The 288358-nt window shown below is 37.0% G+C and overlaps 2 protein-coding genes across 8 annotated transcripts; one reads left to right on the top strand and one right to left on the bottom strand.

Moving 5' to 3' along the window:
• Positions 1–60975: 60975 nt before the first annotated feature.
• Positions 60976–195472, bottom strand: METTL25 (methyltransferase like 25). Of its 6 annotated transcripts, XR_008666706.1 has the most exons (17): positions 187890–188054; positions 187437–187535; positions 171651–171815; positions 170861–170967; positions 162091–162687; positions 161127–161274; positions 132514–132608; positions 129871–129900; positions 125820–125893; positions 103761–103854; positions 90988–91062; positions 90365–90436; positions 88602–88710; positions 73118–73224; positions 72227–72571; positions 71696–71774; positions 67458–69609 (listed from the first exon to the last, which is right to left on the bottom strand). XR_008666706.1 is itself a non-coding variant. In XM_055342137.1 (13 exons), the coding sequence occupies exons 1-12, from the start codon at positions 195470–195472 to the stop codon at positions 88618–88620; spliced, it is 2013 nt and encodes a 670-aa protein (XP_055198112.1). In that variant the 3' UTR covers positions 72582–73224; positions 88602–88617. The 6 variants fall into 6 exon arrangements, 1 of the variants encoding a protein (XP_055198112.1); XR_008666705.1 differs by lacking the exons at positions 67458–69609; positions 187437–187535; positions 187890–188054 and adding exons at positions 60976–62296; positions 195010–195472; XR_008666702.1 differs by lacking the exons at positions 187437–187535; positions 187890–188054 and adding an exon at positions 195010–195472.
• Positions 195471–203724, top strand: CCDC59 (coiled-coil domain containing 59). Of its 2 annotated transcripts, none has more exons than XM_055342139.1 (4): positions 195471–195624; positions 197357–197669; positions 200918–200998; positions 203250–203724. In XM_055342139.1, exons 1-4 carry the CDS (start codon positions 195471–195473, stop codon positions 203329–203331), a joined length of 630 nt encoding a protein of 209 aa, XP_055198114.1. In that variant the 3' UTR covers positions 203332–203724. The 2 variants fall into 2 exon arrangements, with proteins under 2 accessions (XP_055198114.1, XP_055198113.1); XM_055342138.1 differs by having other exon boundaries at positions 200899–200998.
• Positions 203725–288358: the final 84634 nt, after the last annotated feature.

Raw genomic sequence — 288358 nt, 5'->3', positions numbered from 1 at the left:
GGATATACTATGGAACAAGCAGATCTCATCCTTAAGTAAAAAAAAATTCCTACTGCATAACAGCAAAGAAGCGTTCCTGCCATCCTGAAAATTTAGTCACTGCATATAAAGTGAGAAACTGAAGATTACTTGATATAAACATGACCCATCCCCAAGAAAGTAACTCTAAGCGTGGATCCTTCACCTTTTGAATCCAAACAAATCCACCCATGTGAAGTACACTCTGTAACTGAAGCATTTATATATGAAGCACAGCACAGGACTACAATGAATGCAGAGTTTCTCTGTAAGATAATTTATCAAGTAGGAAGGAATTTATATGTAAGAGAACACTTGCTGTAGTACATTTGGAACTTTTATTCAATTTGTAGTATTCATTATATTAAATTCAATAGGCTTTATATGAATAAATTCTTTCTGAGATTTTTTTTTCAAAGGGTCTATTCAATGAAGTATTGCTAATGGCCACTTAATCATCCAACTAAGGCACAGATATAGGACTGTGGAGAGTAAAATGGTTTGCTCAAGGCCACTCTATTCATATAAGCTCTGGAAAGCAAATGGAAATCTTAAGATTCCTAACTTAGCTCTCATTTCTACCATTACTATTGTCTCTCTGGTTTTGCTTTTACAAGTTATACTAATGCCTGAGCCTTTATCATTTTGCATAATTTCTGATGAAGAGGAGAGAAAATCATTCAGCTTAATATATTTGTTTTCCCTGTAATTAGCAACTTTCATTCCTTTGCTCTTTGAAAATAGTTGATGAATATCTATTCAGTAACAGACATTGAACTAGATGTTCAAGAAACAAAGATAAATCATAAGAAAGCAAGCCCAAATCTTAGTCTAGAACAGTGGTGTTCATAGTACAGTCAAACACAAGCATCATTAGCTTTGGCCCAGAACTTGCTAGAAGTGCAAAATCAGGCCCTAACCTCACCCAACAATTTGTGTTTTAACAACACCTCCAAGTGATTCTGATCTACACACAGTCTAAGGAAAGTAAGACAAGCAAATAGAGCTACAAAACATTTCGATAAATTTCTCTTGGAACAGAGAGAAAGGAGCTTCTAATCTCGTCTATATTTGGTGTAGAAAATATATGCTCTATCTAAAATGCCTGTATAGCCCTGGCATCCTTCCTTGCATAAAACAATTCAGTGTTCCCTATTGTTTTCAGGATAAAGTCCAAGATTCCTAGCATGCCATTTAAGGGGCTCCGGGATTTGGTCCATCTTCTTTCCAGTCTCATCTCTTGCCACTCCATCATTGTACAACGTATAGTACAAACACACACCATCCTATTATCACCTCCCCTGTGCCCAGAATGTCTTTTTCTCGTGCCTTTCCCCAACACTGGACAACATTAGCACTTCCTAAGTAGAAATTCCCAAAGGGAAGTCTTTCCTAACTTCCTTAACAGATATCACAGCTCCTGCTATATCAAATTCTATCACTGGGTTTATCACAATTATATCAATATTATTGTGTTGTTTCTTAGTCCATCTCTGTCGCATAACTGTTGGTTCCTGCAAACAAGAATGTTTAGTATTCATTTTTGTGTTCTTAATGCCTGGCACCAAGGGGAAGCACAAAAAATGTTTAGTTTTAAGGAAGGGCTGTATTTCTTTTGTAACAAGTTTCTGTATTATATGGCTAGCCTTTCAGATAGGTTTATTCTTTTTCTTCAGCTCTGGAATTATTAGGGCAGTACATGGGCTGGAAAGTTCCTATGGCTTCAAACTTTTTGAATCCTAGAGGTTGTTGGAACATGAATGGAAACCCTTTAAAATAAGAATGCTAAATATTCTCATTGATATCAATGGCAAGGATGTTTATGACTTCCTTTGGAAATTTTTCTGTGGACATCTGATAAAACGCTTCCCCCTCGCTTATCAGAAGACAATGCCCAGACTAGAGGATCATCCTTATCTGAAAGGGACACTGTGAATTGACTTCCTCCTCATCTTGTCATGTTATACCAATTTTAGGGTTATGTGCAAGTCAACACTTTGTCATCCTTTCTTAATATTTATCCAGAGATTTAATGGGTACTTTTATGTGTTGGTGTTACAGGTAGAAAGCAGGGAGCTATAATATAAATCCCACATATTGGGAACATATGTATGTGATAGGCATTGGGAATACTACATACATACTATGGATGTTAATACTACCCATAATCCATGAGGCAGGGACTATAATATCCTTGCTAATAGAGAGATTAAATAATTTTCCCACGGCCATATGCCTAGCGCATTAGAGGCCCAGATATGAGCTCAGGTTGCTCTGATAGGGTTATGCTCTAATAACTGTATATTGTTTCTGTTGGCCTCCTTCTACATTTCATGCTGTCAGTTAGATACATTTAATTCCATTTGCATAGATGCCTCTGCCATCGTGTACAAAATTTCGGAATGCCTAGCAATTAGATTTCACTTTAGCATACAAAACTTCAAAGGTAGACACCATTCATTCCTAAGTCCCTTGTACAAAGAAGCTATATTACTCTGCTCTGTGAGGTGTTAACAGTGACTTGAAAAAAATTATTTAGATGATTAGACACTATAAATTGCTTCAACTTAATTTTCATGCCATTAATTCATTCCACATCATTGATTAAAGCAAGAACAGGTTAGGTCTAGGCCCTCGAGCTATGTAGAGAAGGAGATGGTGTTTCTCTTCTTAGATTGTATCCAATGGACAAAGACAGATAAACAGGTAATTACTACAGAGAATGTCTTGGGAACAATAAGCAGAGAGCTGTAAATACAATAACCGAAGGACACAGGACCTACACTTGAGGCTGGAGGAAGAGTTGCAAATGCCTTCCTAGAAAAACAATACAGTTGATACCTTCCACTGGAAGGCCAGTGGAAGCTGTGCTAAGAGAAGATTATCTCTGTGTAGATGGAATTGCTTGGACAAAAATCTGGAGGCCACAATTCACACTCATAGTGCGTATGAGAAGAGGCAGGTAGAAGGGTGTGCTGGAGGTCCTTATTTTACAATGAGTTTAGACCCTGTTCTAAGAAAAATGGGAAATCGATGAAGGGATTTAAGCAGAAGAATGGCATATTCGAGTTTAATAAAAATTTCTTAGGTTGCTGCATGGAAAATCAAAGAGATAAAATAAATACTGGGCACAAAGAGATTCATTAAGTGATGTGGCCCTAATCCAAGAGCACATGATGGTGACCTCGAAGAGGCCTTGGTGTTTAGAGATGTGAGTAGACTGAAAAGATATTTGAGTCAGAATTGACACCACTTGGTGATAGGTTGTAGGTTGGGGAGGAACTCGAGGGTAGAATCAGAGGTAACCTCCAGGTTTCTGACTTGGACCACTTTCACCAGGCTAGGCAACTCAGAATGAATGCTCCTGCTTTTGAAAGGTTGAGTCTGTGAAGCTGGTAAAACATGTTACTGTGGATTTGGAATGTGCTGGTCACAAAGACACTTACAGAAGATTTAAAGGACAGAAGTATTAGGAAGTGTCTATAGTCTTTCTTTCTTTTTTTTAAAGTAGGCTCAGCATAGGGCTTGAACTCACTATCCTGACATCAAGACCTGAGCTGAAATCGAATCAGATGCTTAACCGGCTCAGCCACCCAGGTGCCTCATGTCAAATGCTTTCTTAAAGTATAAATTATCAGAAGTTACCTCTTTTTGAGCTTAGGATAAGCCTGAAGTCCAAAATTCCTTTATAACCCTTGAAAATATTGACGCTTAGTACCCACTTAAACTTGGAGGGTTTTTTTCTTTTTGTTTTCTTTTCTTTTTTTTTTTTTTTTTTTTTTGAGAGAGGGAGAGAGAGACAGCATGGGTGGGGGGAGAGGAAGAGAATCCCAAGCAGGCTCCATGCTCAGTGTGGATCCTCACGCAGGGTTCCATCCCACGACCCCAAGATCACAACCCAAGTGAAATCAAAAGTCAGATGCCCAACCCCCACTTAAACTTAGTTTTGATGGGCATGATTCCAGCAACTAAGATTATATAATTGAAAATAGATAACCCCACATCTTCAACAAATCAGCCATCCCATAGGCACCACTGAACAGATACTTTCTTATTGTTTCAGAATTCCCAAGTTCAAATTTTAATTTTCACTGGAAATCAGATTACTGAAATTAATTCTAGAATAGCCTAAACTTAAGAATTTTTTTAGTACTTTCATTAATTGAAACATAACTTGAAGAAAGAATGATATATATATATAAACACACACAATATTTCACAAGATAGTATTCTTTTGCTTACCTTCATAAAGCCTTGATCTCAGTGGGATCCATCTTCTTTATTAATCATAATAAAACTAGTGAAGCAATAGCTCTTCACCAGTTAATGGGAAAATGTCACCAAATCATCATTATCTAGCAAGTTATATTGTAACTTACTTTTGTCAACTCCATTATGTTGGGCATTTTATTCTGTTATCTCATCGATGATAAATACTATTTTTAAATGTCGAAGCTGACTTTTCATTTTGTACCACTTTGAATACATAAGTGCTCTCCTAAGGATGCACCCCCCGCCCCCCGCCAGTTCAGATGGTTAATCAGCACACCCAGAGTCTGCTATTGTTAGTGCCAACCGAGGTTCCTCTGGCCACATAATAGTCCTCCCAGAGAACACATCAGCATGTGTCATATCAAATACTGAAACATGAACAGACTCGAATGATCTCAGTCATATAAATACAATTGGTCTGATGAAAATGATTCGATTCAAACCCCTGAACAAAGGCTGCATACGCTTTGCAAGTCTCAAATAAAATTTCATTCACGCCACAGGAAAAAATAACACTTGAGGGACTTTTATGTTCATCGGGCAGTCACTTAAATTAAAGCAACCCAAAGCGAAAAGCCGGCACCTAGAAAACACCATTGCACTTGAAATCCTTCTGGGCTGGGATCTTTTAAAGCCCCCTCTCAGTGCCATATCAACCTGATACTCAAAAATGCAGCAAGGAAAGAAAGAAACATCATCAGAGAGGGTATTACAGGGTCTGTTAGCAAAGCAGCTCAGGCACATCAGTTGAAGGGAAACAGCTGCGGATGCTGAGACCCTTAATAAGTTAACCCTCCTGTTGCTGTTTACGAGAACTGTCATCAGGACTGTTGTGTCTGTCATTTGCACCTGGTAGGGGAGTCTCTGGGAGCTATCGCATATCATTTACAGGCAGGCAAGAGCCACTGCAGTGTAGACACATGATGTCTAACTGCTGACTCCTTTGAGTTTTAAAAAAGAAAATGCTTGGGTACATATTGAAGTAACACATCACATGGAAATTTGTTAAGTAGAGGATGTGCATCATCTTATTTCTTCTGAGTCCCTATGTTTTCTGACTGGTGGTGCTTAATTAATGCTGGGCATTGTCCTATCTAACTGGGACTTAGGATGTCACTCAAACATATGCCTCTGCTCCGAATGCGTGCGGTCAATCACATGTATGTATGACGTCCTCTGGGCATAAAGTTTTCTTTTTTCGCTTTTCTCCATGAAGGTCTTAGTTTACTCAGAAAAAGACTAAGAGTTCCTTTGTTCTTTTTTCCAGGGGCCTCTCCTGCAGCAATGGGATTACCTGGTTAACAAGTTACAAAGCCCATGGGGTGCCTGGGGGGCTCAGTTGGTTAAGCATCTGCCTTCAGCTCAGGTCATGATCCCAGGGCCTTGAGATGGAGCCCCAAGTTGGGCCCCCTGCTCAGCGGGGAGTCTGCTTGACCCTCTCCCTCTCTCTCTCCTCATGCTCTCTCTTCCTCTCTTTCTCTCTCTCTCTCAAATGAGTAAAGTCTCTTTTAAAAAAAAGTCATAAAGCCCTTTGGACAACATGGAACCTTTCAACTCAACCTCAGATAATTATAAGGAATAGACACTGATCAAAAACAGCCTTCTGTACCTGATTATGCAAATTTCTGGAGCAGGAAGATGATGAGGAGGATGCTGGGAGAAAAAGAAGATGATGAGTGAGACAGGTAGGCAAATACCTAACATGTGCCAATTAGTACCTTCCGTGTTCATGGTTCACTTAGGTCTGTTGTCCTCTTTGGCTGGCCTCCCATGGGCACTCATTGCTTTCCAATTACCCTCCGACTCAGGCCCTGCTTGGCAGCCTGGGAGCTGCACCCACAAAGGCCTCTTCGCTTCGCATTACACTCCTCTAGCCTACAAATAATAATAAAAAAAAAAAAACATGGCCCATCAGGAGGTTTCTGACTTCTGGATGAGATTTCTGCTCTTGGCAACAAGCCTCCAGGGACCTTCTGCCTCTGGAAGCTTAATCCCATAAAGATCTGATGCCACATCCTTGAAACATAAATTTCTCTTTAATTTGAAATCCTCCTGGATAATAATTTCTGCTCAGGAGAGAGGCCCGCACGACGTTGTAGATAAGGCCACTTTTGTCAGTAACATATTCATGCCAGGGAAAGCCAAATACACGGGTTTCAGTGACCTGCTTTGTATGGTCTTTTCTTGAGATTTTACTTCCCCTTGGTGAATGTCTGTGGCTACCGTGGAATGTATGATGGCTTTCCAGAAGACCCGGAGCACTGCCCTGCTCCTAATTTTGGACCTGACCCAGCCAAAGCTCACCCAAATACTGAGGGAGAAAGACCCTCCCCTCCCAATATTCCCCACAACTCATGAGCACATACGAATGGGCCCAATGCAAACAATCCACCTTAGTATGTTCTTAAGAGTAAGCGTCTCCAACCTGTTGTCCCAGGTAAACGAGGATGGCCGGTCACCCCCTTCTGCCCTATTTTCCCTCTTTCCTCCCTAAAAGCTTTTATGTTAACGAAATCCACCACAGCTGCGTTTTTCTGTAGCTACTAGATGCTTCACAGAGGAAACACCTGTCACCTTTGTCTCCTAATGAGTCTGGTTCCCCTGGGCAGGGATCTGTTCTTTTTCTTCTTTTTCCCAGAGGACCAAACAGCCCAGCCCAGCCTTGACTGCCTGGTTCTTCCTTGAGGCACAAATGGCACAAAATAGCCACCCCAAAGCAGAAATAAGGGGAGGCAGGCATCAAGCTTCCTTTTGGTAGCATGGCAACCGCTGCCAGCTGCCTTTGAAGCTGCTTGTTAGTGTGAATGTTATTTTGCATAAAGTTTTGTGTTAACTGGGCTAGAAACTTCCAGCTCCCTGTATGTCTTGCTTTCTTACAGATTCTTTTCCTCCTTAGAAACCTCGATGACCCCACAGAGATTTGGAGATACCGCACAAATGATAGGAAATATCTGCCGACGCCCTTCCAAGTGGTTGACCGTGTTCCTGCATCCTCAGCCTAAATTACTTTAGGTTATTTCTTATTCCTTTGACTGCTAAATTATAGAGAACAAAGCTGTACTCAATATTCTTTTCCTCCAATTCAAGATAATAGCTTACTCTCCGTATCATTCAATCAGGTATATGCATTACAGTGACAGCTGAAAATTACTGGGGGCAATTCTTTGGGGATTACCCACCCATTCTCACCCCCAATAAAGAAAAAATAACTGGTCTTAATAAGTTGCAACCCACCCTTTATTTACTTAGTTTTATTTCCAACTACTTGCTAATCCTTTTTACACTTTAACCAGGTAATCTCACTGAGCTCGCAATCTCTGCCTATGCTGTTGCTACCATTGGATTATTCTCTTCTCTTTGTTGATAACCCACACCTCAGCTACTATGACTACTGTCACTACTACTCATCCTACTCCGGCCAACACTGCTACTGCTAGGAAGACTGGGACTACACCAACAGCTACTACTTCTGCTCGTACCTCAACGTTATTAGTAAGTCCCTTTGATGAGCCTGACCCTGTATGGAGCACTTTGCAATAATGGTCTCATTTGAATCTTCATCATACCTCAATGAGCGACTATTACTTCTGTTTCATGGGTGAGGAAATTAAGTCATGAGAATATAGATTAACAGCAATAATTTCTTCTTTTTTTAAAAAAAGTCACTCTTCTTAAACTTTAAAATTTGCTTATATTACAAAAAAAAAAGTCTTGTTCTTCCCTAAACAATTCAATAAAATGAATTGGAAAGATTTTTTTGGGATGGAAACTTCTTGTGGAAGGGCAAACAAGCTAATCACGTATCTAGAAGTAGCTGTGGTTATCATTAAAATTCAATTTATTTTCTTTCTATGGTGTGAAAAGCACAAGGTCATACAATGACATTAATTCTTAAGTGATTCTTAACACATAAAAGCATTTTCGGTAAAGTATCTTGCATTCATTTCCTCTAGTTAATGGCAATGTGAAAGCTTGACAGCTAGAAATGAGCTGTATAAACTAGCATTTTGGTTGTCTAAAAATATTAAGAATTTTGGAGATGTCATTTCTGAGCTCAGCCTCTTTGCTCATGCTAAAGACTGAAAACCTCCCTATGTGCTTCACTGGCACGAGTGAGTGGCATTATTTTTAGAACCTGAAAATAATTATATAGCGTGTTAGCCCCAGACTCCTGCACATGGAAACGACCCCAAACAATGGGAGTCTGAGCTTTGTCAAAAGCTTATTTGATATTGCAATTTGAGGACAGAGAAAGGAAAAGATGTTTTCCTAAGGAATCCATTTGGGACCCCTCCCTCCCCTTTTTTGATATTAAAGATCATATAAATACTAGTTTAATGTCCTTATGTAAGATATAATAAAGTTTTGGAAATACAGGTTTTAGAGTCATGCAATATTAATTTCAGTTCAATGCTTTGTCTTTTAATAAAGGTATTTAATATCTCCTGGTATAGGTTTCCACATTTGTAAAATTAAGTTGATAGTACACAGTTTAACACTAAGGATTAAAGGAGAAATTTGTGAAACAATATTATTTTTGAAGCCTATTAGGCCAGGAAATATTTGTGACTTCCCTGCCTTCTTTCCAAAGCATAATTCTGAATTTATTTCCTTCTTCCACAAATTCTGACTCCTCATTGATTATCAAATGTCTATTTTATTTTAAAGTTGGCGACAGAGAAAGGGATGGATAAGGGACCCGAGACCGCAAATACCCCATTAGGTCCTTCCACGAGTCACCCTTGTCCCAGAGGTCACTAAGAAGACAAGACTGTGCTCATGCTTGCCCCTCACCACTCTGAGGCTTTGGCCTTAAGCCACACTGCAGTTCTAAGGGGTGACATAAACCAAGCCATGTGCATGACTCCTCTTCATAGTCCAGGGGCATAAGAAGTGCCTCCTTTGCTTCTTGTCTCCTAACACTTATGTGAACCTTGCTTTCCTTTTGTCACAAATCAAATGGTAGAGAAAGTCCTGAATCTGGATATTATTCTGCTGGAAGGGAATGTTTCTTCCTCGCTCCCGAAGACAGTGCCACTAGCAGAACCCTTCTGCCTCTCTCCATTCTCTAACTGCCTCTTCTTCAGGGGTGTCTGGGACAAGACTGAGCATGCACAGCTCAATCACTTCCAACCTCTCACTCTTCCTTTTGGGAACCAGCTGCCTACAGGAAGCATACACTCCCCTCTGTGGCCCCATGCTGCAAGTTTTGTAGGGGTAGGGCCCCGTGGAAGTTCAGTGGTGGTCAACGTTGCCTGTGATTAAGTCTGTCTAAATCTGAGGTCCAATATAAGGAAGTACCTTGCTGCCATGCCCCTAAGCCATATTTTCCAATATCACCCTTAATATTAATAGGGTGCATCCCTCCCTCCACTGCCCCCATTTGCTACTTTATCTCCAACTTGGTTCAAAGCTTTAGTAGTGAGCCAGATACTTCTTGCGGTAGCCTCACATCCTTCCGGTCTACTTTTCACTGTAGCCATACCCAGGCCGTAGTAGCCAGCTTTCTGTACGTGTTCTCTGAGAGCAGTTCACCACAGCCAGATGAGCACTCAAACTCCACAGCTCTGGATGCCTGTGAAAACCTTCTGATTACTCTTGATTATCAAACATCTGTATTTTATTTTAAAGTTGGTGATAGAGAACGGGATGGGAAGAACTCGAGACCCTGAATACCCCATTAGATCCTTCCACAATCACCCCTGTCTAGCACTCAAGTGTGTGTGTGGCACACGTGTATGCCTGGCATTCATGCATGTACAACATGGAAGTGCATGACTTAGCACTCCTTGACCAGTGTGAGGACAGGAGCCTCTCTCCAGTGCATAGTTCCAAGGTGTGTACTACATGGATCTGCAAAAAGTCCCATTGAAGTCAACTGCTATTCACTCAGTCATGAATATCTCAAGAATGCACTGCTGCACTGTGGTTTCTCTCCGCTGTGGTTTCAGTTCCCATCCTTCACTACCATTCCCTGGAATTACTTCCCAGAAATGACTTATACCCCTGCCCACGTTTTAGGCTCTTTCATAGGGAAGCCACCTAGGCCAAGAGAAGTTGGAGAGAAGAGCACTCTTCGTGCCTTTCCTCCCCCACAACATCTCTGATAACCAGGGAGCTTGTGAAACAGGATTTAGTGGAATTTGAAGATCATAAAAATACCAAAAGTGAGAATCATGAGGATTTTTCTCCCACCTTGGTACATCACTGAACCATGGTTGTTCTACCCATGAGCAAAGGCGGTTTTAACAGTGGTCAAGCCAGACTTAAGGGAAGGAACACGCTCAAGTTTCGGGCTGCTTTGGTTTAACCTTGAGAGATGCAGGTACCGATTTTCCTAAATTGGTGTGGCCTGAGAGTTTTGATGAAGAACTTTTGAAGAACTTCGGGTCACAGAGGCCAAAGAAACATTTTCTATTTAACTCCGTTATTAAAAAATTAGATAAACCAGAGCTGTAAACAATAACTAAATTTTATCTGGGCCACAAGAGGTCAATTGTGTAAGCTCCTATATTCAAGTCATTTGTGCCAGACTTGGGTAGAGAGGAGAGATGCGCTGCCCTAGATTCTGTGCCATTTTCCTATGCTTTCAACTGCATTTAGGACCCAGGAAAGAAACCACAAGGGAGAGAGGCAGATTTATCCTGCAGCTAATTAAGTTTTTGCTTCAGGGTCCTCTTACAATATGCTCATGAGATTATGTTTTCAGGAAATCTGAGAATTAAGATATTTTCACTACAGTTGCTTAAAGAAATGTTTCTTTCAACAAATGGTTGCAGGCTGTTTTGGAATCTGGCTTAGGGTAACTGATCTGGAGATACACTGGAATTGAATTTAATGAGATATACTTACGTGGTTTATTATTACTTTCAAAGAAGTTATTGTTCAGCATCCTTGAGTAGAAAAAGCTTCTGGGCATTCTTCAGTGTTCACTGTCCCACCTCACAGAGCAATGCTATACAGAGTACAGGCCCAAAGTTCATATCATGATATGGACAGAAACATGTGGACAGCGGAAGAGAAAATTTGCCATGTGAACCATTCCACCACCTGTAAACATAGAAAATTATGTGTGGTTATTCCTCTCTCATCAATGCCTGGTCAAAACGGAAGTTACCGCACATCAGAAATACCTTTCATAAAGTAGGGTATATATCCATAAACATACAAAATAAGTATTTTTCTTTTATTGATGGCATTCGGGTAGAAAATATTATAACAGAATTCATCTTTGTAGACCACAACTCTGTAGCTATGTGATGAATAGTAAATACACCTGTGGGTGTGAAGTAAAAAATTGGATGGGTCCTGACTATTGACAATAATACCAAAAATTGATCGACTTGAAGAAAAGGCTGAATTGGCTTCCTGTATTCCCATATTCTCTATTAAAAAAAAAAAAAGAAACCTGTATGAAGAGGTGATACTGTTCAGTAAGTAGATAAAAACATAGGAAAAAAGTATCGCCAAGATGTTTTAAGCAATTAATAAAATATATTATTATTATTTTTAATTTGGTGACATTTGTCAGACCTTAAGATTTGTAATTTTCTGTTTTTTCCCCTTATTCCAAATAACTACATATTTTTCTTACCTAGTTTTGTATTCAAAATTTTGTGTCCTTTTTCTTAAAGGGGGGGAGCCCAGAAAATTATATTAAGCTTTAAACCTGTCAAACCTGATTTCGGCCCCAGGTTGGTGTACCAATTCCTAGCATTCAAGCCAGTTGTTTACAGAATGAAGGGTTTCTCCAGTTGTGCAGTACCAAGTTGGTTTTGGACTTGCTGATTATTTTTTCTGACTAAGCCTTAGATTTTGGAGATTCAAAGTGTTAATTTACTCGGGGGAGGGTCCTCTATGTCCATACTAAATGAATAAATAAAAGGGAATAGGGGCTTCTCTCAGAAAGAGATATGTCATCTTCTTGTGTTAAAGTCGAAAACTCAATAAAATGATTAAAGCCACAAAGAGCCTTGTGCCTGGAATGTCCTGGTTCTAGGAATGAGTCTTATTCAGGAAATCTAGGAGAAACCAGGGTACTTTGAAATATATCCTTCAGTCTTAATATCAGAAGAGGAGCGGCAGGGTAAAAGCAAAGAATTAAGCTAGAGGGAGAACTCCTCTTTCCTTAGAAGGAAGTTGACATTTTAGGAGGAGACGAGGGAGATAGGTATGGAAAAATGAGTTCACGAAGTTTAGGATAGAGGAAGATAAAAGCACAAGGAGATACATCTGCTTCTAACTGTTCTTAAAATGTGTTTTAGAAATGGGGCTGGTATTTTACTCACTGTTTGAACACTGTGCTGGGCTCCTGAAGAATCTAGCAGAGAAAGCAAGACAAGGTCTCAGAAGGCCTCCTGGAATAAACTTCCCCAGAGGGATAGAGATCCAGGAAAAGACAATGTAGAAGGAAACTTTGTCAAAGCCACAATTAACATCCATAGTAAGAGTTTTCTGGAAATTATCCCTTAAAGAATGTGCCAGCTATTCAAAGTTGTTAAAATAAATTGGACTGGTCTGTAAAAGGAAGACCAGAGGAATATCATAAAATATTCAAAGCATTACAGAGGATCAAAGTGCAATGAAGCCCTTACTGTGTGGCGGGAAGCAAAAGCCTGTGTCCTGGGGGTCCCTGATTAAGGAATCTTAATTCTGAGATTCCAAGAGAAGTTGCAAGAAAGTTATTTAAGTAGAGCTGAGCTGCCATATAATAGATCAAGTCAGGCCTCAGACAGATGTTGGTCTGATGGGAGATTTTCTCCCGGGTGAGAATATCCAAGTCATAGACAAGGAGGTGGCCAAGATTTATGTAAAAAATAGTTGCTCTGGCAAGTCCAGAGCTCACTCATTTCCTATTTCTTATTATGAAAAATTGTTAGACAAATAAATGTCTGTCCAAAAGGCAAAGTAAAAGTGAAAGAAAACAAGACCTGGAGACTCTGTAAATGGTACTGATTTTACATTGGTTAGAGAAGGAAAGGATCCATTTAAGAGGCAGATTTAACTTTATGAAAAGAATTGAGAGATGGTTGAGGCAGAAAGAGAGGGAGTAACAAGAGAAATGCTATTCGTGTCCAGCACGTTAAAAATGTGAGAAATTTCCATGTGTTGGGAGCACAGAGCCTGGATATTTGTCTAGCCCAGCCCTCCGGAGGTACATACTAAAGAAGCCTCAAAAGACACTTCAGTGTTTGAATCTATTGAGGATGACTTTTCTGCTGAGACAAATGTGGAAATAAAGAAGAGATCTCCCCAGGAGGCAGGTTTCTTTGACTTAAGCTATTCCACAGAGAAAGGCATTGTCAAAGACTTCTGTGGCACGATGGAAAATACTGGAACACAATACATGGTAGAGTCTATGTGAGTAAGTCTAGCTTATACTCATTTCAGTATTAGAGGGCCAGACACCAGGATCAATCAGCAAATGGAAATTAAGAAGTACTAAATATGCAGAAAAGATACCTCAGTTTAATACCTGATAGCTAGGACTATGACTACAAATATTTCTAAATTTTGGGACACCTGAGTGGCTCAGTGGTTGAGCATCTGCCTTTGGCTCAGGTCGTGATCTCAGGGCCCTGGGATCGAGTCCTGCATCAGGCTCCCTGCAGAGAGCCTGCTTCTCCCTCTGCCTGTTTCTGCCTCTTTGTGTGTCTCTCATGAATAAATAAATAAAATCTTTTAAAATTTTTTTCTAAATTTTGTGAAAGGCAGTGACGTCAAAAACATCTTCCTGCCAGTTGTGGGTATATTCATAGTGCCAAAATTAATTTCTCGATAAGAAATTTCTTCCAGTTATGTGTAAGGACCCTCAGTGTAGACCCTGGACAGCTGGCCACAGCTCACCAACACTCATGTGAGGCTAAAATTCATAAGGTGTTCTCTGACTCTCCTCCTTTCCTAATAAGCAATTGCATTTCTGCTATGGTCTTGGAAAACACTAAAGACTGACTTTGGGGAATTGCATCAAACCTGAACATTGGCTTGTTTTATAAATTTTGGGGATCAAGAAGTGCTGGATCACGTGATGTCCTATTAACTTTCTGGATCTTTTTTCTGAGGTCCTGAAGGAGCCTTGTCATTTCTGGTAGGAGAATGCATTAGCTTTGGCTGCTAAGCGATCACCAGGAAACCTTACTGGCTAAGACGGAGTAGAAAAGGAAGTTAGAAGGGATGAATTCTGGACTTTAATTTGTTTGAATTTTAATTCACAGGGACAAGTGCAGTTGATTTTAAATTTTAGCTCCTTAACTTATGGCTTTTGTACTTTCATTTCTTGGAAAATTTAGCCCACAGTGTAAGATGATTTGATTTCTGAATTTATGTCTTTAGACTAAAACTTTCAGGAGGATTAAATTCTGAAACTTAATCTTTCCCTGGGAAATTCATAATAGGTGTGGTTTATCTTGAAATTCTGGTCATCTCTATTTTGTTAGTAATTTTATTTAATGCTGTCTCTTTACTTCATTGTAGAACCTTGATTAGTTGATTAAAAAGCATAGTTTGACAAAATTTGGGACAGACTATTGAGTAGAGAATGGTTTTAGAGTTACTGAATTAACTTACTGTTCTGACAATTTTCAAAACATCGAAGGGCAAAGTATACACTGGCCATTTGAGAATTTATGATAAAGTCAACTCCTAAATTTAAAGGACTCCAAAGTTTAGAAATATTTCTTAATATAAATTACAGATTTTATAATTCTGAATCCTCTAAATTTATAGCATAATCTAGAGGAAATGATAGTAATCATAATAACAATCAAAACAACTTGGAATGGGGGCACCTTGGGTGGCTCAGTCAGTAAGCATCTGCCTTTGGCTCAGGACATGATCCTAAATTTTGGGATCAAGCCTCAGATTGGCTCCTTGCTCAGCAGGGAGTCGGCTTCCCCTTCTCCCTCTGCTCCTTCCCGCCTCATGCTCACAAGCTTTCTCTCTGTCTCTGATCTCAAATAAAGAAATAAATAAAATCTTAAAACAAACAAACAAACAAACAAACCCAAAACAACTTGGAATGACTAATGCTATGTAAGAAGCAATACAAGCAAATGAATAATGTGCATATCTTAATAAAAAAACAACTTGATCTTGGTTTCTGTTAGTGACAAATTTTGTTGCAGATGGTCCCCAAGTTTGCATTATTCCAATTAAAAGTGTTCCACACTATATTTCTTAAGAACCACATTTATGTTTGGTCAAAGCTCATGATTCTAATAAAATTTACAGTTATCAATAAGGACAATATGGAAAAGAGCTAACACATTTGGGAAATTGAAAAACAAATTGCAGTAAAGAATTTTTATCAGTTTCAATAAAGGAAGTAAAAAAATATTTGAAAATGCCATAAGCATTTTCAACACTGTTTGATAGACGGTTGAAACACAATCAAGCATTTTCAGACATAAACTATTTATTAGAACTTAAAGAATAATATCAAAATGAGCATAAAATTGCAACCTACATACATAGTATTTTTGGATGTGAAACATTTATCTACAGTAATGAGATAAAAGTTTCCAGATAACTGAAATATCAAGGCAACAAAATTTCAAAATTCTCAACTATTAATAAAGCATCAACTGTTTCACATTAAAATGTTTTAATAATTTACTTAAAATCTGAAGTTTATGATTTAAAATATAGTTTAGTACTTTTTTTGATCTTGTAGACCAAAAAGAACAATAGCCAAAATAACATCTAATTTTATTGAGAAAAAATTACAGTGAGAAAAATTATGTGAAAATCTCAATGAACTTCGCACAGATGGTGTTAGCGGAATGCTACAGGAGAAAGTTGAGAGTTCCAGACAAAATTTTAGAAAAATTTCCAGATGTTTTAATTTAGCATTGTATTTATAAGTCACTGTACTCAATTATTACTGGCTGATATAAATCACTTTAAATATTTCTTAGTAAAAAATATTTCTTAGTAAATTTTTATTTACCCTCATATATCAAATAAATTTTGAAGAAAGTCAACATGTCAGAACACCTTGGAATAAAATAATAAAAACTGGAAGAATATATGGACTTTAATAGGCAGTATACGATGCCAAGACTGTAAAAACCTCATTTCTACATTTAATAAAAATTATGAAAGGGGGGTATTTAAACATTTGTAAAATGAACTGTTTATAGAGATTTAGCTTTTTTTTAAAAAAAAGAAAATTATTTATTTTAGAGAGATCCATGTGTGCATGCACAAGTTGGGGGGGAGGAGCAGAGGGAGAGAGAACCTCAAGCACACTAGCTGATGAGTCCCTGTGGAGCGTGGAGCCCGACGCAGAGCTCAATCTCAGGATCCTGAAATCAAGAGTCTCGCTCTTCACCAACTGAGTCCCCCGGGTGCCTCTAGCGATTTCAGTTTAATAAATGAGAGTCTAACAGAGAGAGAGTCAATATAGTCTTTAGCTGTATAAGAAAAAACATGTCTCAGTTACAAAAGCTGACATCAATAAACAAACGATGAGAATGGTTGAAATAGAAAAATCAAAGGAAACTATGGCAAATGACATTACAGCAATGGGAAAAAAATGGTATCATTTGAAATAGAAATGTCATTTCAATAGAGATTAGTAACCTGTTAGCTATGTGAAAATGTGAGTATTGTTTTGATAACTGGAGAAAAAGATTTCCAACGTATTGACTCCTAAAAATTGTCTAAATACCTTGGCAAAAATTGTTCACTGAAGTGAGAAAAAAATAAATGAAATTAAGGCAATTAAATAAATATTTCAAGAGATTAAACCTATGCCTCAGTCAATAATAGAAATATCAAATATATAAAAATTTCAGAAGAATTTAAATAATAAAGGGAATATATTTCAATATTAGTTTATATGTAAATTTACATTACTATACAGATTGCTTAAAATTTTTTCACAGTATTAAAAATGTTTATTTTTAAGTTTAATTAGTATTATTTAAGCAAAACTATAATCTGAGAGAGCAGCACCATGAACCAAATAATAGACATTAAGAGATATTCTCTACTTATTATATTGCATACCACCAGTGACTCTAACTTTAAGTGGAACATCAAAGAGGTTGATGGGGCTCAAGATCCTGACTTTGATAAATGTGTTACTAAGCTGTTTACAACTTTGTCAAACATAAGATTATATCAACAATTCATAAAATCAAAAATCTATGAAAATCAACAAATGATTTAGAAGTTATTAGAATTAGTTGATCAATGATTTGCATTACAGATCATCATTATTTAGTATTTTATAACATACTGTGTATTTAGATAATAAGGAACCTGATTTTATTTTTATTTATTTATTTTTTAAATTTTATTTATTTATTAATGAGAGACAGAGAGAGAGAGAGAGAGAGGCAGAGACACAGGCAGAGGGAGAAGCAGGCTCCATGCAGGGAGCCCGATGCGGGACTCAATCCCAGGATTCCAGGCTCACACCCTGGGCTGAAGGCGGCACTAAACCACTGAGCCACCCAGGCTGCCCCAGGAACCTTATTTTAAAGATTGATCTGTATTTTAATTTATATTAGTATAGAATATTAAATATTTTAATTTTTTAAAGATTTTATTTATCTATTCCTGAGAGACACACGGAGAGAGGCAGAGACACAGGCAGAGGAAGAAGCAGGCTCCCTGATGCGGGACTTGATCCCAGGACCCCGGGATCATGCCCTGAGCCAGAGGCAGTTGCTCAACCAGTGAGCCACCCAGGTGCACCGAGTATGAACTATTTTTAATATGACCCTTGAATAAAGGGGACATTAACGGGTTCATAATTTGCATGGAGAAAAAAAGGACTCACCTCTTTGCACATTCCAGCTATCAGGAAGCAAAAAGAGCAAGAGGATATGGCCCAGTGCCTAGAGTCTTCAAGATCTGGGACTTTTTAGGAGGGAGCAGGCTACGGTCCCATTTTTCTTTTGTCAGGCACACGGAGGAGACTCAGTCCGAGGGAGCTGAAGCCAGGGTCCTAAGTGGCAACAGAGAGAGGGCACCTGGCCTCGATCCCAGCTGGTGGGATCCCACACACAATCTGTCCCTGGGAGGAGAGAGACTCCCACAAAAGAGCATGCTGAGAGATGGGCTCCGAGCTCGGTTCCAGGACCTGATAAGACATCCTTGAAGCTGGCTATCTTCATTTTCTACTGTTGCTGTAACAAATTGGCACCAACTTAGGCTTAAAATGTCACCCACTTATTAGTTCACAGTTCTGTAGGTCAGAAGTCAGAGCAGGCCTGTCTGGGTTCTCTGCTCAGGGTGTCAACAGGTCAAAATCAAGGCGTGGGCCAGGCTGGGCCCTTAATGGAGGCTCTGGGGAAGAATATGCTCCCAGCCTTGTGTGGTCATTGGCAGAGTTGAGGTCTTTGCAATAGTAGGACTGAGGACCCCATCTCTTTCCTGGCTCTTAGTCAGAAGTCACTCTCAGCTCCTAGAGACCACTCCCCGCCCTTTTATATGGCCCCCTTCATCTTTAAAGCCAGGAACAGCCTAGCAAATCTTTCCTGTACTTCAAATGTCTCTGACTTCCCCTTCTACTACCAACGCAAAAAACTCTTCACTTGAAAGAAAAAAAAAAATCTCATTGCTTAATTAGGCCCACCTGGACAATCTCTCATGGTCAACTGCTTAATAACCTTAAATGCACCTGTCTACTCCCTTGTGCCATGTAACCTAACCTAACATCATCCTGGTCATGGTATCTCATCACATTCACAAACCTGAATCAGGGTGGGATATCGGAGGGTATCGTCCCTGAATTCTGGCTACGAGGTGGGCCAACCCTTGCTAACGTCACTCTTCCTTTGAGGGCACAGGAGGGAGAGTCCAGAGTGTAGTGTCCAGTACAACGTAGCAGTGGTATAACATATGGCAACCTGGGCCCAACTGCAGGGTGAGAGGTGAGGGAGGCCTGATGTCTTCATAAGATCAGCTCTGTGTGTGATGTTAGTCCTGGCTTCTGAGTTTGGTTTTCCTGGAGACTTTGTGACATGCTCAATGTCCTCTAGAAACTTTATTTTCTGATCAAATTATTCAATGCTTGTGTTGCTTTCGATTTAATGTCCACGCTAACCTATTGATTGATCCTGTTTTTTTCTTTACAGCTTCCAAAAGTTTGTTCATGTATTTTTTTTCTTGCCTAGAATGCATACTTTATCTTATTTATCTCCTGGACATGCCAGTTTTCCATAAGGTCTCTCATTTCCTCAAAAAGTGTGCTTTCCCCTACACCTGGGCTCCAGGAGTTGCCTTTTTCTTTTTTCTTTTTTAAATGTTATTTGGTACTTATCACAACGTACCTTTTTAGTTACCTTTTAGTTGTGTGTTGCACCATCCCTAGAATCCATTGTCTAGCTTGAAACGTCTTTGAGGATATGGTAGTGGGCGGAATGGTGCCCCACATCCCAGCCAAAGATAAGTCATGTCGTAATCCCTGGAACCTGTCAATGTGACCTTATTTAGAAAAAGAACCTTTTCAATGTAATTAAGTATTTTGAGATGGGGTCATTTCCAGAATTGGGTTTGCCCTACCAAGATCCAATAACACGTGTCCCTTTAAGGGAAAAGCAGTAGGAGATTTGAAATAGAGCTGCACCAAGACACAGAGGAGAAGGCCTTGTGAATGTGGGGCCAGAGACTGGAGCTGTGCAACCCCAAGCCAAGGAATGCCTGGAGCCACTAGAAGCTGGTCTGAGAGGCAAAATTTGACCCCAGAGCTTTTAGAAGAAGTACAGCTCAGCCTACACTTTGATTTCAGACTTTTAGCTTCCAGAACTCTCCAGAGAGAGTAGTTTTCCATTATTTTAAGCAACTCAGTGTGGGCCATTGGTTACGGCCGCCCTGGGAAGTCAATACAGATAGCATCATAGAATCTTCAATGGCAATCTTTCTAGACACGTGGTTTTCATTACCACATCTGACTTACCTGGGTTCTGTGACGGACAACTGTGGTTTTGCCTTCCCACCACCAAGTCTTCATTCTTAGAGTAATAGCCCCTGCTTTTATTTTGGGGATCTACTTTTCCCCTTCAATGGAACTGCCAAAGTTTCTTGGCTTCTTCTGGCCAACTGGAGGACGTAAGACCCAAATGTAGCCTATCAAATGTTCTTTCCCTGGAGTTTGAATCTTCAAAAAATTGAAGCAGAGACTAAACAAGAATGTAATATTTTTTTGGAAGGACGTACTCCAGGAAAACTTTTTATTAATTACTGTTACTGAGATCAACTGAGCTTCCCTCCTTTGCAAACCCTGGTCCTTCAACTTACTGTGAATGCTATGAATGATTTCAAATGTGTCTTAAGACCATTTTTGTGCTTAGATTTACAGAGCTGATTCTTTTCTTTGCAAGATTACTACCTGAGACAGCTACTTGATAGGAACATTCCTAAGATTCGTCCTAGACCAGAATCAGAGTCAGGATAGGAATCTTTTGAGGATGAAGTTAATAATCCACAGGTGACTCTTTCTCCTGTTATTTCTTTCTCTTAAAAATGTCTAACATTTGTTGTATCTACTATAATAATCTGCACTTTTCTTGGACTCAGAAAATATTTATAATGGACAAATGTTAAATTTCACTTTGGATCCATTCCAATCTTTAAATGCTAATGGAAATATCAAAATTACAAGGCAAAAACTGTTGCCCCAACAAGTATTTATGGGTCCTATATATTTATATGAAAAGAATATAGTGACACAATCATTCTGTAAATCCCAAAGACAAACTAAGGTTGTACTGTGGTGATGCTCAGATTCTAATTTTTTTCTGCAGTAGATCTAACTCAGGCTAGAAAATGGGACAAGGAATACTTAGGTTCTAAATCACAAATTCTGTGATCCCTGTTCCTAATCCTAAACTGAACCAGAAATTTCTAGTGGGAAGTACTTATAAAAATCTCAGGTGTGAAAAAGATAATTTTTAATGTTTCTCTATATACAACACATGCAACTTTGTTCACGAGGCCTGTGTCTGCTGAAGGTAGATAATAAAATCTTACCAATTCAGGAGAACTCAATCTCTTCCACTGTGAAATGTAGTCACCTTGGGGTTACTGAGTTCATTCAGACTTTGTTTCTAATCCCCTTCTCTTTCTCCTGTCCTCTCTAGAGGCCCTGTGAGTTCCTGAGCAATGCCAATATTGGCAAGTGGGAACCTCTGATTCAACTCCATCTTCTGCTGTCCCTGGCCTCTGCTGAGGGTAATTCAATGAGTCTGGAAATAGGCAGTTGGTATTTGTTCTTTCACTGCCAAAGGCCCTAGTGTTGCAACAGCCTTTGGTTATCATGAATGTAAATCATGCATCCTTTCCCCATTACAAGGTTTCTTGCAGTGCACTGGCCTCTCTTCTCCTTGGGCCTGGGGGAAGCCACGACACTGCCTTCACACCCAGGCACCAGTATGCCCTCCTCAGTCATTCTGCTTTATTGTTCAGGTACCATGTTGGAAACTTGCAGGAGTACCTCATGAAAACCTGTAGTCTTGTATATTCTGGGAGACTCTCAAATACGGTTGGGCTTCCATCACAGTTTTCATTGTGTTACTACACACCACCTCCAATTCCAGCAATGTGGAATCCTTGAGCATCCTTCAGGGATTCACAGTCGAAATTCTAGCCATTTCCTTAATGATTTTCCCATTATTACCCATTAGTAATAATGGGTAATAATGGAAGTGATACCCATTAGTCTCACTTTTCTATCTTTTTTGAGATAGGAAATTATTCTTGCATTGTCATATATTTCTCCTCATCCTCTGATTTATCCATAAACACTGTGCCTGGGAACTCCATGGATCTTAGTCTTGGAGATCATCAAAATCTTTTAATATTCAAAAAAGCCTAGCTTCTATAGGAGAAACACTTGCTTTGAAGACTATAATTTATACCATGGACTTTTAAAAAGCCTAATTTGAACCTAGCAGATGCACAATGCCTTCTTCTTGGTTATAGTCTCACTGGCCCTGAGGGGCCATCAGCAAAAGTTCTTCATAAGCAAAGCTCTTGCGGCTGCCTGGATGGTGGAAGGATAATTGGTACGACCAATCATGAGAGGAAAAAAAAAAACCCGTCAATTAGTTTATATCAGAGTATTAACCATAATACTTTACACAAGGAATCAGTAAAAAGGAAATACTATTAAAGACTTCTTTTTATATTTCTTTTTCTACTATCTTGAAAACTGTGATAAGAGCCAAGCCCTAGTAAAATACCTACCTATGTTACAAGTGGCCAAAATCCAACATGAGTCAGCTTATGTATGACAGAAAGACAGAGAGTGAGACTTTAAAGGCACTGAGCTATCTCAAGTAACTCGAGGACAGGGATGGGATTGTTAGTTTACAAGCAACTGAAACAAGGCATGTTTATGCCATTAGGACCACTCAGAACCAGCCCTCCCAGCTCACCAAGGTCGGTTATTAAATTCAGGTATTTTGAAAGTTTACTATAAAACAGATCTAGTATTAAAAATAAGTAAATTGTTTAGGTAGTAATTCATCAGGTCTCATCACTTCCTGATTTTTTTTTTTTGCTGTTATTGGTTTTCATATCATCTATCTGGTATTTTATTATTATCTACACTCTTGAAATTATATACATTAATGGTGTCTGTGTGTTACAAATACTACATAATAATGTGCTGCTAGGAATCTCTTTCAAACTCATATTCAGTGACATCCCATTAGTGGTTTGAGCTCAGCTATGGTAGGAGAATTTACACCACAGTAATTGGCAAATGCTACAATCAAGACTTATTTTATTTTATTTTTTTAATGGAGAACTGGTTGTGAACATCTTCCAGCATAACAATATTCAGGACTCTTTCTATTTTATATTTCCCATGTCTTTTATCTCATCATTTTCTGTCTCTGCTTCATTATTTTTGTCTCCCTGTTGGCCAACTATCCCTGTGTTTTTATATGTGTGGCAAGATACGCAGATATAGAGGTCTTAAGATTCACCATTTACAAGCAAGTCATTCAAGGATAGTATCATTGCAACAGCTCCTGTGAAGACCAAGGAGATGGACTGAGATCAGAAGAAATCCCAGAACAGGGACGTTAGGTAAATAATCTCAAAAGCATTCATTGTATTACCAGTCACACCCCTGGCTCAGAGCCTTCCCTTAAAAGAGACTCCCACATAGCTGCTCAGGGAATCTCCAGAAAGTCCATTTCTGGGTATTCTAATTGTCTTCTCCTCAATCTAGCCTCCTGCCACTGTCCTCAATGCAAGCTGGAGTCCTTTTTGCCAGACTCCAATGGCTAAATTGGTCTCTTCCTCTGAAAGTGGGACCTTGACGTAAGTTTAAGTGCAGGAATAGTCTTTCAAGCTTCCTATAGAGGGCCAATAAAACAGAAAGATTCTTTTTGAAAGCAAGTTAAACTCTCATTGACCCCAGGAAGTTTGGAGGACCCATTTTTCCCAAACTCTCATAACTCTAGTTAATTTGTTGAAAAATGTATTCTATAAAATATGAAGGGTTCTTTTTCAAAATTATTTCAACTATCAACTCTCTTGAGCTTTCTTCTCAGCCAAGATGATTAAAAAATGCTTACTGGACATAATGATGCAACTAAAGTCCCTCTACAAAAATGATGTATTGTTTTGATTACATGACACACTTACATATAATCTTTGCTTGACATGGAAAAAGCAACCACTGCGGAGGTTCCTTGTTAGATTCCATCACGTGAGGATGAAATTCCAGAGGTTCTATTCTTCTTCTTTTCAAAATTGTAAAAATCAGCTGACTCTCTCAGAGATCCATTTGTGATGAATGACACACAATATCTATTGCTCTTCTGGTTGACTGTAGTACCAAAATTATTTATCAACAATAATTTTTAAAATTTATCCGTAAGTGAAATACCTGCTAACCCAATTTTTTCAACTTCATACTCAATTTTTAAAGGTTTTATAATTTATCTTTTAACCCCAACAATTCCATGTAAACTGGACTTTCGGGGTACCTGGGTGGCTCAATGGTTGAGCATCTGCCTGTGGCTCAGGTCATGATCCTGGGGTCCCGGAATTGAGTCTGCATTGGGGTCCCTGCAGGGACCCCCTCTGCCTGTGTCTCTGCCTCTCTCTGTGTGTCTCTCATGAATAAACAAATAAAATCCTTTAAAAAAATAAACTGGACTTTTGAATCAAAGAGACCATGAACAAATTGAGAGTAAAGCATGTTTTATGATGCAATGACAAAAATTTACACTTTAACTTCCAAAATTAAAACTCACAATTCTCATTAACACAGCCCGGGATCACGTCTACTATCTACTTTTCCAGCTCTCAGGTATTTAGACAACTAGGTCAGAGCTCTTTCCACTACTCCCTTCTAATACCTCTGCACAGTTAATTTATTCATAAGAATGGAGTCCTGGCTTTTGAGGAACTGTGATCAAATCCAGGAGAGAGCTGCTAATGTGCATTTCTGAATCAATAGCACTTACTGTAGTGCTAGGCCCACAGTAGATGGCTAATAAATCTTGATTGAGTTAGTACATGAATGAAGGTCAGATACCCTTCTTGAGATCACTTTGGGCTTGACTGACAATGTATTTGTGATCTTTAAGAATAATAATTATACAGTTTCCGTGGCAGTTCAAATGAATGGCTTTTCCTCATAGGAAGAAAGAAAAAACAGAAATACGGAATAGCTGGATTGAATGTGTCACCTCATAATGCTCCTAATGGGTGGGTCCTTAAATGCTTCCCATAAAACTGGTAGCTAGAACTAGCGGCTTAATTAATGTTGTTAAAACACACACACACACACACACACACACACACACACACACACACACACCTTTTCCTTTTGCAATAACATTGCCTGGATGGGGCTATTACTTCCTATCACATCGCATTAGCGTAAGAGGCATCAAGACTGGTTGCTTCACTTTGAGTGATGGGAAGATTCATCAGTGGGTTCCAGGAATGTCAGTCTAATCCATTTATCATAAAGTTCTCCATTAACATTAACCTAATGGTTTTAGCAGCCTCTGACGATCTTTGACCAGATGACTATTTCACTAAGGATTGCAAAATGTTGACTTTCTAAGTTTTCTTGGATCTTTGAATGATCTCTTCTATTATAAAGAATTTTTCCATATAAGCTATTTGTTACCTTGCAATACAGTTTGTATAGGAAAGGCAAGGTGCCCGCTTAATGTATTTCCTTTACTTACCAGCTTTTAAAACAATAGAGTGGTGCCCTGGCAAACAAATGAGGTTGCCTTTTTTTTTTTCTCTCTCTTAGCATCATGAAAAATTCAGGGATTTTTACATATCTGATCTGTTTTATCACACTGTGCTGCCTGTATTCTTTTTGCTGCTAAATTTTTCCATTTTACTCCAGTAGGAACTTCTCAAGTTGGCTCCTAAGATCTCTTGACTAGACCCAGGTAGTCTTGGCTAGCTTCTGTGCTTCTAGTCCAACAAGATATCCCAGGTGCCAGCTGGCAAGAAGAACATAACCATGTGCCCACCAAGTGGCTTTGCTGGACCTGAAGAGTGTTCAGAACCTGTCCGGAGAGAGAGGTAACACCATCTAGAGGTGCTATGAGGTGGGGTGAACTGGAACAAGAGGCCTGGGTTTGGGCTGGAACAGGTAGAGGGTAAGTAGAATAGTTCTCTCTCTGCCTCCCTGGCTGTGGACTGTTCTGGGACACAGTGGTTCATATGGTCCCTCCGAAGATCTCTCTGAAGCCAAGAAACCGGTTGCTTAAGTTATAAAATTTTGGCCAACTCAGAAGGGCACCACTTGAGTTCTCTACTCCTCCTTCCTTACGTCACTTCTCTCTTTACTTCATTTTTGCTTTCATGGAATTGAACTTCCTAACAAAGTATTGGTGCCTTAAATTTATTGCTATGGGTTTATGCCCATTTTCATTCTACGTTTCTGTAATTTTTCTTCAGGGACGTAAAATGAGAGGACTCTAGAGGGACAGTAGAAAACTCTGTAATGAGTCTGTCATTCTGAACAGCATGACCAATGTCACCATTTTAGAAACTATGATTGCCACACTGGGCAGGTATATGCATTTGGAGCCAAGGCAAGAGCAGTTTTCTTTTCTTCTTCCCTTTAAGAGATGTATTTATTTATTTTGAGGGGGTGAGGGGCAGAGGGAATGGGAGGCAGACGGAGAACATCTCCAGCAGATTCCCCACCTAGTGGGGAGCCTGACGTGGGGCTCCATCTCACAACCCTGGGATCAAGACCTGAGCCGAAACCAAGAGTCAGGTGCTTAACGTACTGAGCCATCCAGAGCCCTGGCAAGAATAATTTTCATTCATGCATTTATTTAATAAGTATTTTTGTGTGTGTTTAAGTCAGATGACTGGATTCATAAATAAAGGACAAACTCCCACCCTCAAAGAGATTATTTCCAATGGAAATACATATATTTTCTGAACAAATGCTCTGGTAACTTCTCGGTCATGACATACCTTTCACGCACTTTAATTTTTGTCGAAATTCTTCCCAGAGCCTCCGTTCTGTCTCTACTTCTTGGAGCTGCATAACCTGAAGGCTGGCCTTTGAAGCTGGCAGCAGAGCCACAATTTCCTTTTCTTTCTTTCTTTTTTTTTTAGCTTCTCTCTCTGCCATGGCTGAGGAATGACTGTTCATAACCAGGGCTGAGAACGGTGCCAAAGGGAAAGTAACATTATGCTCTGGATCCTTCTTCTCAACTTACTAAGCTATTGCATCTACTTCCTTACATGCTTCTCACGACTCAGGAGGCAAACGGAGCTGGTTGTTGTGTGTTCACTGTGCAAAGGAGGAAAGGGAGGCCCCCGCAAGAGGGACTGTCTGGCTCCAGGGTCCTAAATGCAAAATCAGGTCAAGTATCCCAGGATCACCTCCCAGGCCATCTCCCCCCCACCCCCCACCCAATGGCATGTCGGTGGAGCTGCGAGGCCCAGGTGAGGGATGCAAAGACAGCACAGCAGTGTCGCTGTGCCTTGTTCTTGGCAGCCCGACGGGATGACCTCAGCTGTGCCCTGTGTTCAGAGATGAGTCTAGAATTTCCAGAACCCAAGGCAGGATGAAAGGACCAGGCTCAGAAGGAAGAAGGAGGTGGATCCAGGGATCAGATCGCTCTGTTTTCTTGCAGATCCCAGTCTGGCAGCTTGGACCCCAATCAGTCCTTGCTCTGGGCCCCGCTTCCTCTGCCTCCGGCTGTCACTTGCCTGGAGGCTTGTGGCAAGCACCCCAGATCGCGTCACTCCCATCCATGTGGGTGCCCACCCCCCCCACCCGCTGCCTCAGGCCTGCCCCATGCCGCAGGGACACCTGAGACACATGCAGTCAGTCGGATCAGGGGTGCACCCCCAATCTGAAACCTGGCTTCGGTCTTGTTTATGTGACCTCAGCCCTGTCATTTCTTTTCTTCTTTAACTGCTGCACTGGCTTCTGACCTCAGGCCCTGACACGCTCGCATCAGATTCCAAGCAGAGCGCGGATTCCAGGGCCAGGCTTGGGCTCCATTGTGGGAAGGGCACGCGGGTCACACCAGCGAAGTCGGCGTGTGCAGCGGGGGACAAGGCATGTGCAAGGAGGGGCAATGGGCCGGCACCACGACGGAGCAGGTCCCTGGGGCAGGAGGGTGGCCCCGGGAACTAACCCTGACCGGCCGGTGTGCCTGGCTCAGCCGCAGGCCTCGGCTCGCCTGGCTGGCCTGTCCGCGAGCCAGTGGACCACAGGTTCGAAGCCCCGGAGAGGGGAGTCCGATCTGTGCAGCCTCGGGTCACCGAGTTGGGGCCGGGGCCAGGCTGGGACACAGCTTGACCACCGGTGCCCCGAGGCTGTGCACAGCTGGTGCACAGAGGGCTCGCCCTGGAGGCATTTCCAAGGATCACCTGAAAACAAGGGGAGGTGCGCTGTCATCCCTCGGTCTGCACGATCTGCACCATCTGCACCATCTGCACCATCTGCACAATCCTTCGGCAGCAGTAATGAGCTGGGGTCAGAAAACCCACTTGAATGTCGGCCTTCGCTACTCTGCTACCAGCTGCAGGTGGCTGGGCCCCGAGGCTAAGAAGCCTGCGTAGACGATGACTCCAGCTCCTTCTGCTTGGTCGCCTAGGTCGCGGCCATAGGGCCACCAGGGTCAGACCCCAGCCCGCCGCCCGCCTCTCAGGCTGCCCCCTTGCGCGTCCCGGGCCTGGCCTTCCCTTGTCCAGGCCATCCCGGTCCCATCGATGGCACTCCGGCCCCCCAACACCCCCCATGAAGGCCTTTCTTAGCTTTTCACTAATAACCAATAAGGGAGCTTCTGGCCTCTCTGGTTTCTGTCCCCAGGGAATCTCACCCACGGCGACAGCGCCAGCCTCGCTCTTCCCACCCCGGGAATCAGGAACGAGACCCTTAAAATGCCTCTATCAGCGCTGTGTGCTGGGTTCTATCCAGGACAGACGGGGAGCTGTGCTGAGGACAAGGTCGAGACCAGCCCCAGGTCTCCGCTGCTTCACTCTGTCGGTGTCGCTGCCGACAGTCGTTCACGTCTCGGTTCTTCCACCACCTCTGCAGCGGGATCCGCTCCACCCGCTGCCACCGAGCCGAATGAACTCTCACTCTGCATCCCCAGAAAATGTTCCTCTTTTTATTTTTATTTTTAAACTGGGCGTGGAGTTACAGCCTGGTAGGAGGCCAAGATACCCAGGGCAGACTCCCTGCCCCGCACGATCCCCCATCCTGGGAAGGGGCTGCTGGGACAAAGCAGGCACCGATGATCCCCCCTCCTCCCCCCCCTCCACCGTTCAACTGAGCAGGGAAGGGAGCACGAGGACCAGGATCCAGAGGAGGGGACATCAGTCTTCCCCTGCTGCTCCCCAGCAAGCTATTCCCCAGTAGGAACAGTGACTAGCAGGTTAAGTAGCTCCCCCACTCCTGCAGCCCAGCTCCCCAAGACTCCTCACTTGGGGGCACAAAGCGCCCCCCCCCCACACACAAGCCCTTACATGAGCCGGACTTTTCTCCCACCAGTCTTAGCACCCATCTGTCACTTCCCAGCCATGCAGAGAAAGTTGCTCTGGGTCTTGGATGCGCCAATGCACCGAGGCTGTCAGACACCTGTTCCTGCTGTTTTGCCCCTGGAGCGCTGCCCCCCCCCCCAGATCCATGAAGATCCCTGCCATTTAGAGCTCACCCCGAACACCACGGCTTCAGCGAGGTCTCCCATGAACCCCATCCAAATGAATGGGGTTTCCATGTTTCTACAGCATCACTCCACCTCGCTTCTTTCAAACTACCTGAAATCTTCTCGCTTATTTGTTTACTTTTTGCATTTCTGCTTTCCCCTGACTAGAATTTTCCTAAGGATTGTTACTGTATGATGGGCTTTAGTGTGGGAAGTAACAGTTGCTAATATTTGACATTATTAATAAACAATCTATGAATCTCGTGTCTTTATCAAAAACCCTTTTCCAGATCCCTCGAAGTTATCACAGAAACCAATAAAACAAAATTTATGAATTTAGCCAAGTAAATTTCCCCCAATTTTAAAATATTGTTTACCAAAAAGTACTTCTAAATACTTTACATTCTAGGTGGCTTTCAATGTTTTCAACACCTTTAACAATGGGTGACACACTATTACAAGGATTACAAAATTAATGAAGAGATTTCATCTAAAACCAGGAATAAAAGTGTCCTACATTATCTTTATCCTTATCCTTCTTGTTTAATGTTTTCTTAGCCTTCCATTAAACTCCCTTCATGAGGTTCCAATAATCTTACCAGATCTTTAAAAAAATAGAATCATTTCAGACAAAATAGGTTTGGATATAGGTTATAAAGAGTTTAATTCTGGTTGAAACGTGACTCTGGTTGAGCAGTCTAAGGTAATCTCCAGGCTGCTTACCCAATAGGAAATTCCTTTGTACACTAGAATTCTGATTATCACCACTTGAGACTTTTAATTTTTTTCTTTAGTCAAGTTTTAATGTTCTGAGACTTGGTAGCTTTCCAAGAAGTAAGAGACTCTTTTAACTTTGATCCTATCCATTGCCCTGTCATGTTGATGTATTAGTGTGTTTGTTAGCCCTATTAAAATCTTATATATTTCTTATTAGTATTTTATTATAATTAGTTAGACCATCAAGAATTGTCAGCTCCTAGGAGATGAGGGATTGTGTCCGCACAGTCAGCTTTACTCTTTTGTACATTTGGTTAATTTATCATTTTAGAACACTCTGTTGAACCCTCCTTTTACTTGATTATTGTGTGTGACCACTGAAGCTGATTAGCTGTGGACACCCTTTGAATCTGATTAATTATATGTGCTGATCAGGTCTTCCTTTTCTTGCTACTGAATCTACTTTTGCTGGGATAGCTTGGCTTTCTTACGTACTCTGTGTTGATCAAAGAAATATGTACCTAAACTTTATAGACAGATATCTAACTCTTTTGTAAAGTAACAATTCCTTATATTTATATATTAACAATTCCTTATGTATTCAGATCAATAAAATGTTAAGCATATTCTAATATATTCTCTTTTCTGGCATATTTTACCACCCTTTAGGAATCTTATATAAACTTTTCTTGTTTATTAGGAATTTAACTTGTAGATTTTCTTAGATTCAATCTGCTTAGTTTACTATAATTAACAGTTACCACTAATCTTGGTTTAATGATCAAAATGCAAAAATTTGATGAATAAGGGCCCCTGTAATTTGTCTTCCTTTATTTCAGCACTTTGCCTGAACATTTTTCAAAGCATGCTTGTGTCTAGTCATACTCTTTGGAGTTCAACTTCCTCAACAGAATTAGTAGCAACAAATAAATGTCCTAGGTCCATACTGATTTCTTTTTCTGCCCTAAAATTTGGAATCACCTACTTTTCAAGGAGTCTTCATGCAGGCACCCTATGTATGTGTAGATTAGAGACCAGAATATGGATGCTAGAGGGTTGTAATGAAATTTGGGTCCCTTACAATAGTGACAAAGTTGGGATGGATGTCCGCTCAACATGTCACAGGGCTCTACTGTTACACACAGAGACACCCACACATGTAATGTGAATGTACACAACTGTATATGATAGAGCACATCCATTAGAAAGAAAAAAAATTATAAAAGCATAAAACCATGCTTTTCAAACATTCAGTGGTGGAAGACTCTGGGAAGATGGTGGCAGAGTTTTTTAATTTCCTAAAATCTTCTCATATGATCAGGTATGGGAACCAGGACAGCAAAACCCAAACACACGGACATCTCCCACTAACCTAAAACCGGATTAACTTTAAACCCTAAAATAGAGCTGGTGAAGACCCACCACCCTCACGACCGAGAATACACATGGTGGCAGCAACAATGTGGAAAAGAGGCATGGGAAAGGCAGAGAAGGTTCTGATAGCCCCAAAGCTGAAAAATATCCAAACTACCAGCAGGTACTCCCTGGTAAACTCGTCAGGAAAATTCGAGGCTAGCAGCAGAAACTGGGGGGCAGGCAATGGCGAGACCTCAATTCACAGTGTGAGGTGTAGGACCATGGTGTGCATCATGGTGCTGGAAGATCTGGGCTTCATCAACACTTGATAATGATCAAGTGCGATTCCCTTCCAGTATCAAATCCTGTGACATGTAAAAAGTGCCAAGAGTAGAGCTCCAACAGGAAAAAAGGAAAGACAAGGCTCAGAGGATTATCGGGGAGAAGGCACCAGAGTTGGCAGATTTCAAGAAAATACCAACTTTTCTTTTTGAATACATTTTGAAAATTATAGAAGGAGATCTCGAGCCATGAATCTAGGGAAGCTTTCCCGATTCCTCCCTTTCTGATACAGGGACATGCATAACCCATGAAAATTATAACAGGAAAGGGTTTTTATAATGAGAAAGCAAAAAAAAAAATGGAGCCAAATAATCTTACAGATAATGGTAGACAGGATGATCTAAACATAGAAACTGATGAAAACTGTGACCACATTTTTTTAAAGTGAGATGAAGTCATTTAAGCAAATGTTAATTGCTCTGAACCAGCAGAAATCTTAATTCTAAAAAATTCAGAAAGAAACTAACTGGAGACAAGAGAAAGGAATATGAAGATCTGGAATTTGAGCTCACAGGATGTAGAACATGATTAATAAAACAAAAAGTCATTCTAGAATTGAGGAAGAAAGTGGAAAGAACACAAGAGGGAATCAGTGAAGATAATGCCTTGAGATACATGGGAAGGACAAAATAAAAAAATCAAAAAGAAATAAAGCACTGAAGAGCATTTGAGGGACATGGGAGTTATAGGCAAACAAGAAGCAAAGGAGAGATAAAAGGAGAACAGTGCGTGAGAATGCACGCTGGAAAATATAAATCAAGAGACCTTTTCAGAAACAAAAGGTGGCTTGAAACTACATGTTGGAAGGGCAACTGTGTTCCTGCTTATGGAACAGCTAATTCTAGTCTCTTTCTTGGAGCACTTTGCCAAATGCAGTCAATAGAAACTAAGACTTGCTACTGACTATTTTGTCTTCTGACTTCTTGCCCCGAAGGCTTCAATTCTAATAGGCACATTCACTGCCTTTTCATTTTTTTTCTTCTGGTGACAATTTTAGTCTGTTTTGCTCCGGCCACACTATGCATCTCCATTCATACAGTTTTCTCACTGACACAGTTTTCTCACAGAAAAGTTTTCCCATTGACCACAGTCCAACCCCCACCCCAATGCCACATATTCTTTACTGGAGCACTCTCATCCTGGTACTAATCTCGAATTAGCTAGGATATGCTGTGCCTGCAAACAATCCCATAAGCTCAGTGGTTTAAATGAGAATCTCAGTGGCTTTTGCTCCACCACCCTCCTCCCTCCACCCTTCCAGGAGGGCCGGAGGCTCTGCTTCATGCTTTTCCTATTCTAGGACCCAGACTGCCATCTAGATCCTTGCCGGTAGTCATGACGAAGGGAAAGAGAGTTTCTGAGGACCTTGGATCAACAATTAACTGTGAACAGTTTGAAAGTGACTCATGCCTTATTGAGAACTCATTTTATAAGAACTAGTAATGTGGCCCCATCCAAACATGAGGGGGCCAGGAAATATCCTACAACTGGAAGGAGGATGAAACAGAAGTATTTATCAAAGAGCACCAAACATTTTCAGCACAAATTGGAACAGATGTGATTATATACTTCACTCCTCTCACCTAATAGTACATTCATTCATTCATTCATTCATCCATTCATTCATTCTCTACACCCAATGTGGGGCTCAAACTCATGACCCCGAGATCAAGAGTTGCATGCTGGGATCCCTGGGTGGCGCAGCGGTTTGGCGCCTGCCTTTGGCCCAGGGCGCGATCCTGGAGACCCGGATCGAATCCCACATCGGGCTTCCGGTGCATGGAGCCTGCTTCTCCCTCTGCCTGCGTCTCTGCCTCTCTCTCTCTCTCTCTCTGTGACTATCATAAATAAATAAAAATTAAAAAAAAATTAAAAAAAAAAAAGAGTTGCATGCTTTTCTGACTGAGCCAGCCAGGCTCCCCACCTAACGATATTTTAGAATTTGTCCTGTCTGCACCTGTTGACATCCTTTTTCACAGCTGCAGAGTAATCCATTATACAACTGTCATCATAATTTATTTAGCCTTTCTGCCACTGAGGCGTATTTAGAATATTTTGCTATAAACATTGCTATATCGAATATCTTTGTACATAAATCTCTTTGCATAACTGGAAGTATGTCAGGATGTGGGAAAGAAAGGTCAGCCCCTGACATCACTTAGGGAAAGGCTTCAGTGATGTTGGAAGCTAGCCTGGCACTCGCAGCGAGGCTGTGCTGGTCTCTTGTTGGACATGCACAACGTCATGGAGCACCAGCATCATACAGTCACTTTGAGACCCCGATAAAATTTGTCAGAACCAGACCACTTCATAATTTTGCCCAAGCACAGACAAAGCAAGGTCAACTCCACGAACATATGAAATACCAAACATCTCCTCTTCCACTTAGTAAGACTGACTGCTGTTTTGTTCTTCTTTTTTTTTTTTTTTTTTTTTTAACAAATTACAACTTTGGTCTCATTCTAGTCTCACCTCCCTCTAGAAAAGGCTAATTAAGATATTCAATCATAGATTGTCCTGGCTTAGTGGAAGAACCCAATCCAGATTGAAGCCCCACTTCCTTGGACATTCCCCCAGATCATCCATCAGAGCCCAAATCCCACAATAGATTGTTAGAAATGCGCCCCTCTACCTGAGGCACCTCCAGTTCTCTGTGGTAGTGTTCTATCTTGCTGAGATGAGTAATAAATCCAACAGAACTATAGTTGTGTTCCTGGTACTTTCTGACTGATGGGCATTGACAGATATTATCCTTGAAGTCAAATTGCATAGCCATGAGGTAGTATGTTTTCATTCTGAGTGATACTGCCAATCACCCTGGAAAAAGATTATGCCAATTTATCATCCCATCAAAAATGCAAGAAAAAGTCTGTTTCCTAACAGCTTTGCCACCTTGTAGCACACCAACTTGTTAATCTCCATGGTAATCTGTTATGTGAAGAATAATGTCTGCTTCTTTCGATTTACATTTCTATAATTATAACTGAAGTTGAGCATCCTTTCATATTTTAAGCCAGTTTTTTCTATTAATAACCTATGCTCAGTTTCTTATTGGGTTTATCTTTCCTTTTGATTTGCAAGAGCTCTTTAAACATTAAGGGTATTATTTCTTTGTGCATCACATGAGTTGTAAGTAGGTTACAAGTTTGTTACTGGTCTTATTTTTAATGTTAATAACTATGTTATTGTAGACACGTAGAATTTTAAAATTTCACGTAGTTAAATTTATCTAGTTTCTCCTTTATGGCTTCTGGGTTTTGTGTGTTAACTAGAAAGACCTTGCTCACTTTGAAATGAGAAAAATAAAAGTCCTCCCATACTTTCTTCTAGGATTTTCACCTTGGATATTTTTTGTTCTTGTATGGTAGGCCCCTGTAGCAATTGTCTTTGATCCTCAGACCTCCTATATTGAAAATTTCACATTTAGTAGCTTAGTTCTTTTCTTACGTTTTTCCCCCCCCTACTAATTTGGTATTTAATTTTCCTTTTCCCCCTTATCTGATGGATAACTATTGCTTGTGACTCTGAATCCATTTCCCTTTCTATACAGCAGTAATCCCTAAAGAAAATATCGTGAAACTACCCTTTGCTAATCTCGGCTATGTGTCATTGGATAGAGTTGTTCCAGGGGAGCCTCTAAAACTCTAAATGGCTTAAGTTAAATGGTGATTCCATCTCCTGGCCATAGTAGTCCAAGGTAGGGCCCCCAACATCATAGGAAGTGATTACATACAAAAAGATATTTTTTGCCCCATTTGGAAAGAGACATTTACTCTCTCTTCTGCAAGAGGTAAAGGACTTCTTTTTATCTTAGCATGACGTGAAGATTCTAACAAATAAGCCTGAATCTACTGTGTGTCTCCATGTGGAGCCCGAGGATAAAGCAGAAAACTTAGAAGGCCAAGGGAAGAAATGGAGAGAAATGATGTTGACATCATTGAATTGCTAGATACAGCCCTGCCTGAAGTTAATCTTACATGTGGATTTTTCACTTAAAATATCTCCCTCTATAAAAAGCCAATTGGAGGTGACTATGTGCAAATAAAAAGTTTAAAAAATAAAAATAAAGAGCCAATCAGAGTTGAATTTTCTGTCACTTGCAACCAAAGTTCTTCTGACAATTTTTTTTTCTTTTTCTGTTTCTTGCTTGACATTTCTAACAATTCTGTCTTCTAAGTTCATTTCACTCTAAGCCAGATATTGCACCTGGTGATTCTGGCTCATAGCTACTTTTCTTTCAGCCTGCACAGCAAAGGCCTAGGAATATATTCTTCCCTTTAATTTGAATTAGTTGCCAACATTTAAAACTTGAAAAGAATTTCCATTAATATGCAGATTTGCTAACACTGAACCTACAATTCCAATTGGCTGGAACTAAATAGCAGCCATGATACCGAGATGAGTCACGGCTCCACTTTTCATAGTCTCTATACTTCTGGCGCCTTCCACTGGGCACATGGCCCTTGAACATTTTCCTGTCCAGTCTTGGCTTTTGAGTTTACAAGGCTGATCTACAGTATGGTAGATAATAAGGATGAAGAATAAGGTGGAGGATCCAGGCTTGTTTCCATGTCGAGTAAGAACACAACCCCGATAGGACATCTTCACTACTTTGACTAATCTCTACCTGTCTTTCTTCAAAGTATTCAGTGAATTGCCATTCCCACAGGGAGTACTTAATAAAAAATTAATTGAAAAATTAAGAATTACTTTTCCAAAACTGATGAAATGGAAAGGCAGTTAAAATAAGAAGGCTTAACATTATTTTCTTCTGCTTAATTTGATACATTATATATGCATAAAAACCCATCTCATAATTGAATGCTACTTTAATGAATGTGCTAATGGTGGCGTAAAGCTTTTTAAATTTAAAAAGATCTAAAAATATCAATCCATTCTTCTCTCCAACACATTCTACTTTATATAAATCCAGCTTGACTGAGTCTAAATGACACTCAGTGGCACACTTTAGTTCTTTGTAAGAGGCTGTACTAACAAGCAAACATAATTGCAAGATGTTATCAGTCCTTCCAAGCAATAGAATGAAATCAGTCCTAAGGCAGGTGACATGTCTGGGAAGACTGTTTGCCCTAAGTCAATGGGGACAGATATTATCTATGAGAGTCTGGATTCTGCCCTGGTAAACGAGCAGGAACCTTGACTCCTGGTGGATTACAGCCAGCAGTTGTAAGAACAGTGTTAACACATATAAGAGCTTCTTCCTCCTCCTCCTCCTCTTTCTTCTTCTTCTTCTTCTTTTTCTTCTTCTTCTTCTTCTTCTTCATAAAAATCAATCACACTTAAAGCTTCGTTTTGATATGATACAGGCATTCAAACAATATGTATATCTAGTAAGTATTTTTAATACATACGCTCTAACATTAACTGTGAAAATGCACATTAATAAATATTCTATAAATATTTGATAAATGTCACTCATGTATTATTTTCTCAGAGGAAAGCTATATGATTCTTTGTGTTAAGCTTCAAGTTAAAGCCTATAGATTCTGTTTAGTGTTCAAAATCCCATCCTGCATGTCACTGATGAGTTTGTTTTTTTTTAATAAATTAATTTTTATTGGTGTTCAATTTACCAACATACAGAATAACACTCAGTGCTCATCCCGTCAAGTGTCCCCCTCAGTGCCCGTCACCCATTCACCCCCACCCCCGCCCTCCTCCCCTTCCACCACCCCTAGTTCGTTTCCCAGAGTTAGGAGTCTTTATGTTCTGTCTCCCTTTCTGATATTTCCCACACAACTGATGAGTTTGAATATGGAGTTGTGAATGATGACGAGGAAAAGTTAAATCAAAGGCTACGGAGTCATGCTAATGCATGCCAACACGGACTACTTATTATGTGCCAGGCACAGTATGAAAAACTCTACGTGCGTTTCTCACAGAGTCATTACAAAACATCTTTATTATTCTTATTTTACTTGCCCTAAGACTCTAGAGATTTTCAAAATGTTCTTTTGTCTTAGGGGCAGGTGGTCACTCTCATAAGGATCCCAGCCCAGAGATCAACAGGGAGATTATTTGTGACAAGAGTACAAGCAAGAGATATAGTTATGCACCAGGTTATTAGTAGCGTGTTACTTTCTCTAGCATTTCCCTTTGGTTGCCCATTTAGTCCAGTCTCTCACAGACTAGATGACCATCGGAATAACCCGGTCACCAGGCACAGCGGGGTCATGACCTGCTGTTATTATTATTATTATTATTATTATTATTATTATTATACTGTATCCCTACTGTTAGAGAGTAACCTTGTTAGAGTCTAAATAGAGTCCCTGCAGGATATCAGAGGTACATATTTGTAGGGTTTTGAGATCTGGGCCCCAGTCGTTTACTCCTAGTCTTTCAAGGCAAGGATCTGTTTGGTGTTGGGAAAAGTTCATGATCTAAAGGAGTTCAACATTGGCGGTCACAGAGAGGTGATGATCTTGAAGGGATTCTTGATGAGTAAACAATTATGTCATCTGCAAGCAGCTTACCCAGATAAGCAATCTATTGTCCTGAGAAAGGGATAGTTGAATAGTTTATTTTTCCAAATGAATGTTCTGGAAGTAAGTTGAAGAGTAGCAGAATGTGCCGGTCCAAGGTATACCTGTTTGGCTTAAGAATTACGTGGGGTTATTTTTTAAAAATGGAAGACACAGCAGAAGCTCTGAAAAACAGAGTAGAAGTTACACTTTTGTAAAGAAAATCTACATTTACAAAGGAAATTTATTCTGGGGGAAGGAAACTATTCCAGGGAGAGAGTTATTACCAGAGACGACCTTTTTACTGAGAAACTTCTCCACGTGGCAGGACAACTTTGTTTGCCAAACAGATGTTCTAAACCTCCTGTGGGTGAATTGACTTCCCCCTTTGAAGCCCCAGAATCCTCGCCCTTTCCTTAAGCTCAGGATGGTATGTTAACCTCAGTTAATCTGGCTGCCTTTTGAATCTCATATTTTTGTGGTGCTCCCATAATGTACATAGGTAATTGTTCGGTTTTGTTTTGTTCCTGTTAATCTGTCTCCTGCAAAGAGTTCTCAGCCAAGAACTCAGAAGGTGGAGGAAAAATTAATTTTCCTCTCCTATTAAAGCAATGAAGTAATTTATTGGTCTATAGCCTTCTGTTTCGGGGAAAAAAAAACAGGAAAGTCATATTGATATAGGCAACCTTAGTTCTGTTGAAATAATTTTCTAGGCCCAAGATGGAGCCACTCTTCCCTGGGATGCCACATCAACAAAACAGTATTTAGATAACTTTCATGTCTCTGGAAATGCTCCATTTAACCAGAAACACAATATATCCAGTCAGCAAATGCCAAGCCAATTCTGCTCTACGCTTATATCCTTGACCTTTATTTATTTTCTACTTTTCTCTCCTTGTTTCTTATTCTTTTCCCTGTAAAAGCTTGCCACTTTCTCTCACTTGCTGTTCTCCAGGGGGCTGTCCACTTCATGAAGTGTTAAATAAAGTTTGTTTGTAACACCTAATTATCTTCTTTCATCATTTTTTCGTATTTCTTAGTTTTGGTAGTAAAGTTATGGATGACACGTAGTCCTATTTTTCAGGGACATATGAAGATATTTGGAGAGAAAAACTGGAGCTATTGACTAAGCTAAGGCTTTGAAGTCACCGAGTCTTAGCTGTCATCCTTGGAGAATTGCTAAATTTCCTCATTTTTGAGCACTGAGATCAACCACATCAACATGATTTAACCATTTATTCCAGGTTAAAAACTTTTGTTCAGGAAGATAAGAATGTAAATGAACACATAATTTTACTTACTGCTTTTGGAAATTCTTGCAAACTATTTCTGGGCAAAGAGTTTGCTTATTCTGGTGGACGATTCTTCTATCAGAACAGTAGGTCGCTTATCTGGACAAACAACTCACTTATCTGAACTTTATGATCAAGGTTCCTTTGAAATTTTCACCTTGCTGTGTCTTTCAGTTTTTAACTATGATGTCATGAACTGTTCAATCCTCAATAAGTTTCCAGCCAGGAGAGAGCGTGATAAACCACTTACTCTCAGACTCCAAACTGCGTCAATTTCTTTCCCTAACCCCTCCTCCACCCTGTTAAGATAGTACTAGGACTATGTCAAAGTGGTGTTCTCTCTGACTGTAGTAAGTCTACTAGACTTAGGTTTATGTGATTAACCAGGTTATTTTCCTGGGAGTCAATAACTGTCATTTTAAAATAACAAGTACTGGGAAGGATGTGGAGAAAAGGGAACCCTCACACATTGTTGATGGGAATATAAATTGGTGCAGCCACTATAGAAAACAGAATGGCATTTCCTCAAAAGATTGCTATATAATCCAGCAATTCTGAGTATTTAGCTGAAGAAAACAGAAACATTGAGTCTATTCTTACTAACCCCCTGCTCATTGCAGCATTCTTTACTACAGCCAAAACATAGAAGCAACTAGAGTCCAATGATAGATGAATGGATAAAGAAGATGTGTAGATATCTACAATGGGATAGTTCTCAACCATAAAAAAGAATGAAATCTTGCCATTTGCAACAGTGTGGATGGATCTAGATGGTATTGTACTAAGTGAAAGAAATTAGACGAAGAAAGAGAAATACCATACGATTTTATTTATATGTGGATTCTAAAAAACAAAACCAATGAAAAAACAAAACAGAAGAGACTCATAGATATAGGAAACCAGCTGTTGGTTACCGGACATGGGACTGGTTGGAGAAAAGGCAAAACAGGTGAAGAGAATTAAGAAGTATCAACTTCCAGTTATAAAACTAGTAAGTCGTATATGATGTAATACACAGCATAGGGAATATTGTCAATAATATTATGACAACTTTGTACGGTGACACATGGTAACTAGACTTGTTGTGGAGATCATTTTGTGATCTATAAAAATAGTGAATCACTATGATATACACTTAAAACTAACAGAATGTTGTATGTTAGTTATAGTTCAATAAAAAATAATCATTGTCATCTTAAAAAGAATGATAATATCTTCCACTTTGGTTATAAAGATTAGAATATGTACCTATAAAAGTACTAAGCATAGTGTCTGGCATATTCAAGGACTCTTTAAATGGTTTGCATTATTACTATTATAGGTAAGTTTTGGAAAGATTTTATCCTGCTCAGCAGCCTAATACCAGCAAAGATATCTTTTCCCAAGTATAAACGTTATATTTCTGAAAATCCCTTTGGCAGAATTAAAGGATTTAAGAATATAAGATGGTAATTTTAAAAAGGGTAGGGTCTTAGGAGATTACATGTGAATACATGAAGGTCCTTAAGACGCTTTTTTACATTTGCCAAAATATAATAACAATGCACTAAAAAACCTCAATTTTTTAATCACTTGGTAGAGCCTCCATCCTGAGCCATCTTGCTACTGTGAACTATCTAGGGGCCCACCATAAGTCACCTCATTACCATAAAATATCATCTATGGTCTGAGGGAGCCACCATGAATAGCAAAGAGGCTCCTGTCAGTTGGGAAATTCCAGGGGTTTAGAGGTTACACACCAGGAGCACTGGCAAAGGTCAGGCTTTCTCTGGGTAAAGTTAATTCTACACTATTTAAATGCATCACACTAATATTTATAAATCAGTGACCATCTACAATGTGGCAAGCACTTTATATATTATCTCCAGTTCTCACTAGGATTGGTATGATGATGCATTATAAATCACATTTTAATAGCTAAGAATGAAAGTGCGTTACCCAAGACTAAAATCTAGTGCCTATCGGGGTCTATAATTAGAACTCTGAATTAGCTTCAAAAACCACATACCCTTTGGGCACTTGGGTGGCTCAATGGTTGAGCATCTGCCTTTGGCCCAGGCCGTGATCCCAGGGTCCTGGGATTGAGTCCCGCATCGGGCTCCCTGTATGGAGCCTGCTTCTCCCTCTGCCTGTGTCTCTGCCTCTCTCTCTCTTTCTCTGCGTCTCTCAAGAATAAATGAATAAAAAATATATATATTTTTATATTTGTATTTATATTATATATTTTATATTATATATTTATATTTATATATTTTAAAGTCACATACCCTTCCTGTCTCTAGCTTCTTTTTACTGTCAACAAATATAAATAAATACTATGGTATTCATAGTATTTCACTTAATACCATGGTCCCTACTCCAACATCTCTATGGCTGCTCACCCAACCAAATATTCAATATCTTTCTTTTTTTTAAGTAAAAATATCTAAGTTATATTCCTTAGATATGAACTTAAAGTGACAGCAATACTCTCTATTTTTTCAGGCAAGGAAAATTAAAATTTAAGGGATACATATTTTATTATCCTCTGATTATAAGGAACAGAAAACACTTTTGAATGACTTGCAAATAAGTTTCTTGGAAGCATATGAAGTAATTCATAGAATTAAAGGAGAGGCCAAGAAACCAAATATTAAAATTCCCCTGGCAGAGGAGCCAGTTTACAAGTTTCAGATATGTCCCTAACTCTCGATAGTCATAACCAGTCTTCATGGACAGGAAGAAGGATAATTCCCCACAGAAAAATCAAAGTACTGCTATTGTAAGAAGGAGGAATGTAAGCTTAAGAGAAGAGAGAGAGAGATTTCCAGACCGAGGGGAATTAGTGATAGGGGAAATGCATACATATGAATAAGTAGAAGAAATACATTAGTCAAAATCTCCATGGAAAGTTTGAGAAAAAAACCCCTCACTTTTCTGTACACAGAATTTCTGTACACAGAAGGGAAGATTTGACAATATTAGGTTAGTGGCAGCAGAAAAATTTACTTAGATAAATGAAGTCCTGAATCATTAAATATACCAAAAACTTGAACTGGTTTATCTGATTTTTCCACAGTGCCTTAGATATAAAACTGTCAGCAGAAATAGTATGAAAAAGAGATTGCATCACATGGCTCCTAATAAATATACATCTACACAAAAGTGGGATGTTGCTGTGGAAAATGCAGCTGTAAGACATCCCCACCTGCACCCCCCCACGTCCCCACCCCCGCCAATTCCCATTTTCGCCAAGATTGTTGTCCCATGTGGTGGATTTATTACAAAAATGTGCCCATTTCCATCCCTCTCTATGTCTACGCTGCTTGAGATGGGATTCTCTAGTGTCTCCATGAAGTCCTGAGGTTTGCCAGACTCTGGGCTAGCCCTATGACTGGCCATATTTAGCCCTATTTAGTGGCCTAAGCCACAGAACTCCAGTTCTGAGCCTAGGTTTCAGGTGGCCTTGTCCACTTCTGCTTGCTGTCTTGGGTCCCTGCCACAAGAGCAAGAACAGAATCGTCCCTGCGGAGGCTGTCCTGGAAGAGCCAGCCACTGGCTGGCTGCTCCTCTGCAGGCCGCAGAAGCCCTCACAAGCCTGGCTCAGCTTAACAGAGCCCGGCTGAGCTCTGCAATACTCCAGCGAACCCATGTGCTCCCAAGTCAAAATAAATGTTTATTGGTGTATGTTCCTCTGAAGTGTTGTGTTTGTTTTTTATACAACATGATCATGGCAAAGTGTAAGTGGTTTGCGTTTTGCTAGATAACATCCACTGAGAGGCCGGAATCAGAGACTCCTGAAAAAATCAGAGGCTTTTCCTCTTGCCAATCTCCACAAATAAATAAGGAATGAGAACTGAATCATACGATTTAATCATCCTGTTTCAAGAGGCATTAAGAGGAGCACAAGCGAACAGAGCAACTGCATTTTATTTTATTTTTTTATTTTTATTTTTTTTTAGCAACTGCATTTTAGAAAACCAACTTTCCTATACAAACACATAACCGCAGCCTGAATTTACTTGATAATCATTAACTTTCCTCTTTACTTTGTGGCCACCGAGATCCAGACACAATGTCCACCTGGAATAAAAGTACTTATTAGTAGGTATCTTAAAAACGTAGAGCTGTGAGCGACTTTTTAAACAAGTGGCTTTCATTTTAAATGATTCGCTTTTATGCTAACTATAAAAATTATTCCTTTCCAACCCAGACAACAAGCCAAAAGTATCTCCTTAAGCTTGGAAAATTACTTTTCCTGAAATTAAAGAAAACCTCAAGAAAACAAAGAAGTATATAACTTGAAATCAGAGCTGAGAATGAGCCCTTCACATTTTCCAGGTGAGATTTATTAATGTAGCCAGCACGCCGACGGGGCACTCAGAACCATGCAAGGCACCCACGCACTTCTGCACCACTCTTCTTTATCTTGGACTCTGCTATTTTTAGGTCCCTTCCAGAGCAGAAGTTGTTTAGCCCCTCTATCTATGACCGAATCAAACGGCACCCTTGCCGTTTGCATGTACATCTTTTCTGTTTTTATTTGCCCTGACTAAAATCTCAGAGATTTTGAGTCTCTTTCTTTTCTATGTCTCTCCGAACCTCCATCTCTTCCTTAAATGAGTCAGACAATTTTAAAAGGGAATGAGTAACCACTCTGAAGGAAGGGATAAAAATACCCAGCGTCCAAGTGCCTGTTACCTGAATGGACACTCTATGGGATGCTACTTTTTCTCTTTACTCCACATGATGGCAACTTTTGATAACAGGTTAATACATGATCCTTTGAAACCAGATTATATTCTTGATAGGCTACAAGGAAAGGAGTCAATTTCCTAAAAGCAACTAGATGACATCTTTCTCTTTGAATGCTATGATAGCAAGCTTTTTAATTATGAACCTTCCCTTGTAGTTTCATACCCTTATCAAATAATTATTTTCCACTCATTTCATAGAACAGTCTTCCCAAAGGGCTGAATTTGTTAATCCACATTTCATACAAAGCTATTTTGTTTTGTTCACTTACATGTTTCAAAGAAAGGACAGGACTGCAAAATATACCCTGTGCCCCAAAGCAGTGATGAAAATGACAGGCTACTCCAAGTTGGGAATAGGGGCAGAATACTGGTATATTGAAACAAAAATACAGAGATGTTCCAAAGAGATGACAGTGAGAACTTTTAAGAGCAAACCGATAGTTTATACCTATTAAGGTATAAATATGACTCAAGAATATCTGAATAGGGATTTGGGAAAGTAACGACAAAAGGAGATACACAGATTTTTGTGTAGAAAAGGAGATCTTGGACAAGAAGATGTGGTCTACGTATACAATGGAATATTCCTCAGCCATTAGAAATGACAAATACCCACCATTTGCTTCAATGTGGATGGACCTGGAGAGTATTTTGCTGAATGAAATAAGTCAATCAGAGAAGGACAAACATTATATGGTCTAATTCATTTGGGGAATATAAAAAATAGTGAAAGGGAATAAAGGGGAAAGGAGAAAAAATGAGTGGGAAATATCAGAAAGGGAGACAGAACATGAGAGACTCCTAACTCTGGGAAACGAACAAGGGGTGGTAGAGAGGGAGGTGGGTGGGGGGTGGGGGTGACTGGGTGACAGGCACTGAGGGGGGCACTTGATGGGATGAGCACTAGGTGTTATTCTATATGTTGGCAAATTGAACACCAATAAAAAATAAATTAAAAAAAAGAAAAAAATAAAAAAAAGAAAAGAAAAGGAGATCTTGGGTTGAGGTGATCTTGCCTTGAAACATTTGTTATCCAAAGGTTTGGAATTTGGCGTGAGAAGGATGTTTTCAAGGAAGGCCTAAAATAGAAAAAGAGGACAAACAGAAGATTGTATCTTGGCTCAGTCAAAAAAAATCAGAGTCTTGGGAACAGCTGGAGAGCTGATCCTAAATGCATAGATCGGAAAGCGATTTAAAACAAGACTGTCACCAGGACCCAGCCTGGGGAAGAACGGCAATCACAGCCAAGCTTGTGGAAGAGCTACAGAGGCAGAGAAGAGAAGTGGTTTAAGGCCTTACGTGGGTAGTATCAAGCACCTATAGAAACCCACAGATGGGCTATTACATCACTACTTGAACCAAGAACAGGCATCAGAAGGTAGACAGACTACCCCAAATCCCTTCATTTGTAGGGTAAACGGGAGTAGATATATGGTATATAAAATGCTTTAATTATATGTCAAGAGAAATGGTATTAACCAGCTCCATGACCCTGTATAACTTGGATGCAGTTTCCTCACTTATAAAATAAAAAGTTTGTGTAATCTCATCCTTAGATCTCAGCTCTCATATTCAAGGAACCTGACACTCTCGCAAAATCCAGGTTTCATTTAACCTGTAGGCCTGTATTTCTCTATGAGGGGACGAGTATTTGACAATATCTGCAGGCACTTGGGTTATCATGACTTGGGAATTCTACTGGCATAGAGTAGGTCCAGGTCGGGGACGCTGCTAAATATTCTGCAATGAAGAGGGTGCCTCCTCCTTCCTCCGGGAAAAAATTACCTAGCCCACAATGTCAATAGTGCTGAGGTAGAGAAATTCTGCTCTAGACCAAAATCCCTTTGCATTCAATTCTTCTTGACTGAACAGTTCGTTCTATAGCTCACCTAAGAAGAAAATATCGGTGCAAGCATTCCGTTAGAAAAAATAGTCATGGGCAGCCCCCATGGCTCAGCGGTTTAGCACCGCCTTCAGCCCAGGGCATGATCCTGGAGACCGGGGATCAAGTCCCACATCCGGCTCCCTGCATGCAACCTGCTTCTGTCTCTGCCTCTCTCTCCCTCTATGTCTCTCATGAATAAATAAATAAAATCTTTTTTAAAAAAGAAAAAATAGTCATAAATTGGGATCAGAGATTTCTAAAGGAAGAAAGCTCACACTCAAAAATATGCACCGAGATAAGAATGCTGTGACCATATTTATCATAGATTAGCAACGGAAAAAGAGTTGTGTCCTTAATTCTCTAACGAAGACCTATTCAGCGATGGAACAGATTTTGGTAGCCAGGAGATATGGATTCCAGTGTGTTTGGTCTGGCCCTGTCACTAACTAGTTGTAATAGGAGCAGGTCACTCAGTCACTGAGAGTTGGTAGTCAATGGTATAGAATTAATATCTGTTTTACCTTCCATGAGGGTTCCTACAGAAATCAAAGAAAGATCTGAAAATGATTTGAGAAGAGTGTTTCACTATATAAAAAGCGATTAAGGCTTATGTTTGACATTATTTAAAGCGTTTCTCAGCTAAGTCTTGCTATATGTGAAACTGAGCTCAATGAAAATTAAAATCCAACCTAGGAAGGCATACTATTAGCTATTATGCAAACTACAGAAAACAAAACAAGTTTGAGCACTAAGAGTGACAGTCTAGTTTAGGAAATGTATCAGCTACCTATTACCATAATAAACAATTATAAAAACCCAAGTGTCATATAGCATTAAGCATTTATTACTCATGTGTCTAGGATCAGCTGGAGTTAACCAGGTGTCTCTGCCTTGGCTTAGCTCACTGGGTAGCTGTCAACTAACCTAGGATGCTTGACTGGGGCCACTGGCTCTGTTCCACGTGCCTTTCACTTTTGTGTAGATTAGCCTTGAGTATGTTCTCTTGATAGAGGACAAGCTTCTGCATACATCTTGTCTACTATCATTCTATTGCTCCAAGCGACTCATGTAGCAGAGCTCAGTGTCAAAGGGCGGGCACAACATTTCATCTACTGTGCGTGAACACTGCAAAGTTACATGGCAAAAGGATGTGGATCCAAGAAGTAGACAGGATTTGGGCCAATGATGTAATCGACATCAGGAAATAAACATGGTCACTGGACTATTAGGAGTCATGTCCATACATGATGGAGAGGATTATGCACCCTCCAGATTTTCTGGATTTTGAGTTGGATGAGGTTTCTGATTACAACTCTGAGCTGACTTCCTTGAAGAGTTAAGGAGTTTGTCTCATGTGTAGGAAGAGGCGCATTCACAAGAAGAGGGGTATTCACGAATGTTTTTAGTAGTCAGAGGGGTGAGTGGTGGAAAAGACAGCTGTGCATCAAAGTTTTGCTTCCTTTTCTCCCTACATCCACATGAGAACAGAGGACTTACTTTCTTCAGAGGATTATAAGCAGAAGCAATTGTGTCATTTCTAGGATTAGGTAGTTAAGAAGTAGGTATGTATCCCCTGTTTTTCATTTTTCCAGGAGGCAAAGTACTTCAAGGCCCTAGGAGATGGTGGAGCTACAAGATGGATGGAAACTAAGCTCCTGAGTCTCCATATAAAGGAAGTCACTGCCAACCATCAATAACAGCATGGGACCAGTACATGAGTTTGAAATAAAGGTTGTTTAAGCCACTAAAATTTTCAGACGTATTTGTCGCATTAGTTAGTATTATCCTGACATTAATATAACACTGTTAATCAATTTAAAATTTAAAAAATAATAGAATTGGTCTTAGAAGTTCCGTATAGCTTCTCGCCCACACCTGAGAATTTAAATCACTAACACACACTCACCAAGTGAGTATCTCATCCACTTGAATATTTCCGGTGGTAGAAAGTTTACTAACTTCTGAGAAAATCATTTATCATTAAGAAAGTCCTGTTTATAGGAAAAGCTTTCCCTGCTTCAAGTTGCATATCCTTATATGTCTACCCACTTATCCATTATGGAATTACCAAGTTTCAGTTTATTTTCTCTTCTGAAAGGCAGATCTTTTATTATTTCAATTAAATCATGCCTTAAAGAAAATAAACTTTAAGCTATCTATGGGAAACCCAGCAGCAGTATTTACATATCAAAGTTTCAATGTTCTTTGTGAGAGCCACCAGTGACACTAACTGTATGACAGGTTAACTTTTATTGTGTAGTTGAGAAAACAAAGACATTAAAAAAGTCTAATATACAGAAAGAAAGTCACAGGATAAGTCAGGGCAAAAACAAACCTTTGAGCTTTTCAAGGGTTTCCAACATAGTGGTAGAAAGAGACCACAAAGCCATTTTACAAATATACGGACTTTACTATGTTGGGATTTGATAACTTTTTGAGGTTTTTGTTCCAATAGTCTGACATGAAGAAGGATTTGTATTAACCAAGTCAACTAGAAAAATTTTTATGTAATTTCTAAGAAATTCTGTTTTTTTGAAGTCCTGTAACACCAACATCTTGTATCCATTATTTTTATTTATACTTTTCTCTCTTCCTTGAATATTGGTTCAATTATGCAAAGCTTCCAAGAGGAAAGCTTCATATTGAAAACTTCTGACCCCTTTGTACATTTTTACTAACCAAATGCTCAAGATTTTTTTTCCTTGCCCCTAACATGCTAGAACGTGGTAGATGGCGACCTCTACTGGTTCTCTGATAATGTAGGTAAAATCACCAACAAATTTCAGTAGATTAGCCACATCTTCGTGTGATGCATAAGGAAAAATTGCTAGCATGAATTGAAAAGCAAATGTTTAAGAAAAATAAACAGATCTATGCTGGTTTTAATACAGTTTCAAGTTCTATGTTCAATAATATATTTAATTTAAGAAATGCATGTTGGGTTTTTACTACCTCCCCATCTGTGTTTTATTTATCTTCTGAGAATAAAAGTAGTTATTGGAAAGGGTTAGCAAAATACATATTTCAGATTTAAAAAACGATGCTTGATATATTTTTACTTATATAACTATACTTGATAATATATATTTTACTTAGTACAAAAGGAACACAATCAGGTAAAAAAAATTCAAACACTCCCATAAAGGTATCAATAAAAAAAAGTGAATCTCTTCATCAACACCTCCCCCAGCCCTACTTTCCAGGATTTGGATTAATCTACCATGAAAAAATTTATTTTTAGTGTGTGGATTACTTGGTTTGGGATTTTAGGCTCAGTTTAGGTGGATGGAATTTAAGTATGCATTGGCTTTTAGAGTGATAGGGTAAGGAGGAAGAAAAAAAAAACATTCTTTCCATGCCCTTAAAGAACTTAATGCTCAAGAAGATTGCCTGCTGGTCTTGCTAGAGGGAGAACTTAACCAGTTCTTTCTTCTGTAAGTGTCAGACTGCTAATAAGAATTTCCAAGGAAATAGGGAAAAGAAAAAAAAATGTGCTTGAATATAGATATCCCACATGTAGGTTTTCAAAATTTAGTACAAGGTAGGACTTGATCCTTAGTCTTGTCGTCACTTTCAGTGGAAAGCGACTCTACCAGCATTAATAAATTAAGTTACTTTTCATATTTGGCCAAATCTCATATAAAACTATTTTTTAAATGATAAATTACTTTTAATACATAATATTTAGTAGTCATGCTCAATCAACAAGGTCAACAGAAACTTGTAAATATGCTAGATGACACACTCTACATACATATACATTAAAGTAATCAATTTCCTTTACTGATATAGTTTTGCAAATTGGGGAATAAAGATACAAACACAGAAAAACTTTTCTTAAGCTGGTAAGATCTTTTTTGTTGTTATTAAGCTGGTAAGATTAACAAGGGTTACAACTATATTTTATTGATAAGCTGAAAACTGACTCTGACCCTAGTAACACAAAACTCAAAAGTAGCACTTGGTCAGAAAAGTGTGGTAGAGGGTGCACATAAGTGATACCTTGTGGTCTCCATAGTGGTCTATTTGAGGTGATTTTTTTTAATTGCTAAATTGTATTATTAACTCATAAGAAAAAGTAGTCAAAATTTAAAACATTCTGGTCAAAATGGGTTTGCACATGCCTTTCTTTTTTTTTTTAATTTTTTTTATTTATTTATGATAGTCACACAGAGAGAGAGAGAGAGAGAGGCAGAGACACAGGCAGAGGGAGAAGCAGGCTCCATGCACCGGGAGCCCGACATGGGACTCGATCCCGGATCTCCAGGATCGCGCCCTGGGCCAAAGGCAGGCGCCAAACCGCTGCGCCACCCAGGGATTCCCCTGCACATGCCTTTCAAAGCCCTGTTGGTCATAGTCAGGAGGGAACTGCTAGCTGCATAATTGGGCTCACCTTCCAGTGACTTTCAACATGTTCTTCTAATTTGCTCTGATCATAGTTGGGAAGGAACATTAATTCACAGAGGGGACATATCTTGTGAACGTCAAAGCTGGAATCAAAGCACCAAAAATCGCTGAATAATAAGCATTCTTAATTCTCCTTTTGCAGACTATTCATTACTAGATATCAACACAAGACAATGTGAACAAAACAAAACAAAACCCAAAAACGATCTTCAAAGTTTCTTGGAGTTCATGGTTTGATTTAACCTGTGAAAAAGAATAAGTATCAAAGAGCTTTCTTATTCAGGATGAAAAAAAAAGGGAGAGAGAGAAGAGTGTTCCTTTCTAGAATGAAGTTTGTTCTCTGCATGCAAATTAGAAGCTTTCAAATGTCTCAAGATATGGTAATAGTTTTGATTGAAACTGTTCAAAGATGGGTAAAATCCTAGTTATATCAGGTCCTTGGAAATGGGCATTAAAAATTCTATTCTAAGGAATTTTATAGTATAGACACGGAATAAAATATCATTCTCCAACAAATGTAAACATTCACTAGAAGATTTAATCATTTGTCCTAAATTCCAAGAGTTTCCTTTCTAGTTAGATGTTATACATTTTTGAACAAGACTTTAATGACGACTTAGGGTAGAGAACCAGCTCATGCTAATGAAGTGAATCAGGCTAGTGGTTTTCAATTGCGGGTTTGCAGACCAGCTCGGGTTTGCCACAATATTTTCACTGGTCCACAATGAAATTAGAACACTCAAATAAACCAGGATGAGTTTTCATGAAACTAAGTGCATTGAAGATCTGTGCTTTAAGCTGTCTGTGTTTGTGCTGCCAATAATACAACTAAAATTAAGAAAAATAAAATAAAAACTAATCTTACCCGGCAAAAGAGAAAAAAATGACAATGCTCTGGTTTCCTCCTTCCACTACATTTGAAATGTTACTTAAAAATACCAAATGTTTCTTTAAAATACCAAAGAGTGTAGTTATTGCCCTGCCAGTCCGCCAGTTTACATTTTTCAAAAAAATCATCAAACCCTATGTCTCAGGGATGAAATTTCTGAACCACGTTTCCTCAGGTGGTACAGTACTCACAAGATCCCCTATTTAGCAGTAAAAACACTGCCAAAAGAACATGTGACATCATAATTCTAAAAGTTACGGAACTTCTGCATTTCGTAAAAAGGACTTTCTTTCTTTCTTTCTTTCTTTCTTTCTTTCTTTCTTTCTTTCTTTCTTTCTTTCTTTCTTTCTGTCTTTCGGTTTTTGAGAAACACTTGTGAAATCCACATGTATATCAGTGGGATTTATCTTTCAGAATTGGGAAGATATGTTTTGCCAGTCATAAATGAACGGTAATCCCTGTAGACTCAAGTTCAATTCAAAAACACTCTCTCCAGAGCTGCTAAATTTGGCAATCCGCATTCTCTCCTCCATATGCCATCCTTGGGGGATTGTACATACATTGTCCATAATGGTTTCTACTTAGGATGTCTGGAAAAGTAGATATTATGGTCACAGAAGGGCCATTAAAGGGAATTTGAAAACAGATCCATTAAGTTGAAATATTCAATTGTAAGAGTCTTCAGGCTAGATGGACTATGCTAATTGATATTCAAGGACCAACTCCATGCACCCACTCCTTCCATCACAGCCTCTAACTACTCATGCTTGCACAGCTCACCAACCTGGTCTGGTATTATCCCTGGAGAGAGGAATATTAGCAGAACGCAGTGTGCATAAAAAAAAGTACAGCGGGTAAATAATGAATTGTCCCTAAATGTGAACCTCATTTCCATTCCATTCTGTTGTTCAGTGCCTTCACTGTTTCAAATAGCCATCTTTTTTTCATTAATTACATCAGCTCTGCCTTTGTTATGTCTTGTTGGAAAAGAGAAAAGAAAGTTTCCACTCTTTCTCTTGTAGACTGTGGAATGCAGCAGCTGTTGTGTTTTGCAAACATCCAGTCCTATCTTAGAATCTCTGGTCAGTTTTTGAATGGATTTAAAAATACTTTTCTGTATCACTGTGTTTGCTTTCCCTGAATTTGTGATTTTGTGCCTCTTCTTTTTCTCTGCTCATCGTTCGTGGCTTTTCTCTCTTTTCCTCCACCTGGCTCTCATTTTCAAGCCTTCTAATAGTTCTCAAGAGCAACAAATGTATCCCAAAGGTTTCCCAGCTTGGCCCTGTCTCAGCAATACAATTTTGAGATTTTTTTTTTCTGTTTCTTTTCCTTTTCAAATGATTTTCAGGACACAGTCTCTCTTCTGCGATGCAAACTAGCTCCTCTCTGTCCAACAACTTCTCTGTGGTCCTTGTCATGGGGCGTTTGGTTAAGGATGCACTTGCAGGCTCTTTAGTGCAGCTGCCTTCCCTGACCGGGAATAATACAGGCAGAAATGATTCCCGGACTCAGGACACTACTTCATGAGTCTGAAAAGTTCTTCCCCACTCAGTCTCATCTGATCCCACGAGGAGCCTGCACAGCAAACAGGACAGATGTTACTCTTCACAGGTGATAGATGAGGAGAAATGTGGCCGTAAGGAGTTACAGAACTAGACCAGCAAGCTCAAATCAGGGGAAGAACAGGAACAAAAAGTCTGGTCTTTTGTCTTCAGTGTTTTCTCCCATGTTTTTCATGAGTTTCTTTATCTGTACAATGGAAAAGATGCTAACTTTGTGGTGTTTTGAAGGGAAAAAAAATTAAAAAGATTTTAGGTAAAACACTTAGGCTCCTAGTAAGTGCTCAACAAATGTTTATTGTTACCCTTTACTTGTCATATAACAGATAAATGAGCTAACACACACATGCATCAGGCTGTGTTGGTCTACAAAGAACTCATTTTTTTTTTTTTTTAAGATTTTAAGTAATCACTACACCCAAACAAGGGGCTCAAACTCACAACTCTGAGATCAGGAGTCACATGTTCCACCTACTGAGCCAGCCAGGCACCCCCAAGCAGAGCTTTTGAGTAGCCATTAACTAAAATATAATGATTGGAAATTTATGTTTGGTTCCAGCTCTTCAGCAGTAACAACTCTGCTCTCCCTGCATCCACAAGGAAAACTACACACACAGGTTGATTCGTCCATACAGTGAAATCAGCTAATCTAAACGTAATCTGGTGCACATGTGAATAACAGACTCATATCCTGTCTCACATTCTACAAGCCTTTTGATTACGGTTTGGACAAACTATTTCCTCTCTCTGTGCTCAGTTTTTCCTATCTATAGAATGTGGATATTGACCCCTGTCAAATAGGCCTGTTGAAGGATTAATATAATTGGGATGTTTAATTGGAATTTTTGGCCAAGGCACCATGATAGATGTCAGATATAACAGATGCTCAAGATGCAAAATTACAAAGGAAACACTCAAGTCCATATAGATTAGGAGTCCTTTACCCACTTCATTCAGAGTGCATATAGATGCAAAAGGACCAGACAAGCTGAGATTTAGGACAGATTTGTCGGGAGACTTTTTTTTTTTTTTTTTTTTTTTTTTTTTTTTTTAGGTGAGAGCTGCACTCTCACCGGCCAGGTGGGGAGTGGTATGTGATGCTGCGTCCCAGTGCTAGGTCAGGTGAGAGAGGTTTCAGCAGAACCACTAAGAGAACATGATAGGTGTTTCCGGGCCCCATGGACTGTGAGCTACCTCATGCCTGAGGAAGTGAAAACATCTGATGACAACAGAGCAAACAGAGGCCCCTGGGAAGTAATTGCACCTGCCTTGTTCTATAGCAAGTGAAAGGTGTCATTGAGCTCACAGTGAAATGTAGATACTATGAATGTGATGCCAACCCAGGGTTTTTATGTTTTTTTTTTTTTTAAGGGATTTCCCTCAGAAACATGGTCTACACCAAGGAGAGGAGGTGGTAGGCACACCTATGACTATTCCAGCTGAGACAGCAACTGAGAGAGGACAGTGGAGTCCAGCCAAAGCTGAGGCCCAGCCCATGACAACGGAGTTGTACTTAGAGGGTTCCAGGAGGAGTCCCCCAGAAATCAAAAGATTCTTGTATAAGAACAAGTTGACATCAACTCCCACCCCAACAGCCCCCTGAGGACATGCAATCATCTTAACAAACATGCCTTTTGGGGAAAATTTTTCTCTGCCCCCTCTCTTGCCTTGGCTCAGCCTTCTTGTCCTGTGAGCAGCCAACCAAAAAGCAGTCTGAGGCCCATGAGGACATGAAGACAGGAGCGTTTTCACTTCAAATCAAGTTCTAACTTTTGATCGTAACACAATAATGGATGTTTTAAATTGTAAATCAGATCACGTTTGTGATTTGAAGTGACTATAGGACTGTTACCTAAAGATAACTTGTGAAGTCATAGGCTGGCCCAGGACGTCATCCAAAGAGGGAAAGGAATAGCCCCACAGAGCAGGATTAAAAGGATGGAGAAAGACAAAAATAAGATTATTTTGTAATTACATCCATGGTCTCTGACTAAAATCAGTTAGGTAAAGAATTTTGAATATAATATGTTCCTCAAGTGATTAGTATTCTTTTTGGTTTGCAGACCTATTTTCTTATCTGAAATAGAAATTTTGAATGCAAAAAAATATTAAGAAAATTTAAAATATTTAAAATCTTCCACCCAATAATAAGCCATCAAGTTTCTGCTTGATTACTTCCCGGAAGAAGGAACTCAGTAGCTCATTAAACTGCCTATTGGAAACCTACAGATGTTAGAAATTTCATTCTTATTCCAGAACAAAATGCATATTCATATGATTTCTATCCATGTATTCATGTTTTATTTGCTAGAGGAATATAGATCACGTTTAGCTGAAATTCTGTGGGATTTCTTCTCTCTTCTACATAATACTAGAAAATAGTTATGTTTTCCTTTATTCTCTGTTTTCAATCTAAATGTTACCATTTCCTCCAACTATTTTTCATATAACATAGCATACTGATCATTTTGATCGCCCTCCCCTGCAGGTTTTCTGGTTTGTTGATGTCTCTCCTCCCGAACTGAACACGAGGCCCAGATGTAACATGAAAGCCGAGCTAATTTGGCAGCCACATGACACGCATAGTAGGTCTGTGGTCAACTCCAACCCATCAAGTTATTTTCACAGGAAATTCCTCCAAAAGTCAGGTCTTCCTCATCCTGTATGTATACAGTTGGTTATTAAAAAGTGAAGAAAAAAAAGTACCTTTGTTATACTTCATTTTGTCAGTTTTACCATAGTGTTTCAGGCTTTCACAAATATTTAGAATCCTCATTCAGATAGATTTTTTTAGAAATTATTTTTTTCTCTGTCCCAGCTCTGGCTATTTGACATTTTGTAAGCGTTCTTTCAAATCTCCACATAAGCCACTGATAAAGATTTGAAGAGGACAATTATTTTTCAGTATATATCCCTGGATATGCAGATCCTTGTGCACACTGAGTTTCACCGAATTACTGGAATTAGGGTGATACAAGCATCTTCATTTTTATTCAGTATCAATAAATTGCACATTCTTCTGAGAATTTAAATACAAACAATTTGGTTATAGTTAGATTTCCTTATATGAAGGTGTTGCTGATTGGGAAATCACTATTTACACTGAGTATGTGTGAAACCAGCCACAGAATGCATATGGCAAGGACACCCAGTGCCTAGGGCTGAGCAAGCAACTGCAAGGTCCAGATTCTCATGGTGTCTCATCATATTGGCTTGTAGCATGATTTGGGTTCTGGTCTAACCTTGTTTCTGCATACACTCTAAGCCTAGTTTTCTGGTGCTTTTATGAGCTAAACTTTTTCTTTCAACAAACTCCATTTCTGCTTAAGTGTAGAAGGCCAGAATTATTTTCTGTTGCATACAGTGAAGAGAATATCATATTTTCCAACTGCTACCTAAATGATAGTTTCCATTTCTTCCTCCAACAGTTTCAGAGCTAGATTTCTCACTTTTGTTAATATGCATATTCATAGAAGTTTAGGCTCTCCTGCAGACTGAGCAACTGCTATCAGAAATGAGATTCACTTTGTTCCTTTTTCTTTGAATGTCCATGCTGCTTCTTCATCTAGGAAATTCATCAGTTCTGAAGAATGTGCTTTCACAGCCTTTCCGTATTTTTTTCTTTTCTGTTTTACCCTGTGCTATCATTTAGGTTGTTTCCGTGTTTATTTCTCACACAGGCAAAACAAAAACAAAAACCCAAAACCCAAAACCAAAATAAACCCCAGAAATAAATATATCAGCGGCAGTCCTAAAATTAGCAAATTTAGCAATGATCAATACTTGAAGGAGAGAGCTGCATATGGATCAAAAATACACTAGTTTTTTTTTTTTCCTGTTGGAAGTTAACATTATCAGCACCACGTATACATGAGAAGTCAAAAAAATAAAATAGTAAGAATGCATGTCATGTCGTCCTGCTGGCATTAAGCTCCAATCTGATTCCTGTAGTTTGCTTTGCATATTTATACACTAATCCATTGATTGCATATCTTATAATTTTTCTCAAAGCAAAATTTTATTTCTTTTACTTACTAGTTCTCAGGGAAAGGAATTCCATTTTTGGTAGACAGCTGCGTTTTAGTAGGCATATTTTACACAGACTTTAAGAAATGGTTGAATTAGGAGTCTCTAAAAGTTCTGGTCAACAATTCCAATATGTGTATGTGGGGTCCAAACCACCAACCAACAAGCCATTCTCCAACACCAGCATGGTGTCTTAAAACTCAATTCTGACCCTATCCATCTGAAATGGTATCAGATCCCACAGGTAAAGGCTCTCACATGTTGACCTGCCCCAGTTAGATGCCAGCTGCAAGCCTAGGTTGTCACCTGTGCTTCTGACCCACTAGCTATAAATTAGAGGTTCCAACAACCCCCTCCTTAGGCTGGATTAATTTGCTTAAGCTGAGTCACAGAACTCAGAAGAACATTTTACTTATTACATTACCAGTTTATTATAAAAATACTTAATTCAGGAACAGCTAGATGAAAGAGATTCCATAGGGCATGGAATGGGTGAAGGGTGTGGAGCTTCCATGCTCAATGCAGGTGCCACTCTTCCAAATTTCCACGTGTTCACCAACACCCAAGCCCTCCAAACCTACTCCTGGGTTTTTATGGAGGCTTCTTTACATAGGCATGATTGATTAAATCACTGGCCATTGATGACTGATCCAAACTCCAGTCCCTTTCTCCTCTCAGAAGGCCAGGGGGTAGGACCAAAAGTTTTAATCTTCTAACCTCTTGACTGGTTACCCTGGCAACTAGTCACCAGCCCACCGCCTTAAGCTTATGTGCTTTCCATAAATTACATCATTAACATAAACTCAGGTGAGGCTGAAAGCGGTTTGTTAGCAATACCAAGACACCATTATCACTCATCACTTGGGAAATTCCAAAGGTTTAGAAGCTCTATGCTAGAAACAGGGATGAAGACCAAATATATAATCACAGTATCATACTCTCATTGGTTTCTAATAACTTACACTCGAAAAGACCGTATTTCATTAAGCTACCAAATAAAATAGAAAAGTACCTCCGAGTAGAACTCCTGGTCTCTGCAACCTGGGAAGTCTTCTCAGAAAAGTGTGAAATCAAAATCTCTGAAGGTAAGCCTTTGGCATCTGCAGTTTTTTTATAAGCTCCCAAATCCTTTCAGCACACAGTCTCGTTGAGCATTAGTGGCCTAGTAGAAGGTTGATAACACTGTAGTGGACCTACTAGTGTGACCGGCCTGGGTCCCTTCTCCTGGTGCAGCTATCTTGATTTTCTTCCAGGAAGACACCCTGCTCCACTTCCAGCCAATAGCTCAAAGGAGGCTGGCCCCAGGCTGCCTGCTTCAAGGAGGAAAGCAGTAACTTGGGCCTGACCAATCCATGCTGATTTGTTCAGGGATCTGATCCAAGCTAGTCCAGTAAGGCTCAATTGTTCCCTTTTGTCAGAACTGTTGGGGAAGAGAAGCATTCTTCCCCCGGGGGTTCTACTAGGGTCCTGCACTAGCGTTGACTAGCATGGGCTAGTGACTGAGAATCACTAGTCAGTCTGTGGGGCTGGGGCACTGAGAGGACTCTGACTGAGAATATGGTCAATTTAGAGCAAAACAAAAATAAGAATAGGTAAAAAGGAGAGCAGGAGAGGAAGGGAGGGATTGAGAGCCTAATATTATTGAGTCCCAGAATCCAACTGTGCCTAATTAGATTAACCCCGGGACTTGTCAGAACCGTAATGTAGTTTAGTCTGCTCAGCCTGCCATCACAAATACTGTACACTGGGTAGGGGGTGGGGAGGGAGGGGACTTAAGCAATAGGAATTTATTTCTCCTGCTAATGGTGACTGGAAGTCCAAGATCCAGATTCCAGTGAGGCCAGTTTCATCCTGAGGTCTCTTCTCTTGGCTTGCACACAGCTGTCATCCTGCTCACAGAACCTCTGTTTTGTGTGTCCCCAGGAAGAGAAAGATGGGCGTGAGGCAGGGGATCAGGTTGTTATTATAAGGCACTAATCAATTGCGTCAAGGCCCCACCTTTATGAGCTTATTGAACCTTCATTATCTCCTTATATGCCCTATCTCCACATATACTTCCATTGGGGGTTAGGGTTTAACATATGAATGACACAGTCCATAGCATGACTCAAGAAATTCTCCCTTTTTCCCCCAGAGGCAATGGGTAGGGTTTTCAGTCACTTAATAGAACAGAATTCCAAATGCTACAGTCCTTGCTGTTGACTTCAGCACCCAGCCCTATCTAGTTCCATCCTTCGGTGTTGGTCTGACTTCCAAAGCAGACCAGTGTAGTGGGCAACAATGCCTTTAGGACAGAAAAGGCCATCTAGTGTGATGGTTCAAAAGAAGGCCTCTGGAGTCCGACGACATGGGTTCCAATTCCAGTGCTGTCATTTTGTAAACTTCCTCTGCCTAAATGTACTCATCTGCAAATGGCATGGACAAAAGTCCCCACTCCTAGAGTTATTATGAAGATGCGATATATGGATATTCATAGAATACTTAGAAGAGTGGCTGCTACATTTGCTAAATACACGCATAGACCTGCATTAAATCTCTGCTTGTGCATTTAACCAGTGGGTGACTGAACATTATCCAACTTCTTGGAGCTTCCTTCTTCTAAGGAGGAAAAAGATGAACTGCTTTCTTTGGGTAATAGCACAAAATACACTTACTAGCACAGGTCCTGACACAGTAAACACTTAACAGATGTGTGAACAAATGGATAAATTGCAATTAGAGAAAGAAGTTTCCCTTTTTAGTCTCGAAATTTTCACTTTGAACTTGAGCATATTTAATTTTGAGCCACTTCATAGATTAGATTCATCTATTTTTCTCTCTTTACTTAAGAAAGCATCAGTTACCTAATGCTCAAACATAATTTCACAGAAATGACAGTTGGGCCCAAATGAATCAGAATCATTTAGATGAGCATTTGATAATGGTGCTCTCCACAATTCCTACAAAAGCTGGTGCTGAGAAAACACTGGTGTAAAGCGAAGTCTAATGCTATGTAATTAGCAACTATTTAGTTGGATTACTTTTCTAAGAAAGTTTCTGTAATGGAGCAAGCCATTAGACTATTAAAATTATACTCTCTATACTGAAAATAAAGACCAGAAAAGCAGAATGGATTGCTTCTTTCTGACTTGTTTTGTAAAGCTTATTCAAAGTCAGGGTTCTATCTGACTTTAAATGAGACTTATAGTGGAATTCCACTTCAAAGATTCTCTTGAACTGCTGACTTGAGTTAGGAAAAAAAAAAAAAAGATGTTAATTGTGTGATTTTCCAGGCAGATTCACATTATAAATTAAATTTTCTCTATTTTGTCAGAGTTGGTCTCAGAAGCAGACCTCTTTGTCTTACCAGGGAAATGGAGTCTTGTCCCAAATAGACTATGAAGGTTATTAGAGATTTTGTTTCTAATTTACACCTTAAAATTTTTCTATTTTAAAACTATTCCTATAAAAAGTGAAATAGTAAAGATAATGTTTAAAGAAGTGAAATAGTCTTTCATCCTACACATCCCCCTCGAGTCTTATCTGCCTGAGGTAGCCAATGTCATCAATGTATTTCCTTTTTTAATGAAAGTTGAATCATATTGTACATATCACTCTACACTTTTTTTGTTTGTTATTGGTATGTGATGGACCTCTCTCCTCCAGGACAGTACAGGCATAATATTCAGGCAAGTGTGCACCAGAATTTATTCACCAGACCATTTGTTTTCAGATTTTATTTTATTTTGTCACCACAAAGAATGTGTCAAAAAAATATGTACATGTTCTTATGTTGACAAAACATGAGATTTCTCAAATGTGCAGTTATTTCAGAGTAATTTCAAGGTGCTTACAAACATAGTAAGAGAATAATAATCTTTGTTGACAGAAAACATTGATAATGAAGATAAAAGAATGTAAAGAATAAATTTAAATAATTTAGGGCACAAATGATCCCATTAACTTTTGTGATGTAGTACTTGTAATATCAACTTTTCTAAATCATTCCTAGATCTCCGAAGAAAGCCATGAAGTTTCCATACTCATATGAAGGCCTTGGGTATTGTCAAAATGTGGTTACAGCAAAGGTTCCAATGCCCACCACCTAGAGATTTTTATTTAGTGGGTTTCGAGTGGGGCTCAAGTAGCTTTACTTTTATTTTATTTATTTATTTATTCATGAGAGACACAGAGAGAGGCGGAGACACAGGCAGAGGGAGAAGCCTGATGCCAGACTTGATCTGAGGACCCCGGGATCATGACCTGAGCTGAAGGCAGACACTCAACGACTGAGCCACCAAGGCATCCCAGGGTAGCTTTACTTTTCAACAAAAAATAAAAATCTCCAAGTGGAATTCCTAGGTGAAAATACAGGGTTTTGCAAGCTTTGGACTAGACCAGGGGTCAGCCAAGTTCAGCTGTCCACCTGTTTTTTATAGCCTGTGAGCTAAGAATGGTTTTCACATTTTTAAATGGTTGAAAAAAATCAAAGGAAGTATAATATTGCATGATATTAAAAAATTCTCCACAATTCAAATTTCGGTGTCTATAAAAAAGAAGTGTTATTGGAATATAGCCACACCCATTCATTCCGTATCATCTACGGCTGTTTTTGTGCTGCAACAGCCCAATAGCATAGTTGTCACAAACCATATGGCAATAAAGCCAAAATATTTACAATCTGTCCCCTTACAGAAAAAGTTGTGCCAACTCCTAGACTAGATGATCTCTAAGGTCCCTGCCATTTCTGAATGTATTCTATTCTCTGTAGTTATTTAGCTCCTTTAATATGCAAATACCATGGAGCTGGGAACACATAGAGGCACAAGGTGTAGGTGAAGCCCACACACCAGGATGAGTTTTTTTTTATCAGTCACTTAGAAATCAGGAGGTTATATGACCAACATAAAATAAGTTATACATCAGCACAATCAGAAAACAAAAACCAACTACACTAGCTAACACTCTTGTGGCACATTACATGTATCAGGCCCTGTTTTCAGTGTTTCCCATTCATCGACTCATGGAATCGTCACAACAACTCAATAGGCAGGACCTACCTGTATTTTCCTTTTACAGTCGAGGAGACTGAGGCATAAGGAGTTAAGTAACTTGACTGAGGACACATAATTAGAAGTAGCAGAGAGGGGATTTGAACTGATGCAGTCTTGCTGTAAAATCTGGGCTTCAAAACACTAAGCCATTACTGCAAGAGATAAAGTGAAAGAAATTTAAAGGTAAAAATCACTGTGTTTGGACTCTGTTCTTAATTCCACTTTGAAAGTCAGAGGAGTGGAAACTATCCTCAGATGAATTTTCTGCCTTCTCGGGGTCATGAGGTCTAATATCCTTGGGGCCAATTAGAAACATCACTGAAAGGAGAACACTGTCTTCTCAAACTCAGTTCTTTTTTTCTACTTTGAATAACACCGTGGAAACAGAGCCTTTTTCTCATAGGAAAACATGGTAAGCTGTGATGGTATCGATGGTTGCAGGGTAAAGAAACTATCATGTGTGGTGGGGACTGTGTTCAGCGGGAGAGGGCGTGCCCCCTTGAAAAACGGGCCTGGGGATCCCTGGGTGGCGCAGCGGTTTGGCGCCTGCCTTTGGCCCAGGGCGCGATCCTGGAGACCCGGGATCGAATCCCACATCGGGCTCCCGGTGCATGGAGCCTGCTTCTCCCTCTGCCTGTGTCTCTGCCTCTCTCTCTCTCACTGTGTGCCTATCATAAATAAATACAAATTAAAAAAATATTTAAAAAGAAAAACGGGCCTGCTCCTCATCTCTACCTTATTACTGACATGTAGAAATGAGTGCAATTCACATTTTAGTAGTGTAATTTCCCAATATTTAAAAGTTCAACAATTAACCCAAATACTAAAAACAAATAAATAAAACTTGTCATCTGGGTCAAACAAACTAAGACTTCAAATCACAAGGGTGTGACCCATACTTAAGCAATTTTTTCTCAAGGCTAAATCATCTAATTCCAAACTTTTCCAAGTGGATCTCTAGGTCCAGACCTTTAATGAGAATCATGGCTGCACCCTTGAACTGGTGTCAAGCTCTGCAGTTATCTGTAGTTGACGCCAGTGACAAAGTTAACCTTTAGATGTTGAATTCCTACCTGGCAGATAGTTACACTATGTTTAAGCCTAATGCCCTCCTCATGCGCCTTATAAGAAATGTCTGCTTTATATTATAGTAGGCAATCTCTACCCAGACCAGCACCATTGATAAGTGTTCTTCCTTAATGGAAAAGCATATTTTCATAGCTTTTCCAGGAATATCTTGATGCCTTTAATGGAACCATAATCCGCTCCCTTATTTAATCTTCAATCACACAATGCTTATTTCACTGAATAAAATGGCTTATGCACATTCACTAATAGCCCCTAAATAAAAAGCCCTTTTTAAATTTGAAAGTGGTTCGGAGTACACAATGAGGAAAAGAACAAAACAGGAAAATGCCAGTTGTTTAGTTGAAATGAAAAAAAAAAATTATGTTCAGAGTACTGAGACTTGAATGCAAAATCATTGTAATAAAGTAATTAAAAAACATTCGTCATTCTGACAATCTGAAATAGTATTTAAACTGTTCAGATATTTTACAAAAAAATTTACCTAAAGAACTTTTAGATCCCATAGGAAACAACTTTTTATAAAACAATATTTTAATATATTTTCCGTGAGGATCTATTCAGAAAATAGCGCCTTAAATGGAATTTCAAAATCAATCAAAATTTATTGCTCAAATTTGACTTTTATGTGTTCTGGTTGGAGTTCATGGACTCTGCACAAAGTAAGCATTATTTTGAATATTTTCAGTTAGTTTAATATATAGTGTCATAAATAAAGGACAAGGTGTCTTCAGAGGCCTGCTTAGGAGTTTGGAGTGTGAAAAACATGGCATTTTGGCACTCGAAAACAATGCTCAAACGAAATTACTTATATATAAGGACAGACACTGAATTCTTAAATGTGGAGCTTTATAAGACATCAATTGACACAAAATCACAAAACACTAAATATAATGTAGTATCCTGGATTATATCATACAACAGAAAAAAGGATACTAGTGGAAAACTGTTGGAAGTAGGAATAAAACCTGGAGTTAATAGTAATGTACCGATGTTGGCTTCTTAGCTTTGACAAATGCACTGTGGGACTTTACGATGTTAACATTAGAGGAAACTGGGTGATACGGCATACGGGAATTCTATTTTTGGAACTTTTTTGTAAATCTAAAATTATTCCAAAATAAAAAGGACATACTAAAAAAAAATCACAGGATAGGTAAGAATATTAATCTGTGCCTTTACAGCATCCAACAGAATACAGTAGGCTGGCAAAATTCACATGTGGTTAAATGACATTTGTGTCTGTATGTGTGGGTGGCGGTGTGTGTACGTGAAGTGGACAGGAAGGAGATGTGTGAAAACAGTTAACAAGCTTCAATCTTTTCCTTTGAGCCCTGCTGCTCAAAGTTTAAAAGAATATAAATGAAAGTGGAAAGTGAGTTCCTAAACATTTTATTCATAAAGTACATATCTTAATAAAACATATTAGTAAATAGTAACAAATATATTTAAACTTTATATTTGTCACTGTATTAAAAAAGATAGGTCATCATAACCGGACAACTTTCAACTTTTGTTTTTTTGCACACTTTTGATTTTTTAAAACAGTTTTGTGTATTTTTGTGGTATCTTCAAATATATACCAAGGAATATGATTATACTTTGTTTTCAAATTCTACAAAGCACAACTTTATAGTCATTTATGTCCCTTCACCAAAGAGACTACATTGTGATAGGTTTCTGCTTTGCTATACAGAACAGAGGCATTAATTAGGTGGATTAAACAAATGTCAACATGTTAAATTTAATACATCTGCGTTCAGGCAGGATAGAACAGGTAGTGACAAGCCAACACATTCACTGCAAAACCAAAAAAAGAAAGGATAAAAACTATAAAACACATATTTTAAATGATATCAGAGAGTAAGGAAATAGGATAAAGAAAAATTCCAGAGAAAGGAGAACCACTTTCTGAAATAAGCTGGCAATTGTTGGCCATCATTTTGCTTACGGTTTGAGAATTCATCTTGGCTGAGGCAGGGAGCTTCCGCTGGGGAAAAGAGACCCCAGCAAATCTTTTAGATTTCTTCTGGGCTAAAGGACTCAAAAGGAAATGTGAAGGGTCTCGGTGATCAATAATAGTGGAACATGTGGGTAAAATGCAAGTAGTCTGAACCTGTGCCAAGTGACGTCTTGGTACAGTGGAGTCTCAAGCATAAGGATTAGGACACAGTGATCCAACTGACACAGGTGCTATTACAGAAACAAAGGGTGGGGGAGATTCAAGGCAGCCAATTATTTGCTCCTACCTCACCACCTCCTACGACTGCAGCAGCCGACTGTGTCCCTCTTCCACTTCTGTATAAGCACCTGTCCTGTGTCTAAGATTCCAGCAAATGGAAACCATCACAGGAGCAACCTCGGTTTCCGCGGTGATGGTACTGTGTGAGTGAAGAGGGCCAGGCTCTGTCCTGGAGACCAAAGGAGTCTCAGATGGAGGAAGCCCAGGATGAGCCCATCTACAGACTGGCCACTGGGCGCTCGGAAGAAGTCCCATGCTCCATGCAGTAAATGTATGCCAGTTGTCAATATGACTCCACCCCAGATGACATTAAGAACTGATTCCTGCTTGGGGCCTTCAATCTGGATTAAGTAGGTGTAACATTTTTGTCTCTCTTAGTAAGGATGAATTCAGAATATCTGCCTTGAAGGAGCCAGAATCTTTAATTTATATACACAGTTGAATTAAAGAATAATAGTAGCAGCTCTGTGCTGAAAACCGTGTGAATGTGATAGAAGAGCTGAGCAGCAGCGAGTGACTCAAAAGTGGAAATCATTTCTTGATGGATTCGGTCACTGTTTTTTGTTTTATTTTAAACTTGTTTTTAAACGCCACTATTCTTGGCTTTATCCCAACATGCACTGTTCTAAGAAGCCATGAAGGGAATGTGAAATTCTAGCTTCTTGGTGTACCTCATTTGTCACCCTGAAAGAACAACTTAAACCTAGATCGGCAGAAGCATGAGTTCCTGGGCCTGTTAACTACAGTGAAATTGAAGAATTAAAACTCTATGTCATGATCTCAGAAAATCTTTCATTCCCTTTAGTTCATCCTCATCTCTATGTATAATCAGCCATATTTCACAGCCTGGGGTTTATTTATTGAAACAAAGCAGGTATGTGGCCCATGACGTAATCTCTGAACCACTTCAGCTTGGCCTATTTGTCAGTCGAGGCATGAGCTCCATTGAGCATGGCTTCTGCTCACTCAGGTCTCTCTCACATGCTCAGTGGTTAAACAGATTTATCTAAAGTTCTTGACATCACAATAAAAGAGGCCACCTTTCTATGAACTGCAAAGTGCAATTAAAGTCTCAGAAAACCAAGTAAGATCTTGAGGAACACTGTCAATACATGGGAAGATAGTACAGCATATATTTTTATTTTATTTTATTTTATTTTATTTTGCTGATTTATATACTGAGTTCTCATAATGAAAAAAAAAGGTAGGTTCTAAAAAAATTGTTAAAGTAGCATCATATTGTTTTGTTTAACGGAGGGCTCAATTCAAATTTCGATTATAAACAAGAAAGGAAACTGGGGCCATTTTATAAGTTAATTTGCCACAAAGTTTTCCTGGGTACAAGGGAGCATTTAATTTATACACTTTAATTCTTATAAAAGATTCTAGTAGAGGAAAATAAACTACCAAACATCAATAAATGTTATTTTAGCAAATACATTTTTTAGATGTACTCTAACCTCACATATATAAAACAGACAGATGGTATACAGGAATGTCATGTATTTAAACATAAATCTATTTAGAAATATTATCTAGATCTGTCAGTTTTTATAGCATCTTCCTCACATAGGTCAAACTAGAAAGTCTATAATAAAGAATAGTTGCCATATATTACAAATTAATATTAGTTGCAGATAATTTATAATTTTAGCAAGTCAGTCTTTCACACAAGTTTAGGTTCCTCTGTTCCTTTTATAACATCCTATTTATCTCTTTCATTTGTTAAATTATAATAATTGATTAGGGGCGCCTGGGTGGCTCAGTCAGTTAAACTTCTGCCTTTGGCTCAGGTTATGATCCTGGGGGGTCCTGGGATGGAGCCCCACAAAGGGCTCACTGCTCGGTGGGGAGCCTGCTTCTCCCTCTCCCTCTGCTCCTCCCCTGCCTGTGCTCTCTCTCTCTCCCTCTCTGTCAAATAAATAAATAAAATCTTTAAAATATATATATATATAATTAACTGTGCAATTTTTGTTATATATATAATTGATTGTGCAATTTTTGTTAGCTTTTCCTATTATATTCTGAATTCCATAAGGTCTGGAACTATGTTTTCTTGTTCACTACACTTTGCTTAATATTTAGCACAGAGGCTAAAACATAGGTGTACTCAATAAAGATATGCTTAAATGAATCAAGGACTGAAAGATCTACACCAGGGGTAGGCAAACTATGGCTCAAATCCAGCCTGTTGCCTCCTTTTTTCATCCATCAAGTTAAGAATGTTGATTTTTTTTTCTTATATCTTTAAGTGGATATATTTTTCAAATGGTAATTTAAGTACCTAAATAGCAACCTTAGTTTTGTTTGTTGGCCCATAAATTCTAAAATATTACTACTTAGCCCTTTATGAAAAAAGTTTCCTGACCCTGATTTAGTCCCCCTTTTCCAATAGAACTATGGCAATGATGAAGTATTACATATCTGTGCCCTCTAATAGGATAAACACAAACCACATATGGCTATTGACCACATGAAATTTGTCTAGTGACTGAGAAATGGAACTTTTATTTCATTTTAACTAATGTAAATAAGCCCATATGGCTAGTAGCTAGTGCATTAGCAGCAGATCTAGATATACAAAAGAATAGACATCATGTAAACACAGTAATCACTTACTTGGAGATCAAACATATCTTTGGAAAAAATGAAACATATCTGAAGTTAGTTTGGACTTTCTGGTAAAAAATTGAATAAAAAAAATAAAATAAATTATCATTAAAACAATAACTAATATTATGACAATTCATTAAAACAATAACTAATATTATGACAATACAAGGCCCAAAGGTAAAAATTAATTCATTTAATTTGGCAGTTACACAGGAACTCATTTAAAATGTAAGTGGTAGTTGGTTCTTCAATCTATGAACTATGAATGAAAAAAATTATTTTGGATAAGACAATGTTAATGTTCTATTAACAAGTAAATGAAGGACACTGCTTTTATGAAGATTTTAAGGCTTCCCCAAGTTGTTTTATTGAAAGACACATCACTTATTTACAAAGAAGTTCTTGAAATACATAGAATGCTATTAAAGCAAAATATTCTATAGCACAGTAGGAAAACATTAGAGCACACAAACAGGTAAAAACAGCGATATAATCCAACAGTATCCTCAAACAGTTAAGCATTAAAATAGGCATTAAAGTGGCCTGAAAAGTAAAGATTCAAATTGCAAAGTGAAGTTTAAACACCCACATTCACATGTGATTTCAAGTCTTTAAGTTGAGAAGCTTTTATAAGGAAATCTGAAATATGTGCTATTTAGGACTGAAATCGTTTGTTGCTGTTATTTATAATACTTAAAGTAAGTGTAACAATTTAAAAATTAGACTATATTTCCTCTTCTTGCTTATACTGTTTCTTACATGTCTATATATGAAATAATATCTCCCTGAGTAAAACTACTTTGGCTGTCACCTTTTATTTCAAATGATTTTATCATTAGGGGAAAATTTGAAATCGTGGTGGACAAATAATCCTTTAATGCTTTTCCTGGCTAGCAAGTAATTTGTCAAAGCAATCCAATTTCCAAATAGCATACAAACTCAACAAGACACTGAGCCAATGCATATTTGTTCCCCTCTATAGAATATGCACAAATGTCTTTCATTTTGAGGGAAAATTCTAAGGCTGTATTCTCTGAAAGGACAATTTAGGTCTAGTAACAAAATATCATTCATAATGTCTCTCCGATAAAACTTTAGAATTTTTTTAAAAGTCAAGTTTTACTGAGGTACAATTATTTATATGCAATAATATTGACCCTATTTTTAAGTGTACTGTTTAATAAATTTGACAAACATATGGGCCATTTTCATCACCCCAGGAAGTTCCGTATGCCCCTTTGTAGACAATCCCTTCCTTTATCCACAGCCCCCTGGCAACCAGTCATCAATGTGTTTTCTGTTTCTACAGTTTCGACGTTTCTAGAATGTTATGTAAATGGAACCATACAGAATGTAATCTGTTGTATCTGTCTTATTTCACTTAGCCACTTAGGGTAATGCTTTTGAAATCCATCCATGTTGTTGCACGTATGTGTAGTTCATTGCTTGTTGTTGCTAAGAAGTATTCCATCGTATGAATATATCACAATAATTTTATCCATTCTGCTGGTGATAGACTTTCAGCTGTAGGAATAAAGCAACTATTAACATTTGCTGTGTGAACATATGTTTTCATTTCTCTTGGGCAAATGTCTATGAGTGGGATTATTGGGTCATATGGTAAGTATATGTTTAACTTTATAAAAATATGCCAAACTGTTCTCCAAAATAACTGTATCATTTGCATTTGCATGAGCAATCTTCAGAACTCTCGTTGTTTTATGTGGTCTCTAACAATATTATCAATCCTTTTAATTTTTAATCATCTGAAAGGTTGTATAGTGGTATCTCCCTGTCTCCTTGTGCTTTTAATTCATATTTTCCTAATGAATAATGATAAATATCCTTATATGTGTTCATTGCTACTTGTGTATCTTCCTTGGTGAAATATTTGTTCACATCTTTTGCCTCTCTTTTAACTGAGTTTTTTGTCTAATTGTTAATGTATTCTGAATACAAACTCTTTATCCTGTAGGAGCTTTGCAAAAAAAAATTTTTTTTAAACCAATCTGTGGCCTATTTTTTCATTTTCTTTTTTTATTTTATTTTATTTATTTTATTTTATTTTATTTTATTTTTTGTCTTTTCATTTTCTTAACAGTGTCTTTTAAAGGGCATACATTTTAAATCTGGTGAAGTCTAATTTGTGAAATATTCACTTATGGTTCATGTTTTTGGTGCCTAGAAACCTTTCCTTAACCCAAGGTCACAAATATTTTTTTCTATGTTTTCTTCTAGTAGTTTTTTACATTCAGGACAAAGATCCATTTTGAGTAACTTGTATGCTTACCACTTGTATGTGGTAAGGGTTAATTAAGCTTTTTTGGTTTTTCTTTCTGAGAGGGAGTTGTTTGCAACACTTGTTGAAAAAAATATTTAAACCCTCTGAACTGCTTTGGCACCTTAGTCTAAAGTCAACTGACCGAACAAGTGTGGGTCGATTTCTGAGTTCACTAGTCTGTGCCATTCATCTATATAACTATCCTTAAACAAATTACTACCCTGCTATTATTATTGTGGTTTTCTAGTAAGTCTTGTAAACTGTTATATTTTACATAAAGTGAATACTGCTATCTTCAGAAACCTAAGTCCCTCTGAAACAGTTGTTTACTATAGAATGTAGATAAAGACCTGCACTGATTTAAGAAGATACCATTTCTCCAAGATGAAAGAACTGCTATTCTTGGTAGTTATTTTAGGTGTTTTGTTTTCCTGTGTTCCACAGACAGGGGGTTTATTGACCGTAGGGGACCCACAGATAGAATTCAGGGCACCCATGTTCTTGGATCTTGGAGAAAATGTACTTCTTTATTTTCACTAATTGCTAATTCTAATTTAGGGTTTTCTTCCATTAGAAATGTGGACAACAAACCTCAGCAGTATTGGCAGTACCTGCAACTCTTGCCAACAGAAGGTCAGATATTTTCATGTCACATTACAGTTGTGGCCAGTATCTTCAAATACTGTTTGCTGACATTTATTGTTACTTAAAAATCATAGTTTTTAGAACTGCTACTTGATCTTTTTATTCTGTGAGTTAATAAAGAAACATACACATACTACTAAATCATAACTTTAAAAAATTATTTTAATAATGATCTCAGTATGACTGGTTTGCTTTGTCGTATTATGTATTTCAGTTTGTATTTAAAAGAAAATGTTTAACAAAAAAGAAAAAAGAAAATGTTTGAGAAGGGGCCCAAAGATATTTCCAGATGGCCAAAGGGGTCTGTGGCACAGAAATTGGTTTTGTCCTCTGTACTCCCATTTCACAGACCTACTGCTTAGGTTGTCTCCCATTAAAAGTGTCTTTATGGCTTCAGTTTAGACTACTGCAATATTACCAGCTCTGCCTTATTTCATCTTATACTATATATAATTATAATATATTGTATATTATTGCATCTTATTAAGAAAGGTTCAAAAAGCCTTTATTAAACATGTGAGATTAGACAATGCTGCAGGTCAGAATCTGGAGATTCAAAGGTATGTCACATGGTTCCCACCTTTGGGGAATTTAGGTTCCACTAGGCAGATAAGGAAGTAGGCATGGCAATTTACAGTCTATGTGCCCTAATGAGCATACATGGGAGTAAGATGATGTTCTTACCCTTCACTTGGATGGTGGTGGAGGTGTGGGCCGAGTATCAGCAAATGCTTCCCACAGGAATTGACGCATATGAGGATACCTGGAGAATAAGAAAGCAGTAACTAGAATGGGAAGAGACTATTTCACACAGAGGATACATGAGCAAGCATCCAACTCAACTCTGCCTGGAGCCCTGGGGCAGAAGAATGGCCCAGGGAGGAACGATGCATTGCCTACCCCCAACTCCCCTGGGATGTGTCAAGGAAGACCATCATTCTCAACAGTGCAGAAGCCCAAACAGCTTCCCACTCTTGATTAGAATATTCAGCTTAGGATCCCCCTGGGTGGCGCAGCGGTTTGGCGCCTGCCTTTGGCCCAGGGTGCAATCCTGGAGACCCGGGATCGAATCCCACTTCGGGCTCCCGGTGCATGGAGCCTGCTTCTCCCTCTGCCTGTGTCTCTGCCTCTCTCTCTCTCTGTGACTATCGTAAATAAATAAGTTGAAAAAAATTAAAAATATTTTAAAAAAAAGAATATTCAGCTTGCATTTACCAGTCTAACAGGCATTTTCTCTGAGGTCCTTCTTCTCTCCCAGAAGCTGTTAAGTGCTGAGCCCTTGGCCAGTGGAGCCCTTTTTGAAAGGGCCCCTCCCTATTTCCTGTGCCTTCTTCAGGGCGCCCTCCACAGGCTCTGTGTCTTCTCCATCATGTGTCTCCAAGGCTGTAGCCAGTCTCCTTCACTCCTAGACTGGTGGGTGGTGCATGATCACGCACTTAGACACCATGGGCCAACAGTAAAGATACCGTATCTGATATTCAGATGCAGGCTCATAGCCTGGATCTCTTTAGCACTTCAGCCGCGGGGACCCAGTCTAGAGCAGCGAGGTCCTCTCCCATCCTGGATTGAATAAGTCATTCATTACATCCTAAACAGAGATTGTTGTTCCTAAGAGACATTCCTATTTAAACTGTCCTCAAGCCAGGCAGCAGCAGGGGCTGCTCAGGTAATTAGGGACTAATTGACTCTTTAGCACTCTTATCAGCTGTGACAGTCTTTCCTGCCTGTGTCCGCCAGGATACTGGGACCTTTCTCTGTGATGGGCTCCATTTTCACTTTGTTTATCAGGACCTAAATGGAGTGAATTCCAGCCTCATATCCCTGATATTCTCATAAAGATAAGACTGTAGATGTAAAATCTTTATATTTTTAATGGCTTCTGTTTAGTCCAGGGCTCTGTTTAGTCCGGGAAATTGTTTCATCTTGCTCAGTTGGGAAACAGACTGCCTACCTTTTAGAGGTTTCCACTTCCAATTACTGAGGTGACATTACACTTTCTGAGAAAGAGGATGGTGCCTTTTCTTGCTCTTGGGTAGGAGAAGAATTTTGTTGTTGCTCTTGGTAGGCATTTTAATCATGACCATAAAATTTCATGGCTTCACTTACCTGGCATTATTCTTTTCTCTCAGAGGAAAGGCAGTATTTTCCCCATGGAGGATCAGTGTATTCATTTCCTTCCTTTTCTCCACAGCATGTTCTGAACGTATTCACTGCTAGGCATAGGACAAACAGTAAAAATGGTATGTTTTCTGCCCCTCCAGGAATGGACAGAGAGATACAAACCATTTAAAAGTAAGTGCAATAGTGTCATGTTCCTCTGTACACAGTGAAGTCGGGACATAATAAAAAAAGATAGTGATTTATATGTGGAGGCAAGATCATAAATATTGAAGGATGATGTAGGAAAAGTGTTGACTAGAAGAGAAAGGGATGTTAGCTCTCCTGGAAGAGGTATCAGTGAAGGCAAAGTCCAGATGTAGACAACACTTGAGATATTGTGGGAATCACAGAAAGTCTAGACGCTTTGGAACTGTGGTAGATGGAGTGCAGCCAAAGATTGTGTTGATGAAGTAACCAGGAAAAGCATCATGGAAGACTAGGATGCCATGTTAAAGAGCTTGGATTTTCCTGTAAGAAAATGGGAAGGCCATAGAAGAGTTACAGGCAGGGGTAGGAGGCTGACGCCAAGGAAACCAGGAGGGTATTTATGAGGCCCTGAACCGAGCGACAGAGTAGCAGGAGCGAGGAGAGGAGAGATGGTGAGGAAAATGTAAGTGGTTGAATGACAATGACTTCATACTTAAATGATTTGGATGGAGGGAGGAGTCTAGGGTGATTTTAGTTGGTTTGACAGGAAAGTTTAATTTTGGACATGTTGATCTTGGGATGCTAGGGGAACAGCCATGGGGAATGGCAATGTCCATCAGGCAGTTGGGTAAACATGACTAAAAGCTCAGGAGAGAGATTCAGGAGCGAGAGTTAGCCTAAAAATTAAATCTGAGTGGGCCTCTTGAGACACAGGCAGTTGTGGAGGCCATGACGTTTCTTGAAAAGTGTGTGGATTGAAAAAAGCCCAACACAGAGCATTCAAAGGAAAAACAAATATATTTAAATGACAAATAGAGAACAGTCTGCAAAGAAGGCTGGGAGGGAACAAATAGTGGAAGGAGAAAACTCTAGAGAAGTGGCTCTTTTGGCTTCTGGGAAGGAGGTTCCTGGGGGTCACGTGTCCTCTCCACCTCCCTGAATCTTATGGCCTGTTTCTTTCTGTATTCTCTTTCTTCTGTTTCAGGATCTCTTCCTCTGCTCATTTGTAGTTTCTGACCCTCACAATTTTGGTTTCACAAGGTCAAATGTTGCTTCCAGAATCTCTTTATACATCATGACCTTTTAGCTCCCATGCCAGTGTTTTCTATTTCTAATTCCTAAGAAAGAGAATCTGATAGGTCTGACGCTTCTTTTTGAGTCAGGTCACATCAGGGATCTAGGCTACTATGACCAGGTGTCTCTACTCCCACTCCTATCACCTGTGATCTTAGGAATAAAATATGGCTGCCCAGGTTCATCCTTTGGCAGGAGATATGGGCAAAAAGAAAAAACAAAAAGTGGTCAAGAATGACATCTATAGTTTATGTAAGTTTAAAGACGGGAATCCTCAATAACGGCAGATACCATGGCATGTCAACAAAGAGTCCTCTGGGTCTAATGATATGGATGCCAGCTAAGGCACTGGCCAGTTGCTGGGATGGCAAAGAGGCATCTGGTTGCTGTGAGCTGGCAATAAATGAAGGCACAAAGTAGAGACATAGAGTTGTAGCTTCCCCTCAACCACAATCTTAACCTCAATCTTTATAATATAAAGGCAAGGAAGGAGGGGATGATATTGATACAGGACACAGAGGGTAGTGGTAATTGTCCTTTTTTTCCTTCTCAAACATATATTTTATTTTTTTAGGTATTTGCCCTTGTTGAGTAGAACTGTGGGTCAGGACTTTGGAGCACAGATAACAGAACTACCATTAGAACAAGAAAGGATCTCTTTAAATAAGCCTGTGGGAAGGAGGGCAGGAGAAAAGCAAGGTGGGTGATCTGCTGGAAAAGTAAGATGTTGACAAAGGGGACTGAATTCTACTTTGCAAAGTCTCTCTCCCTTCACCCAAACCTTACCTAACACAGGCCGTTACACACTTTCTTAACCAAATGAACAAACAAATTCCTATAGTGGCTAGAAGTTTATAGTCATGAGGTTCCTCTCTGTTCCTGGAGGAGAAGGGGAGCAGTGATATAATGAAATAGTACTGATCTTGGGAGTCAGAAGACCTGGGTCCCCTTGGGAAAATCATGTCCATGTCTTTGAACTCCACTGTAGAGTGGGAATATTTTACTTACAATGACACAGGAATACCAATATACGGTGGAAATTTAGAAGAAGAAATAATCAAGCCTGCTAAGGTCACTTGGGGAAGAGTGAAGAGTTCCAGAGAAAGTGACATTTGAGGTGGGTCATGAAATATGAGGAGAGGTCACCAGGCTAGAAGGTAAGGAAAGGGGTTTGACTTGAGCTAAGTGTACAGTATCATTCACAGAAAGTGACCACCAGAGGCCTCTTACGACCTGGGAATTACCAAAAGACCTGGAACTACATGCCTTTGCTCTGTCGCCTGAACAAAACATATGCATCTCCAATCAGTTAGCCCATCATGCTTTTAAGTCTATACTGCTATATATATTCTCCCTCCTTCTTACTCATTCTACTGCTGCTATCCTTTTCCACTGAGGCCTTCTGGAAATCCTTCTTTAGAGAAAACCAACTACCCTGTGCCATCATCTTTTTCACCACCTTTTTCACTACCTTTCCTGAAGCTTAATATGTGTTTACTGTCAATTGATGTTATTTTCCTATATAAATTTTCTGAATAATTTTTTTCAAGTATTCTTCTCTCTCTAGATATACCACTTGAATACCCATAACTTAGAAAACCATTTATGGATCTTGAGCTCTAACTTCCCTATGGGTTTTAGGCATATTAGATATATTTATTATTTGGGTGTTGCACAGACACAGCATATTCAAAATTGAACAATAATCCTCCTAATTCTCAAGCAACCCTAGACTTTCTTCCTCAGGAAATGGCCTACTACACAGCTAGCCTCCCAAACTAGAAACTTGGGGGGATATAAAGGGTGAGTAACCTAAACTTCACTTTCTCCCTTACCTGTGATACACAATCAGTAACCCAAGTCATGGTCATTTGAGCCCTTGAATTAATTATTTTTTTCTTTCCATTTCTATTTCCTCTGCCATAAGCCAGTTTATCACTTTGCATTTAGGTTTCTGAAATAGGCTCTTAACTGCTGTCCTGGCCTTCAGCTTGGTTCTACTCCCTAGCCGTATAGTCCATCCTCTACCCTTATAGTCACAGTGATTTTTCTAAAATAGGAACATAAACGCATACTCTCTTCTTCAACTCCTCAATGGATCCTTCTGCCTTGAGAGGAAATGTAGTTCTTTAGGCAGGGCATTCATGGTCTTCTAGATCTAGAATCCTGTCAAGCCTCTTTGTGGTCTCTTCTTCATACTCACTGTTCACATCAATCTACTTTCAGGCCCCTATGGAGGCATCCTGTCTCGTGTTTTTTAAATAATTGTTGCTAATTCTTATTGAGAAGTTACTATTTACAAAGATCTCCCTTCTCACAACCCAAGTGATCTGTTATTATTTTCTCCCAGTTGACAGATGAAAAAAATGAGGCATAAATCATTTAAGTAACCTAACCAAGGTGACACAGCTAGGAGGGACACAACTAGAATTTGAACTCTATCAGTCTCTCTCTAGAATCTATTCTTTTAACACTATATATAGCATTACCACACTGCCCCTTCTTCTAGAAGACCTACCTCTTTTTTCACTTTGCTTACCTCATACTTACTCTTCATCCACTTAATCTGGCTTCTCCTTCCATCAAAATTCTGAAAAATCTCTCACAAAAAATATCAGTGAACTCCAAAGGAAAATTTTCCATTCTCTTCTTAACTTCTTAACTTGATCTCTCAAATGTTTTCAACCATTGGTCACTCTATAGGCCCTGAAATATCTTCTTCTGTGGTTCGTATGATGATACATAATTGGTCTGATTTATCTCTGAATGTGCTTTCTCCTCTACAGAATCTTCATACTTGAGTCCTTAAAGATTCAGTCCTAGTTTCCCCATTCTTCTCTTCCTATGCTCTTTGCACTGAGTATCTCATCCATGTCATAGGTTCGATTTCCATTGATATGTTAATAACTTCTAAACTTGTATTCCCTTTGTTCTATAAAGACCCTAAACACACAATGCTTCTTTAACATTGCTTGAATTTCTCAAAAGTACCCTACACTCAATATATTCAAAATGGAATGGTCAGTTTTCTTCCATATATTGCTCTTCAATGTACCTTAGCACCACCTTTCAGCTAGTCAAATGATCTAAACAACTGGTCCCATCGACCAAAGAACACTAGGAAAAAAAACCCTCTAGTCCAAGTTAGATTTATTTCACTTAATACTACAGCTGAGAGAATGCACTCCAGAGGAACTACAGGTTGTCTTAGTAAAGGAAAGTTTTAGGAGCTTCTTATAAGATTTAAGGGGTATTGTATGGTTATAGAGAGGATTTAAAACCATGGGGTCCAGTTTTGGATCAGAGATTGTCAAAAAGCTAGGGAAATTCAATGACTGGTTTTGCTTTACTTTTTAAAAGATTTATTTAATTTCAGAGAGAGAGAGAGAGAGAGAGAGAGAGAGAGAGAGAGAGAGAATGTGTATGCATATGCAAGAGCAGGGGGAAACATTAAGGGGGAGGGAGAGCAAAAATCTCAAGCAGACTCCATGCTATCTACAGAAGCTGACATGGGGCTTGATCTCACAACCCTAAGATCATGACCTGAGCCAAAACCAACAGTCAGTTGCTGAACTGAGTGTATTACCTTAAGTGCTCCTTTGTTTTTTGTTTTTGTTTTTTTTTTAATATAAAATAGGATCATTAGGGGATTCCTGGGTGGCTCAGCGGTTTCCCGCCTGCCTTTGGCCCAGGGCGTGATCCTGGAGTCCCTGGATGGAGTCCCGGGATGGAGTCCTACGTCGGGCTCCTGGCATGGAGCCTGCTTCTCCCTCTGCCTGTGTCTCTGCCTCTCTCTCTCTCGTGCTATGTCTATCATAAATAAATAAAAATAAATCTTTAAAAAAATAGGATCATTAAAGTAAGCTGAAGATGGTCACTGCTAAAGAAGCAGGAGTTAGGGGATCCCTGGGTGGCGCAGCGGTTTGGCGCCTGCCTTTGGCCCAGGGCGCGATCCTGGAGACCCCGGATCGAATCCCACGTCGGGCTCCCGGTGCATGGAGCCTGCTTCTCCCTCTGCCTGTGTCTCTGCCTCTCTCTCTCTCTCTGTGACTATCATAAATAAATAAAAAAAATTAAAAAAAAAAAAAAAAGAAGCAGGAGTTAGTTACATGTTAGAAGAATGATGTTGAGACTGACCTTGTCTCTTGTTCCAGATGTGCCACCTGAATGAATATCATCCATAACTGTCATTTATTTTATATTTTAGCATCTCCACGTTTTATCTAGGCAATTTTGGGAAATGTGACTTGAAGTCTCAGCTTTAATTTTCCAGTATAAACAAATAAAGGAATTATCTATTATTATGTCAAACAGAAAATTCAAAATTACTTTACATATGATTTTAGTTGCACATGTATTTTCCTTCACTTAGTACTGAAACATTTTTCAGGTTTTCTAGGAAAAAAAACCCAAATATTATTCTAGCTATTTGAAAAAAAAAATTCATCTGACTGGCAGACTATGATACCTACCCATTTAGAGGCAGGGCAAACAAGAAATCATCAATTGCTTGAGGTCTACAGAGTTATGCATCCAGCAATATCTTACTTTTCTCAAAAGGAAACTGAAAAAATGGAAGAAGACCAACACAGAACACCCAAATAATTCAGTGGTAAGACAGTCACTGTAGTGGCTAGGTGGTTAGACTCTCAAGTCAGATGCCTAAATTGAATCTTGACTTTACTGTTCCATAGCTTTCTTCCTGCCTCCTACTTGGAGCCAGTTGCTTGACCTCTCTCTGCATTTTCTCTGTAGTAAAGCAGAAGAAAGTATAGTCCCTTTCTTTCAGGATTATTGTGAGGATTGAATAAGTTAATAAAGTGCTTAGAACAGCACCTAACACGGCATAGGCACTCAATAAATATTTACTTGGCATTATTATTATAACCTTCATGTCATTTGGAGTTTAAAAACCTTTTAAAAATTGAGTAGTTGCCAAGGACACTCTGTATGAATAGTATGTATGTATTTAAGAGAAATATAAAGTTGAAGTCCCCTCTAAAATTTTTTAAACAGATCTGGCCACTCAAGAAGACTCCTTCAGAGAGGGCTGCTCAGATGCCAGCACATTTGAGGATACTGAATCTGGAATTATGTTAACATATTGGAACCTTCCATGGAGACTGGGATGGTGAAAGAGCAATTTGAATAGTAGACTTTCAAAACTGTCAAAGAAATTGATGATGTATTCCTGCTTGCCAGGAAGGGGCTTATGCAACACCTCTGGACTGAATATAAGGCCAATAAAAATGGGACTTCTAGGGAGATTCAATGAAATCTATAACTGAAGTGGTCCCATTCTTCTCTTCCTGTCAAACTGGCCATTTTGACATCTATTAACTAATACATGTAAGTGGGGTAAATATTTTTTTGATTATGACATCTGTTTAAACTGGCATGCTGGGTCTGTTCAAACTTTCAGTTAAACTACATATGCTGTTAGCATTTACTAGATTGTAGGCGGTTTCTTTGGTCCAGAGAAAGTTTGCAACAAAGATTAAATTATAGGTTATTTTTTATACTCAGATGGAGCACTCAAAAAAGTTCTTTGTATTTATTTTTTTATTTCGTGACTGGCCACTCATGCATTTTTGGAGGGTGTGTTTGAATTAAGTTTACTGGCACGTTTATGTAGAAGACTTGCTATGTTCACTGATTTTTGTCAAGTCATTAGTAGATTGCTTGCCTGTGTTTCCTTGTATTTTATGTACAGATATCTAGGCTGGAGACTATTCAAGAGGTTAGAAACTACCTAAAGTTCTAACAATAAAATAATGGGTAAACAGGATATATCTCATTAGGATGGACTTTCATGAAGTCATTAGAAAAGATCATTATGAAGGCAGTATAGAATCATGGGACAATGTTTCTTATATAATACTAGGTAAAAGAGGCAAAATACAAAAGGGTATGTTGACTGTTAAGGCAAATACAAACAATGCATGCGTTTGGACCAACTGAAAAGAACTACTTGATAGTGTGAATATGAGTAATTTAAATATATTTTCTTCACTTCTTTTTAACAAAAAGAGAAAAAGTAAGCCCTTTAAGTGGCATGATCAAATTTGTCAAGAGACAAATTTCTTGCTCATTTTTCATGGATTTGTAAAAATGACAGTCTATGTGTTAAACCAACTTGAACTTTAGCCCAAAAACCTGACTTGTTTGCCTCGATAGATTCACTTTATCTTGACTTTTTTTTTCTTTTAATTTTTATTTATTTATGATAGTCACACACACAGAGAGAGAGAGAGAGGCAGAGACACAGGCAGAGGGAGAAGCAGGCTCCATGCACCACCGGGAGCCCAACGTGGTATTTGATCCCGGGTCTCCAGGATCGCGCCCTAGGCCAAAGGCAGGCGCTAAACCGCTGCGCCACCCAGGGATCCCCGTATCTTGACTTTCTTAATAAATTCTATGCAAATTCTCATGCCAAGTGTTTGCTATCTTTATTAATATGAAAAGATATGGTGGGTGAAAAGATACCATAATCAGAGATAAACAGGCAAAGCACAGTTTATGGGGTGGAAAGTCCATTGAAAGATATGAAGGCCTTTTGAAAAGTTGTTCATAATTGCTATATATATTTTTTAGAAGTTAAGAGTCTTGAAAGATATAGATAATACAGAATATTTTCACATTCTTAACATTTACTTCCACATTAAATCTTTTACATTGTAATTAAAAGACACTGTCATAGTCAGTTGTGAGAAATGTTACAAAAAGCCCACAGTTCAAACCCAAAACTTCTATTAACAAGTCCTCTTGGAGTAATGCCTGTTTAAAGAATGTAGGCTGAAGGTAGAAGGGGTTTGTGAAATTCTGGTTTCCTTTGTATTTATTCTTTGGCAGTGACTGAAGGAAAGGGGGATCTAATCTTCTTAGATACAGACCTCTTGAGCATGAGCCAATATGTAGGTCCATTTAGGGTAAGGCTGTGAGTACCCTTAGGATTTGCATGCTCCTCAACCCTGGAATGGAATGCGGTAGACACTACAGAGCCTGGCAGGGTATTCTGTGTTCTTGGGCATAAAACTATCTCAGAGGAACCATTTTAAGACTGACTTCTCAAATGTTAAACACTTGGGGATCCCCTTAAAATACCCATTTTAATTGAGTAGATTTGGGGTAGGGACTGAGGCCCTGCATTTTAACAAGCTCCCAGATGAGGCTGATGCTATTGGTTCATAGACTGCATTTTTGAGTAATAAGCTCAGTTTAGCTGAGAAAAATAAGTGATGCTCAGCTTACTTGAGAAAAATGTGATGTAGAAAAATAAGCCTAATCTTTGTTTCCCATATATTATTCATAACTGGAAACTAATCTTTGGACAAGGAAGTATGTCATTGGAGTAGAGTCCAATTTTTATTTATCACTTTACTGTCCAGAAAGATCAGTATTGGTAACTAAAAAATACACCCTGTAACTCTTATGTTGAAGTCTTATGCATTGCTCTGTGCTCACCAGCTTTGGGGAATGTTATTGCCTTAACATTATGATGTGTGGACATCTGCTTGGATGGCTACCTTCAAAATCTTTTTTGTAATTTTCAAATTCATAAACGGATCTCTTTATAAAATTCCTTGATTATTTTCATGACCCTTTTATATATGACATGTAAAATGCCAAAGTATTTGATATTTAATAATTAGCAGTTGTTTTTAGGTTTATTTTTAGTAATTAAAATTTATTTTAAAATTAAAACTAAAGTTAATGTCTTAAGGCAGGAAACTTCTTGGTTTTCATTGGTCTTCCCAATATAATTAACCACTATTATTAGTGTTCAATTCTTCCAAATGTGGCCTCAGGATGAAACTTTCAATTTTAAATTACAAACTTCTGATTATACCTTATCATATACTTATGAGACAATAAAAACTAATGAAATATACTACCTAAAGTAGTTAAAATACATTATTTGGAATGTCAATGGGATTCTTATTAGTCAATCATTTTTTTTTAGACCTGAAAACAGTGAGCTGAAATACCTCTTAAAATGTATTTCCTATAAGAATACATTTCTATGGAAAACACATCTACATGGGGTTTTTTGGTTTCTTTTTCCTTTATTTGTATAGTTTTGAATATAGTCCTAGACCTTAATTTTTTGGCCCACTGAATTTGACCACAGAGGTAGACCAAAGGAAAGAACAAAAGGGTAGTCTTTAAGTAGATAAAGGGCATTCAAATCACTATGCTTTCGGGATAATAATTAAATTCCTAGAGTCAATGAGGAACAAGCGAAACATGCTCAAATATTACTGCTTGCTCCTTGGGTGTATATTACTGTTATGATTATTAAGGATATATATCCCTAATGCGTGTTACTAAATTATTTTGTTGTAATTGAATTTTGATTGAAATGTGAAAGCACCCAGCAGTCAGTTCACAGATGTTCACTGAAGTTCTGTTGGATTTTCTAATATCTTACTTGATGAAAAACATGTATACTCTGCTGTTTGGAAAGTTACAGATATTTGGTCTTCTGTTTCTTATCTTTCAAAGATGGAATTCTGATCTGGCCAACAAACAGCTATCCTATCCTTCTTACATATTTGCATCTTGTAGAGAGGCTGGAATCTAAAAATTAGGACATAAATGGGTATATGATGTATCTCCACCAAGCTACTATGATCTAAGACCTTCAGAGGTCTTAGTAACATTGCTTTATTTACTTAACTAAACAAAACTCCATGAGATTTAGTTTTAATTTTCATAATAGAAGAATGGTAAGAAGATCTTGGTTGAATTTACTACGGTTTCATTAATCTTAAAGGTAGGAACTATGCTATTAATGGCAATAATTTTAATGAAATCCTTTCTTCTCCAAGAATCTGTAACCAATTTATTAGAATGAAAACATATTACCAGTAATCTCATTAACAAAAGTTGATATTAAAACTGTGCTAAAAGACCTAAAATATGAAGCATATTTTTAAAGAATTCCAAATTCATTTATTTTCAAGATAAACAACAGTATTTGCTCTTAATGAGAGAAAAGTTAACCAAGAAAATAATTTATCTTGCAATAGCTTTCAGTATTTATACTCTAAATGTTGACCCTCAAAACTTCTAAATATCATTCTTTAAGTAGAGTATAACCTGCCCTTTAGGGATGGCTTCTCGAACCGTATAGACTGGTATATAGTTTTGGACTCTGGGCACTGTTGTATACACAGTAAGATATTCAGAATTCTATACGTTAAAAATAAACCTCCTTTGCCTTCAATTTTATTTTTAATTCTGTCCCTTTTAAGTTAGCTTAAACAGAAACGGAGCACTTAATTTTTTCTTTATGGTTTAGTCTCTTCCTTATGCCTTTATTCATAGAGGTTTACCTGCAGCTATACTGTCTATTAAAATTAGAAATATTCTGAAATCACCAGAACACCAGAAATGTCTGTTGTTATAATCAAATGGTATCCGGAATTGTTTTATCTTTCCCTTGAAACACATTATTTGGGTATACTTTGCTTGATGGAAAACCATCATTCAGCCTTTTTCTTAAAGAGCTATAGCAGTATTATAAGGCTGGATTTTTTCCTGAGAAGGGAGCTAACTCAGAATATATGCACACTTAGTTCAACATGATTAGCTGATGCACACCGATTCCCCTGTTGACCAAATGGTGATTTTAGGTTGGAATTTGTATACTTTCCCTTTTTTTCCCTTAAATTCAACATGTTCAATCATAACTGTCTGAGTACAAGTTAAAGGCTTTTCCTCCCACGAGATTTAAATACATGCTACTTTGTTCTGTGCTGAAATGTGTTAACTCTCTTATTCTGGATTGTGCATTGGAAAACTCTAATAAAAACAGTATAATTTTTTTAAAGGTCTTCCATTGACAGAACATCTGCAAACTTAATGAGGCAATCCATTGAGATAAATACATCAACTAATAAATCCCCATACATGCAGCCAGTAGCATCACTGGCCAAGTACAAACCATCTGGGGAGGTTTGGAGACTTCAGTTCCTTTGGTCACAGGTTACCAGAGCACATATTTCACATAGCAGATTATTTCTTAAACAGTCTTCCTTCCTGAGAATAAGCCATTCTACTGACCACATTTAAAAACAACCTAAAGTAACCTATAATTAAAGAGGAGAATAGAAACAGAAGTGAACAGTCTAGGACAAAGTTCGTTCATTGCAAAGAACTGTGTGTTTATGTAGACACTTATTTTTCTTCCCAAGTGTCATTATCTAAATCTTAACTTGGGACACCTGGGTAGCTCAGTCAGTAGAGTGTCTGCCTTTGGCCCAGGTCATGATCCCAGGATCCTGGGATCAAGCCCCACATCAGGCTCCCTGCTCAGCGGGGAGCCTGCTTCTCCTTCTCCCTCTCCCCTTCTGCCCACCCTTCACACCTCTTGTTCTCTTTCTCTCAAACAAATCTTAAAAAAAATTTTTTTTAAATCTTAACTCTTTCATATGCCTCTCATATGTGTTTCAGTGAATAGATTATATACTCCTAAAGATTAGGAACTGCCGAGTCTACTTCTATGAATGTTTCTCCCCAACCTATAGTGTCTAGAATAGTCTTATACTATTGCAGACACACAGTGGTTGATTGAATTCTGTGCCACATCTACAAAGTATTTTTACTGAGATGTAGGAAATTAATAAAAGATTAATTGCAGATTTAGTTTAATAGTTGTAAAAATATTCATATTTTCCTTCTTGAGGCTGTTTTGGCATATTGTTTCCTTGAAACATTTTTCTATTTTGTAAATTTATAGTCATAAATGTACTGGTAAATTTATTGGCATGTTCTCTTTTATATTCCTGATACTGATTATTTGAATGTTTTAGTTTTTTAATGATTAGTCTTGCCAGAATTGTGTGAATTTTATTAGTTATCTAAGAACCAATTTTTGGAGGGGTTAATCATCTTTCTGTGTATTTTTTTCAGTATTAATCTTTTGATTTTTAGTCTCTCCCTTTTCTAATGTGTTCAAAGCTCATGTTTTCTTATATCATGGTTTAGCTTATCCCACAAGTTTTGATGTGCAGTGTTATCATTATAATTCAATTATTTTCATTATTATTCAAAATACTTTGATTTCCACTGTGATTTCTTCTTTACTCAAAAGTTGTTTAGATGTATAATCTATCAGTTTAAAATATATGGAAATTTTTTACTTAGATTTAAAACAATTTTTTTAGCTTAAATTCATTGTGATCAGAAACTGTAATTTCAATTTTTTGAAAATTTATTAAAATTTACTTCAAAGCCCAGGACATGGTTATTTTTTGTAAAAATCCCACAGTTACTTGAAAAAATTATGTAGTGGTTGGGAACAGTTTATTGTATTTGTCCATTAGGTCAATTTTACTTCTGTTATTGTTCAAATCTTGTATCTTTAAGACTTTGCTTTTTCCATAAGATAGATGGGGAGAGCATGAAAATATTCCCAGCATGACTGTAGATTTATTTCTTTTATACTTGTTTTTGTTTTATATATTGAGATTATGTTATTAACTAAATACAAACGTAATTATTGTATTTTCCTGGTAAATTGAAAGGTTTTCATTATGAAGGGCTTCTCTTTATCAAGAACATTTTTTGCCTGACATTAACTAGGCGCTCCTTTGTATTACACTTTCCTCTTGATGAATATTTGCAAATATGCCTTTTTTCTATTAATTTTGAACTTTTTATATGCTTGTTTCAGATGTATTTCTTCTAACATGTTATTGGACTCTATCTTTCCTTGAAAAAATAAGTCTATCTTTGTTTTAGAATTGAAGCATTTAAGTTATATTTAATGGAATTGCTGATATATCTGAATGTATGGCTACCATGCTATACTATTTGCTTTATATATGTATTATTTGCCAGGAATTAATTGCTTTACATTGAGAACTTCAACCATCTACATTAATATGACAGGAGTATGGGATCTAAGAACTGAGACCAATAAATAATTTCATTGTTTCAGGTACAATTAATACTCATATATTAATTTATCTCAGACAATCTGGTCATCATGGCAAAGAACTCATTATCAAGCAACAGTTTACTTATCAAGACTAGTGCCAAGACCCTTCCCTTGCAATAGATACTAATCACAAAACTATTGTCACAAACTTTTCCAAACTGCAATCTGGTGCCCACCTGAAAAGAGCCACTTTTTTAAACCACTTGATCCCAGACTTCACAATCCTATAAATCCTCTCCTGACTTTACCTTCAGAGACTGTCAAGGCGGAATCCTCTATTACTATAGAGAGTTCTAATAAACTTCATTTTGCTTTATTAACAGATTGCCAGGAGATATTTTGGGAGAGTTCAATAAGATATTTATTCCTTTAATCCGCGTAATAACCTTATAAGTTAATTCTATTCTTATGTTCTTTTTACAGATGAGAAATCGAGGCATACTGAATACTAAAGTGATTACACAAGGACACACAACAATTTAACTCACATGAATCTCAACTATGCTATTAATATTACTTCTTCCCTTGAAGTCTATCTATCTGAAGATATCATAAAGGATCCTATGGTTCTGGCCTTCTTAGCCCTATACAATAATTATAGTACTGATTACTATAATTAGTAATTTTGTTGTCTTCTTCACTAGACTGTGTGCTCTTTAAAAGGAGGAACATATCCTCTGTCTCCATGCTGCCAGTGGATAGCATAACCTCTGACACATTTGATAATCATTCAATAAATGTTTCTAAAATGAAAATTAAATGAAACCCCACTTTACCAATGAGGCGCTGAGATATTAAGAATTTAGCCTAGTTAGAATGTAACTGTCATAACTTATGCTCCTGCCAATATCCCACATTCTTTAGCTCAACTGTAAATGAGCTCTCCAAGAGCAGTTTTTATGGGACGCCTGGGTGGCTCAGCAGTTAAGTGTCTGTCTTTGGCTCAGGGCGTGATTCTGGAGTCTTGGGATCGAGTCCCACATCGGGCTCCCCTGCATGGAGCCTGTTTCTCCCTCTGCCTCTCTCTCTGTCTCTCATGAATAAATAAATAAAATCTTAAAAAAAAAAAAACAGTTTTTATGAGATGAGAGTCTACAAACATTGCAATGGGGATTTATACTGATAAAGCAATAGTCCTACCACAATGTTATATTTCTTTGCTTTTGTTGAGATATTATCATCTTGGTGTAACCTCACAGGTTATATCATGTGGATTAGCTTGAATCACACAAATTTCTAATAAAAACTATAATTTCTTTGGTACTGAAAGAGTTGGAATTCACTTCTCTATACTAAACAGAGATCTATACATATTATTTTTTTTCTTTATTATAAGGAGAAAATAGTGTTATATAAGTATTTAGACCTCAGGGAAGAAGTTCAAAATTTTACATAACTAGGAATGAGAGGTGGGGTAGCAAATGTGAGTGTGTGCATGCTCGTAAGTGTACAGATTAAACAAGATTGGTAAAATGTTGACAATTACTGAAGTCTGTAGTGAGTACATGGGGATTCATTAGACTCTACTCTTCACTTCTGAACACATTTGAAATTATCCAAATAAAAAGCTTAAAAAATGCTAATTTCCCCAACATTACACTAGCTATACAAAATACCCGATCGTTCACTGGCTGCAAACTTAGTATCACAACCCAAAGCAAAAAATTATTCTATCCTTAAAGTCCATATCTCACAAGGTGTGTATTTCTTTAAGGGCACAGACTATTTCCTCATGTAACTTACATTAAAACACATATTAATAAGCACTTTTTATGTCTGCCTGGTTCCTGGGTGTTTCTTTCCTTTAAATGTGGATTTTCCCCTCTGGAAAACATGGAAAATCCTTTCAAACTCTGGAAGAAAATGCAAATGATCTTCTGTACCAACTAATTTTACTATATGTACACCTATACCATTCCTCTGTCAATAAAAGTTTTTAAGTCAGTAAATGTCAAAAAGTGATATGTAGCAAATATCAAGGGTCTCAAATACTGAACAGGAAACAAGGGTCAGATTACAGTGTCCTATTGATATACTAACTCAGGAATATAGGTCAATCCTTTTAAAATATTTTCATGAGTTCTTATTTTATTAATGTATGCTTCAACAATGGAAAAATGGATTGTGGTATTCTGTTGTTAGCTATAATTTTATTGTTTATTTAAAATATAGAGCAACGTTTTTCAAATATTTACATAACAAATACAAATGTTTAGATGAGCCAAATTAGCAATAGGTTCCAAAAACAGATACATCTAATACCTTGCTTCAAATGAAATCATTGCTGCTTCTTCAGGGCAATAATAGCATAACATCTGGGAGATTTCACAGGATCAAACAACTTCACAAGTGCAGCCCATGCAGTATCTTCCTGCAAATTGATAAGTGATTTAAATATATAGCAATTTGTTGAAGAGAAGAATGAGATGAGTCAGACTATATATTGTAAAATAACAACAACACAAAAAATAAACAACATAAAAGAAAATTATTCTTTGTTGAATGAAATGAATACTTACAATTTCACCTACAGGAAATTACGGTTCAGAAATAAAGACACACATACATAATGAACTATAAGGTTACTCTTTGTTGTAACTGTGAAAAATGGTCAAAAACAACTGGATATTACTTAAATTATTACATGATGAAAGATTATTCAGCTTTTGTAATATATCTAATGAGATGAGAAATTCTGAATAAAATAAATGAAATTAGATGCAAAACTGTACTTCTCATTTGATTCCAATTTTAATTAAAGTAGACATAATGTACTCATACATATATGTGCAGCATACATATATTAGAGACTAGAAAATATACCAAACATTTAAAATAATGCTGAAAGATGGAATTATTATTTAAAATTTTTTATATTCTTCATTTAAAATTCTCTAAATGTTACTCTTATAAAAATATTATTTAAAATGATACTATTTAAACAATAAAGTATTAACAAACTAAAGTATTAACAAATTAATATTTGTAAGATTTCTGTCAGTTCATCACCAATCTATTAAGTAAATATCAAGGGTCTTAAATACTGAACAGGAAACAAGGGTCAGATTATAGTGTCCTATAGATACTATAGATACTCAGGAATGTAGGTCAATTTATTTATTTATATCATTTACTTATTTTATTTAGGTCAATGGAAATTGTTTTGAAAAGGGAAATAGCGAGTACCTAGTAAAACATGCCTGATTCTGTCACCTATAAACTTGGAAACCTAAGATTTCCAGTGATTCTGAGATGATTGATAGCTTAAGAAAGTACACAAGTATTCAAATATTTAAAAATTCCCGTTTTCCTTAAAAATACAAATTAGAACAAAAGCAAACTTTTATTAAAATCCACTTGTTCCAAATAGTCTGTTGAAAAGAGAAGTAAAATTACTCCCTATGATAAAACATAATTGTTAAAATAAAGGCATCATGGTAGAAACATAAGGCCTAACCCATATATGGGTTTAATTTAAACACTTCACATAACTCTTTTGACCATAGCTCAGAGTAAAATCTGCAAAAAAACATTTTCCCTAAAGATAACCAAGAAAAAAATTTTGGGGGGCAATCAACATAGATAAAAAAGACTGTGAAAAAAAACAAAAGCAATTTTCACTGATCAGTAATTTTTATACTGCAGAGTGCATATGTCCAAAATCCAACAGTGACATAAAAGGTAAATTCTTAAAAAAAAAAAAAAAAAGGTAAATTCTTATAAAATGAAACACACATATACTTTAATGTCTGGCCTCTATTAATTTTAGCTATACAATATATCATATACGACGGCTGTGTTTACTGCCTACTGTATAGTAATTACCATACAATTAAAAGAATATAAGGTTTTATTATACCAGCTTTGCTGAAAACATCTGTTGTACGTATGTTTACATTTAAAAGAAGATAGAATGAATATTTAAACTTGGTAAATGTAATAAGAAACTTATCCTAGATATAAGCAGATCCATTTACTGGATAATGAAGATACTTGTTATATATATTTTAAATAACATAATTTACCTGCTCCTTCAGGTAGCAAAGTCGATCTAGAAGAATCAATGTCTCTATACAAGGAGCCAGAACAACTTTCAACTAAAAGAAAGAATAAAATAGAATGATAGAACTTAAAAAAAAAAAAGACTAGGTTAACACTTATGTTTAAGAAAATGTATCTACAGAAATTTTTATAAGGCCAAATCTCCAGTACCAATTGTACATCTTCAGAAAATAAATAGTGCAGAGATCAAAAGTTTTTCTTTAATGATAATAGGAAAAGAATGTCCTTTGAATGACTTTGAGTTAGAATCCAAAGGCAGTCACACATATGTGATAGAGAGCTTTCAAAGGTACTAAGAGTGAAATTCATTAAAAGGAATGCTTGTGAAATAACTGCATTGAGACCAATATGTGTTCAAAGAACTCTGAAATTTCTTTCTGTACGTTTATGATACACTTTAAGAGAAATCTACCATGTGTTCTCTTTATTACATTACTGACACCTAATATAGTTTTGAAATAGGAAATGATCCAAAAGGATTTTTCTGCAGTAAGAGAAAAACAACATAGATTGGTTGGTCCCACAATAAAATTTAACAAAACCCTAGCAACATACCCAATTTAATATGTTTAATTCTGAGATTTACCATATTAAAAGCTTCCAGCTCGTTCATTCTAGGCTTATACTTCTCGTAGTAGTCCATTATAACTTTTTCTGGCAGCTTCAAGATAAAATAACAAAAAGTTTAACAACCGTTAAAAAAAAGTTTTTCCTTATCAAACATACCCTAAAGTAAAATCAATATAACAAGTTAAAACAACTTCAATGTCTGAAGAACTCTAAAGATATGCATGAAGCAAGTCAATGCAACTAAGTTCTTTTGTTAGTATCTTCTGCACCTAGTTTATTTAGCATATCATCAATAAAACCAGCAGTAGCATCTTATTAATATTGTTTGACTTCAGCAAGTAGATGAAATACCTACTTTCACTTGTTTCTATACTTGAGGTATATAGTAGGAGTTCAATTAATATTTTTTTGAGTAAAATTAAGACTTATAATCATATATCTAAAACTATATATTCTGGAGAACAATTTTCAAAAGCAACAAGAACACAATAAGGACACATGTTCATACTTAACGTAGTTTCCTCTAACATCCACTGCACAAATCCATCAGCAATCACTACTTTCTGATTTTCTCAAAAACATGGGCTGCCTATATAGTACACTGAACCTGTGTGCTTTGCAGGCCACTTTTTAGAACACATATGCTTCTGTTCACACCAGCTAACTTTATGTTTGCTGAGTCAACTGTATTTGTTTCTCAGCTTGCTATGGCAGTTACATCATTGTAATGATATAAATAAATATTACACAACTAATGAAATATTAATGCAAAAGAAGAAGTTGTTTCTGTAAAACGGATGCCTTTGTGAAAGGCCTGATAAAGGAAAGCCATCAGAAGAAATAGCTATCAAATTACATGTGGTCAAAACCAATGGAAGACTGGATAAAAAGAGTAAAAAAAAAAAAAACAGCTGAAAGTATTTATATTCAGATTTTTTTTGCAAATGTCTAAATTAATTTATTATTTTTTCAAAGCCCTTATTCTTTTTTATACTGCACAAAATTTCTTTTGAATTTAAAAAGTACAAAGAGGTAACAGTGAAAAAGTAAGGCTTTTGTCTCATTCAACTTCTAGTGAAGCCTTCCTGAAAAGATTTCCCCCCGGTACAGAACGCAAGCCGACTATACCTCCTTTCCCAATCCTTTTTAAAATTCTGCCCATCTTTGAATCAAATGAGTACCTCCTGACACAATTTTTTGCAGTAGCGTATACTGGATTGGATGCAGGCCTGAACCTCAAGCCAGCAAAAATTCTCATCTTACAAAATTGTGTGTGTTTGAATCATAGCCTTTATTTAGTCTTTACTTCTTCTCCTGCCATCTGAGAAGAATACAACTCAGAATTCATAATCTTTTTTCAATCCTACTTTACCAGTACACTGCTTCCTATAAAACATGGTTTTTCAGTTTGATTCCAGGGGTTCTCCAATATTTTGTTTCTTTTATGCCAATCTGAGAAACATTACCCTGGTCATCAGTTGCATTTGTTCCAAACTAGGAATGGTAGATTTGGCTCCTCATGATATTCCACCTTAGAGAACTGTGTTCTGTTGGTTTTGTTGGTGATCTGTAACCCTGGGAATTTTCTCTTGGTATCTTTCTGCATCCATCTTTACCTTCATCCTGCTTCATAATATATATGGTTTGGGATTTAACACGTTTTCCAATTTTGTCAAAGAAGGAGTTTGTGTTTTGGTTTCTTATTTATTTATTTATTCATTCATTCATTCATTCATTCATTCATTCATTCATGTATTTATTTATGATAGAGAGAGAGAGAGAGAGAGAGAGAGAGAGAGAGGCAGAAACCCAGGAGGAGGGAGAAGCAGGCTCCATGCCGGGAGCCCGACGGAGGACTCGATCCCGGACTCCAGGATTGCGCCCTGGGCCAAAGGCAGGTGCCAAACTGCTGAGCCACCCAGGGATCCCCAGTGTTTTGGTTTCTATTTGTTACTTTTCTGTGATCCTAAAGAAAAAAGGTAAGAACATCATCTTAACTCTTCCATTTAAAAAATAATGGAAGTCTGTTGTTTAAGTGAATCAAAGCTGGATACTACAGACTGGGTTAGAAGTATGCCTGATGCAAAAAATTAAGAGAACTCCAAAGAGTGACACTACGATGCAAAGCTGTGTGCAAAAGACCACCACAACAAATGGCCTTGTATTTACACCAAAAGTCTGGTGAGTACAAGTATACTAATATGTTTTTAAGTGAAAAATTCAATGTTTAAGATATGATTACATTTTAATCAATTTTTAAATACGATTTATATATTTATTTGAGAGACAGTGAGAGCGAAAGAGATCAAATAGGGAGAAGAAGAAGCCGCTGAGCAGAGAGCCCACTGTGGGGCTCGATCCCAGGACCCTGAGATCATGAACTAAGCTGAAACAGGATATTTAACCAACTGAACCACCCAGGTGCCTCTTACTCAGTTTTTGCAATGAAACACTCAACTACTAGCTTCACTGCTTCAGATCACAGAGATTATGTGGAAAATTCAAAAAGACATTATCTCATTTAATCCTAACAGCAATCTGTAACATACATATATTCACAGTCTCATTTTATAGATGACATTATTGAACGTTAAAGTCAGGGAGCACATAGGCAGAACCAATATCCTATAGATAAGGGAAGGCATCAGAATTGAGTCAATGCCTGGTGTAGATCACACTCAGGCAAGAACGTGCATAGAAACTTATAAATTGAATTGCACATTGAATGGCAGTTGAGAGTACTGATAATGAACTCCATTTCTCCCTGCTCCAGAAAAAGAGACTAATATGAGTTAAGTTGTGTAACAGAGCCCTAGCTCAGAGGGCTGTGTTTTGGGCTCATGGAGATATCCAATCCTAAATGGAATCTGGGGTGAGAGGCAGTAAACAAGCAGTCTCATGTTCATGTTCAGGTGCTTCAGTTTTTTTCTCCACTTTTTTGTAATTTTTTGACAGATATTTTAACTCCAATATAACTTGTGTGTTAGACAATGTATGTCTTACTATGCAACACATTTCATATGCTTGATCAACTTCATCCTGTCTGCAAAAGTTTCAAGAGTCAAAGTTCTGAATACAAGCATCTCACTGTTAATGCTTCAGTAAGATTCATCGTTCCTTGAATTTCTTCTGCCTTTATTTCAAACCTCAATTCTTCAGTTTCCTTTAGAAGTACATTTATTTTGTTTCTTGGCAAGCATGGATTTTCTCCTTATTCTTCCTTATTTGCCTGATGACTGCTAGTTTTGGAAAAATGCTAAATAAGCATTCTTCTTGTGCTCAATGTCTGCTAATAGGTTATATAAATATGACAAAAAGAAGCATGTAGTCTAGAGTTAGTCTGGATTGGAATTCCTCCTCCACAATTTCCTAGATTTTGGCCCTAAGAAATCCACTTAACCCATGTTTCAATTTCCTTGCCCATAAAATGAGTTTAACAGTACTCATTTCATAAGATTATCCTTAGTATTAAGTAAGATGATATAAACAAGCTTTTGGCAAAGTCGGCCACAAAGCATTGGTTCTATCAACAGTATCATTTCTTATATTGGTTCTTTTTTTTTTTTTGAAATAAACATATTTTAAAAGTTTTAGATTTATGGAAATTTTAAGATAACATTGAGAGGTCCCATATACCCTATACCAAATTTCTCCTATTATTAACACCTTACAATGTGGTTATTTGTTATAATTAATGAAGTCAATATTGATACACTATTGTTAGCTCAAGTCTGTATTTTATTCAGAATTCATTAGTTTTTACCTAATGTCTTTTTAGTTCCACAATTCTATCCAGGATATCACATCATTTAGTCCTACTGGTTGTAACAGTTTCTGACTGTCCTGTTTTTAATGACCTTGAGAGTTTTAAGGAATACCTGTCAGACATTTTGTAGAATATTCCTTCACTTGGATTTGCAGATGTTTTCCTCATAAATACTCTGAGGCAAAGCGTTTTTGAGAGGAAGACCACAGAAATAGAGTGCCATGTTCTTGACCTATCAGGGGTATCTGTTAATATAACTTATCATTGATGTTGACATTGACTAGCTGGCTAAGATGGTGTTTGTCAAGTTTTTACCTCTAAAGTTCTTTTTTCCACTTTTCATACTGTACAGTTTGTAAAGAAGTCACTACATACAGCCTACATTTAGGGAGTGAGGAGTTATACTTCACCTCCTTGAGGGTGGAGTATCTAAATAGATTATCTGAAATTCCTCTCCATGGGAGATTTCTCCCTCCCTTCCTTTGTTGAAGTTGTCTTTTTAAAGATCTATATAAGGGGCCCCAGGTAACAAACCTGGGACGGTACTGCAATTTCATAGAAAGTAAGCTGGATGAGAGATACATAGTTGTTTAGAGATCCTCCCACATCATACACGATCAAAGATGCGTTGGTAATTGACTCAGTTCTCACCATTAAATGATGAGCCTGAGGCTGCTGACATACCCCTGACTGGTCATAATTGGCTTAAGAGCTAACGTAGGAGGATGTAGAGATGAGGCCTATTAGCTGATCTACATGAGGAGCTGGGAAGACAAAGCCCGTGACAATGAGGCTTATAATCTAATAGTCTTAGATTAACAAAGAAAGTCAACCATACTATTACTCAAAAGATTATTGTCACTGTGAATCTTCTGGAGTATATAATACAAAGGTGACTTAGTTTGATTCTTACTTTTATAAATGATATAATTATGTAAGTAACTAATATTCACAAGCTTAAAATTTATGGACAATAAAAGAAATTTTCATAAAAATAAGGCAAAATGTAGTACATAAAGTTCTTTCCATATTGCCTAATATATACATGTTCAATAACTAGATTTTACATATGAATTAAGTTCAGCTCAGTTATTCTAAAAATTATTGATATATTATGTAATTATTATATATTCTTTCATTTGAATTAAGTCATTTGTACATTTTATACATGTCAATAATTCTAATAATCTAAAATAACCTAACATTAAAACCAATGTTTCCTTCTATATTAAAAGCAGCATTAAGAACTAAGAGAATTAAGTAGCTCTTTTTCTTCCATAAACAAACAAACAAACAGCATAATATATTTTCCTATTCTTTCAGTGATTATATCACATCTTCCGCTACTTCCTAGAGCTATTCATTGTCAGGGAGACATTTCTGTACCTAAGGCTTCTCTGTGGTTAGCTGGGTGAAAAAAGCTAATTTTTATAGGGAATGTCACTATTCTTAAACAGAGTTAGTCTTACATCATGTAAGAATGTTCTCTATAATGGAAATGTCCCTTTATTTTTTTGCACTTGTTATTAAAATGTTATTTGGCATGGTTTTTTGCCATGCCAAATGGTTTTGCATATAATATTGATATAACTTTTTTTTATAAATTTATTTTTTATTGGTGTTCAATTTACTAACATATAGAATAACACCCAGTGCTCATCCCATTCAGTGCCCACCTCAGTGCCTGTCACCCAGTCACCACCCCCCCCCCACCCACCTCCCCTTCCACCACCCCTAGTTCATTTCCCAGAGTTAGGAGTCTCTCATGTTCTGTCTCCCTTTCTGATATTTCCCACTCATTTTTTTCTCCTTTCCCCTTTATTCCCTTTCACTATTTTTTATATTCCCCAAATGAATGAGACCATATAATGTTTTGACATAACATTTTTGATCTCAATTTAAAGAAGTGTAGTTGTTAACTCTTGTTTTGTTCTTTTCCCAAATGTAATTGCTACAAATCCATACAATCACAAGTTACAGGAAACTTTATTATTAACAGTATGCTCATTTTTAAGGATAATGTGAGGTGGTTTATAATATGAAGCATAAAAACCTATCAACAGTAGGGTCATTAAAGAAAGGATGAAGTCTCAAAAGTATACTTTCAAAGGAGAAAAATATGATGCCAAAATCACCTAGCTAAGGACAGTTGCTGGAATCAAGCAGAAATATATATTTGACCCTCCTGATAGCTAAGACAAAAAAGAAATAAGCTGAGTGTTCTTTGTAGGAAATCGTCCTATCATGAAAAATCAAATTATTATGTAGATTGTTATATAACAGAACCTAGATGATATGAAAAAGTTTTGAAATATTGTCTTTATTGAACGTCCAAAAATATCCTCATACCAAATACATTAACATTCTGAATGCCTCTAAAACCTAAGCCCCATTTTAGTGTGTTTCTGCCCAATCCCTACTTAGGGAAACAGTCTTGGGTTGCCACTTACGTAAAAATCTTCCTGCAGTTACAGTTTCCCCTTTTCTCTCTCACCTTATTGGATTTAAGGTGTTTGTTTATAAAAATTCTATCCAAACAGCTGTGAAAGAAATCAAATGAATTAATTAGGTCCTCTTTTTCTGGGTCAGAGGTGCTGTTCAGTGAAGGGAAGTGATGTACAATGTTTGTTGCAGGTGAGGAGCTGAGTCATGAATAAACAATTTATCAATAAGCAAAAATCTGGAGAGAAATATTATCTAGAATGAAGAGTGAGATAGCTGTGAGTTCAGAGCTCTCATTAACAAAATACATTCTGAGGAGACTAGGCCGTACATCTCTTTCTTGGTTTTTGTGAAGTCAAGAGATCTCAGTTTTTCTTATAAGTATATGTATTCCTGGAAGAGCCTCTCATGAATTATTTAGAAAACCTGAGTAAGTCATTATTTCTTGAAATCAAATGACCATGTATCTTCCTTCTTAAACCATACCACAGCAAGCAATTTAATAATCCTAATTCTGATAATACATCACTAGAGGGGTGAACTACTGTAGGCAAAGGATTGTAGATAGGACAATATAGTTCTTTAATGATGTGATTTGATATAAAGATTTATGACAACATAGATAGATCCTGAGGGTATTATACTAAGTGAAATAAGTCAGACTAAGAAAAATACCATGGTGATTTTACTCATATGTGGAATCTAAAAAAGATGAATAAACAAAAAGCAGAATCAGACCTATAAAATACAGAGAACAAACTGAAGGTTTCCAGAGGGGAAGGGGATAAGAGATGGGCAAAATGCGTAAAGGGAAGTGGGAGATATAAGCTTCCAGTTATGGCATGAAGTCAGTGGAATAAAAGGCACAACATGAGGGATGTACTCTGTGGTATCATGACAGATGGTAGCTATACTTGTGGGGAGCACAGCATAACATATAAAGAAGCTGAATTGCTATGTTGTACACCCTACCTTGCCACCTTGTCTGTTTAGTGAACCCCTATATATCCTTCACATATCCTTTGTGAAATCTTCACAGGCAGAGTGAGTCACTCCTTTCTCTATGCTTTCATCCTACTTTATATATGTGTCTATTATTGTAGATTCATGGTATAATTACTTGTTTTCTTTTTAAATGGGTTATCTCTTAATTATCTCTGTAGCCCTAGAGTTTATACTGCTCTTGACACATGGGAAATTTTTCAAAATAGGTGTTTGTTGATGAGTAACTAAATGGTTTTGCTCTCAAAAGTTTTCCTTTCACTGTTCCCTTTTGGAAACATCTAAGAGTATTTTTCTAAATTATCCTTTACTGCTCTTTCCTATTTTGCAAGACGGTGGGTAAAAAAACTAAGAAGAAACCTGAAACCAAGAAGGCTGATCCTAGTGGCAAGATTAAGAAATAAGAATGGTAACCTCAAGGCTAAAGCACTAAAGGCGAAGTCCCATTACAGCTGAAATCCTGTCGTAGCCAGAGGAACTGGCAGATATTCCTGATTCCCGGAAGGCCATAAACAAGAGGAAGTATTCACAGCTAACTCCTGGGTTGAGAAGAAAAAGAAGGAGAAGGTTCTTGGTACTGTCACAAAACCAGTTGGTGGTAATAAGAATGGTGGTTCCGGAGTGGTTAAACTTTGCAAAACGCCTAGGTATTATCCAACTGAAGATGTGCCGTGAAAACTATTGAGCCATAGCAAAAAACCTTTCAGGAAGCATTGAGAAAACTGTGAGCTAGCATCACTCCTGGGACCATTTTGATCATCCTCACTGGGCAACACAGACGCAAGAGGGTGGTTTTCCTGTAGCCACTGAGCAGTGGCTTGCTACTTGTGACGAGATCTCTGGTCTTAACTGAGTTCCTCTGTGTAGAACACACAGAAATTTGTCACTGCCACCTCCACCAAAATTGAGATCAGCAGGATGAAAATCCCAAAAGATCTCACTGATGCTTACTTCAAGAAGAAGCTGTGTAAACCCAGACACGAGGAAGACAACGAGAAGGAGAAACATGAGACCACACAGCAGTGCAAGGTTATCAGAAAGCTGTAGACTCGCCAATTCTGCCAAAAATCAAAGCTGTTCCTCAGCTTCAGGGTGATCTCCACTCGGTTTTCTCTCACAAAATGGAGTTTATCCTCACAAATTGATGTTCTAAATTTCTTACAAAGAACTTTATTAAAAAACTGATCCATTAAAAAAATAAATAAATATATTATCCCTTACTTCCATTAAGGTTTTAGCTTAGTAGTTTTCAACTCTATTCAACACTACAGCATCCCCAACAAATCACCAGTTTTATGGTCTTATTTTACTTAACATCTGAAATTAACTTCAATTATTTGAGTATTCATTCTATGTGTATAACACACAAGTTCTAGAAAATAAGCTTTTCTTTCCCTCTTCTTAAAAACAAATACTCCAGCTCATTCTTTGTCTAGCAAATAAGACCAGGTCTGATGCTTTTAAAATCCGAAGGATATGAGCATGTTTGCAATTGTGCATTTGTGTGCATGCATTATAAGCTAGGAGGAAGAGACAGAAAAGCAGAAAAGTAATTATCAACTGACAAAAGAAGGCTATGGACCATGAAGAAATCCTGAAAACTTAAAGACAATTTTGAAGTTTTCTGAAATTGGTGAGATATCCAGGTTTGGGACAGAAGATATAGTTTGAAAATACCTAATCTTTCTTTTTTTTTTTTAACATTTAGGTAAAGCTAATCATTAGGATGTTAATATTTTAGATATTTTTCAGGTGCTATTAAATGTTTTACAAAAAAGTAGCTGAACATTACAAGAATTTTACTGAAATGTTTCATTCTAAGAAATTCATTCATTACAAACATGATAGCTCCTGATACAAGGTGGTTGATGTACTGTCACAATTTATTGTTTCAGAATCTAAACACTGCTTAAATAGACATATTTTATACTGGACTGAAACAATATTGTCTATAAGTAGTTAGAGCTACGCAAAAACGAAAGATTAAGGAGGGGATTGTTTTGAAAAAAAGTCTTCAAAACAGAAGAACGGAATAATTGCTTCTTCCCCACTTCCTTTCTCCATGTTTCTTGGTGTAATATATAAAGTGGCATTTAAAAAAATATATGGAGTTTATAATGGAAATGTTAGATGATTGCAAATTGAATCACTAAGATGACAAATGTTTGAAGACAGTGACCTCACTGGGGGTGGAGAGTGGGGACACTGCACCGCAGGGAATTTTTGGCAATGTCTGGAGACTTCTTTTTTAATTAATAATTTTTTTTTATACTACTAGGGTGTTACTGCTGACATTTAGAGGATAGAGATCAGGGATGTTGCTAAACATCCTTCAATGAACAGGGCAGCCCCCGACAACAAAGACTTACCCAAATGTCAATAGTGCTGCCAAATCCTGCTCTAAGAGAAAATGTCCAATGCTGTCTTTTACAACTGACAATAGGAATTATGGACTAAGCTTTTAAGCTGTGTATAAGCCACTTATATATCTAGTACATGGAGCTCTGGTCCCCTTTTGGAATGATAATTTGTTTGGGAATATTTTTCTGTTTACTCCCATACATTTAACATGATTTCTTGTAACTAAAAATACATTCAGAGCACATTAAGAGATTTTCTAGACACTTTACTTACTTAACATAGTTTTGAATATGAAGATGTGCTTTAAAAGATTAGAAACCCATCAACACATTAACCACACTTCCAATTATATAAGCTTAACAATAAATGATCACAAATTTAGTCAAAGATCTTTTAAGTATTATGGTATAATATTTAACATTTTAAACTTAGATGGTTTTGATACTTTTCAGTGCCTAGAATCTCATGTGAAAATCAATTCCATTTTTAAAATGAAACCATACAGAGGTGCCTAGGTGGCTCAGCGATTGATCCCAGGGTCCTGGGATCGAGTCCCACATCAGAGTTCCCACAGGGAGCCTGCTTCCCCCCTCTGCCTATGTCGCTGCCTCTCTGTCTCTCATAAATAAATAAAATCTTTAAAAAATAAAATAAAATGAAATTAAGTGAAACCATACACAAATCTCCTTTTATTGAGCTTGTTAAAACTTTAATTTGAGCAGTGATATTTCATGATGTGGGAGAAAAATAATAGGAATTTGTATTGGATTGAAAACATAACGTTGGTTTATGCTCTAACCACTCTGATCTGACAGAAAAAAATTCTTCAATTCCTCTTGTTTAAAATCAAAATAAACCCCATACTCCCAAAACAGGTACACATCTATTTCCTTCCTTTCATCAGTACATCCTTTTAAATATTTATGTTATGTTGTTCTGTACGTTTCACCCCAAAAGTCTTCCAGTTTGGGTTTCTGTTCCTTTTTGTCTTCTTATTCATTTTGTCTGACATACTTGTTCTTAATGAGCTTAAATATTATTATGAGAAAATCAGTAGGACACTATTATTGCCTTTATTAACTAATACAAGGAATAATTTAAGACTGATTTTACATGGTGATACATATCTATATTAGTCTGTTTTTCTTTTCTATTTCATTTTACTTCTCAGTATAATGGTGGTTAACAGTTGAGGTTTTGATGTTAGCTGAATCTGTGCTCATGTTCCACTTCTACTTGGTAGCTCTCTCTGACCCTGGGAAAATGACTTGTCTTTTTCAACACCTCTCTTCCTAGATCATTACACTGGAATAAGGATAGTATTTACCATAAGAGTTTTCATGAAAAGTAAATGAGAAGATGTGATGTTCTTAGCATAATAACTACCACACAGCAAGTGCTTAGTAACTATTAGCTATTATTAATATTCCTATTGGGGTGGCTGGGTGGGTGGTTCAGTTGGTTAAGCATCTGACTCTTGATTTTGGCTTGGGTCATAATCTCAGGGTCATGAGATCAAGCCCTGCATCAGGTTCCACATTCAGTGTGGACTCTGCTCCAAATTCTCTCTCTCTCTCTCCTCTCTCTATCTGGCCTTCTCCTCAGTACCAGATGCTTGTGCTCTCTCTCTCAAAAAAAAAAAAAATTCCTATCAATAATATAGTAACATAATAAGGGACAGTTACTACAGTTACTATTAAAAACAAACCTGGGAAGAGAAAGCTATCAGGAAGGATAAGTAACATTGTTTTTCTGGGTTTCTGCTGTTTAGATTTTGGCAAAGGATGATATATTTTTTGTTTAAGTAAATACCTAGCTCTTTATCTGTAAAATAATGCCAGACATTCTTGACATTACTGCAAGACATCAAATTGAGATATGGAATAAAGATATCCACTAAATGAGACTGATTGCAAGGAAAGCCAGTCTGATTTAATTAAAATGTTTTTTTAAAAACCTAGAAATAAAATAACTGGGATAAAAGTTGTCTATTCTCATTCACTTATGAAGACTAGAAGGATCTTCATTTGGTGACTAAAAAATACTGACAAGAGTCATATCAGTCATGTTATTATTGGTAGCACATATACAAAAATCAGAATAATAAAAACCATACATAAAATATAATATTATTAGCCATAACATTAGTATAATATAATATATAATATCTATAATAAAACAATAAAAACTATATATGAAAACTACAGGAACTAATATTATTTTCTTTCTACTTACTATGTAAAAAAGTGCTAGGTATTTTATGTACATTACTTCATTTAATCTCAAATCATGAGAGTTAGAAATAGCCATTTTATACAGAAGAAACCTGATTAATAACAGTCTAATAGCTTTAAACAATAAAGCAACTGGGGAATAAATGAACAACTGGTACCATAAATAATACCCTCTAGCTTTGATACAGTAATTATACCTGTGTTACTTTTTCAAGAAATCCATTTCATTCCTCTAAAACCAACTATTTTATTCTTTATTTCAATTTATGATCAATTCAAAATACCAGAGTGGGGCACCTGGGTGGCTCAGTCAGATAAGTGTCTGACTTTTGATTTTGGTTCAGGTCATAATCCCAGGGTTATGAGATGGAGCGTCATGTGGGGGTCTACTCTGGGCATGGAGCCTGTTAAGATTCTCTCTATCCCTCTCCTCCTGTCTCCCCCTCCCCAAAAAACAAAACAAAACAAAACAAAAAAAACCTGCCACCTCCAAACCAACAAACAAAAAAAAAACACCCAAATACCAGAGTGATCCAAGTTCAATTTAATATTCTAGTATCTCTGAATTGATAATTTTTTTCTCAGTGTTAGAACTTTTTTAATTTAAGTTTTTAATTTGTATAATTTAAGTTATACAGTCTTTAAATGGAGTTTATTGTCTCACTGCTCTTGCTTTACTTATAATCCCCATTTGTTCTATTATCTTGCTTTTTAACTGTTTTGATTTCAGAACTGGTACATGATACCTGAATAAACTTAAAGGAGGAAACTCTCTAGAGATGTATGCTAGCAAACCACTCACATTGACAGGAAAGGTGAACTTGGAATAAAGATAATGGTCTCAATATAATTAGGTATTTTTCTAATTTATATTACATGTTTTCACATTTGAAAAATAGAAGGTAAATTATTTTGTATCATCTCAATTCATTACCCCATAGAATTTCTCTTTTTCTTCCATAAAAATAACAAATATACACTGACCTTGGACTCATCTAATCCAAGCTTCTTAAGAGACTTTCGGACATAGTCCAGAAAGGAAGAGGATTTGGAATAAATTTTACCAACGTGCCGATCACTGCAAAAAAAAAAGCGAATCACTTTTTAATTTTTCCAATATAAATTATAGATGGCATTAAATTCAATCATGAAATACTTTTAAATACCTTCTGTGTATATGGCACACGCTTCAGATTTGACAATGTAGTAATATTTTTGTAAACACTTTTAAGTTATATATTTGAAGTGTTTAAGATCTGCTTTTGAGTATTCCTTCAACATACAGCAGTAGAAAAAACAATATTATGAAGATAATACTAAGAGAAAGAACTTGTAAATTAACAATATTAAAAAAAGCTTAATTTTAAAGGGATCTATAGGTCTTTGTAAAGTTTCCATTATGCTGCAAATCACATTTAATTTTACTGGCAACATTACAGTGCATATTTTACTGCAACACCTGCTAATGGTGGCGATAATTCAACAGCTATGCAAAGAGAACTCCTTCAGTGCCAGCCATTAAAGCACCATATGCTGAGTTGGGTCTGACTTGATCTCATTTATGCCCTGCAGATTTTCAGCACAGTTTAAACAAAATATCATGAGGTGGTTTTGAATTTAAATAATGAAATGCTAAACTATCATATCATACAATTTTGATTGCAACTGAGGTAAAATATAAAAAGAGGAAAAAAACCTCACCAATTTCAAGTTATCAAAAACAATTAAGTGCTCACTTAATAGTTAAGCACTATTTTCCCACTATAATCCAGAATTCAGTTTCCTCTATCCATTGTTTCAGACTATTCTCCACATTTACTTCTTGGTGCCTTTGCTCATTCAATCACTTCCAAATGGATTATAAAGTTCTCCACTCTCTAGCTCAAACTAGAGCCATCCTATATGAACAAGCTCAAATTATGTATTTTTTGGCTCCATGACTAGCAACATTCCTTTCTAATTATGAATTTCTATAGCCTATATCCTTCTTCCACCCATTTATTTCATCACTGCTTTGAAATAATAGTTGTTTGAATAGGAATAGGTTCCAGGAAACAGAAATTATATCTAAGTTTCTATATAATTCTCAGATCCTACACATATGTATCTTCTGCATAACAGACATAATAGATATATACATCTTATCTACTATAGGTGGTGAAAATAGAAGCAGTAAGACCAATTAGGCAGTTATTACAATAATCTAGAGGAGAGGTTTAGACCAGGGTAATAACCCTGAGGATGGTGAGAAGTGATAGAATTTGAGATATGTTCTGATGGTAGAGGCTACAAAATTGTTGAAGGACTGTATCTAGGCAGTGTGAGAAAGAGAGACGTCAATGTTGTCTCCAAGATTTCTAGCCCAAGCAACAGGAAGAATAAGATTGTTACTAACTGGGCTACAGTTTGGGATCTATCAGCATATAGATGGTATTTAAAGTCAGGAGATCACCCAGGTAGTAAGTATAGATTTTTTTTAAAAAGCACTCCAACAATTAGAGTTGTGAAAGAAGCAAAATCAGCAAAATAAGCCAAAAGAAGAGAAAAGGAAAAAGATATTTTGTGAAAGACTTTGCTTACAATATGAGAGAAAAAGGACTTTCATTTGAGAGGCAAATTGTGTGAAATACTGAAGGCAAGCCAAGTAAGATAGTTGAGAATATACCATGGGATTTAGAAACCTGGGTCATTAGTGCCCCTGAAAGGGTGGTTTGATGGAGTGATGGAATTCAAGAGAAAAAGGGAAAGAAACTGGCAGCATTTTCAAGGAGTTTTCTAGTAAAAAACAGAACAGATAAAAAGATAGTTGAAGGGGAATACGGGGTCCCAAAAGGATTTTCAGAAACTATGCTCTTAAGCACTATGGTACATCGTTTCATTTAATAACACTGAACACTGGCCATCGAGGAACTCTACTAGGTGGGAGAGGAGAAGACACAAACAACTAATTGTACTATCAGGTTTGATTAGAGCAGTAAATCACACAGATTAAGTCCTATGAGAGAAGAGTAGAGGGTGAGAAGGAGAAAAGAAAAAGATCACAGAGATGTTTTCTAAACTGGATTTTAAAAAGTGCCTAGATTTTAATTGCCAGAAGCTGTGGAAGGAAAGCGTGGCAGAAACGGAGAGGATATTCCACGTAGAAGGAGGAGCTCCAAGGAAGCATACCAGATATAAAATTAATCACACGGGAAACAATGAATAATCCAGTGTGCCAAGACAGTGTGCAAGCTACCTGAGGTGCAGAGGGTGAAAAACAGGGTAATTGATTAGGTTGCAAAGGATCTTTTTTTTTTTTTTTTTTTTTTTTTTAAAATATATTTTTTTAATTTTTATTTATTTATGATAGTCACAGAGAGAGAGAGAGAGAGAGGCAGAGACACAGGCAGAGGGAGAAGCAGGCTCCATGCACCGGGAGCCCGACGTGGGATTCGATCCCGGGTCTCCAAGATCATGCCCTGGGCCAAAGGCAGGCGCCAAACCGCTGCGCCACCCAGGGATCCCGGTTGCAAAGGATCTTAATGACAGATCAGAAATGGCCTTGAATGGTATAAGGATATTTTATCTTTTGAGTATAAAGAAGAGGAATTATCAAACATTTTGAAGTTAGAAAAGTGACATGACTATTTCTGAAAGATAAATGATGGAACTTCAAGAACAAATTAAAAGGGGGCCCTCTGTCAGAATAAAGCATGGTCAGCATGCTAAAAAAGGAATTGGTATTCTTTCTTTTAATAAAAGTGAATGCAGTAGATCTAATTAAAATTCTACTCAAGTGAATCCAACACCACCCACATGCTTTTCTGAAAATACAATTCCAAGAACATGGTTTACATGTAGCACGCTCCAAAGAGTTAAGATTAGTGCAGTAAATTTTTAGGAAAATCTGAAGTAGACGTACACCAAATAAATGAAAACAAACATATGCAGGACAGAAAGTGACAAAATCCAGTTTCTCCATCACTACAAAATACTTATAAAATTAATTCTTTTATGCTTTTTTTATGCTAATACATATTGAAAGACTTGAGATCCACAACATAAAATTTCGCTGAAAATAGTGACTGGTTAAGGGAACTCCAAAAATCTTCAAACTACTCTTAAATTTAAAAGACACAGGCTTCCTAACTTCGATGGCCACATATTATGGATTAAGTAATTAGTTTTCATTTTTTGAGCCAGTTTTTGTGATCTGGTTTATAACTTTTCTATTTCATTATGGCAAAATCACAATAAAAAACTAGGTAATACATAATTAAAGATATCAAAAATTATTTATTGTACTGCTGTATACCATACTTATTATGAGAGAGAATAACTGTGAGTAAAGTGTATATGTTTCCCCTGTTCCCTAAGTGTTTGAGTAAATTTTTGTATCATAAAATTCTTTCTTTGACATTTTATTCTCCTTGGAAACTTTCCAGATAAGTACTAATTATAAAAGGAAAAATTTTCTATAAATTACTGAGTTCGAATATAAATGTTAAATGCTCAATCATAATTGAAATTAATAGAGTAAAATGCTACAATTAAGTCCATGAAAAAGTTTATTTCTAATTTTAGGCTATAAACAATTACACTTAAATTTTAGAATAATGTTTCAGATATTCTAAAAGTGTGTATCACTTGCACATTTTAGTTAACAAGAAAAAAAGAAAAATGAGAAAGAAGTGGGTAGATAATCTTATTTTCCATCTTAAGTATTAATCCTTTTTTTCCCCAAAAAATTGAGGTATAATTGACATATAACATTATATTACTTTCAGGTATACAACACAATGACTTGATTTTTGTATACACTGTGAAATGATCAAGTCTAGTTAAAATGCACCACATGTAGACACAAAAACATTTTTTTTTCTGGTGAAAACTTTTAAGATGTACTCTCTTAACAACTTTCAAATATTCAGTATAGTATTGACAAAAGTCATCATGCTGTATATTATATCCCCATGATTTACTTATTTTATAACTGAAAGCTTGTATCTTTTGACCCATTTTACTCATTTTGGCCACTCCCTACCCTCCTCTTCTCTGGCAACCACCAATGTGTTCTGTGTATCTGCAAACTTGGTTTTTCATTTTGCTTTTTGTTTTGCTTTTTTAATATTCCACATATAAGTAAAATCATGATATTTGTTTTTTCTATGTGACTTACTTCATTTACTATAATGATGCCCTCAAGGTCCATACATGTTCTTTGATATGGCTGAGTAGTATTCTATTGTATCTGTGTTTCTTTCATTCATCTATCAGTGGTCACTTAGGTTGTTTCCATGTATTGGCTATTGTAAATCATGCCACAATGAATACAAGGTTGCAGGTGTCTTTTCAAATTAATGATTTCATTTTCTTCAGATAAATGCCCAGAGATAAAATTGTTGGATCATATGGTAGTTCTATTTTTAATTTTCTGAGGAATCTCCATACCGTTTTCCACAGTGGTTGCACCAACTTACATTTCCACCAACAGTGCACAGAGTTCCCGCTTTCCCACATCCTCATCAACACTTATTAACTCCTGTCTTTTTGGTAGCACTCACTGTAACAGGTGCGAGGTGATATCTCACAGTGGCTTTGATTTGCATTTCCCTAATGACTAGTGATGTTCAACATCCTTTCATATGCCTGTTGGCCATCTGTACGTCTTCTTTGGATATTGGAAAAATGTCCACTGAGGTCTTCTACCCCATGTTTTAATTGGATTGTTTGTATTTTTGCTGTTGAGCTGTAGGAGTTTTTACATATTTTGGATATTAACCTCTTACTGGACATACGATTTGCAAACATTCAGTAGGTTGCCCTTTAATTTTGTTGTTTTTTTTTTTTTTTTTTGAGATTTTATTTATTTATTCAGGAGAGACACAGAGAGAGACACAGAGACATAGGCAGAGGGAGAAGCAGCTTCCCCATGGGGAGCCCGATGCAGCACTGGATCCATCCCAGGACCGCAGGATCATGCCCTGAGGCAAAAGCAGACGCTCAACCACTGAGCCATCCAGGTGTCCCATGCTGATCATTTCTTTTGCTGTGCAGAAGCTTTTTAGTTTCATATAGTCTCACTTGTTTACTTTGCTTTTGGAATCAGATCCAAAAATTCACTGCCAAAATCAATGTCAAGGAGTTTAATTGCCTAAGAGTTTTGTGGTTTCAGGTTTACATTTAAGTCTTTACTCCATTTTTGAGTTAATTTTTGTGTATGGTTTAAGATAGTAGTCTAGCTTCATTCTTTTGCATGTAGTTGTCCAGGTTTATTAAAGAGACCATCTCTTCCTTGTTAAATATTCCTGTTGCCTTTGTCATAAACTAATTGGCCATATATGCATAGGTCTATTCATGGGCTCTCTATTCAGGTCAATTGTTTTTACGTGCCTGTTTTTAAGCCAACAACATCATGCTGTTTTGATTATTATAGCTTTATTTTGATTGTTATAGCTTCATAATACAGTTGAAATCAGGGATAATGATGCCTCCAGCTTTCTTCTTCTTTCTCAAGATGGCTTTAACTACCATTTCATACAAATTTTAGGATTATTTTTTATTTCTGTGAAAATTTCCACTGGAATTTTTATAGATTGCTTTTGGTAGTATGTCATTTTTACAGTATTAACTGTTCCAATCTATGGGTATGGAATATCTTCCCATTTATTTGTATATTCTTCAATTTCTTTCATCATTATTTTACAGTCTTCAGTGTACAGGTCTTTTCCTTCGTGGTTAAATTTATTCTTAGTTACACATCTTGATGCAGCTGCAAATGGGATCATTTTCTTATTTTCTCTGACAGTTTGTCATTAGTGTATAAAACCTTAACAATCTTTTGTACATTGATTTTATATTCTGCAACTTTCCTGAATTCATTTATTGGTTCGAACAGTTTTTTGGTGGAGTCTTTAGGGTTTTTTCTCTATAAAATCATGTCATCTGTAAATAGTGAGTTTTACTTACTTCTTCCTTTCAAATTTAGGTGCCTTTTATTTATTTTTTCTTGCCTTACTTCTCTGGCTAGGAATTCTAATACTATATTGAATAAAAGTGCTGAGAGCAGGCATTCTTGTCTTATTCCTGCTCTTAGAAGAAAAGCTTTATGCTCTTCACTATTGAGTATGAATATTAGATGTGAGCTTGTCATATATGGCCTTTATTACATTGAGGTCCATTTCCTCTAAATCTACTTTGTTGAAAGTTTTTATCAAAAATCGATGTTTAATTTTGTGAAATGTTTTTTCTGCATCTATTGAGACAATCATATGAATTTTACATTTCATTTTGTTAATGTGGTTGACGTTAGTACCCTTACTGGATAGAGATTCCAATCAAGTTAACCTTGATTTACAATGCTAATAAAAAGATCTGTGCAACTCAAATATTAAAAATACTCCAAAAAATGTAAATTAAAAAGAAGCATGAGATAGTGTAAATACTTAAGGACCATGAATTTAGTCCTAATCCGAGTTTTTCAGGCTATATGATTTTAGGCAAGCTTTTAACCACTTATATCTATTGTGGTTTCATTTTACATTATCCTGATGACTGATTAAGATTGAGCACCTGATCCTATGTGCATTGAGTGTCACTTTGTGAACCTACCTGTCCAGTCTTTTCACTATTTTTCTTTAATAGAGATTAATTTTTCCACAAATTTGTAGGAATTTCTAATGTATTTTGGCTATTAATCTTCTTCCAGTTATGATTTGCAATTAGTTTCTACCACTGGTCACTTATTCTAAGGCATCTTCTGAAAACAGAAGATCTTAATATTAATGTGACTGAGAGGTGCCTGGGAGGCTCAGTCAGTTAGGCGTCTGCTTTCAGCTCAGGTCATAATTCCAGGGTCCTGGAATTAAGCCCGGGAGAGGGGAGTCTGAGGAACTGAGGAGAGGAGTCCGCTTATCCCTCTCCCATTGCCTTTCCTCCTTCCTTACTTTGTGCTCTCTCTCTCAAATAAATAAAATCTTTAAAAAAACAATAATGTGATTGAATTTTCAATCTTTTAAGATTTTCAGGTTTATATTTGGTTTGAGAAATCCTTCCCCTATCTTGAGGTCATAAAACTATTCTTCAACACTATCTTCTGAAAGTACTGTACTATTGCCTTACATAGTTAAGCTTTTAATCCATTATGAATTGACTTTTGTGTTGTAAAGTAGGGGTTCAGATTCATTTAATTTTTTTGTGTGTAGTGAACAGAATAATGGTCCACCGAAGATATCCACATTCTAATCCCAGAATCCCTGCATATATTATATTACTTGGAAAGAGAAATGAATATTGCAAATTAATTAAATTTTATAATCTGCTGACTTTAAAATTAAGAATCCTGGATTATCCAAGTGAACCAAGAAAATTTCAAGGATCCTTTAAAGTGGAAGAGGGAAATAGAAAGGATATCAAAATTACAGAAAGATTTATTAAAGATCCTATGCTGCAAGATTTGAAGACTCAGGAATGAACTATGAGCTATGAGCCAGAATATATAGGGTGCCTCTAAAAGTTGTCAGAGGTAAGGAAATGGATTATCCCTTGGAGTCCCCACAAGAAATGGAAGTACTGAAGATACCTGATTATCGCATAGTGAACCCATTTTGGGCTTCTGACCTCCAGCGGGCTAGATAGTAAATTTATGTGGTTTTAATCCACTAAATTTGTAGTAATATGTTACAGAATCAATGGAAACCAATACATTGTATAGCTGTATAAGTATTATTCTAGCACTATTTAATGACTACTCCCTCTTCTCTCTCATGATCAAAACCGATATGACAAAAGGTTTGTTCTGCACTATTAGTTCCACTAGCCAGTATGACAATCATCTAAATCACTATAGTTAAAAAAAAAAATGCTGTTATTTGGTGAGACAAGTTTCTCAACTTTGTTTTTCTTCTTCAGGAATGTCTTGGCTTTACTTGCTAATAATGTAGCTTTCTCATGTATATTTTGAAACAACTTACAAATTCCATAATACAAACACTAATACACTTTAGAGATATTCGTTAAATGTACTGAAGTGCAACAATCCAGCAATCACTTTGTGAAGAGCTGGTATTTTTTACAATATTAAATCTTTTTATCCATGAACATATCATATTTGTCCATTTATTTAAGAGTTCCTTCTCAACTAATAACATTCAAAAAAAGGCTCTTGTGTTCCAAAAGCGTATCAGTTTTTAAGAATGGCCTCAGTGGGCAGCCCCCGTGGCGCAGCGGTTTAGCACCGCCTGCAGCCTGGGGCGTGATCCTGGGGACCTGGGATCCAGTCCCACATCAGGCTCCCTGTGTGGTGCCTGCTTCTCCCTCTGCCTGTGTCTCTGCCTCTCTCTCTAGCTGTGTCTCTATGAATAAATAAATAAAATCTTTAAAAAAAAAAAAAAGAAAGAAAGAATGGCCTCAGTGGTACAAGAACTTAGCTGTCCCAATACTAAATTATCATGTTCGTTAACCCTTAACTCTGGTACCTGGTCAGGTACCCCCATAATACCTTTCTAGATTGCTCCACCAGGTTTTTTTCCTCCTGATTTCTCACCATCTCAAGTTAGCAGAGACTGAGTCTCTAGTTACTTTTCTTGCTGTTTTTGAGGACTTTTGTCCTAACATTTAAAAGTTTATTTTTTCCCTCTTCTTATTAAGTACATTCATCAATATGCTTATCCAGTCAACTGGCATTTAAGAATGGACTAGATTACTGTAGCATAAGACAGCTTAATATAAAATACTATCTTCTGGCTGTATACATCAAATAGCAATAATAAATGTAAGAAAGTTCAGAGATCCCAAATCAATGTTATCATAGTCCTCCTCTCTAGTGTATAGTCTTCAACTATATTTTTCAGAGCATCTCACAGATTTTGAGACTGCACTAAATGCCTCTGTTATTACTATTCAGTCAAACAGCTTTTTTCAGTCCAATTGGGTATGAGGCCATTTAGTTTTGAGTTCTGGGTATATTCAGAATGACACCATTTCTAGGTTGATGACAGCCAGAATTTTTATGGAAACATGCACCATGTACTTTGTCCAAGAATAAGTGCCTAATCTCCTGTACATTTCTTAACACTAGTCACTGATCTATCAATGATGAAAGCATATGTCTCCGTCTTTTTAGGTGCCTTCTTATTCTTCTTCTAGACCCAGTGAATATATTGTTTTCTCCCTATTAGAATTATTTTGCTAGTTCTACATTCTCTTACCATTCTTTTTGTGTCCACAAACCATAAAGTTTTTAACATACACCACTAACTTATACAAAGTCCAAAGAAAATGATAACTTTTTCAAGAACAACTCAAAGGAATTAGAACATTTTATACATTTTACTGTTTAATTTTCTCTGTATTTTAAATTACACAAAATTTTGCTTTCATAGTTTTATACTATTTTTAGATTAGCTCATATTTACTCTTCCTATTACTTGAGGACTTTATTATTTTTTTTAGAGCAGTTTTAGGCTCACAGCAAAACTGAAAAGAAGATAGAGAGATTTCCTGTATGCCCCCTCTCCTACACATACATAGCCTACCCCATTATCATCTTACACCAGATTGGTAGATTTGTTGCAACTGATGAACCTACACTGACACATCATAATCACCCAAAGTCCACAGTTAAGAGTGTACTCTTGGTGTTGTACATTCTATGGGTTTTGACAAATGTGTAATGACACATATCCACCATCATGGAATCACCCAGAGTAGTTTCCTGCCTTAAAAGTCCTCTATGCTTCACTTGTTCATCCTTCACCCCACCCCAAGCCCTGATATTTTTATTCTTCCCATAGTTTTGCCTTTTCCAGAATGTCATATTATTGGAATTATAAAGGATTTTAAGATTGGCTTCTTTCACTTAGCAGTATATATTTAAGTTTCTTCCATGTCTTTTCATGACTTCATAGCTTTTTTTTTTTAAACTGTGAATAATGTTACACTGAATAAATGTACCACAGTTAATTTATCCATTTTCCTACTGAAAGATATCTTGGTTACATCCAAATTTGGGAAATTATGAATAAAACTGCTATAAACATCAGTGTGTAGGTTTTGTGTAGACAGAACTTTTCAATACCTTTGGGTAAATACCATCAAGCATGATTGCTGGATCATATAGTAAGAGTAGGTTTAGTTTTATAATAAACTACCAAACTCTTCCAAATTGGCTGTCTCATTTTGCATTCCCAGTAGCAGTGAATGCAAGTTTTTTTTTTAATATTTTATTTATTCATAGAGACAGAGAGAGGCGGAGACACAGGCAGAGGGAGAAGCAGGCTCCATACAGGATGCCTGACGTGGGACTTGATCCAGGGGCTCCAGGATCACACCCCAGGCTGCAGGCGGTGCTAAGCCGCTGTGCCACCAGGGCTGCCCTGAATGCAAGTTCGTATTGTTCCATATCCCTGCTAGCATTTAGTGTTGTCAGTGTTCCGGATTTTGGTATTCTAATAGGTACCTAGTGGTATCTCATTGTTTAATTGCATTTCTCTGTAATTTCTCTCTTCACTTCTCATGGGGTTTGTGTACTTCTTGTTTCTTGGACTCATGTCTTTTTTTTTTTCTTCAATATTCAAAAATTCTTAATATTGCTACTGCTCTAATTGCTTTCTCCTTTTTTCTCAAACTGCAACTAATAAGTATGTGAAGCCTATTCACTGTATTTTTCATAGCTCTTAGTCTTTCTTTTGTATTCTCCATCTTTCTGTTTCTTCATGCTTCATTGTGGGTTTTCTTCTGACCTGTCTTCCAGTTTACTAATTCTTTCTTCAGCTGTGTCTACAACGCTATTAATATTACCTACTGATTTCTTCATTTCAATTATTTTATTTTTCAGTTGGAGGATTTTCACTTGGATTATTTGTTTATATTTTGGTTCTTTGACAAAATGATGTATGTTTTTGTCCAACATACATTTTAAATACAGTTTTTAACAAAAATTTTTATTTTATGCTAATTGTAGATTCACATGCAATTGTAGGAAAGAATTCAGAGACTGTTATTCCCTTTATCTAGTTTCCTAAAATGTTTCATAATGTAACATCTTAGAAAATAATAATACAGTATCACAACCAGGGTACTGATATTGATGCAGTGAAGTTAGAGAATATTTCTATCACTAAAAGGTTCACTCATGTTGGTGTTCTATATAGGCACACCTAATTCTCTTCCATTTCACTTTCTCCCCCAGAAACAACTAACCTCTTCTCCATTTCTATAATTTTGTTACTTCAAGAATGTCATGTAAGGGCAGCCTGAGTGGCTCAGTTTAGTGCCGCCTTCAGCCCAGGGTGTGATCCCAGAGATCCGGGATCGAGTCCCTCATCGGACTCCCTGCATGGAGCCTGCTTCTCCCTCTGCCTGTGTCTCTGCCTCTCGCTCTGTGTCTCTCATGAATAAATAAATAAAATCTTTTAAAAAAGTCATGTAAATAGAATTGTACAGTATATACCTCTTGAGACTTTTTTTTCACTCAGCATAATTTTTGTAGTTTTATCCAGGTTATTGTATCAATAGCTTATTCCTTTTTATTGCTGAGTAGTATTCCATGAAATGGACTAGCACTGTTTAACTACCTGTTGGAGGGCATCTGGGTTGTTTTAAGTTGAGAGGCTACAAGTAAAGCTGTCATAAACATTCATACACAAGCTTTGTATGAAGAAAAGCAGCCTCTGTTGACACCTTGTTAGTGCTAGGACTTCCAGCTTCTCACATTGTCTCTACTGATGCTGTGGAAGGGGTGGACTTGTAACTCCTGGGCAATGATGAAAATTCTGACTTTCTACCAGGTCTTCTCTGATGCCACACTGTTGGGGAGAGAGTGTAACCTTTTTACTGTTGGGTGGACAGGAAGTCCAAATTCCTACATGGTCTCTGACACTGTGGCAGTAGTGGTGGGGTGCTTGTTACCACTTGGTGGAAGAAAATCCTAAGTTTCCTACTTGGCTTTCTTTGACACCACTCCACAAGTGCTGTTCAGGAAATTCCTTATAGGCTGGAAAGGATGGAAGTCTAGGCTCTCCACTTATCCTCTGCTGGCATGGTGGGGGGTGGGAATTTGGTTTTTGGCTGCAATATGGTAGGTTTGTCAAAAGGTTTTCCTGTGCCTCCCTCTTTCCTGGTCCTTTGGCTAGAGAAAGAAGGTATCTTATTTATTTATTTTTTTTAATGTACCAAATAGCATTTCTGGATTGCAGTTTAATTCAGCTCCAATACAAAGTTTTTAAGGCAAAAAGAAAACCCAGGCAACTCCCACTAATTTGTTCCTTAGGTCCTGAGGTCTTGAGCTAGTTTGCCTTATTCTCTTTTCCTAGGTATTTGTCGTGTAAACTTTGTTGTGAAATTATTTGTTTTTGTTTTCTTTTTTTGCATTAACAAGTACTTTAATATTTAATTTTGACCTCAACAACATACAGTGGCCTGTTTTTTCTAAGTGTCTTAGAACAGGATTCACTTCAAGTCTGAATAAGCTAATTTTGTAAGATAAATGGTAACATTCAAGTACCCACATAAACACAGAATTTATCTTTTTTTCCCCCTAGTTTTATTAGAAAATAACTAGAATACAAGTTTAAGGTATATGGCATGATGGTTTGATTTCCATATATTATGAAAGGATTATCACATTGGCTCAGCTAACACCCATCATCTCATATAGAAACATCTTAAAAAAGAAAAAGGAAAAAAAATTCTCTTAGGATGAGAACTCAGGATTTTCTCTTAATTTTTCTCTATATATCATATAGCAGTGTTAGCTACGGTCATTGTGTTGTAGATTACACCCCTAGTATTTATCTAATAACTGCAAGTTTGTACCTTTTAGTCACCTCCCTCCAATTCCTCATGCCCCCACCCTCTGCTGCTCGTAACCACAGGCTTGATCTTTTTCTATGAATTTGATATTTTTGTTTATATTTGCTTTTGTTTTGAGATTCCACATATAAGTGAGATCATACAGTATTTCTCTTTGTCTGTTTTATTTCACTTAGCCTAATGCTTTCAAGTTCCACCCATTTTGTTGCAAATAGTACGATTCCTTCATTTTTTAATGGCTGAATAATATTCCATTATGCCTTCATCCACTGATGGACACTTAGGCTGTTTCCATATCTTGGCCATGGTAAATAAGGATGCTATGAACATGGATGCGGGTGCAGATATCTTTTTGAGTTAGAATATTCATTTGCTTCAGATGTATTACCAAAGGTGAAACTGCTGAATCATCTGGTAGTTCCATTTTTTATTTTCTGAGGATTCTCAATACTGTTTCCAACAGTAGCTGAATTTATAATTCTACCTACAATGCAAAAGGGTTCCCTTGTCTCCATATCCATGCCAACATGCTAGCTCTTATCTTTTTGATGATGGCCATTCTAACAGGTGTGAGGTGATCTCATTGTGGTTTTCTTTTTGTAAAGAGTTTTTTATTTATTTATTTGAGAGAGAGAGAGAATGAGTGTGTGTATGCACGAGCAGAGGGAAGGACAGAGGGAGAAGGAGAAAGAGAAATTCAAGCAGACTCTGCACTGAGCATGGAGCTGATGCAGGGCTTGATCTCACAATCCTGAGATCATCACCTGAGCCAAAACAAAGTCAGATGCTTAACTGACTGAACCACTCAGGCAGCCCAATCTGATTGTGGTTTTAATTTTCATTTCCCTAATACCTAGTGATGTTGAGCATCTTTTCATGTACTTGTTGGCCTTTGTCTATCTTTGAAATGTCTATTCAGGTCCTTTGCCCATTAAAAAAAAATTTTGTTGTTATCCAGTTGTAGGAGTTCTTTATCAGATAATGGTTTGCAAATATATTTTCCCATCCTGTAGGGTATTTTTCACTTTGTAGATTTTTCCCTCCCTGCAGAAACTTTTTAGTTTGATGTTGTCTCATTTGCTTATTTTCTATTTTGTTGCTTGTACTTTAAGTGTCACAACAAAGAAATCATTACCAACACCAATGTCAAGGAGCTTTATTCCTATGTTTTGTTTCAGTGTTTCTTGGTTTCAGGTTTCACACTTAAGTCTTTAAGCCATTTTGAGTTAATTTTCATGAGTGGTGTAAGACATGGGTCCAGGTTCATTCCTTTACATGTGAATAGTCAATTATCCCATTAACATTTAATGAAGAGACTCTTTTCTCCAATGGGTATTCTTGGCTCCTGTGTGAAATATTTGTTGATTCTATGCTTCAATTTATCTCTGGGCTCTCAGGTTTGTTTCATTGGTCTACTGGTCTATTTTTATGCCAGTATCATCCTGTTTTGATGACTACAGTTTGAAATAAGGAAGCGTGATCTCTCTTGCTTTGTTCTTCTTTCTCAGGAATTTTTTGGCTACTCAGGGTCTTTTGTGGTTCCATATAATTTTTAGGAGTGTTTTTTCTATTTTTCTTTTCAATATCATTGGAATCTTGATAGGAATTACACTGAATCTAGATGGCTTTCCATAGTATTTACATTTTAACGCTATTAATTCTTCTAATCCATGAACACAGGATAACGTTCCATTTATTTACATCTTCCTTGATTTCTTTCATCAATGTCTTATAGTTTTCAGAGTAGAGATCTTTCATCTTCTTGGTTAAATTTATTCCTATTTTATTGTTTTTGATACTCTTGTACGTAGGATCAGTGTAGTTCTTAATTTATTGTTAGAGAATAGAATACTGATATTTTTACTTTATATTATAAATATATTTATATTTTTTTGAATTCAGTTTCTTTATTGAATTCAGTTTCTTTCATTGAATCTTTAGGATTTTTTATATATAAAATCATGTCATCTGCAAGTAGAGGCAATTTTACTTTTTCCTTTCCAATTTTGATCCCTTTTATTTTTCTTGCCTAACTGTTCTAGCTAGGACCTCTAGTACTAATTTAAAAAGAAGTGGTGAAGAGTGGGCATCCTTCTTTCAATCCTGATGTTACCAGAAAAGCTTTCTACCATTTACCACTAAGTATCATATTAGTTGTAGGATTGCCATTTATTACGCTGAGATAAATGCCTTCAATGCTGAACTTGTTAAGAGTTTTATCATAAATAGATGTTGAATTTTGTCCAATGCTTTTTCTGTGTCTATTTAAATGATCATTATTCCATTCTATGAATGTATCACATTGATTGATTTGCATATGCTGAGCTATACTTAAATTCCTAGGGCAAATCCCACTTGATTATGGTGAATGGCTCCTTTAATGTGCTACTGAATTTGGTTTGGTAGTATTTTACTGAGAATTTTTATATCTATACTCATCAGGAATATTGGCAGGTAGTTTTCTTTTCTAGTAGTGTCTCTTTTCTGGTTTGGTATCAGGATAATGCTGGCCTCATAAAATAAGTTTGAGAATGTTCTCTCCTTTTGATTTTTTGGAAAAGTTTGAGAAGAATTGATGCTAATTCCTCTTTAAATGTTTCATAAAGGAGTGCTTGGAGGACTCAGTCAGTTAAGTGTCCAACTCTTTGTTTTGGTTCAGGTCATGAACTTGTGGTATGGCTCCACGCTCAGTATGGAGTCTACTTAAGATTCTCTCTTTCCCTCTCCCTTTGCCCTGCCCCCTCAACTTATGCTCATGTGCTCTCTTTCTAAAATAAATAAATCTTTAAAAATAAATGTTTCTTAAACATCACCAGTAAAGATAGTTGGTCCCGGAGCTTTCTTCATTGAGAGGTTTTGATTACTGATATAGTCTCCTTACTAGTAATTAGTCTATCCAGACTTTCTGTTTTTTTTTTTTTATTATTATTATTCAGTCTTCATAAATTGTATGTTTATAAGAATTTTTCCATTTTCTAGGTTGACATATAGTTGTTCACAGTCGCCTCTTTTGAACCTTGAATTTTTGTGGTATCAGTTGTAATGCTTCCTTTTTCATTTATAATTTTATTGATTTGGGTCCTTTCTCTTTTTCCCTTGGTTATTCTAGCTTAAATTTGTCAATTTTGGGGGTGCTTGGGTGGCTCAGTCAGTTAAGTGTGTGACTCTTCATTTTGGCTCACGTCATGACTTCAGGGTTGTAATATCAAGTTTCAAGTCAGGCTCTGCACTGGGCATGGAGCCTGCTTAAGATTCTCTCTCTCCCTCTCCCTCACCCACCCCCTACCCCCATGCTCTCAATCTCTCCCTCAAAAAAAAAAAAATGGTTTGTCAATTTTGTTTAAGTTTCAAAGAACCAACTCTTAGTTTGGATAGTCTGTTTTTACTCTTTTTCCATTCTCTATTTCATTTATTTCTGCTATAATCTTTATTATTTCTTTTCTTCTAACATGGGCTCAGTTGGTTCTTCTGAGTTTATAGTACCTTAAATCAGAATTAGGGTATGTGGGGTCTTCTTTCTCTCTTTTTTTTTTTTTAAGATTTATTTATTCATGAGAGACAGAGAGAGAGAGAGGCAGCGACAAAGGCAGAGTGTGTCTCAGCCCATCCCACACTGGGCCGGAGGCAGCGCTAAACCGCTAAACCACCCAGGCTGCCCTGTCTTATTTCTTAAATGCAGGCATTTACCGCTAAGAACTTTCCTCTTAGAACTATTTTCACTGCATCCCATAGGTTCTGGTATATGTTGTATTTTGATTTTTATTTGTTTCAAGAAACTTTTTAATATCTTCTTTGATATTAATTTTCGTAGGTTTGTGAATTTTCCAGGTCTCAAGTTGATTTCTAATTTCATGAAACTGGGGTCAGAGTAGACACTTGGTAGGATTTCAATCTTCTTGAATTTGCTAAGTCTCCTTCTGTGGCCTAGCATATGATCTACCCTAGAAAGTGTTTCATGTACACTTGAGAAGTATGTGTATTCTACTATTATTCAATACAATGTTCTGTACATGTCTGTTAAATCCATTTGGTCTAGAATGTTCAAATCTGCTGTTTTCTTATTGATTCTCGATCTGATCTAGCTAGTGTTGAGATCCAGCTAGTTATTCTTGTATTACTATTTATTTTTCCTTTATAGCTCTGTTAGTTTTGGCTTTATATATTTAGGTGCTCCAATGCTGGCACATAAATATTTACAACTGTTAAATCTTTTTGGTGGATTGGCCCCTTTATCAATGACCTTCTCTGTTTCCTTTTACTATTTTATTTTATTTTATTTTAAAGACTATTTTATCTGCTCTAAGTATAGCTACCTCTGCTTCTTTTGGATTACCACTTGCTTGTAATATCTTTTTCCACCCCTTCACTCTTAGTATATGTATCTTTAAGGTGAAAGTGAATCTCTTATGAGCAGCAATTTGTTGGATTTTGTCTTTTTTAAACATTCAACCACTCTATGTTTTTCAATTAAAGAATTTATTTATATTTAAAGTAACTATTAACAGGTAATTACTATTGTCATTTATTAACATTTTATTGTTGTTTTGCAGACATTTTATGTTTGTTTTGTTCCTTGTTTTTTCTCCTGCTATCTTTTGTTTTCTTTTGGTATCTGCATGCTTTGACTTAATTATGTTCTTTCATGCAATTGTTACAGTATTTTCCCTTATGATTACCATGACACACATCTTCAACTTATAACCCCTATTTAAAATTGATTAATTTCAATAGAAATCATAAAAATTATCATTTTTATTTCTCCTCCTCCTTAGATTTTATTATTTTTGTTACAATTAAAGTTTTTTTATATAGTTGTGGTTATTTTTACCTTTTTTTAACTTTTAAGCTGGAGTTCTAAATGAATTATGCACCTCTATTACTATATTGCAGAGTATAACTATGACTATATGTTTATCATTATCAATGAGAGTTCTGCTAAATTTTTATGATTTAGCGTTTCTATACTTCCATTCAAAGAACTCTTATTTAGCATTTCTTAGGAGGCAGGTCTAGTAGCAAAGAACTCCTTCGACTTTTGTTTAGAAAAGACTTTATGCCTTCTTTGTTTCTAATGAATAGCTCTGCCAGGTATAGAACTTTTGTTTGACAGTTACTGTCTTTCAATATTTGCAATATGTCATTCCATTCTCTTCAGGCCTGAAGTTTCTGCTGAGAAATCTTATGGGAGGCTATAACTTCTATGTAACTCCTCTCTACTTTTGTTGCTCTTAAAATTCTTTGTCCTTGACTTTTGACAACTTAATTATATGTTTTGCTGTAGTGCTATCTGTGTTCAACCTATATGAGCTCTTTTGGATTTCACGGAAGAGCATGTCCTTTTCTTTGACCAGGTTTAAGAAGTTTTCAGCCATTGTTGCCTTAAATACACTTTTTGTTCTGGAATTCTTATAATATTAACATTGTTTCTTTTCATTGTGTTCCATTTTGCCATAGGCTTTCTTCATTCCTCTCACTTTGTCCTTCTCTGATTGGGTAATTTCTAATGTCTTATCCTCTAGGTCACAGATTCTTCCTACTGTATGGATGAGTCTACTTTTGAAACTCTCTACGGAATTATTCAGTTCAATTACTGTACAGTAGACCCTTGAACTCCATGAGGTTAAAGAGCATTAACATCCCACAGAGTTGAAAATCCGTGTATAACTTTTGATTCTCCCAAAACTTAATTACTAATAGCCTACTGTTGACTGAAGCCTTACTCATAAACAGTTGATTAAAGTATATTTTATATTTAAGTGTATTTTATCCTCTATTCTTACAATTAAGTAAGCTGGAGAAAAAATATTAAGAAAATAATAAGGAAAACACATTTACAGTACTGTTCTGTATTTATAAAAAAAATCTGTGTATTAGTGAATTTGTACAGTTCAAACCAATGTTGTTCAAAGGTCAACTATACTTTTCAACTGTAGGAGTTTTTTTTTTTTTTTTTTTTGATGGCTGCTTTTTCCTTGTCAAAATTCTCATTTTTCTCATATACTGTTTTCCAAGTTTTACTTGTTTGTGTTTTCTTGTAGTAGACTAAATTTCCTTAAGAGGATTACTCTGAATTATTTGTTAACCTTAGATTTCTATTTCTTTAAGGTCAGTTATTAGAACTTTATTAGTTTCCTTTGGTGGTACATTTATCTGATTTTTCATGATCCTTGATTTCTTATGTTGGTATCTGAGCACTGAAGTAACTGGGCTCCTCTACCAAACTTCACAGGTTTTCTTTGATAGAGACAGTTCTTTACCAGTTAGCTCGATTTGGGTTTCTGGATCTGTCTACTGGTAACATTCACAGGTAGCAAGGCCTGCCATTATAGTCTATTTTGGGGTGAGACAACTGTTTAAGTTCTAAAGATGGGAATGGGGAGTGTGCCTCTGTTTGAGAATAGTTGGATAGGAATGTTGGCTTGGTTCTTTACTTGAGGGCAGCTATAGAACTAGTTCCATGACTGCCTGAATTCTCTACTCATGATTACCAGATGTTTAGTACTGGGTCCTATATTCAGTAGTATATGGGGCTATGGACTAACTTCTTTGCTCTGGCAGGGAAGCAGGATAACCAAGGCCTGTATAGCTCATTGTTTGGGGATCCAAATAAGGTCAGAGTATGTACTGAACTGCACACGGTCAGGTGATGTCACTGGTTTTGTTCTGCAGATAAAGGATGACATAGGTAGTGCTTTCTGTTCAAGTCCCACTATAAATAAGTAGGGCTGTTGAATGGGCTATGCAGCAGACGAGCAAATCCACCAGTTGGGATTATTACTTGGGCACTACAGGTATGAACTTAGTCTGCCAATATCGATGTGCTGATTACTGCAAGCCCCTTCCCCCTTCTCCTTATCAGTCAGATCCTCAGTGGTTGAGCCCTGGACTTCCCTGCAATACCTGGGGGGCAAGATTAGAGTATGGACTTTCATAAAGTAATCCCCAATGCTGGTTGGGGGCTGGCTGTACCGCCTAGGTTCTTTGCCCACTGGAGGAACCAGAGGCTCAGGGGTGACCACTTCCCGTGCTGCTGAACTGGCCTGAAGGAGAAGCAATGTGGTTAACATGTAGCTGTTTTTCTTGCCCTTCTGATGTAGTCTGTTTGGCCTCTGAGGTACAGGTAGGTGCTTCAGCTTTATCCCCATTTTCTAGGATTCTTTTAGTGGTGTATTGTTTTTGAACAGCTGTTAGGTGTTCTTGTGAGCAAAGTCAGGAACAGCCTATGTTGTCATCTTGGTGAAATCACTCCCTGCCCTGTAATTCTTAACTTTCTTGATAGGTGTCTGATGTTCTTAAACCAACTAAAAACAAATACACACACGTGTCCACACACCTACACCCACCCCTTTCATGTTTTTCACTTTTCTCAGAAGGAGAGTTGGTTCTAATTATCTAGTCTGCTGTTACTAGAATTGGGTTTCTATCACTGTCTTTTTCTTTTGCACATGGTATCCTGACTAGAATACAAAATATTTCTGTGTGGACAGTATATCCTATGCATCCAGAACCTAACAAGCTGCCTGTCATACAATAAATTAATTGCTGGACTGAAAAAAATAACAATGTGTAAGTCTTGGCAACTAATAAGAATATGTGGCCTGACAATGGAGAAGAATAAAATTAAATATGACTAAGATTTCTAAAGCTTGATAATGGCCCTGGCATTTCTACATATAAAAAAAGAAGTCAAGAGAAGAAAGAAAGAGGACTACAATTGATGGGAAGTTAATTTTAGTTTTTGCATATACTATATTTGATGTATCTGTAAGTTACTTAAGTGAGAGTAGTGGGAATGGACACCTGATTCAAGATATTAGTTGTGAGAGCAATTCATAAGAGAAAGAGGAAATATTAAGAGACAGGAGCTGAGTATAAAAATGTTAGAGAATGTCTACCAATATGCAGGAGATAAGTAAGAAGAAGAACCTTTCAGTAAGTACATGACTGTGCATAGTAGGAAAAAGGAACTCAGAATTCAACTTAATGGAATATAAGGAGGAAGAGAGTTTGGAGTGAAAATAATTATCTACATGGTCAAATGTGGCTGAAAGGTCAATCAGGCTGTGGAATGAAAGAAGTCTTATAATATATCTACCTTCTGAGTAGTAAAAGAAGGCAGGAACATGGAGGGCTGGAGAGTGTTTAATTTAAGCAAGAAGAAAGATTCAGAAAAGAATGGAGATGATTTTAAGCTGTCATTAGAATTAAAAACTTTATAAAGAGATGAAGTCTCAAAAGGGGCAGGCAGTCAATATTTGAATGAACATAAATTTGCAAAATTATGTGACTTTTTTCAACAAGGTTAGTATCTTGTGGTGAACTCAAGAGAGGGAGCTAGTTTTCAGAAAAGCATGAGAAATTCACTTATAGACAATTTTGAAGATTGGTAAACATATATAGAAGAGCATGGAGTCTGCAATTGATTTGGGAGTTATTTAAACAGAAATGATAGTTTAAACCAATGGTATATGTGGTATTTATATGTCATAATTTCTATCAGTAAAAAAAAAAAAAAAGGTTATTTTCTCTCTTACAGAGAAATAACAACTACTCTAAAAATAGTTTCTATCTCAGTTAATAAGTGTGGATTCATTTTAGAGAACTTTAAAATTGTCCTATTTTAACTTGAAGAATAATCCTATTACAACCAAATGGTTATCAGAATCCTAAAATTATAATTAGCAAAAGGGTATTCATGAAACTTGCCAGAACTGCAAATGTATGCTTGATTACAGCAGTTACTGAACCAATATTATGAACAAATTCTCCTATCCCTGCCTGTCTGCACAATTAATTATTTGGAAGAAAACGAAAACAAAGAAAACAGGCAGGGCTACTATTTTACCAGCATCACAATGGTCACAATTGTTTATGATCGATTTCTGTTCTCATTAGTTAAGTGTTAAGACTGTATTGGTTGTGAAACATTTCAAATACAACTCTTGCTCATATGATAGTATTATATTTACTGAATTACTTATATGTAACCTTTCAGTACTTCCCAAATTCTGAATTACAATCGACACAGACCAGAGTTAGTTACACTAACTCTTCAGGACAAAAAGGATCATTAGAGCCCTCAGTTTAATAATGATTAATCTAAGATACAGTTGCTGCATACTTCTTTGTTACTACTGATATTATGCTCAATTTCAAAGCTTTTTCTACCAGTAACAGTGATCCTGAATAAATTCACCTGGGCTAAAAGTCATTTCACTTCACTTTAATTTTATTAAAATAAAATTCTCATACCATTTGGTGATGCCATAACATTCTTTAATAATATCTTGAAGGACGGCTCGATAGAAGAGTGATTGAGTAGACAGCTGAAAAAAATGTATATATATATGAGCACAAAAAATAAAAATAAAAAACACAAATTGAATCAATACTAGAGAGTCAGGCCCATCACTGAATGTTAGAAACCTGACTTTGTTACAAAACATAGAGGACACTTTAAAAATTTTTCCATACTAAGTTCAATTGTTACCCTGAGGCCAATACTCACTGAGAAAGTAATTCTGCATGAAAATAGAAGAAACTATAAAAGAAATGGTAATGAATGAGGACAAAAATGCAAAATCAAAGAAAAATGAGCTAATGTCCCAAAAAGAGTGCTGTTCAGTTAAAAATGTAGAAATAAACTTTCATGACCAGCCAAATCAGCTTTGGAGCCTATAAGAGAGCAGTCAGGTGTAATACATGCAAAAAAGAGAACATGGATTTGTCCTAATTACAGTGAACAGAAATAATATCACTTAAGATTCAAACCTGGAAAGAGAAGGTTCTATTCTAACTAAGACATTCTAAAAATATGTCTTTAGTCTGAAGGATCATGGCGTTGGCTACTGTAGATTTGAAAAGGGCATGTTTTTTGTCCTTTGGAAAGGACATAGGATCAGGTGTCTATGATGGTTTTCCAAAGAAAAGAAGGTATGGCTGGAGAGAGGTTCCAGTGAAAAAATGATAATTTCAAAGAAGTAGAAGGTAAAAAAAGGTACTATACATAAAAGAAAACACTTCACTAAAAAAATGGAAGTGGTACTCAAACTAAGAAACTATAAAAATCACCCAGACTCTACCCATATCCTCAAAGACCTCTTAATATTGAGAGTATAAATAAATCCAACACAAAATACAAGATATTATCAGCAACATCCCTGCTCCAAAGTTATTGTGAAAAAAAAAAAGAAGAAGAAGAAGAAGAAGAAGAAGAAGAAGAAGAAGAAGAAGAAGAAGGAGGAGGAGGAGGAGGAGGAGGAGGAGGAGAAGAAGAAGAAAAAAAAAATGAGCCAGAGTGGAGGGAGGCCAACAACACTGAGTAGCTCTGAGAAGTCTAATAAGGTGAAAACTCAAAACCGCAATGACTGGTAAAGTTTTAAAGACAGAGTTCAGTAGACTGGATATATTGAGCTATCCTTTTGTAAATTCTATTCTCCTTCAGAGCACAGAATTGTTCTTTTCATCTGTTTTTAACTGAAATATATTTGGATTCAGATGGAGTTTAGCACAAAACAAAATCTTGCCTGTGTGCTCAGACAGAAAACTTAACTACTGCTCCTCTCCTCATATGACCTCAAGTTCCTACACTATGGGGGCCCCTGATGCTGAAACTACACAAAAACACATGTTGGGAGTTGAGGGCCAACCATTATTTCTTGGGTCTTCACCTAATGGCATTGTCTTAAGTCACTGGACAACATCTGACTTGCAGGATCTTGACAGAACACTTGGAAAGAACATATGTGATATCCTTTCTAGATGGAAGAAATACCAAGAAGGGTGATTCTAGTTGGAAATGATCTTAGGAATACCAAAGACCCCAATCTGGCTCCTAAAATAATGCACTAGAAACAGACATATGTACATACTTGAGTACTCACAGTAAATTTATAACCTTCAAAAGAAACACTTTTATATAAAATCTCTTTCTAAATACAACTCCTTGACTTAAGACAAACTCTGATTTCTAAATTTTCTTTCTAGAAGACTGCTCAAAAACATTTCATTCCAAATTTCCCATCTCTGGATATATTTTTCATTTAGCATTTTCTCATCTTGAGTAATTCTTTTTTGCAGTACCAAAAATTTCTATCATCTGTCCCTCACTTCTCCCCAAATCCTTTCCGTTCTCTCACAAAAATTCTGAAATCTTTCAAGGCATTCTGGGAAATATATTATTATATGAAGTAAAATATTAGTATTAGTTTTATAAATGGCTAACAAAGTTTTTAACTTTTTATTTGGTTAGCTATAAAGTGGGAAGTTTAATTTTATATGAAATCCTAAAAATAGTTGAGCCAGTATTTGCACTGAAGAAGCCTAGCTCTGATGTCTCTGTACCAAGCCATGATGCTATTTTGCCTCTAGGATACGTGGGCAGGGATGAGGTATCATTAGTTTTTATTATGTACTTCCATTTAGGGAAAAAAAACTCTTAAAAATATGTGGTGCCTGGGTGGCTCAGTCAGATAAGGGGCTGACTCTTAACTTTGGCTCAAGTCATGATCTCAGGGTCCTGAGATTGAACCCCATTGTCAGTGTTGGGCTCCATGCTCAGTGGGGAATCTGCTTAAGGATTCTTTCTCTCCCTCTCTCCTTCCCTCCACTTTTTTTTTCTCTCTTTCTAAAAACAAAAACCAAAAAATTCTTAAAAATAAGAGTTTTTGCCTTTGAGAAAAATTATATAAATGGTATCAGGATAATTTAGAAATAAATGTATATATTATTAAAAACTGTTAAAAATAAATAAATAAAAACTGTTGAAGATGACAAAGAAACCCCAAGAAATGCATTTAAACAAGAGATCATACAGAAATGCATACAGAAATAACAGGATAGAATAAATCATCATTCCCAAGTTATCTTGAGTAAATGAGAACTTTACAGCTGTTTCCTAAGAGAAATGGAAAAGAGTTATGAAGTGCCTTCAAATGTGCATTCCTAGAATAACTAGAACTATCCATCCTAGTAAATACAGACTGGGGGCAAGTGGGAAGGGAATCAACATCTCCCTGGTACTATGTGTCTGACTATTCCAAGAATAAACTGGATGTGGCTCAGAGTTACTTTCTTTCTTATACAAGTGATAAATCAGCTTAACATTTTAATGCATTTTAAATGGGAGGGAGCAAAAAGAGCACACCCTTCAAGAATATTACCTCAGGCATGCATTTTATAGGTCCAGCAGAGAGGGCACTAAGCTGGACATCAGTACTCTGCAATTAAGGGAGCTAGAATGTACTATTAAACTTCTGCTGTGTATCACATTCTCATGTAAGTTTGGGATAATACCCGACTTGTAAGATTGACTATAAACATTAGTAAGCACTTGGGAAATTGAAAAACACCACAAAAATGCACAGGAACAGTATTATGATAAAGGCTCTTTCCTCTTCCATATCTCTAGGAAACCATTAGGTTGATATGCAATATAGCTGTTAACTGCAAACTAGGAGTTTGAGAGTAAATATGCTCTAGTATCTTTAAAAGATCAGTTTTTATCAACTTTTAGATAGGTACAATGAATACATTTAAAAAAAAACTTCTAAGCATTATGCCTGGCCCAGAGTAAAAACTCAGTAAACGATATTTGTTATTATCATTTTCAAATTATTATTATTTTTAAAAATTCAAATTGACATACTAATGTTCCTTGAAAAAAAAGCAAAAAAGAGATTTCTAAAATTTCAATCTAATGAGAAAAATCTTCTGAAAAGCTTGAAAAGAATTCAAATTTTTTTTTTACAAATTCCTAATATGTGTCATGAATCATAAGGTAGAGAATAAGACAATTATATGGATATTTGGGGGGTATATTTAACTTGTTTATATGTTCAAGCCCATATGGCTATTTCAACTAATGACTAATCAAGTAAATAAGGAAAAAAGTTAAGTACAACAACAATAACAAAATATGTGTTTTGGACTATAGGTAAAAAAATAAATAAACTGAATGTTATACCTTGTTTATCTTTGCTTGAACTAAGCCCATCATAAGAACCTAACAGCAATAGTTTTTAGAAATATTTACAGACTGTTTTGTATATTATAAAGAAATGAGACATTAGTACAAGAATACAAGGTAGAAGTTTGCTTAAAGATTCAATTTACTCTTTCTGAAAGTTCACTTCACTTTTAAAGTAAACTTATAGAAAATGTATTAATTTGAATATGAAGAGGTGAAAGAAGAGATGTTATTTATTAAAAACCATCAGATTTTAAGTTCATCAGCAGGTCAAGTATGAAGAGTACTTAAACTATCATGTCCATCTGCTACATTAGAGTAAACATTCCTACCTACCCCTTGGCCAACTGCAACCCGTTCCAAAGCCTTTGGAGAAAAAATAAGAAGAAAAAAATAAGAGACTACTCATATATTTAGTCTTACCTTATAAGACTTATAAACACACTGTATAAGGGCTTATAAAAGAGACATTTAAAAGTATTAATTAAGTGATAACATCTAAGTTTAAACATTTAAAAGTATTACTATCATTAAGGAATGTTAACCGGTTTACTTGTTAGATATAGCTGAAATCATATACTCCTAAAACTAAAGATAATTTACAAATTATCCTATGTAAGTACAATTTTTGCAGCTGCACAAGCTCAATGACAAGGTAAAGTAACTTGCCGCAAGTTGTATAGCTAGTTTTAGCAAGTGGGCAGGAAGTAGAAACTTGTTCTTTGAACCCTAACTAGCTTTTCCTGCCCTCACACCATGAAGATTTAGTGGAAAAATGACTTCACTGTATAGAAAGTTGCTTCACAGAAATTGTTTGAAGAAAAAAATTGCAATTTTTCCATTGACTTGAGGCATACTTTTACTGATCATCTAGAACCACAGATGTATGAATATAAGAGAAAGCTATTATATAATTTTCATATTAAATTAAACAACAAGCCCAGAATAAGTTTATTATTGAAGAAAACATTGATTTTCATTTATGGTACTGTTTGTGCTCATTTCAGATTAGATTTTTTGTTATGGCTTTTGCTAAAAGGCTGAATTGAACAAAGAAACAAGAATTTTTAATAAATTGGTGTTAATAAAAGTATCTGCTTTTAGATAAGTATAACTCGTTAAAAGTAGTCAACACGAGACTACTTTTAGTATGTGTTACTGATAAGGGATTTGAGAAATACAAATGATAAATTATGATGACATAATAAAAGATAACCAGGTAGGTGATAAAAAGTTTCTTATAAATATCAGTATTTTTCTTGGCCAATAAATAAAGATAATGAAGAAAATAAACCAAGTGTTCCTTTCATACTAATCTGAAATATTTTGCAGTTTTATCAGAGTTAAAGTATGTTGACAAGATTGTGCTAATCTAATTAAAATCTCTGGTTAGTACCATTAACAATTTATCTCAAAAGTGTCACCAGAAAGGTCTCTTTTTCTCTTTTTAACCCCTGAGGCCTTATTGGTGGAAAAGGTCAGTTACGGAGCAAAAGGCAACAAAAAAATATGTACCAAAAAAATGTTCCTCGGCATCCAATAAAAAAGCCAAAGTAGCCAGGGACTGGGATGGAGCCAAGGAGAGGGGTATTCCATAGGAAGCTGACGTTGGTCAGGAAAAGTTGTTAAGTGCAGTGTGGTCTATACATTCTATATTCTGAAATTTATTTTTCAAAAATGCTTCTTTTTGCTTTGAATGTTTATTTTTATAGCAAATATTTTTGTTTTGTGAATGCAGTATATCCTTTCATCTAAAAGATATTAATTAACAGTTATTTTACTTTAGTTTATTTTGTATAGTCTCCATTTTCTCCAAGTTTCTTTTCTTCTGTTTATCTGACATTTGTTCTTTCACATGAGACTTTCTTTAAGAGACATCTAGTGATTCTTGGCTGTTTGCTGGTAATTAAAATGAGAATATCATAAAACTGATTAGAAGTAATGTGCTTATGAGAGAGGACTGTTAATTGTGGGCTTCATTATAAAGGTCCTGCTTTATTTTAGAATCTCTGATGCTAAATCATCATTAGGTCTTTTTTCTCAGGCTAGTCAGATTCTTTAGGAACAACTCTTTTAATTTCTTGTCTGGATGGTATAACCCTGGCTGCCAGCATTCTTAGGACCAAGTCATTCGAAGAATTACCTGTCCATTCGAACATGACCCTGAACATATATCACTAACAAATATAATGAAAGAACAAGACAATTTCCAAGAAAAGCAATTTAAGAAGATTTACAAAAATTATTTGAGCATAAACTGATTTCTAAAATAATTCTAGGATACATGACCTAGAACACTGGTGTACTACTTTTTATATTGCTGTGTAACTGGCATAGAAATAACGGCCACAGAATAATTAATTTATCTTGGGCTTGGACATTAAACACATTATTCAATCAACTATATTTTAAATTTCTAACAAAAAAAATAACTTACACTTTTTAACTTGCATCTATCCTTTGTAAACTAACACAGCACCATGAACAGAGAATATCACAGGCTAAAGTTATCAGGTTTAAGGACGCTAGCCAAATCAGGCACATTAAAGGTTTTATTTAATTAGACAGCTACTTCATATCGTAGGTGGCTTATTAATATTTTTCCCATTCTGTAAGAAATTAAGAGACCAAATGATCTACTACAAACACACATAAACACACCATGGAACTATGAATAAAAGCACTGAACTGATTCTGTATTTAATGCTTGGTAGTTGATACATTTTATATGAAAATTAAAGTAATTATATATACAAATTATATGTAAAAAGTACAACTATAAATTGTTATCACAATGTGTGTAAAGTAGTAGACAATGTTGGAAGGGCAAGTCATTTTTTTCTCAAAATTTGCAATGCACAAAAGCATTAATAATGATGCTCTGTAAAACTTGGCATTTAATTCATGATATTAGCCAACAATAATAAATTATGCAACATCTGGATAAAGCCCTTAGTCCAGAAAGAAATATAATCATACCAAACATGCTGACATTCTGGCATTACGACCACAGCACCATCTCTCTTCCTTTAAATACTGGCACATTGGAAATCCCCACTTTTCTTGGGTACTTTCTGCAGAGAGGGAAAAAATATGGATTATTTAAATAAGATTCTTCCTTTTTCAGTTAAAGTAAACAATCCATTGAGAAAGAAAAGCAGTCATTGAGAGTCATATAGTAGTTAAACATAGAGGTAGTAATGTTTAACACTTCATTCCAATCTGTTAATTGAAAGCATATTAATGTTATGAAAGTGGTATTTTCAACAATAGCTGTTTTGTGTTTAAGCTTTTAGGTTTGATATTAACCAATCTGCCAAAACTATCTTTCTAAGATTTAGCAAAAGCAATTTAAAATGGAAGTATTCTTTATGTTCAGTACAACTTAGGAAATAAGTAATGAGATACTGGATATTTACTGCTGACTTGACTTTCTTAAAAAAAAAAAGATTTGTTAAATGACATTTGTTAATTTACTGTAGAACAATATTAATTCATCCCTAATAATGATGAAGCCTCAATTTTTTTTTCAGCCACTATATTCACTTTCCAGAAAAAGAACAGCTGTATAAGCTCTTCTTTCTTCATTACATGAAAAAGCTGCAATATTTTCAATTGTGATCCAATTTGGCTCAGTTGCATATATGGTTTAAGTAACAACAACAAAATCAACATTCACTGCTTAATCACACCTATCTTTTGCCCAACTCACTTACAGAGTTGCATATGCAATTTGCTGATGCTAAAACCCTTACTGCAGAAGTATGAATTACAGAGGTATTTTGAAAAGGAAAACACATTTCTTTTTTAAATTGAAGCTTGAAAAATAAGAGCTTAAATTTTATCAAGGCTATGACAATTAAAAAAATACAAAATTTTTATTAGGTTAAAAGTAAAGATAGAATTAGAACCTTTAAAACAAAACAAAAAAATGCTTTAAAAGAAAATATTGTTGAAGTAAATTCCACTAAGTAAATTTCTCTGTTATGAAGTATCAGATGACTTTTGATTAAAATAGTGAAAGTTTAAATTTCATGCAGATCATAAGCCTGTGAAAGTGGTTTCTTTCAGTACATAAATTAAGATTTGTAATAGACCTTACTGATAACTAATTGGAAGATAAAGACCTTCCCTTGGGAATATAAATAATACTACTAGTGTTTATATAGCACTGTATATTATGAGGCACTATTGTAAATGCCGTAAGTGTATTTAAGCTTTAGTCTCTACAGCAACTCTATGAAGTAGGTACACTGTTATTCTCATGGTTTAGCTAGGGAAACTAAGCACAGGCAGGTTAAGTAAATTGCCTAAATTGCAAAATCTACCACATAGTGGGGTAGGATTTAAAGGTAGGCAATTTGTCTCCAGAGGCCATGCTCTTAACCACCAAGCTATATAAACAATTTCAATTACAAATGCACAGGACTTGTGGAGCCCTTGAAGCCAATCCAGGTCCCGGGGACCCTTGGACTACTTCTATTTCCAAGATGACTTGAAATAGCAGTTTGAGTTTTTGTTAAGGCTTAACAACTTTACTGAGACATGATTACTACTAAATGAAAGAATTAAGTCAGTTTTTTTTTTCTTCCTATAAACAAAAAGAGAAATACCTAGATCTTATTGTAAAGGGTAAGGGGCTAGAGACAGGTTTATACTATGTTATTCAGAATAAAAAGGTGCTAACTAATAAAATATTTGGATCTTCCCTCATCCATTCTCTTCTTGTTCCTTGTAGACAGGAATAGATATCAAAGGCATAATGGGATAGTACTGAAGTCCCTAGAAAGACAGTGGTGAAGCTGTGAGTATGTGGTAGGGGCAAGATGGATGGTAATTACTCAGAGGAATACAGAGTTCTGGAATTCCTGTTGGTGTCTAGTAATAAAGGGAAGATGAAGGCAGGTCCTACATATAAGACCCTGGGGTACTTCTTGATTTCAGATGACAAAACATGGAAGCCAACAGTAAGGCTGTTGAGCACATGGGGCTGTCATTAGAAAAATGGAGGCTAGTAAAGGGTGGTCTTTCTGCAAACAAAACAAAACAAAACAAAACAAAACAAAACAAAACAAAAAAGATGGTTTTATTGCATATTCACTAACTTGTGGTGATGAAGATGATGGGTGTAGAGAAGAGCTATGGTGTTCCTAATGGCTCACAAAACTACTTTTTCCCACCACAAAAACAGCTTACAGAAGAGTACTTTTTGTACATAAAAGAGCTCCCTCTCTAACCCTACGGAACTATGAAGGCACTTGATATATATGGCTCCCTGAATCTCTAGCCAAAGCATCTAAGATTCTAGGCCTTATAGATAATAGGAATTGCCAGCCTTGGTTCAGGGTTATGTAAAATAATCCATCAAAGCCTGCCTCCTTTGGACATCTGGTGGTTGTGGAATCTCCTTCAAGTTTTCTGAAGCTACATCAGTTTCCTCTGTGATTGAGGTCATGGTGGCCTCACAGCTCTGCTCATTTTTTAAGAGTAAGTGCAAGCAACTGATACGGAGGCAGGACATCATCAAACTCAAACAGAGCCTTTCACGTATAGGTTCAATATTATCTTTGGAATCTATTTCACCAGCTTCAGTCTGACTGCAGTGAAGCAGGAGGCTCACTTCTATGTCCTGAATCAAAGTCCCAGAGTTCGCTGTTTCTATAGTTATGTTATCAATCTCCTATTTAACTGTGTTCATACATTCAAATCTAGTCAAACTGAACTCTAACCGCCCTTATCAGCTGCTTTTCTCTAGGCTCACTTCCATGCTATCTTTAAATGATAATTTTGGAATAGATGAAGTCTCCTGTTTTTGTTTTTTTTTTTCTTCTATCCCATTTCTTCTTTGTTAGCTTTAGAAATCCATTAATCTCATAAAAGGAGAGATTCTACTAGTCTTACTTCCTGTGTTAATATTATTATCCCCTGAATTAAGCAAGTTTGAACTTGAGAACCATCTTCTATTATTTTTTTCCTTTAAGCCTCAAGCTCTTATATATACAACCTCTTAATTATACCTCCTTTTCATTTTCAATCTTCATTAGCTCTTGACTGGGTAAATGCAATACTTACTTAAATCTTTTTTTTCTTTCCTTTAGTCTTGCTCATCCTTTGTATTACAAGTAACATTATCTTTCTAAAATAGATACATCTAACCATGTCACTCCAATAGCTCTTGTTTATCTCACTAGCATCTATGAGACCAAACCTAATGGGTATTTTTCTTAACTGTGGATTTTCAGGAGGGTCCGATACTCCTCCTTATAATACTCTCTCCCTCTGGTTCCATGATACCATGCTCTCTTATTTGTGGCCTAACACTCTTCCTATCCCCTGATAGTTTGTTATTTTCTGTCTACTGAATGTTCATAAGAATTAATCCTATCTCCCTTTAAACTTTTTTGAAGGATTCACGAACTCTAATACTTACAGTTGGTAAATAAATGTATGAAGCAGCTAGATAGAATAAAATAGGTAATAATTTCAACTTGTTTGGTAACCAAGTATCTCATTTGCTCAGGCTTAATGCTGTAACACAATCTGGCCATAATGTAACTGTCAAAATTGCCCAAAATGAGTCTGAGGGGACTATCAGTGAGAGTCAGTGTGTAACTTCTCTATACTTTCCCTAGTATACCTATATCTTACCCATACCTCAATATATACTAACGACCCATGTATTAATTTCTTTGGGCTACTGTAACAAATTACCACATATTTGGTAGCTTAAAACAGGAAGGTATTCTCTTGCAGTTCTGGAAGCTAGAAGTCTGAAATCAAGGTCACGCTCTCTAGGAATGCTCCAGGGGAAGAATCCTTTTCTTGCCCCTTCTTAGCTTCTGGCGGTTGCCGGCAACCTTGGCTTGTAGCTGTACCATTCCAGTTTCTGCCTCTGTTTTCACATGGCTGTCTTTCCTCTGTGTCTCTGTGTATCCTCCCTCTTCTTATAAGGTCACTCACCATTGGAATTAAGGTCCACCCTATTCCAGTATGACCTCATCTCAACTAATTACATCTATAAATACCCTATTTCTAAATGAGATCACATTCTGAGGTTCCGGGTCGACATGACTTTATGAAAGACACTATTCAACCTAATCCAATTTCTTTTTTTATTTTTTTTATTTTTATTTTTTTTTAATTTTTATTTATTTATGATAGTCACACACAGAGAGAGAGAGAGAGAGAGAGAGAGAGAGGCAGAGACATAGGCAGAGGGAGAAGCAGGCTCCATGCACCGGGAGCCCGACATGGGATTCGATCCCGGGTCTCCAGGATCGCGCCCTGGGCCAAAGGCAGGCGCCAAACCGCTGTGCCACCCAGGGATCCCCCTAATCCAATTTCTAAATTATGTTTCCAACCTCTTCTCTAAGATCTAATTCTACATCACCAATAGCTTAACTATTACCTCCAAATAGGTATTTCATTGGCATTTGATAATCAACATGTCCAAAATCTAAATAACTGAATGATACAAAACAAGATATCCTAAAGTTTCCTATTTCCATGACTGGCATCGACATTTATTCATTTACATGAATCAAAAAATTCAGGAATGTTCTCAGATACTTCCTCATACATAGCCTGTTTTAGAAATTTCAGTTTATTTTTCTCCTGAATATTCCTCAAATCCATTCATATTCTCTATGTCCACTATCCCAAACTACCATATGATGAAATTGCTATGAAGGCCTCGATTGGCTAACAACACACACTCTTGTTCCTTTTTACCTCAGTTTCAATATTGCGAGGTGATCTTTTAGAATATAAACCTCATCCGTTCATTTCCTGGTTTAACACATCCTTCTTATGCTTTCAGATAGAAAACCAAGAAACAGACTCTTAACTATAGAGAACAAACTGATGGTTACCAGAATGGAGGTGGATTGGGGGCGATGGGTTAAATAGGTGATGAGGATTAGGGAGGGCACTTGTGATGAGCACAGGGCTTATGTATTCAATCACTACTGTATACCTGTATACACTGTAATGTATTACAATGTAATTACTGTATACATTGTAATGTTAACTAACTGGAATTTAAACAAAAACTTAAAAAAATTAAGACTCTGTTCCTTAATGTGATCTGCTCATGTCTACCTTTCTGTCTTCATTTCATACGTTATTCTCTGTTTCAGCCTTTTGTAAAATTTTTAGTTCCCTCAACTGGTAAAATACCTATCTCAAAGCTTTGGAATTTTCTGTTGTAAGCCCTAGATTTCTATACTACACCCCACAATTCTCCTAAATGCATTTCTTTGTAAATAGCCCCTTTGTAAATAAATTCATTTCAAATTATTCTATTTGATGCATACCAAGGCATCTACTTACTGTTAACGCCCTGATTCTCATTTCACTTAGAATTAGACCTGTAATATCCTATGCAGTTCTACACGCTCAGTATTGTCTAGCCAGAGCTATTGCCTCTCTGAGCTCCTCTTCTTCTATTCTTTCTTACCTTCACTCTGGCTTCTTGGTATTCCTCAAATACACCAGTTTGTTCCCTTGTGTGGAATGATTTTCCCCCAGTTATTCACTTGGTAACTCAACTACCTTTGCCAAATCTTTGCTAAAATCTCACCTTTTAATGGGGTTTCTCCTGATTCTCTATTTAATTTACTACATAGGTTATTTATTGTTTATTCTCCTCCTCGTGTTCTTTTCCAATGTATTCTTGATCTGAACTTTCGTAACTATTTTCTAACTAGTCTCTATCCCTGATCTAGCTCCATGTCAATCTATCCACTATAATGCCAAAAATTACTACCTTTCAGAAATGCAGATGAGTGTATGCAATTCCTTTACATTGAACCAATACACAGAAATGTTTTTATGAAACAAAGCATATCGTGTCTCCCACTGAATAATAATCTGACACTCCAGCATAGCATGTGTGGCTCTCATAATCTGGCCCTAATTTGCTTTTTCAGCCATATTTTCTGTTTCCAACACTCTCACCCTCAACTCACTCTCAGTTATACAGCCACATGGACTTGCTTTATTCAGAACAAGCCACACAGTTTCTGCCTTTATGCCTCTTCTCCACAAAGTTCTCAAAACGTCCTTCCCTACTCATTCATCTTTCTCAATCAAGACCAAACATCACCTCTTTTAGCAAGCTTTTCTTTATCCCTTAGTTATGAAAACTTATTCTCTCTGCTAGTCTTAACAGTATTTGGTTTATACATCTATCATTTATCACTTTTCATTCATTTTTTTTCAAAAATTCACAGTCTTAATTGATTAAGGTCGATAAGCTAGGAATATATTATTCTCGGATATGCATCAAAGTTCTCTGTAATTGCTTCTGAATTCTCATCAGATCCTGAGACTTCCTAAGGGGACAGACAGTGTCTTACTTATATCCCCTAGTGCCTCCAACAGAACTTTGTCGAATTGAATAAAAAGAAATCAGACAGATAAACCAAGATCATATACATGTTCTCATTATATTTTGGGAAAAATATTTTCTTTTTAAATTTCTTTAAACCTAAATGAAATCTGACTGAAATGATTTCATATGGGAAAAACAAACAGGTATTATGCCTTTAGAGACATAAATTTTTGTCATCTAAGTTAATAATCTCAATTTCCATTATGCCTTCCTAAATAGAGAGCTTTAGAATATCTTAATTATAACCACAATAACCATGATTAAATTATGGGGTGGGGGGAAATAGGAAAAAACAAAGATAAGTGAGTTTTGAAAATCTTTTGCTTTAGTCACCACATACCTTACCCTCCATTCTGCTGCTTATTAGTTTCTTTTACTGTTTATAACTGACATTACGTACTTATTTATTTTTCGATTGCCTGAAGCCTTCTTATTAGAATATAAGCTTGATAAAGGCAGGGGCTTTGTTTTGTTCAATCCTGTATCCCTAGTACCTAGAAGAGTCACATGACTAGCATGTGACAGGTACCCAACAAACATTTCCTATTAAGAATGAAAAAAATTACAGAATTGTGACAAGTAAACCAAACTAACACTGAGCAAGATTAATATGAATATCTGAAACCACAACAAATAAATGAAGATATAATTTATATTTCAGAGAGGAGAAACTGACATCCTAAAGATATAGATTCTCTCCATAATGATCTCTAAATTCACTGCATGCCAATTAAAATCCCAACAGACTGTTTTATGGATCTTAACAATCTAATTTAAAAACGATTTGATATATGCATCACCGAAATCAGCTTTTACTTTTAATTTGGTCAGCAGTGTTTGTTATGATGCATACACAATAAAGGAAATGAGATAATTTTAAAATTATTTTTTTCTAAGCACAAAACATTATGTAACTTTTCATATAAATTTGCATTATAAACTACATATACTTTAATCCTAAATGAAAGACTCAAGTAAATTTTTCTATTTAAGCCTTATTAAATGTTTGATGTGATGAACATTTCAATTCTCTCTGAGCAAACTGTCTGGATAAATAAAAGATTTCTTCTCCAAACATTAAAACTGTTCCAAATTGCTAATATTTAATAAGCATTTTTAGTACTAATTATCTTCTTCCTTGAAAGATGGTCTATGCTTTTTGCATCCATACTACAAATATGAAACAAAGATGCCTTATTGTTTAACTTTCCTATTTGGAGTTATTCACCAAGTATGCAGTGAAATGTCATGCCATCTAGAATTGCCAATCCCAGACAATGGTTGTGCTACTATCATTAAGCCCTGCTTAAATAAATCTCTTCTTTTGTGAAACTCATTCAGTAATCCTGAACCTGGTCTCTAAAAAGAGTAAAATTGTACCTGTACGTCTTATAGTTGGTAGAGCAATGAAAGTATCACTCTTTTAAGAATACATAAATAAGTAAAACCCCTTTGAAAGAGAAAGTACATAAGGTTAGCTAGGAAAACTGAAAATAAGAACTTTTGGGGACTTCCTCTACCAGATTTCAAAGGTTCCAATAAACTATACTAACTTAGGCAGAATAGTATCATCAGAGGAATTAACAGATGAAAGGAATAGAAGAGAATTCATAAATACATTACATGATAAAAGTGTCATTTTATCAGTATGCCAAAGCATGGATTATTCAATAAAGAGCATTTAAAAATTTAAGATTAGGGATCCCTGGGTGGCGCAGCGGTTTGGCGCCTGCCTTTGGCCCAGGGCGCGATCCTGGAGACCCGGGATCGAATCCCACGTCGGTCTCCTGGTGCATGGAGCCTGCTTCTCCCTCTGCCTGTGTCTCTGCCTCTCTCTCTCTCTCTCTCTCTCTCTATCATAAATAAATAAAAATTAAAAAAAATAAAGTTTAAAAAAAATAAAATAAAATAAAAATTTAAGATTAGAGCCATTTCTTGAATGGTACACACAAAATAAATCCAGATAAATTATGTAATTGGATGAGACAAAAACTATAAAAGTTAGAGGAGAAGATTATAAAACTAATGTTAATCAATACAGGAGAAGCTAAATCGAATATGATACATCCATTCCAAGGAATACTTTGTACTGTGTAAAACAAATTTATGAAAAGAGCCCCAAGATATATTGCTAAGTAAAAGGGCAAAACTATATTGTCCTTTTTTTTTTTTTTAAATCACAACCTCTTGCTGGTCTTTCTTATCTTCCCAACCTCCTTTGGAATGTTCTTGGGTTCAATCTCTGTACTTCTTCATCATTTCTATTCCTTATGTGATCTCCCTCAGACTTAGTATCTATATGTTAATAACTTATAAATTTCTTATCTTTAACCCAGATTTGTCCTCAGGAATCCAGAATTATCTAATTCATAATGCAACTTCTGCATTTTAATTTCTAAGAGGCATGTCAAACTCAACCTACCCAAAACTGAACAACTTCCCTTTTAATTTTACTCTTTCTGTAGTTATAACCAATTCACTAAATGATAGCTCTATCTTTCTACTATTTTAGATCAAAAACTTTTGAGTTATGCTTTTTTCATACCTCTGCTGTCAATAATTTCTGCTGATAATACTTTAAAAATATATCCAAAACTTAAACATTTCTTTTAATTCTCCGCTCTGACCTAAACCACCATCATCCCTCACTTGGTTATAGCTCCCCAAAGGATTTCTGTGCTTTTGTTGTTGACTGTGTTTCAGTCATATGGTCTCTTTGGTGTTCCTTGAAAAAAAAAACAAGTAAGCTCCTGCTTTGTGGCTTTTTCCTGCTATTCCCTCAGATACCCGCTGAAAGTTACTCTTTCTCCAAGATAACTGCATGGTTTCTTCCCTCATCTTTCAACTGTCTATGTAAATGTTATCTTAAAAAGGCCTTCCCTGGCTACTATATATAAAATAGCATCCCTCCTCACTCTTATCCCTCCTACCTCACTTTCACTTACTTTTATTTTTCTCCACAGCACTTATCACCATATGATATACTATATCTATATTAAATGACATACAAGCAGGAACTTTTCTTTTTCCTTCCATCTCTTCAGCTCCCAGAAGAGTACCTGGCACACTATAAACATAATAATAAATATTTCTTGAAAGAATGGATAAATGAATGAATAGATGATTACATTCAGTTTGATTCCTTTTGTCAAAAACCCAAGTTATCTGTACATATACACATTTGGACAGAAATATGAGAAGGGAGTGTCATTGTGGGTAGTGAAGCTGAACAAAGACTTTCACTTTTTACTGCACATTTGTATGCTGTCAGAATGTTTACTGTTTTCAGTTCACTCACTTTAATTACTTAATTAAAGCTTCTTTTTTTTTGCATAACACATGTTGGTATCATTTCTATAATGCTTTATGACAATATAGGTAAAATATAGGTTGATAGGTATACTAGGTATCTAAAAATTGCTCTATTCTCTCGAAATGATTAGAATAAATACGGGTATAAAAATGTAATAACTTAAAAAGATAAAATTTATACATAGCTATCAACAATGATTTAAGTTGTAAAGGAAGTACTGGAGAAAGATCCTAGAATTCAAGACATTTAAGGAAAATCATAGCACTGTGATCATATGTTCCTGTTAATTAATTGACACATTATGTAAATATGGGTTGAGTCCCTACTGGTCCTCTTCTTCTGCCTTCACGAGAAGCTACCTTTGATTTGAGTCACTAAGATATATATTCCACCTATGGACTTTTTCTATGCAGACTATTCTAAAGCAGTAGAGCTGGTTAGTCAATGGTAAAAGAGCTATTTATTATTTCTCATTTGTTTCTCTCTAGACCATGACACATATAGTCCTATTTATAACATTTTTCTTTCTGCGTCTCATTTCTACTTCTAGTTCCACGATATAATCAATGCATTAGTATCTCACTTATCCTTTGGTTAAAAGTACAGCTAGGAATATAATCTCAAGGGAGGGAATATGTAAATTATAGTATATGCACAACAGAAAATAAACAGCTAGTTAAAAATGTAATCTATTACTTTTATAGAATCATATCTATGATAAAACAGTTTCTTTAAGATTTATTTACTTATTTTAAAGAAAGAGAGCATGTGTGCATGTGTGTGAGTGGGGGAGGGGCAGAGGGAAAGGGAGAGAATCCTTGAGCAAACTTCCCAATAAGCTCAGGGCTCAATCCTAGTACACTGAAATTATGACCAGAGCTGAAATCAAGAGTCGGCTGCCCAATCGACTGAGCCACCCAGACACCCCCTGAAGCATCATTTCTTAGTAAATCCATCTAGACATTACTGTCTGGGCTGTTTTTGTGCATGACTATAGGAATGATAAAGTCTCGATGCTGAGAGAAAATAGTGTTGGCCTGGCCACCACTGTGATAGTAGCTCCCCAATGGTGCTCTCACTGAGCCCAAAAAGTTTCTCCTACCATTCTTAATGAGCTCTTTTCATAGTCTTTTATCAGTCTTGATAAGAGTTTACACTGAGACATATGCTGAACATCTGAAACATTAAGTCAATGAGACAGTCTTCAGACTAATATTATGGATCATCGTGTGACTTCATTCCAATGAAAATTTTACTCACTGTGCCAGATTGATGATGAAACAAATTTAGAACACTTGTTCATACTTTATTTACCATGGGAAAAAGAAATGTGAGAATACTATATGTATCGCAAAATATTTTTCAAGATCATATGCTTTACAAAATACAAACCCAAATTTGTATATAAACCTAGTAAAATGGTGCCTGGTAAAATGGTGGCTCATTCGGGTAAGCATCTGCCTTCCACATGGGTCGTGATCCCAGGGTCCTGGAATCAAACCACATGTCAGGCTCCCCCACTCAGCAGAGAGTCTGCTTCTCCCTCTCCCCTCTATCTCTGCCCTTCCCCCACGCATGTTCTATTAAACAAAATCTTAAAAAAATAAACCTAGCAAAATGTAATTTAGTTTTTTCAAAAGTCCTCTTTTTTATTAGTTTGATAGTCAACCTTCTGATAAGAATTTCTATTAGCTTTGATTTCATATTACTCTATATTTGAAACATAACTTATTTCTCTTTACTATTTCTTTTAAGTAGATATTAATTTTCTATTTTAGATTTAATCACATTCTTGACTTCTTTTATTTACCATGAGCACAGGGAGAACTTTTTTTATGCTGAATAAATACAATCTGCATGAGTTTCAGAAACCACTTATATTAGTCATGAGAAATAACGAGGTGCAAACTAAAGAAAAAAAGTAGTAAAATGTATTAAAACTCCACATTTAACTACCTCTAGACAGCAAGAAGATGCCCTATGGCAAAAGTAAAATCAGTGCCAATACTCTAGAAAATGTAGAACTGAATGAAGATTAGATACAGCTGTCTATGTGAAGTAATTGTATAAAGACTGCCAAGTACATCTAGAAACCTCTATATTTTTCCCATATTAATTGGTAAGAATTGTTCTGAGACATAAACCCAGCTGAATAGTGAGAAGTAATGTGATATTGTAACGAAAGCTTATAAACAGCTGAATCTACAGGGCTGACAGTTAAGTCTACTTATCTGCTATAAGATTACAAGAGCAATACCTTATTTAAGCTGAGATTGCTCCTCATGGTTTCTGACTTACTAAAATTACTAAATAAGCTAATAAACTGTTAATATTGATAGTTAAGTAAATGAAAATGTAAATATGCACTTCCCATAAATTATTATTAGGTAATTTTACTTCTTAGAGCCAAATTTTGGGGAAAATAAACTTAAGGCCATTATTATACTTATTTTCAAAACCTCTATATTATCATCCAAATGTAGAATCATGGTAGGAAGGTAGATATCTGTTCATGAAAATCCAATTTAACAAGAAAAGAAGATAATGAAACTAAACCTAAATGTCATAATAAATATAGATGAGGTTCAGTTGGAACAAAAGGCATATTTTGGAAAGCTACGTTCAAGTCACAGAATCATTACTGGAACTATGAGAAACCTCCAAGGCCACTGAAGTTAGCCCCTTTCTTCTCACTAATTTATAGATGACCCACAAAGGCTACCTGATTTATCCAATGGTGTAGCACTGCAGAGACAGAAGTAAAATTCGAGGTAGTCAAAGCATGTCCTCTTCTAAGTGGTGTTCTTGGACTCCCCTGGGCATTTAAATGTCACCAGCTCTACACTTTCAATGTAACTTATAACTCTAATATAGCACTTATCACATTGAATTACAGCTGTCTTTTGTTATCTGTCTTCCCATTGGGTTATAAATTTTTTTAAAGTGTTTTATCTAGTAATCCTTGGCATCTAGCAAAGTGGTCAGTTAGTAGGTACACAGTTCTGGAGTGTCTTCTAAATCTCTGCATACTCTGGGCTGAATAAATGTTTATTGATATTCTCAATGCCCAAAGCTGTTACTAAATCAGCTCTTATGTTTCTATAACTGTTTCAGAGTCTTCATTTTAATTTCAGGTTAATTTTAAATTAAAAGGAGTTGCTAAAAAAAAAAAATCCTATGCCTCTATATCCAGATTCTGGATCAAATATTAATGATTTATAGAAAGGCTAAAAGATAGTTCATTGAAAAGAATATGAAATGTAATCCATCATTTCTATGTAACTTGTTTTTGAAGCTTTCTTTTCTTCAAAGAATTGTTTTGAAATATAATCACTTATAGCTTTTTAAATAATAACTTGTTTTTATTTTATCAAATTTTAGGCTAAAACTCTTAGAAAACCATTTCAGTGATGAACAAATGATATAGTAGGCATCATAGCATATAAATACAGTAAAACATTTCCTCTTCAAGTTTATGAATATAAAAAATCTCTATGACATTCAGATAAGAAATTATAGTCCTTGTGTGAATAATTGAACTGAAAAAGAAACAAACTTGGAGAGATACAAATACTCTTTCATATCTGTCAAAATAAAGAACTCATTCTTCTACCAAATACATATTTGGTATCTGCTATGTAACAGACATCGTTTGGGATGTTTAACAGATAAGATGATTTGCAGTTGTTTTTTTTTTTTCCTGATTTGCAGTTTAAATGAACTTACTTATAACAAACATGAATTCATATTCATTTTAAACTATATATAATTATAGCCAGTGGTGTAGCGAAGCTGGCTCATAATGGCTCCAGAGAAAGCCGAATGTGTCATTTCTTCCCATTTCAACACCCAGTGACATCAGGATAGTAGCTTGAAACTGGCCAAGTAGGGTGTATTTACACCATGGAAATCAGAAAACACATATTGGGGGCTTTTCTTCAGGTGCAAAAGGCAGTCATTATAAATTTACCATCAAAATACTAGCTACAACCCATTAATAGGTCATAAAACCAATTTAGTGGATTATGGCCAACATTTTATAAAATGTTAACAGAATGGAATAAAATAATCACATTAGCATGCATTGTGTGTTATAAGATCCAGTACCTTTCAAAAATGAATATTAACTAAAAAGAAGAAAGAATAAGTAATTTTTTGTGAAATTTCAGTACCAGTTTTATTTATCTATTAATCTGTAATGACATAAAACGTACTTCTTAATTTGGATGAGTAAAAAAAAATGAGCCTGACTGGGTGACGGGCACTGAGGGGGGCACTTGATGGGATGAGCAGTGGGTGTTATGTGATGTTGGCAAATCGAACTCCAATAAAAAAATATACAAAAAAAATGTGAAACCACTATTATGATCAAGAGAACAAATACATTCTTCTTTCACAAACATATTTTACAACCTTTGTGGTCATCATATGATTTGAGGTTAAAGATTACATGCTTTAGAGAGAAATAAAAACTTCATAGTTAATAGGTATTTAGAAGTTTCTTCTTTCTTCTCAAAGAAAACCAAGAGGGAATTATAATTTATGATCACAAAGGAATCTGAGTTTGTGTATATTTAAAATTAAATAAGACCTCTGTCTCACCAGGATAGTGTGCTTTCATCATTTTGCTCCAGTGGCCTCTGGAATGTAAACCTTCTTTAACCTTCTGTTTCTTATCTTTGCTGAGAAGGGCAAAGCCAGCTCAGTACCTTAAGAATTCCCAAACTACTTAATAATATCTCTTCTCAAGATGTCTCATCAAACACTTTTGTTTTTAAGTTTTAACCAGTACTAAATCAGTTTTTTCTTAAAATTTCCTTTATTGAGTACTTGCTATATATTACATATTTTGGTGAGTGTTAGGCATTAAAAGAAAAATTTTAAAGATAAACTTTCTGTTTTAAAGTTGTCAGAGTCTACACCAAGAAATTAATACTAAAGCATTCTGAAGACATTAAACCTAAACCATTAATTTAATAACGATTAAATTATGTGGTAGGTGCCAAAGCAAAAGAGCATTCGAAGAGATCACTGCCCCTCTCTTTTTAGAGAATTAGTGCTCTCATTTTACTCAGTCCTCAAAATCAGTACACAACCTAGAGGGAACAGTAAACAAAGCAGAAAGAAAGGAGGAGAGGTGGGGGAGGATATGAAAAAGTATTTTGCAGACATTGCTTAACACCTGTACCCTTTGCTGGCCTCACCAAGGAGGCTGAAAAGTCAAATAGTCACTTTTACAGACTCCTTTACAGCTAGAAGTTACTTTGTGAAATATGTGTGGGCAAGAAGACATGAAACAATTCTGAGAAATTTCTGGACAGATATTTTTCACCCTCCTGGACAGAGCCTGGACAGAGGGGCAAATGCTTGAGGAGAAAGTCTCTAACTCATTTTTTTTTTAAGATTTTATTTATTTATTCATGAGAGACATAGGCAGAGACACAGGCAGAGACACAGGCAGAGGGAGGAGGAGGCATCATGCAGGGAGCCCGATGTGGGACTTGATCCCAGGTCTCCAGGATCAGGCCCTGGGCTGAGCCACCTGGGATGCCCTCTAACTCACTTTTGATGAAGACATAATGTCTGTAACTATGGCCCTGAGAATCCAGGGCCCTGATGTCACAGAATCAGTGAATCAACCCTAGAACTGCTACTCCTGACTTCTGTTTATGTGAGGAAATTAAGTACTTTGTTGTTTTTGCCACTGTTGGGTGAACTTGCTATTATTTACAGCCAAAAGTATTTTAAAACTCAGGTTCTGGCTGAGATTCTAGGTTTGGTTAACCACTGTTTTCTTTCTTTCCAAGATGAGTCTCTTCAGAAGCCACATGCCTCCTACATTATGGCAAAACTCATCCTGAAATTGTCTCGGTCTCCCTTCTCTCAAGGCCCATGTGGCCCACGCAAATAGAAAATGAATAGAAAAATAGAAAAAGCTAATTACGTGGTATAGACCATAAAACCAAAAAAGAAAGGCAAAATCAAAGCAGGATATAGCTATTAAAATCATGCCAATTTAATAAAATAGTAATTCTAGCAAATAAAGCATCTGATATTTAACATAAAAAGAAAGTTTACAGAATGTTGGAGATGACACATTTATCTCATATTAAGTACCTATATTCGTTGAACCTTAACACAAAATAGAGATGTTTAAGGATAATGCTGCTTGCTCCTAAAAACAAAAGGTAAGTATTTCTATCTAAGCTTGGCCACTCAGAGACCCCTCACCCTTTTCATATTCCAGAGAAGGAAAATAGCACCATGTCACTCTGTTTGACTGCGAACAAGTTATAGGGTACACAACTGAAGAGAGAGAAGCAGAAATTAGGAAACTGTCCTAACCCTGTATGAGTGAGGAAAGATTTACCAATCTCCAAACTGTCTTGATCACCACCAGTGTCAATATCCCTCCCTAGTTTCCAAACTCAAACTAACCAAGCTTTTCCATTTTTAAGGATTGATATTCTTAAAAAGAGGTGAGGACCAGAATTTGTCTTCAGTTCTGTACTTGGACTCTCCTCTATATTTAGGAAGAACTAGCATTTGTGTATCCCCTGAGCTTCCCCTATTTGTCTCACTTTATATACAGAAGATCTACCTAAGCCTTTGCCTCAGGTTCTGGTTTAGATTCTCGGACTCCAATAAAAGCCAGAAATTAATCCAAAACTAATACACTGGGTTTTCGCCCTGTTTTTAAAATTAACAGAAATCTCTCTAGAAGGCCAAATCCTATCTCTCTGTCTCAATTTCTGACAGATGCTTTAAGAGTGTGACTCTAGAACCAGACTGGTTGGGCTAAAATTCTAACTCCTTTACTTATTAACTGTGTGATCTTAAGCAGATTACTTAACCTCCATGCCATTCAGTATTCTCACCTGAAATGGCCAGGATAATAATAGTGTTACCTGATAGTGGTGTTATGAAGAATAATGAAAATGGGAATGGTAACATTATTACCTCATAGGAGAGATGAAGACCAAAAAGAGTCAATACAAGTAACGTACCTAGAATAGTGCTTCACATATAGTAATGATACTATATAGATGACAGATGATAGAAGCCAACTCACACGTGACTGGAGTTGGTCTTTAATTTGAGAGAGAGAGGGCACACATGAGAGCGCACAAGTGAGCGGGGGGAGGGCACAGGGAGATGGGAGAAGCAGGCTCCCCGCTGAGCAGGAAGCGCCACACAGGGCTCAATTCCAGGACCTTGGGACCAGGACCTGAGCAGAAGACAGACGCTTAACCAAGTGAACCACCCAGGTGCCCCTAGAGTTTGCCTTCTGAATACTATTAGGGAACCAGCTACCTGATTTGGTAGAATACTTCCACTGGATTAGTTCCCCTAGCCTTGGTCCCACAGCTTCTGGTTTATTTTCCTTTCCCCACTTTAGGGTCTCAACAAATCTCATGGTTGAGAATCACAGGTCTGACAACTTCTGCTCTTGGTCACATTACTGTTCTGTTCAAAAGTTTTATTACCAAAATGGACTTTCCAGATGAGTTCCTTTCAATACTCTTCAACATTTCAATAGTTCATATGAATTAGGTTACCACCTAGCTAGAGAATTCAGTCATTCCCAATGAGTGACCTACTGTGCTTTGACTTAACCTACCTCATTCCTATGTCTGGAATGCCCCTCTCATTTTTGCTTATCTAAATCTTACACTGTAAAGCTCAATTCCAAAGTTACTACCTCATAAAGCTTTTCCTAATCTCTTGACAGGAAGTAATCTTCACATTTTAGCTAGAATGGTTCTTTTACCACTTATCATATTCTTTTTCCTTACCTCTAAGAAATCACTTATAAATCATATACCTACATAATTAATTCATAAATCACGTTATTGTTTATTGTTGCTACTACTATCGGCTTGTGTAGATTCATAGCACATAAATACAGTTATAGTCTCAAGATACAAGTTTCACACAAAGGAGAAGCACTGAGAACAAGGCCTTAGATTAACCTACACTAGATAGGGTGTCACAAAGGATCTCAGAATATAGGTCCCTAAATTAAACAGAAGTCTACTTCTCTCTTGTGATAGTCCAAAAGAAGCCAGGCAGTATACAATGTGTTTTCCAGAGACCCAGATGACAGGGGCTGCTCTGGCATCCTCAAGAGCTGGCTACTGGCACTGGTATCGGGATTACTGTCATTAATTGGCTGGCAAGAAGGGTGAAAAAAATGGGGTCTGAGCAGCACTTTTAAATAAGCTGCATACATTTTTCTGACTCACATTCTACTGCCTTGAATTCTTCTCATGGGAGATGGGTACTCTGGATGCTTGGGCGATGTTTTCTCTGCTAAAACTAAGAGGAGTTATAATTATTAAAAGGAAGAAAGGAAGAAGAGGACAATGGATGTGATTACATGCTGTTACATTCTCACTCCTTTATACTTTCCTCTTTCTCGTGTCTTATTCATGTATTAATACTACACAAAGGCACATATGTGATACATACACACACCCATACAGTGATAGACGATGCTAACTGCCCACCTAATACCCAGTTTCTCCTTCTTTCTCACTCACAGAATCTTGATTTCATTTGGAGGTACAATGTACCCATCTAGAAGATGCCATTTCCTAGCCTTTTAGAAGTAGTCTATAAGGAAAGGAAGTTCTATCTAGGGCACTGTCTCAGATGGGAGAAACTCTTTCCATCTTCATATTTCTTTTCATTTGAACTATAATGGCTGGACAGTAGCAACCATTATGTAGCCATAATTGAAAACTGTAGAGACCTTGGCCTCCACATCCTTGAACTATGTATGAGACACTGTCAGCTACTACCTTACAGATTTTCTGGAAAATAAGAGAAAAATAAATCCTACAATTACGCTACAAGAGCTCCACTTCCATGTATTTAATTGTCTGTTTTTATAAAACTTTCTCAAAATAGCATCACTCATACATAAATAAAGCAATTTCAAAATATTAAACATGTTCAAAACTTTGCCTGAAACTTGGTCCATCCTTAGTGTTTCCTATCATGTAAGTTGTGCCACCACCTACACAGTGGCTGAAAATTGACACCTGGTAATAATCCTTGACAATTCCTGCTTCATTATCTCCCACTCTAAACAATCTTAAATGTTTCTTAAATTCTCCTAATTGACTCTATCTCTACTACTGCTGCCCTGACTTTAGTCCTCACCTTTGTGGTCTCAACTTGTGAGAGTATGTCTTGTAAGACTCCTTTGTGTGCCTACCCCTTGAAGGTCTATGACACAAATACCCTTAGTGGCTTCAGTGCTTCCATCATCTTTGTGGACTCCTGCATTCTCCTACATGTTGACCTGATAAATACTATGTATCTTTCTAGTATTTCAATGCTTTTAAAAAGAAACAAAATTGAACTGTATTCAGTATTTTTAGTTGAATAGGAGCAAGGAGCATTCAGGTTATGTCCAGCCAGACATGCTCTGTGATTTAGTTTGTTAAGTTTTGAGCTAATATTTGGTAGATTTTAACCTACAGAAATTCCAAGGACCTGAATTTGGAAAGTATTCCCTCGTAGGAATTTGATTTTTGTTTCTGTATAGATCTGACCGAAAATTCTTGTCTCATTCAAGGTCATGGCTTAGTATGGACTTTTCAGGTTAGCCCCCTGACCATGCAGGAGGCCTAATATTACTCTCTAGATCCCACTGTGGGAAGCATCTGCCTCAGGACAACACTGTCCGCTACCTTATGGCTTCAGTTCCAGACTCTGGTTTCAACTCCTCTTCCTCATCTCTCCTTTTAACCTTAAATTGTTGTTTTTTAAGATTTTATTCATTTATTCATGAGACACACACATAGAGAGGCAGAGATAGGCAGAGGGAGAAGCAGGCTCTCTGCAGGGAGCCTGATCTGATGTGAGACTCAATCCCAGGATCACACCTCGAGCCAAAGGCAGAGGCTCAACCACTGAGCTACCCAGGCATCCCTAACTTTTAGGTTTTGATTTTTCTTGAATCATAGAGATTTCCCTTACTTTTTGTGGATTCAGCAATGCTTTAAAAAATTTGCATGTTCTAGTTTAGCCAAGATCTAGCTGAACTATTGTAGGATCGTTTCTCGGAAAAATCACATCTCCCACACTGCTAGAAATAAAAGTCAAATATGTGTTTGTTTTGAAAAGAGAAACCATGCCTTATTCCTCTACATCCCTCAAACTTCCAGTATTAAAAGACTATACTAGGCAAAAAGATTTGTTTAGTAAAATACATATTATATGTGTCAGAAAATATATATCGTCGAGTCTTTACTGAAAAGACAGCAATTCTATGTACTGCTGCAATGAGGGGAATAATTCACTTCTATTACCATGACAAAGAAACTAGTCATACCTTTCTGTATGATACAATGTATGGTTTAATGCTGTTATTAACCAGCTAATATTGTCTTAAGAGTATTTTTTTAAAGATTTTATTTATTCATAGAGACAGAGAGAGGCAGAGAGAGAGAGAGAGAGAGAGAGAGAGAGAGAGAGGCAGAGACACAGGCAGAGGGAGAAGCAGGCATCATACAGAGAGCCTGATGTGGGACTCGATCCAGGGTCTCCAGGATTACGCCCCGGGCCACAGGCGGCACTAAACCACTGCGCCACCGGGGCTGCCCATCTTAAGAGTATTTATTTAATACCATATACCGTGTATCTGAAAGATCTCTAGAAAAAGATAAACTTATTTTTAAGCAGTATGCTACATTTTCAAATGATATGCTCAACTTTTTTAACCTCCAGATATCTAAAAAATTAAAAAAAAAAAAAACGAAAAACAAAAAAAACCCTCCAGATATCTTTCCCAGTAAAGTACCTCTAAATTTAAAGCAGTCACAACAATAGTTCATCCTCAAGACAGTGAAGACGACTATATAAGTATCTAGCTTCCTTTAAGTTCCTAGTGGTGACATAAACAGAGAATCTACAATACGAGAGGTATCATGTGCCCTTGAAATATTACCATTTGATATAGAAATGGCAGAACCAGATTGAAATATGCCACTAAAAGACTATCTACAGACCTCCTCTGGTTAAAAACAAAACAAAAATAAATGGAGGAACCTATGGGAGAATCACCTTAATACCCTGTAACACAGTAAGGCTTGGAGTAAACATGAAGGTATACTGCAGGCTTTCAAAGGTTACACCGTTCATGTGATCTGCAAATCTACAGTTGTTGGAGTGCACTAACTATACTAGAAGACTGCCGGGCACTGGGCTGGGGATGGGGTGAGGAAAGACCAAGCACAAATCTGGGTCCCTGAGAAGAGGTACTCTCAGTAGAGGCTTTCTACCAACGCCACGGAAGAAGTTTTATAAAACAGCCTGATGTGACTTTTCAGGGTCCTAGATCTTTCTCTACTCTTTCTGTATTCCTAAGCATCTATAATGATCGTATAAACTTAGAGGAAGTATAAAATTATCTTTTGTCCCTCAGACTGGGCCTGAAGGACTCAGAGCATTAACACCAATTTCTGACAGTATATATAACAGGCAGATATAGAGAGATACCATCTGTTAAGCTGAACAAATACACACAAATGACCAAGTTCAGAGACCAAAAAAAAAAAAAAAAAAGGTGATTTCCTGCCTTGAGCTCAGTTTTAAGGAAAAAATTAAAATTTTCCTAGGAAACCCCCTAGGAGCTACGCTCCTCCTGCTTCATTGGTAAGAACTGTGTCTCATATCCATTCCTAAATAAATAAAACTACCATAATTAACTGAGATTGAAAGTCATCTATTTCTTGGGCACCTGGCTGGTTCAGTGGGATGAGCATTTGACTCTTGATCTCAGGGTTGTGGGTGTAGAGATTACTTTAAAAAATAAAAAAGAAAGTAATTTATTTCTAAGGCTATAGAAGGACACAATCTTCCTAAAGACTGATACCTTAACAAAATGATAGTTCAGTTAGCAAGGAAGAAGAGATATATGGATCTAGACAGGTAATAGGTAAACATTAGGTAGTATTTCCTTATAGCACTTTTCTACATTTACAGGAAAACAGCCAAAAGAATTTCTCTCCCCAACTTTGAGGGGGAAAAGTAATAAAGCATTTCAAATTAATTATGACAATAATAATCAGTATTAAAACAAAAGGCTGCAACAATTCAAGCTTGGGAAAATATACGTGTTCTACAAAGCACTAAAATAAAACTGTTCCTGGTATTTCTTGTTCTCCTAGGAACTACTGGCTCATAATGTATAAATATTTAAAAGCAGTTCTTAAAACATATGGTATAACTTCAGTATTCATGATGACTCAGAGAGCTTTGAGGTATTTTTGAAAATTGACATTCATGGTGGACCACCTCCATGGTCTACCACAGCATACTGGGTAAACATATCATGTAAAACACATATTGTTTACATAGTACATATCATCATAAAAAGTTGCAGTGTACATACCAGACTTTCCTACTATACTACGTTGGACTATTAATAACTCAAATTTACATCCCAAAGGGCTACCATGCCCCAATTTAAACTTAAAAACAGCTGTGCAAACAAAGCGAGGGTGAGGGGCAGGTGTGTAAGATATGAAGAGAGAGACACATGACACACTTGACCATTCAGAGATATAATTCCATGGAACCCAAGTGCTAGATATATGACAGGAAATAGGCTAACCTTGCGCATGCAAACCTCTTGCCCTATAAGTTAGTTTAATATAATGATCAAACTGTATAGTGATGGATTTTTACTTTGGTAAGGGAAATGAGAACTACATAGTATACACTGTATATACAAAACGGGACTATATTCATATTTTATCTATCCAAATAGTTACAGCTATATAGTCCATAACAAACTGTTGTTGTCTGCCTTCACTCACACACACACACACACAGTTCTTCAACAAAGTTAAACTATCAAAATTCTAGTAATATTCATAATTATCTTGGGCATTCTTCTGCTTTCCTATCTTTTTCCCCTTGATTTTGTCTATTCTAGCAAATTTATTATACATTCATGACATGGTATCCTGCCCTCTATGTTTGGTTTTCCCCAGGTTTTATTATGAGCTCCATACCTCAAGGACATTTTTTTTTTGGCTAATTACTCCAGCACTCTGCATTCTGGACTTTGATACACCCTCATGGGAGCTTTTGGGTCCAGTCTCTGAATTGGATCTGCAAACTGGCATGTCAGTAGACTCTCTAAGTCTACACATGGGAAAGACTGAAATGACTATAAATAAATCTTGAATATATTTCTACAAGTCATCTTTTAGAACTCTGTTGTGTCCCCTATGGAATCATAATAAATATCCTGTTTTCAAACATGTTGTTCATCAGAATTACTTATAGAGCTTCTTAAAAATATTTATATTTAAGTATTATTCATAGAGATTGTAATTCAGAAGGTCAGAAGCAGGTCCCTGGCATCTATATACTGAAAGTGCCATATTTGATCTAGCTGGGCAGCCAGAATCTAGAGATACTGTTATAAAAATTGCAGGAGATAGCTCTCATCTTTTCCTTTTGCTATAGCCAAGATAAGGCAAGAAAATGGAGATAAGACCTGGGAAAAAGAGAAGGGGGTAAGTTACCTTTGCCATCTGGCTTTTGAGATGAGAAAATGTGACAGTCCAAAGCTAGGCAAAACTGTAACACAAATAAAGGTTGTTTTTGTTGCTCCTATCACTTATTTTTCTATATTTTTCTCCTATCTCTTGGCTTTCCACCTCTCTTCTCAACCTCCAAAGTATTTGAAGGTACTCCTATTGTATACATCTCTACCTACTTCATCATAACACCTAGTCCTGTCACTTTCTGCTTATTCTTTGCTTTCCTGACAAGGAAAACTCATAATCCTGTTTGTTTCAGATATGCATAAGGAAAGCAAGCAGTACTAAGGTACCACTATTTAGCTTTTGTCAGTTAAGCCTAGTATTGTTTACCTGATAACCTCAGTGATTCTCAAGATATTTTTTGATAGGAAAGTCTTTCCTTGAATTAATCCTGCCTAAAAGGAGGGAAAATGAGTCTGTAGCTGCCAGTCAGTGTTGTTATAAAGCTTCCCAACACTTTTTCTTGTCTAAATCCTGGAGCTAAAAATGTCCTATTCACTCACTGAACAGTGGTTAACTTCCACACTAGAGAAGGAGAGGATCCAAGACCAAAAGCTTGAGATCTGTTAACTGAGAGACTTCCATTTCCAGAGTGTGAAGATATATAGTTGTCTGGCTTACCTCATTTTCCCAGAAGACTCAAAGATTATTTTATGAATAATTAGGTACTAAATAAATAAACTAAAAGAACCAAAGAGAGATTCTGGGGAAATGACTCTTAGGTAAACTGAAATCCGAAAATGGAGGCGTCATTCTCTCTAAAAGCTGCTTTTTTTACTCACTGAAATGACCATGAGGATTATTATCACTGCTTCTGAGAAAGATATAAGGAAAAATAGGATGGGAAAAAAGCGAAACAGTGACTGTGGAAAGCAAAGAGAAGGAAACCTGATTGTGAACACTCATCACCCTATGCCTTTGTTTACTGTTTGTAATATCCTTCTCACTTCTTTGTCTGATTAACTCCTACTGATCTTTTAAGTCACAGAGGGTATCACCACGTTGGGAGCATAACCTCAACTCTCACTCCCCCATCACAGACTGAGCTACGTGTTATTCTGGTATAAGATCCACAGGTATAAATTTCTGTATTATAAGCACTTACTACACTCTTTTGAAACTAGTGTTGGAGGATTAGGAAATTCAGGGAAACACTCTTCCCATATTTTATAAAAAACAGCATATGAAATCCCTTGGAGTCACTTAAAAGAACAAGGCAACATAGTATGTACAGATATGAAAAGATTACAATATATTAAGTGAAAAAATGAATTGTTTACCTTCTGGTTCCCTAAAATAGAAGAACATGAAGTGTGTACATACGTGTACACATGATCTTTTCTGGAAAATCACACAAGAAAGCAAAAATATGGGTCGGGAGACTTTATTTTTATTTTTAATATCTTTCTATATTATTTGAATTTTCTATGTTGATTTTTTACAAATTAAGTTACTAACAGGGACTCTCTGGTTCCGAGGATTAAGGGCTATTTTTTTTAATCCCTTGAGAGTGAACATGGTATCTCATACATTTTAATATCATCACTGCTTAGCACAGTATGGAACACAGCTGGCATTCAATGAATGTTGAACTGAACTGAACTCTGCTTGGCATCTATTTGAGTTTTTTACTTTTTTCCAAAGTACTGACTTTTTATGAGCCTCTCCTCATCTCTACTATACATGAAGTACCAAGTACCATGCCTTGAAAATAGTAGCTAGTCAAGAAATGTTTATTCAATCATATTGTCTCCTACCAGTATGAAATGCAGCTGCCAGGACACCTAGGTGGCTCAGTGGTTGAGCATCTGCCTTTGGCTCAGGCTGTGATCCCGGGGTCCTGGGATCGAGTCCCACATCGGTCTCCCCATGGGGAGCCTGCCTTTTCCTCTTCCTCTGTCACTGCCTCTCTCTCTGTGTCTCTTATGAATAAATTTTAAAAATCTCAAAAAAAAAAAAAAAAAGAAAGAAAGAAAGGAAAGAGAGAAAGAAAGAAAGAAAGAAAGAAAGAAAGAAAGAAAGAAAGAAAGAAAGAAATGCAGCTGCCATTACAGTGATAGTGATTTTTTTTCTACTGCTAGTCACTTGTTCTAAATTATCTATTCAACACTCATTATACATACATTATACAAACACTGATCTCTAGGCATCATGTTTGAGGCAATGTGCTTAGCATCTAAAGATACAAAAGTGACCAAGAACCAGTATCTACACTCTAAAGACTCATAAACATATCAGCTCTTTCCATGGCAGGAAAGAAGCAGGAGTGACTGAAGATGCAGATGCTACTATCTTCCCTCTCCTTTCAGATTCTTCAAAGACTTCTCCACTGAACATGCCCTAATCAAGTATATTTTTCATTTTTGTTCAAATACATGGTCAATAAACACTTGTCAATAGTTTAATGCAATAATCTCTTAGAAAAGGTACCTAGGGGTACCTGGGTAGCTCAGTTGGTTGGGCGGCTGACTCTTGATTTTGGCTCAGGTCATGACCTTGGAGTCTGGGACGGAGGCAGCATGGGGCTCCACACTCAGGAAGGAGTCTGCTTGAGGATTCTCTCTCCCCCTTTCCCTCTGCCTGCCCCTCCCTTTGTTCGTACATGCTCTAAAATAAATAAATCTTAAAAAAAAAAAAGTACCTAAAGGCTGATATAAAATGGATAGACTTGGCAATCCCTGGGTGGCTCAGCGGTTTAGCGCCCGCCTTCGGCCCAGGGCACAATCCTAGAGTCCCGGGATCGAGTCCCACGTCGGGCTCCCAGCATGGAGCCTGCTTCTCCCTCCTCCTGTGTCTCTGCCTCTCTCTCTCTCTCTGTCTCATAAATAAATAAATCTTTAAAAATAAATAAATAAATAAAATAAAATGGATAGACAAACAAGTGAGTATTCATTCTCTTAATTTTTTTTCTACCCTGGCAAATGGCTTTTACCAAACCCTTTAGGAATAGAATTAGAGAACTAGACATGATGAAAAATGTACCAATGGTACTTCCTGGTTGCCATAAAATAACGAGTCCCCTTGGGATCCCTGGGTGGCGCAGCGGTTTGGCGCCTGCCTTTGGCCCAGGGGGTGATCCTGGAGACCCCGGATTGAATCCCACGTCGGGCTCCCGGTGCATGGAGCCTGCTTCTCCCTCTGCCTGTGTCTCTGCCTCTCTCTCTGTGTGTGTGTGTGCGTGTGACTATCATAAAATAAAAATTAAAAAAAAGAATTAAAAAAAAAAATAACGAGTCCCTTAAATCCGAATTTCATTACATGTTTGACAAAAACCAGACATAGAATAAAGAAAACTATTCATAAGCCACAACTACACTACAAATTTTGATTTAAATGTAAGTTAGTAAATAAACATCTTAAACTAGCAGAACCAGCTGAGAGGATCATTCCAGAGGGAGAATCAGGTGTGGAAAAATGGGTGTTAGAATAGCGTACAAAGTCAAAAAAGAGGATCCCATGGCTGGTGAGAAATACTGAGACTAGGTCTGAGACCTGATGATACACAGCAATGGTTGCAAAGGTCCAGTAGGACCAGAGATGGCAGTCCTAAAACAGTACTGCCTGCAGAGGCAAGGGAAGTCCTTTGGAAGGGGAAGGCATCTCTGGGAGTATGATGATGATAAAATGAATGAGAGAAAAAGACAGCTGAAATTAAAGATCTTACACTGTAGAAGACAATACTTCTGAACTGAAGAATACACCAAGCATCTACACCTACTCTAAATAAGCCAATTATATTTTAAAAACCCATTTTACTGTACCCACAGAATAGGAAGCTGCTGAATTACAAACCAAACTTCCCCTACATAAAATCTATTGCTGATGCAGGAAAACACTACTCACCTAATATTTTTAAAATGGTACAACTGTGATTGTATAGAAGGTTATTCTTCATTTTTTAGGAAAGATGTACAACAAGACTGTAAGATAATGTAAAATACTTATGTATATATTTTGGTTACTTTTTTTTTTTCTATTTTTGGGCTTACTTTTTTCCCCAAATTTCTACTAGAAAATTTTTATACTCAGAGACAAGTTGGAAATAATGGCATAACAAATATATATATTCTCCATGTAAACCAAACTGTTGTTAACTTTTTGCCAGTTTGCCTTCTCTGTGTGTATATCTATATATTCACAATTTTACTTTTGTGCACCTTTTCCTAAAAGATACTTTTTAAGACACACAAAAGAATTCAAATTCAATGGACTTTTATTTCACAAAAATCTTTGTCAGTTTTAAGGATGACCTCTGTTTCATCCAATCAAATTTCAGTAGAATTATCACAATCACAATTTTTACCTCTTGGACATGACTGAATGAAAAATAATTACAATTTCATCTTCACCCGGGTTTTAAAACTGAGAAGAGCATACAATACCATCCATATCCACACATGTCCCTGATGTAAAATTCTTAACAAGATGGTGCATGTTGATAAAGAATCCATTATACTAATAGAAAAGAGAACTGCTAATGTTAATAGACTAAATAACCAGCTAATCTGAACCAGTGCTTTTGAAACTACATCTTACAGAAAGATAGAGCATATAAAATGGATTAGACACAGGCGTTTCGGGAGCTGCTCTGAAGAAGGGCTACGAGATGCTTCAAGTCCTACCTAAGTACTTTGTACTGTACCCCTCAGGTACCTTCTCAGTCCAGGGAATGGTTTGAATATTATTTTTTTAAAGGTTTTAGTTATTTATTCATGAGAGACAGAGAGAGAGACACAGGCAGACACACAGCAGAGGGAGAAGCAGGATCCATGCAGGGAGCCTGATGTGGGACCTGATCCCGAGACTCCAGGATCACGCCCCAGGGCAAAGAAGGCAGTGCTAAACCGCTGAGCTACCCAAGGATCCCTGAATATTATTTTGATGCAACTGCTGTTATGCAGATTGTTAAAATCAGAGTACGCTGACTCTTCAAAATACAGTAAGGAACTTTTTTTATGACAAATATCAATACAGCTTACAAAACAGAGGCTTTAAATATAAAGCAAACTTTGCAACTCTATATTCATCTCAAAATAACTATGCTTCACTATTTAAGTAAATGTATATCATACAAGTGTTTTTAAACAGAAGTTCTCAAATGTACCATATAAAATTTTTAAATATTTGCAGTGTTTAGCATTCATTAAGACCTTTTCATGAACAAAAAAACTATAATAAAATGCGTAAGATGATATAATAAAATGCGTAAATGTGAAATCAAAATGTTATCGCAAACAATAAAAAAAAAAGGAGAGACAGAAAGCAGTCATTATGCTCAAATAAATATAATTAGGAGGTATAGAAAACTCTGTACCTTTATGCGGGTTTTCAAACTCTTCAGATAAGAGGTGGTAGCAACAACCCACACTGCAAACTCCCTTGATTTCAGATTTGGAAGCAAATATTCGCAGAGTATTTGGAGCAAGATCACCGCAAGTATGTAAACCTACCATCAAACAATCCTTTAAAAATGAAAAGAAAAAATAAATTTTGGCATTAGTAAGAGGAAGGCTAAAAAAAATTTCAGGTGAAGATTTTAAATGTTCATTAGAATGTATGGGGCTTTTAAAAATGATCAGTCTACCTAGAAAGTAGTGTATGTTTTTAAATGAATAATTATTTCCTTTATAGGCAAAATGACTGTGATCTTTTATCATAACTAACACACTCTTGAGTTTATTTTCTAATGTTTTTGGTTACTTATCCATTTGAATTTTCTCTGATATCTTTTGCAACTAATATCTGCTTAACAACTAGCCCATATTAAAGACTGGACAATCAAATGAAGCATACATTAGGACAAATTTGTGAACTGAGACACAGTTACAGCTTCTTCAATATTTTTATTAAGTTCTTCACAAACTGCCTACCAAAACTTATAAAATGTTGTCATAGAGAATAGGTGGTACTAATTTGGCATTTCTACTCCAACACCAAGAGTATAGTTTATTCACTATATCAAATATGGCAATATGAAATTCAGGAAAAATTTTTTGTTTCAAATGTACACACATAAAGAATGTGTGTACAGAATGTGTGGGCACATACATGCAGTCAAAGATCTTAATATTTCAAGGACTCAGAAAACATTCTTCCAACTAATCTTGTATTAGACAGATTCTTATAATAGTTTAAATATAGCCTCTGATCATATTTCTTGGTCCTTTAGATTAATGTAACCAAATAAGATTAAGTCAAGTAAGCTTACTATTAAGATTTAATTCTATGTCTTAGAGCGTTTTTAAAAATGAAATTAAGGAATTCAAAAGTGAAATAACCTCCAGATCTTTAATAATATCACGCAGTTCCGAATCAGCAGTGATAAAAGATGTTAAAGGTGAATATATATTTGATTCATTTGACTTTGATGTCATTTTTCTTCTCTCTTTATTTGCTTCAGACATTTTTCTCTTAGGTGTTTGAAATGAAGTAGGTTCTACAGCATTAATAGGCAAAAGGTCTATAAGAGAAAAGGCATTTTCAAAACACAAGTTTTCTTCTCGATGTGAATACACGTGTAGGTTTTCCATTTGTACTCTAATGTTAGAAATTACAGAATCCGAAAAATCCGGCAAAAAATCTGAAGTAGACATCTTTTCTTGATTCGCAGGACTGCTGTTACATAGTCCCTCAATATCTACTTTATATTTAACTTCATCTTGTACTTTCCTATCTTTTGCCATTTTTAATGCCAGTCCATTAGCATCTAATTTTGACCGAGTATGGTAGGCTTTCCAATGTTTCTTCAATTTCCTGTTTCTCTCCTCAGCTCCATGAGTATTGGTATTTGATGAATCAATTCCATAAACTTTTAAGCCATACTTCAAGGACAAAAAAGAGCTTAGGTAGCCTTTCCCAGAACCCAGGTCAATTACCTAAAGTAAGAAAAACACAATGAATTAAAGGATTTTAGTCAGATGAGAACAGAAAGCATCTTCAGTACCTTTTTAAAAACCAAGTAGGGGCACCTAGGTGGCTCAGTTGGTTAAGCATCTTGCCTTCAGCTCAGGTCATGATCTGAGAGTCCTGGGATCAAGCCCCACTTCAGGCTCCCTGCTCACTGGGGAGTCTGCTTCTTCCTCTGCTCCTCCCTCCAGCTTGTGCACACGCTCTCTCTTCTCTCTCCCAAATAAATAAAATCTTTTTTTTTAAAAAAATTTAAGGGGCACCTGGGTGGCTCAGTAATTAAGCATCTGCCTTTGGTTCAGGTCGTGATCCCAGCTTCCTGGGATTGAGTCCCACATTGGGGTCCCTGCAGGAGGCCTGCTTCTCCCCCTGCCTGTGTCTCTGCCTCTCTCTCTGTGTCTTTCATGAATAAATAAAAATAAAATCTTAAAAAAAAATTTTAAGCAAGTAAAGAAATGGTTGTATAATTTATACAACCTGTTATGTTTGTTTTTTTTGTTTTAATTTTTGATTCCTATTAAAAAACAACCATTTTCATCATTTACATTCAACATTTTAAAAGAAGTTCTAGACAGTATAAAAAGTCAAGGAAAAGATGTAAAAGATATAAACATGGGAAAGAAAACTGTCTTTCTTCATAGATGACATGACTATGCAGAAAATCTAAAGGAATATACAAAACTAAAAGAATTAGCAAGTGAATTTAGCAATGCGTCAGGATACAGGATCATTAGAGATTAATAATGAAGCATCAGAACGTACACAATATAGCGGCAAAGGGCGACAATTAGAAAACAAATTTAAAACCAACTGAATTAAAATAGCAAAAAAAAATAGAATATCTAGGAATAAATTCAGTGAAGGTTCTGCATGGCCTATTCACTGAAAACTATAAAAGCAGAGAAAATATTTAAAAGATCTAAATAAAGATACACCATGTTCACAAAATGGCAGACTCAATATGAAGATGTCAATTTTCCCTGAAATGACTTACAGATTAAACACAATCCTGATCAAAATGCCAGCAAGGTCTCTTTAAAAAATTTAGAAGTAGATATTATAGTTTATACAAAAAGGCAGAATACCTAGAATAATCAAAATACTTTTGAAAAAGAATAAGGTTGGAAGGGACGCCCAGGTGGCTCAGCAGTTTGGCGCCTGCCTTCAGCCCAGGGTGTGATCCCGGGGTCAAGTCCTGCATTGGGCTCCCTGCAGGGAGCCTGCTTCTCCCTCTGCCTATGTCTCTGCCTCTCTCTCTCTCTCTCTCTCTCTCATGAATAAATAAAATATTTGCAAAAAAAGGTTGGAAGATATAACTTAATTCAGGAATTAATATAAAACTACAGTAATCAAAAAAATAAATAAATAAAACTACAGTAATCAAAGATAGCATAGTTCTGGTATAAAAATACATAAATAAATCAATGGAAAAGAACAGCATACAGAAATAGACCAACATTTATATAATCAACTGATATTTAACAAAATGGCTAAGGTAATCCAATAGACAAGATAACCTTTTCAACAAATGGTGCTGGTATAATGGATGTCTCCCTGGGGAAAAAAAATGCACTTTTCCTGTCACACAGCAAACACAAAACTTAATTAGAAGTGTATCCCAAATCTAAATGTGATAATAAAAACTACTAAAATCTGGAAGAAAGTATGAGAACATCTTTGTGACATTGAGAGGGGCAAAGATTTCTTATGTAGGACTTAAGAAGTATCTACTACAAAAGAACTAATTGAAAAAATGAACTTCATTAAAATTCAAATTTTTGCTATTTAAAACACATAGTTAAAAAAAAGAAGTATTTGCAAAACATACATCTGACCAATGATTTGTATCTGAAATATATAAGAACTCTTACAACTCAATAATAAGACAAACAACTTAAAAATTGGCAAAATATTTGAATGCACACTTCACAAAAGATACACAAATGGCCAACATGAAAAGATGTCCATCATCACTAGCTATCAGGGAAACGCAAACTAAAATCATAAGGACACATTCACAAATGTAAAGTGGTAAAGGCACTTTGAAAAACAATGGTGTGGCTCATCATAAAATTAAAATATACACCTATTATATGACCTACAAATCCCATTCTAGGCTATTTGCTGAAGATAAATGAAAACATGTCCACACAAAGTCTTATATGTGAATATTCATAGGAGCTTAAAAAAAAAAAAAAGGTAACATCACAAATGTCCATCAACCTGTGAATGGCAAAACAAATTGTAATAGCCATACCATTGCATAAAGAAAAACAAAGAATAAATACAAAAACATTGATGACTTTCAAGAGTTATGTGCTAAAGGAAACAATTCGAACACAGAAGTTCTCAATATATTTGATTCCATCTATATGATGTTCCAGAAATTCAAAATTACAAGTAGGTCAAGAGTGCCAGGCTAGCTCAGTCGGTAGCACATATGACTCTTGATCTCAGCGTAATGAGTTTGAGCCCTATGTTGGGGGTAGAGTTTACTTCGAAACAAAACTAAAAAACAACTACCAGCAGATCAGTTGTTACCTGAGAGTGGAAAAAGAAATATCTTACAGAAGGGCAAAAAAACTTTTTATGGTGACAAATATTTTTTTAATATGGTGGTGGTCACACAACTGCACACACCAAATTCATCAAAATGTACACCTAGAATTGGTGACTATGTAAATTATACCTCAATAGAACTAAAAACGAGAAATAAAATATTACCAAGATTGCTATTTTATTGCCATATCATTTCGTAAGAAATAAATGAAAAATTACAGTAAGACTATCCCAAGAAAACAGTATCTAATCTATGTCTATCCTAAAATCAGTTAAACTCTGATACAAGTATGAGCCCATTAAGGAGACATTTTTATATTTGAAGTAATGCCATTAATTAAATCCTTAAAAATTTTAGGGTCTTGTAATTCAAGGAGCTCATAGGTAAGACTCCCTATATAATCCCCATAAATAAGCTTACAAAGAATTCCCTCTATCCTTTTTTATGTTCATCTCTGGGCTAGGTGTTATAGGAAATATAGAAGCATTATATATATCTTAATTTTAAGGAATTACAGTCTAACTGGAGATACCATTCCCAGACTCATGAATACAAGGGCTATACAGTAGAAACTATTAATCAGTTCCTCCCTATCTGAATCTCCAGGGAAAACTTACTGAGGCTGATGACAACCTTAAAGTTAGCAACCAGTGGGTTGCTTATAAGCAGCAGCGCATTTGTTCCTACCAATGTTTTCTTACCAAGAGGTAACTGAGCTTGTTCATTTAACTGTTTATGGTGATTCTACTTGTGAATCAAAAATATTCTGGCTGCAAGTAATAGAACATCAAGTTTTGAACAAGGAAGAAAATTCACCTTACTTATGAAACCTGGCAGTAGAATGGCTGAACCACTCAGAGGCCAAACCACACAGAGCCCATGGGACATCTTATTTGTAATTCCTCTAGTTGTTAAGATGGCTGTAGAGACTCTAAGAATCATGTTTTCACAATATTATATTTAATAACCTTTTTCAGGGGCACCTGGGGTAGCTCAGAGGTTGAGCATCTGTCTTCGGCTCAGGCCGTGATTCCGGGGTCCAGGGATCCCCTGCAGGGAGCCTGCTTCTCCCTCTGCCTGTGTCTCTGCCTCTTTCTCTGTGTCTCTCATGAATAAATAAATAAAATCTTTAAAAAATTTAAAAATTAAAAAAAATAAATCTTTGTTAGTAGGCGACTTTTCCTAGGAAATCTGTGGGCTGACTTATCCTTCTATTTTATTAATCCATGTTGATTTACCCCTCTTCAAATTGGTCTTTTAGTAGAGTATGTAGCAGCAAGACAATGAAAACCACTATGCAATCAAGTAACAGAAGCCATACAACTTTTTGCCTTCAAACTATCTAGTCTGAATAGCAAAATCTCTCCCATTCTGATCTCCTACCCCTTACTCACAATAGTCTTTTCCTTCCTGATCATCTTATGGATTTGAAAATAAAGGATTCTCCAGTCCAAAGCCTGGTGGGAGGTATCTTCCTAGTCTCCTAATTCTGTTTAAGAGACTTTCCCACAGAAACATTGTTATACAGAGTGCTGACATTTCTTAACACTACTAGTACAGTAATGAACTTCATATAGAACAGTTATATTTTTTTGAGTTTGCCTTTTTTAATAAAAACTGTATTTAAGGCATACAACATGAGGGTTTTTTTTTTTTTTAAGATTTTATTTATTCATGAGAGACACAGAGAGAGAGGCAGAGACACAGGCAGAGGAAGAAGCAGGCTCCATGCAGGGAGCCCGATGTGGGACTCGACCCTGGGACTCCAGGATCACGCCCTGGGTTGAAGGCAGCCGCTCAACCACTGAGCCACCCAAGTGTCCCTTGTTTTGTTTTTAAATAAGGAGTTCAAAATATCTTTCTAAAAATCAGTTTCAGAGGTAGACTTTAGTGATTCATTGGTTGCATATAACATCTAGTGCCCATCACATTAAGTGCCCTCCTTAGTGCCCATCTCCCAATTATCCCTCCCCCTCTCCCCCAGCAACCCCCAGTTTGTTTCCTAGAGTTCAGAGTCTAGAAGAGTTATGTTTTATTGTCCAACCTACAGATCTAATCACCATTCTAAGCTAATGACTTTCAAATTTATAAAATTCCAGTACAAAATTCTCCCATGAACTTCATACTCCTATATGCAACAGTCTACTAAACATTTCCACATGAGTATCTAGTAAGAATCTCAAATTTAAGGTGTTCAAAACTAAGTTCTTGATATTCCCTGTAAAACCTGCTCTTCCCATAAGATACTCCATCATAGTCAGTAATATCTCCATACTTCTTTCCAGGTGGAAATTATGACTCCTTTCTTTCTCTCATACCCTCCATGTGAAATGCGAGCAAATCCATAATGTTCACAACCTGCTCTAAGCCTGGTTTACTGCAGCAACCTCCTCAATAGTCCCCCTGCTCCTTTCCCTCAAATCTACTCTCAGGAGAGCAAAACAAAGTCTGATCATACCACTCCTCTTAGCAAAATCTCTCATCAGCTCTTTAATCTTACCTCTTGCTTACTAACTTCCTTTGTTACTGGGATTTTTGCCTTAAGTCTGAATGAAACCTCTTCACATGCTCAGGGAGGAGCCAATTTCTGGAAAAAAACAACTTGAATGTCTACAAAGACTATGGATTAAAAAGTGCAAAGATAGTGAAAATATCTGCTTCGTAACAGCCCTCAGCACAGCAACCAGAGCGATCCGATGTGTTCAGTGGCTTCTCATCTCATTCAGGATAGAAGCCCAAAATATCACAATGGCTTCTAAGACTCTACAACTTTATGACCTGCCTTCTACCGCTCCAACCTCAGCTCCTACTACTTTGCCCTTGCTCTCTCCACTGCCGTTGATCTGGCTTTCAGGCTGTTTCAAGGACACACCAGACATACTCCTACTAGGGCCAGTGAGCATGTTAACCCTTCTATCTGAAAAGCTGTCAGTCCAGATATTCTAATGGGAAACTTTCTTACCTCCTGAAGGAGGTCTTTAACTCAAATGAATTTACCTCTTACTTGTTCCTCCCTTCCTAATCAAAAACTTTAATCTCCCATCTCTGAATTAGCTACTTCCTTTACTTTTAATTTTTTTTCTTTAAAGTATATCAACATATACAAAAAATACACTTATAATCATTTTATTATTAATCTCTCCCCATTAGAATATAAATGCCGTAAGGGCAAAGATATCATTAGTTTTTTTCACTACTGCATCCTCAGAATCTATAACAGTGCTGACACATGGTAGGAGCTAATGAAATACCTATTAAATGAATGAACAAACATATTTTAGAAATAAAAATTAAGAAGCCTTGGTAATGTGAGTGAGAGAAGCAAAGGTTTTTGGCATATAGAGAGCTATGTGGCTGAGGCAAAAAAAAATGAATTGTTTTGTTTCCTTCTTTGGTGTCTATGATCACTAGTAAATTAGGTATTTCAGAATCTGGTTTTCCATCTATCCTCATGAAATCTATATTTATTAAATCTGCATTTTAAACATAAAAGTTGTACATATATAATAGACTTTAAACTTTACTAATGTGAGAATCAAATACTGCTATAAAGTGGTCTTGAGAGAAAAACTTTGTAAGTCTTTAATTTAGATTATTTCATTCCCTAAGGAACAAGCCTCAGTGCTATATAATAAAGTTCTCTGAAAGCAGGTCTAACATGATACATTAAAATATTACAAATTTTTTTCTCTGCACTTTAGATATAATCTGCTATATGAATTTAGAGATATTTATTATGCGATATTTCATACAAATAAAGAATGAATGCAGTCTAAATGTAAAGTTATGAAGTACAACAAAAAAAAATCACACTTATCTTAGTTTGGGTTATCATGGAGCAGATTCTACAACAAAGATTTAAGTATAAGTGAATTATTTGGGAGAGAAGTAGAGAACTAAAAAAGCAGAAAGGAAGGCAGCCCAATAAAAGGTGTGCTATTAAGAAAGATAACATTTTAGGAGCTAGTGTAGAACACAAACCTCAGAATCATCCTACCTGAAATGTCAAGGAGCTGATGTATCTGTATTGAACTTTCATCAATCATTAATAAGGATGTTCAAGGATGTTCAAAGGGAAAAACTAATTCCCAGGACTTGTATATAAGTAGTGCTTTGCTTTGGCAGCCAGACAAAATCCATAGGGGGAAATGCAAATATTGCCAGATAGAAGGCAGGCTGGCACACCATGAAATGTCCAAGAATATCTGGGTTAGGCATCCAACAGTATCTGCTATAACAGTGAACCCACCAGCCATCATACGAATGAGAATGTGAGTTAACTCCACTGCACACAGCGATGTTTTCCATCCATATCTCATCTCACTGCTTCCTTGACCAGAAATAACAACTATTCTCAAATTACTGTTCATAATTCCCTTGCTTCTGTAATAGTTGTTTTGCATGCATTTTTTGTATTAAGAATATACCATTATTTTACGTTAAAGCTTAAAAAAATGGCATTATAAAATATGTAGTTGGGATGCCTGGGTAGCTCAGTGGTTGAGCATCTGCCTTCAGCTCTGGGCGTGATCCCGGAGCTAAAGTCCCCCATCAGGCTCCCACATCAGGCTTCCTGCAAGGAGCCTGCTTCTCCCTCTGCCTATGTCTCTGCCTCTCTCTGTGTCTCTCATGAATAAATAAATAAAATCTTAAAAACAAAATAAAATAAAACATGTAGTCTTCTGTAAAGTGTTTAAGTTTTCCACTCAATTTTACGTTTCTAATATCCATCCACGTAAATATGTATGGCAGTAGTTTAAATTGTACTCCAGCTGAGTAACAATGCCATAGTAAGCCAGTTACTGATCCAGATAGGTACCGCTAAGTATGATACATGAAAGAAAAGGTGGAAAGTTATTGCCTTAGCTCTTGCTTCTAGCCTCTACCCTAGAGAGCTATGTTATCACAAGTGGCTCCACATGCCTCACCCAAGTTGTGATAGTTTTCTAATCATCCTCAAACTCTCCACAAGTCTGGAAGAATCCATTGAAAAGATTCTAACACCTAACCGAAATTGAAGGAGGGAAGATTCTTCACTACCCCCTATAGATGTTCTTATAGAGATAAGAAAAATAACTTACTATTTTTATAGGTCAACATAGGCAATTTTTAAATTTTATTTTAACATCTGCTATCAGACACTACTATGTTTCATAAAAGCTACTTTTCACAACAGGAATCACTGTGATTCTGACACTGTGAAAGAATCCAAGTTCTAAAACATAGTTTCTTTGTGTTACTATAATGAGGCAGGTACCCCACACCACATCAGTAGCTCAGGTTCTGAGAACACCTAGCGGCAAACAATTTTGCAGAATGTCATTATATAACGCTGCCTCAAGTTGGAAACTTATGAAAGTTGTGGCAAAACATGAATAGTCATATCTATTTTTAGTTTAAATTTGTTATAGTCACACCATATTGGGCAATGAGAACATATATTTAAAGTGTCTGACATAACTAACATCAGCTATATTATTTAATGACATTTAAAGGCTAGATAGTAATTGTAGATAAGATGTAAATGATACAAAAAGAGGGCACTAATTTTAACACCTGAAAATACAAGGAAATTCTCTTACTTGCTTTATTCCACAGTAATCAGCAATACCACTGATCAGCTCTGACATAGCCTGAACTTCATGAGATTTTTTCAAATTCATAAATTCATCTAGTTTCACATTTTCACCTGAACAAAAATAAAACAAAATTAAAATATTGCTATGACAAAATATAACAAAAAAATCATCAGTTGATGTTCGTGTTTTCTGTAGTTATACATATGAAAATACTAAAGAGATTCCATTTTGTCTGCATGTTAGATTTCTATTAGTTTAGCTGCTATAAATCAAAATTTGAATTAAGAGCATAAATAGGAAGACCCATAGAACATTATTATTTTTTTTTTTAAACGTTCCTTAAGGGTCATCTGGGTGGATCAGTCAGTGAAGTATCTGCCTTTGGCTGGGATCCTGATCCCAGAGTCCTGGGATCCAGCCTTGTGTCAGGCTCCATACTCAGCAGACAGCTTGCTTCTCCCTCTGCCTCTATCCCTGTTAGTGCTCTCTCTTGACACTTCACTCTCAAATAAATAAATAAAATCTTAAACAGAAAATAGGACAAAAATGTTCCTTTACACAAAAAACAATTTGTGGAAAAGACTGATAGCTGGACTAAAATGTAGAGAAAAAATGTGGAGTTGTTCTGTATGACATGATGCTTAAGAAAACCTACTCATCTAAGTATAAGCCAATCTATCAGTGCTTATGTTAGAAGAGCGCAGATAGAAAAATAACACGTTGGAAAGAATGTAGGAACATATATGAACAGTATATCGCTTCTAGTACTAAAAAAACATACATACACACTTACCAGTTCTCTGTTTTTGACTTCCTCGAAGGGCTGTAAGCAACTGTTCAAAAGGAGTACATATTCCTAAGTTTTTTACAGAATAATATCTCACAGCCCGAGCAAAGGCTTCCACACTTATCAGCTTCTGGGAAGTTTCACAAAATATTTTGGGAAAATTGGTAATACCTAAAACAACCAGGATAAAAAGAGCAATGTTAGCAATATTTACTTAATGCTAATTTGTATGAAATTTTTAAAAAATAAATGAAAAACATTGGATCTTTACATCAAATTATAATATTTTCATTTTGGCGTGAATTTTAACAATATCTCTAATGGTTTCACTGTATTTATATTTAATCAATTAGTTATTTGTAGCACTCAGGTTTCTCTTAATAGTGTACAAAATTATATATCTAAATTCTAAATCAAAATTTGACCTTTTTCTTCCAAAAGCCAAAATTAAAAAAGAAAAAAAGAAAAATAAAAGTTTAAAATCCCACTACACCGTAATGCGGTCATTAAATTTATGAACGGTCCTGGCTGACCTACAACTGTGAAATTAAAGGCAGCCAGCCTGAGGCTCCTAGGTGGCTCAGTTGGTTAAGCGCCTGCCTTTGGCTCAGGTCATAATCCCAGGATCCTGGATGGAGCCCCATGGCCTGGCTCCCTGCTTGGTGGGGAGCCTGTTTCTCCCTCTTCCTCTGCTGCTCCCCCTGCTTGTGGTTGTTCTCTCTGTCAAATAAATAAATAAAATCTTAAAAAAAAAAAAAAAAGGTAATCAGCGTGCACTACACTGTTATTCCCTGTGCACACTGCATGTGGAACAATGGCAATATCCCCATTGGTATAAATGTTACTGTAAAAGACCATGCAGAAATCTTATGTACATATGTGTGTATATTCAATGCACTGTCAATATGAGTTTTAAAACTAGTCATGGTGGGACGCCTGGGTGGCTCAGTGGTTGAGCGTCTGCCTTCAGGTCAGGGTATGATCCCGGAATCCCAGGATCAGAGTCCTGCATCACGTGCCCTATGGGGAGCCTGCTTCTCCCTCTGCCTATGTCTCTGCCTCTGTGCGTCTTTCATGAATAAAGATATAAACTCTTTTTAAAAATATATATATATATTTTTAAGCTAGTCACAGTAAAATCAGGAAAAAAGAGTTAACATTCTTTCCCTGGTCAGTTTTAAGCCAGACATTCTATACGTTTACTGTAGGAACTATTGATTTCCAAATGCTCACTCACTAAGAAGAGTATGGTCAACCACCATACTACAAACATCCAGTGCCTCTCTGTGTGTGAGGATCATGTATCCTGTTGAACTCTGGTGTGGACACATCTCACCAAAGTGAACTATGTCATTTGCAGACAGAAGTTTTAAGAGAATTGGAGGATTCACTATGCTTTCTTTTCTCAGAATTGTAATCACTGAAGCATCTGTCAAGATGGAACCTGAGTCCCTGAGTGACTATGACGTGGATATTACTGTCAAACTACCATGGTCTGCAACACAGAGAAAAAAGTAAACCTCATTCTTTTTAGTCATTAAGTTTTTAGGTTTATTACTACAGCATAATCTCACCTATTCTGATAGAATAGGTGGAAACATATATGCACCCTGACAGATCTGCTTTTTATTTGCTCAATTTCATTTTTATGGCCATTTTTAATATACTTAATCTATTCAGGAAGCTCATAAAAAGATCACTTCAATGTGTCTGTAGTGGTTCAAATAAACTCTTTGGATAGTTCAGTCTAATAAAGTTCATTCACTGAAAATTACTTTTAATAATTAAAAAGCCCCATGCATCCAGTGTTTAAATCAAGGATTTAAAATGTTCATCTCATGAAAGAATGGTAAATCCAGAAAACAACTTTGGTTCTACCAGAGAACCCAAACTATACACTATGAAGTCTATTCTAGCATAGCTGACCCTCCATAGATACTTAAAAAATTATAAAAATTCATTTAAACACAAAGAATAATGATGACTCTAGCAAAAATTAAAAGAGGAAAATTGATGAAGTTTGCAAAATTCTAAATAAAAATTACATGGTTAAGATAGTATCTTTTTAAAGCTAATATCTATTAAGTTGTTGGTGGTAACACTGCATTAATTAATAAGAATAAAATTGGCAGAGACCTATAACTTCCATTTCTGAATCAACTAAATAGAAATTCAAGCTACAAAACTACTATAGTGAATTTAAGATATATTTTGTGTATTATATAGTTCTTTGGGTATTTTACAAACTGAATTTACTAACGCGGCCAAAAGTAATAAAATCCACATCAAAATATTTAGGCATGATACAAAGGGGGAAAACTCAGTCAACTATTAAGTGAGACTCTCAGGTTTAAAGGCAGTCTCAACATCCCCAAGTTCCAGGGCAGCAATTTCTTAGAGTGTGATAGAATAAGAGTATTAAATCTCAAGGTGCAGAGGGACTATTATAGTCAGTTATTGGACAATGCTGCCAACAGAAAGAAATGTGATGTTTCTGTTGGAAAAATAAAGGTTCATACCAACTTAACTATCCATTGAAAATACTTGAAAAAACCCAAGTCTAACCAGATCTAAATGTTGTTAATTTGATTTTAATTATAGGCCTTGCAGTAATTTCAGAAATTTGGAGATCTAAATTACAAAGCTATTATCTTTTTAATGATGCTTTTAAAAATATAATATAATATATATATATATAATAATATATATTATATATATTATAGTGTTCTGATTCCATCCATTAGTTTACATCCTTTAGGACTACACCAGTTTATTCAGATATATTTTATATATATATATAATATATATTAATATTTTATATGTATATAATATATAATAATATATTTTATATCATAGTGTTCTGATTCCATCCATTAGTTTACATCCTTTAGGGCTACACCAGTTTATTCAGATAGTCTAGAACCTGTGAAAAAAATCTTTCTGAATTACAGAAATACAGCTTCTGTACTGTTTTCAAGTAACCCAGCCTGTAACTTCCACCAGCAACTTTTAAAGATGGGGGGGGGGTATCATGTTCTTGTCTTCACTTCCACCTCTGATATAATATGTAATACAAGTTATGCGGCAATGGTAGCGGTCTATGTAGTCCTCACCACGCTTCTCTAGGTACCTGCAGTTTGGGTTCGGCAACTGGCAAAACAGAAACCACAGTGTTACTCATCCAATATTTAATTATTTATTAATTAGCTGGATTTTTTTACACAGAGAAAGTTTTGTTTTTAAATGTGTTGCCACTGCACCGGCATTTTATGTGGCTTGATTATTTTGTAAATATCTCCCCCTACTGGAAGAACCTGTTCTGCTTGATCGCATGTTGTCTTTACTCATTTTTTTGTACATCTTACATCACTATTGCACAGAGATTTCTTGTAATATAAGTTAATTGGGCATGACAGCAAGGGGAGTGAAGAGGCAGAGGAGAAGCTATTTTGTGTAAAAATGAGATTGAGATATCTCTATCTTTTCTTAAAAAAACCAGCAGAGATCAATGTACAAGGAGATAGAAAAATTATGTATACACATTGGATTATGAAAATCTCATGGTAAAGAAATGAATAATAACACTTCAAAACTAAATAAAATAGAAAAAATATACTTACATTTTACACAGTTTACATATTTACATTTTTTTAAGTTTTAAAAATAGTTATTTGAATGTTACCTAGCACTTTAAGGAAGAGTACTGTGTTAGGATTCATAATTCATCAGTATTATAACTAATATTTATTGTATATACACTACATGTCAGGCACCCTGCTCAATAGTTTACATTTAACAGAACAGTCTTAGGAAGTGATTACATAGTGCTCTTATTTACAGAGGAAGAAATTAAGAGGCTACATGTTAGTCATATTTGCAGACACCAAATGGCAAGGGATGTGACCCAAGGCAGTGATCAGCCCTTGCTGGTAATTCCCAAATTTGATAATTAGCATGCCACAGCAGTAAGTTCAGAAGGCAACAAATACAAACAGGAAAGACAGCAGTTAAAATTGCTAGGCAACTATTTGTCAGAATCAGGTCTAGCAAGAATTCCCTCTGGCAGAGATCCATACAATGGTAGTATCTTAAGATGGTTCATATTCACTTTGTTCATGTTCCTAATACTTTCACTTTACTTCTCTCGACACCTCCTGGTCTACCAGAAGTGATTATAAAGTTTCAAGAAATTTTAAAAGTAATTTTTACACACAGAACTGATGTCTCTGAAAAGGAAATAAAAAGATTTTATAATAAGATTCTGTCGTGGTATCTATTTCTAGAAATAAAACAACCCAACTGCTTCATGCCCAGTTGTAAAGCAACAATACCTTTGAATACCTGGTAGGCACTCAGTAGGGGATGAGTAGATGAAAAGGAATTCTTTAATGCACTTACTACTGCAGCATCACCTGCTCTACTAGGAGAAACGAATTCTAAGATTCTGTGGTGGTAGTGATCGCTGATGCCAGCTAGAGGACTCTGATAGCACTGCTGAGCCTGTTAGAATAAAATCTCATCTCAGTCCTAATGTCTACAATCATAAGGTGAGACAAGAGCAACTTAGAACATTTAGAATATGATACTAGATAAAATATAATCATGTGCTAAATAATGAGGCTTAACCGTGTTACAGGTGTTAGGACAAAGGTCGCTATTGCTATCACATAGCCTACAACTATCCCATGCCCTAGAATTTCAAGAAAAATCAACAGTGCCCTCTTAATAATAATCTTTAAAGGACATGGAAATGTTTTATGTTCATTTCTACATGAATCTCCTACAGGTGCCTCTAATTCAAAAGGTTCAAAATTGAAATGCACATTCTTAGGCTCTGCAAATCTCGCCTTTCTCTCCTATTTCCTATCTTGTTTAATAATGTACCTTGCTCACTCAGTGCTGAAGTTAAGTCTTTATATTATCTTAAATGCTCCCTGTGCCCTCAATCCACATATACAGTTATCCATCAATCTTAACGTAAAAATGTCTTTCACTGTGGAACTAACCACAGTCCCCTACTATCACTGCCAGAGTTCAAACTCTATTAACTCTCACCAGTGCTACTGCAATAGCTTCACAGGTGATTTTTTTTTTTTTTCTAATCGATAAAACTCCTATAGGCACAGTAAGTGCTCATAAATGTTGGCTGAGTTGACTGTGTTTTCCACAGGGTAGCCTGAGTGGCTCAGCGGTTTAGCGCTGCCTTCAGCCCAGGGTGTGATCCTAGAGACCCGGGATCGAGTCCCATGTCGTGTTCCCAGCATGTAGCCTGCTTCTCCTTCTGCCTGTGTCTCTACCTCTCCCTCTCTCTCTGTGTGTGTCTCTCATGAATAAATAAAACCTTGAAAAAAAGAACATGTTTTCTAAAACAGAAACTTACTTATTTTCAATGAAAATTTAATTAAACATTTTAAGGCTGTGACTTCCACAACAATTGACTTAGGCTTTAATCTTTTATATTTGTTTAGCAGACTTCAATCAAAAGTTGAAGTCTGTTTTCCTGAATTATGAAAATTATAGATGGGATGCATTAAATTTTATGAATGTTTATATATCTCCATAATCCTATCAATTATGTAAGTGAAGAAAATAATATATATACTGCTGCTTTTAAAAAAAACTTAATATCATTCAATTACATGCTAGGAAACTTTTTGCCTATGCTACCTCAGAGTAATTTCAGGTTGCATATGAAATGAAATATGTCATTTCAACATGTAAACCATGCTCTTAGAAAGAATAAGGTAAAATTAACAAAGAATTGACATGCATGTTCTTACTGCACCAATATTAACTTCATATTATATATATAAAGTGCATGTAGCCATCTCAAAAGGACTTTTTACATTTAGTTACTTACAAAAATAAAAATAAATATAAAAATAGGAAAATTGAACTATACTTATTTTAACTATAACAGACCATTTTCGTAAACTACAAAAAGTTGAAGGAAAATAAAAATATCATACAAAGAAACAGCAATTTAGAAACTGATTTGGTAAATAAAAAGTAAGACTGATTAAAAAATAAACAATTCCGGGACACCCAGGTAGCTCAGTGGTTGAGCATCTGCCCTCGGCTCAAGGCGTGATCCCGGAGTCCCGCATCAAAGCCTGCATCGGGCTCCCTGTCTGCTTCTCCCTCTACCTACGTCTCTGCCTCACTGTGTCTTTCATGAGTAAGTACATAAAATCTTTAAAAATAAAAAAAATAAATAAAATAAAAAATAAACATGTCCAAGGTGCTTATTACTACATTGTAGCAAGGTAATAACTGAACCTGAATAAAGCTAACTTGAGATTAATTTATGGGACATGTGTCAACATTTACAAAGCATACAGACAACAAATGTTCCATGTGGATTCTAGGGAGCACAGAAATTCCCACTTAGAATTCTGCTGACAGCCCACATGGGATGTGCTTACTCAGGTCTCTGGGCTTGTTTTTAACTGTCCAAGACCATCTTCTCTCAGGTGTTTTCATGGCTCACTCAAACTTCTAGGTTTGTGGCTCAACGTCACCATTTTGATGAAAGTTTCTCTGACAATACTGCTTAAAATTGCAACCCCATTCAACCTTTACCCTCCTGACCTTTTTTAAAAATATTTTTAAATTTTTTTAAAAAGATTTTATTTATTTATTCATGGAAGACAGAGAGAGAGAGAAGCAGAGAGACATAGGCAGTGGGAGAAGCAGGCTCCATGCAGGGGAGCCCGACATGGGACTCGATCCTGGGTTCCCAGGATCACATCCTGGGCCGAAGGCGGTGCTAAACCACTGAGCCACCCAGGCTGCCCCTTCTCTGATCTTTTACTAATTTTTTTTCACATCTCTTATCACCATCTAACATAGCAAATAAGATCCAAAATTACAAAGATTTTTATTCATTACAGACTTCTCAGAACCTAGAATAATGCCTGGTACTTAGAAGGTACTGATGAGAAAATGAGTAAATGAATGAGCAAGAACTAGGTTTGAATTCTGGTTCTCAGACTGTCTATCCCCTTTATGACCATAAGTAATTTATTTATCTGCTCTAAGGCTTGATTTATCTATAAAATGGGAGGAAAATATATATTTTATAATGCCGTTAAAAAATACAAACATATATACGTGAATATGTACACAAGTATTTAATGTAAGTACACACAGATGTGCACAAGCACATGCATACATACATACATACATATCATCTTAACACAGAGCCTAGAACATAGTAGACAACCCCCAAACCATGAGTCTAAACTAGTAACTGTGTATACTCAGGTCTTTGTTGGAATAAGAAGGTTGAAAACACTCCAATATTTAGGCCCAGAACACTATATAGGCTACTATGGACGAATCCAAAAGAAAGATCAATACATATACCCAGTTCCTAAATGGAGAACCTGCTGGGTGAAAGGAGGTTCGGGGCCTGGTATAAGACTTGGGTGTAAGACCTCCAATATTAGAACGAAGGCACAACTAGGGACAGGTAAGCTATAACTTGAGACATGACATAGGAGTTGAAAAGCCAATCCTCGGTTTGACATTCTAGGCAGGATGACAGCAAGAATTACTCAGTGTTGGGAGCTCAGTGGTTAGCAGTAGCCACCACTATTGTACCATCTGCTTTAAAGTATAGGAGAGAATTCTAATACCAATGATATTTCCCACAGTATTTAATGTGAAATGTAATAGATACGTTAGAAGCTTGACTATGCCTCAAAGACCTGACGTCGAGTTTCAAGTTTTACTATGTTTTAATTTTCTATTATCAAAAGTCTCTGTCTTCAGAAAATAACCAAAACCAAGATATAAATTACTAGAAATCCAAATTCAAACTCCGTTAAAAAAAAAAAAAAAGCATTAAAGAGTAAATTAAGGGGATCCCTAGGTGGCTCAGCAGTTTGGTGCCTGCCTTTGGCCCAGGGCACCATCCTGGAGTCCCAGGATCGAGTCCTGTGTCGGGCTCCCAGCATGGGGCCTGCTTCTCCCTCTGCCTGTGTCTCTGCCTCTCTCTTATCATAAATAAATAAATAAATAAATAAATAAATAAATAAATAAATAAATAAATATTTGTAAATATTTTCTGAAGAATAAATTTTAAATTTAATAAATCAAATATGGTATTACCAAAACACAAAATTAATTCCAGATTGCAAAACTTAAAAAATTGATGTTATAATTGTAAAGGATACCTTAAAAATCAACCAGTAAGCACTTTGAAGTCCATCTGTTCTTCTCTTGTTCCTACCACAGAGCTCTCCTTTCCTATTCTGACTGTCATTTCTAAACACCACTATTGGCTCTATCATCCCACGGTGCTTCAACAATGCCGGCCAGTATCTTAGTAACTAACACTACTGGGAAGACAAATATTTTCTTTTTCTATACACTGACTTGGACCTAGATTTCCAAGATTTCAAAAATAAAGGAGACTTTTCAGTTTACTTATTATTTGAGGTAGGACACACAAAGAATTTTTGTCCCAGGTAAACTGTAATTGTAAGCATAATTAACTTCTAACAGGGCATTTTGAGAGAGTAAAATTAAGTCACACCTCTCTCTTAAAATTGTATTGTTTTTCCATTATGCATTTCATTAATTTCAGCTTAATTTCATATGCTATGGTTAAAATCCATTACTTACATTTCAACATTAATACAAAATAGATGTGTCTATTCTACTCTTTTTTTCTTTTTAAGATTTTATTTATTTATTCATGAGAGAACACACAGAGGCAGAGACACAGGCAGAGGGAGAAGCAGGTTCCTCGCACGGAGCCCAATGTGGGACTTGATCCCAGGACCCAGGATGACACCCTGAGCTAAAGACAGATGCTCAACCACTGAGCCACTCAGGGTACCATGTCTATTCTACTCTTAACTGAAATCTAGTTATAATCATTTGCCAGGTAGAAGGAACATGCAAAAGAAATGAATTTGTATTTAATATACACTTTTGTCTATACAGTTCCTACCATACTTCCAACAGTACTTCCTACATACTCTTGTTCATCATTTTTGTAACAGTGTATATAATTAATAAAACCAAATCATTTTTATTCTTTATGAGTCATTATTCAAGGTGGCTGCAAACAGTATAATAAAATGCCAACCTAACCTTTAAATTTGCCATTTTGGTTTCAGAAATCAAGAGGGAAGAACAGAGATTCTGTAATGGTCTTTGGTGTTGGCTAGAGATACTGGTCGGATAATCTACTGCTGCACCTGAGATGGAGCTTCCCCTAATAAGAGGAGGGACTGTTTTCAGCACTTGATATTATCTATAATAGTCAAATCATGGAAACAGCCCAAGTGTCTATTCACCAACAAACACACAAAGATGTGGTGTATACAGACAATGGAATACTTTTCGTAATATTTTATTTATTTACTCATGATAGACAACAGAGACAGAGGCAGAGACATAGACAGAGGGAGAAGTAGGTTCCCTGCAGGGAGCCTGATGCACAACTTGATCCCAGGACCCTGAGATCACCACCTGAGCCAAAGGCAGACACTCAACCACTGAGCCACTCAGGTGCCCCCATACAATGGAATATTATTCAGTCATCAAAAAATGAAATCTTGCCACTGGAGTAACATAGACAAAGCTACGGAATATCATACTAAGTAGAATAAGTCAGTCAGAAAAAGACAAATACATTATGATTTCATTCACATGTAGAATTTAAGAAATAAAACAAATGAGCAAAAGGGAAGAAGAGAGAGAGGCAAACCAAAAAACAGACTATAGAAAACAAACTGATGGTTACCAGAGGAGAAGGAAGTGGGGGGGATGGGGAAAATAGGTGATGGAGATTAAGGAGTGCACTCGTTGTGATGAGCACCAGGTGATATATGGAAGTGTTGAATCACTATATTGTATACCTGAAATAATGTTACACTGCATGTTAACTAACTGGAATTTAAATAAAATCTTTTTAAAAATCTTTAAAAAATTCTAAAAATCTTTTATTTATTTATTCATGAGAGACACAGAGAGAGAGAGAGAGAGAGAGGGAGAGAGAGAGACATAGGCAGAGGGAGAAGCAGGCTCCCTGCCGGGAGCCTGATGCAGAACTTGATCCCAGGACTCCGGGATCATGACCTGAGCCAAAGGCCGACACTTAACCATTAAGCCAGCCAGGTGTCCCAAAAACAAACTTTTTAAAAAAGAAATAAAGACAGACTCTACAAACTAAAAAAGGTTAAGTGAATATTTGCAAATATATAAATAGTTCATAATAAGTAACAAAAAGTCACAAGAAAAAAATGAAGAATGAGCACAAGTGGTGGTCTAGATCAAGAATTCAAAGAGCTTTGTAATACTAGTAAAACTTTCAACCAGTGATTCTTACCTTGCAGTCTAAGAGTTCAAGAAGCCTATGAATCATCAAAAGATGTATGCAGTTTTGTATCTATTTATGAACAAAGATACCATATTTTTTTTGAGGAAAGAGTTCTATAGTACTCATTTAATACAGCCTTTTAATGGGATTTGTGACCTGAAAGATTAAAAGTCACTGTATTTTACTATATTTTCACCCTTTATATTGCCCAATATTAATATTATAACATGCAATTCAACCAAGTATTTTTCCTCTGGCTAGAGGAATCTAGAGATTTTAAATGTTCAAAACATGAAAACTAAGTACTGGCTACCAAAACAACGTAGGATTATTGTTTCTATCCCATCAGCAGAAAGCTACTAATCCTTAATATAAATTTTATATTTTTGAAGTTAATCTAACTTTGAAAAGATAACATCCCTTTGGTCTTCAGTATTTTTATTATTAAGCAGATCCACAGTGTTGATGGTCAAAGTTACTGGGCTGGCTTTTCTAAATAATGCCCATCTAAGCAAAACAAATAATTTAAGGTACCAAAACATATAGGTCACTCTGTTCCATGTGACAAAGTAAATGTTAATAATATTAAATGGTTTTAAATAAATTTACATAATCTAAATTTAAATCTCTAATGAAAAAGGTAAAATTGTCGCTTGTTTGCACAACCTCAAAAACACCTCAAGTGACAGATACAACCATCTGATCCAGGAAAAGAATGAACCACACATTTTATTTTTTGACAAAAAGATAAGTGAACTTAAGCCACATTGACATACTAAGTGAACAGGATGGGGGGGTGGGGGGAGATGGCAAAGAAGACTGAAAACAACAAACAAAAGTAGAAGTAATCTGGGGCACCTGGGTGGCTCAGTTGGCTAAATGTCTGAATCTTATCTCCACTCAGGTCATGATCTCAGGGTTTTAAGATCGAGCTCTACATCGGGCTCCGTGCTGGGCATGGAGCCTGTTTAAAATTCTCTCTCTCTCCTTCTGCCCCTCCCCCTTCTCTCACCCTTTCCTAAAAAAAAAAAAAAAAAAAAAAAAAAAAAGGAAGTAGTAATAATTTGTTAGTTTAAGTCTGATTAAAAATGACCCTCCTCCTACAAAAAGAATTATTTCCAGATAATTTAATAATGGAATTATACTTCCAAATCTGTCTTTGGTAGAAAATACTAAAAATATTAAGTAGTATTAAAGGTTTATAAATGTAGGGATTTTAGACAAAAGGACAGATTCACTGTGTTTAGATAATGCCTTCACATTCCACAGATGCAAAGAGCAGTCAATTAAGAATAATAATCTTTGGGAAATAACAGTTGACAAAGAGCCAGCCGTAGTAAAATTCTGAATAAACTGAAAATATTGTCACTTTTTAAATAAAAAAAACAGTTGTCATGGCACATTACCCCACTAAAATGGCATAAACATTCTTAAGAAATGCATACAGAAGAATAGAACAGTAAATGAGGAACAGCTTAACTTGCCAGGAGGGAACACTAGAATTTTATTATGGAGAACTATAAAAACCCATGAAAGCAATACAACTGAAACATACACAGCTGGATATTTTACATTTCAAATATAAAGAATAATGAAAAACTTATTTGAAAAATGAAATCAACTAGTTTTGGATAAAAACACTGTCACATACCTGGAAATGAAATAATAAAAAATACATATATATTAACTGCAAACTACCTATAATAACTATGTATTATTATTATAACACACAGATAAACCATTTTCTTGGGCAATACTTAGGACATAGGATTTTCATAGATCATTTAGTCTAGAAAGTATAATTCTCAGACTCTATCAGATGGTAAGAAACTAGATTAAAATTCTGTTTAGAAAGGAAAACCTTCATCTTCCCATTTTGTTTTGTACAATTACTGGTGTCTTTTCTCTCTTATTGGAATGTGACTTTTTTAAAGACAGAGATTATGCCCAGTTCATTTTTGTATTCAACCATAACACCTAGCACTGTGTTATGCTAAGAAAATGTTAAGTAATCTTTGCAAAAATAAATTAGGATATAAAAATAATCATGCTCTCAAAAATTGTAAGGCTTAGAGACAGACTACTGACCTATTCTTAACTCTAATAACCACGCAAATTTTGAAGAATACTGAACTTGTAGAGGTGATAGAAGTGATGCTCAAGGATAGCTACTACCTCTTCCTCTCACCTCTCCACTATCAGTAGGGTTAATTTCATTTCAATCAACATCTGGTCCTTATACCCTAGAGAAGTGATAATTTATACTACTCAAAACATGTAAACTAATTCTAAACATGTAAGGTGGTAGGGAAATGAGAAGCAAGGAATGTGAAATCTTAAATGTCTCTATTTGGGAGACCTTAAATACAATATATCTAAAACTAAATGCATCATTTTCCCAAAGAGCTCCCTTTCCCAATTTTCCTAATTTTGTCAATGGTAGATTCATCATTATTCTTCAAGTCATTTCCAAAATCAGAATCTTGGAATTATCTTTGATTCTTCCATTTTCCTAAACCCTATGTAAATATCAGTCACCAAGAATTACCAATTTTCTCCGTACAAACTCTTTTAAAACTATCACTACAATTGCATTTCCATTGCCATCATCTGGCCCCAGGTTCATACTTCAACTCTAGACTATCAGAAAGGTGGCAGTGTCCCATGGAAGAATGATTCCAAATGGTTTAAAAGACTAGTTTCCAGCAACTGGCTGCAATATGTTTTTCTGACTTTGCTTTCAGCTACTTAAAAATGTATGAATGCTCAGCTTCTGTTCCTGCCTCCAAATATGTTTTATAGTTTTCATCTTTAGCCTTTTGCTTCTACTGCTCTGCCTACTGGAATGCCCATGATGAGCCATATGTACCCTCACTCAGCTATATGAAATTTTAAAAACATACAATGAGAACCTACTATGTGGTGCTCACCATATGCTAGAGACCAGAACTCACATACTAGGAATGTCAAATCATTCTAATACAGTGTGCTAAGTACTCTAATAAAGGTAGAAATAAAATAATATACAAATAGCGAGTTTTGTTAATTTAATATCATTTGATTTGGGCTTTGGGAGAAGATACAAAATAAGTAGACAGTTACTAAATATTTGGGGTAGGGCAAAGAGGATTGCATGAACAAAATGAGGGAGGGGAAAAGTACATGGCACATTAAGGGACTAAGGTAGCAGAAGTACGAGGTATTTGGGCAGAGAGGAACGCCAAGAGAAGTGCTTGATAATACTATACCACTATCTTCTACTCCCTCCCTTCAACTTTGGTTGAAGACATATCTTAAAAGTGAGAATGCACATCAAATTATTTCAGATATTTTCTTTCTTCTTTTTTTTAAGATTTTTAAAATTTATTTATTCACAAGAGACACACAGAGAGAGGCAGACACAGGTAGAGGGAGACGCTGGCTCCCTGTGGGGAGCCTGATGTGGGACTCGATCCCAGAACCCTGGGGTCACGACCTGAGCCAAAAGCAGATGCTCAACCACTGAGCCACCCAGACATCCCAATTTCAGCCGTTTTCATAATTAAAGTTGATCTGGAATCAGATCATGTGGGAAGTTCAAAAATTTGTTACCTGGCTGACTCAATTATGACCAGTCATACACTCTTTCATCTCAAGATTCAGGTTGGCCCAGGCCCTTCACATGATCATGGGTTTAAAAGCAGGGACTGATAAGGTCTGGAGATAAAAATTTTAAATCATTTCATTCTATAGGATTTGAGAACTAGAAGCAACCTTAGGTAATGTTTAGCCACGTGACCCATAACTATATTTGGCTGCTGCTCTCCTTTGAGAATGTGAAACAAACTCCTGAATTCATTTTTGAGGGGTAAAAGGAAACTGACTGGAGGCCACAGACCAAGAGCCATCATCGCTGGTACTTCAGAGGGCCAGGGAAATTCAGATGGCAATGCTGGCTAGGGGGTGAAGATACGCTTGAGGTAATACACGGAGCTATTTGCCACACAGTGGTATGCAACAAGACAGCCAGATCTTCTGATTTTTTTTTTTTTACAAGAGAAGCTACAATTCTAGATTTGTGGGTGTGTGTTTGTGTGCATGTGCATATATTAAATCTGTCCATTTTGAAATGCTGCCTGGAAAAAAAGTTAACTTATTGGTCGTGTAACACACGTTGACAAGCCACATGAACCTGGGGGCAGCTATTTTCTACCTCTGACACTGAGAAACTCCCTAGGTGGTTACTTCTTAGATGAGGAAACTAAGGCCTACAGTTAAACGTCTGTGCAAGATAATACGGCTCATCAGACTTGGCAACTGATTATCCAGGTCTCCTGACTCTGGGCCCAGCTTGCCCCTATCTGAGGGGAGTAGAATATAGAGATTACTAGTATTCATTACATGCCCACTCACATGGTAGGTTTTAACACTTATCTCATTTACTTTTACACAGCCCTTACAGGGCAGGAATTATGATTACCATTTCTCAAATGAGAAAATTAAGGCTCAAAACCTGCAGCAACTTGCACAAGATAATACAGCAGTAAAGTATCAGAGCCACGATTCAAAACTAACTGTAATGACTACAAAACCCATAATTTCCCTAATGTGCTGCCTCCTATTTGCTTACATCAACAGCTGAGGATCCAGGTGGAGAGGAGAGAATGGATAAGGCCAGACTTTATTTTGTAGGAAATGCAGACCTTATTGATGGCTTTTGAGCAGAGGAATGACAGGACCAGGAAGATAACTGAATGGCAAAGTAACTGAAATACAGAGTCTGAAGGCAAGAAAAACAGCTGAAAGTTATTGCTAAAATTCTGCTGCAAGATTTAAAAAGGAGGGAACTGAACTATTTGCTATGGGAATGGGAATGAGCAGATGCAAGAAAAATTGAGGAAGAAGAGTTGGCAGATTATGAGCCTGAGTAACAGGAGGAAGAGTAACCACTGAGGTGATGAGGTCAAAAAACAAAAACAAATGCAGACTGGCGGTTATGAAGCCACATGCAGGCAAGCAGGGTGGTTTTGTAAACCGGGAAAATAATCCAAATCATGGTAAGCCATAAAGATAGGTCACCGTAACTGCAAGCTTCCGGTGAAAAGTTAATGATTTGACAAAATTTAAATAAACAACAACATAAAATGAATATCTAAACACACAGATGGCACTCAAATTTGTTCTGACTGGCTAAAGATAAGCATAATTTAAGTAGAATGAGGGGGGAAAATGCCAGAGATGAGAGGGATCTTCATGAACTTTGTTTTATTGAGCATCTTAATAATGGAAAGATAGAGGAGTGGGGAATCAAAACTTGGGGAGAATACATTAAAAACCAGAACATAAATTCAAGTTCTAAATGGTTTCACCTAAAAGGAACAATCTGAAAGGACTTTCCATACATCAAATAAACAAAGTATGATAACAAATTATTCTGGGCTCCCAGATTTGCTGCATTGTTACTCTCCCTTACTTACAATTACAGTAGCAACCCAGGAACAGAGCTGACATTTGCCACTATCTTATGGTGTCATATCATTTCCACACTTGAAGTCTCCTAAAAAGATCCAGAAAAACTGAAAAAGGGAAAATAGAGTTCAGGAAAATACACAAGGAAAGTGAATGAATAAAAGTTGAATACAACAGAGTAAAACAGACGACGCTAATTATTTCTCTGTTGTTTTCATTTTATATTTCAAACACATTTTCTGGTTTCATGTGTTTTGAATTAAACGTTTGCATAATGTCAATACACCACCATCACCACCACCAATAGAAATTACTTAGGATGGCCAAGAAGAAATGTAATCTATTAAGATACAATAAAAATAATTTAAGAGAAAGCTCAACAAAACAATAATCTATCACAGGCATACATTTTCTGCATTGTTCAATTAAAATGAAAGTAAATTAATTACACAGATGCTCACCAAAAGGAATCAATTCTAAACATTTACTCAGCAGCCAATCCTGGTAAGGATCATCTGAGTGACATTAATAAGAAACAGGAGAAGTAGCATATGGCCTCAAGAAGCTGGAAGAAGAGAGTCAAGAGAGGCCCTGGAGGCTCACGCAGGGTCTTAGAGCAGCCCTGGGCTTTGGCAGTCACCAAGGACAGCTTTGCAGGTATAGAAACTGGATTTTCTGAGAGCTGAGGAGGTTTTCCACAACAGGTTCTAAACAAAGTTATAAGAAATTGAAATACAAATTTATTAATATGCATTGAGAAATATACTTATAATAATAACCCATACTATATTCATTTGCTAGGACAGTCTCCTAATTTTAAAATTACAAATAAAGACCGATATTCTCTTTTTTTTTTTAAAGACAGATATTCTTAAAGAAAATTTTAATCAAACTGGATAACTGGTTGTCTCTGTAGTCTAGATCTATTTCTACTTCATTAAACATTTTGGATACCCTAACTCGGAATATCATTTCCCGTTTTTTTTGGAAGAATTTTCTAGACTTTATGAAAATGAATAAATTTCTGAAGACCAAGAGATGATTCATTTGAGAATGTTACAGATTTATATACATAATTATTACTTCCTAAGGACACAGCCTTGTTCCCTTGAAGGGGGTATAACAAAATCTTACCTCTGAGATGAGATACAGGAGACCTTTTGTCCTCTATCAGCAAAGCATTTAGAAACTATTTCTGGTAGTGTTTTCCTGTAGATGGTTAATCTCACATATGTAATGACTTTCAGGAATTTTAACCTGAAGTGATGCCTGTCTCGATTTTATCTTCAAATTCTCAGGGTATCTTATTGTAATTTGCAATGTACTAAAAGAAGTACACCCTTTTCACATAGGGAAAAAAATAATTACTGGTTTCTGCCTCCTCAAATTAAAATAATTGGACCAAATCACATATACATAAAAATAATAAACACAGTATAGACAGAAACCACACCAGAAATACTAGCTGTCTAGTTCAGTAGCACATTTTAAGGGGTACCTTCAGCGACACTCATTATGCTTCACTTCATTTGTTCTCTAAAAATCATTTACTTTACTCCTCCGTACGCCAGAAAATGTACAAGGTTCTGAGAATACAATGAAAAAAGCAAATACTGTACTTTGGTTTGTATATGGTTAATGATGTAGTTGCAACTACAGACAAGCCATTGGACAATGACAACAGTATGACATTTGTTAATTTGGTAGAGAACACAGGTTGTTACAGAGGGCATACACATTTCCAGAAGTTCCTGACAATTTATTTCTTTCAAGGAAAGACTAATTACCGCGTTATCACTACAGGTATCATCACCACGACCATCATCAACATTTACTAGCCACAGTTTATTACACCCAGTGCTAGCTACCCTTAGTGAGATAGTACATCATCTTTAATCTTGACTACAACTCTGCGAAATAGGTAAAATTTTACTTCTAGAAAAGAAAAAAAAAATCAGTTGTGACAGACAGATGTCCGCTCATAACTGTCCTGGCACGGACATGCAGGTCACAGTCTTCCTACGGAATATAAAAGTGTCACAGTACACCAATATCAGACAAGGTCCGTGACCACAACTACTTCATAATCATGTCTGAGTACAGACAAAAACAAGGCCATTGTGCAAACACAAAAGTTTCCACGCACGTGGCAAGAACTGAGGCCTAGTGCCAACGGGTAACTAGCCACCCATGTGAGTGAGACATCACAAAGGCAAATCCACCAGCTTCAAACAAGCCTTTAGCAATCGCAGCCCAGCCAACATCTTGACCGTGGTCGCATGAGACCCCAAACCAGACCCACTCAGTTAATCTGCTCCTGGAATTCCTGGCCCATAGGAACTGTGTGAGATTGTTAGGCAGCAACAGATAATATAAAACATTGATATAATTGTGTCAATATGCATGTACTTTTCCAGTTAAAAGAATTATGAGATAAGTCATATAATTAAATATTCATTAATGCTATCTTTTCCTTTAATTCTTGGAGATTATTGAGTATATTTTCATCTAGTTCTTTGAATATATTTTAACAGCCGCTGAAATCCAACACCTGAGCCCAATAGGATCAGCTCCTATTAACTCATTCTCCCCACTGCAGGTCACACAATTCTTTAATTCTGTGAACACAGTTACTTAAATCCAACATCAGGGCTCACTTGGAATCAGTTTCCTAAGTATGACTCACACTTAACTGTTTTTTGTTTTGTTTTGTTTTGTTTGTTTTGCACATCTAGTAGTTTTCAGTTAAAAAAGCAGAATTGCGGATAATTTGTTGTAGAGGATTCCATTTTGTTTACACCTAAGGGTTTTGCTGTAGTTGAAATTAATTAGTCTGGACTCAACTGTGACATCTGTCCCCCAACAGGGTGAAGCACTGATGTCTCTGCTCAATCACTAATTTACTAGCCTGCCCCTGAGGGCATCCGTGAACCTGTGCAGTTCAGCAGTCCCTGAAATTTGGGTACATCTTATAGTCAGATTGCAGGGCTCACCTACTCTGTGGTTATCTTTGTTTCCAGGATTCCCCAGCCTAAATTTCCATTTGCTATACTAGCCCTGAATTCTTTCCCTAAATACATGAATTCAGTCAGGCTCTTGATGTTTGCCACCCAAGCTGTGTGCACCCTGGGGAACATGCTCTGTCAAAGGTGCAGTAAATTTGTGAATCTCCCTAGAAATTCTCTCTCAGAGGTTCACTATCCCCTGGTTTTGCCAGCAATTTTGCTGGACTCTGCATGTGACCTCTAAACTTAGAAGTCATCCAGGGCAGAGATTTATTTTACTTTACTTCATTTCATTCATTTATTTTTAGAGCTTCTATTTTAGATCTCAGCCCTTTCTGTGGCTGTTCTGCTTCCAAAATATACCCCTTAAACGTCCATCGGCTTTATCTCTGACCTTTGTCATTACCACCTGGATCTAGTAAGGATGCAGCTCTCTGCCACCAGATCTTAGGGGGGCTTGGAGCACAAAAGAAAGCAAGAAAGCTCTTAACTCCCAGTTCTTATCCAATCAGAAGAAACCTTCTATAGTAAACTCTTCTCACCTACCTGTGGTCATCTTCCAGAACCTTCCAGTAGTTTTGGTTTTGTTTTGTTTTTGTTTTTTTTTTGTTTTTTTTTTTTTATAATCTGGCCACTGTTTATCATTGTTATCTGCTAGAGAAACTATCTGACCTCTTCAGGTGGCCATTACCTGAAGTTGTTTCATTGGCCTCATGTCCTGCCTTCCTGCTTCCACCCTCCCTTTCTGATAGGCTCTTTTCCACACAGAAGCCAGAGTCATCCCTTTAAAACATAAATCACGAATCACATCTGCCATAAAATCCTTGAAGAGCATTCCATTTCACTCGGAGTAAAGGCCAAGCCATCATATGGCCTGCAAAGTCCTATATAAAGTTGCCCCAAACCACCTCTCAAACCTTAGCTCTTACCAGTCTCACCTAGACCATTCTCCTGTGCTTCCAACAACACGTTGCACACTCCAGCTTGGATATCTGGTCTTCACTTGGCCTAAAACACTCTTCCCTCACTTAGCTGCACGACTGGCTCCCCTCACTTTCTCCAAGTTTCTGTTCTAATTTTGTCTTGCGAGAGAAGACTTCCCTGCTTACCCAATCTAAAAGGGCATTTCTCTCTACTACACTGTCCATCATCTTCACATCTCCTTCCTTGCTTTGCTTTTCCTCACTGTATTTACTGCCGCTTGATCTCACTTATTTACACAGATATGTGTATACAAATATATATGTACATGTACATATGTATCATATAAACATACGGTCACTATGGATCTACTCTCACTTAAACATAAGCTCTATGTGGCTGGAATTTTGTTGCCTCCAGTATCATAACTGTAGGGCCTAGAACAGAGCCTGGTAGGCAGAAGGTAGTCAATAAACATGAGCCAAATAGACGAACTGGTTAAAGTGCTGCTATCCGTTAGGCATTATTGTGTCAACTCATGTTACTTTCCTTGTACCCCATCAATAGGCATCATAATTATCCCTATTACAGATAAAGAATCAAAGCACAGAGAGTTGAAGTCCAAGTTAACAAAATTAACCAGAAGTTGAGCCAGGATCTGAACCCTGCAGTCCTGTGTGCAAAGCCCACTGCAGTACTCTGCTCTGGCTATCATAACCAAGTATCAGACTGAGTGGCTTAAACCACAGAAGTTTCTTTTTTCACAGTTCTGGAAGTTGGAGGATGGAGGTTCCTGATGAAACTTCTATCCTTGGCTTGCAGATGGCTGCCTTCTCAGTGTGTTCTCATATAGTTTCTCCCTGTGTGCGCCCTCCCGAGGTCTCTTCCTTTCCTTCCTTTCCTTCCTGCTGGATTAGGGTGCTACCTCTACTGATGTCATTTAATCTGAATTGCCTCCTTAAAGGCCCTACCTCCAAATACAGTCGCAGTGGGGGGTTAGGATTCTGGCACTCGAATTTTTTTTTTTTTTTTTGGCACTCGAATTTTTTTTTGGGGGGGGAGTCCAATGCAATCCATAACACCTGTCATATATACCCATAAAATATAATTATTTTCCACATCTTTCCTTTTTATTTTAGAGAATTAAGGTTTTTTTTTTTCTTTCTTTCTTAGTTCTTTTTAGCTGGATGGTGGAGAAGAAATTTGCGGGAGGCTGACCAGGCCGTAACATTACCTGGCGAATGAAATCTACCAAAATAGCTACCGGAAGATCTTCAGAAACAACTTGGTCTCATAAAACACCAAGTGATTAGGTCAAACATCTGCTAGTGTACTTTCACACACTGCCCATTAACTCACTGCAGCTCTGGGAATCGTTTTTCTGTGTCTCCTCATACATAATCAGCAGAAAATACTTATTGCGAGTCCCTGGTGGAAATCCATTCGAGTCTCCTCAATCCTCCCCAAACATTACCATGCATGCTTCCACCCCAGGCCCTTTGTACTTCTCGCTCTGCCTGTGATGCTTCCCTTCCGGGGAGCTTCGGCACTCATTTTTCTCCTTATCCAGGTTTCTTTTCTAGAGTTACCTACGTAATTTCTTGCTGGAACAGCCTATTTAAAGCTGCAAGCACACTTTCCTCCTGCACTTCCCGTATTTATTCCTCCCTTTCTACACTTGATCTTTCTCTGCAGTATCAAAAAACTGTCTCTTCCTTCTGGAATGCAAGCAAGATGAAGGCAGGGGTTACCGTTAGATTCGCTGCTGTTTCCCTAGCTCCTAGGAAAGTGCCACCGCACAGCAGACCCTTCGTTAATGTTTGCTGAATGAACGAAATTCCCCCACGGTGACAGAGCTAATAAGCGATAAAAATGGAGTTTGAACCGCATCTGAACAAGTCTAAAACTTTAACCGCTAAACTATACTGTACACAGCAACCGTGTGGTGTGAGCTTTAGTGAGGTGGGAATAGTCAAGGAACAAAGACTGCTCTTCTCTGACACTAACAGAGCTCACACAGTGACAGAGAAAATGTCGGTCCTTAATCTTCTCGTGAACAAGAACCAACATTCCTTACAAGCACGACTTATGAAATCTCATTCTTTTTAACACCAAAGGCAGCTGAGCATTTGTGCGGCTGAATAGTTTGTATGAAAGTCTGCAGGGCCAGAAACTTTTCCAAAGCGAACGACAGTGCAGTCAGCGTTCCACTGTTAAACAAATGGGGAAAAAGTCGGTTGTAAGGTTTTCCCAAAAGGCAGCAGCAGCCTCTCTCCCAGCGCAGGGGTGAGTAGGCAGGCGGGGCCGCGCCCACCGCCGCCGAGTCCTGCTGCTTAGGCCGCGCCGGGGCACCGTGCGGGGGGTTCGGCGGCGGCGGCGGCGGCGGCGGCGGCGGCGGCGGGCACGACGGTCCTCACGTTCTTAAAGGGGAAACGATTAAAAGCAAAACCAAACAGAACAAGAACCGAGGAATGCATGCGGGCCGTGTAGACGGCGGCTCTGCGCGAACGGCGTCCGGGCTCGGTAGCCGGCTCCCGAGGCCTCCTGGCGGACTCGTCGCGGCGGCGGCCCCGGGGCGCCCCTCGGTGGCCGGGCCCCCCAAGCGGCAGGCTCCGAGCCGCGGGGCCACGGCGGGGGGCCCCGCAGGGCAGCCCCGGGCTTCAGGTCTCCCTCCCCGCGCTCTGCTCTTCGGGGAGCCAACGCGGCTCCGTCAGGCGGTCACTCCACGAACGCAGCGGGGCACGCGAGGGCTGCCCGGCGTCGCGCGGAGCGGTCAGTGCCGGGCCCCGCCGACCGGGCGGCGGCCCCGCCCGCAGCGCCCCGGGGAGCCCCCGGCCCGGCCCGCGTCCTGCCGCCCGGCCCCAGGGGCCGGCACGTGGCCCCTGCCCGCTCCCTCAGAACGAACTCACCTCCGGAGCCCTGAGCTGCTCGAGGCCACGGCCCCGGGGCGCGGACGCCAGGCCCCGCGGCGACCCCCGCGCCGTTCCCCGCGCCGTTCCCCGCAGCCGCACGACGCGGCCCCCGCAGTCCTCCTCGGCCCTCCGCGGCCTAAGGGGCCGCACCCCAACCCCGCTGCGCTCCCGACGGCGGCGGCGCCCCCAGCCCGCCCCGCCCCGCCCGCGTGCCCCCGGCCTCGGCGGCGCCCGGCCCGCGTGGCTCCCGACCCCCCGGAAAGGACGCAGCCTCCCCCACGATCACGCTTAACCGTTCCTGTTTTTTTTTTTCCCTCGGCCATTATCCTTATTTACTCATTTTTAAAAATGATTTTTTTATTTATCCAAGATAGACGTTATCGTCATTTAGAAATCCATCCTGCTGTGCTTTCCGCGCGCACCCGTCTCCCGCGCTTTCCGCGCGGAACCCAGAAGCGCTGCTTCGCGTGTTTCCCTCCGGTAAGGAAGGGAATCCCTGTCGGTCGGCTCGGATCTCCGCGCGACTTCAGGTTCTCTTTCCGGAACCTGGGGACCCACGGACAGGAAGGAGAGAGAACCCGGAAGAAGGTCCCGCGCCCACTCCGCCGTGCCCCCAACCCCACTTCCGCCGCCCCCGCCCGCCTCGCCGCACACCTGTTTCCGCTCTTCTTCCGCTAGCGAGACGCTTCTGTGGGCCGCACCGAGTCTCCGCTCCCTGCCCGCCCCGCCCACCTGCCGCTTACCTGAGGGACTCTCGGCTTCCGACAGGAGGCGCGCCTCTGAGACCCGGGCCGAGGCCTCGGCCTCGGCCTCGGCCTCCGCCGCTGACTTCCTCAGGACCCCCAGCACGGCCTCAGGGGGTAAACCGATCAGCTGCTCCCACACGGACTCCGTGTAAAAGTCCACCGTGTGTGCGTTGGAGATGGACAAGGCTTCCCGCAGGAACTGCAGCAGCTCCTGCAACTTGGCACGCAGCGCGAACAAGTCTTGGGTCACCGGGAGGGAGAAAGAAGCCGCCATAACGCTCACCCTCCCGGGCTGTAGGTGGCGCAAACGTGGCCGCACGGCGAGGCCTCGGTCGCAAGTGACACAGACCAGATCAGCGGAACGTCGATCTGGACGCGGGGGTGGAGGGTTGATTGCTTTCGTCTCGTGACGTATTTCAACAGCGTCCGTCGCGTTCCGGCGACGCGGGTGGTGCGCCATGGCGCCGGTGGGGCCGGCCGCGGGCTGGCCGCCGGGCGGTCTTGGGACGCGTAGCGCAAGAGCGTCTTGGGCCGGGTTCAGGAGCAAGGATGCGAAGCAGAGGCCGTGGCGGTCGAACCATCCGCAGGCGTTTCAGGGGAGCGTTCGCGAGGGTAGGTCCCCAGGCCCGCGGTCCGCTCGCTCCCCGCCGCAGCCGAAGATTCAGGAACGAGAGCCGGCCTCGGTTGGCGCAGAGGAAGCCATGGCGAACCCCCTAGAGCTGTGGGCCTCCCGGAGCTGCGAACGGGAGGATGAGCCCGGGCTGCTAACTCTGGGTCTTCGAGCGTCGTCCCCGACTTGCCCCCCTCCTCGATCAGAATTGCCTTCCTCTGCGGCTTCCGTGTGCGGCCGCACGCACCGCGCCTGCGGGTCCCTGCGGGCACGTGTTAGGGTGGAGGGTCGGAAGGCGGGGCTGGGCAGCCCGGGGCGGGCGTGAGCCCGGCTCCCGCGTCGAGTCCCGCGTCGGGCCTCCTGCCTGGAGCCTGCTTCCCCCTCTGCCCGTGTCTCTGCTTCTCCGTGTGTGTGTCTCATGAATAAATAAATAAAATATTTTTTTTCAAAAAAGGAACCAGGGGCACCTCGGTCAGTTAAGCATCCGACTCTTGATTTCAGGGGCGGCGAGATCAGAGGTCACGTCGGGCTCTGTGTTCGGCAGCGTCCACGCGGGACTCCCTCACCCTCTGCCCCCGCCTCTGCTCACACATGCCTGTAGGCGCACACACCCAAAGAGTTTTCTTTAAAAAACAAAAAACAAAGGAACCAAATTAACTAGTTACGCTACTACCTTTTTAAAAAAAATCCACCGTCATATATACTTATTATTTAAGAAAAGGTATAAAAGCAAAATCTCAAAGAAGTATATAAAACGTGCATACATGTCCATTCAAGGCTCTCTGTACCAAAGGCCAGCGCTCTTTCAAGTAAGCCTCTCTATATTTTGGGAACAAAGTCGCAAAATTGCCCTCCTCCAAGAGCCCTCTGGGATTGTCCTCTTTAGAAAAAGCCGGTTCCTTCCAACCGTCAGGAACAGTGAGGAGCTCGCGTTTATCTAAAGAGGAGAAGCAGCTTACACGTGAGATTCTACCCTTCTTGTGGACACTTTTGAAAATGCTTATATGCGGGATCCCCGGGTGATTCAGCGGTTTAGCGCCACCTTCAGGGCGTGATCCTGGAGTCTTGGGATCGAGTCCCGCATCGGGCATGGCTGGAGACGCGCTGTCCCCGTTCTTTGCTGATTACAAATATCCCAGAGCTTTCCAGCCTTCTCTCACTGACCTTCCTTTATTTCGCTTTCGTTTGTGCTTTTATTTGTCTTGCTGTCAACAAGTTTCCTCAAATTCCATTTAAAATGTATAAGTCTTAAGTTCAGCTTTCTCATCGCTGCTGGAAGTCGCACACTGTCTTCTCACTCCTGTACTGAATTACTTTAGAAAGTCAGTCGTACGGCCGGTGTTTCTCTAAGGTCAAATAACGGATGTGGGTTTTCTTCTTAAGTGTCGAAGATCTGGAATGAGTGTTTGAGATAAAGAATTTGTTTGGATTCTGGGTACGGTAAGTCGGAGTCGTGCGGCGCGAGTCCTTTTCTGTTCTTTGGGATTCCCGCCGAGCATGCATGACTGATGTTAACCAAGTCTTTTTGCAAAGGACCAACGTACTGTTCACCACACACACCGCCCCCCCCCCCCCCCCAGACTCGTTTTCTTAGAATGACCTTTTAGGCAAATCCGTGTAATTCTAGTTTCTGAATGTGGTAATGTGAGAAGTTTTCCATTTTAAACTAACAGCTACATTTTTCATGCAACTCTCTTTCTGAGAAAGTAATTTATGGCTCATACTCTTTAACAGGACAAGGCTTTGCATTCCGAAGAAAACTGAAGATTCAGCAAAATTATAAGAAATTACAATGGAGGGAAAAGAAGGGTCAAACCCCTCAGGAATCCCAGTTCACAGATCGATACCCAGATCATCTGAAACACCTTTATTTAGCTGAAGAGGAAAGACTCCGGAAGCAAGTTAGAAAAGTTGAACAGCCTCTGTCAGAAGAACAAACTGATCAACCTTTGCCGCAGGAGCAATGTGACATCGACAAAGCCTCGTCAGAAGAACATTGTAGTGTTGAGCAGCCTCAGTCTGCAGAACAAGGTGGCATAAGAGTAAAGTATGTATTAACTTCCTTTCAAGTTCTTTGTTTTTTAAGAATAATTAAAGATTGATTAATTGATTTTAGAGAAAGAGCAAAAGGGAGGAGAAGAGAATCTCAGGCAGACTCCCAGCTGAGTGCAGAGCCCAACGTAGGGCTCAGTCTCAGGACCATGAGATCGATCATTATCTGAGCCAAAACCAAGAGTCAGAAGCTTAGCCGACTGAGTCATGTAGGCACCCTTCAAATCCTTAATTTTAGATGTAAGTAGTATTTTATCAAAGAGATTATAGGACAGTTTAAGGAATTGCAATCTTATTTCAAGGCATCATAGAAGTCAGAGTGGATTATGTGAAAATATTTTCAGGAAAGCTTTCTTTTTTAGCTGAAATGCATTAAGCTAGTTTATAGGTTAATGAGAGAAGTAATGAAATTGTTATTAAAAGATCTAGGTTTTGGATTTTAGTGTTTTGAGTATATTTAGCTTTTGGGGACCATGGTTGGCTCCTGTTACTAATCCATGTTTAAAATAAACAACTGTCTCTTGAGAGCTATTAAAGTGTAGTGGTTAATACCAGATTCTGGAGCTGGACTTAACATATTGGTGCCTGATGCCCTCTGAAATGGAAATAATGAAAGTACATAATCCAGAGCTGTCATGTTGTTACAACTCTCGAATAGATTATTCACATGGTCTCTATGGTGTTTCTGACCCATTTCATGATGTTGTGAAGAGTGAGTTCATTTCCATAAAAGGTGTATAGTACCTGGGAAGTGCTACATGGATGTTAACTGTTACTACTATTCTTGATTCTTTTTCCAGAGGACATAGACTTGGTGACCATTAAAAAGCAAATGGCATAGCTGTAGAACACTTTGGTTTTTTAAGAGCTACCTTACAAAGCTTTCTCTACACACATCTCAGGTTAAAAATGTATGTTGAAACCTAAACCAGCAGAGAATCCAGGTGTTACTTGAGACTGTAACTTTATAGTTCACTAAAATACTATTCTTTAAAGTTGTTAACTATTTGTGGTAAAAGTAATAGGAAATAATACCCTAGGAGAGAGTGTGGTGGAGATAGAGACAAAGACACTAAAAATTCAAAATTTTTTGGTCGGCTTGTGCATCATGTTATTTAATAATGGATGTAAAGCTCTGACAAATCTAGAAATGTAGATTTCAGTCATTCCTGGCAATAATTGAGGGAGGAGGGTTAAACCATAAGATGTGATCTGTAAGTGACCATCTTTTTTTTTTTTTAATTTTCTTAAAGGATTTATTTATTTATTTATTCATTCATTCATTCATTCATTCATTCATGAGAGACACAGAGAGAGAATGACAGAAAGGCAGAGACACAGGCAGAGGGAGAAGCAGGCTCCATGCAGGGAGCCCAACGTGGGACTCAATCCCAGGTCTCCAGGATCAGACCCTGGGCTGAAGGCAGCGCTAAACCACTGAGCCACCCGAGCTGCCCCATGACCATCATATTCTTAAAGTTTACTTATTTTGGGGTCAAAGCAGGAAAAAGTTAATAAGACTGTCATAATTGGAGAAAGGGGAATACAGAGAGTGAAGTCAGCAGAGGAAAGTTGTGCAAAGTAGAGGCTGGTCATCTATCAAATACTTAGTCCACACAAAACACGACTAAGACCAAGTCTTTGGATTTATGGCCTAAGTAATCATTGGTGACTTTGGAAAGATTTTAATGTATAAGCTTTTCTGAGTTTTTTGAGTGTACATCCATTTGGTGTCTGAATCCATGGTCATGGATATGACTGAAGAATGGAGACCAAGAAGAGAAACACTTGGGGAAAGGCCTGGAGCAAGGAAGGAAAAAATGATCAGGAGAGAAAAATGTTACTAGAACTAAGGGAGTATATTTGCAAAGGTAGTGAATGGTCAGTTAAGTGAGACTGAATAGTGTCCGTTGATTCAATCATTGTATTTGGCAAAAAGGTCATCACTGTCTTGGCATGGACTGTTTTATTGGAGAGAGCAAACGTGAGATGGCAAAGAGTTAAGGAGTGAATGTGAATAAAGAGTGTGAGGTGATGACTATAGCCTACGCACTATGCTTTCAAGATACTTGACTGTGAAAGGACAAGGAAAAGATTAGTCCTTGGTCAGAAGAGTACAGAGAGTCTGGTGATGAGTAATTTAAGCACTTGTTTAAGAAAGGAGCTGCTGAGGGATCCCTGGGTGGCGCAGCGGTTTAGCGCCTGCCTTTGGCTCAGGGCGCGATCCTGGAGACCCGGGATCGAATCCCACGTTGGGCTCCTGGTGCATGGAGCCTGCTTCTCCCTCTGCCCCTCTCTCTCTCTCTCTCTGTGGTGTGTGTGTGTGTGACTATCATAAATAAATAAAAATTAAAAAAAAAAAAAAAAAAGAAAGGAGCTGCTGGGCAGCCCGGGTGGCTCAGCGGTTTAGCGCCGCCTTCAGCCCAGGGCCTGATCCTGGAGACTGGGATCGAGTCCCACATCAGGCTCCCTGCATGGAGCCTGCTTCTCCCTCTGCCTGTGTCTCTGCCTCTCTCTCTCTCTCTCTCTCTCTCTCTCTCTGTGTGTGTGTCTCTCATGAGTAAATAAATAAAATCTTAAAAAAAAAGAAAGAAAAGAAAAAAGAAAAGAGCTGCTGAAATACGTTTTATTGTGGTTCTCAGTTGACGTAGTGAAAAGTTGAAGCTGATAAAGGAAGATTAATTGCTGAATCAGATAGTTTGAGGAAATGGTTGGAATCTGAGCCTGAGTAGTTGAATTAGGTTAGAGAGGGACACCAGAGAGGTGAGTACTTCAACAGGATGGAACAGTCCTAACTGCGGGCTGCCTTCAAGGTGTGGTCATTCGTGACTGAATAGATAAAGTAGAGACGGTCAGGGCACTTTGGGATTAAAGTTCGTGTCACCCATAACTTTTATAGTGTCCTTAAATTTAATGCCTTTTCAGTCTATCATTTGTGTCATTCTTGTGCTAGTTTCCTGTTAACATTTCAGATCTTTCAGAGGCTTTCTGTATTGTCCTTGGTTCAAATATTTCTTCAAGAGTCCCCATTTTCCACTTCGATGTGTTATATGGACATTTTACTAATAAGGTTGATGGCCTCTTTCTGCCAGCCTCTCTCCCCTGCTCTATCAATTTGCATCAGTGAGATTTTACTGTGGAAGTATTATATTTGATGTGAGTGCATCATAACTTCGGTTACATCACTTTTAATTATTTGACTTACATATCTTTATCTTAAAAAGTTCCTTTACCGTTTCAAAGAAAAATAAAAAGAAAACGTCAAATCAAAAAGCACGGGAAGCATATGAGCAAGTACAAGCTGAGCGTGCTGCTAAGAGACAGGTAAGACCTTTCAAAATACGTAGATTCTTTTTTTAATTTATTCTAAATGAAGATTATGTAAAGCTGTGCTTCTTAGTAAGTGCATATAATATGTTCTCTACAAGTACTTGCTGAATAAATGAGTAGTTTGAGCAGAGCTAGAGAATTCCAACAAATTCCTTGATCATTTATATTACCCTTGAGAAGAGATACTAGCAGATCAAGAATAGGATTTTAAAGACATTGCTCATAGGTTATGACATCTGGAACAGCGTTTTTCAAGAGTATGTATGGTCTGAGGACCTGCACTTTTTAAAAGTGCCTCAAGAAATTTTTATGTATAATAAAATTTGAGACCTACTGATCTGGGAAAATAATAGATGATTATCATAATTTTACATCGAAGCAAGTAAAAACCAGGAGGCATTAAAATAAATACTTTTTTCAAAAGAGTTGATCATGCGTATAAAAAAGCTTCCTAGATTATTTTTTTTTCTTTAAAGATTTTATTTATTTATTCATGATAGACACACACACAGAGAGAGAGAGAGAGAGAGGCAGAGACACAGGCAGAGGGAGAAGCAGGCTCCAAGCAGGGAGCCCGACGTGGGACTCAATCCTGGGACTCCAGGATCAGGCCCTGGGCCGAAGGCAGGCGCTAAACCACTGAGCCACCCAGGGATCCCCAGCTTCCTAGATTAACTTAGCAAAAAACTACCACTTTTTATTATCATTCAGAAATCCAAAATATAAGTCCTATTCAAGTGAGTATAATAAAAGTATATACAGCTTCGATAAAATTTAACTTGTGGTTTTTGTTTTTTGTATTGAAGCTATATTTATTGCCTTAAAAGAGGATAACACATCAATCAAAAACTACTTTAAAGATGGCACTGACATAATTTATTTTATGTCTTAGCTTTAGAATTTGTATAATTAAAAAATCTGGAAGTTTAACAACTAAATTTTCATGATTATTCTGAGACTGGTGGATTAGCATAAGCAGAAACATCTCTCTATGGAAATACTGGATATTTGTTTCATAGGTTTTGTTACATTATACTCTTTTCTAGCCACCCTTGTAAATAGTATGCCAGATAAGGCAAGTGCCATTATACAGTAAAGCATATATAGTATGCTTTAAATTTTTCTTTATAATTGACAGTTTTTTAGGACTTACAGATATCAAATGTCAGTATAAAAGCTAATACCCAATCCACAAGAAATCACATAAGCACCCATAGTAAATGGTAAGACCATTTAAAATTTTTTTTTTTTACTTTGTTTAGAGAAACTCCATAGAGGTAAACTAGACTATATATACCTAAATTCACAAATAGTTCCAGCTCTTTTGTACTTAATAAAATAAATGAAGTATTATACCATTGGAGAACGTAAGTTCGAGTGCTAATACAGACTGAATTCTTAAGATCTAGATACAAGACTTGGCTCTGCCAGGTATTTGGGTTTGGGGACAAGTCACTTTCAGTATCATTGAGCATCAGCTCCTCATCTGTAAGATGATGATAATAGCCTAGCATGAAAGTTTTATAAGAATGGAATGGAATGCTCTGATATGAAAGCCCTTTGATGATTATGTTACCATGCAAAACACGCTGTGTCATTTGGGAGCTGTATATGTTACCAGGGAGATTGAGAAACCGTATATGTATTGCATTATTTATGAACTTTCATTTAACTTTTATATTTAATTTAGTAGGAATGTTCTGCATTTCAAGTAGTACTTTTCAGGTTTATGTATAAATTTGAATTATTTTTCTTATGCTTAAATGAGTTTGAGTCTTTATCTCAGTAAATCAAACGAACATGATAATTCTTAATCAAAGTCATAATGCCTAGCAGTGTTTGGCCAGTGTATAGTCAGTAAATGTTTGCCGAATTAAAGCAGTTAGTAGACGGCAAATTAAAAAGAATACCAGTTATTCTGGAAGTGAAGGTTTTTGTATTATATGGAGTAGGTAATCTCTAAAGTCTCTTCTAGTTCTAGCAGATCTAATTAAACGAAGAAATCTTAAATATGCTTCCTTTCCTCTGCTCTAATTTTAGTTTTATCCAAAGAATTAAAAATGTAATAACTTTACATTATTCTATGTTATAGGATGCATTATAATATAAAGACAAAGAGTGACAACCCCTCCCATTTTGCAAAATATAAGACAATCCTAAAGCATTTGTGTGATAATTATTTCAATACAATTATTGAAACATATCTGCTGTCACTAATGGAAATTACATATGTTAATAATTTTAGGAATTCGAGAAGAGAAAACGAGAGAGAGAAGAAGCTCAAAGGCTCTATAAAAAGAAGAAAATGGAAGTATTCAAAATATTGAGCAAAAAGACTAAAAAGGGCCAACCAAACCTGAATTTACAAATGGAGTATCTTCTTAAAAAAATACAAGAGGATAATTAAATCAGATATGTTCTTAAAGGTTAAAATACTGCTCTCTATTGAGTTCTTTTGTATAGGTACTGTACCTCCTAACAGTTAACTAAATTTGTTAACATAAAATGGATTGTAAAGCTATACTAAGTATAAAATGTTCAGATATTTTTATTCTTGTGAAAGAAAATTTTCTACCTGATCCCTACATAGTATAATTTGTTTCTTATTGATTTGCCTTTGAAGGACAGTGGTCCAAAGAACTTTCTATTTGAACATATTTAAGCATGTAATATTTTTGTATCATGTGAAATTCAGATGAAATAAAATGTTTTGAAAATAAGGGAGCACAACTTTCAATGAATCATTTCAGTGAAATGTTTAAATTTATTAATCCCTAAGAGCAGGCTACATGGGTGCTGAAGCCATCTTCTACCATTAGCATATTACCATATGGTCTTTATATTTTCTTTTCTTTTCTTTTCTTTTTAAGATTTTATTTATCCATTCATGAGAGACACTGGCAGAGGGAAAAGCAGGCGCCTCACAAGTAGCCTGATGCGGGACTCGATCCCAGGACCAGGATCACAGTCTGAGCCAAAGGCAGAGGCTCAACTGCTGAGCCACCCAGACGTCCCATCACATGGTCTTTATAGAGTTTGGTGTAAGAATTCCATCTGGTATATTTATAAACTTTTTCTTAAGTGGAAGCAGATAGCTTGTTGGTGTCAAATCTTGAGTAATGATGGAAACTGAGCAGTGTCACAGCAATAATTAAGCTTTTCAGATTCTGTGGAACCCTATTAAGGAGGATGCTGTGACTGGACAACAGTGTTGTCTCCATTGGTACTTTCTGTGAGCTGAGGAAAAAGACTGGTGTACTGCTTCTCTGACCCCCTTACAATCACTGCAAAATGAGGAGGGCTTGTGTATCATCCCTAGAAACAAAAGGACAGTATGATAGTATTTGTAAAAAATTGTGTAATAAGATTTTATAAATGGAAACATGCAGCCTGGTACTGCATTAAGGTTTTAGGGAGCGCTGGTGCTCTACTGATCACTTGGCATTTAAAAGTGCATTTAGGAAATAAATAAAAATAAATAAATAAATAAAAATAAATAAATAAAGTGCATTTAGGAAGGGGATCCCTGGGTGGCTTATTGGTTGAGCGCCTGCCTTCAGCCCGGGACATGACCCTGGAGTCTGGGAATCGAGTCCCGCATCGGGCTCTCTGCATGGAGGCTGCTTCTCCTCTGTCTATGTCTCTTCCTCTCTTTGTGTCTCTCATGAATAAATAAATAAAATCTTAAAAAAAAAATGCATTAGGAGATGCTGAGGAAACCACTTACTAAAGAAGAGGAATTCTTTATTATGTAGAAAAACAGTGCTTAGAAATTTGCAATACATTATATTGCCTTTAAAACAAGCCAACCCCAAGAGCCTAAATATGGCTATATCAGTAGAGAGAATACATTGTGCAACTAAAATTTTTCAAATGCTGTAAGATGATTTCACGTGTGTTTTACCTCTAAACACTATCAAGATAAGACAGGGGAGACACTTTACCAGGATAGTACCAGGGAAGACATCTAGTACTTTTGAGAGATGAGCAAAAAATAGAGTTCATTTTCAAAATGCTGTTGAGTAGCTGCTATGAGCAGTGCAAGGTCCACGTTAAGGAATTAGTCTTTTTTTTTTTTTAAGATTTTATTTATTCATTCATGAGAGACACAGAGAGAGGCAGAGACACAGGCAGAGGGCGAAACAGGCATCATACAGAGAGCCTGACGTGGGACTCGATCCAGGGTCCCCAGGATCACGCCCTGGGCTGCAGGCATTGCCAAACCGCTGTGCCACCGGGGCTGCCCAAGGAATTAGTCTTAAAGAAAGAATTCCTTCTCCAACTTAATGGTAAATACCAAATAAAAAACATCATAGGACAAAAGTAATCTGTGATGATTAGGTACAAAAAAAGAGGTTCAGACTTCACCAGGGAATCCCCCACCCACAGAACTTCTTTCAAGGCACATTCAAGGGTCCTACTTCCAAGGTTTGGATCGTATCTGTGGGCTCACTAACATGTTTTCACAGCTCATGATTCTGTTGTGGATGGCCCTCAGAACATTTTCCGCAGCATCGGACAAATGCTGAGAGATTTCATGTGGTTGAAATTAGAGATAATTTTATGGATGAGACTGTGGGAAAAGGTTTTAAGGGTGAGAAGTGAAGACAGCATGAGGAAAAGACGAAGGAAAGAAAGCCTGGGGTATATGTAAAAGTTTATTTAAAAGTCTTAAAAATAGTTCTGTGTATTTTATTACGAATGGGAGCTAATTCTTCCTATCCATTGCTGATGTTTTCTTCCCTGCACCCTCAGCCTAGAACTCATGGTCTCCTTGCTCTTCTTAATTTTTCTGCCCAGCAAAGTAGTGACTTAGCTAAGTGGTATTTTGGGGAGAACACCTGGCCTGCCTGCACAGTGCATATAATCTTGATTACTATTACACCGAAATTGTAAAGAACAGGCAGTATGGATGAAGGGTAGGAGGGAGAGGACATGGAGGCAGAGCAGAGGAGAGGCCTGTGTTTGGGGGAATGTGACATCTAAAACCAATTTGTGCTGCCTGGGTCCGTACATCAAGAAATAAAACAAGAAGTGCAGCAGCTTTGGGTGGCCGGAGCTTGTAGTTTTAACCCTCAAACTTAAATACAGACGCAGGGGATTTTGATCTTGGCAGTTTGCAGAGGCTTATACTGGACCGTTAATCTGATTTTTTTTTTTTTTAAGATTTTATTTATTCGTGAGAGAGAGAGAGGCAGAGGGAGAAGCAGGCTCCATGCAGGGAGCCTGACATGGGACTCTATCCTGCGTCTCCAGGATCACGCCCTGGGCCAAAGTCAGCGCCAAACCACTGAGCCACTCTGGCTGCCCCGTTAATCTGATTTTTAAAAATATGCAGTAGGCTTTTAATTGCTGCCATTTGGGCGAGATACTTTAAGCCTTACGGCACATGGGATTTTGAGCTGAAGTTCAGGGTAGCTTCACCTATAGAAAATTGGATATTTCTACAGAGGCAGAGTGGACTATTGAGCCTCAAGTAGAAGTTGTACCGGCCTCAACAAAGAAGCAGGGTGGGGAGTGGGAATGGTAGACACCCAACCTTCAGCAAAGGCTCAGAATGTGGGAGCGGGCTCACCCAGAAACTGGCCTCATGCATGGCCTCAGCTAATGCCAGCCAAGATGAGGCTCAGTGAGTCACCCTGGCGGTGCTGGTATTAAAGGAATTGGCAAGTGCAGGTAGCAGGTGCAGGCAGGCCACTACAGCTTGACCTTGCACTATATTTAAACTATGTGTGAGCCTCAGGAACCTCTTCAGAGGCTGCAGCAACACTAGAAAGCAACCTCATTTAGGATTTAATGATAGAAAAAATATGCTAAACTGACTATATCAGTGTTTGCTGCTCTTCAAGGCAGAGGACTTCTATGCAATACAGTTTTCTACATCCCCATGACTTATTTTATAACTGGATATCTGTATCTTTTTACTCCATTCATCCTCTCCCACCTGACACTTGATTTGATATAGTTTATAGGTGGATTTTATTTTATTTTATTTTATATTTTTAAAGATCGTATTTATTTATTCATCAGACACAAGAAAGAGAGGCAGAGACACAGGCAGAGGGAGAAGCAGGCTCCATGCAGGGAGCCCGACGCAGGACTCAATCCCAGGACCCCGAGATCACACCCTGAGCCAAAGGCAGGCAGGCGCTCAACCACTGAGCCACCCAGGTATCCCAAGATGGATTTTATCTTAAAAATGACAAAGGCATCCACTCTTATTGTGTCTACTGAAAATACAGCCATTAAAGCAGCTCCATTACATACATTAGATCTTCCCAGGTAGCGGAAGCAATAGCTCTGACCGAGGCAGAGGAAGATAAAATGATAGTAGGTATGATTTTACAGTTGTGATTTAGAAATGCTGTGAAACCTGAAGGATTTATAACTTCAGATACATTGACTAATGGTAAGAAAGATATTGATGACTTAGCGGAAGCTATTCAACACTCACAAGGCAACGGTGGTTAAGGAGGTAGAAGTGCATACAGACCAAAAGCCGGTGGCAATGCCCTCGCAATGCAACATGCTAAATGAGCATCTCTTAACCGTCTGAGCTGTAGGAGATACCTCTACGTTGAGGTCTCCCCCCCACTAAACTTCCAGACAGATCATTTTCTCAGTTTAAGCAGGCTGCCATCATCTCCCAGCAGCTAGATCCACCTGAAAGACAGAATTGGCCATCAGGGAGATGGAAGCCAGAAGTCTGAAATCAGGGTGTTGAAGGGCCATGCTCTCTGGGAAGGGTCTGGTCCAGGTCTCTCTTCTAGCTCTACTGGTTCCTTGGCTTATGGCAGCGTAACTCCAGTCTTCACATGCTGTTCTCTCTGCGTGCCTGTCTCTGTGTCCAAAGTTCCCTTTTTTATAAGGATGCTGATTAGGTCTAGTAGGATTCCTCCCAGTTATCTCATTTTACCTTGATCAGCTCTATAAAGACCCTCTTTCAAGGCCACATTCTGAGGTCATGGGGATAAGAATCCAATGTATCTTTTATGGGGGACACGATTCAACCCATAACACATATCATCATAAAAATGCTATACAACATTTCTGGAACACCAAGTCTATTCTTTCTATGGGTTCACGTGTCACCGCACAAATGACCAACCCACATCGGTGGATTTCCACTCACATGATTCCTTAAACTGAGGCTAAGTCAAAAAAGTCTCTAGAAGCAGACAGTTTCAAAAACAGTCTGAACCGAAGGTAACAACGGATGTGAAGCAAGCCCATGCCTGACAAAATAAGACATAGCACAATGATTTTTTTTTAATCTTTCACTTTTTGTACTTCTTGTTCTGGTATTCTTTAGTGATTTAACCCAAATAACCCGAACAGATCGTTTTCTGTCAGCATAGCTGAATTTAACCATATTCAGTTCTTGGTATATTCGAAATACATGGTTACAGTTAGCCTGTGCATTTCCAATAGCTTTAAATTACAAAAATGGCTGGGTCTGTGGGAATGTCTCTTTTTACACGCAGAAAGTCTCCAAGCTACCAGGCAATCATCCTTGTAATTCTCAGTTATTATGCACAGGCACCGGTGATTGCTGTGGTCCCTGATGGCCAGACCACAGGAGGTTTGTGATACCATTCCTGTGGTCCTCTGTAGAGGCCAGTTTACCTGGTCAAAATCCACACAGGTCATGGGGTCTGAGTGGGGACTGACTTTCCAGTGTGTGTCACTTTCAGTAATGTTCGAGAGATGAAAAATAATGTAAAAATGGCGGAAATAACACGAAGTGTCATCAGTGCAAGTTTCTTAAGGGTTTTTTTTTTTTTAGTATCTTCTTCCTCATATTGCATTTGTGCAAGCTAGAGCTTATTAGATGTTGCCTGTTAACTGATTATGCTGAGTAATTTAGCCTATTTTATTGTCAACCTTGCAAAGTGTACAAGGTCCATTTGAGATGGCAAAGCAGTGTTCCATTGGTCAAAAAAAGGTCATCATTGGTTGGTTCAACTTCTACTTGTGATTGTGATGAGGGAGCAGGGCTAGCTGAGGACAAAGGACAGCTGATAAGCCACAAACCCCCACCCAGGGGGGGATATGTGTGACTTCTTCAGGAAGCTTCCAACTGTCTTAATGTTAACGCCTTGCTAGAGGAAAAAGCAATCTTTAACTTGACCATGGCAAGACCTCCAGTATCTTGTAGGTCCTCCTTAGAATAGAAAAATCCTTTTGCAATTTCCCTTTTGCTTACCTCCCTCAACCCCTAGATATGTAATTAGCCACCCCTCACAGGCCTGGGGCAGCAGCTCTTCCTGCCCACAGATCCTGTCCCCATGCTCTAATAAAACCACCATTTTGCACCAAAGACATCTCGAGAATTCTTTCTTGGTCATCGGCTCCAGACTTCACCTGTATTCCAAAACTTCATCAGTTGTGTTTAATATTAATGCAGCGCAGTCATTCAGGGTTCAGAATATTGTTATCTCAATAGGCCACTTCCGTCACTGAACCTCTGATGCACAGACACACTCAAATGATGAGTCTGTGCAGAGTGAGCCAAATTCTTTATGGTTGAACCTTCTCCCCTGGAACGGAAGAATAACCACAAGAAGAGACTGATGAACTTTGGTGTCTTGGGCACACAACATACAAAGCAGAGAGAGCCAAACACCATAATCCTAAACTGGTGAAATCACATACAAAGCAGAGGTGCTTAGATGGTATAATCCTAAAATGGGCGTCATACAAACACTCCAAGTATCCTAGTGCTTACTTAACCCAGATATAGCCATCCGATGGACATCACTGAGAGATCTTGTTTTTCTAAGATGCAACAGAGACAGTTCATTGTCTCGTGGTTATAAAAGACCTAGTCCATTTCTCCTTCCCCAGATTTTTTTATGAGAGCCCCCTGTACTTGGTCGGCTATTATTTATATATAAATTATATATATAATTTATATATAGTATATTTTATAATATGCTATATATACTACATGGAAAATCTACAACAGAAATAGAGAAACTGGTAGAAGGAACTGGCTTGGGTTAATAAGTGTTTGTTCAATTTACATCTGAGTAGACCTCAATGTATCTGTTCACCACAGTGGATAAAGTCAAGTGGATCCTTAATACCATTCTCTTCCTCCTGACATCCTTAGGAAAAAGTCTTTTGGAAATTCTTCTTGAGTTAATTACCATGGCAGGAGGTTTGGAAGGTTACTTTTTTGTGTTTTGAATGTAGATTAAAATCTGAATTCATTTAAAAACATTAGCATATTTGTGTGACTTGCATTTCGTGCTTGCATATTGAAAGGAGTAATTTGGATTTCTTTTCTTCCAATCTATGTATAATTTGGCATAGTATCGAATGTACCATCTTAAATTGCAAATATTCACAATAGCGGTTTCCCTTAGTAAAAACTGAAAAACTGCTAAATTCATCCATTACGTTCTTACCCCCATTTCCAAGCAAATTTGCTTTTTTGTATGCTTTATTGACAAATTAATTTTAAAAAATCTTAGTTTTTAAAGTAAACTCTATAGCCCACCTGGGGCTTGAACCTACAACCCTGAGATCAAGAGTTGAATGCTCTACCAACTGGGACAGCCAGGTGCCCCCTAAAAATCTAATTTTTAATCCGTTAAGAAAGGTTACAATTTACAACAACCCATGTTTAGCCCTTTAAAAATTTTTTAAGATGTATTCTGCATCATGAATTACTACAATTTATAATTTTCCACATTTATATATTCTTCACAGGGTATATATATTTTGTCATCAACTCTAAAAGCTTACCCACATTCTTTGATTTTATAGGAATGTTTTTTGCATTAGCGGCCTAATAAATGAGCCATCCACATGAGTCATGATGACAACTCTTTGGTGTATATAGGGGTTTTGGCAATAATGGAATATGCACTATTCTAGAAATTAGAAACAACTAATCTGGTGTGAAAGGAAAGAATTATTCTTTGCTATTAATTGAAATAGTTTAAGAGCTTGCAGTATTTTGCTGTCCCAGGAATAACTAAAACTGGGAAACATTAATGTAGAGTGTGAAAGGGACAAATAGGCTTGAATTATTAACTTATACATTTATAAGTTGACTAAGAATGGAGTCTATGTTTAGAATTGTGATCATAAACTATTACTGTTTTGCCACTTTCAAAAAAATTATTAAAGAATATAAGAAGTAGTTTAAAGGTTCTACCTCGGGACACACAGCAGATGACAAATTCGGAGCTTGGCTCCACATATTGCTTCAGGATTAGACACTGCGATAGTAATAAATACTACTTTTAGGGCTTTCTAAAAATGGCTCAATCAGGTACATTTATTTCATCTACATTTCATCAAAACAGAACTCCAAATATAATTAAGAAATGAGAACCTATGAAATAGAATACTAAACTATTTATTCAAGGTCACACGACAATTTGATTTCTGAGCTTAAACAAAAACTGAATTTCCTAACATTCACCCCAAGCTGCTATGCGGATAACTCTAGAAATTCCATCTGTGAAATTTCAATCAAGACAGATGTATTTAGGCCCTTTGAAAACTTTGCTTGCTATGTAATTCCACATTTCAGACTGATTATTATATAGTCATTCACAGTGGTCTTTATTTATTTATTTTTTTTTGACAGTACATGCTGGCACAGCATTTGGCACCCCTTGCAGTAACCATGACACACACACACACTTTCAAATAAATTAACAGCCGGGTCTTAAAGGACTCATCTGGGTTGACCAATATGATCTCCATAGGATACAAAGTGATGTTTTTAAAAATGACACTCCTATGCACAGGTGTCCATCAAACATTCAATTTTTGATATCTGGGAACCAGTGGAAAAGAAAGGAGGGATGGGGAAAGCATTTAAGACCAATTTAATGTTTATATGGAGATTAGTCACATTTCTCTTATTTACGAGCTGTGTGACTGCAAAATGGCTTACCATCTCTGTGCTCCAGTCTATCTATCTGTAAAATGAGCACGATAATATAGGTTCATAATTTATTTTCCAGGAGTCCAAAAGTTTCAGATTCAGAATGTTTTGAATTTTAAATATGTAATTCAGCACAAACAACATATATTTACATAACAGTCACAGCAGGGTCTCAAGCAGCATATTAAAATATTAAAATTGCTGCAGTAAATTTGAATATTCAAACTAAGAGATGATTCAAGAATATAAATAGCCTCATATCAATTCAGGTCACATTTTTGCCTGTATGAAAAAATAAACAAACAAACAAAAAAAAACCAAAGCTCTCCGAGACTTGCCTTTTAAAACTGTAGGTAAAAAGATCAGTGACCTGAAATAATAGACACATAATAGGATAACTTTAGTGAATAAACAAACATTTCACTTCTTAAAGATCAAAATGGCATTAGGAAAAAAGTACGTATGTTGTCAATATAAAGCACTTGCAATTACCCATAATTGCAATTATCTGACTGTAATATTTTAGATATGAATCACATTAATTTCTGTCTTGGTAATATTTAATAATAATTTTTAGCTTGTCAAATTGAATGTCATGCATGATTGTTTTTGTAACACAGGTATTAACCCATTCGATTAATAATGGCAATTACAGCCATTAAGAGACCATAAAAAAGGGGTACCTAGGTGGTTCAGTGGTGAGCGTCTGCCTTCTGCTTAGGATCCTGGGGCCCTGGGATCGAGTCCCTCATCAGGCTCCCTGCATGGAGCCTGCGTCTCCCTCTGCCTGTGTCTCTGCCTCTCTCTCCATGTCTCTCATGATAAATAAATAAAATCGTAAAAAAAAAAAAAAAAAAAGAAACCATAAAAAAATCCTGAAGTGACACTTGAGTGCTGGGTCCCTTACAGATAAAACCTGCCAATATTTGAATTATCCACCCTTATTTCTTTATCCATGAAGACTTTTTACACTTTTGTTACTTTAAAAATGAGACTGTAAGCATAGGATATGAATTAAACTTTATCTTCTTCTAAACCTAATTGCAGAGATGCCTGAGTGGCTCAGTGGTTGAGAGACTGCCTTCTGCCCAGAGCAGAGTCTCGGGATTGAATCTCACATCGGGCTCCCTGCATGGAGCCTGCTTCTCCCTCTGCCTATGTCTCTGCCTCTCTTTGTGTCTCTCATGAATAAATAAATAAAGTCTTTAAAAAATAAATGAATGAATAAAAATAAACCTAATAGCAGAGACTTAAGCGGCTAATGCTAATGCCACTTACAAGGTAAAAATGTAATTGCACCTTAAGTCCATATTCAAATGTAGATCTCTAAACATATTTTTATATCCATATAAGCTGAGAACTCAGACATTTTAGATTTTTAGCACTACTTTGCTAAATGTTAAACATACTATTTTCCTTCTTATAATTATTAGATATTTTCATGTGAAATATAGGTAGGTATTTTGAGGCCAATTAATAGCAAACTAATAATTTGAGGTCATGAAAGATATGAATGTTAGAGAAATAGAGATATAAAGATACTATTCATCGGACACATATGTAAGAAGTAAATTAAGATCCTGGGACACCTGCGTGGCTTAGCAGTTAAGCTCTGCTTTCAGCTCAGGGAGTGATCCTGGAGTTCAGGGATCCGGCTCCCTGCATGGAGCCTGATTCTGCCTCTGCCTGTGTCTCTGCCTCTCTCTCTGTATCTCTCATGAATAAATAAATAATATCTTTAAAAAAATAAGTAGATTAAGATCTTTATTATTATAATTACCTGGCACCATGCTAAGAAATTTACTAATCTTATCTCATTTAATCCCAATGAACTCTGATTCCATCCAACCCTATGAGTGGCTAAATATAATATGATAATGATAAAAATACTAATATTAATATTGGCCAGAATTATACTAAGACTTCTTTACACATTATCTCCTGTAATCCCCTTAACATCCCTCTGATAAATACTATTATTGTTGCCATTTTCAGTTAAGAAAATTATCATTTTTGTGATATAAGTTCTTAATCATAACTGGTAAATTAATTGAGGTACAAGCAGGCTTCATACAGCTCATACATAGAATAGTATTTACCCAAATTAAATTCCTCAAAATTTGTTCTTTGTGTAGCAAATTTTCAAAATTAGTACCCCAGTTAGTTCAAGCATCTTGCTCCCAAATAGGAATATTCATTACTTACTTAACAAAAGTTTCTTTAAACCAGTGACTCATTTTATAATTACAAAAATGAAGAATAAAATACGTTAAAAAATAATCAACTAGTTGTGTTTCCAAAGAAATTCTACTTAAAGAATAGCTGTATTTTTTGTCTTTTCTTATCTTCCAGTCAAATGTACACACAGAAGTGTTTCCTCAGCTATCTCTACAGTATTTAGTATTCTGCTAAGGAATAAGCCAAATAGCAGTACATTAAAAAATATATAGAGAGATGAATATTTTATTTTTATAAATATTAGTTCAGATGAAAGTGCAGATTTTTAACAAAGAAAAATTATGGACTATTATGGACTATTAATGCATTGGTATACATCTTCCTAATATAGTGTTTTATATTTCCCTTACTATATTACAAACATATTTTACATCATTAAATGGTCTGATAAATCAGCATTCTGAGGGTTTATAGCTGAATATATTTTATTATAATATTGAACCTTCATAATCTATTAATTGAGTTAGACTTTAGATTATGACTATCCTAAAACAAAAATAATGTAATGAAATTTGCGTACGTAAATATTTTTTAAAGATTTATTTATTTATTTGAGAGAGAGAACAAGAGAGAGAGAGAGAGAGTTTGTGGGTGAGCACTAGTGGGAAGGGCAGAGAGAGAGAAATTTAAGCAAACTCCATGCTGGGTCCAGAGCCCAAGGCAAGGCTTGATCTCACCCTGAAGTCAGGACCTGAGTGGAAACCAAGAGTTGGACACTTAACTGACTGAGCCATCCAGGTACCACTGTGTATTTAAAATTTTAAACACTTTTTTTAAAAGACTTTATTTATTCATGAGAGACACAGAGAAAGAGGCAGAGAAATAGGCAGAGGGAGAAGCAGTATCCCTGCAGGGAGCTCGATGTGGGACTTGACCCTGGGATCACAACCTGAACCAAGGGGAGACGCTCAACCACTGAGCCACCGAGGCGTCCCTAAACACTTTTTGGATAAATTTTCTTTAAAGATTTCTGTTTTATACAAAATATCCATATAGAAATTTATACCACATTTCATGTTAACTAAGTTACTTGGGAAATTTTGACATATTAACTATAATTGTAAATACATATTAAGTAGATAATAAAAGTATTTCTTTTTGAGCTTTTAAAAAAATTCCCTTGGATCACACTAAATAATCAGGTATAGTGGAAAGAAAATGTGGAAAAATATTGTACATCCTTCAGTTCTGAAAAAGAAAGAAAATATGATTATTTTCTCCAACCCCTTCTTACATAGCTTTATTGAACGATGAGTATTCTTAATCTTATTACCATAAAGCTATAATAATTCCCACCATTTTTAACAGAAAGAAAATTTCAATTTCTCAATTAATTTGAAATGGTAGTTCACACAAATGGGAGATGGGGGAAAAAATCACATCATAGAATTGGCTTTAGGCTCCAAAAAACATGAAGCAAAGTAATAACCCCATTCCTTTCCAATAATATTCTGATATATTTCAGTATGCTTCTAGAGACTTTCAGTTTTCTAGGAGATTCTATTTTATCCAGACTTCCTGAAAGAAAATATGTTTATAGAAAATACATTATATTTTTTGTTTAAATAATTAACTTAAATTTTAAAACAATCTTTTAGAATTTTAAGTTCCTTAAACCTTAACAACAACAAAAGAGCGATAGAGACAGAGATAGAGAGAGAGAGATTGGGAGTGGGAAAGAATAGAAACCTAAATCAGGGAATTTAAGTTAATTTATAGTGTGATTTTGATGGGAGTGGTCATAGGGAAAGCAGGGACCTAGACTATGTATTTCTGAAGTCTGATTTTTTTCCATTGTACTCATGAAGAACCATTTACGATACACTAATTAATTTCAGAATAACAGAAAAGTACAGCCAGCCTCCTGACATTTAATAGATCTTTTTCTTGGAACACATGACATTTATTCTTTCTTTTTAATAGGTACCTCCTCTTTGAACCAAAGCTACACAACTGTTAAAGGCTGTCTGGCCTAAAGAATCCCTTATGGAGTTTAGAAAGGAAAGGCAAGTGTTGTTTGTGTTTGTTTGGGTTTTTTCTCACCTAGCTTGCTCTTGTTTCACAAAGGTCCTATTCTATAATGCTTCATAGAGGCTCCAGATCCCAAGGTGGGCTTATTTCCCCTAACAACTGAAGTATCATGAGAGTTGAGTCTATATACCTGCAGCATATTCTTCTTCAAAGAGTAGGTCTTACATTTTGGGGTTAAAGTAATGAGCCAGAGAACTGCTACTGAGAGAAGAAAAACAGGATAAAGGAATTCAAGAATGGGACATTGTATGCATATTTTATTAGGATATCACTTTGTCTCATAAAAGGCTGTTTTTTATCATATATGCTTAAAAATAAATTATTATAAAGTTACATTGTCAAGTGATTAAAAACTAAGATTGATTAATTTCACTTATGTTAACTTGCAAGTAATATAGCAAGCCACATATTATGTTAATAAATATCACTACAACACAGATAGGAGACCAATGGCTATGCTTTGCCCTCACATTTTATGGTTGATGTAAAGTTTGTATTACATTATAGTTAATACAAAGCATATAGGCAATATAGCATAGGTGGAAGAACTAAGGTTATGTTACACCCTGACACTTCATAGTTAATAAATGGTACGGTAGCTGAAATAGGGAGACCTTTACCTATATTGGCCTGTCCACCTTGTGTAATGTAGTTTAACATTTACTCAGTAATATTGATCAAAATAAAGTCTATACATTTCCTGAATTGTGTCAAAGTTAATAATTTCTACGTCATTAATATAGACTAGCCTTTAATATAACTTAACATTTTAGTTTCTAAGATGAGAACATGTAATTTGCATTTTCTAAAGTCACAGTATGAGACCGCTTAAACTCTGCAGCTGGATGTTTATAGCTGCTTTTTTCCTAATTCTCCTTGTGGTGCTGTAATTGGATGTGCTAACATATTAAAATTCACATCTTTTGTGCTGATGTTGTATTAATGCATTTTCTCAAGTTGAGCATTCAATTGCAACAGTGCAAATAGTATGGAAATATAAAGGGCTCTGCTATCCCTATTTTTTCTTTTGCTATAAATTAAAGGAAAATGAACTCATTATGCTATGGAAGATCTTCTATAACCTAGTTCCTCCTTATTTCTCTAGGTCCCTCTCCTACTACTCCTGTATATACATAATCTATGCTATACTCAAATTCTCTTGATTCAGTAAGAATTAAACCATGATGCCACACTGGGTAGGGGGAACGTAGTAAAGAAAAAAGAATTTGGGGATCCCTGGGTGGCTCAGCAGTTTAGCACCTGCCTTTGGCCCAGGGTGTGATCCCGGGGTCCTGGGATCGAGTCCCGCATCAGGCTCCTGCATGGAGCCTGCTTCTCCCTCTGCCTGTGTCTTTGCTTCTCTCTCTGTCTCTCATGAGTAAATAAATAAAATCTTAAAAAAAAAAAGAAAAAAGAATTTGGATATATATTTAGTAAGACTTGGTATTTAATTAATTAAAAGTGGGTTGTAGTAGACAAGGGATAATCTTGGATGACTCCCAAATTTGTTATTTTGGGTCATGTAGTGAATTAAGTCTTAAGGGGAGAGGAGCTAAGAACTTGGAAACATTACCATACATAGTCCTACATGATCCCTTATGGTTTCCCTATACTTTGCCCATACTTGTGTAAATTAGTTTCTTCATGAACCTCTTCTTAAGTTTGTGTCATTTCATTCCTGCCAGGACTTTCACTGATACAATAGTTGGTACCAAAGTGGCACCAAGAAGCAGAATTTCACATTTGGGAGATGGATTGCTCACATATTTGAAGAGTGCTGGAGAGAGATGGGACACAGCTAATCCATGACATGCAGTGAAATTATGATTACTCAGATGGGCACTGATACTGCCATGGAATGAGCTATATGGACAGGCTACAACATTGGCATATCAAGCGATCATAAAACTCAGTTGCTATGGAAAAACTTGGCTTTTCCTGATGGCCCTGGAGAATGTAGATGTGAAAAACCAGCAGTTGAGAATTAAAAATATCTGGCATGGATGGCCAGAAAGTTCAAAGAGAAGTCTTGAAGGAATCCCTCATTTTCTGTGGCCATAATGAAGAAATGGGTGAGAACCAAGTTCAAGATCCAATTGTGAGGATTTTGGAGCATTAACTCTAATTCAAAAGAGACTTCTGGATCTCTTATAGAGATAGGAAAGTGTTGATGGGGAAGGGGCAGAGTCTTAAATCACAAGAAAGGGATATTTAAACAGCATGGATGAAGCTGAGAACTTTGATGTTCTCCTCACTTCCACCATCAATTCCCTCAAATATGAAGACATCTAGAAAACTAAGAACAAATCTATTTATTATGAAAGCCTTTCAGTGGTTCCACTTATATCACATATGGATTCTCTTCATAACACAATTGTCATTACTTCCAGACCTAGCATGGATGAAAAGTACAAGAATTGCTTAAAAAGGAGACAGCCCACACACCCAAAGGATTTCAGGACCTCCCTAAGTTGTATTGGCAAAAAACTAGAGAATATGTATGGAAATGGATTTTAAGGAGGATAAAACTATAAGGTGGAATTGGGTTGGCACTTCTTGTCATGGATGCATTCACCTAGAATATAGAATTTAATAAAATGGCTTAAGTATGGGGAAAAGGAATCAATAACCTGATAAACGGGCTAACTGAAGCCTGGAGTCATTAATAGTACCTACTTTATAAACTGGAAATGCCTGGACTTTGCTGGCGTTCTGTAAAGGTAGAAGTCTACAGGCCCAAAGATAGAAATATCAGAATCTGCTCAGTCCTTGTTTTACCATACCACAAAGAGAAATATTTGAGAATATTTCTCTCAACAAAACACTGTAAAATATATTTTTGAGGAAGCTGCCAGCCTGATAGGTGTGTAATTTTGTGAATGGGTTGCAAAACACAACTATGATTAAAAAGTAAATAAATTACCTGAAAAGGCTATTGAAATAATCAATCCCTCTTTCCCCATCTGTGTATCTGTGTGAAGCAGAAACTTCTTCATAAGCTTTAATCAAACAACATACTGTAAGGAATTGAATGCAGAAGCATATATGGGATTCCATCTGTCTTCTATTAAACCTGATATTAAAGAGTTTTGCAAAAAACATGAATCAGTGCCTTTTTTCTCACTGTAAGTTTTTATTTTAGAAAATATAGTTATTTTTCACAAATCACATTACTTATATTAACATATAAACCTACTATCTGATTTATTTATTAATTTTAAGGTAAATACATATTTTGAAATTGTGTGGTTTTGACATAATACAGTAAATAGTGAGATATATGTGTATAAGTATATAAAACAGCTCTTCCCTAAATAGGTCTTAAGAACTCAAAATAAGGGGGTTCCAATATTAAAAAGTTTGAGAACCAATGCTTTAGATCTTTCTTTACCAGTCATATAGCTCGCTTTCAATTTTTCTTAATCTTTATTAAAGATCACCTACTCTGATTGTCATAAAATTATAATCATTCGCTCCAAATATGTATCTTCTGTCCTCATCCTTTGGTTTATTTTTAAAAACTTATTAATCTATATGGATATGATTTTGTTTATTGTGTGTCTCTTTGAATGAATGTAAATTCCCTTACATGGCAGGGAAATAGCCTCCCATAATTACCATTATATTATCATGCCTAGAAAAGAGCCTTGCACATGTATATGTTTAAAAATATTTTTGGCTGACATGTTGAAAGTATGAATGAATGAATTTCTGTTATCAATTTCAGAGAGAGACTTCTCTGACTTCATTCATTGGCTAGAGCAAAGACTCTTAACAATGTTGTGCCATGGACATGTTAGAGTGTTTTTCTAAAGGTTAAGAATATGATTGTCATAAAATATTGAATGAACACTTATTAAAATGTATTCAACTCATTAATGGGATAAGTAGCAGGAAGTCTAAGTTGGTTAGAAGGAATAGTAGTAGTATTGTTATTGGAAACACAATACTGAATAAGTTTGCCACTTAGATATAAAACTAGTTAATATTCTATAGAACATAAAACCATAATTTGGGAGGTTATATTTTTACTGAAAGAAAATGCCAGATACATAATACATATGTTAACAGAAAAAAATCACATAGTCTGGGACTTCTATCAATAGTAGATAATGATTTTTTTTAAAGATTTTATTTATTTTGAGAGAGAGAAAGAGAGCATTTGCATGGGGAGGGGGAGAGAGAGAGGGAGAGAATTTCAAGCAGACTCCCCACTGAGTGTGGAGCCTGACTCAGAGCTCGAACCTAAGACCCTGAGATCATGATCTAAGCCAAAATCAAGAGTTGGACACTTAACTGACTGAGCCACTGAGGCACTCCGGTAGTAGATAATGATTTAAACAAACAATAGCATTACTGATTCCCCTAGATAATGAAATGTTCCTTAGATTGACTTGTTATATCTGTTATTCCAAACCTTGGTTAATTTTTCTTAAGAGTCCTTCTTTTATAATCACAAATAATCTTCAAAGATTATTCCTAATCCTAAAATGGCTGGTTTCATTATCCTTTGACCTGATTATTACATAGATTCACTGAGAAGTGTTACTTAAAACAAACCTCATAGAGCATACAGAGTTGGGCAAATTAATGCCAGAAAATTAACTTTGTTTGGAAATTTCATAAGGAATATATAGGATTGAACTTTAAAATCCTATTTATTTGCTCTTGTATTTCAATTCTAAAAAAACTCTAGCATAAAAATATATGGAAAAAAAAGATGTTGCATATCTTTTTTTTCCATATATTTTTATGGAAGACAATTATATATATAATTGAGCAATGTTCACTTAAACTCCAAAGTCTGTATATATGTGTGTGTATATATATATATATATACACACACATATATATAATATATGTAATATATTACATATATACACATATAATATGTGTATATATATATAATAGAATATTACTCAGCTATAAAAATGAAATCTTTCCATTTACAATGATATGGATGGAGCTACAGAGTATTTTGTTAAGCAAAATAAATCAGTCGGGGAAAGACAAATACCATATGATTCCACTCATATGTGGAATTTAAGAAACAAAACAAATAAGGAAAAGAAAAAAAAAAGAGACTGTGGTAAACCAAGAAATAGGGTCTTAATTATAGAGACAAACTGATGATTACCAAAGAGGAGGTGGATGGGGGAACGGGTGAAATAGGTGGTAGGGATTAAGGAATGCACTTGCTGTGATAATGCATGGAAGTGTTGAATCACTATGTTGTACACTTGAAACCAGTATTATACTGTAGGTTAACTAACTGGAATTTAAATAAAAACTCTTAAAAGTCTCTTTATATAAGATTTCTTACAATGTCTATACATTTTGGTCAATTGTTTCCTTTTTGAAGTTACCCACATAATCTAAGATTTCTGACCTACTAGGAAATGATTTTTCTTACTAGTGTGGGACTGGAACCTTGTAATTCATCTGATAAGTGCCAGTCCAGTTTGATATGAGAGTGTTCTGAATATTGGTTCCATACTTATGCTTTAATGGTGAGCTTCTGAGGCTTATTATGAAGTGTAGTACCTCTTTATGACCTTGATTCCACCATCAATTTGTCAGATATGTCTTGGTAAAAAGAATGGTGGAATCTTATTGAACCTATGAAATAAATGCATTACCATGAATAGTAAGAAGACTATAAAAGCATCCATTTCTGAGCTCTGAGAGGTCAGTGAGAATCAGATATCATATTTTAAATGTTTGACTTCAATTTACAAAAGAATAATCTACTAACTTGAAGGTTCGCTATAAACTAATAAGAAAGGGAAAGGCTTTCTCACAAATCCATCAGAAAATAGACCTCTAGAAATAATACTAACAGCATGGCAAGAGAGATAGCCACAATTAAATATGCCTCAATGTACTTGAATCTATGTAATCAATTCCTGTTCTTCTGAATATGTTTTCTTAAAATCTCTGTTTTTGGACTAAATGATTCTTGAAAATCATAATTCAGTCCTCTGGGCAGCCTGAAAATTGTCTGAGCAATGTTCACTTAAACTCCAAAGTCTGTAACTATATGATGAGTCTATTTCTAGAAATATTACTTAGTGCAATCCTTTCAATGAGTCTCCGAGACTGACTCATTTTTTTGCATGCAGTGTGTAGCAGAGCCTTCACGAAAACATGAATGGAAAGAAGAAAGTTGATGATGACTGATGAATGGAAGTAGTTAATTTATTAGAGCAACCAAAAATATCAGAATGAGTAGACATCACCAAATGGTCAGACTATAAAACTAGACTCTCATTCATTGATGCAGCAAGTGGAAAATAACCTACCCCCGTGTAAACCAGATGCATGTATACATGTTCTCTGTCTAATGTCCAACACATTCTATAACATCTTTTTTTGTTTTTAAGATTTATTCATGAGAGAGAGAGAGAGGCAGAGACCCAGGCAGAGGGAGAAGCAGCCTCCCTGTGGGGAGCCTGATGTGGGACTTGATCCTGGGATTGTAGGATCAGTTCCTGAGCCAAAGGCAGATGCCCAACCGCTGAGTCACCCAGGTGTCCCTACAACATCTCTTTTTATTTAACCCCTTTGAACATCACTCCTAACCCAACTCCAACTTGCCACCCTAAATTGGCCTATTGCACTACTGTTAAAGCAGAATAGTCTGTAAAGGACCTAGAATAGGCAAAATATTGAAAAAGGAGAAAAAAATGGAAAAGTTAACCACCTAATTTCAAAGCTTGCTACAAAGTCACAGTAATCAAAACACTGCTCTTGGCATAAGAACAGACATAAAGAGGAATGGAACAGCATAAAGTCTAGAGTGACCCATGCATAAATGATCTTCCCCTGCCATAGGTGACAGATAATTCAATGGAGAAAGTACTGTTTTTTCAATAAATTGTGCTGGACCGATAAGATGTCTACATGCAAAGAAAGAAGGACCTTGATCCATATAAAACTTGAAATAACTCACAGATCTAATTGTAAAAACTAAAACTATAATATTTCTGGAGCAAAACATAGGGGGATTTTTGTGACCTTGGTTCAGGCCAAGTTTATGATCCATAAAAGAAAACATTGATAAATTCAACTTCATCAAGATAAAAAATTTGCTCTTGCGAAGGCATCATTAAGAAAATGAAAGCACAAGCCACAGACAGGAGAAAGTATTTGGGGATTATATGTCTGATAAGGAGCTTGTATCTAGAATACACAAAGAATTCTGACAACTCAATCTACTCTCTCAAAGGCTAGATATAATTAATAAGAAGGGAAAAGGTTATGTCAAAAATCCATCATAAAATAATAAAAAAAAAAACAATTAAAAATGGGGCCAAGGATTGAAATAGACACACCACCAAAGAAGATATATGGATGGCAACAGGCACAGAAAAAGATGCTCAGTATCTGGTCATTAGGGAACTCAAATTCAATCATACCTACTAGAATGGCTAACATCCCAAACGTACAATGCCAGGATTGATGAGGATGTGGAGAAACTGGAACCTCCTGTCAAAAACTGAAAGTTCTGAGATTTTTCCCCACTTGCAAGCTAACAAGCTAGGCCTCCACATTTTGGGGATCCTAGTAGAAGATACAAGACTCCTGACTCTGAGACAAAGGACAGTTTATTGCAATAGCAGTAGCCACAGTATTATTTTCCTGCACCAGTTCCCTGAGTCCTAACTCCCACGGAGTGATGCAGTGGGAGTCAGGTGATGCTATGCGTGCCATGGTTTTCATTGTTGTTGTTGATTTTTTTTTTAGATTAATTTATTTATTTTAGAGAGAACTCGCGGGGGAGGGGAGGGGCAGAGGGAATCAGGCAGTCTCCCCAGTGAGCACAGAGCCCTATGAGATCATGACCTGAGCCAAAATCAAGAGTCAAACGCTGAACTACCTGAGCTACCCAGGTGCTCTTTGTTTTTTGTTTTTTTGTTTTTAAATCACGCCTGAAGAGCCCTAAGCTCAGGAAATATACATCTTTTATATAAGGCTGCAAGAAAATCTGCTGACCTTTGCCCCAGAAGGAGATATTATTTTTATTGTGCTAGTGAGTTAACATTCTCTTGGCTTTTCCAAGGCAGTTCTCTATACAAAACAAACAAACAAACAAACAAACAAAACAAAACAAAAAAACCAAAAACCAAACCAAACCAAAAAAAAAAAAAAAAAAACCCAAAAGCTTTTAAAAGATAGTCTGAAACAAAAGAGCAGTTAATTCTACTGGCAAATGTGCAGAAACATGAAAGACACATAACAACTGTTTCCCAGCACCCTCATACATTACTGTTGAAAATGTAAAATGGTACATTTTGGAGAAATTTGTCAGGTTTTTTGTTTTTTAATTTGGCAGTTAAAAAAAAAAGTTAAACATACACCTACTGTACAATTTGGTGAATCTATTCCAAGCGATTCACTTTAAAAAAACAAACAAACCCAGATTCATACAAAGACCATGAACCTGTGAGCATCATTCATAATGGCCCCAGATTATAATTCAACAAAGCTGTTTTTAAAGAAAAAAAAAAAGCACAGAAAACATACAGCAGGGTGTCTAGACTTCCAGGTTTTTAATTTTCTTCTATCTGACACCATATACATCTTCTCCTCCCCTTTAGGTTGCCTGCCTGAGGCAAGCCGCAGATTCCAGTTACTACATTAGCACAGTGTTAATGTCTGTACTCTAATGGTCCTCAGCTCTCACTCTGCTTCAGAATCACCTGGAGAGCTTTTTTAAAAAAATACTAGCACAGTACAAGCAATCCCCAATTCCAAGATTTTTGATCCAATCAGCTTGAATACGATATTCTTTTGTTTGTTCCCAGTTTTGATTCTATTGTGCAGCCAAAGTTGAGGAAGAAAATACTGCACTACTTTTCCAGAATAATTTTGGGAATCAGTGATGCTGGCGCCTGTGATCCCATCCAGCCCCTGGTGAAACTCTAAAAAGCAAGCAAAGAGAAGGTGTTCCCTACCTTATCAGTAAAGCTGTAGTTCTCAGCACAGGTTAGGGGTTCTTTGGGAAGTTTTCCCAAATATGTGTGCTTGCGGTGTTGTTCCCCTACTCTATACTGGAAATTCCTTTGCTACTTCTCACCTCCTTCCATCCAGATTTCATGGCCATACACTGCTGGGTGGTTAAAGTTTCTTTTATCTTTTAGGGGAAAATAAAAAGAGGAAGACCTTTTTGACCCCATGACTTCAATCTGTACAGGGTGTATGTACCTTAGTCCTGAGAGATAAATGTGACTACTTCATATTAACTCTTCAAAATTTATTTTCTTAATTAAAACAGCAAATTAGAGACATATTGATACTTGTTTTAACTAGTATGAAATTCAAAGATGCAGAAAGGTAAAATTTACCTCCACCCCCCTTCATTCTTATCCCTTGGTAACTACTATAAAAGGCCTAGTTCTTTTCCTTCTGCAATGCCTATTATGCTCATACATACAGGAATATTCTTAAATAAATGACATACTGCTATTGCTTTTTGTAATGCATGATTCACCTTAAATATGATCAATACATATTTTTTTTAAAGATTTTTTATTTATTCATGAGAGACACCGAGAGAGGCAGAGACATAGGCAGAGGGAGAAGCAGGCTCCCTGCAGGGAGCCTGATGGGGGACTCCTTCCCAGGATCCCGGGATCACACCCTGAGCTGAAGTCAGATGCTTAACCACTGAGCCACCCAGGTGTCCCTCAATATGTATTTTTGATCTCTCTCTCTATATATAATTATGTCTCTCTATATATAAGCTTTCCTTTAAATAATTGTATGTTAGAATGACCATAGCAAAAGTTATCCATATATTTTATCTTTCATTGATATTTGGATGTTCCCTAGTTTTTGTCATTAGAAATTTGTTACATTGAATGTCACTAGATACATGGCCTTGGATGTTGGCACTTTTATTTGTATTGGATAAATTCCCGCAGGTGGGATTATTGCGTCAAAAGTGTGTTCGTGTGTGCATGTGTGTGTATATTTAATTTAAAGATATTGCCAAATCATTTTTTAAAAGACTGCAGCAGCTTGCACTGTTTTTTGTTCTGCTTTGTTTAGAGAGGGAGAAGGAGAGAGAATCCCAAGCAGGCTCCATGCCTACTAGCTTGGAACTCCACATGGGCTCATCCCACAATCCTGAGATCATGATCTGAGCCAAAATCAAGAGCTGGCGCTCATTCGACCATACCACATAGATGCCCCAACTTGAACTGTATTTTTAATTTTTGCCAGTTTGAACAGGGCTTAAGATAACTATCCTCTAATGGTTTGTAACTCTCATTGCATATTTCTTTTTCCTTTTCCTTGACTACCAGGGAGGATGAGCAGCTTTTCCTATGCTTGTTGAGTACGTGGATGTCTTCTATAAATTTCCTTAGTAAGACTTTGTTTATTTTTCTTAGGTTCCTTTTCTTTTTTCTTACCACCTTACAAAAGCCTCTTAATAATAGGAAATTTATACCTTTACCTATCACATTTGTTGCAGATATTTGCCCCCAGTCACTTACCTTTAACTTTGTTTATGGTATTTTTTGGTTATTGTTGTTTTCAGAGAGAGAGAGAAGAGAGAGAGAACCTTAAGCAAGCTCCATGACTAGTGTGGAGCCCAACATGGGGTTTGATCTCACGATCCTGAAATTATGAACTGAGCTAAAATTAAGAGTTGAATGCCTAATCCACTGAGCCATCCAGGTACCCTTTTCTTGTGACTCTTAAACCTCATCTTTTGAGGAAGATCATTCTCATCTGGAGATATGAAATTTCCTAATTTACTATTCTAATGTTTACATAGGCTTAAAAGTTATTTTTTAAAAAGTATGGCCCATTATATCAGCATGTATTGTTACCACTGCTTGTTATTTTACTTACCATCTAGTAAACTCCTAACGTACCTTTTTTTGGCTGTTCTGCTCTTTTTGTCTTGTGTCTGCCTCAAACTGTTATGATTACTGCGATTTTATATTATCACTCCTTCAATGTTCTTGACATTGAAGTATACTTTTTTAAGTCTGAAAGAAGATAAATACGCTTATTTTTACTTGAATTTTTTCTCATAGTTGAGGTCGTTATGTAACATTTAAAGTGTTTCTAAGTGCTTCTGTTGTTTTATGCTAGATTATTATGCAAATACAGGAATGTCTTTTTAAGTTAAACTGCCCTCGAAAGCCAGCAGAGGGAGTACAAGGCACTGTTTTACTCGTGAGGAATTAAAAATCATTTAGAAATATGTCCTTTCACTGATTTCTGGAATACATTTAAGAATTCAAAATATTTATTCCATCAAATATCTTTATTGATCAAAATTTACACCTACATAATCAAAACTTGCTTAAATATTTATAGGCTCTCCATAAGTCACATAATTTAGAGAACCTAAATTTCCTTTTGAGTGAGATGAATATTTGACACAAGTTCGTGTATACAATGAAGGTAACATAAAATTAAAATAATATATGGAATATAATAAATGGGATCTCGACTTAACTTTTGAAAATCAAACAGAAAAAATCCAGAGAAAATGACTAAAGATTAGTTAATAAATGCTTATTATTTTGTCACTTATTTTTGATCATATGAACGCAGTTTTCTAATGCTTGAATATGCATAAAACAGATTAAAGTCTTGCATAAATAACACTTCTAAACATTCTGGCAGTACTTGTTTTTTTTTTTAAAGTGTAAGTAAGAAATTACAAAATACCGCAAACATGATACCCTAAAAAGGGGTTGACATTTTAGTAGGAACTTATAAATAGGCTAATTTATATTGGATATTTGGAAAACACTGGGTTATTCCAGTGGAAGTTTTTGTCTCTAGCCTGCTGCTCTTTGATATTTATAAATATCAGAATGATGGAGACTGCCATGAAGCAGAAAATGCTTCACTGAACCTCTCAGTAGCAGTAATTCAATCAAGCAAAGGTTACAAAAGCCCTGTGGGCCACTTGTTATGTGATAGCAGAGGTAGACCTCATTTTGTTGTATCAAATATTTTTTTAAGCCAGGAACCTTACTTAGTGTTAAATTTAATGCTCTATCAGGGTAACTCCATTATCCTGAGTTTGATGTATCCATTTCATTTTGTTCTACATTTTGTTCTGTTTGTTGTTGATATATATTATAAGCTGTGTGTGTGTGTGTCTATTTACATAAGACGATAGAGTACACATGAAATTAAATATTTAAAAGTACAATACTGTGTTGTTAGAATAGTTTTATTTTAAAGCTAATGTATCAGGACGCCTGGGTGGCTCAGTGGTTGAGCATCTGCCTTTGGCTCAGGTCGTGATCCTGGGGTCCTGGGATTAAGTCCTGCATCAGGCTGCCTGCATGAAGCCCGCTTCTCCCTCTGTCTCTGCCTCTCTCTGTGTCTCTCATGAATAAATAAATAAAATATTTTAAAAATAAAGCTAATATATCTCAGACATACACACTTCGTAGCACAGCCAGAGTTAAATTTTGAAATAAATATCTAGAATGATATATTTTAACTATTATCATTGCTGAATTTTCTACACTTCTATTTTCAAAATATTTTACCCAAGATAAGCATTTGAATTTTCAATTTTTCAAGAAACACAAATTTAGCTACTGTTAAGTTTCTAGTCATCATTCATGAAAAGTTATATAACTACCTTGGCAAAATATACTCAGTTGAAAATAGGCTTATAAAACAACTAGAAAAAATATACTTGATTATCCATCTTTTCTTGGAGATAGTAAATCATTGAGCATTACCTCAAAGTGAATCATAAAGAAAAAATGGGTATATTTTACTACATTAACTTAAAAATATTTATGCATGTCAAAATAAACACCATCAAACTTAAAAGGCAAGCTCCAAATGGGAAAAAGTGTACCATATGTTAAAGATTATAGATCACAGCTCAATATTAAAAAGAGCATACATTTCAAAACAACATAGGAATTTCTTAAAAATACAAATGATTACTAGATATACAAAAATATATGTTCTCATCACAAAATGCAAATTTCAACAACACAGTTTTTTTTTTCTTTATAACATGACAGTTAAAAACGATAACGTATAATGTTTTAATTTGGGGAAGTCATTACTGATACATATTTCCAGTGAGTGTCTAATCTGATGCAATCTTTCAGGTAGCTGATATTTATCCAGAGGTTTAAAAATATATATGCACTTTGACTTGATAATTCCATTCTAGAAATATATCCTAAAAATATAGTTAGAAATTGGCACTTTACATTGACTCTTTCCTTTGCCTGGGAGCTCTTTCCAGGATAACCACGTGGATAGCTCCCTCACTGCCCTTCTCATCCATCTTCAGCAGCCAGCTACTCAGTTAAGACCTTACCTAACCAACCTCTTTAAATTGCAAATCCCACCCTTCCATCCTAAACTTATTTTATTCTTTTTTCTTTATTTCATCATACATAACATCTTCCAACATACCCTATAATTTACATATTTGTCATGGGTATTGTTCACTGGAAACTCAACAAGACTGAAATCTTGGTCTTGTGCCCTGATGTCTTGCACCTCCAATTATCTGCAAGAGTATCTGGTATATAGTAGGTGCTTAATAAATATTCATTGAATGAATGAATGAATGTCAAGAATTCTAGTATTATTCATGAAAGCAAAAGAAAAAAATGGGAAAAATTCCTCCGTGTCTAAGAATGGTGACATAAATCATGGTCTGTCCACAAGTGTGCTAGTTTCCTGCAGTGGTCCTAACAAATCACCACCAACTGGTGGTTCAAAACAATAGAAATTTATTCTCTCACAGTTCTGGAGACCAAAAGCCTGAAATCAAGGTTTTGGCAGCGTTCTGGAGATTCTGAGGGAGAATCCCGTCCATACTTCCTAACTTGTAGTGGCTGCTGGCAATCATTGGTGCATCACTATGCCACAATCTTCACATTACCTCTCTGTCTTCTTTCCTTCTATTCTCTTAAAAATATCCTTTTCATTGGACTTAGGGCCCACCCCAATTCAGGATGATCTCATTTCAAAAAATTTTGAAAGATTTTATTTATTTATTCATGAGACACACAGAGAGAGAGGCAGAGACAGAGAAGAGGAAGAAGCAGGCTCCTCAACAGGGAGGACTTCTGTGTCTCTGGGATCACAACCTGAGCCAAATGCAGATGCTCAACCGCTGAGCCACCCAAGCATCCCTAATTTCAAAATTCTTAATTGCATCTTCAGAAAGACTTTCATCTTTTAAGGTCCTATTCACAAGTTCCAGGAGGACCTATCTTTTGAGGGGGGGAATCACCATTCACCCAACTACAGTACACTACATTGTTACAGTGCTATTAAAAATCATAGTTTAGTTACTGTTTAAAATCTTGAAAAATGTTCATGATGTAATGTTTAATCAAGAAAGGATGGAAAAAAAAAAAAGAAAGAAAGGATGGGGCAGCCTGGGTGGCTCAGCGGTTTAGTGCTGCCTTCAGCCCAGGGTGTGACCCTGGAGACCCGGGTTCGAGTCCCACATCAGGCTCTCTGCATGGAGCCTGCTTCTCCCCCTGCCTGTGTCTCTGCCTCTCTCTCTCTCTCTCTGTCTCTCATGAATAAATAAATAAATAAATAAATAAATAAATAAATAAATAAATAAATAAATAAATAAAATAAAAAAAGAAAGAATGATGGCAACCTATTTATTTTTGTTTGTGAATAGATATATAGCTACATACATACACTGAGTAAATAAATCTAATTTTACTTAAATTCGTGAATTGAAAAAGTTCAGGAGGAAATATATCAAAACATGAAAGAAAGTTTAATGCTGGCATGCTGGTTGACAGGAACACAAGTGGTTTTTATTCTCCTCAAGATTTCCAGTTTTTCAAAATTCCTACAAAGAAAATAGATTTTAATTTTTATATTTATAATTATCTTATTAAGAGAAAAACAAAAATTAAATAGAAACAGCCCTTATGAATGATTTATTGCAAAAGTAAGAAAAATTCAGTTTCAAAATGACATAGTGATTAATCATCTCTTTTATATCTAACACCATTAGGTTTATCCTCATAAAATTTTTATGTCAATCTGCTCAGGAAGATGTGTAGTCATTTGTCCCTAGAGACTTTCTAGAGAAGATGAGAGAACAATTTCGTTGGAAAGCTTAGAAATGTACCTTTCTGAGAACAAGGGAGTGGAATTAATGAACTCTTAGATTCTCTGGTCGTTTTAAGATTTTGTCAGTTTTAACATATTGCATATTATATGATTTATCAAAGGCATATAGATTAAATAGAAAGTTCTCATTTTTTCTTGATGCTTTTTGTTTTGCTTGCTTTTAAAATTTGACACTATTATGCTTACTTTTTTGTTTTTAAAATTTTTTAATTTATTTATGATAGGCACACAGTGAGAGAGAGAGGCAGAGACACAGGCAGAGGGAGAAGCAAGCTCCATGCACCGGGAGCCCGACGTGGGATTCGATCCCGGATCTCCAGGATCGTGCCCCGGGCCAAAGGCAGGCGCTAAACCGCTGCGGCACCCAGGGATCCCAATGCTTACTTTTTTGGTTCTGCCACTTATCTTTGTCATCAACTAATTAATTAATTAGACAAGTATTCATTGAGTGCTCCTTTTGTCCCAAGCACTGTAACCAATGTTGGAATTTGGGCGAATATCAATCCTGAGTTTGGGAGCAGGTGCTTAAACAGGGGGCTTGGGCTTGGGCTATCTGCATTCCAGCTTCATGGCACAGACACGGCCACATCCTCTGGGCACAATGGACTCCACAAGAGCCTGTGCCAGGATTGGATGGGAGCCTTGGAGGGAAATGTTGCAAATGTGACTGTCCCAGGAATTCTTGGGGTCTTGTCCTTGTAATTTACTTGCACTTTGCTTGACAGGTTTTGGTTCAAAATGTCAAGAATGTCCCAGGTGAAATCTGAAACGAGCCCCCTTACAGGAAAGGCAAGGAAAGAGCAGAGAGAGGAGGAGGCCACTCCAGAGTGGCAGGTGACAGTCTTAATAAGCAAGGGAACTGACCTACGAAGCTTGTCTTGGGTGGCCTCAAGACAGGTAGGTCTCTGCACAAGACCCTCAGAACCTTAAAAGTTTATATAGAGGCCTTAACTAGGCTTAATCAGGGCCTCAATGGGGGCAGCCCCGTGGGTCAGCAGTTTAGTGTTGTCTTTGGCCCAGGGTGTGATCCTGGAGTCCTGGGATCGAGTCCCATGTCTGGCTCCCTGCAAGGAGCCTGCTTCTCTCTCTGTCTCTCTGTCTCTCTCTGTGTCTCTCATGAATAAATAAATAAAATCTTAAAAAAAAAAAAAAAGGATGGCCTCAATAATGCATTGCTCTCTCAAAGTTGCATCCTTGAATGGCTTGGGCTATGGGGACGGTTGGGTAGCATGTACATTCCAAAGACAGGGGAGGAGGTGAGGAGCACCTGATTGTCTAGGTCCAGCTTGAAGTCAACTGGTGGTCACATTCTCTAGATGACCTCCTCTAACAACTCGGGTCCTATGTGCAAAAAAATTCTGTGTAAGAAGCATATTCTCCAACGTGTTTGGCCATGTCCATTAGATAATTTTGGGAGGAGAGTAAAGATAAAGAATTCAAAAATTAGTGAATGATTCCCTTTGTGATATTTTAATTCTAATGGTTAAATGTTATTTTATGCAATTGGTAATGTTTGACTAGTGATACACTCGTAAGATTTCCCTAAGGTGTAGAGTGCAAAACAATAAAATATACTTAAATGTACTTTAGTATTATTAACAAGCATGAATCCGTTGAAGCAAGGAAGAACTTGATTTGCAAACCTTGCCTGTATTATTGGAGGCACAAGTGAAAGCAATTTCTACATTTACTAATTGTTCTGTCCCGCTGTGGGCACTAGGCAGGAATAGGCCTTTTAGCACCAACACGAACACTTCCATTTTGAATCTCCTTTAAAAGATGATCCCTCCAGGTATTTAGCAACTCTTTCTGAAATGACAAATACCCACCATTTGCTTCAACGTGGATGGAACTGGAGGGTATTTTGCTGAGTGAAATGAGTCAATCGGAGAAGGACAAACATTATATGTTCTCATTCATTTGGGGGATAGAAATAATAGTGAAAGGGAATAGAAGGGAAGGGAGAAGAAATGGGTAGGGAATATCAGAAAGGGAGACAGAACATAAAGACTCCTAATTCTGGGAAATGAACTAGGGGTGGTGGAAGGGGAGGAGGGCGGGGGGTGGGGGTGAATGGGTGACAGGCACTGAGGGGGGCACTTGACGGGATGAGCACTGGGTGTTGAATAACCCCCAGTTATGTATGTTGGCAAATTGAACACCAATAAAAAATAAATTTATTATTAAAAAAAAAGAAAATCTATCTAAGGTCCCCCTGGGGAAATCTACTGGATTGCCTCTCAATTAGCTTTCTAAGTCTGATTCTCCAAAAGCCATCTAACACAGCAATGATCCCCAGAAGCTACCTGTGTCAAATCACATTTCAACTGGTAAAAAGAGCCACTTCCTTTGTCCTGCATAGGATGCCAAGTACAACCTTATAATCACCTGGGGCCGTGGGGATCCCATGCCTCAGCCTTCCAATGTATGTAGTCATGCGTGGGGAAAACAAGGAAGCCTCTGCTAATGTTCTGTCTTGAGCTCACTCTCTGGTTCTTCTGTTCACCCTTGATAATATTTGAAAATTATGAAAGGGAAGGTTAACATTTAAAATAGGTAACGTAAATTTTGTTGCAGCAGTCTCTGATGGTCTAGAGGTAAATAATCATCTACTAGAAGAAGAACAACTGAGACCAAGCCTTTGACTTATTTCCAGGCTCATGTTTTCCAAGGGTTAGATTTTTTTGCGTGTGTGGTTAATTTTCGATGATGCATGGTTGCTTCTATCCAGCAATTGAGAATATCCTGGAAGAAACATTTTTAAGTCAGGGCCATGCCACATTCATTTATAATATCCATCATGTACTTGACATATCAAAGAATTTTAATAAAATTCTTCATTGCACCCAGGTTCAAGTCCCAGCTGTAGCACATAGACCTGGGCCAGCTTTTTAAGGTCCCTGAGACTCGTTTTTTTCTAATTTGTAAAATAGATTTTTAAAGTTGCTTCTTATTCCTTCAGTTTGAGGAAAAAACAGGTGAATATAAATAAATGGATTTTGAAGCTATGATTTTTTTTTTTGTAGAAAAACAGTTATTGCTGTGTACTCATGCTGAAAGTATTTACAGATCCTGCAAAGCCGAAGTTATGAGGGGAAGTTAAGAGGTGGTTGGAATACTGAATCTAAGTCCTGAAAATGGATGTAGAGGTATTACATTTGTCATTTTACCCAATTTAAATGTTCTCCATGGCACTTATCTCACATATTTTTCTTTTGTTTTAGAATATTTTTCTAACTAGTTAGTAACATTTACTGAAGTAGAGACCTTTTCTGTTATGTTCCCAGCTGAACCCCAAGCACTTAAAATAAAGTCTGGCACTCAGTAGACATTCAATTATTTTTTAAACAAATCAATACCATCACGCTGCAGAGAACCACTCATCACTGGATCACTGTCTCCTAATGTTTATGGTTAGTTAGTATTTTTGAATCTACTTGAAACTAGAGATTTCAAGTGATTAAAAAAAATCACAATTTTAGTATCTTATGTAAATAGAAAAGAAAAATATTTTAAAATCCTGTGTGTACACAAGTATTTTGCTGCTGAAAATTGGGGAATTATGCAAGAAGGTATAATTATTTTTTTTAAGATTTTATTTATTTATACATGACAGACACAGAGAGAGACAGAGACACAGGCAGAGGAAGAAGCAGGCTCCATGCAGGAAGCCTGACGTGGAACTCGATCCCAGGACTCTGGGATCATGACCTGAGCCGAAGGCAGACACTCAACCACTGAGCCACCCAGGTGTCCCAGAAGGTATAATTATTAAGTCACCATCTTATGGTAGGCAGTATGTGTTTTACTTCCCATAATTAAACTTAACCTTTATGTAATTAATATCATTCTCTTATTTATATTTTGTTTTCTAAGAAACAGATTTCAGTATTTGTTTGATATTTAAAAGCATTATTGGCTCTCCTACTAAGAGAAAACATTTTGAATGGAATCTGATAAATATATAACAAAATCTTATCTTTAATCAGTATATCCAAATATTGTTTCATGTTTATTCAAGCATGCACTAAAGCAGTTGGCATATTTTTGGCAGTTCTGGTCAAATTACTTCATCTTTTCAGAAATGTTTTAAGCCAAACTGACAGTTTCGACTATCTGACAGCTTCTATCCATGATTGTCTAATTTCTTTTCACAATGTGAACCAAATGATTTTCTTGCTTATAAAATTAATAATAATAATAAAAAAACTTGTCTCCCAGAATTGTTACTCTGCAACTGAAGAATGTATGGAAACATTATAGTTACAATTAAGGACACCGATAGTTGGTATGAAGTATTACTGGATGTATCATGCTATGGACTTTAGAAACCTTTTCTTTTTTAAGTTTTGATTTAAATTCCAGTTAACATACAGTGTGATATTAGTTTCAGGTGTACAATACAGTGGTTCAATACATCCACACAACACCTGGTGCTCATCACAAGTGCCCTCCTTAATCCCCATCACCTATCCAACCCATTCCCCCCACCCCCTCTCCTCTGGTAACCGTCAGTTTATTCTCTATAGTTAAGAGTCTGTTTCTTGGTTTGTCTCTCTCTTTTTAAATTCTATCTTCTACTTCTCTATACATTCTAATAATTTGTTCTCTGGCTGATATAAATTTTATTTTAATAATTTAAATTTTGGACAAAAGTTGCTTATTTGGCATTTTCTCAGCTCTTGAAAAAGGATCTGATAGGTTTTTGTTTCTGTTTTGGCAAAAATCTTTTAGAAACTGACCATTTATTTTTATTGATGCCTGTGTAAATTAATGAAATTCCATTTTTTTTAACTTTGAGAGAAGTATCCAAAGTCTTCTAACATTCTAATAACATTATCTAACTTTTTCTAATACTGTGATAGTAATTCCAAGTCTAAAATAATTTTTTCTGTAATCAGCATGTTACATGCAGGGGGAAAAAAAAAAAGCAAGGCCCACTAATGTGAGAAACTACTTCCGTATGTTATGTTAGACCCTATATTGTATTTCATTTGATAGAGAAATATTAAGCCAAATAATAGAAGTTAACTTGAGTGAATTTAGGAAAAGCCAGAAATTTAATGATAGATATTGACTTAATCTAATGGGAAAGGGCAACTAGGGTTCTCTAATGACTAGAGGCAAGTCAAGAAAGCCAAAGGGACTCCCACCTCTCCCAGCTATAATCTGCCACTTTTCTCTGTATTACTATGAACATCAGCCTTGCTTTTTTTTTTTTTTTTTTTTTTGTAGATTGACTTCTGCTTCTCCATGACCGGGATGGAAAAATGGTTACTCACTAATACCAAGTTTATATATCAACATTGTTCCATCTGTCTTAATTGGCTGTCTCTGACCTTCCGTTCCAAGTTTTTGGTAAAAGCTTTATTTATTCATTTGGCTTTGACATTGTGGTCATCATTATGCTGCTCACCACATATTTCTATCAACCTACTTTGCAAGCATGACATAGGATTGTACTTCCTAGCTCTGTTGTAGTTGGGCAATACCATGTGATTTATTCTGGTCAATGAGGTGTGAGCAGTAGTGAAGTGTGTCCTTTAAACACCAGTAAAAGACTCTCTAGGGTGTGCTTTCCCTCTGCCTTGATGATCAGCAACGTTATAGTTAATGGATACTTCCTCAGCTTAAGTTCCTGAATGAAGACCCTCCAGATTAGGGTTGTGAATGTCCCTCAATGAAGCAAGAAATAAACATTTATTGTTTTAAGTCACTGAGATATTGAGTTTCTTTGTTATCTCAGCATAGCCAAAACTGTCTTGACTAATACATAAATATACTTGGAATTGTATTAGATTTTCAATATTTTCAGATTTGGTCTTTTATTTATTATTTATTTATTTATTTATTATTTAAAAATTTTATTTATTTATTCATGAGAGACACACACAGAGACAGAGAGAGAGAGAGAGAGAGAGAGAGAGAGAGGCAGAGACACAGGCAAGAGGAGAAGCAGGCTCCATGCAGGGAGCCCGACGTGGGACTAGATCCCAGGTCTCCAGGATAATGCCCTGGGCCAAAGGCAGATGCCAAACCACTGAGCCACCCAGGAATTCCCCCATACATTCTTTTACTTATTATTCAGCTACATGGCCATGCAGAATTTTACGATTTTAATATTCAGTTTCTTCATATGAAAATGAATATATTATACATTACCTACCTCAATACCTCAATTATAATATGTAAAAAGTAAAGTACAATATTATATATATATATATATATATATATGCTATTGCTCTGTGTCTTTGTATCTATCAACTCTATATAAATTGTGTAGGTGTATTTCCCAGGGTATGGCTGTGTATGATTTCACTTGCTCAATTTAGCCAATGAATATATGCAAGTGTATAAGTTCATATCTGTGGATAATGACACGTAACAAATTAGTAGCCATTCCTTTTAAATGTCTGAATTGCTTCTAAGCCTTGATTTCTTAGTATTTCTTAAATTATGCTTCAGCATAGTGATAAAGCCAGATAATGATAGTTACATAATTCCAGTTACATACTTTAAGACAGGATGCACCATGTCCGAGCAGTGATTTAACTCTATTGCCTCTTTCATGCCAATGGTAGCACTAAGTCTATACCCATGTAGCTTTGTTTCTGCTTGTATCGTGGAATCTATTGATCATATGCACTGGTGTAAGATTTGAGAGGCAGAAGCCATCTTTGTGTCCCCTTTGACTGTTTTTCTGTAAGAAATAAATTCCTGGAGAGGTGAGATCATTCTATTGTGGCTTCTCAGGCTCCACCCTCCAGCTTCTGGTATTCAGGCACACATGTGGAGGCAGTAATGATGGCTTCTTAATTTTAGCATCCAGATGCCCCCTGCAGTTACAGTCTATGCTCCTAAATCAGTTGCTCCAGTAGTGGATGCAGAAGTGGTAATTCCCCAGTGGGTCAGTTCTTTCCTGTTCTTTATTTCTGGAGGCACAGTGCAGAACTTGCTCCTGCAGCCTTCTTTTTATTTTTAAAGATTTTATTTATTTATTCATGAGAGACACAGAGAGAGGGAGAGAGAGGCAGAGACACAGGCAGAGGGAGAAGCAGGCTCCATGCAGGGAGCCTGATGTGGGACTCCATCCTGGGACTCCAGGATCACGACCTGAGCCAAAGGCAGATGCCCAACCCAAGAGCCACCCAGGCGTCCCCTCCTGCAGCCTTCTTAATGATTCTGTAAACTCCCAATCTGTATTTATTGTTACATATAATATCTAGACCAGTGGTTCTCAAACTTTAGGGTGCCTCAGAATGCCCTGATGGACTTGTAAGAACACTGATTACCTGGCTCCATTCTTGGAATTTCTGATTTATTAGGCATGGAGGCAGGATCTAAGAATATTGATGTAGAAGAAGTTCTCAGATTGCTGAACTAGAGATTACACTCTAAGAACCATAGATCGAAAGTATTTTCTATTTCCTACCCAGAATCTATAATAAAATAAGTATTGTCTCTGAATGTGTCAAATAATCCAGGCCAATCACAATTGTTTCTCAAAAGTTGAATAACTGGACTCATTAAGTGTTATCTCCCAAATGGAGAATATTAACTGAATTCACAAAAAGTATATATTAAAAATGTATATTGCACATTAATGTGTATGTTAATACAGATTTAATGATTTGTCAGGTGTGTTAGATCAGCTCATGTTATGCTGAGCATTTATTTTTACTTTTATTCTTTGGTTTAAAGACTGAGTGAAGTCACACAGTAACATTATCATATGGTAACATACTTCTTTCCCCCTCTGTCTCAATATCAGTTCTGTGCAGACAGGTAGCACCTTTGTCATGAGAGCGTTTTTCTATGAATTCTGTTTTGAATATAGAAGCTTAAAGAGAACTATCATTTAAGATTAATCATCCTTTCATACTACATATATTGATCTTAAATTTTGATCATCCTTTTAACTTAGTTTAGCCCAATACTCTTTACAAAAAAGGTGTTGAGGCCCAAAGACATAAGCATTTAGAGAAAGAGTTGAAGGTTGAATCTAAATCCTTTGATATCTAAGTCCAGTGCTCTTTTCATTACTGCTATTAATTCTCTCTGGAGGGGCGCCTGGGTGGCTCAGAGGTTGGGCGTCTGCCTTGGGCCTAGGGCGTGATCCTGGGGTCCCGGGATCAAGTCCCACATCGGGCTCCCTGCATGGAGCCTGCTTCTCCCTCTGCCTGTGTCTCTGTCTCTGTCTCTCATGAATAAATAAATAAAATCTTTAAAAAAATTATCTCTGGAGTGTGAGCTTCATTGTTACCTCTTTTATGTAGGTATGTAGTCAAATCAGCAATGGAAAACTTTTGTCCTAAGTGAAACGAAAGTTTAAAAGCTATATTAGTATGGATTATTTGCCAAACCCACACTAATATTGAATATTTAACCAGAGATCATTAGTTGCTACCAATTTTGAGTTGTTATTTAAATGCTGTTTAAATTTAAATGTCATATTGTGCTATTTTAAATTCTTCAATTTTTAGAAATAAAAATACTATTTGGATGCCTTAGGATCTCCCTCTGAATTAAACTACCTCACTCTATAATCATGTCATTTAATCAAAAATTAACTTCCTGCCAGAGTGGCTTGTTAAGGATTTGCTAATTCTGACTTTCTTCCCTGAAACTTAATTGAACTCAGCGGTCAATAGCTCCTCACCGGGTCTCAGATAAGAAAACACATTTTGGTTTTTTTCTTTTTTTTTCTTCACATTTATCATTTTTCAAACTTGTAACTTTTTTAAGAAATACATTCTTGCAATGATTGAAACAGGTGAAAGAGATAAACAAGTAACCATTAATTGGTTACTCTTGAGGCTTTGCTATTTTTAAATCAGTTTAGGATGATTTTCAACCTCTAATATGATTTTGCATCCAATTAAAAATATATAACAGAGTGGAACTTTTATTTTTTTATTTTTAATTTTTTTTTAATTTTTTTTTTCAGTCTGGAACTTTTAATACAGGCTAGCCTCTTGGGTAACTCAAAGATGTTTGGTTCCTTCTTGTCTCTGTGTCAGCTATACTGCATGGAAAGTATCCTTCCCAAGGATCAGAACACAGTGAACATCTTTCATGCAGTTGTGTAGTGCCTTAAAAATGGAGATTGTAAATTAAAGATCTAATCTCATAATTTAGTGAGGTATGAAGAGATGAAACACATCTGCAAAATAATTTCTCTCTAGGAATTAAGTGATTGATAATTGTCAAAACTAGGTAATGGTACACAGGATTTAATCTACAAGTCTCTCCATATTTGCGTATGATTGGAATTTTCTGAAGTAAAAAGCTTTGAAAAACGAAATGTTAAATGATACACAAATTGCAAGGCAAGGTGAAGTACATAGTGCATAGAAAGGTATTTAGTGCATAATGCACAGAAGAAATGCACATACCATTCTTGTTTAGTGAATAACAAAGCAAATGCATCTCTACTATGATCTATTGTGTGCAGCTAGACTAGGAGTAGGAGAAAATAAGTTAAAAAAGAAGTTGATATGTTAGAGTAGAGAAACTAATTCCTTTGGGGCTGATTTGATACTATTGTTTACACAAAAATATGAATTTTAAGTGTACTTCAACCGTGTGTTCTGTAAATCTCTTTTCATAAAGTCCGATGAAACAAAATTGAATTCAAGAACTGAAATTCAGTTCTCATTATTTCCCAACACCAATTAGTGATAAAAATCTTATTCTTGCATTTAAAAATGATAACTGAGGTGCACCTGGGTGACTCAGTTAAGGGTTCGCCTTCTGCTCAGGTCATGATCCCAGGGTTCTGGGGTCAAGCCCCACATTGAGCTCCCTGCTCAGCCAGGAGTCTGCTTCTCCCTCTTTCTCTGCAGCTCCCCTTGCTTGTGCTTGCTCTCTCACAGTCTATCAAATAAACAAAATCTTAAAAAAAAAAAAAAATCTGAGTTGTATAGGACAAATGAGAGCAAATCCCAAAGTCTGAAAAAAATGTTGCTTTAATCCATGAGGAAGAAGTAGTTTTGACGTTTTTAGGTTAGGATTATGAACTCCTACCCAGGAAACGTTGGCATATATATGACTCAAATCTTATGATAGTAGAGTATTCATGGAGCAGACTCATGGGACTCCAGGTTAAGAGCACTTTTAAAAAAGCATTTCCATTCTAGTCTTCTAAGACAAGATTCAGAACCATGATATTAGAAATTCCTTGTTAGAGGCCAAAAGCACCCCTAAAAATGATGACAAGAATGTAGGCTTAGTATTTTTAAACTTTAAAGACAAGGGATATTATAAAATAAGCACTCCACTCGGTCAACGTGTGTTGACTTTGATCTTGTAATTGTTGGAGGAGGTCATGGAGAGGGCATGACCTCCAGTTGACCCCGGGGGTGGGACCTGGGCAACCTGAGGCTCCTCCAACACCTTGAAAAGTGGGTTCCGGCTGCCATCCCCATAGCTGGAGCTATATCCTAGGACACAGCCTGGACAGAGCAGCTGTGGAGACCACCTGGACCAAATCTGTGGCTACACCCAGTTAACGCCTTTACGGAAACATTTCAGATTCTGGCTGTGGGGTGTGGAGACCCCTCGCCCTGCAGCCGACAGAGACCAGGGGTGTAGGTAAGTTCCCTGGCTTGGAACTGCCACCTGCCAATCCCCAGTGCTCGGTCTCTCTCTCTCCAGCCTCTCCCTGTCCTCCCAGTTTGAGGGCCAGTTTCCATTTCACCTGGGAGGCCTTCTCAAGGGTGCGAACCAACAGTAAAATAAATAATAAGAAAAGCTGTAAATTCGAGCTTGGAAAAGCGTTTGTTCTTTGCTCCACAGCTTACCCTCTAGGGTGAGGCAAGCAAGATGCCTGGGGAGCAAAATGTAAAGAGATCCTCTCTGCATCATGCGCTTGCTGGGTCAGCACCTGGAGCGGGTGCCTCCTTGAGTCCTGCTCCCTGGAGGCCTCCCTTTCCTTGCCTGTAGTCCCAGCCCAGCTTTGCATTAATCAAAGAAATTCAAATTACAGCTATGTGATCACCAGCCTCCCAGATGGCTCTCCATGATCCCCTGCTCATCCTGATGGCATTCATAGAGATACAGGGTCCTTACGACGGAGAAAATGAGTGGAGTGATGGGATGTGACATCCTGGTAGGGCTTTGCTCTCTTCTGGAAGAAGCTCTCTGAAGCCAGCTGCCATTTTGTTAGCTACACAGACTGCTCCACACAGAAGTCCAGGCTTTAAGCTTTAAGGACCAGAGGCCTCCTGCCAACAGCTGTGAGAAGGAGCCATTCTGGAAGCAGATTTTTTTAGCCCCAGTCAAGCCTTTCAGGGGCTCTAGCCCCGCCAACATTTTAATTGCAATCTCATAAGAAACCCTGAGCCAGAACCATTCCAGCCCAGCTACTCCCAAATTCCTGACTCACAGGAACTTTGAGATAATAAATGTTTATTGTTTTCAGCCATTTGTTACGCCGCAATAGATAAATAACACAAGCAGACTCCAGGCATTTTATCAATTGTACCTAAAGAAAAAGGAATTCTGTGCTGGTAATACACTCTTATCATAGTGGTTAAGGACAGGACTCTGCAGCCACAGACCCTGTTTGCATTCTGGATCATCATTGATTAGTTGTGTGGCCTTGGAAAAATTACTGATTTGTGTTTTAGCTCTTCATCTATAAAAAAAAAAGAAAGAAAACAATAGCACTTATACTACAAGATTGATGAAAGAATTACACATGTGAATATATACCAGGTGTCTATCAAATAATAAGCATTATGAAAGCATTTGCTGTTATAATTACTTCTAACTACTTTTGTCAGTGCTTTTTTTTTTTTCCCATAGAGAGGAGGCATGGGTTATTGCTAACAACAGACGAAGTATAGTTTTCCTTCTATGCAAATGTGTTTCACTAATGCCTTACATAGATATGTATGGCTTCTGAAAAAGGTGTTTTGTACCTCCAGAGACGGGGGAATGAAATTTCTTCCACCTCAGTTTTAGGTGGGGAATATACTTTTTCTGGATTATGGAATCAGGAGAAGTTTCCCCCTGTTATTCACATTTTATTTTCTGGTTATTTCCTTCTTTCATTTCAGAGATGCTCCCAGTTTCAGTAGCTAGAGTGAAATGTTTGCAGGTCTCCTGCATTAAAAGACTCAGAAAGGTTTCATTGTCCATATGTTGCATGCCCAGAGCATGCAGCTTGTGCTTCCCCATAAATGTCTTATTCCGTTGCATTGTGTGTGTGTGTGTGTGTGTGTGTGTGTGTGTGTGTGACCTAGATGCATTCTTCCCTTTAAAGGAATGCTCTTATTGCTCTGCAGACATCATCTAGCCTGAGCTGGAGGTTACCATGGTGATATGGCCACACAGGATGACTTCAAGACTACATCACGCTGAGTTGTTTTCAGGGAGGATTGAGGACTGTTGTCTTTTGCTGATAGGCTCTGCTTAAATTGACCCTCTCTGCCTTCTTTCAAGAATAATTAAAGAACTTTGCTGTTGGTGATGTCCAGGCTGGCTATTTGCAAAACAAGTAAAGTAGGTAACATTTATCTTCACACTTTTCATTTTTTGGTGACCTCTTCCCCAGTAATAGCATCCTTTAATTCTCTAGGTATGTGATGACCATATATTATCCGAGACCTTCCTAACAAGGAATAAATTAATCTGGCAAAGTTATCCATGGTTTTAAATCCTCACCATCTTTGAGTTGCATTATTTAGGTTTGCCACAAAAGTCATGATTGTAGAGAGAACTCTTGTAGAGAAAAATAAATTTTCTTGGAAACATACATGTGGCAGAAATCTCTGCATTTAGAAATATGCAATGAAATCTTTATTTTAAAATTACAACTATAAAATATACACTTAGCTTTCATATAATTCCCAAAATATGTATACTAGGCAGATCCACCAAGTGTGCCAATTTCTGTCCAAAACAGCACAGGCTTTTTCCCCCTCTGTCCCAACCACTAATCCTTCTGAAAATGACTTCAGTTTAATTATTTTTTTCTTAGTGAGCAACATTTACATTTTTGTCTTTATTTTTCTTGAATGGTCTGAAATAGTTTTTTAGAGTTTCTCAGATTTTTTTTTTTTTTTACCAGATTATATATTCAGTTGGGCATCAAAATCTTCAAAAAATCTTCACTGGCTGCACTTCAACAGTGAAGCAAAAAAAGAAAAGAAATCACTATTCATGGTAGTTATCCAGTGAAGTAAATGCATTCGAATCTTACACTATTTCTCTTTATTCATAATTGTATCATTCTTCTAGCATTTAGTATTTGCTGCCTGGTATGTAACTTTTCATGTGTATGGTTGTCTCCTCACTGAAATTGGAAACTACTGGATATTAGAGATCATGCTTATGTTTTGTTCTTTGTTTCCGGGTGGCATTTAAGTAGTAGCTTCATAAATATTACTTAACTGAAAAGTTTATTTAGAAGCAATTTAAAAAGGTTTGGAAAGTTTCAAGGAAAGTGATGACTCATCATTCCTCCCCCCCCCCCCCCATGAAATGTTTTGCACTAGCTCTTCAAGTTTTAGTTTTTAGTTGTAGAGAGGACTCATATGTTTGTTGATGCATTTAGCATATTCTTTTGAATACTAGCGTCTGTTCTTTGAGATGTGTGGAGATTATACAGTAGTCTCCCCTTATTCTCGGTTTCACTTTTTGTAGTTTCAGTTACCCATGGTCAGCTGCAGCCTGGAAGCGAATGATCCTCCCTCTGACATATCATCAGAAGTCAGTAATAGCCTAATGTTACATTGCAATATGTACATCATTGAACTCACTTCATCTCATCACGTAGGCATTTTATCACCTCACGTCATCACAAGAAGAAGGGTGAGTACAGTACAATAATATATGGGTAGAGAGACCACATTCATGAAACTTTTATTATAGTATGTTGTTATAATTATCTTACTTCATTATTAGTTATTGCTGTTAATCTCCTACTGTACCTAATTTATAAATTAAACTTTATCATAGGAATGGATATAAAAGAAAAATATGTGTTGGGTTCAGTGCTATCTGTAGTTTCAGGCATCCTTTGGGATATATCATGGAATATATCTGTCCTGGATAAGGAGAGATTTGACATTTTTGTAATGTCAAAGTTAGAGAAAAAAAGACCATGGAGTATCCTTTGTGAACCAGGGAAAAGAATTTGAATTTTTTAAAAAAAGTATACTGGGAATCCATTGGTAGGTTAAGGAAGGATGAAACAAGATCTGCTTTACATTTTAAGAAGTCGTAGTACTAGGATATGAAACAGAGAAGATTTGCACAGGATATAGTTGAGATGGGATTAGGAATGTAGGCCAACAGTTCTGAATTTTCCCTGTTAACTTTGAAATATTTGTTTAATTCGCATGCAGAGATGGGAGGTAGAAGATGATGTGTAGGGTTAAAGATAAGGATTTTGGAGCCATTAGTATTTAGTTGGTGCTTAAAGCCACGGAGTGCACAAAATTAGCTAGAAATGTTACTTTGTGAGAATATTGACAAGGTGACTTGAAACTGAGCCTTGAAGCACCTTAACAATGTTCAGTAGAGGAGAAAGGATCGTAAAGGAGACAGAGTGTTCTAAGTGTGGTGAGAGGACAGAAAATAGGGAATGTAAGATCAGAAAGGTGTTCATGGGCTTTGGTTTCACGGAAGTCATTGGTGACCTTTACATAAACAGTAGCAATGGAGTGGTGGGGAGGAAACCTGACTAGGGTGGGTACCTATGAAAAGAACTGTCAAAGATAACATGTGTCTCATAATATATGTGGTAACAACAGTAATAGAATGAGAAACTATTTAATGGGTGTTGGATTTATATATGGCATTTTACTAAGCACTTTTCAGGTATTATTTCATACATGCTTGTAACTTTGAAATCGGTATTATTAACTTTATGTTAAAAATAAATTAAGATCTAGAAAATATAAGTGACTTTGCTAAGGTCACAAGGTGACGTTGCTTTATCACAAGCAGAAGATGTGCTGCATCACTCAATCTGAAGAATTAAAGGAGTGATATAATTATTATGTTATTTATTTTCTATAAATTTTTATCTTTAATTAAGGTAACAGTTCACATATGTTAAACTGTTTTGGGAGTTTATTAGCATAATTGGATCACAAGAAAGTGATAATCACATCAGCACTATAAAGAATTGATGGCTGCACGATGTGATCTTTCTTTTTCAATCCTAAAATCCAAACTTAAAGGACTTAAAATATCTCTAAAATGTATTTATGTCAAAAGTCCCAGATATAATGAATGCGTTTCTGACTAAGGGAAAAATTTTCAATTTATTTTTTACCATTTTTTTTCTGAATGTCATTGTAAAATAGAATAATCCATATTTAACCACTTAAATTCCTTAAAATCAACATATATAATTTTAGATGATCAGACTACAAAGAGGGAGGCTGACCAAATTACGGCAGACTCCAAAACAGTATTGTTAGAATCTATTTCTAAACAATTTTGCAGTGTTTTACTAAAATTGTTTCATACTTTTTATGCCAGCATTTCCATACACTGGGGTATATGGTTTCCAGACGTGGTGGTCAGTAATTCCCTCCTTCACCATACATGGGTAGACTCCAAGTAATGGGGTCTGTTTTTTGTCTTCTTGAATATGCCCTGAACTATGGCTTGGCTAGACCAATAGAATGCAGTGAAAGTGACATTCTGAGATTTTTACATTAAACCTTAAGAGATACTGGAGCTTCCACTCCTTTTTCATGGATCTAAGCAAACATGGTGTGTGAAGAAGTCCAGGCTAGAGAGTGAATGATTAGAGGCCACATGGAGAGACCACATGGAGAAAGCCATCTTAGACAAGCTCCCACCTGACTGCATCTGCATGAGTGAAACTAGCCATTTGTCCTGAAAAAAAAAATAAGAAGTTTCCAAACAGAAAAAACTGAAAATGTAAATGGGGATGTTTTAACAACGGAAGAAAGGATTATGTGGCTGGCATGCAGTGAGAGGTGGGGAGAGGAAGTCAAGTAGTCTATTTAGCATCTTGTTAGCCATATTAAGAATTTTTAAATTTTATTCTAAAATTGAAAAATGTTAGGCACGCTATGGACTTATTTAAATATATCTAAGTATATGAATACATTAAATGCGAATATGTAACAAGCTCTTTACAATAGTTATCTCTGAAGAATGTTTTAAGGGGAATTTTTACTTTTGAAAGCGTATTTTTATAATGTTTTAATTTTATATAAATATTTAAAAGACTCTAACTTTCGTCCGAAAATTCTTCATTCTTTCTATATAATAAGATGTGGTCGTGAACATGTTTAGACTATATATCTCTCCCTTGTGGTTAAAGTGTGGTTAAAGTGAATGGAAATAATATGTAGCATTCTCATCTGAGGGTTTTATAGTATAGGTTGGCCTCTTCCATGATTTCCTTCCTCTTGTTTTAGCTGCCTGCGGAGACTGATGAGAATGATAAACCCATAAAATGGAAGGGCACTGAGTTCTGAATAAATTTTATGGGAGAGAACCACACTAATATAAGAGCAAGAAAAACTCGAGTGGGTTAAGCCCCCCAAATTTTGGAATTTGCTACCAAGGCTTAATCAAACCCAGCTAAATACAATGAAGTACATGTATTGCTTTCACAATGGGATTATATTTAATGTAATAATTTCAATTGTACTTCAGGTTAAGCCTAAAGTCCTTATGAAACTTTGCTACAAATAGGGCAAGGAATTAATTAAAACACAAGGCCGAGTGAGGTTTTGTGAAACAATGTTTAATAAATCCAGTGACTGATCTGAACTTATAGTTTATGGCAGATTCAAGGATCCTCTCAGTCCTCTTGCCCTATCACTTTATATGTCAAGAAACGTCTACTTGTATATAGTATGGACTAGGAAGTATCATCAGATTATACCTTAAAAAAAAAGATTTTATTTATTTATTTATGAGAGACCCAGAAAGAGAGGCAGAGACACAGGCAGAGGGAGGAGAAGCAGTCTCCACGCAGGGAACCCGATGTGGGACTCAATCCCAGGAATTTGGGATCATGCCCTGAGCCAAAGGCAAAGGCTCAACCACTGAACCACCCAAGCATCCCCAGATTATACTTTTTGAAGTCATATTTCACTCAGTGTATTAACAAAATGTGATAAAATATAAATTTTTTATCTTGTCAATTTTCTGAGACCATTATTAGATTATTAAACTAAGAGAAAATTTCTTGCTATTAAAATTAAGTATCATGTACTCCAGTGACCAGGCATGTTGGATTGCATCCATATGAAACCTACATCATCTATTTATGTCTTATTAGTATTTGTATCATGTATGCACAGAGCTTGAGGACAGAATTCTAAGTCTGCATGTCCATTTAGAAAATAAATCTAAAAAAATAAAATAAATCTAGAGGTCATGCAAAGATCAAAGACAATTTTAGAGGTCATGCAAAAATCTTAATTCACTCTCCCTTTAATTCATATCCTTTCTACCAAAACTATCTCAAATAAAAAAAGTATTTTCTATTATCTTTCTCCTTGTTTTTGGCAAAGTGCAACAAACTGGGTTCATAGAATAAAATATACATATATATTCCCTATTCCCAACCTAATATTCCTGAAATGACACCTAATCTAGCTCTCTTCCCTGCTAAAAACAAATCAGACATTTAAGGGAAATTTGCTGTGCTGTTACTTCTAAAACTGAAAAATTTGATTAAAAAAATCTTAACAATTTAGTAAATTTTTTATATATCTAATAAAGCAAAAACACCAATAGAAATGCACAATCTGAACACTCTATGGTAACCTAGAAACAATTTATGTTAAATTAAAATTGACCAATGAAACAAAAATTATATTTGTGAGGCTGTGACTGAAACTATAACTAAATAATTTTGTAAGGGTATAGCTAAAGAAAAAGAAACACAATTTAAACCCTTGATTTATTAGGATGGCAAAATTGTGGGTTGGTATTTTCCTCTTTTAGTTATATTTTATTAATGGTGCTATAAAGTTTTTTATGCATCAGGTAATTCATTTATTCTTGGGTCATAAATAGTTGTCAAGTACCTACTTTATCCTAGATTCTTTTTTGGGTATTGGGAGTACAATAGTAGGAAAAACAAACTCACTGCCTTAATAGAATTTACATTCTAATGAGGGAGAGATACAACAAACGAATATGCGATATATTTTGCTGTGTCTCTTAGGTCCTTCAGAAAGTAGGCAGTGATATAGGTGTAGGAGTGAAAATGTTTGCTGGGGACTAAGACCAGTGAAGGGAAAAAGGAAGAAGAGGGACTGGACAGAGGTCAACTATAATGCTACACCTGACAGTGTCTCTAACAGTCCAGTGAGGCAATCCAGAGCAAGGAATTCTCATTAGAAATGTCCGTGCCCTTGTATTGACCATTGCTCAGCCATTGGCTGAAGTCCTCTGGGGTAGAATGTCACCTGTACTTGAAGATGAGGCAGGTCCTGATAGAGTTAATATCTGGGGGGCCGTTAGTTAACCCCAGTCCTCACTTTTGGGAAACAGAAGGGATTTCTGAAAAGAGTATCTCTTCATCCACAATTTTTATAGATAAAAATAGGTGAGAATAGAAAGTGATGTGGGAAGTTTATTTTACATAGGACAGTGAGGAAGGCCATTGATAAGATTATAGTTGAGTGGAGACTTGGAAGTTAGCCTCAATCTATTAGATGATCTAGAATAAGAATATTTCAGGAGGTGGGATACCAAGTGACAAAGTCCTGACAGACAAGCCAGTGTGGCTGAAGTGAAGAGAGTTCACAGAAAGAGGTAGGGGATGAGATTGGGAGGGTAGATTGTGAGCATAATAGGAACATAAGACCATGGTTAACAGATATTCTGAGTATCATGGAAGGCTTTGAAGGGGAGAGTACCATGACCTGATTTACATTTTTATAAAAGTCACATTGGAAAATTGTGATTAGCACTAGGGTATTGGTGGTGGTATGGTGAAAAGAGGTAGGATTTAGGTATATGTTCAAACTATGGCTTTGTAGTGAGGTGAATGTGGGAGATGAGAAACAGAGAAGTCAAGGATGATTTGTAGGCTTGAGGAAATGTGTGAATGGCAGGGAAGGACAGGGGAAGAACAGGTTCGTGATCCTAGTGGGGAGATAGTTGTTTGGGATAAGTTAAACTACGTATTCGATTCCTAGTTGATACGTAAACAGTTAGTTTAAACATTTTTTTTAATTTTTATTTATTTATGATAGTCACAGAGAGAGAGAGAGAGAGAGGCGCAGAGACACAGGCAGAGGGAGAAGCAGGCTCCATGCACCGGGAGCCCAACGTGGGATTCGATCCCGGGTCTCCAGGATCGCGCCCTGGGCCAAAGGCAGGCGCCAAACCGCTGCACCACCCAGGGATCCCAAACAGTTAGTTTAAGAAGAGCAACATGAAGCTCAGAGAAGATGTAGAGTGGAGATAAAATTTGGGCATTAGACTTTGGGTGAAATTTACAGCAGTGAGTTTGGAAGAGATCACCTGCTGCAGCGAGTGTACATAGAGATGTGCACCCTTGATTAAGCCTCAAGGCACTCCACAATTCAAAAAGAGAGATGAAGACAATTAGGTAGGAAAGGAGACAGAGAAGGAACAGACTAGTATGAAGAACAGCAGGAGATGCAGTATCTTGGAGAGACGTATTTGGGGAAAATGAGGGAGAGAGGGTGGCGATGATCAACTATGTCAAATGTGGCTGAGGAGCCAAGTAAGAGGAGGACTGGATGCTGACTTTTGGAAATGGTAAAGGGGAAATCAGTGTTGACTCTGATAGAAGCAGTTTCACAGTGAAATAGTGAAAAGACTTGTTTGAAAGCAAGGTTAAGGAAAGGGCTTTGAAGCTTGAGAAAAAAGAAGCCATGCAAAGGGGTGTGTGTGTGTGTGTGTGTGTGTGTGTGTGTTTACATTTTATTCATAGAAGAGATGATTTTCTAAAAGGCACAATACATCATATTCCTTGGACTGCATTTTTTCTCTCTTCTCTTACAGGTGAGAGATCTGGAATATAGTTGAGTGTGTTCACCAAGCCAGTCAAGTTCTATTGTTATAGTTTTAGAATATGGATAGTTACTAAACCCTTTCAAAACACTATGCTTTGGTAAAATAAAGAGTTGGATGAATTTTGCTAATGCAAAAGTTTCTACCTTGGATGCTGTTTGACCTGAACAATAGAATTGCCAGTTATTTTACCAGCCAAAAAATGGGTTTATTTGAATGGCACAGAATTGCAACTAGGGACAAGCAAGATACGGCAAAGAGCATAGGCAGGTCCACTGAACAAAGGAGAGGAACACTCTTTCATAGAAGAAGTGCAAGTTGGAAAGACTGTCCTAGACAAAAGTCCACTGGAGTAAACTGGGAGCTGAGAGTACAGTGGCCTCTCACTGGCTGAGTTGTGACTGTCTTTTAGTGGCTGGGCTATTTCCTGGTAGGTGTGGGGGTTAGCCTTTCTACCTCCTGTTGGGATGGTCAAATAGTACCCACATGCCAGGTCTGTCTCTTCCTGTTGAATTTGCAGTTGAGGAAGAGTGCTAGGGTGTGAGAGCTCCCCCTGTCCAACTTCTCAACTCCATTTTAATGAAGTTTCACTTTATTAATTTTCACAACGCCAGGGGCTAAATATATCGATATAAATGATATGATTTTTTTTTTTGTTTGGAGCAGCACCCAATTTACATTTCTGCATCTGTAATTAAACCAGTAGAGGGAAAATTAATTGGTAGTTAAGTTACAGTAATTGCTGTGGGCTCATACATACTATTATTATTAGATTGTTTCCACATACCTCCTTTAATACTGAGAAGGATCCTCTAAAAGTCCTTTATAGATGAGAAAACGGAGGCTCTGAGCTTCAGGTAATTTGCTCAAAATCATATAGCTAGTTTCAGACATGGAATTTGCAAGTCTGACATTAGGCTCTTATGCTACTTCTCGATTTAAAATGATCAAATGGCTTAAAAGAGGCAATCATTTATGCCCACCCCAACCAAAACTTTTAAGTACTTCAGGATGAATTACAACTCAATAATTAGAGACCCAGAATTATGCATTTAAATTAAGGTCAATTTTTTTGGTTTTCTTACATAGAGAGTGATTGAATAATTATGATAGTTGACCTAATTAGTAGAAATGAATGTCATATTAAAAATCATTTTGGGGGACTTATATGTTCTGTATATATTCTGTATATATTCTGAAGAATATTTTATATATTCTTCAAGAATATATAACATTTATATATATAAATGTATTATATATAAATGTCATTTATATATAAATGTCTTGACATTTCTTTCTTTCTTTTTTTTTTAAAGATTTTATTTATTTGAGAGAGAGAGAGAGAGAGAGAGAGATCATAAAGGGAGGGTGAGAGGGAGAAGCAGGGAGCCCCATGTGGGGCTCAATCCCAGGACCCTGAGATCATGACATGAGCCAAAGGCAGACAGTTAACATTCAAATGACTGAGCCACCTAGGCGTCCTGTGACATTTCTTTTTTATAGAAATTCAGTCATATACTGAATCTCTAAGACCAATATAAATGCATATACATAATTATGAAATTTTATAAAATTCTTAATCTTGAGGGGAATATGCAAGGAAGAATAGATTTTATTTTATTTTATTAAAAAATTTATTTATTTATTAATGAGAGAGAGAGAGGGGGGCAGAGACACAGGCAGAGGGAGAAGCAGGCTCCATGCAGGGAGCCCAAGGCGGGACTGGATCCCAGGACCCTGGGATCATGACCTGAGCTGAAGGAAGATGCCCAACTGCTGAGCCACCCAGGCGTCCCAAGGAAGAATAGATTTTAAATTGGCACTTGAAATATTGTCAGGGAAGGAATAAAAAAGTGTGTTTGTATTGATAGATAAATAATACAAAGATATTTACTTATGACTGTAAAATAGTGACTCTATTATGTAGTACCAATTATGAATATAATGTTAAACTGATTATGCATTCCAGAGCTATGGTAACTATTACCTAGGTAACCACAAAAATATATAATCTTGAGCTGAATTTATCAAATGAGAAGTTTTGTTTTGAATTCCTGCTATTGCCATATGTAAAATGATAACATGATTTAAGTGCTTTGGAACTGTGTAAAAACAGATTTTTAAATCACATTTTACATGGTTAGAAAAGATAATCACAAAATTTGTTTCAATTACATATCCCAGACAACATGTAGTGACGATTTACACTTTATTATACATTTTCCCCTAAAGAAATGAAATTGCTCTCTATCATTCTTAGGGAATTCTGGGGATTTTTGTATGAGGTAGCTATTAGTGGACATTTTTATATTATACCCTCTTTTACTCAGTGAGAAAGCAAGTACTGATGGAATTTGTTAAAAATCACAGTTACAGAGATCACATTTTAATTCCAATTTTTGTTTCCTTTTAGTTATTTTTGCATCATTTTATCATCTTGGTATTGAGGCCAACTCTGTTCTCCATCTCTAAGATGCCCCCCTCATCCCATAACCCCTATCCCCCCATCCCTCAGCTAAGTCTGTTTCCAAATTAGGGGTGGTCATGTGACTAAACTTTCTCTGAAGATACTATGACTAGCAGTGCTGGATGGCACCCCCGCAGTTGGTCTGGGTGTGTGCCAACGGACCGTCTTCTGCTTGTTAGCCAGAGCCAGCCTTCACATGGCAGTGACCTGACTTTGCCCTGCCTTAAACATAAGGCCCTGTGGGACTGTGGAGGAACAGGAAGGAAGGAACCTGGATTTTTGAGTGACTGTGGGGAGCAGGGCAAGCTTTTGACCTAGACTGCTCACTTCAGGGTATCAGATAAGAGATACATTTTTTTTTGTCTTCTGTAGGCTACTCAATTATTGTTGATTCTCTTTATTACAGCAGCATGGGCTAAATAATACATAGTGATTTGAGTGGATTCAGTGAGAGAAGGAATAAATCCAGATGTTTTCAGAAACTCATGAGTTCAAGTTAGCTCATTTACACACATTCTTCCCCATAATGCCATCAGTCTCGTGCGACAATCTCACACTCCTCCCCAGTTCTTTCATAACGTTAGTATGTGGCTTTACCTCTAACTAATGCTTGCTCTATTTGTGCTTTCTCTTATTCTACTGCTATTACCATAAGTAGGGTGGGGTGGTGTCTTGCCAGCCATATGTACATTGCAATTTTGTAAGAGATATTTGACTCAACTTGATGGGTTTCCTTACCAATCTAGTTCTTTGTTACCCTTACTTTTGTGATTTAAAGAATCCAAAGCATTCCATGGTCTGTGTGCTCTGTTTTCTTTTTCTTTTTTTGGTAATATTTCATTTATTCATTTGAGAGAGAGAGAGAGAGAGAGAGAGAGAGAGAGAGCAAGCATGAGCAGGGGGGATGGGTAGAGGGAGAAGGAGGTTCCCCGCTGAGCAAGGAGTCCAAGGTGGGACTTGATCCCAAGACCCTGGGATCATGACTTGAGCTGAAGGCAGATGCTTTACCAACTGAGCCACCCAGGCGCCCCTATTTTTTCTATCTCTGATGATTTAAATAGATTCTGATGAAAATATAAAATAAAATTATTGGCTTGATGCTTTTTTATTTATTTATTTTTTTCTCTTGATGCTTTTTTAAATGCAACATATACAATGTATAGTTTTCTTTTTTTAATAATTTGTTTTTTATTGGTGTTCAATTTGCTAACATACAGAATAACACCCAGTGCTCATCCCGTCAAGTGCCCCCCTCAGTGCCCGTCACCCATTCACCCCTCCCCTTCCACCACCCCTAGTTCGTTCCCCAGAGTTAGGAGTCTTCATGTTCTGTCTTTCTGATATTTCCTACCCATTTCTTCTCCCTTCCCTTCTATTCCCTTTCACTATTATTTATATTCCCCAAATGAATGAGACCATACAATGTTTGTCCTTCTCTGATTGACTTATAGCGTAAGTCAGCGTAATACCCTCCAGTTCCATCCACGTTGAAGCAAATGGTGGGTATTTGTCGTTTCTAATGGCTGAGGAATATTCCATTGTATACATAAACCACATCTTCTTTATCCATCATCTTTCGATGGACACCGAGGCTCCTTCCACAGTTTGGCTATTGTGGACATTGCTGCTAGAAACATCGGGGTGCAGGTGTCCCGGCGTTTCATTGCATCTGCATCTTTGGGGTAAATCCCCAGCAGTGTAATTGCTGGGTCATAGGGCAGGTCTATTTTTAACTCTTTGAGGAACCTCCACACAATTTTCCAGAGTGGCTGCACCAGTTCACATTCCCACCAACAGTGTAAGAGGGTTCCCTTTTCTCCGCATCCTTTCCAACATTTGTTGTTTCCTGCCTTGTTAATGTTCCCCATTCTCACTGGTGTGAGGTGGTATCTCATTGTGGTTTTGATTTGTATTTCCCTGATGGCAAGTGATGCAGAGCATTTTCTCATGTGCATGTTGGCCATGTCTATGTCTTCCTCTGTGAGATTTCGCTTCATGTCTTTTGCCCATTTCATGATTGGATTGTTTGTTTCTTTGGTGTTGAGTTTAATAAGTTCTTTATAGATCTTGGAAACTAGCCCTTTATCTGATACGTCATTTGCAAATATCTTCTCCCATTCTGTAGGTTGTCTTTGAGTTTTGTTGACTGTATCCTTTGCTGTGCAAAAGCTTCTTATCTTGATGAAGTCCCAATAGCTCATTTTTGCTTTTGTTTCTCTTGCCTTCATGGATGTATCTTGCAAGAAGTTACTGTGGCCCAGTTCAAAAAGGGTGTTGCCTGTGTTCTCCTCTAGGATTTTCATTGAATCTTGTCTCACATTTAGATCTTTCATCCATTTTGAGTTTATCTTTGTGTATGGTGAAGGAGAGTGGTCTAGTTTCATTCTAAATCTATATTTTATACTATATATCATATATTTTTTATTTATAATATATCTAATGTATGTTTTCTATACAGTATTTATTATTTTTATATTTTTCCATTACAATATTTTTCTCTTTTTAATTTATTTCCTGGCCAACACTTCCTCATTTTACAGAGGGATAAGCTGAGAGATAGAGGGATAACTAGCTTAGGCCATTACACACAGTTGCTAGATAGAGGACCCAGTTCTCAAAGTTGGCCACTCTGGCCCCAAGTTCATTTTTGTTTTCTAAATAATAATGGAGTGAGATGCCAGGATGTACAGTGGAAATAGAAGCAGTGTCCACAGCTTGAGGGAAGAAGGGACATAGAATAGGAAAGAAAAGTAAGGGATAAAGAGAGATTTGCAGGCATGTGGGGAAGCTGGCCTTGGTTTAGGTGACCTAGCATTGACATTGCATGGTTAAGAGGCTTCCTTGGAAGTACCTGTTCTCATACATCCCAATATTGAAAGAACACTTTTGTTGTCAGAACTGGTTGTGCATTCCCAGTGATCTGTATGGAGTAAACTTCTGTGTCCAGAGTGGACATAAGAGTCTTGGTCTTTCCTGGGAGTCTTAAGGTATGTGGCTGTGTGGAGTCGGAGCTTGTGTTCTAGCACAGGCTCTCTTGACACTAATGAGAATCTCTTTGCTAGGTTTTGCTCATTTCCAAAAGAAAGCAAAACACAAGGAATCTTTTCCTGGTGACTGGTCATGGCTTGTCTCTCATTTCCAGCTTAGTTACAGATTTATTTATGGCCTTATCATCTTCCTGGTCCTTTTTGACTGATCTCCCTATATTCTGTCTATGTGGATTTTATCACATACTAATTAGAAGGTATGAAGTAATAAATGTATACTTTTATATACAGTGGTATATAAGATAGTACAGTGAGGACAGAAAGAAAGATCTGTATGAGAAGCTTTAAAAAAAAACAACAGTTAAAAAAATCTAAGAGATGTCAACTATTTTAAAAAATGAAAGACTTATTTCATGTTCTCATCAATATCTTTATGTACAGATTTTAAGAAATGGCAGCTGCAATCTTTGCTAAGGTTCAGTCCCTTAGCAATGGCTAACATCTATAAATGTATCGGCATTAGTTTGCTAGGGCTGACATAACAAAATATCACAGAGTGAGTGGTTTAAACAACAGAAAACTATTTTCTCAAATCTTAGTGGATGGAAGTCCAATATTAGGGTGTCAGCCGGTCTAGTTTCTCCTGAGGACTCTCTCATTGGCTTGTAGATGGCCACCTTCTTGCTGTGTCCTCACATGATCTTTTCTCTGAGCATATGCATTCCTGGTGTTTCTCTGTATGTCCAGATTTCCCCCTCATATAAGGACCCCATTCAGACTGGACCAGATTTTTGAATGACTACATGGAGCAGGGCAACCTTTTGACCTAGGCTGTTCACTTCAGAGTATCAGCTAAGAGAGAAATAAAGAGCTCCATTTTACTTAATTTACCTAACTCTTTAGTGGTCCTATCTTTAGTACAGTCATATTCTGAGGGATTGGGAGTTAAAGGCTTCAGCTTCGGAATTTGAGAGAGATGCCCAATTCAGCCCATTAATAAGTGGTAATGAGGGATCTGCAGTGTTCTAACCCCTTTTTATTTACTGAGTTGTTTGTGCAACAAACCTGTGAGCTAGCTACTATGAAACATACTACTTTCTAGATGTGAAAACCACGTTACAGAGAGGTAAAATGACTTTCTCAAAGTCACAAAGGCAGTAAATGGCGGAGTAGGGCATAAATGGAGGTGACCTGGTCTCAGAGCTGCTCTCTCAGACACTGGGCTGTTAAACGTTAGTTTGTACCAATTTAAGGGTGAACAATTTAATACTCGATCCTCAGTTCAGAAGATGACTTCACGTTTTGGCTCTACTACTCTATGCTTTTCAGAAAGCCATCTGATCTCTTTAGGTCGTCTACAATCTCCTGTATGTGCGGAATAACTGACAAGATGATATAAAGCTCTTTGGCAAATAAGAAGGACTCCATAAATGTCAATGGTTGTAGTAATTTCATCAGTACAGGTGTATTTGTCATTTATATTTATGGGCAGCCTAGCTACTGAACTGACATAAGACTGTTGATTTCCAGAGAAAACAGGTCCATGACAATGGGAACGGAAGATCATACAGTATGTGGCAGTAAACCTTTGGACTCCAGTAATAAATTCAGCATGGTATGGAGGATCTCAAGCCTCGTTTGTTGTGTACATTTTTTTAAAAGATTTTATTTATTTATTCATGAGAGACACAGAGACAGAGGCAGAGACACAGGCAGAGGAAGAAGCAGGCTCCATGCGGGGAGCCCAATGTGGGACTTGATCCTGGGTCCCCAGGATCACGCCCTGAAAGAAAAGTTTATTATTCTCCAAATAAGCAGACATGAGGAAGAAAAAAGCAGCTTCTGACCATGGGGAACTGTCTGATAGAGCCCTAGACTTCACGGTTATTTGAAACTGGCCTGGTACTTACCCCTAGTGGTAGTCCTGTTGGGCATAAACAATCTCATCAAACACCAACACAAGACAAGGCTGTGATGAGACCAAGACAGAGTGAGACAAAACAGGGCCGTATGTATCCTAACATTTTAAGCACAGGGGGAAACAAGGTCACTGTGCCATACAAAAATAGAACACGTCTCCCTCTCCTGGCTGGCCTGAGAAACTGCTACTTCACCATCAAGGACAGCTTTAGCCTCACGCAGGCCTACCATTTACATTGACAAGACTTCCTGAGATACCCAACCCCAGAATTGTCCCTGCTTTCTTATAGCATCTAGAGTAAACCCTTGCTTTCTTAGACTGTCCTCAAGAGCACCCAACCAAAGCCCAAATCCCTTAGGAGATTCTTCGTAGCACCCTGTTACTAAGATGGCCCCCCAGTTCCCACGCATCCTCTCTTTCTTTGGCTTCCGTGAGTAATGAACCTAACTGACTCAACCACAGGCCTGTCTCTGGTGGTCTTTAGCTGAAGGGTATTAATAAAGGCAGTGCAACTGCCCAAGCAGATTTTAGAGAAACAATCTCATTCGTGCTACTATTTCCCAAGAGTGAAAGCCTTAAAAACATCTTTTTAAGCGCATAAAGCTTTGGGGTTTTTCAGGTGAAACGCCACTGGGAGTTGAGACGATATCAGTAGGAGAGAAAAGGTTCTATTTGAACACCTCTGTTTTGTGCTTTTGCCTTTATAGATCACATAGGCTGTGTTTACATGTATTTCTAGTGTTCCTTTTATTTTTTGCTTGCATTCCTACAAAAGTGTGAGTTTCTGAATACCATGTATTCCATCTTGTTACAAAGACTGTCACACATGATTTAGTACAGAGCTCTCCTTCTATATATTCTTATCGTCTTCTTACCCAGAATAGAAGAAGAAAAAAAGAGAGTTATGCTGGTTTGTGCTGCCTGCCCAATTTAGTTGCTAACTGTCCACCCACTGTTCTCTTCTTTGCGCCTTATGCCTATGCTGCAGTTTGAGTGATCAAATTAAATGATAGGCCTAATTAACTGAAAGAACTTTGCAAGCTTCTAACTAGAAAATCTGCTTCTTCTGGCTCCTTTTTTCCCCCCTCTCACAGAAAAACTGCTTTATCCTTTCAGCTCATTATTGTCTGATAATTTATACAGTATTTGCCTACACATACATATACACATTCAACTAATTTTGTTCTAACACCTTAATTCATGTGCCTATATTCTGTGCCTTGAAATTTCCCTTTCTCTCATTATGGTTGCATAGCAACCTATGCAAGTTGTGAACAGCAAAATGACTTGTTATTGGGTGCTAGGAGAGAGTTTTTCAAGTACCATTGAGCTAGGTGTTCCATAAGTAAATAACATTCTCTTATACATTGGAAGTATGGTGGAAGTATATTTAAAGAGGGAAAACTGCAATCTGTGATCAGTCCAGGAAAAATAGAATTATCTACATCCAAGAGAAATGTTAACACAGGTTGCTTAATCAACTGACATGAGGGGTTCGAAGATTTTTGTTTCATATTGAAACATGAGTTTTTATTCATTTACATTTTATTCATTCACTCATTTAAAGTATAGTTAATATATAATGTTATATTAGTGATTTGAATTTCAAATGGTGTGAGCGTAGAGGTCTATTTTTAGCCCCTGTTTTAGATTCATTCACTAATATATTGAAGCAACGATCCTACTACATACGATGGCAGGGTGCTGAAGGTAAAGATGTATCAGACACGAACACTAGTGCACAGAAATTTTATAAAATAGATTAAATTATGTTTTTCCTGGGTGTTTATAATCTGCCCTGGATTTGGGTTTAGGCTTTGGGTATATGACTAAAGGTACAGAAGTCAAAAGGCTCAGTGCCTGAGGACCTCTACTCTTTCATTACAAGGGTAGTCTATTCTTTCAGAATAAAATTTGTGGTTTTACTATGGAAGGTCCAAACTGGAGGAATCCAGATTGAAAAACAAATGCACAATTTTTTCCTTCTTGTTCAAGAAGCTAGCTTTTGTAGACTGTGTAGTGTGGATAGCCCGACTTTTACATTCACTGTCTGCCTAAGATACCTAATTAAAATATATACACATAGAGACAACACCCTAGTTCTGACTGCAGCACACAAGGGAGTATTTTTGATACTGTACTTTTAAAAAAAATATATTTTATTTATTTATTCATGAGAGACAGAGAGGCAGAGACACAGGCAGAGAGAGAAGCAGGCTCCATGCAGGGAGCCCGATGTGGGACTCGATCCCGGGACTCCAGGATCACGCCCTGGGCTGAAGGCAGGCGCTCAACCGCTGAGCCACCCAGGCATCCCTACAATTTGTACTTTAAAAAAATTTAAGAACAATACTTTTGTTTATCTGGATCTGATGTCTGTAATAAACTTCATGATAGTTAATTTTATGTGTCAACATGACTGGGCCACAGAATAGCCAGACAGCTGTTTAAATGTTATTTCTGAGGATGCCTATGAGGGTGTTTCGAGGAGAGATTAGTGTTTGAACTGGTGAACTGAACACAGCAGATGACCCTTCCCAAGGTGAGTGAGTATCATCCAACCTACTGAAGGCCTGAACTGAGTAAGAAGACAGAGGAAGGATGAATTTAGTCTTTCTCTGTGTGACTGCTGAGCTGGAACACCAGTCTTCTGTCCTTGATGCTCCTAATTCTCAGCCTCAGAACTGGGATCCATCATCTGCTCTCTGGATCTCAGCCTTTACACCGTGACGCTGGCCTTCTTGCATCTCCAGCATACATAGGGCAGATGGTGGCCCTTCTCAGCCGCTACTGGTTTTTTTTCTCTGGAGAACCCTGTCAAATATAAAACACTAGGATCAAGACCATATACAAGCAGTCGTCTAATGGAAGGAAAGCACAAATGGCGTTGAGCACCTACTATGTGTCAGTATTCATGTACCGTTCTCAATGCACACAGCAATAAGGTGAGTATTACCGTAGGACTGGTAACTGATGGGATGATCACGTCCCAGAAGAATTAAGAAAATTGACTTTGGTCACATAACCAAGAAGTAGCAGAAGCAGGTATTCAAACCTGCTTGCCTGACTCCTATATTCATTCCTACCACCCCATTCTGAAGTGGAAGGAACTAGCATTTATTGATTATCTACTACTTTTCAGATACTGGATGAAAGATTTATACATGTATTCTATACAGTATATACTCTGAGGTGCCTGGATGCAATGAACAAACAACGAGCAGCTGTTTTCAGCTCTTTATTTCAATTATACTTTTATGACCTTTTAAATCTTGAGTGACTATGGTATAAATCAGTGTATCTCAGCTTTATCCTGTGTGATTCTGGGCAAATTACTTACCTCTTTGTGTCCAAGTTTCTCCGTTTGTAGAATGTGCATAATAATAGCACCTAGTTTTTAAATTTGTTGTGACAGAATGATCTAGTTATGTCGTTAGGTACATACATGTTTAGTTCATAATTCTAAGGTCTTCCTGATGAATCTTACCTTTTATCATTCGTTCACTCATTTTGCATAACAGTACTTAGATATATATTTTGGTCCATAAATCCTACTTTGTCTAATGCCAGCTTTCTTTTGATCAACATTTGCTATTAGCATTTGATAGTATTTGCAGTCTTTTTTCTATCCATTTGCCTGCAATTGTTTGGGGTCCATATGTTTTAGGTATTTAAAGATTACATTTATGTTTATTGTAATTATTGTTAATTTTTATTTCTCTCATTTGATTTTGTGCTATATTTTTCTTTTTCTTTTCTTTTTTTAAAGATTTTATTTATTTATTCATGACAGAGACAGAGAAAGGCAGAGACATAGGCAGAGGGAGAAGCAGGCTCCATGCAGGGAGCCCGACATGGACTTGATCCGGGGTCTCTAGGATCAGGCCCTGGGCTGAAGGTGGCACTAAACCACTGAGTCACCCGGGGCTGCCCTGTGCTGTATTTTTCTATGCTCACATTTTCCTTCTTATGTATTCTATTAGGTTGCTAAAATTTATTTTGTTTTTAATCCCTCTATTCATTTGGAAATTACATGTTCTCACTTAAGGAAGATTGTATATTTTCCTGTAAGTGTTAACCTTAAAATTTTAGCATATATATTTAACAAAGTTTAAACAAATCAGAATTTCTTTCTTCCCAAACAATATAACTTACCTAGAATGTTTTTCTCTTTAATAATTCCCAACATGTTTCCATGTCATTATGATCAAATATTTTTTGTTTCACCTTGATTTTTATGTCCCCTCTATTAATCATTGTTCTTGTTTATGATTATTGCTTTCTGGGTAATTTTCTCAGCACTAGCAATTTACTAATCATGTTTTTAGCTTCATTTAATTTTCTATTTTTACTCTCTGTTACATTAGTAGTTTCTAGGAATTATATTTAATTATTTTCCAAATTTGCCTGGATTTTTCTGATTTTTTTTTTTAGTTCAGGGTTTCTAATCCCTTATTTGCATATTTAAGCAATTTAAATATATTTAAATGTATTTTATATGAGATTGTTATGTTGTCTGAAGTCGTAGATGTCTTACCTGCTGTTTATAGTATCTGCTGATTCTTGTCTTCAGTGGAGGTTTCCTTCTGTGCTTTCTAATTTTGGATTGTTTATCCTCAGTAGGCAATCTTCTGTTAATGGAATTTAAGGTGTATCCTTTAGGAATGATTTTATATTTAGTTCTACCAAGAATCTTAAAGATTATCCAGCCTCCAGGCAACATTTTATATTAATTTTTAAGCTTTGGAGATTTAGACCCAGGAACCAGTGGCAATCAAAACACCAATTTTGACTGAGGTCAGGCCTGTGGTTATAAATTATTGGCAAAGATTTGTTTTCCTCTCTGTTGTAGAGCCAGAGCACAACAATATCCTATCTTTACATTTTTCTCTGGTAGGAGCTGGGTGCATTTTTATTGCTTATCATTTCATGTGGGGATGCCCCCTTTGAGGATTCTCCTTTAATGGAGGAGGGGCGAGGGCTCAAAGCAGGAAATCTATAAGGCTCTTGGTAAAAGCAGCATTATTACACTCCACCCATGTATACCAGTGACTTGGTGTTTCCAGTTCTGGATTTTGGTTCACTCTTCACTTTTGAATTAGTCTTCACTTTTTACCCCCCAAATTTCCTTGGAATGTTGTTATTTCTAAACCCATGCTGTATTAAAACAAATCTCTTATATTTACCTAATGTGTACTTAGGAGTTTTGTAGTTTGAAGGCTTTTAGAATTTCTAGTTCACCATATTGCAAGAAATGGATCTACGTTCATGGGCAATAGAATGTGAATTTAAAAGCAGTAGTTTGTTACGGCAGTGATGAGGAATGTCCTGTGTTCTTATTTTCCTTCTAAATCACAAATCTTATTGTACTTTTGCATAAAAAGCCATTAGTGATTTTCCTTTGCTCTTGGGATAAATTCTAATTCTCTGAGCAGGTCTTTCACAAATTCTTATTGTCCACCCCTTACTTGTCCATTCAGTTCTCTCCGTCTCTCTTTTTTAAAGATATTATTTATTTATTTGAGAGAGGGAGAGAGAACAAACAAGTGGAGGGACAGGAGAGAAGTAGGCTCCCTGCTTAGCAGGGAACCCAATGTCGGACTCAATCCCAGGACCCCGAGATCATTACTTGAGCCAAAGGCAGATGCTAACCAACTGAGCCACCCAGACACCCCGATCCAGTTCTCTTCCTCTCATGTGGCTTTTTGTGCAACTAGAATGAACTTAATTTCTTCATGTTTGTCATTTTGTTTTTCCCCTCCAGCCTTTTTATTATTCTGATTCCTCTGCTTGGAGCTCAAATTTTTTCTCATCTCTCCCCTTTACGCCAACTCCTTTGATGATTGTCCAATTTTTAGGATTCAGTTTAAGCATCACTTTTTGCAGGGTACTTTCCCACCCCACCCTACTCCAACATGCATTCCCATTACATACTCCTATAGCATCCTGTACTTTCTATTCTCTTTATTATGTCAGAAAAATCATGTTTATTTATTCTTAGTAATTTATTGATCATTCTTGCCAGTGTCTAAATTCCATGATAGTAGGCACCCAAATTATTTCCTCACTATTGATTGTCTATATCCTAGCATGATGTCATATTGTAAGCAGTTAGTAAATATTTACAGAGCATTTCAAATTAAAATTGCTATGGTTATAATTACCATTTTTAATAGCCATCATTTATGTGCCTAGTACTGGGCAGAAATTATGAGCATTGTGATGTTATAAGCAAACCTTAATTTGGGGTTATTTATGAGAGCCTTTCAGAAATAGAAAATGACCATGTCCTGTAATCTTAATTATCTACTTAGTGAGCCTTTGTATTCAGATCTATCAGAGAAAATGGAGAATGTTTTGAATATGATGATGACTTTCAAGCCACATATTAAACAATCCAGTTTGTTGAGAGTCTATGATGACAAGACTGGCACAAAGATGATTAGGGTTACTGATCATTCCCCTGTGGTTGTGCCATGTATGTTGGCATGAAGAGTGGGAAATGCCTTGGAGTTTTTGAGAGTAGTCTTTTCTCCGGGCATAGATATCACATTTAGAGCCTGTTGAATTACCAGATGGCAAATAAGGGTAAAGAGAGACATTGTGGAGAGTATGGTTCCAGGTAAGGCTGTGGCCCAACTAGAGGTCCATGGACCCTTGTGTAAGAAAGATATACACAAAAATGCACATATATAAGGAAGCCAATAATGCAATAATTTTAGGGATACAAATAGGAGTGAATATTAGTAGATCAGATGGTCAACCAGACCAGTTTGTGCTGCTACCAGGTGAGGAAGATGAAGTTCAACGTAGGCTGAGTGATGATGAATTTCTTATTCAAAAATAGGGCTAAGGCTATTTTTACTGATTAACAGTTCTAGCACAGCCAGATATTTTTTCTTTGAGGCTAGCTATCTGACTTAGATATTTAGGTTTTAGGTTAGACTTCTAGGCTTATTTATGATCTTGGAGTTGAGATACACAAAGTACAGCATTTACTATTTTTATCACCACTTAACTATGTAATTTTATAGAGTTATTTTAAGCTGTGGCAATTGGTTGCATTTGTTATTTTGTAATATATCCCCACCCTCCTAGTAAAGGCATCCCACATTAAATGTGGTTCTTGAGGTTTCATTACCCACATGGAGCGAATAGTTGCATTCTGTTGGGCTGAGCTCCTTTAAGAATTTCATGAGGCAATAGTTAGGGTTCCCCTGGGCCTCCAAGGCAGCCATGACCATTTAGGTCTATCAATCTCCATCAGAAGCAGCTGAGAACATTTTTAAAGTGAAATTTGAAAAAAAAAAGAAATTTGAAATGCATACTCTGGAGAATATATTATGCCATCAGGAATCAGTAAAAATTATGCAATCTTTTTCAGGAGATAAATGCAAAGGGATGGGCAATGTCAAGGACTGGGCATTAGAGCCAGTAAGAACCAGAGATCTTTGGAATAATTGAAGGTTTTCATTGCTATAATACTAATTTTTTTCAGGAAAATTTAGACTCCCTTAAGGAAGTAGATATAATACCCAAACACTAGGACAATCAGATCTTGCTCAGGTCTTATATACAAAAGATACTGTTACAAATGGCCCAGGATAAACATGCTAAAATGGTGTTCTGAATTGGGAATACATGCGTATATTAAGTTGATGAAGTTGCTGTTCAGATAATTCCTTGGCCCAGAAGCCTCGGTGTGTGTGGTGTGTGCTCACACATGTGTGTTGATAGAGTAGGAACAACCACCCTTGGGTAATTGTGGTTACAATTCATAGGCCAGAGGTCCTTAATAGGCAGTTAAGTGTTCCAGTGTAGTTTTGTAAAGCATATTATTTGCATATAATGAACCCCAAGTTATACCAGCTTATGGAAAAACAATATTGGAAAGATTCTGGTAGAGTTTTCAGAGTCCAAAGCAGAGCAAAACATCAGCTTCAGGAAAGCAAGAATGAGGACAGTTCCGGGATCCAGAGGTACTGAGTCAGGGGCCTGAAAGCCATCAGGATGGTTTTGTTTGATCTCCTAAATCTATCATCTTGGTCTTCTCTATATTTTGGCATGCAGATGAGCTTTCTTTGTACAGGATGTACCTTGCAATTTCCAGGGTATCTTGCAACTTAGCCAGTAGGTAGTAAAAACTCATTATCCCATCTCCTGCTCCAGTTATTAAAAACCCAGGGAAGGGCTTAGATTGATCATGTCTAGGTCATGTGCTTATCCCAAAGAGATGGGGGTCAGATCTCATTTGAAACGTATGAGTTTTCTGTATGTATGTATGTTTGTATGTACCTATGTATTTAATTTACTTTTACTCTGTGACCTTCCCCCTTCTCTTTAGCCCGGGCTGCTAAACATTATACTTCCATCATCTTTGGGGGGAAGGAGGGTAAGTTTTCCCTGGAACCCAGAAAAACATGAATTTTTACTTGTAAAGTTAGACGAAAAGTCATGATTCAAATATCAGACTTTATGTGTGGGGGAACATTTGCTGTATCAGTTTTTATAGCTGCAATGCAGAGGTGAGAAAAGAGGTGGAGAAGACAGCAATGTAGGAGAATGGCTTGGGCTACTGAGAAGGACCCTTTATTTCATTCTGGGGTTAGTTCCAAGTTGGGAGATAAAAACTTGAGCCCTCCCACCCCCACCCACTTGGGTTTGGAGATGGGAGCTTAGAAGGGACTTGTGATTCATCTCCTACCCGGTTACCTGGGTGGGACAGAATGGCACATCCCTCTGATATCCACCATGTGGGAAAACAGAACGGGCGCCACCGTAGCAGAAGGGGGTGCAGTAGGCTCATTAAATTAAGGTAAGCCTTTTATAAGTGAGGTTCTCCAGAAGCACATGCTGAGGCAGAATTTGGGGTACAAGATGTTTTTTAGGGGTTGAATACCTTGGAAGAGAAGGGGGAAAGAGACAGGACAGGACAAGAGAGTCTAGCTGTGATATAGCCTTGGCCAGCCTTGAGGGAAACTTTGGAACAGGAATCGCCAGTTTCCTGGCTTGGCTGACATGGCTGACCTATAGGCCCTGACCTTGTTCTGTCATTGGCATGAGCCACTCAGCAATGTGCACGAGCTCAGGCAAGACAGCTCACTGCTGGTGAAGCAGACCAAGAGGTGGCTGGCAGTGGGAGGTGGTCTGTTAACCACACTCCCCACAGCTGGGCCCCAAACCTGTCTCTAGAAGGAGATTTGGAGATGCATCTTTCATCTACACATGCCCTCCTGCCATATGGGAAGCAGCCATTGTGTTCTTTTGTGGCTCAGGAAGATGAAGACCTAGAGCATCTTGAGGTAATAACGGCAGTCCAGAGCAGAGAACAGCTGTGGCTTATGTGGTTGTTGACTCACTGGGAAGGCTGACTCCCTCAGCAGTTGCCAGGATAGTGAAAAGAACATATCAGTAGACCCACCAGGATTTTGGACTTTAATAGATGAGAAAATAAATCAGGTTCTGATTTCCCACCTAAGGTCCACTCTCCTACCGTGTGTTGTGTAAGCCTTCTTGAATTTGTCACTGAAGAAGATCTGAAGTGTCTTCACTCACTTGAAATGGAATTATTATTTTTTTCCTTTGGTAAAATGTTGATTCCAAATGGAGAAGAAGATGGGTTATAGAGAAACAAAAAATTTAATTTGCATATGCAGGAACATGGCTTTGAAAATTCATGACTACCTCAAAGTAATTGAAATAAAACTTTTGCTATTTGCTTTTATCAGGGGAATATAGATAGTTCTCAAAGTCTTTGGTTAAACTGGGCCAACTATGGTTTATAATATGCCAGTGGCTGCCTTCAAAATGTTTTATAACTTTGGGGTCTTATATGATTATTTGACAAAAGCAAACTTACTATTGTAATGTTGTTTGAATCTTTTCCCCCCTTTTAATCCTTTCCCTTTATATTCTCTCATTCTGGATGTTCTTCAATATCGTTCTATTCCTCTATATCATTTTTTTTTGTTCAGATACCACTTTCTCAGAGCTTTCATGGCTAACTTATATTTCCTTCCCATGCTGTGATTTTCTTCAACTGTTTATCACTCTCTGAGATTATATTCTATGTTTGTTTGTGTGCATACTGTCTCCTTACAAGAAAGGAAACTGTGAGGGCAGGACATTCTTTTTCATCGTCTTCACATCCCTGGTTCCCAGCACCTGGTAGAAGCTCTATGACTATTTGTTGAATGAATGAATTAGTGGTATTTAAAAATTTACCAATTCTGGAAATTCATTCAAATTGATTCTAATGGGAAAAATGATACAAATTAGTTTTCTTTATGTATCTTCCTACGTAAAATACTTCTGTACTCATTTAAAGTAAGGCTTCTGAAAGGAACTTTAAAATATGAAGGAAATAAATGGGCTTCATTGTAGACATATTTCTAAGCAGTATTAAGTTGGAGCTCCAAATGTATGTTTTTCTAGATTTCTGAATTAGAATGAAATATTATCAAACCCATTATTGGACTATTATTGTTAATTATATATTTTTATTGTGCTTCATGCCGTAGCAAGATCACATTTTGTTAAACAGAGATGAGACACTTTTGAGTGTAACTCAACAGTGGACATCCTTGGAAAAATGGTATGGGATTCAAGGGTAAAGTCATACACCCATGTTTTCCAGCCATGAAATTTGAAAGGAAAAAATGCTTTTGCTTTTCTTCTCCTTCTTCCTCCTCCTGTTATTCTTTTCTTTCCCCTTCCTTCTCGTTCTCCTCTTCTTTCTTTAATCCTTTTTGTGAAATAATCCCACTGGGTCGAAGCACGGAGCTAGTTTTACCAAATGAGAGCAGTAGAAAACAACACTTAAAAATGGCGTTGCTTCTTCAACATATTAATCCTACTAATCTTAGAAAGTATTTTTTCATTTTTAGAACTTCTAAAAATTGAGAGGAGAAATGATAAATGGCATCAGGGGTTGTAGATATATGACAGACTGGCAACACTCATCCAGGCAGGGATTGGTACTTTCATTTACCTTAAATGCCTTCTGTTTATAAGAAAACTAGTAAAAATAAAATAAAATAAATTTCTCTAGAATTAACTGTGTTTTGGTGACATATTTCCTTAGCTTATTGATTAATTTCCTACTCACATAAATTATACAATTTTAGCTTTTTCTTTATCAAGATTTCTGAAAAAATGATAATGGATTAATGAAATAAGATAGCTCGGAGGAGTTGAAAACTGGATAATGCTCATATTAAAAGTATAATATATGGCTTTGAATTGGTGCCTTAAGCAGACAATCATGTTTATCTCAGAAGAAAATCTTAAGTGTGTTACCGCACATGGTATAATATATAGTTATTTCTTATTCTCATGCCTTAAGACACATCTCAGAGATATGTGCAAATGTCATAGCAATACTATTTTAAATTATACATATCTGATTATTGACTGGAACTTCTGCATATAATTTTTTTTCACAGCCAGTATTTCTTATAATAAAACATGGAAGGCTGTATGACAGGGAAAGGGGCGTAAAATATGATCACTTACAACCACAAAAAAACCCCCTCTCCACATGTCTTACACCTGGCAGAAAGGAGGGCAAGCAGGGGAGAGGCAGGCTGGTGTCAACCCTGTTTGTAGAGGATATCACAGTCCAAGGTAACCTTGGTTCATTCAAGAGCTGGTCATCAGGATAGCCACACGGCAAAAATATTTATAAAACGAAAGAAGAAAATTGTAGAAGAGACTGCTTTCATCCTCAGGCCCAGGATTGCTACTTAGATCCCACTGTTGGTGAGCAAGGCATCAGTTCCCTCAATGGAAGCTGACTCAGGAGGTGACTGCTTTCAATGGAAGCAGCTCCAGAGAAGGTCTTTTATCCTAGCTTTTGAGAAGAAATAAACAAATACAGAAATTAAAGGCCAGACTTTCTGACTATGCTAAACACATGTGAAACTTGCAGAATATTACAGAGAATCTTGAAATTGTGTTAGAAAAACACCAGGGATCCCTGGGTGGCGCAGCGGTTTGGCGCCTGCCTTTGGCCCAGGGCGCGGTCCTGGAGACCCGGGATCGAATCCCACGTCGGGCTCCCGGTGCATGGAGCCTGCTTCTCCCTCTGCCTGTGTCTCTGCCTCTCTCTCTCTCTGTGTGTGACTATAATAAATAAAAAAAAAAAAAAAAAAAAGAAAAACACCAGAATTATTCCACGTGAAAATTTTAAGAATGAGACATTCCAAGCCAACAGAACCAAAATGGCAGAAGGATTGGCTTGGCATTAGCCAGGGAGGACCAGGAATGGGCAGAAAAAAAAAATGGATCAGCTAGGTGAAGGAACAAGTTTCTAATAGCTCAACAGAATCTGGTTCAAGATGTCACACGGGGATAACCTGGACTTACATCCTCCCACAGACACACTAAGTCTACAGTTACATATGGAACAGTTCTTCTTAAAAAAAGCTTAGAGCCTGGCTAAGTGATGACTTCACACTAGGGAAATGAGAAGAAAAGCAAGTGGGAGAGGCTGGGACATAATCTTGCCCTAAGGCCCCCCTCATCCCAGTGCTGAGACCCACAGCTGAGAGAATTCAAAACCAGGGCTTCTTCCTGCGGAGCAAAGCATTCAAACTTCACATCAAGCACTCCAACTTTTAAGACATGGCTTTACATTATTATTATTAATTTTTAGAAAAAAATGCAGATTTCATTTGGTAAATTTTAGAGGCAAACACCACAAGAGAACCTTGCCAGTTGAGATGTATGTGATGCAGACAAACCGTCTTGTGAAAAAAGATTCAAAAGGATTATAAGCATGGCTAGCAGAGTAATTTTAGAATGAAGTCAGGAGGCCATCAAAGAAATGTAGCTCATGCATCCAAATGCAATTTGAACTTTTGACTTTTGCCAACCTCAACCTACCACATCCTAGAAAACATCCTTGTACCTTGGACTGAAGTAGAAATAACAAAATCCTGTTAGCTAAACAACCAGGCATGTATTAGTCAACTTAAACTTAATAGCACTGGTCATAATTAATTCGAAACATTTGTGTAAGCATGTAGTTTTTGTCTTCAAAAACTCTTGCCTATTGCCTGTGATTTGGAGCACACTTTTGATTTTGGTCTACACTTTGTCTCCTGGATTTTAATCCCTAAAACCCCAAATAAATGCTTACATTTATTTTCTGGTTTTCAGTTTTGCCTTTTCCTGGCCAACATTACCCCCATGGTAATTTAAACAGCTTTGGATATGAGATTGGGAAATTACATTCGATATAGATGTGAAACAAGTCACCATGTACTCTGATGTATTCAGTGCTATGAAAGAATAATTTGCTTTTATACTCTGCAACAATTCTGGGCTCCAAAAAGGGCATAGAGACAAGAAGTAACAGAATAGAGCTCCAAACTGCAGCCAGAACAATCTTCTAAATGAAGATGAAAATATAAATCTGTTAATGTCATCGCTTTGAATAAAGCCTTTTATCTCTTCATAATTGCTTTCAGGTTCAGGACCAAAATCTTCATCCTCATCTGTAAGACTCTTTGTGATCTCACCCTATCTTTTTTTGTCCTCAGACTCTACCTCCATCTCTCTCTCTCTCTCTCTTCTAGTAACAATGGACTTTCTTCATTTGCTCAAATGAGCTGTGTTTCCTACAGCTACAAGCTCTTTCTGCTGCTTCAAAATAGGGAAGATTCCGGTTCCCTTGCCGACTGAACTCAACATTCATCCCTCAAATCTCAAGTATCGCTTCCTCAGGGAAGCGGACTCAGGCCAGGCAAGCACCCCAGTTACAAACATTTAAGGAATCATGTTTGCTGTATGACTATTTGACTAATGTATTTTACCCAAGTTGACTGTAAGCTCCATGAAATCAGGGACTGGGTTAGATTTTGGTCACTATTGTACTCACAGCTCTAGGAGTTTGTCTGTGATTCCATTCCCTCTCTAACTCCTTTTCCTACAACCAACTTGTTTTTGAATGCTCATTTTTGAGATTCCCATGGTACTGTCGGGCTCTAGTCACTCCAGTTCCTTCTCTTTTACCTACAAATATACAATCAAGAGATGGGAATATGCATCAAAGCCTGCGAGATATTCTACTATCAAGAAAAGTGAGGTGGCATTTGAAAAAAACTTGGTAGCTATGTATGTAAAAGACTGTAGCTGTTCATAAACTGTCTTAATTCAGGTCATTATAGAATAAAAAGGTAAACTGTAGGAAAAGATTCTACTTCAAACCAAGGAAATCAGAGTGGTTAAACTTGTAAGCCACATCTTGGATTGTTTATGCGACATTGACTTCCATGCTGAATTTGTGGTAGTTGTCTATTTCAAAATAAATGCAAATAGAGTAAGTGTTAAGATTGATGCATGAAAGAGAAAGCATTTTCTCCATAATTAATATTCATTCCTTTTTTAAATTGGCTTAGAAATAAAGCCATCATCTCAGACCAAATGACTCCCCCGTGATGGGGTCATTATGGTTTTTCTTTTTCTTTTTTTAAAGAGTTTATTTATTTATTCATGAGAGACATAAGGAGGCAGAGACATAGGCAGAGGGAGAAGCAGGTCTTTGCAGGGAGCCCAATGTGGGACTGGATCCTGGAATTCCAGGATCACAGCCTGAGCTGAAGGCAGATACTCAACCTCTGAGCCACCCAGGCATCCCCATTGTGCTTTCTATTGGGGGGAAAGTGAGGAAAGGAAAACGAAATCTTATGACTTAATTATCAGCGACATCACTTATTATTTCCACAGATGTAAATACTTTATTCATCAATTTTCTCAATGTTCTTGATAAAAGTAAAGTGATTACAATGCTTCATACAATCCTAGTGTAGGAACTTTCTGTAATGAGAAGTTGTTTCTTTTTTCTTTTCATAGCTTGCCAAACTAGGAGTCATCTAATCAAAATTCCTCATTAGCAGGTGAGAAAGTAGTACTTGTACTGTGAATGAGTGATATAAACATATGTACGTGACTTGTTCCTTTTAGGGTGTATGTGTGGGTGTGTGTGTACATACGGACTTTTTTTTTTTAAGTGAGATGGTGCATAGCTAACTCATTTTTCAAAGATGTCTATATAGCCAACCCCATTTTAAGAACCAGACAATCTCATCTAAACAGTCAGGGTCAGAAAACTAAGGACATTCAATAAAAGAGGGGGAAGGTAAAGAATAATTGGAAAGATAGAAAACTTGAGAGTTCTGTGTAGTGTGTTATTCATCCCCTTTTAAACGTATCTTATATTACTGCCTATGAAACTGAGACTCACTCTGGATTTGCTAACATTCCTATATTTGGATATTGATATAGTACATTTTATTATGATGAACCAAGAAGCAGTTACATAAAATGAGAAAGTCTGGAGGAAGTACAACTGTGTACTGACATCCAGGTAGGAATATAAAAATGTCCTGGATTTAGAAAAAGCTACAGACGGAGCTATAGCCATGCAAATGGTGATTTGGACATACGTTATGGCTCACTGCCCCCAATTTACGATGAAAACCACAGCTGTACTGAGAAATGACTACAGGGATGCAATGCATTATATATGGAAGATGCTTTATATTTTAGAAAAAAATTTTTAAAAAGTGATGAGATAGTTTCAATTAATTGTCTAGAGCAAAATTTGTAACCCTATAAAATTATTCTAAGTCTACTAAAGGTGTGTGAATTTAACAGAAAATTTTACTTGTCTTTATTAAACATTTTTCCCCTTACAGCCAGCAAATGTAAGGAGAAGCAATTAAATATGTCCTGTTTTGCATATAGACATGTTCTAAAACTAAGGTTGAAAATGTTCACTTTATTTACTACAACATTTTGATTACTAATAATATAGTTTTACAAGTCTTCAGATATCTTTTGTGGACATTTGTCATTTATTTCTTGATGTGGAGGTTTTATGAATTTCTTTTCAAAGACTCATTTATTTATTTTAGAGAGAGAGACTGAGTGAGTGAGTGTGGGGAGGGGCAGAGGGAGAGAGAGAATCTGAAGCAGACTTCTCATTCAGGGGAGAACCTGACTTGGGACTCAATCCCAGGACCCCAAGATTGTGACCTAAGCTGAAATCAAGAGTTAGAGGTTCAACTGACTGGTGCCCCCGATTGTTTTTCCAGAAGTAAGGTCTAATATACTAGTGTAGGTTCAGGAAACAGTGGTATAATTTAGAGCTCTAAGGGAATCTCAAACATGAAATTGTAGCATCAATAGAAGCAATTCTTCTAATAAGGTATTAAATGAATGGTTACCAATCCAAGTAAGATTGAGGTGGTAGGCAGGTAAAAAAGGCAATAAAAGTAATGAAACTTAATATGGTAGAAACCTGGTATGATAGTCATGAAAATTCAGATTAAAATGACCATATTTTGAATTATTCTCTCTGAGGCTTGGGTGTAGCTGGAGGGACTACCTGCTATATTACATTATTGCACAGTAGCCTGGAGTATGGACTTCGATTCAGGATGCTTTTATCTGGAGCAAGTAACTTGTCTTCTGTATGCCTTGGTATAAAATCTACAGAGTTTCTGTGGAGCTTAGGGGACTTAATATATTTAAAGATCCTAGCACAAGCCTAGCACATAGCAAATTACTCCAAAATGTTATCTGCACTCTAATTACTGCCACCAATATTGATGCTTATAATCTCTATAATTGATAATATTTTTAATCTGTGAGGAATCATGAAGAAGACAGAGGAGGCCAAAGAAAGTGATAGCAATATTCAAAGAGATGAAGAAAACAGTACCTATAATTGTAACCTTGAGACGTTTGTGCTGGATGTCAACTTCTGACCAAAAAAGAAAAACCAGAGTGAAATATTTAAATAGTGGTTTGTGAATAGGAGAAAAGGAAAAGGTGGTTATCAGGAGCCAAAATGGAATTTGAATGAATCATGTCAGTCTAAGTAAATTCCTTTTGACAGAGATACTAGACTGGTAAAACACTTCACTTCCTAAATATCATTAGGGACAGTGTTTCCAGGCTTTAGTAAGTCACTAAATAAGCTCTTTCATCTTGTGAACAGGATAGAGATTTTGTTGTTCATTAGATTCAAGATGCTAGACTTATTAATTAGAAAAGTAATCAATCTTGTAACTCTACCCAAAGGGTCCAGATTAATGAATTAGTGTAGACATATAAGAAAATTTCTAACAGTCTATTTCAGGGTCTAGTTTTGGCTGTCCCCTGTGGTATACATTTTATAAATTAATATATTGAATAATGATGATGATGAAGAACAGTAATAGAAACTTTAGAAGATTTTATCTCTATTCACAGCCAATTTCCTCCTTTCCCTTCTAACAAAACTCCAATTTTCTTCAGCCATTAACTCTTTTTATAGCAGCCATGTGCCCAAGTGGAAAAACATCAGTCCCAACCCCAGAATCATGACTGGTTTAAGTAAGACAACCATTATGCCCTATACCATTTGCCAGTGATTGATTTGGAAATGGGCATTTTGACTTGGAAAGTTGGCCAGGAAAGTTCCTGGGAGACAGAAGATAGAGATTTGTTTCTTAAGGCCTTCTGGATCTTACCATGAAGACAAAATTGTTGAAGATGCTAATGCCATCTGGAGACCATGGAGGGAAGAAAGACAACATGCCTCAGAAGAGCAGGGAAAGATGATAGAAAGACCCCAATCACTGAGAATGTTCTTGAACCACTAAATAAATTTACTTTGCAACATGTGTGTAAAGTAAAACTTCCCTACTTTGACAGCTGAGGCAGGTTTTTCCGTACCATGTAACTTAAACATTTGAACTCCTGAATCTTGAGTGTCAGATGCTGTGCTACATGTCTTAAACCCACAATCCCATTTAATCATCTCAGTAGCACTATGTATCTACATTTTACAGAGCAGTAAATTGAGGCTCCAAGAGGGGAAGTGATTTGCCCAAATCTCACTGCTAGTAAACAGCAAAGTTGAGATATGTTGTCAGGTATCATGCTTAAGGATTTGCATGCTTGGCTCTTATAATACACAATCTTAACAGTTAAGTTAAAAAAAAGAATGATAATAAAGCCTTGAGGGGGATAGCAAATATGTTGAAGGGAAAATTTAAATTCTAAGAACTTATCATAGGTTAAGCATGATAGCTGCTTTTGACCTGGGGGTGTTTTGTTAGAACTAGGCTATTTTGAGTTTCAGATCTGATGACCTTCTGAGAAACTGTGTGGAGTCAGAGCATGAGATACCATAAAAAGCGGGGGGATGGGTAGGAATTCTGAGACCCCAAAGGACTATAGCCTCAGGATAAGTATGAACTAGAAGCTAAACCTGTCCCTGCCCACTTTCATCCCCAAGATCTCAAAAGAAAAGTTTCACTGCAACTTGGCAGAACAGGAGAAAAAAAGAAACAAAACCAACTTTAGAAATTGTTGCCATATGTGAGATTTTGAATTCAGTTGTAGTAAAAATTCTTATCACTTGGGGACTAAGAACAACAATAGCAAGAACAAAATAATCCTCCAAGCATGAATAGTTTGCCATACAAATACTAACAGAGAGGAAACATGTGCAGCTTCATTACCATCAGATAAAATTAACTTTAGTATCTAAAAGAATTGTTAGAGATAGAGCAGATACTTCACAGAGATAAAAAATTCAATTGTCAAGGAAGATGGAAAATTTAAACATAGGGGTACATAGTTACATAGCCTCAAAAGACATAAAGGATGAATTTTTAGAACTACCAAAATAAATACATCGATCTCTGTACATGGTGGTGGTAGATTTAAGCAGGCATCTCTCAATAATTGATAGAACAAACAGACCAAAAAATTAGTATGTGCACAATATAATTAGCATACTTGACCTAGTAGCCTCCTCAACTGAAGAATTTATATACTTTTCAAATTATATAGGGAAAAGTTAAAAATACTGACTATGTTCCATAAATACACTTTCAAAAAATGTAAAAGGACTGAGATGATATGCAACGTATTCTCTCATTGAAATGCATTTAAGTTTAAGAAGTAATAAGAAGAAAAGTTTCCATCAAAATCTCCATAAGATGGGGAATTAGGAAACCCAGTTTTATATAATTCATGGTTCAAAGAAGAAATCATAACAGAAATTAGAGGTATTTAAGAAATAAAATTCAGCTGAGTAAATGTAAAGATCTAATTGGCTTTATTCAACTATTCATGAATCAAGTAGCATCCCATCCAGCAAGCAGAAAGGAGCTCCAAAGGGCTGTACAAAATGGAAGGATTTTATAGGCAGAAATGGGGCAGAACAAGGTTATTAGCAAAAGAAAAGAAAGGATTACTTCATGCCAGGTTACCTTTCCTTAGGTGAAGGCAGGTGTCTTATCATGCAGAGTACTTTACTAGGGCTAATCAGGAAATTCTAGACTTCTTGGCTTAAAATTCCACTCCTGGGAGAGCCTGAAACTGCAATTAGATTAGTTATTAAATCTTGGTGAGGTTTAACATAAGTGACTCCATTTTGAAACTGTTTCTTTTCAACAGGGTATTTTTTTAATAATGATAATACTAAATAGGAAATACTATTTTTAATAATGATAATACTAACTAGGAAATTGAAGAGGATATAGGCTAACACAATAATTAGAAATTTATAGCCTTAAGTACTTAGAAAATAAGGCTGAAAATTAATGTCAACCACGTGTCTCTAAAAGTTAGAAAACAGCAAAATAAACCACAAAAGTATATAAGAAAGAATATAAGATGGGATCCCTGGGTGGCGCAGCGGTTTGGCGCCTGCCTTTGGCCCAGGGCGCGATCCTGGAGACCCAGGATCGAATCCCACATCGGGCTCCCCGGTGCATGGAGCCTGCTTCTCCCTCTGCCTGTGTCTCTGCCTCTCTCTCTCTCTCTGTGTGACTATCATAAATAAAATAAAAAAAAAAAAACAAAAAAAAAAACAAAAAAAAAAAACAAAACAAAACAAAAAAAAAGAATATAAGAGCAGAGATTAATGATTTAAAAACAAACATATGAGAGAAAATATCAACCAAGCCAAAAGTCAGCTGTTTTGGAGGCAAAAGATCAATAAAATTGACAAACCTGGCAAAGGTGATCATGGACAAGGGAGAGGAGACCTAAATAATCCATACAAAGAATGCAAAAGGACATAACTATAGGTACTGCAGACAATAAACAGATAGATGGTATTATAATTAGTTTATGCCAATAAATTTGAAAACATGGAAAAGAATGTCCAAAGTCCTAGGAAAATAAAACTTTCCCAAAGTGAGTCAAAGTAAAATAGACAATACGAGTAGTTCTATAAACATGAAATGAATGGAGTATCCAAGAATTTTCACAAAGAAAACCTCAGACCCAGATGGCTTTACTAGTGACTTTTATCAGGTAATCAAACAAGTAATTCTTCTGTAAACTCTTCCAGAGGACAGTTCATTTTATAAGGCCCATTGAATTTTTTTCAACAGTATACTAGTTTTTCACAAGATATTGAAAGCTTTTTCTTGCATCTGGAACCTGAATACTATTTATTTTAACATTGTACACATAAATTATACAAATTACCAAAAATTCATCAAAGAATCTGGATATAATATCAATATCCAACAATAAATTGATATATAATGCCATATCAACTACAAACAGAAAATGTAATTTTAGACTATAACATTCACAATAGCAACAGAAATGTCAAATATTTAGGAACAAATTAACACAAGTGTGCAGGATCTATATGGATAAAATTATGACTTTTTTGAAGGTCATTAAATATGTACACAGATATATTGCAATAATGGATTAGGATACTTAGTATTGTAAAGATGTCAATTGTCTCCAAATTGATCTGTAGATTTGATGCAATTGCCATTAAGGCCACTATAGATTTGTTGTTGTGGCTGTTTTTCTTGTTGAATTTGAGGAGCTGATTTTGAAATTTAATGAAAAATGAACAGCCAAGATATCCTTTAAGAAAAAAATACATGATTATTGGAAAACTTGCTGCAACAGGTATTAAGATTTCTAATATATAAAGCTATAAAATAATTAGTGCACTGTATTGGAGCAGGTTTAGACAAGTAGAACAATGGAATTAAATGTAGTCCAGGAACAGATCCAGGGATAAAACTGAGTTGGCACTGCTGTTAGGTAAGAAAGTAATGGACTTCTCAATTTATGATAGGAGGGTAATTGAATATTTGTCAAATAATGAACAGAAGTTCCATCTGGCTTCTCCCATCCTAGGCCCAAAAGTCACATGTAGGTGGTTCAAAGTTAAGATTTTAGAATATGCAATAAAAGAATATATTTATATATTTATATATAGAAAGAGTTCCTCATTAAGACAGGAAATAAGACATGAAAACTTATAGCCATAAAGGAAGACTGGTTAATTTGACTACATTAAAACTGAGAATTTCTTTTAAAATTATAAGAATAAAGAATCACAGAGTAAAGTTGCAGCATACGTAAGCAATAAAATATCCTATCCATAATAAATATTTAGAGATTCTTACAGATTAATGAGAAAAAAAACAGATGTTTCAACAGAAAAAAAACCAGACAAATGACTTGTATAGACTTTCACACAACAGGACATCCAAGTGGTCAATGGACAAATAGAACGCTGGTCTATCTTATTTACATGTTAAAGTCATAGCTAGATATATCATTACTTACTCAACAGAGAAGGATGTGAAATTTAAAGAAGGTGTGTGGCAAGAATAAGAAGTGTAAGTTTTCCTAATAAATATTTTTGGGGAATGGTATGATAATATCTAGAAAAGTTGAAGATATGCAAAATAGTTTTTCCTCTTCTAATATATTCCCTAGAGAATCTCCTGTATGTGTGTACCAGGAGATAGTTATAAGAATTTTTATAGCATCAGGCCTTAAAAAAATAACTCCCACTTGAGACTAACACAATAGGAAAATGGAAAAAAAATTGTGGTACCTCATACAATGGAAAGTATTATGACAATTTAATCAAATGTAAAGTTAGGTGTAAAAATAAACGAATAAATCTGACAAATATGGTAAGCAAGAGTAGTAAGTCGTTTAAGAGTGAGTACAATATTTCAATTGGTTAGAGTTCAAAAATAAGAAAAAATAACTGCATTGTTAAAAGTAAGGGTTATTTTTTATAAAAGTCATAGAATTGGCTATCTCCAAGCAGCAGGGAGAATGGTCTGATAGAAGAAGGCATAATTCTGGGTTTTCCAGGATGTTGTCAGTGTCCTAGTTCTTCACCTGATTACATTAGGTGTCTGTTTTATGAAAATACCTTAAAGTATATATTTTATGTAATTTTTAATGTATGATATATCTCAAAGAGCTATGTTTAGAAAACAAACTAAAAGTAAGATTTAACATGATTTTATTTTATTTTATCTTATTTTATTTATCAGCATATATTGTACCAGTTGTGTGTATGAGTGTGTGTAGCTGAGTATGTATGTGTGATGTATGAATAAAATTGGTTAAGTGATATATATAGATACATTTTTATTCTAAATGTTTCAATGAACAATGTATTTCATTCCTTGAGTTTTTATTTTATTTGGTTTTATTATTTTTTAGGGAGCATGAGAGAAAGCGGGGATGGGGTGGGGCAGAGGCAGAGGGAGAGGGAGAGAGAGACAATCCTAAGCAGGCTCCACGCCCATTGCAGGGCTCAATCTCACGACCCTGAGATCAGGACCTGAGCTGCAATCAAGTCTGCTGCTTAACTGACTAAGCCACTCAGGCACCCTATTTCATTCCTTTAAAGATAATTTAAATGATGGATCATTTAATAATTTATAAAAATATTATGGTGAATTTTTACGTGCATACACCCAAAATATACAATTATGCCTTATATTCAAACTAGTGTTGGTCATGGGACCTTACCTTTGTACACAAATATAGAAAGCAGAAAAAAACATTAAAAATTTCACTAATCTTTAAATTCAATGTGATCTAATAAGAACTAGTGTTTAAAGTATAAAAATTAATACCAAGGAAATAAAATTCTTAAGTTCCCTGAACTTTTTAGATCATAACTGAATTATTCAGTTCATACTTAAAGATGGCTATGTTCATTATGTAAAGTGGTAAGTGTATTGAAAAGACTAGACTTTAGACTATTTGATAAAGAAAACTGGACCTAGTGCAAAGTAGATTTAATGTAGACAGTAGAGCTGTTTTCAAATATTAGAAGGGCCATTATGGGAAATAGATAAATTAGATTTAAGCAAATTGAAAACGATTGTGCTGCAAATGGTACCAGCAAGAAAGTAAAAAGAACTCACAGAACTGGAGAAAATATGTGCAAATCATGTATGTGATAAAAGACTTCTTTGTAGAATATATATAGAACTCTTGTAACTTAATAATTAAAAGATAAGTAACAAAAAAAAAAACAGGCAAAGACTTGAATAGACATTTCTCTGAAGAATACATACAAATGTCCAAAAGCACGTGAAAAGAAGGCAACATCATCAGCCATCAAGGAAATGCAAAACAAAACCACAACGAGATGCTACTTTACACCACAAGAATGACTACCATAAGAAAGATGGATAATAATAAGTGTTGATGAAGATGTAGAGAATTTGGAACCTTTATACCGACTACTGGTGGGAATGTAAAATGGTACAACCTTTTGGAAAACAGTATGGCAGTTTGCCAAAATGTTGAATGTAAGTTATTATATGACACAGAAATTTCACTCCTAGGAATACAACTGATCCTTGAACAACATGTATCTGAACTGTGTGGGTCTGCTTATATATGGATTGTTTTGGCTAAATACAATAAGTGTTGTAAATATTTTTCTTCTTTCTAGCTTACTTTATTGTAATAATATAGTATATAATACATATAACATACAAAACGTGTTAATTGACTTTGTGTTATCTGTAAGGCTTCTGGTTAATAATAGGTTACATTGTAGTTGAGTTTTAGAGGGATCGAAAGTTATATCCCAGGGATCCCATGCAGATTTTTTTACTACATCAGGGGTCAGTGCCCTAAACCCCTGCATTGTTCAAGGGTCAACTGTATACCCAAGAGAAATAAAAGCATATGCCCACAAAAAATTGTGAATACAAATGCTTATAGGAGTATTATTAAAATGGCTAAAAAGTAGAAATGACAACTATTAATTAACTCATTAATGGGTATATAAAATGTTTCAGAAATGCAATAATATTCATACAATGGAATATTACTCAGTTATAAAAAGGAATGATGTATTGATACATGCTGTAATATGGATGAATCTTGAAAACATTATGCTAAGGAAAAGAAGCCAGTCAAAAAGCTCCACAGATTATACAATTCCATACTTATGAAATGTCCAGAATAGGTAATCTGTAGAGACAGAAAGTAGATTATTTGTTGCCTGGGCTCAGGAGATCACTTTAGGGAGATGATGAGTAATTGCTGAAGGGTATAGGATTTCTTTTTTTTTTCCTTTTTTTTTAATTTTAAAGATTTTATTTATTTATTTATGAAAGACATAGAGGAGAGAGAGAGAGGCAGAGGGAGAAGCAGGCTCCATTCAGGGATGTGGGACTTCATCCCGGGTCTCCAAGATCGTGCCCTGGGCCGAAGGCAGGCACCAAACCGCTGAGCCACCCAGAGATCCCCGGGTATAAGATTTCTTTCTGTGACAATTAAAATATTCTAAAATATAGCTGTTAAAAAAAAATAGCCCCAAGAGATAAAATTAGGATCAACAAATAGAAGGTAAAACAAGACAGATTTTGGTTCAATATATGAGATAAAGCTATGTAAATGAATTCCTAGCTGATGGAATGGTCTACCTCTGTACACGGTGAGTTTCTACTCATATCTGATGCTTCAACTTACGTAGGATAATTACAAAGGAGGGTTGAAATAATTTATGTGTGGTAGGTAGCATTCCAGGTGTTTTTCAGCCTTATAATCCTTGGTTTTATGAGGTAGGGCCTAGTTTGATTTCATAATTAACAGTATGGGTAACTCAATTCCTTTAGGGGATGGGGTAGGGCCTAAATATGTAAACAAAAGAATAAAGTATGGAATGACTAGATGATATTCGTAAAATTGCATTGTGAATCAATTGTCTTTCTAAAATACAAAGATAACTCATTTATTTTAGAGGATTGTGACTTATTTCCGTAACAAGATAATGCGTCAATTAATTGCCTTATGCTCCAATTAAGAAGCAATATAATTCTCATGCTTCCTTTTTACCCTTTTCTGTTTCCTCAAAAAAAAAAAAAAGCCAAAAAAACAAAGCAAAACAAAACAAAACAAAAACAAACCCAAAACTTGAACTTTAATGGGGGAAGATGTTTAGCTTTTGGAAGAAAAGAAATGTGTCTGTATATGCTTCAATGACCCTTCTGCTCTAGGAATCATTCTGGAAGAAACAGTCTTGACTAGAGCACCTGTAGTCTGGCTTTATCGTCTTCTGCAGATCACTCAGCTCTTTAAATGTCAACTTCTTTATCAGCAAAATGGGGATAATAATAGTACCAACCTCACGAGGTGTTTGGCAGAATTGAATTAAATGAGGTGATGCACGTAAGTCACTTAGCACAGTGCTTGACTTATGGTAAGGACTCTACACACATTTATTCAAAAACCCAAATAAAAACATACAGCCTCTCACATCAGAATGGGTAGCATTGAAGCAAAGTTTCGGAAATGCAATGGAGATCTAGGAAAGAAAATGGGATTTGATCAGGGGAACTGCTATGGGATTTATTTGTATTTACTTTCATCTCGGCACAGTTTTCCTTCTTCCAGTTGGCCCACTTGTCCTCCTACTTCCAAGTGCACAGGATGCATCAGCAAACAGGGATTTTGAGGCAGATATGAGCATGTCACCTCACATTTGCCCCTTGAGGCCAAGAGTGCATCTGTTTAGTGGGTTGGTGGAAGACAATGGGGAATAATGTGTTATATATGGTTATCGGAACATACTATTGTCTTTCTATGGACATATGTGGAACCTACAGGGCATTTTATAGATTAAAGTCTTGAAATAGCTTATCAGATCTGTCACTTCATTCTTGATGTGTAAAATACATTCAAGATAAATCCAGCATAAAATAGTGACAATTTTAGTTTCAGTACTGACACTAAAAATATAAAAGCATGAATAAGTCAACTCTTGGATGCCTCTCTACCTTAAATTTTATTTTCAGATTCCTCCAACAGCCTTTTGCTTTAGGCTTATGGGTGGTTACAATCTGAATTCTGAATTTATAGCTTTTATATTCAGATCCTAGATCAATAATGCTTTCATTCATCTTCAACATGATATGAAACTAAGAGTTTAAGAGACTACTAAGGGAATGTTTACATCTGTAAATACTTATATTTAAGTGATATGCTTTCATTTTCTGAAATTTTTGTTCATTTCTAAAAACGAGCATAGGAAACAAATAATTCTAGAATAGCAATAGGTCAATTTCTTTTGGATTATTCTATTCTGGCTCTCATTTTCCCATCTTTTTTGGTGGTGTAGATTTACTAATAATAGAGACAAGACACTGAAACACACTATGGAATTTAGTTATAGAGGAAGCCAGCAAGATTTATAAATATCTTCAAGGGTCTGTCTCTTGGTGTAAAGTCATCTCTCTCCTCCCACCATTAAAACTGAGTTATGCAAAAAACGTGAACTCCTACTTATAGAATTTCTTTTTCTTGATCTCCACATTCAATATCTAAGTTCATGTTATCAGCATTGCTCATCAGCTTTGTACTTGGTCATCCAGCTTTTTTTTTCTTTTCTCTCCCATTCTTATATTGACATCACTCTCCCCTAAATCTTCTCCACCAACACATCCACACCCATAATCTAAGTGTGTGATAAAATTCTACTAATTTTGTAAGAAAAAGTAAGAGGTATTTTTCTCATCATTAATTTCTCTTACTACCAAAACCAGAACTAACTTATTTCTTATGTGTGACCCTCGGCTCTAAAATGCTCTCTTAAATTTAGCATGTATGATGTGATCTTACAGTTTTAAAAATGCATGTGTTAGTCCCTGTTGTTAAATTGATAGCTCTTTGAGAAATGGGGTTGTGTCTATTTTTTAAAAAGATTTTATTTATTTATTCATGAGAGACACAGAGAGAGCGAGAGAGAGGCAGAGACACAGGCAGAGGGAGAAGCAGGCTCCATGCAGGGAGTCTGACGTGGGACTCGATCCCAGGACTCTAGGATCATGCCCTGGGCTGAAGGCAGGTGCTAAACTGCTGAGCCACCCAGGGATCCCTCTGTGTCTATTTTTTTAAAGTAGTTCCCAACTCTACCATGATTCTGGTTCCTTGGGAATGAAATGAAGTAGCAGTGGTAGAAATGAAGAGAAGTAAACAATTTCAAACGTATATTAAAACTGTTAGAAATTGCTGATGGATTAGATGTAACAAATGAGAGAAATATACCATCAAGATAAATCCTACGTGTTTGTCTCGGACAACTGGAACTATTTAGTGAGATGTGGAAACATAAGAGCTATGATGTATGGGAATCAAGAATTCTGTTTTGTAGCTGTTAAGAGAGCAGTTGATCAGGGAAGAAATGCACATTTGGGTATCATTTCATTACAGTTAATATTTCAATGCCGTTGTATTGTAGAGATAAAGTAGGAAGAGAGAAAAAGAAAAGTTTGCTCAGATAATCTTCGGAATTCTTCAATTTTAAAAAGGAAGAGTATGAGGAATTGACAAAAAAGGAGACTAAGAAGGAAGAACCAAGGAAATTGGAGCAAAATCAGAAGAATATGGTGTCTCAGAAATTGTAGTGGATTGGATCATTGTGCCTCGCTATCCACTCTGTCTTGCAAGAGAACTATTTACCCCTGCCTGTTGCCACATAAACTCTTAGTGAAGGATTCTTGCACACTCTATTGATTTTGGGCTCAGTCGTATGATTTACATTGGCAAATGGAATGTGAGCAGCCATGCATGCCCTGTCCAGACAGCAGATGAGAAGCATAGCAAGTTTCCGCCAGGCCAGTCATGTTCTTGAGCCCTCTGCCAAGAGAAGGCTAGGCCTCAGAGAGGCACCTGTCTGTCTCATGGTTGAGCATCTGCCTTCGACCCAGGTCGTGATCCCTGGGTCCTGGGATCGAGTTCTGCATCAGCCTCCCCACAGGGAGCCTGCTTCTCCCTCTGCCTGTGTCTCTGACTCCCTCTGTGTCTCTCATGAATAAATAAAAATAAAATCTTTAAAAAGAAAAAAGAAGCAGCGGCTGCTCCTTTGACCTGGGTCCCCAAATGAGAAAACACGTGTGGCATGTATTAATTAAAAGTATACATTGGGGATCCCTGGGTGGCGCAGCGGTTTGGCGCCTGCCTTTGGCCCAGGGCACGATCCTGGGGACCCGGGATCGAATCCCACATCGGGCTCATGGGGCCTGCTTTTCCCTCTGCCTGTGTCTCTGCCTCTCTCTCTCTCTCTGTGTGTGACTATCATAAATAAAAAATAAATAAATAAAAATAAAAGTATACATTGGAACAGAGTTATGATAGGCAAAGTGCAGAAAGAGACATATTACTAGAATCAGTTATAGATATTATTTTCTGAAGTAAATACAGTTTTGCAGGGCTTTTTTTCTTTTTGTTTTTATAAATCATACTCTAGCCAAAGTCAACTAAATATAGGACCAAAGAGAGAAGAATTTCAAGGAGGAGGAGGATGGTAATTAAGCTAAAATTGTGTAAGGAGGTATGTATAGAATTTGATTTTAATCTCCTTTTCATTTTTGTAATGTGTAGAATGCTGGTAATGGAGGGGGAAATTCAGCTTCCAGAAAAAATATAGGCATAGAGTATTTTGGATTAAACTGTCAGTGTGTTGCAATTTTACAAAAGAAGCCAGATGTGGTTTTGGAGACTGTGATGAAGTGAAGCTAGGCCTTTCTTTGAAATAATTGAAAAAAGACTTAGTACAAAAAGTTTGTACCTTGAGCATATGTGTAGTCACATTCTAAGTACAAACCTACAGAACAGATCGACTATTTTGTTGCAACTTTATAAAGAGGATAAAGAGAATTTCAGAAAAGGTACTTAGCTCAAATTTCACGATTCTGAAAAATAAAGCAGTATGGATGGAAAAGTAGAATATAGGGATATGTTTTCTGAATAACTTGAACCATTATATATTGATTTTAAGAACGTTAATATTTCGAAGCCTGCTAAAGCCACAAACACAAAAATAGACTTTTGGAATCTACACAAGTCTTTTTTTTTTTTTTTTTAATTCATGGGAGAAACAGAGAGAGAGAGAGAGACCGAGGCAGAGGGAGAAGCAGGCTCCATGCAGGAAGCCCGATGTGGGACTCGATCCCAGAACCCTGGGATCAGGCCCTGAGCCAAAGGCAGACACTCAACCACCCCGCCGAGCCTTCCAGGCGTCCCTATACAAGTCTTTTATAAATACTACTATAATAGCATCCTTCTTCTCCCATTAAATCTCAAAATAAATGAATGAAAGCAACTTCTCGGTATTCATTATTACATTGTGAAGATATTTAACATCCCATTGATATATTCTAAACATTGTTTAGTATTTCTTTTTTGTTTCAGTACAAGTAAAATGAATTTGTCTTATAAATTTACACATGGTCTTTTGTCTTTTAACACTATTTTTCTCCATAGGCTTTGGGTTCCCCAACCATGGTATCTTCAGTTATGGTTTTAAAAAATTAGTGCGAATGTATTTTCAAAAGCTTCATTTGGAATCTGAGCT

Source organism: Nyctereutes procyonoides, unplaced genomic scaffold (genome assembly GCF_905146905.1).
Source record: "Nyctereutes procyonoides isolate TBG_1078 unplaced genomic scaffold, NYPRO_anot_genome, whole genome shotgun sequence".
Taxonomy (NCBI): Eukaryota; Metazoa; Chordata; class Mammalia; order Carnivora; family Canidae; genus Nyctereutes; species Nyctereutes procyonoides.
The sequence above is the reverse complement of the archived record's forward strand: the minus strand, read 5'-3'. Positions and strand labels throughout refer to the sequence as shown.

Excerpts from the sequence above, each read along its gene's own strand:
- CCDC59 (XM_055342138.1), top strand. The coding sequence starts at position 195,471 with ATGGCGCCGGTGGGGCCGGCCGCGGGCTGGCCGCCGGGCGGTCTTGGG. Across the intron at positions 195,625-197,356 it reads TCAGGGGAGCGTTCGCGAGG|GACAAGGCTTTGCATTCCGA; the intron begins GTAGGTCCCCAG and ends ACTCTTTAACAG. Across the intron at positions 200,999-203,249 it reads AGCGTGCTGCTAAGAGACAG|GAATTCGAGAAGAGAAAACG; the intron begins GTAAGACCTTTC and ends TAATAATTTTAG.
- METTL25 (XM_055342137.1), bottom strand. The coding sequence starts at position 195,472 with ATGGCGCACCACCCGCGTCGCCGGAACGCGACGGACGCTGTTGAAATA. Across the intron at positions 129,901-132,513 it reads CCAGAATGTCAGCATGTTTG|GCTTTGGAACGGGTTGCAGT; the intron begins GTATGATTATAT and ends TTTTCTCCAAAG. Across the intron at positions 103,855-125,819 it reads TGTTATGGCATCACCAAATG|TGATCGGCACGTTGGTAAAA; the intron begins GTATGAGAATTT and ends TTTTTTTTGCAG.